Here is a 286,538-nt window from a genome sequence, read left to right on the forward strand (position 1 = left end):
CCAGTTGCCATTCCCTGGGAAGGGACACCTTTGCTACCCACTAGCAAGACAGCATTGTGGGTAGCTATCACCTGGAAACTTTCAATTAATCTAACCGTGTGTGCCAGCACCATCTATGAAGAATTACTAATAAGTAGTTGAATTTAGCCGTGTGTGCCTATAACCCCAATACACAGGAGGCAAAGGAAAAAAGATCTTAAATCTGAGGCATGCTGGGTTATGTAAGATTGTGTCTCAAAGCCACAAACAAAACACGACTGGTTGGTATGAAGCTTAGATCGGTTACAAATCTTGTAAAGTAAAAATAAAATATTTCTTTAAGCTACTAATGGAACTTCTACTTCCAAAAGCATTAGTCGGATCTTTATGTAAGACCCAGGACTGTGATCCATGTTAGTTACTTCCATTAAGAGTTTGGGGCTGGGGGGGTTGGGGATTTAGCTCAGTGGTAGAGCGCTTGCCTAGGAAGCGCAAGGCCCTGGGTTCGGTCCCCAGCTCCGAAAAAAAGAACAAAAAAAAAAAAAAAAAAAAAGAGTTTGGGGCTGGGGATTTAGCTCAGTGGTAGAGCGCTTACCTAGGAAGTGCAAGGCCCTGGGTTCGGTCCCCAGCTCTGAAAAAAAAAAAAAAGAACCCAAAAAAAAAAAAAAGTTTATTATCGGGCTGGGGATTTAGCTCAGTGGTAGAGCGCTTACCTAGGAAGTGCAAGGCCCTGGGTTCGGTCCCCAGCTCCGAAAAAAAGAACCAAAAAAAAAAAAAAAAAGAGTTTATTATCAGCCAAGTATGGTGGGGCAAATCTCCAGTTCTAGCAACAGAGAAGCTGAGGCAGAAGGACCACAAATTCAGACCATCTTGCATAACAAGATCCTGTCTTAAAGAAACAAGGCTCTGTGGGTAAAGCCACTTGCCACCAAGACTGACAACCTGAGTCCAATCCCCAGGACCTCGGTGCTGAACAGTTGTCCTCTGACCTCCACACTCATGCCATGGCATACTGTCTGCCCCTCTGCTACACACACCCAAAACAGTTGGAAAATAAAAACAAAACAAAACCCAAATAAACGAATGAGCACATTGCTTAGTGGAGCAAGATTAAACAGTAAGGATAAAAGAAGTCTGTAGTTACAGTCAAATCAGACACACATGTACCAAGTGTGGGGAGTGGGGGTCATTATGGGATAGGAAGCATGAGGCAAACTGACCAGCCTTGAACCCAGGTCCTCTGTAAACTACTCCAACTCTGGGAGAACTGTTTAGGACTTAGTGACAGACAGAAGAGGCAGCCACTGAGGGTCTGCGGTAGGAAAGGTTGAGAGGGCCAGGTTGCAAGGACTCTTGGTGAGTACAGCTTTCCATTCCTCTCTAACTGGACGCTCTAGAGGGGATGCTGTCTGGCGAACAGTTCTCAGTGTAGAGAGGCTGGCAGGACCCCAGGTCACTTGGGGATCTATCTGGGAGACAGTCACTCAGTGGCAAAGCCTCCCAAGCCATAAAGAGAAGCTCGATCTAGATTTTCACTAGACTTAATCTATCACTCTAGAATGGGCCAGGCTGATGCTTAGATGTGCACGGTACCTTTCTGAAAGAATACACTGGAAATTGTTGCCAGGGTGCTGCTTCCTAAAAGTAAGACTGAAGGGGCTGGAGAGGTGGCTCAGCAGTTGAGAGCACGCACTGTTCTTACAGAGTTCAGTTCCCAGCGCCCAAGTCAGGTGGCTCACAGGTGGCCTGTGACCTCAGCGCTCCAGGAACTCCAACGCTCTTCTGGCCTGCACAGGAACCTGGCACACACAGGCATATGCACACACACACACACACACACACACACACACACACACTCACACACACACACACACACGCGCACACACAGGCATATGCACACACACTCACACACACACTCACACACACACTCACACACACACATACTCACACACACACACTCACACTCACACAGACATGAATATAATCTTCTGAGCCAGGCACTAATAGCGAACACCTTTAATCCGAACACTCAGTCGGCAGAGAGAGGTAGGTGGATCTCTGAATTCGAGCTAGCCTGGTCTACAGGGCAAGTTCTAGGATAGGCAGGGCTACATAGAGAAACCCTGTCTGGAGAAATGAAACAAACAAACAAACAAATCTCTAAAAAGTAAAGACTGAACATAGCAAAGACTTTCATTTTTCATTGTAAAAACCTTGTATATTGTGGATATGCATTTTAAGTACATAAATGAATTCATTTTTTTAATAAATTTAAAAGGTCTTCTTTATGATAAAATAAACCCTGAAAACATCACGAAATGTTTGCACTTTAACCAGCAAATGAAAAATGTTCGTAATCAACAAATGAAATACTTTTCAATTTTGTCTCTACCCTGTTTCAAAGAGATGTGCCAATGATCTAAAAGAAACAGTAGCAGATTCACAGTCTCCCACCTCCACCACACCCGGCCTCCCAAGCCTTCACTTCAAAGCAAACAGATCATGAACCATATACAACAAAATGTCTCTCTTTTTTGGTATGTTTAAATGAAAAGTCTGCCTGACAGGATCCCAAATCCACTGCTCAGTGAAACAAGAAATTCAAAATAATAGACTAACTAGCATATTTGATAAAATGTGTCACCATCTCAATAAATGGTCTTTTATTTCGACCTTTGTTAGATCCCAAAACAATCACTCTACCCTTGACTCTTTCTTTCTCCTCTTACCCTTCCTATCCAAATCCCACCAATCCTACCTTCCAAATATACCCAGAATCCAACTGTATAGTACCACCTCCCTTACCCCTGTGCCTCGTCTGTCCCCCTGGACTGCAGTCATTTTCACCGAGACCCCTGCTTCTGGTTCTCCACAATCAATCCTCAGGACACTAGATAGATCCTCTTTAAAATCAAACCTGAACAGATCGTTTCTCTGTTCACGATGCCCAGTGACTTCCTATTGCGCTTGGACTAAAGCTCGAACCTGAATCTCCTGAGGACCCCATGGCCTCCTGTCTCCTTTTATTTGGATCTTTGCTAGGTCAAAACCTCCTCAGAGTTGGACCTTCTCGTGTTCCCTTCATGCTGCCCATTCTTTCTCTATAATACTTGATATTATGATCTACCCATTTGCTGCCTTTTGGTGCGATTTAATACTCATCTCTCCCAATGAAGATGTGTGCTCCATGATATCAGACTGTTTTTCTCCAGTGTTCCCTTACTGCACCCTATGAGCCTAGGGCAGTGGTTCGAAACCTGTGGGTCACGACCCTGTTGGAGGTCACATATCAGATATCCCGCATATCAGATGTTTACATTATTATTCATAACTGTAGCAAAATTACGCTTATGAAGTAGCAATGAAATAATTTTATGGTTGGGGGTCATTGTAACATGAGGAACTGTATTAAAAGGCCACAGCATTAGGAAGGTTGAGAACCACTGGCCTAGAATATGTTTGGTAAGTAAATGAGAACTCAATAAATATTTTTTGGAGATCGAGAGAGGTACAAGCCAAAAGCAGGTAGCATCACTGGGAAAAACAGAAAATGTTGAGGTCCCAAATGAGGCGGAAGCCTAATGACAGGACAAGGCATTGGAAAAGCCAAAACATCAATAGACAAACATAGAAACCCACCGCTTATCTACCTGTGGCATCTGCCAGTAATCCATTAAGTTGTACCTTGCCTGTTGTTATGGTATATTCTGTAGGGCCATTCTTGAGGATTTGTGGGCATGCTAGTGTGCAAATACTGCCACCAACGTCCCTGTGCCTCTCTCCAAAACCAATCAACTCAGATGGAAAGTTCTACTGAAGGATGAAAGCGATTTCTGTCTTGGCCAGCAAGTCCAGAATATTCATTCCTCCTACGGAGGAAACCTAGACAAAGTCTTCTGTGATGGAACTAGGCAACTGGGTGATGGACAGGTTCTGCTGGCTACCACTGCCTGGGGACAGTTCTAGTGCAGTCCTCCAATGCTAAAAGAAGGATAATGAGATATTCTTGAGTGCTCACTATAAAATAAAACGAAATTATACAAAGACCTCCTGAAAACTGAAGGGACTCAACATTGTCTGAGCGCTCACCCCCTTGACGTCGGACAAGCCTCTAATTCCCTTTCTCTTCTCACAGATGAGGAACTTTGTCGCATCAAGAACTTGATCCCTCCACACACATCTCCACTTGCTGGTTTCAACATGAACTTCTAACCGTCTTCAGTGTGTGGTTGCTCTCCAGCCACCTGGAACCCACTGACTCTGGAATGTGGTCAAGTTCTGCTGCCCATCTAGGTGGCACCACACCCTTCCCAGCCTCCCATCTAATAGCTCTTGACACTTTCTGAAGCCCCCCTGAACAGCCTGACCTTCATCAGACCTTCCTGCCTTGGCTGGAAGCACCATTTCCCCTCAAGCATTCTATCACGCCAGCGCTTGTTTGAGGGTCTGCCTCTTTTCTGTGTCCTGATCATACGCCAGTGTGAGCTACATAGTAGACGCCCTATGTTTGCTCTCTTTCACTACATCTCGATTGCTTTCTCAGGCCTTTTCAGTGGAGTGTTCATGACTTGTGCCTCAGAGCCAGGCTTTGGAAAGGCCTGGCCTTGTCTTCCTAAGGAAACATGCTGGACGGTGAAGTTGATTCTCCACTCAAGGATCTTCTGGAAAGAGTGAAGAGTTAAGCGTGAGGATGGGATGAGGTTTCAGATCTCTTTCCCATCCCTGTCACTTAAGACCGTAGATGCATTTCTTTTGTCTGAAACGCTATGAATCCTCACACGAGACACACCTGTACTCGTCTGGTACAAATAGAAAAGATTTTCAACTTACTCATTTGCAAAACCACCCAAGTTTCTGCTTCTTTCACAATAGTGGAAACTTCGGAATTGACTATAATTCAAAGCAATTATTGTTCTTTGACTGTCAAGGTGCCCTGTTCCTCTTTTCATAAATATCTTGCAGGATCCCAGCCCAGTTCAATACAAAGTCTCTTTTTTTTTTCTTACTCTAGCCCCATTCCTATTCGTTTGCTAAATTTACAGCATTCAAATGAAAGAAAGGAGACCTGCTTTTGCCCCCACTGTTAACATGATATATGTCTGAGTTTTAATTGCCCTTTAATTATACCCTCAGCCAGGTCTGCACAGATATAATAGAAATATAGCAAAGCTCCAGAGGGCCTTGCTGAGGTAGTAAGAAGACGGCTTTGTTATAGTTCCTGTAACCAGAAGGAAAGAACAAAATGAGAGGTGGTCTGGGGATGTCAGAAGCTGGCTAAACAATTACCAGGAAAGCACTCAGCCTTTAAACTCCGTGAGCTGCAAGGCTGGTGATCCCCTGGTGATTTGCTGCTCGGCTGAGGCTGGCTGAAAATGGAAGAACTCAGACTGCCTGGCTGTGAACTAAGACATAAGCAACAAAAGGAAACCATACTATGACATTTTCTAAATATTTACTACCAGGACTTGACTATTCAGTCAGAGGAGCCAGATCTGACAGTGAAGTTCCCTGACTATCTCCTATGCTCTCCTTTGATCTCTATCTCCACATTCCATGCCAAGAGACCTTTACCTCCCGGGGCTGTCAGAGGAGAGATGCTTGTCTGATAACCCCAGCAACTGCAGAGAGATGAGCTAATTCCCGTACAGACCAACACATGCACACTTCCTCCCAGACCCCATCCCTACAATACAGTAACCAAAAACATCTTCCCGGTAAAGACCAAATGAGTCAGTACAAACTACCCTATAGACAGAACACCCTTTCCCAAGTATCCTCTGCTCTGTATTTTTGTCTTAACCACATCTGTTAGGCTTCACAGTCCACTATCCATGGACTTCCCAGCCAAGCATCATTATAAAATCGAACTCCTCAGCAGCCTACACAGATCCGACTTTCATTCCTATGGTTGCCGATCAGTTGATAAGGTTAATCTGAAGGTCAGGGGTGGTGAAAACCATCATAGACAGTAAACAAATGCATTGATAGTACTTCAAACTTCCCACTGGTCATGTTTTCTGCCTTTTCATGTCTTGGGCAGAGTTTGACTTTGGACAGAGTGCTTGACTTTGAAACAATATTCTTCAAGAACAACTTAGTGACTAGGTTCAGATTAAAATAGGTATCTGGGGACTGGAGAGATGACCCAGCAATTAAGAATGTGTACTGTTTTTGCAAAGGACACAGGTTCTGTTCCCAGCACCCACAAAGAGGCTCAGAACCCTCTGTAACTTCAGCTTAAGGGCATCCAATGCTCTCCTCTGGCTCTCTACAGCACCAGGCACACATGTGGTACACATGCATACATATATTCAAGCTAAACATCCATTTACATAAAAAAATTTTTTACAAAAAAACAAACAAACAAACAAAAACCAGGTATCTGGCAACCCTATGTTTCTCTCTCATCTCCCAGAAATGCTACAGAAAAATAGTTGCCTTGAAATATATACTGCCTGTGGATAGCAAAGTACATACCTTTTTATGGGACAATGTATGCATATATAGTTAACAAGCAACAGGGGAATTACAGAACAGGTTAGCCTTTCATTATGGAAACCATATTCTCTCTCTCCTATCCCTGCACCTTTCCATTTCTGTTTCCTGGTTTTGAACTTCACTAAGCTGAAACTATCGGACATTAATGTTCTTGCCTCATCTCTCCCAAAGGAAAGGAAACCTGAGCTTTCTTGAATGGACGCACTACAGGAAACCAGCCTCACTGGCCATGGAAGAGAAAGAGATACAGAGAAGACATGGATTAGAATGACAGGAAGAAGGGAGCATTATAAATGACAGGTGAACTGCCACTAGGTCTCACCTTTAAGCAAGTGATCATATAAACAGAAGGCTAAAACCAGTGACCTCCAAGGTCCCTTCCAACTCCAATCCTACTTGCCTCATGAATTTTTTATAATCATCCTCTGTCCTATCACACGGTCCCTTTGCATCACCAAGCCCTTCTGGCCACTTCTAGGACTGAAAGGAAAATCTTTTTTTTTTTTTAAATCTTTGTTTGACTATTGCCAAAATTATAATTCTGTCCTTGAAACAATGACCTGAAAATAAGAGGCCGCCGAGCTAAAAAACTTTTGAGCAAATAAATGCTCGATGCTGCCTTGAGGTAATATATTTTTAAGCTTCTCTGATATAGGCAAAATTATGATCCGAGGTCCAAGGACTGAAGAGTGTGATAAGCCAATGCTGTAAGCAAACCTTCCCAACCTATTCTACAGCCCCTGCTGAGCCTCTAATCTTAAAAGGACAACAGAGCAAGGGATGGAGCTTGAATCCTGGCCTCATCTCTCATCAGCTGTGTGAGATGAACAAGTTATTTAATTCCCTGAACCGATTACCTCACTTAAAAAATGTATTATTATTATTATTATTATTATTATTATTATGTGTGTGTTGTGTGTCTGTGTGTGTACAGGACACTTGTGGAGGTCAAAACACAACTTTGTGGAGTCCATCACAAGGCTTGACCAGCAAGCGCCTTTACCCACTGAGCCATCTCACCAGCCATTTCTTTGCTTTTTAAAATGGGATAATATGCGTGACCTTGCAGAACTGACAGATACCCTATAAAGCAACCCTGATCATTCATTCTCTCATTCAGTCAACACTCACCAGCCAGCCACAAGTACATAAAAGACAGGGTAAATAGAAACTCTTGTTCTTTTTATTTATCAAAAACCTACTAGTTTTCCAAAATTGTGGCAGACTGACATTAATTCAAAGCTTTCGCTCGCACCTAGTTTGCCAAAAATAGCCATATTTATTTTGTCGAGCATGACTGCAGGCGGGAGTCAGCCCCCTGGGATGCCCTTATATTCTCTTTACCCCCAAGCAAACGATCCAACAGGTGTGTTGGTTCCACCGGACACCTTCAGAACACTTAAGACGAAGTAACAGCCAGAGCAAAAAAGTGGCATCCCAGCTCTCCACCGGGCAAGTCGCTGGGGAAAACTTGATATGCCTGTGCTGCAAGGCCCAGCCTGAATGCCTGGGAGTTTTTGGGTGCTTTCAATTCCTTAAGCGGACTCTATGTCTTCAGAGAACTCAAGATTAACAGGACTGGCTCATCCCCAGCCACTACCACGGGGCCACTGATAAAGGGAGGCACACTAGCGAAGGGTGCCTCTCCTTTCAACTGTGCTTTATTCAAGGCTAGAATTTGATAACACTTAGTATAAACGGCTGGTCTCATCTCAAGGTTGGTGGGCTCTTCTCTGTTCTAAGTTTACTGTTCCTTTTGTTAGCTAGTCCCCAAGCCTCGGGTGCTGGGCATTCAGTACACAGTTAACAAACAGTGTGCACTTGTAAGAGTTTCCCATAACATTCTGGGAAGCAGGCCTCATTGGAAAAGCATATGAAGTCCGATCCTGCAATAGGAGATGGCCACCCTGGGCCACAGTCATAGAGCAGTTAAAAAGGAAATTCTAGATTACAATTCTGAGTGACCTGTGAAGCTAGGGGTAGCCTAAGAGAACATCTTAAATGTGCCTCGGCTTTCTTTTCCCCTGAAGGCTCCTCTCATTCAGGAGCTATCTGAATCACCTCCCTTGGAAACTGAACTATATACATCCATTGCACAGGCAGGGGTTTTGCGTGGCTGCCTCATAGCATGGAGGTGACAGCCGGATCCTCTCTCCTCACTGAAGTTCTTAGTTAAAGAGACCATCGCTATATAATCCCATCCCACCCGGCCGGATGCATCTAAAACAATGGCTTCTTTCCATATCCCTTCAGTGAGTTAAGGGTGTTATTAACTCTAGCACCTCTAATTGCTCACTGAAAACAGTGGTTTGGATATTAATAGACTATAAATCAAGGCCCTACCTAAGGCTTGTTGTCACGGAAACTGTACTCAAGCCTCATAGCTATTTCCCCTTTGGGAAGTCTTAAGTTGGTGGGACTTGAGGATTGTGTTAGAGCTCTTGTTTCTTCCATTTTCTGCTATTTCTTTAGGTCCAAGTTGCTGGACCTGGCACGAAGGTAAGAGTAGAGTGGGCTTTGTAGAATAGGAACTCAAAGCGGGATGGGTGAGGGTCCTTGAAGAATAGTTCTGGGACACTTGATCTTTCCCTTCTCAGTCTACACTGGGCCACTCTGCACGTCCTGCCTGGCATCCTGAGGCCCGGCCCCCTCTGCTGCCCTGAACTGTCCTCCCAGCCTTGGCACTGGGCAGCCTGGAGCGCGCTAGCCAAGTTCCAGAAGAGGATCCGACACGCCCGGGGGGTTGAGAAGCCAGGCAGCAAGAGGTACAAGCAGACAGTCCTCAGACCGACCAAAAGCAGCCCCCCCCACACACACACACACGCGTTACTCCCAGGCGAGGGTCCAGGGGGAGGCGGCCAAGAACACACACACCCCAAACCCACTCCCCGTGCCCCAGGGCGACACTCTACTGGCTGGCTTCCCAAAGCTAGCACCCTGCTCACCCAGCGCCTGCGAAACCCACGCGGGTTCCCGCGTCCCGGGGTGACGACTGCCGCAGCCGCCAGGGCCTCCCGGGCTCCGCACCCCTTCTGCCCCATGCTAGGCACCCGGGGCCACCGGGCTGTCGCGTCACCCGCCCCCTGGGCCCCGCGCTCCCCAGCGCTCGCTCCCAGGCACCCAGCTCCCTCCCGCTGCGCGGCCCTCGGGGACTCACCTGCGCTGGGGCTGAAGCGGCGGCCACCCCGAGCCCGGGGGCGGCGGCGCAGGGGGAGGAGGGCAGCACGGGGCTCCTGGCACAGCGGCCGCCGGGCGCCTGGTGCTGCGGAGCCACGGACCCGCCCAGAGATATAAATAACATTATCTGAGGAGGGACATTCCTGCCGGGGGACATCGCTGCTGCCGGGACCAGATAGTCCCGCGGCGGGGGCGGGGAGGCGGGGCCGCAGCCTCCCGCAGCGCCAGGCCCGCCTTCCCCACCCACTCCTGCACCTGCCAATCAGACTGCGCGCCCGGGGGCACCTGCCTCGCCGCTAGCGCCGCCGCCGCCGGGACCTGGGGCGCCAGGGTCCTCTCTCACCTCCCCTGATCCCGCACACCCCGAGCCCCTTGCCTCGGGAAGAGGACTCGACTCTGCAGCTCCGGCCTAATTCGTGTGTCCGGAGCCGCAAGCCTGGCGGCGAAAAGGAGTCCTCCCAGCCTTTCCCGCCTTGCGTCCCCTCAGACTATGATCTCGTTTTGAAAATACATCTAAAGACCCGTTTAGGCCGTAGGGTGGTTGAGGAGGGCGCCCCGGCTGTTGCGCCCCTCCAGAGATAGGCTGGAAGGGACAGATTGTTCCCGCGGGCGGGTTACGTTAGAAAGCGTGCTCCCGGCCGGCTACAACCGGCTGGTAGTAGGAGCAGACGCTGGGAGCGCAGGGGGTGGGCACTGGGCCGAGGCCCCCGCCCCCAGCCTACGGGCTGGAGGCCGCGGCTCCAGCTTTCAAGCAGGGTACTGTCGGGGAGAACCCGGCTGTTCTGGTTGGTGGCGCGCAGCCTATAGTTGTAGGTTGCAGGGGCCATAATCAACAGGCAAGTGGGCCACCAGCCCACCTGCACCTTCTTGGGAGCCCGGCATTCTCACTGCAAGCTTTGGTGGAGTGGGGTGCAGCAGGCCAGAGTAGAAGCTAGAATCAAGGGTGTCTAGTAAGACATCTGCGACTAAGGAGGGTGACACCGATGAACATGGGCGGCTTGCAGGGAAGCCTATTTTCTTGACTTTTCAACGGTACAAGGTCATTGGTCAGTAAGGTTTGCTGCGTGCTCTTCCTCTTTTTATTTTTATTCGGGGTGGGGGGTCCTCCACACGCTGTGCCTGGGATGATCGCTCACAGACCATCAACCCCGGTAATCGCAGGTGTAATGGAGACAGCAGTGGATTAAAAAGAGCATAGATGCAGAAGGGAGTTTTAACTTTGATGCTCCCTGGAAGTCTTAACAGGAAACAGCCTTTCTCTTGAGTTTGCTTGAGTGTATAATTACGCTGTTTTCTAGGATTCAAGAGCAAAGGGTGTTCAATTGCCAGATGTTCAAACTTAGTCTGTGTATTAAAGGTACGCAAAAGATATTTCACTGCCTGCTGTCGTCGCACTTCTTTTGAGAGTAGGTATTTGAACAGTAAGAAATCTAATCGGGACAAAATCCACAGGTATTAAAAAGCCATAGAACTCTCCCCTCTCCTTTTGCCTGAGCTCTTTTTTTTTTCCTTTCCTTTTTTTTTTTTTTTTCTTCTTTTTTCTTTTTTTCCGGAGCTGGGGACCGAACCCAGGGCCTTGCGCTTGCTAGGCAAGCGTTCTACCACTGAGCTAAATCCCCAACCCCCCCACCCCCGCCTGAGCTCTTATTACATGCCAGTTTCCCAAATGCCACCAGTATTACAAGGAAGATGACCCACTGGCCCTGGGTATCCCAGAGGTTAGCAGCGATTCCCCTCTCCTCCCCAGACCATTGGATGGTATCTGGCAAATCTTTATAGGGAGCACTCCAAACGCTCTGAGGCTCCCCAACATCATCCACCCCCCCCCCCGCAAACCATTTGCTTTGCTTATTGTTGAGGTAAAAATTGTCTTTTTAAGAACCAATTCCTGCCCCCCCCCAAAAAAAAAAAAAACAGGCCAACTTCAAAAGCTCAGACTTACATATCACAAGTTGAAATGCTTGATCTATTTTTGAAAGAAAAGAGGGGTGTGTGGAATTATGTATTTATATTTTTTAAACAGTGTGTGAATAAACTTATTAAATAAATTCATGAACCCCAGAATTGCAGCTTTGCAGCTACATAATTATATATTACAGGAAACAGATAATTCTTAGCTATAGGCTTGTGGCTCTGAACTGAATGGTTGCACGGGTATTTTCCTTTGGAGCATTCTAATTTATAATTTTCCACCACAAGAAAAAAATTAATATGACAACGAGAGCTCCAAAGCGACAGACAGATTACCCCGAGATTTTACAAACCAGCCCTCATCTACAGTGGCTAGCTCCACTTTAGCTGAATGATAAATAATTCAATACAACCTCATTTGCTGCAGATCCTGTTATCCTGACAACATCCCCAAATGCTTCCCAGCTAATAGAGTTACAGTGAAATGATAAATCAGAGCCCAGTGAGAGAGGAAGTTTAGAAGTACACAGAGAAAGGGCATTGTACAACAAGCACAGGAATGAGAAATTGGGGACCATGTGCATGTGGGGGAGGGGGAACACTGATAGAAAGCTTCACTATCAAGGTCATTATTGAGAGGGAGAATCTTCAGGGACCTTCTTAGAAGATTACACAGTATCTTTGAGGGTTCCCTACAGGAGAGAAAGATGAACCTTTGCAGTTATAGTTATTGGTCGATGGACTGTTTGCCCATGTTGACACCTTGTACTTCCAAGCTTCCCTAGTTGATCTGCAGCTTTGGAAGAGTTCTGGGACCAGAAGGGAAAGCGTGCACTTAAGACTATAATAGATGCTGTGAGCCAAGGTATGGGAGGAAGCCTTCAGAGACTGAGTACCCAGCTCTAACTGAAATCAATAGGTGAGGCCAAGGGGCTGTAAGTAAGTAAGGACACTAGAGGTGACTAACTACAGGGGAATGTTTGCTTCTCTCTCTCTCTCTCTCTCTCTCTCTCTCTCTCTCTCTCACACACACACACACACACACACACACACACACACACACTCCCTTGGAAATCCCTTACATGTCTGGATCATGTTCAGCCCTCCTCAGCTCTTCTCAGATCTACCCCCTTTCCCTAAGCCCCCCAATTCTGTACCTTCCCCCAACTGTTTAAGGCTGATTTGTGCTGCCCAAATACACTATTTTTATTGACCCACAAAGCCAAAGTTATTTAAGTAAACCACTTTGAATTAAACATGAACATATGTATTAGAAAGATACTCAAAGCAAATGCAAAGCTAAACCTGACCAGTTCAAATCCTTGGACGTGATGATGAGAGAATCGAGGACTCACGATACTGACATGTACTACGCCCTGCAACTGGCTATATTTTAGGACACCAAGCTGAATTTTCCTCCCCATGTCTGGGATTACCTAAGGGTGCCACTTCCTTCTCAGCTTGCTAAGACAAGAAAGAAGCAATAAGGCTAATTCCTAGAGTACACCTTTGAGAATCAAGAAGTGCTGAGGACTGGGGATCAAGCCTTTGCCTTCAGATGCCTCGGACTCCAGGTTGCCTGTGGTCTTCCGTTTCCCCATTCTCCCATTTCCTTCTCCTTCAATTCTTTCTCCACGTAGCAGCCAAATTCTACTCTAAGAAGGAAATCTGATCATGCCACTCGGTTACATTAAATCACCCGTGGCTTCCCATTTCTCTCAGGATCCAGTGTTAAGCACTTAGCATGGTATTGGCACACGAGACAAGCTTAGTAACAGTATAATAGTGAATAAATGATCAAACCAGGAATTAAAAGAGGCTGCAATCTTGGAGACCAACCAGAGAGGTCCACCCACCCCCACCCCCGCTGGTTTATTACATTATATGTAATTTTTTACAGGAGGCTTACATTTTAAATATGTTCGAATAAGCTCGTCTGAATGTATTCAGAGTCTCTGAGATATAATTGACAATACTGCCGCTGAATTTTCCGGGTCCTGCACTACCGCCGCTGTGCGTCACACCTAACTTACTGTCTGTCGGGGAGAACAGGGCTAGTTAATTAAGGAGACCTCGTGCTCGGTGCTACCTCCCAGCTCACTCCTGGGTCTTTCCTCTTCCCATGTCTCGTGGATAACAAGGTAAAGCAAACACTCATGGTTCGGGTGGGTTTGACTCTTACTGCTCTGCTCTCTCAGTACCATCTTCAGTCAGGGTCCTCAGATAGAAACCCCACTCCAGTCCCTAAGCTTCAGTATGCCTAGGTCTTGAGCACACAAGATTAAGATCACAGGAAATGTAGACCAAATGCATTGTAAGGAATGAGTTAGTGCTTTGACAGCAACTCTGTTTCAAGTCTTCCAGAGAAGATATTCTATAGGATATTAGGAGTACCTGAGCCCAAAACTTATGTTCCCACCCTTTATTAATATTCATCACGCAAGGCCCTGGGTTCGGTCCCCAGCTCCGAAAAAAAGAACCAAAAAAAAAATATTCATCAGACAGGAACTCAGACCATGAGGAGAGTTTTGATTTACAAATTGACTTTGAGATGGCTAGAGAGATGGCTCAGTAGGTGAGAGGACCCAGGCCTGATTCCTTGTACCAGCATGGTGGTTCGCTTTCATTCTGAGGATGCAATGCCTTCTTATCTCTGAGAGCAGCAGGCATGCGTATGGTCATTCATAGAGGCAAAAGCACCTGTACGCATAAAATAAATAAATTTAAAGAAATCGCAACTGAGTTTATTATAAGGAATGACAAGCTACCATTTTAACAATTCAACTAATTAAACAATTTTCTGTGTATGTGATAATTGTTGCCAACTTAAATGGTCTTGTTAATTGTTTTGTTTGCAAGCAAGCAGTTACCAAAATCACAGTATTTCTTTTCATAATATTAACCAAGACCTTTGGGAAATTTTCAATAAAGTTTGGAAAGATTCGGCAATAAAAAGCCCCATTACCTCTGCAAATTAATTTCACTTCTATTCTGTGGGTTATTTCAACAGCTGCTCAGCTTGTTTGAATATCTCTTCAATGTTTTGAAGTCTACAAGAAACTATAATTCAGCTTAAACATGATGTGTTTTATAGAATACATACGGAATATAATTGGTGCTTGCTAGAACACCTAACTTCTTTCTTCATTTTCTTTGGCAAGTTCTATGTTTTAAAACATTATCATTTTCTTTCTGTCAAATGTTTTCGCTTTATTTCATGGAGAAAATTACTATGATTATCCTCACTGCTGGCTGGGTCAAGAATCTCAGAATTTAAGTAACTTCCCATAGACAGCACAAACTCCAAATCGCAAGCTTATTAGAGCCATTCCTTCAGGAAGTGGTAACACATTCTGGTTTTTTGTTTGTTTCTTTGGTTGGTTTGTTTCAGTTTGGTTTTTGAGACAGTGTCTCACTCTGTATTCCAAACTGCCAGACTGACCTGGAACTCACAGCAGTCCTCCTGCCTCGGCTCCCAATGTGCTAGAATTAGAGATGTTGAGTCACATGTGGCTTTGAGTCTTAAATTAACAGGCTTCTTATTATAGTCTCATACTTGAACTCATTCAGAAATTTATAGCTCTGGGGGCTGGAGAGATGACTCAGTGGTTAAGAGCACTGGTCTTCCAGAGGTCCTGAGTTCAATTCCCAGCAACCACGTGGTGGTTCACAACCATTTGAAATGGGATCCGATGATGCCCTCTTCTGCTGTGTCCAAAGACAGCAGCAATGTACATAAAATAAATAAATCTTTTTTAAAAAAAGAATTTAGTCGCAAATCATGCTAAGCACGTGCACAGTGACAATTCTGCTGCTTACCCTTTCCCCACCATCATGAGAATTCTCCAAATAGGCTTCATCCAGCATCCAGTGCTGTGCCTTGCAGACAAACCAACTGAAAGCTATAGACCCTTCTCTTGGAATGGGATTTCCAGCTGTAACTAAACATCTAACTGCCACCCCTAACCAGTCCCTGCCTATCTTCTTGACTGCGCTTCACCGGCACCAAGTGCTGCCAGAAGTAAGTCAATGTTTGCCTCTTAGGGCTTCAGGCACTTGATAGATCTCCTGCTAACATCCCAAAGACTATGATTCCTTATTCCGTAAATAAAAACAAACCTTCAGAGGCAAATGACCTTGGGCAGGAGTTAGCTTTTAAAATACAACATTTGGGTGTAGGAATAAGAAAGAAAAGTGCAGTGTAACTGATTTAATAGCATTTTATAGTCAGCGTCAGAGTAGGACGGAAAGATCCATAGATGGAGACTCAGAAGATTCTGCCTCCCCTTGACTCTCAATGCCTCAGTTTCTCAGGCACAAAATAATGACACTGAACTACCTAGACTTGGAAGAGTCTCCCAGCTTGATTGAGCTTTCAATATTTTACACATATGTTAAGGATTTATAAAACAAAGTGATGGTGGGTCACACCTTTAATCCCAGCATTCAGGAGGCAGAAGCAGGCAGATCTCCATGAATTCGAGGCCGACCTAGTGTACACAGTGAGTTCCAGGACAGCTAGGGCTGCACAGAGAAAGGTTGTCTCAAAAAAACAACAGATTTACGAAATGTTTACCATAAATTATTGATAATAGTGAAAAAGTATATGCGATGTCAATATTCTTCAAAAATAGAAGTTTTTTTTTAAATCGAGATTAAAATTTGTTAAAATGGGGGCTGGAGAGTTGGCTCAGCGGTTAAGAGCATTGGCTGTTCTTCCAGAGGTTCTGAGTTCAATTCCCAGTAACCACATGGCAGGTCACCACCGTCTGTAACTCCAGTGCCAGGAGTATCCTCACATAGACATATGTGTGGGCAAAATACCAATACACATGAAATAAGAAATACATTCTTTTTTAATTGGTTTAAATGATGTTAGACACAGTGTGTGGGAGCCTGTAATCTTGGAGTAGGTCATTCACTGGGTCCAACATTCTAACCAACAGAGTTGAACCACAGAACAGCTTTGGTTGGTTCCAGGAAGTCTTGAAAAATCAGTTAAACTAAGCAGGTGTCTGGCTGATGGACTTTCCTGTAGCCAGTTGTTTTCTGTGCCTTAGGTCCTTTTCTCTTTACCTACTGGCTAACAGCAGGAGCTGGGATTCTCAGACCCTTCTTTGGTCCTTACAGCTGCCTGATTTGTGGATCAATTTTGTTTTGTTTTGCAACGATGAACTCTACTAAATTTAATTGGTCCACAGAAGTTCCTTTTAAAACCAATTATGGTACATGTACACATGCAAAAAAAAATGTTCATTTAAGCAAGGGTATAGGTCTATAATTCCTAGAAAAGGGAAATGTCATGATATGTTATTAACTTTTTTTAAAAAGGGCTCCAAGTGGGAGCTGCGAGATGCCCTATTGGTAAAGAACGCTTGCTACTCAGTCATGAGGATCAGTGTTTGGATTCAGCACCCATGTGCCACAACTCACGTGCCTGTAACGCCAGCTCCAAAGGATTCAACACCCTCTGATCTGGCTTCCATGTACATGTGTGCATACACTTGTATACACACACACACACACACACACACAAGCACACACACACACATACAAGCACACACACACATACAAGCACACACACACGTACACACACACACACACACAAGCACATGTACATTAAATAGCATCTTTTTTTTTTTCAAGACCAGGCTGGCCTTGAACCCATAGAGATCTGCTTGCCTCTGTCTCCCAAATGTTAGAATTAAAGACATGAGCCACAACTCCCAGCTGTGTGTGTGTCTGTGTGTGTGTGTGTGTATGTGTGTGTGTGTGTGTGTGTGTGTGTGTGTGTGTGTGTGTGTGTGTGTGAATAACCTGGCAGTGGTGGTGTATGCTTTTAATCCAAGAACCCAGGTGTCAGAAGCAGAGGCAGGCAGATCTCTGTGAGTTTGAGGCCAGCCTGGTCTACAAAACGAGTTCTAGGAGAGCCAGGACTGTAGTCCTGTGTACAGAGAAACCTTGTCTTGAAAAAAATAAAATAAATAGAAATTTAAAACCAGAAATTAAATATTTTATATCAATAAGAACACTGCTAAAAATCAATTCATTTCTATATGACAGGTTTAGAGTAATTCTTATTTCCTTCTTTTTTTCCTATAGTGTTTATTGAATAAGCATAGACTATTTTGTAATAACCGACAGATATTTCCAATTTGGGAAGAATATAGTAAAAACTAAGCAAAGTATATTAGAAACTTCCTTGAAAACAAGTTTTTCTGGAAAGCTAGGCAAGAACAAAGTATTAGTGAGCTTGTAAAAGCAGTGTCCGAGCATTTTCTGCTATAACTCAGACAATAAGTACATGCTACAAAGGGGAAAAACTCTCTTCTGTTACACAAAGCTGCCCAGCCTACCTATTCTCCCAGCTGGGGATATCACCAACCAGGTGGGAAGTGGAGTGGCTTGACCCATGTCCATCCCTCACCAGTCTATCCCTTGCACTAAGAGCTGTCAAGCTATGACACTGGTCCTAAGAACCAGTCTGAGGCTACAGAAAGAACCAATCCTAACTATGTAAAGGCAGGACTGATCTTTAGAATCCTGTTTTCTTTACTACCAGGCTTTAATGTTTATGTTTCCTAAAGTTCCTCGCAAGTTTCCTTTGTTTTGTTTTCTGAGACACTCTTAAGTAGTCCAGGCTAGCCTCAAGCTCACTATGTAGTAAACTTTGACCTTGAATTCCTGTGCTGGCTAATTTTATGGCAACTTTACCCATCTAGAGTCACTGGAAAGGGGAGAACCTCAGCTGAGAAAATGCCTTCATAAGATCAGACTAGGGGTTGGGGATTTAGCTCAGTGGTAGAGCGCTTGCCTATGAAGCGCAAGGCCCTGGGTTCAGTCCCCAGCTCCGAAAAAAAGAAAAAAGAAAAAAGAAAAAAAAAAAGAAGAAAGAAAGAAAACAGGCTGAGCAAAGCACAGGGAGCAAGCCAGTAAGTATCACTGCCCTATAGCCTCTGTATCAGCGCCTGCCTCCAGGTTCCTGCCCTGCTTGAGTTCCTGTCCTGACTTCCTTTTGAAGATGAACTATGCTGTGGAAATGTAAGCCGAATAAATCCTTCCCTCCTTACATCCCTTTGGTGTTTACTTGAGCAATAGAAACCCTAACTAAGACAATTCCTAATCCTTCTGCCTCCAATTCCCAAGTGCTAGGACTATAGACATGTGTTCACCACCACTTCCTGCTCCGATCAATCTTGTTGATTACACTTGCCACTCAAATAAAAATGAGCAGGCAGGGGCTGGAGAGATGGCTCAGCGGTTAAGAGCACTGATTGCTCTTCCAGAGGTCCTGAGTTCAAATCCCAGCAACCACATGGTGGCTCACAACCATCTGTAATGGGATCCGATGCCCTCTTCTGGTGCGTCAGTATAAGTCAAAGACAGACAACTATGGTGTACTCATATACATTAAATAAATCTTTTTTTTTCTTTTTTCTTTTTTTTTCAGAGCTGGGGACCGAACCCAGGGCCTTGAGCTTGCTAGGCAAGCGCTCTACCACTGAGCTAATCCCCAACCCCTACATTAAATAAATCTTAAGAAAAAAAAAATGAACAGGCAGAACTAATTATTGGAGGCTAGGTAGATCAAGCCAATCTGAAATTCACACAGGAAAAGTCGACAAAGGAATATCAAGTTTTCTACATACAAAACAGTGAAAGAACCTTCCCCCCAAAATAAGATGAATTGGTGAAAAGCCACCCTACACAGGCACACACACAAATTCTGTCAGGGACTTAGTTAAATATAGCCCCTCCTGTAGCTGTCATTCAAAGAGTGGGACACCTGCTCGTAACGCCCTGTAGGAGACTCTCTGAGGGATGAAAGGTCTGTGGCTAAGCTGCTGATGGGCTATGAGGGATACTTTGTGGCTGACTTCAATTACTTGTTCTACAGTGTTTGCTGTTCACCAGTTGCACCATGCCTTCTGTATCTGAAAAAAATCACTTCATTCACCTGGGGGATCATCAGATACACAGAATAACTATGCCTCCAAGGAGAATTTCTAAGAGTCAGTCAGTCAGTCAGTCAGTCAGTCAGTCAGTCAGGAAATTAGCTGGCACTGTGTACTAAGTACTAATCACAGCAGGACAGAAAGAGTCAGTAAAGTCAAAGACAGCCAATATATTGGGGCGGTCCCTTTACTGATTTACTGTCTGTGTGCTTCATCCTGCTCTCTGAAAGGCCTTTAAGGACAACTCTTACCTTTTACTTACAAGTGAAATCCTGAACCAGCTTTCTCAGCTGGCTTGTGTCATGTCTAACACTTAAAAATCTCTTCTAATATGAGGCAGTGGTGGTACAGGACTTGAATCGCAGCACGTGGGAGGCAGAGACAGGCAGATCTCTGAGTTCCAGGTCAGCCTGATCTACAGAGTGAGTTTCAAGACAGTCAGGGCTACACAGAGAAACTTCGTCTCAAACAGACAACTGTCTTCAATGTCCTCTCTATGGTTCATAATGTATGCTGTGATGGTGAACAATGAAAAAATGGGGACACATAGAAATAATACTGGGGAGTTTAATTGTCAACACAACTATGTAGTCAGTTTCATTTATTCCAGTTTACTTAGCAAAGCCATATTACAGTAACCACAAGGTAATCATATGTCCCCTTGCCTAAGGTAATCCTGGTTTGCCCCTGTTGTTCTAGCATAATCATTAACTGTTGCCCTGCACTCTCAGAAGTTATACAATGTTTTATATATGTTATACAATATGTAACATACAATGAATGACCTTATGCACCAGCTGCCACCAAGAGGCCTCAGTAAATTTTTGTATATACAAAGTAACTTGGCTTTAGTCATGGAGGAAAGATTTGTGACAAAAAGACAACCACACAACACAATGTTACAATTACTTTATTATTAGTTGCTCTGTCCTATCAAGGACAATTTATCTCTACATAAATTTAAGTCAACTCTGCCCTCTACTGTCTCCTGACAGTATTATGATGCTGTTCACAGAGGCTGCCCATGTTTAGAGTGGTAATCCCTAACCTACTACAGTTATATTAGCTTTGTAAAGTCTCCCGCTGCCTGTGTTGAACCCCACACCAGTTACATTAGAATCTACGGTGCTAAGACACAAATATCAAGTGTTTGGAAGCCCTCTACCTGACTCCAATGTGCAGTCAAGGCTAAGAACCACTGCTTAAAAATGTCAGGTCAGGGCTGGAGAGATGGCTCAGTGGTTAAGAGCACTGACTGTTCTTCCTAAAAGTCCTGAGTTCAAATCCCAGCAACCATATGGTGGCTTACAACCATCCATAATGAGATCCAATGCCCTTTTCTGGTGTGTCTGAAGAGAGTGACAGTGTACTTATATATAATGAAGTAGTAAATTTTTAAAAAGTGTCAGGTGAGATGATGTCAGGCAGTGGGGGCACATGACTTTAGTCCCAGCACTTAGGATGCAGAGACAGGCAAATCTCTGAGTTTGAGTACAGTCTGGACTAGAGAGTGAGTTCCAGGACAGCCAGGGACACAAAGAATCCCTGCCTTGAAAAATCAAATAGTCAAGTCCAATAATCTGTGGTGGCTCACTTAGCTTTTCCATTCCATAGTCTAGATTATACTACACACCTAATTGTGTCTAGTTACATTTTGAAGATTTGAGTAAAAGATAAGAACATCAGGACAAATCAAATCACTACTGGCAAATTGGCATTACCTTTCCTCCTAAGGGATGATATTTTCCCTGGTATAAAAGTCTTTTTTTAAGGTACAGTGATGATATGTGGAACTTACTGGAAGATGAGTCTATCTAGGCATCAGCCTCGTGTCAGCACCCCAGTGCTTTGCTGATGAAATTACCTGCTGAGGAAGCTCCATGGTACCCAAGAAAGCTGAACAAAAAAGATGGGGCAAATGAGGTAGCGCCCATTGCATTAAATTACTGCTTCCTTTGTCTTGAACATTCAGAGTCTTGCTAATGGAGTTCATCATATGGAAAAAGCACTGATGTAAAAGCTCAGGAAATCTGCTGGAGTGGAATTTGCACTAATTAGAACATTAACTAAATTAAGGCACTAGGGAGGACTGAACTCCAAAGGGAAAAATGAGAGAAAAAGATATAGAAAAATCATTAATAATCATCAAGGGAGAGGAAGAGAGGAATACTGCAGAAGGCTAACCAAAAAAGGAGATTTCTGGCCAAAAAATTATTTCTAAGACATTCGCCTCTCACTCTCTTTTCCTAAAGTTTACTTCCAAAGCTGATGGATGGGTCCAGGGTCTGAGATTTGTCCCACCAGAAGCCATGTAATTCTTCCTAAGTTCACAGTGTGGGAACCACCAGATTCTTGGTGAGAGACAGAAAGGTTTGTTTGGACACTAAGTTCCCGGGTCGAAGCCTCCTGTGCAATCAGTAGAGGCTCTCAATGCTAAAGGGAAGAAGGTAGGAAGGGATGGAGGGGGGCAGAGGGTTAGGCCTTTATACAGCCCTGTCTGCAGTTACATGATGCCATTCTGTCCAGCGAACAAGACTTGACAGATATGAGTGGAACAGCTATAACGTCTTGGAAACAGCATCAGAAACTTGCTTGAAAGATTCCATCGGTGGCCGATCCTGTTGGGGAACAATTATTGAGGCTTTTATAGGTTCCTTTCCAAGTAGTCAGTAAGAACAGAGTGGAAACACCTCCATAGATGTCTTTATGGGCTCCACAAGAACTGCCAGGCCTGGTGGTTCACTCTGGAGTCACATGACTTGGGAAGAGTAGGGCTGAGTAGGGTTGCCATGAGATCAAGGCCAGTTTGGGCTATGAGACTCTGTCTTTTTTGTGTTGTTTTTTTTTTTAAGACACTGTCTTCAGACACACCAGAAGAGGGCATCAATTCCATTACAGATGGTTGTGAACCACCATGTGGCTCCTGGGAATCGAACTCAGGACCTCTGGAAAAGCAGTCAGTGCTCTTACCACTGAGCCATCTCTCTAGCCCGAGACCCTGTCTTTAAAAATGAAAAATGAATGATTTTATCTTCTGGGTGATGGCCACCATGAGCACCTGATGAAAGCTAGGAATGCTCTCTCTCCCTGGGGAAGGGAGGAATGGATATTTATGCTTAAATATATAGTCTTACATGTAGTTGTATAACCGTGTTTGCTACTCAAAAACACTTGACTGATAAAATAGCCCATCCTTGAACTTATTCACATTGCTGTAAACATATGCTAATATAACCATAAGTGTCCCCAAAATCTGTGAATAGAGCAGTCAATAAGCTAAGGTGAAATGGTAAAGAGAGTCTGCCCCATTGACACTTGGAGTGAGCACACTTTTCTGTTTGTTTGTTTGGTTGATTGATTGTTTGGTTGGTTGGTTTCGTCTTGCTATGTAGTCCAGGCTAGTTTCGAACTCAAAATCTCCCTCTGCTACTTGCCAGGTACTGGATTACAGCAACGTGCCACTGTGGTGGGCGTTAGCATATAACATTCTTGTAGCCTTAAAAAGGAAACTGATGCTAACATGAAAATAAAAGTGATCCTGGCATGGTGATACCTAACCTTTAATCTTAGCAAACAGGAAGGAGAGGCAGGTGGATTGCTCTGTGTTTGAGGTAGCCTGGTCTACATAATGAGTCCCAGGCCAGCCAGGGCTACAAAGTGAGACTGTGTCTCAAAACCAAACCAAACCAAACCAAATAAAGTAGAAAATAGAAATAAAATTATTTGGGGTAGAGAGGTGGATGCTCTTGCAGAGGACCCCTGTAGGTTTGGTTCTCAACACCCAGTTTTTTTTTTTAAGATTTATTTATTTATTTCGTATATGAGTACACTGTAGCTGTCTTCAGAAACACCAGAAGGGGACATCAGATCCTATTACAGATGGTTGTGAGCCACCATGTGGTTGCTGGGATTTGAACTCAGGACCTCTGGAAGAGCAGTCGGTGCTCTTAACCACTGAGCCATCTCTCCAGCCCAACACCCAGTTTTTGACTCACAGCTATCTACAGTTCCAGTTCCAGAGGATCTGATGTCTCCCTCGGGTACCACACCCATGAGGCACATTTACATGCACTGAAGGCAAAACACTCATACCTAAAATAAAGAATAAATCTTACATAATAAAAACATTTGGGGGTTGGGGATTTAGCTCAGTGATAGAGCGCTTGCCTACCAAGCGCAAGGCCCTGGGTTCGGTCCCCAGCTCCGAAAAATAGAAAAGAAAAAAAAAAAAAAAAAAAAAAAAACATTTGGTAGTTGAGTAGTTAAGTTGTTCAGCCCACCAGACCACTAGGGAGAGCTCTCTAGCACCATCCTGGTTAGCTCACTCGATGCAGCAGCCAATGAGGGGGCAGGGCCAGCTTTCCCACGATCATACCAGCTTACCCAATCACATGCCACCAGGGCCATTTCTACTGTGCTTCCCAGACAAGGTATAGGACCTGCTCTCCTGAGTGCTGCAGCCCATGAGGGGCAGGGTCAGCTCTCCCACTCATAACCCTTGGGGCCAGTTCCTGCTTATCAAAGGTGGGGAGGTAAGAGGGCATCTCTCCATCCACCACTCAACTGCTCTCCAGCACTAACACCCTCAGGGCCCCCTCATGTGTGCCCAGGCCATCAGGGTCAGCTTTACTGTGCTGCTCAAGTGAGGTATAAGGTCCACTCTCAAGAGTGCTATAGTTGGTGAGGGGCAGGGCCAGCTTTCCTGAGTGCTACAGCCAGTGAGGGGCAGGGCCAGCTCTACACAGCATTTGGACATCTACTTGGTCTCTGGCAGCAGCCCAGACTAAGGACATCTGCAGGGCCTTTGTGTAATAAGAGCCAGGGACATTGACATAGACTCCCGCTCCTACATGGCCACAGACCTAGACATAAGCCAGGACATCACCATGGCCTTGGGTTCAGGCAGTTACTTTCCACCCTGAGGCTCCCACTCTGCCTCTCTTCACAGTGCACAAACCATTCTCCTTCTTCTCTCCCACGTCTCCACCACATACTTGCACATCGTAGTGGCTCCCACGGCAAGTGGGCCATGAGGCAAGTGGGCTTCTGGGTATTTCTGCCATGTGGCATGACATGGGTGGGCCTCTGCAATTTTTTGTTTTTTTGAGACAGGGTTTCTCCATGTAGCCCTGGATATCCTGGAACTTATTCTGTAGATCTCTGAGTTGGCTGGCCTCCAACTCAGAGATCCGGCTGCCTCTGCCTCCTGAGTGCTGAGGTCAAAGGTGTGCACCACCACTGCCTGGCTAGTGATTTTCAACTGCTGGCCCAACAGATCATGTCCTTACAGTCCACAGTCATAGAATCCTAGAGTTACACTTGGGGAGAGCATAATGTAACCTATGCCTCCTCCTCCTCCTCCTCTTCTTCCTCTTCCTCTTCCTCCTGTTCCCCTTCCTCCTCCTCTTCAGTGTTCTTCCTTTTCTACCTTCTTTTTTCTCTCTAATACGTGCACAAGTATATGCAAAAGTTTGGAAGTCAGAGGGCAACTTCGGATGCTATGCTTCTCAGAAATGCCATCGACTTTCTTTAAGGAGGGGTTTCTCATGGATATGAGGTTCACTAATTAGATTAAACTGGCCGCCAGTGAGCCCCGAGGATCCTCCTGACCTTGCTTTTCCAGTGTTGGGATTACAAGCACGTGCCACAGCATCTGACGTTCTCATGGGGGTTCTGAGGGTCAAACTCAGACCCTCATTCTCACAAACAACCTCTTTACTGACTGAACCTTCCCCCTCAGCCCTTAACCATCTTCTAAATATCTCCTGGTAAGTTATATTTCTCTTCCTCATTTCTTCTTTCTTTCTTTTATTTTCTTTTTCTGTCTCTTTTCTAGCTTACGTCCTAAGTCTTTCTTTGGAACTTGACTCAAGTTCCACAAGCTTTGTAAGCCAGTACCCTCACCATGGAGAATTACTCTTACCCTCTAAATTTCTAAACGTAATATTATATATATGATAAGTATATGCTATGTCTCCTAGACCACCATATTTGAGTATTGAAGAGGACACAAGTCTATCAATCCAAACCCCACATCCACTTGGAGCATACAGGACCAACCAGGTTATATGATCACCCTGTCCATTTAGCATTCAGTTACCATTCAGAGTATGTTACCTGGCAGCTTTGGTTGGTTTGTTAAAAATACACATATGGGACTGGAGAGATGGCTCAGGGGTTAAGAGCACTGACTGCTCTTCCAGAGGTCCTGAGTTCAATCTCCAGGAACCACATGGTGGCTCACAACCATCTGTAATGGGATCTGATGCCCTCTTCTGGTGTGTCTAAAGACAGCTACAGTGTTCTCATATACATAAAATAAGTAAATAATTCTTTAAAAATTTAAAAATACACATATGTATTTTTAAAGTTATGTACTTCCTTTGCCTGGCCATTAGTCATCTGAATCTAACGCATGTATTCTTGGTTACCAAGTCCAGAGTCTTACACAGTACAGTGTCTTACACATGATACACTGGAAACTGTTCAGGTGACATCCTGACTCTATTATTTAGAAATGAAACATTTCAGAGTTAAGGATTTTCTCAAAAACAGTAAGTTCACCACCCATTGAACTCATGCTGATAGGAAATTCCTTGAAACACCAGCACAAAACATGTCTTCAGGGCTGGAGATATGGCTCAGCGATTAGGAACACTGACTGCTCTTCCAGAGGTCCTGAGTTCAATCCCCAGCAACCACATGGTGGCTCACAGCCATCTGGAATGGGATCTAGTGCCCTCTTCTTGTGTATCTGAAGACAGCGATGGTGTACTCATATACATAAAATAAAAAATCTTTTTTAAAAAATGTCTTCAGGATTTTGATGAAGATGGGGTAGTGGCTGCCAGCACATGGTGGTCCCTGCTACTTGGTAACTCAACAAAGTTTGCTCTCTCTCTCAACAGCACCCTCTTTCTGATGCTCTGTCTGCTACATTGAACACAGATGATGGCTCCAACCTGGAGACTCATTAAATCACATCAAAATAAAACCCATACCTGAGGAAATACTAGTGTGGCTAACAAACCCAAAACCAAACACTGGGACGTTGCGATTTGCTTGATTAGTTTTGCTTAATTAACACTGGACCTTGCCACTGAGATGCCCGATCACCAGTGCAAGTTGCTCAGGGAAGACAGAATGTAATCCGAGGATCTCTGGCTGGGCCGGAACGAAAGGTTCCTTGGAGCTTTGGCATGACCAGAATGGCCAAAGTGATTGTTACAGCTCTCTGAAGGGAAGCCAGTGCAGGGCCAATAGCCAAGGTGTCCCCCACTACTACTGCAGGATGTATGTTAGCAGTTGCTGCAGGTGGCCAAAAGCTGTGGTCATAGCCATTTCTAGTATCTGCAGGCAGGGAGCGCAGGTCCAGTCTGCTGGGCAGATGGGAGGTGCAGCGATGAATGCTTCCCCAGAGTGTTACAGCTCAATAAGACAGCCACTCTCAGATGATTCTTGGTGAAACAATTAGTGTGCTTTATTTCATGTGGACTTTATAAACATTTTGGGAGTATGGTGGGATCCAGGAATAAACACTTCCCATTGGCTCAGTCTGAGATACTGGGGATGCTCTATTTGCATGGGGAAGGACTTCAAGTGTTGTCCTGACATGACTGTCATGGCCCTCTCAGTGGGTTGTCGTGGTCACATGTTCTAGGACAGGTAATGCTTAGCAGGGAGCTGTTTCCATGCCTACTGTTCTCAATTCTGAGCTTCCCTGGGGTTTTGAAACTGCTTCAACTTTATTAGTTCTCCTATCTGGAGGCAAAATCCACTTGCCCTACACAGGGTCATTCCTGCTAAAATACCAGTGAGGAGAGGAGAAGGGAGATGGGAGAATGGGGGAAAAGACAGCAGGCAGAATAGCTCAGGCTCTGAAAATAAACTGAAACACAAGCCAGAAAATGGAAGAGCCACGGAGAGAGATAATTAGGACAGAATCATGTCTCAGGAGTAAATATTCAACGGGGTCGAAATCCGACAAGAGGTAAGCCAAGATTGAAACTTCTGGATGGAAAGTCATGAAGGAGAAAGAGGAAGAGGAGGAAGAGGAGGAGGAAGAAGAAATGAAGGAGAAGAAAAGAAGGAAAAGGAGGAGAAGGAGGAACAGGAGGAGGAGGAAAAGAAGAAGAAGAAGAAGAAGAAGAAGAAGAAGAAGAAGAGGAGGAGGAGGAGGAGGAGGAGGAGGAGGAGGAGGAGGAGGAGGAGGAGAAATAAGAAGAAGTAGAAAGAAGAAAAAGAAGAAGAAGTAGAAAGAAGAAAAAGAAGAAGGAGGAGGAGGAGGAGGAGGAGGAGGAGGAGGAGGAGGAGGAGGAGCTACCAAGGGCTTAGCTTCCTCAAATCCCTCTTCAGCGGACTACTAAGGAACACTGGCTGCATTCGTCTGCCTTTTCTATGACAGCATACGGATGTTTGCTTTCCACTACTCCAGACCAGTTCCCAGAGAGATTCCGTCTGTAAACATTTGGCCCAACATTTTTATGTCTGTGCACTAGAGCCTCACAACAACATCAGCAGTCTCATTAAACACATAGACCTAGTTAGAGATTCTGGTGCCAGCCTCTTAAACTGCGGGCTGTGGGCCCAAGGGAAGGAAGAGTCGCAAAAGATTTGGCGCCAGCAAAAGGTTTCTGAAGATGCAGTGACCAACTCTTGAATCAATTAAATGGGTCTGACATGTCTGTGGCTGTGCTTGGCCGTGTCCTGTCATGTGACTTCACTGCATTGCTGGTCCTCAGTATTCGGTTTGCAGACTCTGTACCCATGCGTCCTGAAACACAGTTGTATGTGACTGGCTGCAATATCTTCACTACACGTACAGTTTTCTGTCATTGAAACGTAAGAGCCTAATTACAGAAAAATAAGTTTTTAAATATTTTCTACTGTCATTTATCAGAAAGTTACTCAAATGCTGTCAATACTCAGGAGGTATTAAATTAATATTACTTTGAATTGTACTGTGACAAAACGTTTGATTTTTTTTTTTAAGTCGAGGGTTTGAGGATGTAGCTCAGTTGGTAGAGTGCAGTCGCTTAGCACGCAGAAAGCCCCAGATGCAATCGCCAACATTACATAAGTTGGCAGTGGTGGTCCATATTTGTAATTCCAGCATTCAGGCAGCGAAGGCAGGAATATTGGAAGATCAAGGTTGGGCTGGGGAGATGGCTCAGTGGTTAAGAGCACTGACTGCTCTTCCAGAGGACCCTGTTCCCAGCATTTACAAGGCAACCAACTGCGGGTATCAGTGCAGGGACTCCAATGCCCTTTTTTGGCCTCTGTGGATACTGCAGGAACACAATGCCCAGATTTACATGCAGAGAAAACACCAACATACATAAATTTAAAAATAAAGGGGAAAAAAGTTCAATGTCACCCTTAGCTTCATATGGAATTCAAAGCTAACCTAAAAACAAAAATGAAAATAATAAAAATGATTGTTTGTTAAATGAATTTTGACTTGGGAATTAGGACATAATTTCTAATGATTTCTGAAATGACCCTACACATACTTCTACCATTTTGTACTATGTATTTATATAAAGTGGTATTCTTGGCGCTGCTGATTATAAAATCAAAATATTGATCAACGTTGAAAACATCAGAGACACCTGCATCCTGTACTATCAAATGCTCAGCAAACGTTTAATGCTTTATATAAAACAAATGAACACATTCATCTCATTAGCATGCAAATTTGCTCCAGTCTTTAGTGAATGATCAAATATAGTATACTAAAGAGTTATTTTGAATTGATTTATGATTTACTATGAGTAAATAGTTGACTCGTATGCCTGTTGTATATGCCTGTATGCCTGTCGTATATGCCCGTATGCCTGTTGTTTATGCCCGTATGCCTGTTGTTTATGCCTGTATGCCTGTTGTTTATGCCTGTGTGCCTGTTGTATATGTCTGTATGCCTGTTGTTTATGCCTGTATGCCTGTTGTATATGTCTGTATGCCTGTTGTTTATGCCTGTATGCCTGTTGTATATGTCTGTATGCCTGTTGTTTATGCCTGTATACCTGGGATCATGTAAAACTTTAGGGGTGAAAAGAAGTCATAAACATAAAAAGCCTAAGAAATCCTGATAAGTAGACTTTTGGGGTTTGGTAAAGAACTCTCTAGAAACAATGGCCACTTAAGATACCACAGAGACTTTTTTCCTTTTAAGATCTTTCTATACCTGGACTTTCTGGGCTTGTTGAATGGACAACCCCTTGGGGTACTCAAGCCCTTTATTAGGTTATTTTTAGCACAAGAGAAACCATCCTTTGACTCAGAAAGCTGAACTCAGAGCTAGGCAACTTCAGCAGCTCGCGCTTAACCAAAAGACATTTTCTAAATCTTGTCCAATCTCCCTGCCTCTTTCTCCTTGGCCTTTATCTCTGCCCATGGTTTTGTTTCGTCCTTCCCTGCATGTATCTCCTGTCTTCCTCCCTTGGAGGCAGAGGGAAACTTAGACCTTTGGTGCAGGAGAGTATGGTACATAATGTCTAGATCTGTGGTTTCCGGGGGCTGTAGTTAGCCAGGGTCTCTCCATTAGCCTCCCACATACTCTAGTATGCTCTTTAGGTTCTCCAGACTCATCTAAACCATCAACCCACACTTACAGGTTACCTAACAGGAGATAGACTACCTCTCGTAATTCTCACAGCAGCTCGGGGAGCGTGGAATAGTTCCATTTTGCAAATGAGGAAAAGGACACAGGGAAGTTAATTAATTTGCCCAGCACACTGAAGAGCAGACACTACAAGATATTGTGATCTCTGGATTTTCTCCCCTTCCCTAGAATCTGAGTCTCTTGAAGACAGAATCCCAAAATAAAATTATATGAATTAAATCCCTGAGCTTTAATATTAATTTATTACTTCGTGTGTGTGTGTGTGTGTGTGTGTGTGTGCTTTTGTATACATTATGTATCGAATACCATTTTTTTCCATTGAAAGTCCCTCCATGTATGTATCTCAAGTATTAACTGATTGGTAAGAGAGAACTGAAAAGTCACACTGTCAGAAGAGTTGCCAAGGGCACTGACTGCTCTTCCAGAGGTCCTGAGTTCAAATCCCAGCAACCACATGGTGGCTTACAACCATCTGTAATGGGATCCAATGCCCTCTTCTGGTGTGTCTGAAGACAGCTACAGAGTACTCATATATAAAATAAATAAATAAATATTTAAAAAAAGAAGAGTTGCCAAGCCTCCTTCAGTTCATAGTAACAAATATTTTTTTTCCTAGTTTGTTTTCTGTTGCTATAACAAAATACCCAAAGTTGTATACTTTAAATGGAAGAGATGTGTCTTACAGTTTGAAGATCCACAAACAGATAGAGCTCTTGTTCCACTGTGGGCCTTTTGGGTACGAAACAAAAACAAAAAATAAAAAACCATGGCAGATGCTATCATTGTGGAAATGTGTCAGAGGGAGATATCATGATAACACAGGAAGCCAGAGATTCACAATCCAGGATCACTCTATTTGATAACCCCCTCCCAGCAGGGTCCCATAGCAATCACATCTTCCAAAGGTACTCCAGCTGGGCAGTGGTGGCACACACTAATCCCAGCACCCAGGAGGCAGAGGTAGGCAGATTCCTGAGTTTGAGGCCAGCCTGGTCTACAGAGTAAGTTCCAGGACAGCCAGGGCTACACAGAAAAACTGTCTCAAAAACAAACAAACAAACAAAACCTCTTAAAATTTAAGGAGCTGAAGACATATCTCGGTGGTTAAGAGCACTGGCTGATCTTCCAGAGGTTCTGAGTTCTATTCCCAGCAACTATATGTTGGCTCACAACCATCCGTAATGGAATGCTTTCCTTCTTCTGGCCTGCAGACAGAATACTCAGACATAACAAAAGGAACAAGGTGGTGCTCCAATGGCCTACCTCCTGCCTTTCTTCACTTCTTACAGATCCTGCCACCTTTTCAACCTCTCCACACTGGCACTAACTGACACCAGGAGGTGTTGCTGACCTTCTAGGAATGAGGCGCCAAGCTAGCCTTCAGGTTTATAGATCACTTCCTAGAGAGTGGTGAGGTGCTATATCCCATGACATCAGGCACACTGTTCCCCTTGCCTTGGGCAGAACCTTCCTTCCAGTGAGTACAGCATGAAGACATGGCAGCAATATATTGCGTGATTTATTGAAGTTTCTTTGGACTTTAACTCTTTTGTTGCTAGGCATTTTTAGAGATGGGGTTCTCATTAGATAGCCCAGGCTGGCTTAGAACGTCCTCTGTAACTTGGGCTAGCCATGCCTCAGTCCCTCCCCTCAAGTTCTGATATACATATAAACACCACCTTTGTTATCTTTGAGTGCTCTGTATGCCTGTATGCCTGTATGCCTATAGAGCATTACAGATGGCTGTGAGTCACCCTACGCTTACCAGGAATTGAACTCAGGACCTCTGGAAGAGCAGCCAGTGCTCTTTCACATACACATCTCATACAAACGTAAGCTACCATGCTTAGCTCCAACATTTTAACAAGTGTTGTATTTAATTTATAAAATTAGCTGGGGCTGGGGATTTAGCTCAGTGGTAGAGCGCTTGCCTAGGAAGCAAAAAAAAAAAAATTAGCTAACCATGCAGGGGTGGGTCTACATGGTGGGTAGCACATATGTAGAAGTCAGAGGAAAATTTTCAGAAGTTCTTTTTTTTTTTTTTTTTTGTTCTTTTTTTTTTTCGGAGCTGGGGACCGAACCCAGGGCCTTGCCCTTGCTAGGCAAGCGCTCTACCACTGAGCTAGATCCCCAACCCCCAGAAGTTCTTCCCTTCTACTTGAAGCAGTGTCTCTTGTTTCTGCTGTTGCTGTGTAGCCCAGGCTAGTCTCCAGCCAGTTCTCCAGTCTCTGCCTGCAGATCCTCCAGCACCATGTGTGCCTGCAGACCGCCATGCTTCCCACCATGCTGATCAGGGACTGAACTTCTGAAACTGTGAGCCAGCCCCCACGAAATGCTTCCCTTTTTAAGAGCTGCTGTGGTCGTGGTGTCTCTTCACAGCAATAGAACCCTGACTAAGACAATATGTAGAGACAAGAAAAAAACAGGAGGAAGAGAAATGAAGCAGCAACGCCCGGGGCTGCAGAAGTAGACTGGGCTTTGAACACATAGCAAGGAATCTGGTCTTTTTTCTGAGAGAATGGGGAATCATAGGGTTTTGAAGTGCTGGGACAATGAGATTTATAATTACTGTTACATCCTTGGCACTGTCTACCACAGTCACAGAACAATATACCTCAGCTCTTGCAAGCCTGGCTGTGAACTCCCTCCGGTTCACAAAGAGGGTTTTTTTTTTTTTTTTTTTTTTTTTTTTTGGTCAGGAGAAAGGGCCCTGAGGTAACTTTCCAAGGCTACATCCTGGAGGAAAATGGCCATATTCTCTCTCTTTCCAGGACACCCTCTGGCACCAGCCTCCTCTTAGCAGTCCCCCTCTCACAATGCCCCTGCACAGAATCATTCAGGTGCACATCTTTATCTTCCAGCTTGAAACATTACCAATTTCTTTTCCTGATTTACTAGCCTCCTGTTTTTATCTTTTCGAACTTAAAACTAAAGGTTTATTTTTAATTTTCTAATTTTCTTTTTGTTGTTGTTGTTGCTTTGGTTTAGTTTGGTTTGTTTGTTGTTGTTTGTTTTTTGTTTTTTTTTTTTCTTCTAAGACAGGGTTTCCCTGTGTAGCCCTGGCTGTCCTGGAATTGTCTTTGTAGACCAGACTGACTTCCTCTGCTTCCTGAGTGCTAGGATCAAAGTCGCACACCACCACCGCCCAGCATTTAAAGTTAGTTTTAACACACATGAATCACATGTAGATGTTCATATAGCTAAAACATTTGTGAATTCTTTTTATAAAATAACCTTGGGAGGAAGATCCATTTATAACTGGAGCTCAACCACTAAGCCAGAGTATAGCTCTTCTGTTTTTACAATCCACTGGGAGCTGGAGAAGTGGCTCATGGTTAAGAATTATCACGGCTCTCCCAGAGGACCCTAGGTTGGTCCCCAGCATACACATGGGGCAGCTGATAACTGCTTGTAACTCCACCTCCAAGATATCCAATACTCTGACTCTCTCTCTCTCTCTCTCTCTCTCTCTCTCTCTCTCTCTCTCTCTCTCTCTCTCGTCTCAGAACCAATCTTTTTTTGTTGTTGTTCTTTTTTTTTTTCGGAGCTGGGGACAGAACCCAGGGCCTTGCGCTTCCTAGGCAAGCGCTCTACCACTGAGCTAAATCCCCAACCCCTGAGCTAAATCCCCAACCCCTAGAACCAATCTTAAAAACAAACAACAACACTTAGACTTGCACCTTTCTCCAGTTGAAGTCTAAAACACTCTACTCCACCCTTATCTCTAGATTCCTTTGATTTTTGTGACTGAGTCACTTTGTGGGAATTTCTATAGAAAGAACAGGAGCCTCTTAGCTTCATTCTCCTTACACCCGCAAATTCTCTAACAACTCCAAATGCCTCCCTCAGAGTCAATACAGGACACAGAGATAGTACAGACAGGGTTAAAGTAAAACAAAAACTACCCCAAGCGCCCCCGTATCCTTGGGGTACACTTACCAGCAGGGCGAGGAGCCCACACAATAAAATCCCGTCTAAAACCCAGTTGTGTTTTGATGATTAAATCCACTAAAATTCATACACGATTTAGGAGACGTCTACATAGAAGTGATCACAGTGTTTGGAAAAGAAAGCAAAGAGAACCGAAGAAAATGTACTCAAAAGGAAATGGGGCAGAATCTCTTAAAAGTGTGTGTTTGATAGACTGTGCTCGACTGTACCTCGGAGCAGAGGAAGCAAGCAGCCCAAAGCCGCCTCCTGGAGGGAAGGAGAAGGTACCGCTCACTGCTCGGAAGGAAGCCAAACTGAACCAAATGGCTTTATCTGCTTGTCTAATCCTGCCTTTATATTTTTCAGCGCTAGAGATTAAACTCACACCAGGCAGCCTCCTCTACCACTGAGCTGCACCGCAGGCTGAGGCTGCCAACTTTGAGGAGCTTAGCTGTTCTTGCCCTCAGCCGGGTCCACCTGTGCTTACTGACTTCAGCTAGCATTGCGGCCATGTCATTCAGCATAGTAAGGTGATATCAGGTAAGGACAGCCACGGGCTCTCATTTCACTTTCATTTCCATTTCATTTCATTTCCATTTCACTGGAAAGTATGACATACTCCTTCCCTGAACAAGCAGTGAAATTGCAACAATGTTACCACAAAGCATTGGAGACATGTCTTTAACCCTTTAAAGGACAGAGAAGAGATGCTATTGGCACTGTGTGGTCCTTCAATCTCTTAGCTTTGGGCATCATCTTAGGAGAAAAAAAGGAGACTTGAGAGTTTAAAACTCCTATGCCTTAGGCATGTAATACGTTTTATATGTTTGTTTTCCTATTAAAAATTTTTAAAAAAATAGGTCGGATGTCAACGATGCACGCCTTTAATCCCAGCATTGGGAGGCAGAGGCAAGAGGATCTCTGTGAGTTCAAGGCCAGCCTAGTCTTCAGAGTGAGTGCCAGGACAGCTAGGGCTACACAGAGAAACCCTGCCTTGAAAAACCAGACCAAACACACAAATTAAAAAAAAAAAAATAGAGGGGTTGGGGATTTAGCTCAGTGGTAGAGCGCTTGCCTAGGAAGCGCAAGGTCCTGGGTTCAGTCCCCAGCTCAGAAAAAAAGAACCAAAAAAAAAAAAAAATAGATAAAGCCAGGTGTGCACATCTGTAATGCCAGCACTCATAAGGCTAAGGCAGGAGGATCACCATGAGTTTGAAGTCAGTTGAGTTATCGAGCTCCAGGCCTGTGTAGGTTAGAGTAGGACTCTGTCTCAACAAACCAAATGTAAGATAAAATGTAAAAGGAGTTTCAAACTATGCTCTTTAGGGAAAGCTTTACTCTTGCCTAACGGTGTACTTCGGCAACTGAACTGGGAAAGTTGACTATTTTAACATTTAGATTCACCTAAATCAATTCCATCTGTCAAGAGACAATCTCATATATTTGGCATACAACACTATGGTTACATTTTTAAAAGAGATTGCTATAGGTAGGGTGGTATCCAGGGTGGAGGGGAACATTATGAGATAGGAACAATGATTTCTGCAAACTTTTCTTTTTCTTTTTTTTTAAACTTTTCTTTTAAAATATCTATTTTTATTTTATATACATCGGTGTTTTGACTACATGTACGTCTATTTAAGGGTGTTGGATCCCCTGGAACAAGAGTTACAGACAACTGTGAGCTGCCATGTGGGTGCTGGGAATGGAACTTGGGTCCTCTGGAAGAACAGTCTGTGCTCTTAACCACTGAGCCATCTCTCCAGCCCGGCAAACTTTGTTATATATATATATATATATATATATATATATATATATATATATATATATATATATATATATATATATATATATATATATATATATATATATATATATATATATATTTGCGTGTGTGTGTGTGTGTATGGGAAAGAAAACAAAAGGTTTCTTTTCTCTTTAAAAAAAATTGTTTGCCCATTTTACACCACAATTGTTGATTGCTCTGGGTACAGCCCTCCTGTTTGTAGCCTCTCTTTCCGTTTCTTCCTCCTGTCACCTTCAGATCTATTTATTTATGTCCCTGTTACCAGGACACTTCACACTTGAATTTCTGTTTACCCACCCCACTCCCATTCTAGGCTTACCTGACATCTCCCTTCCTGAACATGACTGGATTTGAATGGAGGGCCTTGGCGGATAGCCCTTAGATCTTTACCCTCTCTATGACCATAGGCTGATGACCCTCCCCGTCCTGAATAATTTTGACTAGATATAATGGCATTCTGGGCTAGTAAAAAGACACCCGTAATTTTTTATTTTGTCTTTAATGCCCCTAAACACAAAACTACTTCGTGCCAAAGGATATGCTTTGTGATCGTCCCGTAAGTTTTTAAATATCTTTTGTTTTTCGGGGGAAGGGGATGTTGGGTGTTCCTTACTTCAGCTACTGATGTAGAGCCATTTATCTCCCCCTAGTGGTTTCTCTTGGTATCTGTCTGTCTTATTTCCTACTTCTCCCAGCTCCACTCTTACGAACAGCTGAGAAGTGATCCTCAAGCACAGGTCTGGTACCACTTTCTATTCACCTTTCAACGGCTCTTTACCACACAAGGAACAAAAGCATAACCCCCGCCCGCCCACCTACCTGCACTATCCGTCTGAATATCTATGTAATTTCTGTTGTTCTGTTTTGAGACAGGCTCTTAGGCAGCCAAGGTGGGCTTCAAGTTCTTGTGTAGCTGAGGATGACGTCGAACTTCAGATCCTTCTGAGTGCCCAGGATTACAGATGTGTGACACCACACCCAGTTTATGTGGTACTGAGGTCTGAACTGGAGCTTTCTGCATGCTAGGCAAGTGTTCTACCAAGTTGAGCTACACCTCCTGGCTCTATAATATCTGCTGCTTGAAATCCTGTACATTCTTCAGGGTGCAATTGTTTTTATGTGCACCCTGTGTGTGCACGGTGCCTGGAAAGATCAGAGCATCTTCAGGAACCAGAGTTAGGGATGCTTGTGAACCACCAGGTAGATGCTGGGAACTGAACCCAGGTCCTCTGCAAGAGCAGCAGGTGCTCTTGAACCTCTGAGCCAGCTGTCTGGTGCAGGTACAGACTATGTCCTGATCCTCTACCTTGGGATAGCATTTGTACTCCACATCACAGCCTGCCAGGACTCAGCAGTGGGTACTTGGGCTCATTTTATTTCTGACTGTTTTGTAAGGGTCTGGAAAGCAAGAAAGCAGTGTCTTTTTCATGTTCTGAATCACTCAGTTCCTCACACACATTACACGCATTCGATAAACATCTATAGAATTGAATAAGGCAGATAAAGCTGTCATTGGACTTTGAAAACAAACATTGAAGATGGGTTCAGAGAATTGTATTGATAAGCTTAGCTCAATTGGAACACAATGAGAGCTACATGTATTGTTATTATTATTTATTATTATCATGTTTTCTGAGACAGGGCTTCTCTGTGTAGCCCTGGTTGTCCTAGAAATTAGTCTGTAGACGAGGCTGGCCCTGAACTCTGAGATCCACCTGCCTTTGCCTCCCAAGCACTAGGATCAAACATGTGCACCACCAGTTTGCCAGTGTTATTCTACATCTTCTACTAGTTGCATTTTTATTTATTTATTTTATTTATTATATATGAGTACACTGTAGCTGTCTTCAGATACACCAGAAGAGGGCATCGGATCTCTTTACAGATGGTTGTGAGCCACCATGTGGTTGCTGGGAATTGAACTCATGACCTCTGGAAGAGCAGTCAGTGCTCTTAATCACTGAGCCATCTCTCTAGCCCCTACTAGTTGCATTTTAAAAGGTGAAATGAACTTTAATAAAAGAATAGTAGTCTTTCACCTGCTCAAAGTTGGAACAAAATTCATCCTTAACTGATCTGTGCACTTTGCACAATCCATACAAATACCTTAATAGCGCTAAAATTTTAGTTGCGAGACTCACATTACAGAATACACAGCTCTGACAAGATTCATCCTCGGGGAGGCTGAAGTGACCTGCTGTTCCAGCCCCTGCCTCCTAAAGCCATTTCCAGAGAATTGCTTCAGGAATAGCTGGTGATTCCATATGACCCACTTCATCCAGCCTTTCAGATGGATCCAATCAAAACTTCAGTCTAGCCCCAAGCCTTCTAGGTGTACAGGGACTGGATAACAAATGCTAAAGCTAGCTTCTCAAGTCTAACCAAATTTTCTAATTTTCCTACCCATTTCCACCCCTTTAAAGAATTTTTGTCACCCGTGTTCAGCAGGAAGAAGTTTAGGAGCGTTGTCAGCCCTAACCCTTGGGTCTGGGTGTCTGGTTATGGTTATTTTATAAATTATAGGTAGGTTATCATTTTAAAGGATAACTTGAAAATGGTTGTAATTTTGGACAGGAAGGACATAGATGGGAAGGATTACTAAATTTATTCTTAAGCAAAGCATTACATAGCCTCATCTTATATTGGTAGAAATCCTTGTAATTGATACAAATTGAAGTTATAATTTTACATTGGCACAGAATTTATAGATTAATGCAAATTTAAGGTTTTCACTGGTATCAATTTCTTATATTGATACAAAATTTGAAATTAATATGGTTACCCTTAGGCATCGTGCCTATGCAACTCATTTAAGAATACAAGGCTTGGAGTTGGGGATTTGGCTCAGTGGTAGAGCGCTTGCCTAACAGGGCCCTGGGTTCAGTCCCCAGCTCCGAAAAAAAGAAAAGAAAAGAAAAAAAAAAAAAGAATACAAGGCTTAGGGCTGGAGTGATGGCTCAGCGGTTAAGAGCACCCGACTGCTCTTCCAGAGGTCATGAGTCCAATTCCCAGCAACCACATGGTGGCCCACAACCATCTGTGAAGAGATCTGATTGGCCTGCCTCTGCCTCCTGAGTGTTGGGAGTAAAGTCATGTGCACCATTGCCCGGTTCATTTTTTTAAGATTTATTTATTTATTTATTTATTTATTTATTTATTTATTTATTTATTTATTTATTTATTTATTGTATGTGAGTACACTGTCACTGCCTTCAGACAGACCAGAAGAGGGCATCAGATCCCATAACAGATGGATGTGAGCCACCATGTGGTTGCTGGGAATTGAACTCAGGACCTCTGGAAGAGCAGTCAGTGCTCTTAACCTCTGAGCCATCTCCCCAGCCCCGGTTCATTTTTTATATGTAGAAATTTCTCATTTCCTTTCATCTGTTAATGAACAACTAGGTTGATCTTAATTCTTTGCTAGAGTGAATAAATCAGGAATAAACACAGGAGTGTAAATATCCCTATGTATTCTGAGTAAATGCTTAGGAGTGAAATAACAGGGTCGTATGGTAGTTCTGGTTTTAATTTTTTGAGAGATCTCTCAACTGACTTCCACAGTGGCCTTAATTTGCATTCCCATCAACAGTGATAGTTTCTTTTTCTCCACATCCTCTCCAGCATTTGTTGTCAGATTTATTGATAATGCCATTCCAACAAGGGTGAGATGGTATCTCAAAATAATTTTAATTTGCATTTCCCTGATGACTGAGGATACTGAACACATTTAAAAATGGTTATTAGCCTTGTGTGTTTCTTATTTTGAAAAGCATCTATTCAGTTCACTTGCCCATTTATTGACAGGCAGTTTTATTTCCTTGGTATTTAGTTTCTGCAATTCTTGAAAATTCTGAATTTTAGTCCCTTGTCTAAAATATGACTGGTAAAGATGTCTTCCCATTCTGTGAACTGTTTGCTCTGCTAATTGTGTCCTTTGCTAAATAGAAACTTTTTCATGAAGTCTAGTCTGTTGATTCTGAGGGTCCATTTCTGTTAGTATTAATTAGTGTACTATTCAAAAAGTTCTGTCCAACCCAATGTCTTTTTTTTTAAATTGCTTTTATTTTATTGGTGTTTTGCCTGCATGCATGTCTGTGTGAGGGTGTCAGATGTTACAGTTGTGAGCTGCCATGTGAGTTCTAGGGGGTGAAATTGGGTCCTCTGGAAGAGCATTCAGTGCTCCTAACGTCTGAACTATCTCTCCAGCATCCTCCAACCCAATGTCTTGACAACTATCCCCTAGGTTTCTTTCTGGAAGTTTCAGTGTTTCCTGTTTTAGATAAAAGGTTTTGATCTACTTTGAATTGATTTTTGTGCACAGAGAATGATAAGAATCTAATTTAAATGGTTTAGTAGATTCTCGACAGCACTTTAAGCTTCTCTTCCCAAACACCTGCTCACTCTTAAGTCTGATCTCTTCTCTGTTATTATAGCACAAAATGGTATTTAAACTATCATTCAGATTCTTTGAATCTGGAGTAAATGGAAGCAAGAAGGCGCCTACTAGAAGTTCACTCTGGCTCAAAGTCGCTTTTCGACACATCTTTGAGTCCTCAGATCCTTTCAATATCTAAACATTTTTGAGTCCAGTCTCTGGCGCACCCTCGTTGCCCGGAGACCGCGGTGCATCCCGCCTAACAACCGTTACTATGGGCGGAGACTGCTAGCCAACTAAGGAGTTCTTAGAACGCTTGCGGCAATCAAAATCCCAGTTCTCGCGAGGTTTCGTCTTCCGGGTGTCGCTGGGGACGTTCTCCATAAACTGCGTGACGATGTGTGGGGACTGTGTGGAGAAGAAGTACCCCAATCGGGTGAGCAAGTGGGCACGAAGAGCCTCCCGCAGGTTCGGTGTTCGACCGATATTCCTAGACCTGCCAGAGCCCACTCTGCAGTCCTGTCACCTCAGTGACCAAGCTCACGGGCCTCAGGTCCCCTCCTTGGTGACTGACGTCAGCGGCCCTTCCGGTTCTCTTGGGTTGCTGGGGACAACGGGGAACCCTCAAGACTACCTACCCACCCAAGTTGACAGCAGCTCCTTCTGGCCTTTCTGCAATCCCGGCTTCGTCCTCTAGCTCTCTTGATAAAATTCTTATACTTAATTCTGTCGCTGGATGAACGTCTGAGGTCATTTTAGAATTCTCTTTTTGGAGACAGGCCTTGTGTAGCCCAGGCTGGCTTCAAACTCACTATGTAGCTGAGGAGGATTTTCTTTGACTTATGATCCTCCTTCCGCATTATCTCTTGAACGCTGGCATCACACCCCCAGCCTCTTGTTCTAACCATATTTGAAGATGGTAGAACTGGTATGCAGAGAGGAACTATCGCTTGCCCAAGTATAAGAGCAAAGACTAGATTGTGATTCCCCTTTCCGTCTTGTCCAGTTCTTTTCCTTTCCCCTTCTCTTTGTCCTTCCCTTCTTGATATTGAGGATTGAACCCACGGTGTGTACCTGCCTGGCAAGCACTCTAACCAACGGAACTATACCCCCAGCCCTTATTTTAAGTCTTTGTTCCTCTCAAGCTTAGGAGGTTTTGAGGCTCGATTCTTACCGTTCTTTTGCATATTGATGTGTGTAGACAGATTGCTTTGCTAGTCTGTGCAGGAGTGACTACCAAGGCTCGGGGCTGCTTATGAACTTGCAGTTTGGGAAGTATGATTGACAGAGTGCTATTTAATCGATGTGAAAAGGAAGACTGATCAGGAATGGGGATGCAGTATTTTCCATCCAAATAAGGTATGTTTTGGATGATTTAGAGGGGGAAGAAAATGAAGGAAAATAGCAAGATGAAGGATCCTCGTGTTGGTTGGGAGGTAAAACATCTTCATAGTTCTTTTAATATTTCATGAGTGATAGGGTACAGAGGGTGCAGCATGCCTCTAATCCCAGGACTTGGGAGACAGAGGCAGGCAGATCTCCAAGTTCAATGCCAGCCTGGTCTATAGAGCTAGTTCGAGGACAGCCAGGGCTCGAACACACACACACACACACACACACACACACACACCACAAAAACAAAACTTCTCTTGTGAGTGATATGCAAGTCTTTTGAGATGGTTGTTACATGAATTTTCATTATAGTACAACCACTTTGATTTATAAAATGATTAGCATTCATTATCAAATTTAAATGGCCACTGGAATGGCACAGAAATGTTTATTCTAAAAGAATGCACGTGCACATCTCCTGGCAATGTGTATGAGAATGTTTGTAACATTATTTGCAGCTAGAGCAAAACTCGTATTCGTAGAAGGGAATATCGTAAGAGTAGGGCCATGAATGTGAATTAGCATAGAGCATCTCAAGGGGAAGTGGTTTTGCCTCCCAGGGGATTTGGCAGTATCCAAAGACACTTGATTGTCACAATGAAAGAGCTACTTTACATCTGATGGGGAGAGACGAGGTTTTTATGCTATAATAAACAGGACAACCATCAAAACGAAGGGCTCTGTATCCCAGTGTCAGTAGTGCAGAGGTAAGGAACCCAGAGTTAGAGCAATGCAAGCACTAGAATCAGATACAGCCATTTGACTTTAGTCTGACAGTATTGGTGAAAGAGCACATGAGGTGCAACTTTAAATCAAGCAAACTAAATACAGTAAGACTTTTGCAGTTGGTAAAACCAGGCTGGGAAGCAAGAAGTTACTCTAAAGTCATTGTATTGATGGTTGCTATACAGAGTGTGATCAAGGGTGGTCATATAAGGGGCCAGAGAGATTGCTCAGTGACTGGTGCTATTGCAAAGGACCTAGATTCAGTTCCCAGCCCCTACAGGGCAGCCAACAACTGTCTATAACTCCAGTTCCGGGGGATCCAACTCCTCTGGTCTCCATTAGTACCAGGCAGGCATTGATAAACATAAAATAACTATAATCTTTCAACAACAACAAGTGGGGGAGAAGCTTCTGGAATGTAAGAAGTGGGTGGTTTGTGTTTTACTTAACTGGTGGTTCTGTTTGCTTATAATTATTCTGTATGTCTCTGCTTTTATTATTTTTCTATATTGTGTTTTAGTTCATGCTTTTTTTTTTTAAACTAGAAAGGGGTTTTATGGGTCTTAATGATAACCATTTCACACGGGAAACCATGAGGAAAAGTTTGTGGTAAACAGAGTTGTTAGGGGCTAGAGAGATGGCTCAGGAGTCAAGAGCATTTAATGCTGCATCAGAGAACCAAATTCCATTCCCACCACTCACATCAGCTCACAGCAGCCTCAGCCCTGGCTCAGGAGATCCAGTCCTCTCCTCTGGCCTGGCCTACACAGGGACTGCACTCATTGCATAACAAGGACACAGACACTTTTTTTTTCACCTTTAAAAGAGAGAGCAGCCGGTTCATTCTTTCTCCTCCTGACCCCAGAAGTAGCAAGAGAACTTTATTTAGAGTACATGATAGTACAGAATAAAAGGGAAATGTGCAGGGCTGGCAAGATGGCCACACTCCATTTCTGTGGCACTGCCTATTGAACCCAGGGCTTCATGTAAATGCTCCCCAGTCAAGCTAAACCACTGGCCTCATCAGCCCTGTTTTTAATTGTAAACCTTCCCTGACAGAAAATACATAGTAGCATACATAAACCTTATAGCTACATTGACATGTATGATCAGAAATAATAATAATGTTTTATGTTGTATTCCCTGTAGTTTCAGGTTTTCTGAAACTTGTAAGTTTTTTGTTGATTTGTTTTGTTGGTTGGTTTTGGTTTTTGAAGACAGGGTTTCTCTGTGTAGTCATGACTGTCCTGTAATTCACTCTGTAGACCAGGCTGGCCTCAGACACAAAGATCTGCCTGTCTGCCTCTTGAGTGCTGGAATTAAAGGCGTGCATCACCATGCCTGGCCCTCAAATTTGTAAGATTTTATACTATACTATCAAACTAATAATCTTTACTGACTAATTTTCATGGTTTTTAGCCATTTCTTCTTTTATTTATCCCTTTACAAGTCTTTAGCTGAGTTTTCTGTAAATCACATTTTCTAAGTGTCCTTAACAGGCCATCCAGGGCTACACAGTGAGACCCTGTCGAAAACAAAGAGTAGGGCCAATAAACATATGTATAGACTCCAGGGAGACTACTAATCATTGGGAGAAGGCAAATTAAAACTTTGGTAAGATTTCCACTTATATCACTAGAAAAGTGAAAAAAATGTGTTCAATAACTGTGGTTGGGGACTCGCTTCAGCAGCACATGTACTAACATTAGAACGATAGAGAGGAGATTAACGTGGCCCCTGTGCAAGGATGACACACAAATCCGTGTGGCTTCCATATTTGTAAAAAATAGGGATGGGAAGATGTGGAGTGACTGGGGATAACATTGCTGACAGGAGTGTGAAAAGGAGAACCCCGGGTGTGTGCCTGGGGGAGGGGAGCTAGAGAGATTGCTCAGTGGAAAAGAGCATTTACTGCTTTTGCAGAGGGCCGGAGTTTAATTCCCAGCAGCCATATATCAGGCAGCTCATCGATACCTGTAATCCAACTCCAGGGGTATCCAAGATCTCTGGCCTCCCTGGGCACCTGCATCTACTTGTACAAACCCACAGACAGACCACGCATGTTCACATAAAAATAATGGAGAACTTAGAAGTATTTGGTTAACTTATTACAAAGTTCAATATACCACTTAAAAAACAGCCTATGTGACCCAGAAATTGGGTCCACACAAGACTTGTATATGAATCTTTTTTTTTTTTTTTTGGTTCTTTTTTTCGGAGCTGGGGACCGAACCCAGGGCCTTGCACTTCCTAGGTAAGTGCTCTACCACTGAGCTAAATCCCCAGCCCCAAAGATTTATTTTATTTATTCCATGTATGTAAGTACACTGTTGCTGTCTTCAGACACACCAGAAGAGGGCATCAGATCCCATTACAGATGGCGGTGAGCCACCTTGTGGTTGCTGGGAATTGAACTCAGGACCTCTGGAAGAGCAGTCGGTGCTCTTAACCGCTGAGCCATCTCTCCAGCCCAATGAATCTTTATAATTGCGTTATTCATTATAGCCCCAAACTGAAATCAAGTCAGTGCCACCAACAGCTAACTACACAGAACACTACTTGGCAATAGAAAGCAGTACTAACATAGACAGTGTGTTGAGAAAAAGAAGCCAGAAACAAAAGAATAGTCTAACCATTTGCATAAAATTCTGGAACATGGAAGATTAGAAAGAATAAAATCGGGCTGGAGAGATGGCTCTATATAGTCATGTCTTAGTTCCTGCTCTAGAACTATTCTCTTCTTTAACACACAGTGGTAAGACACCCTCAGAACGGAGAGATTATGGTGCCCGAACTAGGAGGATTTCACTATGGTGTTTAAGGTGGCTCTTCCTGAACTATGTGTATAAAAACCACATTTGGCTCACCATCCCTGTAGTATGGATGGCATCAGGTACATAGGCACTTTGGAGAAATGATTTTTATATCACATTAACTATTAAAATCTCTCAATTGGTCAGGAGAGATGGCTCAGTGGATGAAAGAGCTTGCAAGTCTGATGACCTGAGTTCAGTCCTCAGAACTAACATAAAGTGGGAGGACTCCACAGAATTGTCCTCTTATCTCTACACATGACCACTGGCACATGCGCACTGCCGCACTCCCATTTTATATATCTATAAATAAAAGTATTCAGTGTTGCTTGCAGTTGGATTGGACAATTTGTAAAATAGCTTTTATGTTAATAGAGTCTTTAGCCAGGAATCTGTTTAGTTTCTCCATGCCAAATAAAAAGCCTTGGTTCCTTGGCCACTTCTGTGTTAGTCTGGTCAGTCAAAGCCATTACCCGTCTCTGCCTCAGTCACACACACTCTTAAAGGCTGACGTTTATAGACAGATTTGCTGGTTTATTTTGTGGTATTAGCAAAGGCATGAGAAGTAGTCCTTTCAACAGTGTGTACACTTACTTTTAGTTGTGACTCATTTGTTTCTATTTTGATTGATTTAATTCTAGGTTTTTGGCCTATATTTAAAAATACTTTTAAAATTTTCTGATTTACTTTTTGTATTGAATGTTGTTTTGTTGTTTCTAAGTATTTGGACTTAGTTCTCTTACATTTGTTTGCTGTGATACAGGGATTGCAGCTAAGGCCTCATGGATGCTGAGCAAATGCTTTACCACTGAGCCACATCTCCAGCCCTACTCTTCTTTGCCAAACACACTTGTAGTCCTTAGAAATTCATGGACTTAACATGTTCATCAAGTATCCTTATAAGTATTAATACTGTAGGAAAGCTAGCTACTTAAAAAAGTACTGTGAGCTTTGAGGAGGCTGGAGAGATGGTTCAGTGATTAAGTATACTGGCCGCTCTTCCAGAAGTCCTGAGTTCAATTCCCTGCAACCACATGGTAGCTCATGACCATCTGAATGGATCCGAAGCCCTCTTCTGGTTTGTCTGAAGACAGCTACAGTGCACTCAGATAATTCTTTTTTTTAAAAAAAAAAAAAGTACTTTGAGCAGGTGTGTTCTGGCTGTGTCTTTGGCCTATAGAGACTTTGAGTCGTTTGGTCAGTTTCACCGAAGGTTTCTTTTTTTTTTTTTTTTTTTTAATTTTTTTAAGATTTATTTATTTATTATATATAAGTACACTGTAGCTGTCCTCAGATACACCAGAAGAGGGCATCAGATTTCCTTACAGATGGTTGTGAGCCACCATGTGGTTGCTGGGAATTGAACTCATGACCTCTGGAAGAGCAGTCGGGTGCTCTTAACCGCTGAGCCATCTCTCCAGCCCTCACTGAAGGTTTCTAAGTATAAGAGGATCCCTGTTCTCATGCTCTAGGGGAACACCTGTCTGGAGAATGGCTCGTTCTTACTGAACTTTGCAGGCTGCGCCGTGTGCAGTAAGCGGGACTTTATGCTGATCACAAACAGATCCCTGAAAGAGGAAGATGGAGAAGAAATAGTTACCTATGACCGTAAGTAGAGTTCGTCTTGAAATGCAGATCTGTTTGCAGACATCAGCTTTCAGAAGTGGTCGTGTTGTACGGGTGTTCTGAGAGCACGCTCAGTGTTGGGTGTAAGTTACTGAGAGGAAGATAGGATAGGACCTCCCGCTGTGAATAACAACCTGTAGGTGTGATGATCTTCCTGCTTCTGCCTCTTCAGCGCTGAGATTATGCATGTGTGCCACCATGCCCAGCTAGTTGTACAGACTTTATATCACTGTAAATGAGATGACTTCTTGGTTTATTTGTTGTTGTAGTTGTTGTTGTTGTTGTTGTTGTTGTTGTTGTTGTTGTTTTTTGAGGTAAGATCTCATTTTGTAGATCAGGCTAGTCCAGAACTCATGCTATAGCCCAAGCTTCCTAGAACTCATGACTGTCCTGCCTTAGCTTCCCAAGTGCTAGAATTAAAGGCCTACCCACTACTCCTAGCCAGGGATTTTTTTTAAACTTGGATCCATGGGTTTTTAATGGAAGGGGTCCTTCAGTAGATGTAAAGGTCGGGACCAGCCTGGTGAGGTATTTCACCCCTGCTGTGCCAGCACTCAGGTGGCAGAAGGAGGAGGATCAGAGGTCCAAAGGCAAGTGGGGCTGAAGAGTTAGGGGAAAGTTAGAAGAGCGGGGAAGAGTGTCACAGTATAGCACCATTTTCCCTGGTACCAATGACCCTGGTGTGCTTTGGTATTTCCCGCTTTGTTTCTGTTTTTTACCTGCTTTGGCCTCTTGTCCCACTGTCCATCTGATGCTTCCTTCTCTTGCTTTTATTACTGGACCTTCCTATCCTCAACCCTAGCAAAACACACGCAGAGAAAGTTCTTCATGTGAAGGAAGTGTATGTGCATGTTACGTGTGCATGTCATATGTGCATGTTATATGTACTAACGTGTACATGTCATATGTACATTTTAAAATTTTTATTATTTATTTTAAGTATATGAGTACATTGTAGCTGTCTTCAGACACACCAGAAGACAGCATCAGATCTCATTACAGATGGTTGTGAGCCACCATGTGGTTGTTGGGAATTGAACTCAGGACCTTTAGAAGAGCAGCCAGTCCTCTTAACCACCGTGCCTTCTCTCCAGCCCCAAATGTACATGTTAGCACACAGACATTGTGACAAATATTTAAACTGCTCACATCTCCTCTTTGGTTTTCTTCTGGTTCTTGGTATGTTCTGAATATGAATAAGGAACAAGGATGCTGATAATATTTTTAAGGACAAGTCTGAAAAACATCAAGCTCTTAGAATAGGCTCAGACAGTTAAAAATACTCCAGAAGGTGTCTCTGTCTCCCTTTTTAAGCCTGTGTCCTCTGTAAGATTTTTTTTTTTTTTTTTTTTGAGCTAGCAGGGAATAGTGAATAAGAGTCACATTCTTGGGTTAAAAATTCTGGCTCCAAACCTCCTATCTCTGTAGTCATCTGCTTACTTAACCATAGTGTGCCTTTTTTCCTGATAAAGAGGTAATAATGTTATGTCTCATTGAATTTGAGGTTGCAAGAATAGCTCTAAACATATCTAAAGAGTATCTGGCACAGTTTATTAATTATTGTTACATTGTTTTTATTTTTAGTAGATATTTTGTTACCTCATATTCACTTTGTGCCCACAGTTGGTTTTCTTTATCCCTGGTTATAACTGCAGATTTACTGTCATTCCTGAGAATAACAGCTTCTGCATAGCTAGATGGGCCCACACTTCTAAAAACACACAGTACTGGACTTGGTGGCACAGACCTTTTATCCTAGCAACTTGGTGACAAGCACCTTTACTCAATCGTGCCAGCTTGATAGCAGCTACTCAGGAGACTGAAAGGTCAAGGCCTGCTTGGGCTGCAGAGTGAGTTCAAAGCCAACCTGGACAACTTAGTGAGACCTTGACTTAGAAATGACAAGAGGGTTGGGCATGTAGGTCAGTGGTAGAGTGCCTGCTCTAGGATTGGTCCTTAGTACTGCAAAAGTAAAGAAGTAAACAGCACCTAAGTATCTGCTTGCTACTTTCTGTAGGGAGCTTTCGATAGGAATTAACAAGTGCACAGTGAGCACTTTAGTTCAGATCCTAATTATGTAAAGTTTGATAGAATCTGGATTTCTTGAGGTCAGTATTTTAATGAGTTTCCTGCTCTGTTAAATGTGACAGAGTTAAAATTTCTTTTAAGTACTATGTGCTGAAAATAGAAATTTCATTGTTTTAATAAACTTTTCTAGACTTCATTATGTGTCTTTGTCTTGGCAGATTTGTGTAAGAATTGTCATCATGTCATAGCCAGACATGAGTATACATTCAGCATCATGGATGAATTTCAGGTAAATGTGTATATGGGTATTGTTAAAGAGGGACAAAGACTAAAAGTATTCTGAGCATCTACATATAATTTTTGTAGTGAAGTGCTAACAGTTATTACTTCAGCCCACCCTGTCTTTACCCATGCATGCTGGGAAGCTTTAAAGGTGGGTGGATCTGTGCTTCGTCACAGGAGTCACAAATCAAAATGACATTCCAGCCCTGTTGTTTTATTTAATAACCCAGTATTGGGTTCCCAAAGGAAAAGGATTTGTGTGTGTGTGTGTGTGTGTGTGTGTGTGTGTGAGAGAGAGAGAGAGAGAGGTGCCCCCAGAAAACAGAAGAAGGACCTAGATCCTAGATGGCTGTGAGTCACCTTGTGGGTGGTAGGAACTGAACCTGGGTCTTTTGCAAAAGCAGCAAATGTTCTTCACTGCTGAGCCATCTCTCTAGTCTGCCATTTCAGGTTTTTATGGGATTACTACTGAGGTACCTTTTCTGCAGTGGCTTACTTCAAGCGTTGGCTGCTGGGTGGTAAGAGCAGTAGCAGCACACACCTTTAATCCCAGCGCTGGGGAGCCAGAGGCAGGCCCGTAGTGAATTCCATGTGTTGTCCAATCCTCTTGGTGGGTATGAGTCTGACAAGGAGGCTGTCTTTGTTTGCTCCTGTTGGTGTGCTGATTTGAGCAACTCTTTGGTTTTAAGTATAATAAGTTTTGGGTTTTTCTTTTTTCTAATTTGTTAAGCTAAATTTCCTTTTTAAAATATTTTTTAAAATTTTATTTATTCTTTTATGTTATGAGTACACTGTAGCTGTCTTCAGACACACCAGAAGAGGGCATCAGATCCCATTACAGATGGTTGTGAGCCACCATGTGGTTGCTGGGAATTGGACCCAGGACCTCTGGAAGAACAGCCAGTGCTCTTAACCACTGAGCCATCTCTCCAGCCCCTAAGTTTTACTTATTTTATTATATGTATGACTATTTTGCCTGCATGTATATTATCTACCACATTTGTGTCCAGTACCCATGAAGGCCAGAAAAGGACATTAGAACCCCTGGATCTACAGGAGATTTGGAGCCACATGTGTCATGAGCTGGCTGGCCTATGGGTGCTGGATACTGAACCTAGGTCTCCTACAAGAGTAGTAGGGAAGCAAGTGCCCATAACTGCTGAGCCAGCTCTAGTCCCTCACTCATAGCTTCAGTGGATAAAAAGGAACATAGTCAGTGTCAAATGTTTTAGTCAATCTATACATCTTGACCATAACTCTTTAATGTCTAGATTTTATGCCTTAAAATATTTATGCACTATGTGTACCTTAAAGCAAAACCATGGTTCAGGGAATAGAGGCAGCCAAAGAAGAATGACCATTTCATGGCTTAATTCCCCCACCCCCCAGCTGTCTTTATGAGAGGAAATGAGCGCCTGCAGCTCTCTTCCATGAGAGCACATGAGAACCCCTGAATGGATATTGAGATTGCCTGTTTATGTCCTGAGAGAGCTGTTGTAAAGCTTTTCCATGAGACCAAAGTCTGTCATTGTCCTTGACTGAGTGCAGCCACCTTCCAACAGCCCCCAAAATTACTCTGTGTAGACACAAGGAAAGGAAAAAGGAAGATGCTGTAGTCATGGTGTCTAGGCAATCACCACTCCTCCTGAAGACAGACGCTCTTAGGCTGCACTCTGCCTGCAGTCTTATTTCCAACACCTGCCGCTGCTCAACCCACATCCTGTACTCGGCCAGTAGATGGTTTTTGAAAGTATTCTTTTCTACTTCCTTGTTGGCCTTTGATGCCATCCTTGCTACAGATCCTTGCTAATGATCCTTAGCCCATGGCTGTAGCTGGCCCAGCTTCTCTCTCCCTTGCCTCAGCTCTTCCAGACACACCCACATGAGAAGTGTTTCAACAGCAGCCTCTGCCCTCCTTCCCTCCACAGGACGGTTATAGTTCCTCTTCGAAAGCTGCTTGACCTCATTTCCTGCATGATTACATAGTACTGTCTCCAGCATCTTTTCCAGATTGAAATTTTATATTAAATTTATGTTTATATTTTATATTATCCAGTGCCCTCTTTTGGCCTTTCTACAGGCACTGCCCTTACATACTCCCATCCATAGCACACACACAAAATACGTTATTTTTTAAAAATGTTTTAAAATTATATTAAATATACTTAGTTCTTATTTTGTTAAAAAATAATTTAAACTTACATTACTCAGCTACTTCTGTGACCCATTCTGAAAGCAACTTTTTGTCTTTTTCTTTTCTTTTTTTTTTTTTTTTTTAGATTTATTTATTTATTTTGTATATGAGTACACTGTAGCTGTCTTTAGACACACCAGAAGAGGGCGTCGGATCCCATTACAGATGGTTGTGAGCCACCATGTGGTTGCTGGGATTTGAACTCAGGACCTCTGGAAAAGCAGTTGGTGCTCTTAACCGCTGAGCCATCTCTCCAGCCCTGTCTTTTTCTTTTCTACCTGAATATTTTTGTTTTTCCTATTTTGAGAGTGACTCATTGCGCAGCACTGGGAATCCTCCTGCCTCATCCCCAAGTGCTGAGAGCGTGGGCTTGCACCACAAGGCTTGGTTTTGAAAATTTCCTTAGCCAACTTTTCTTATTTCCCTGTTTCTCTGAACTCCGTCATTTTCCTTTGAGTAAATCTACCCTCTCATAGGCTTTCTGTGGTCTGTCTGAATCCTGGGCTTTTGCCCTCCTAACTGGCTCAGTATCTTTCCAGATCTGGGTTTAACCAGATCTTAAGCATTTCTACTCTTGAAGTCCATCCTGCTTGACTGTTTTTCCCCTGTCTTTTAAAATAATTTCTAACTGCTTCTTTGCTTTTTTTCTTTTCTGTTTTAATGACAAGAACACAGGGGGGAGGCATGATAGAGAGAGAAGTACAGAGTACAACAAAAATATATCCCCCATGACTGTGATCTTTGAACTCTTCCACAGAAGCCTTTCAGTGGACGGTGTGTGGCCTCAGGGTGTTGGGATGGGAGATTGTCTTCTGTTCCTCACAGGCCAGGAAAGAGGACGGGATCGAGAGAAGTAGGGTAAAGAGCAAGGGCCTCTGAGTAAGCAGAAGATCTGACCCCACAGTGGGCAGATTCTGCCGATCCACCCTTCCTCCAGATCTCTAACCCTTAGTACTTTGAGTCTCCTATGAATGCCTGGGGCCCGTGACTCTCCCCACTTGGACAGCTTGGTAAGAGGTCCTGATCTCACCACAGCCCTGACAGCACAGGGAGCCAAGTCCCTGGCATCTCAGCTGAGAATCTAGGCATACTTTCCTATGGAAACACTGTAATATGTAGTTAGAGTCCACAGCTTTTGTACAGTGCAAATGTAAAAGACTTGGGCATTTTCCTGGGAATTTGACTGCCACATATATAACATTACTCCCGTGGGAAACTGCTTTTGAATTCCAAATCATTGACTTACAATGAAATTTGCATTTGAGGCTCCCTATAAATCAAAGGGTACGAGTATAACCAGTCTCTAATTTAATAATCTTACCAGGTTATATCATACATTATATCAGTTTTTTTCCACATGTGATGTGTGTCAGTTTGGTAAAGATCATGGTGCATTTTTTCCTTTGTTCATGATTAACCACTGTGCATAACATCGCAAAGCTTGGAAGCATTGACTAGAAACTTGAGAGAGGTTAGGTTAGTTGAAAGTTCAGTTCCCTCTTTTTTAATTGCACAAACGTTTTTATTTAGTTGCTGTTTAAATTTTGTTTTGTTTTGAGCCACAGTGGGAATTAAACCCTAGTCTTCATGCTTGCAAGGCAAGCACACTACCAGCTGAGCTGTATCCTCACTGAGAACTCAACCACGTGTGTAGCTTCCATACAGTCGTCCCCCTCCCTCCCTTCCTCTCTCTGTGTGTGTGTGTGTGTTTTCCTGTTGACACAGGGTCTTGCTGTGTAGCCCAGGCTGACCCTCAGCCTTATGATCCTCCTGCCTCAACCTAGTGTGTGATTGGAAATGTTCTCCATCACACTTGGTTACTTTGATCTTTGTTTCCAATAAGAGATTGCCTTCCCAATAGTGATGTCTAGTGGGTTCAAGCAGTAGAAGTATTTGACAATGGTAAACCCTTGTAGAGGAAGATTAGTGTTGTATTTTATGCTCATGTGTGGTATTTATCCTGTAATCTTTAGCCTGTATGTATTTCTACTAGGCGTACAGAGGAGACTTTAAATAATGAGTGCAGGGGGTAGCTCCGTGGAAGACTGCCTGCCTAGTGTGCATAAAGTTTAGAATTTAACCTCTAGCACTGAAAAATCAATCAGCTGGCCGATTGATTAATTCAAGAACAGTCTTTAAGAAGCAGGCTGGCTGCTGGCTGCTGCCTGTCTGGATTGGACTTGCCAGCTGAAATAGAAAGGAACTTCCGTTCTTGAGAGTCTTTATGCCCTTGTCTCTGTTGAGATCAGCATCCTCCTCTAGTGACTGTCCAGACCCAAGAAACTAATTGACTTGATCCATTTCCAGGCAGCTAGCAATAGCAACATCGTGTGGAGACACTAGAAGAATTGACGGAGATGCTTGTTTTTGTAAACAAAATAAAAATGTTTAAAGGGAATACGTCTATGACAACTGTCAGAACAGGACTTTGCCCTAAGGAATTGTGCTTAAAATAAATCCCCTTCTGTCAGCAGTCTAGATACTTGTTACATACCAGATCTATGAAACTTTGTAGGTACTTAAATAGATGAAGTCTTAGGCAATTAACTGTTTTAAGTATGAGGTACGCATGCTAGTTAATTTAATGCACTTTTTTTTTTATTTCCTAGAGCTGATAAAAATAGCTTTTCGGTTTGAGAATTCTGTTTCTTTTTTCCCCTCCTGTTGCATAAATATCCTGAAAGGAAAGGTTCTAAGAACAAGAATTTGTCCTTAGAAATACCCATCCAAACTGCTCTGTTATTTATCTTAGTGTGTGTGTGTGTGTGTGTGTGTGTGTGTGTGTGTGTGTGTGTGTAACAGAGAGAGAGAGAGAGAGAGACAGAGAGAGAGAGAGAGAGAGAGAGAGAGACAGATAGAGAGAGGGGGAGAGAGAGAGAGAGAGAGAGAGAGAGAGAGAGAGAGAGAGAAAATACAATGCACATGTTCGGAAGTAGATTCTCCCACTATGTAGGTTCCTAGGATCAAGCTCAGGTTACCAAGCTTGCTTTACTCAATGAGCCATCTCACTGGCCTCCTGGTCTGTTTTGTTTTGTTCTGTTTGTTTGTTTGTTTGTTTGTTTGTTTGTTTTGTTAGTGGTGGTGCTGTGGTTTTTGTTTATTGTGTTTTGTTTTATTTGTATTTATTTATTCACTTATTTATTTTTTGATACAAGATCTCCTGGAGTCCAGGGCAGTTTTGAACTCCTGATCCTCCTCCTGAGTGCTGGGATGTAGTTGTGTACCATCATGCCCAGCTGTACCCTGCTGAAGATTGATATCAGGTTTTGTGCATGCTAGGCAGGTACTTTACCAATTGAGCTACATGCCAGCCCAGATATCTTCATTAGTTTTAAAAAAGCACTAAGCTAAATGTGTATGCTTTCTTAAGCCAAGAAATAGCCATATACTTCAGTATACTTAAGCCATTCTTACATACGTGATGAGAGTTTACATAATCAGAAGGCTCCAGGAATATACAGAATACACCTAAAGCATTACTAATAGGTTTTGAAGAGTTAATCTAATATGCGAGAAGATTATCAGTGATAATTCTAGAGAAGCTTTATGGAGCAGTGGTTTATAAAGCGTCTTTCTCTCTGTCCCTTGAGGTAATTTTGCACTTTGTCTTGTTCTAGGAATATACCATGCTGTGTCTGTTGTGTGGCAAAGCCGAAGATACTATCAGTATTCTCCCTGATGACCCCCGACAAATGGCTCTGTTATTCTAAGCCTCCTGCAATTCTGTTGTAACTATGTTGGGTTGCTTTAAAATATAGCAGGCCTAAAGGTTTGGCTAATAATGAAAGTTGTTTGTATGTTTTCTTTTCTATTTAACTTTCCTATTTGGATGAAAATGTAATTTGGGTACTGTTGTTTACTAGAGTTGAGTTGCTCTGCTAAAGTCCCCTGTACACATCAGTGCAGCTAGAGTGAGACGCCTTTGCCAGTGGTTATTTGGCTAGAACACAACTAGAACCAAAGCACTTCTGCACTCAGATCAAGGTTTCCTGACAAAGGAACCCAGGACTCCTTGCAAAAGTAAATGATGGAATGGGGCAGAAATTCTGCATTGTGAACTTAGAGCATTTTGTGCCACCAAAAAAAAAAGGGGGGGGGAGGGGGGAATATATGAACAAAAACCACAGTGATTAAGGCAGTGGTTCTCAACCTTCCTAATGCTGTGACCCTTTAATACAGTTCCTCCAACTGTATAGTTGGGTGGCCCCCAACTATAAAAATATTTTCATTGCTACTTCTAGCTGTAATTTTGCTAGTTATGAATTATAAATATCTGATATGTAGGAGATCTGATATGTGACCCCTGTGAAAGGGCTGTTCAGTCCCAAAGGGATCGCAACCCATGGGTTGAGAGCCACTGGATTAAGGGATGGTCAGACAGGAGCTCCCAGTGAACATAGCTTTAATAATTTGAAAATGAGCAAGTTGCTGCTACAGCCCAGAGTGTGCACTGAATTTCCATAGGTCCATGCTGATAGCAGTGATTGGGTGGGTGGATAAATAAGGAAGAGAAAAAAGCAGGAGCAGGGGTAGGAAGGGATTTCTGATGGTCCTACTTTGTCAGTGTGGGCTGTGTACCAAGTGACTTCCTTCCAAAGAGTAGCAAGGAAAGAGGGGGTGAGGGTGACTTCAGGGAAGAGAAGCCTAACAGGCACTGACTCCATCAGGTGACGTCAGGCATCCTTGATATGATGCAGTGGGAAGGTCTTCCCAGTGAGCCATAATCTGTGTAATCATAAGACCAGCATGATAGTTCAGTTCAACAGACTACCAGGGTCTTCCAAAACAAGGGAAATCTGAGAAACTGTTAGGAGGCGGAGGAGGGAGGCGTGGTGACTGACAGTACATGGAAGCCTAGCCCAGAAGAGCACATGGTAGAGAGCAGAAATCCGAGTAAAGGGTGTGATATGAGTGAGTAGAACTGTTCCATTTACTCCACAGGGATCTTAGAATGTGCTGTGTGCATAACTGAGAGCACTGGCTTGGTAGCCATAGCACTGGCATTTAGGTTGCACTGTCCTTGACAATCAGATAGCCACTAAACAGAGCAGTACTCTGGACTTCGGTATCTGGTTTCTGTAAAACCAGGCTAACAGAATGTGATATTGTACTCCTTTTGCAGTTCTGTTAGGAGACCCAAATGAATTAATGACTGTAAAATACTTTGGAAAGCCTGTAAAGTTCTAGATACAATGATGCCCCTTCAGTTCTTAGTCTAACACCCAAGTTTAAAGGGAGCAGGTATTAGAAATAAAGCTATTTCTTACATTGTATCTAAGAGTTCCCTACATGCAAAAGGTGAGCCACTGTGCAGTGTGGGTGCCAGGGAACCCTTTATGTATTGTAGCAGTTTGAGTGCTGCCCTGCACAATAGCCATTGAAAGCTCACACTTACCCTGCCATGGAAGTGGTAATTCCACCTTTGAGGCAGGAAGAACCTACTTAGTGTGAGCAGCTCAGAGTCTCTCAGCTACCCAGCGACCCCTCCCCACAGTGGTGCTGGCTGATGGTGAGTTATAGAGCTCAGGAAGAGGTTGGTTCAGGGTGCGATGATGACGCTCCACAAAGCCCAGGCATGTCAGGCGAAGACTTATTATTCAGGCTAAGTCAGGTGGTTTATTCCTGGACAATGCTCTCCGTTTTGCTATAAATGTATATCTGATCTGTTGAGGAAACCATTTGGTAAAATGAGTCCAAAAGACCGGGAACTGCTTCATTTCTGCAGATAGCAGCAGTGAGTGATTACGGCCGCTGAGAGATCCCTTTTACAGTCTGCTGATGGCCCTGGCCTAGTCATCTGAAGCTGAAAGTGCGATTCTGTGCCCCACTGACACCTCAGCTGTCACAGAGTATTACAAAAGTATCCATCTATCTTGGATATAGATTACAACGTTTCAAAACACAATATCCTTTCTATTTCACTATTATTCAGCCCACCTAGAGCTGTACTTTGTAATAATGCTGTTGTGTTAGGGAATTCTTCTGGGACTCTAATGGAATTAAGATGTCTTTTTCCCCCCTTTTTTTATTAATTATTTCCATTTGTTTATATCTCAAATGATATCCCACTTCCCTGTTACCCCCTCCACCAGGCCACCCCCCATCCGGGAAAAAGATGTCTTAACTCCAGTTCTGCTGATTTCTCCTTTTTCTGTTCAAATGAAGGAAATCCAGACAAACTCATTAGTCTTTACTAATGAAAGGAAGTCACTGTGAGTATTCGAGTGTCCTCTGTTCTGACATTTCTCTTTACTCAGCTATGATGACCGATCGAGAGTCTGCCTGACTGTCTTTTATTTCTACATGTGTTTTGTTGTTAGTTGTATTATTTTTCATGTTTTATTTCCTTTTTGAAAGTTTCATATACTTTACTGACACACGCTTTCCCTCCCCAACTCCTCCCAGATCCACTTCCACCTCCTTATCCTCCCAACTTTATGTTCTCTCTCCTCTCAAACAAACAAGCAAATTCGAAAACCCAAGCCCAAACCAGCAACAACTACAACAACGGTGGAGTCTGACTGATCAGCTACGGGGTGTGCGGCCCACCCTGGCGTGTGGTTACTGTCCCCAGTATCACTCCACTGAGGACAAGTGGTTTTCCTTCTCCCAGCAGCTATCAATTGAAATAGCCTCTTAGCTAGGGATGGGACCTTGTGCCAACCTCCTCTTCTCTGGGATGGAATTTGTCTGACTTGAGCTGCGTGGTTTTCATTTGTGTGTGCGTGAGCGTGTGTTCTGAGACAGGATCTCCTTATGTAGCCCTGGCTGGTATAGAATTTACTAGATAAACCAGGCTTCATCCACAGTCACAGATACCCTCCAACCTATGCCTCCTTCCTAGTGCTATTAAAGGTGTGTACCACCATGTCTGGAAACTTTATTTACTTTTGGTTTTTTAGGACAGGGTTTCTCTGTATAGCCTTGACCATCCTGGAACTGGCTCTGTAGTCCAGGCTGGCCTCAAACTCAGATATCTGTCTGCCTCTGCCTCCCAAGTGCTGGGATTAAAGGTATGTGCCACCATATCCAACCTTAAATACTTGTTTTTATGTTTATATTTGTGTGTGTATGTTTGTGTGTGTGTGTGTGTGTGTGTGTGTGTGTGTGTATGTGTGTTTGCCTCATGTGTGTGGGTACCCGAGGACATCAGAAGAGCATGGCAGATCCCATGGAGCTAGAGTTACAGCCTTTGTGACCTACCTGCCCAGTGTGGGTACTGGGAACCAAACTTGAGTTCTCTGGAAGAGCAACAAATGCTTTTGGGCAGTCTCCCAGCCTCCATAATTGGCAATATATACATACATACACACATACCTACATAAATACATACATACATACATAAAATCATATACTTAAAGTTTGTAATTAAAATACAATTACATCATTTTCCCTCTTTGATCTCTTGTATTTGCCCCTCCACTTGCTTCCAAATTCATGTTGCTTTCCCCGTGTGTGTGTGTGTGTGTGTGTGTGTGTGTGTGTGTGTGTGTGTGTGTGTGCGCTATTCCTAAATACAGAAATACAGCTTGCTCAGTGTGTATAGTGTTCCTTGTGTGTATACGATTTCAGGGCTGACAACTTGGCACTGGATAACCAACTTGGGCTTTCTTCTGTAGCTAGGGAAGACGATTTCTCCCTTGTTGCCTGGAGCTCTCTGCCTGTGGTTGAGGCCTCTCCTCCTTCCGTGTTAGCATGTCTACTGGTAGTGTCCTGGTTCTGGTCTTGTTTAGACAGCCATGTTGATGCCAGTTCATGGTGTTTCTTCATTGATATTTCTAGGACACATAATCTAAGCAAACTTCCTGTTCCTCTGGCTTTTACAATTTTTTTTAAGGTTTACTGATCTTTATATATGTGAGTACACTGTAGCTGTCTTCAGAGGGCATCGGATCCCATTACAGATGGTTGTGAGCCACCATGTTGTAACTTGGAATTGAACTCAGAATGTCTGGAAGAACAGCCAGTGCTCTTAACCATCTCTCCTGCCTCATAATTTTTTTTTTTTTTAAGAATTTCACCCTGGAGGTTGGAGAGATGACTCAGAGGTTAAGAGCACTGTCTACTACTCCACAAGTCCTGAGTTCAATTCCCAGCAATCACATGGTGGCTTATAACCATCTAAAATGAGATCTGGTGCCCTTTTCTGGCCAGTAGGCATACGTACAATCAGAACACTGTATACATAATAAATAAATAAATCTCTAAAAAAGAAAAAGAATCTTACCTGCTTTGGTCAGGAACTCAGTATGTCGAAACTTTCAACTTTCAATTCTGCTATTTACTAGTTCTTTATCCTTGGTAAGATGTCTTACCCAGGGTTCTCTAGAGGAACAGAACTTCAAGAGTCATCTGTCTATCTATCTAGAGAGAGAGTAAGAAAGACAGAGAAAGCTTTATTGAGTGACTTATAGGCTGTGGTCTAGCTGACTCTCTACCAATGGAAGGTCTAAAATTCTAGTAACTGTTCACCACAAGGCTGGATGTCTCAGCTGGTCGTCAGTATGTGCCACAATCCCCAAGAAGTAGGCTCTAATGCCAGTGAAGAAATGGACTTGCTAGGGAGAGCAAACAGACAAAGAAAAGCATCCTTCTTCCATGTCCTTTATATAGGCTGCCAGCAGAAGATGTAGCCCAGATTTAATATATATCTTCTTGTTTCAGAGATCTGGGATAGAAGTGGGTCTTCCTACTTCAAATGGTTTAGTTAAGAAAAAAAAAATCCCTCACAGGTGTGCCCAGCCATTCTAGATGTAGTCAAGTTGATGACTAAGAATAGCCATCAAGTCCACCCTTGCCAATTTGCCAATCATACCTCCTCATGCTTAATAACCCAATGAAAACAGTAGCCAGGTCATAATGCCTAAACATGATGGAACTGTCCCAAATACAATTGCAAACACACTACATATTTAACCACATTATAACTATACCTAACATGATATAGCTATTCCCCAGAAGGCTGAAAATTGTGAATTTAGAGTAGGGGGCAATGTCCCTCTAAGGACATTATTTTAGTATCTCAAATATAGCCACTGATATTTTCTTAACCGTTACATCAGATGATAAATTGAGTAAAGAAAACACAAGTATTTGTATAAAGGAATACTTAGCAAAATATGGCAGAAGCATTCGTGTCAATTATAATCCTCATTTCTACAAATGGCCAAGTAACCTTGGCTGACTTTTATAACTACCTTTCTCTGCTACCCACTCTGTAGTTCCTGCAACCTTAGAAGGTCTTGGTTTCCCGGAGGACTGATCCATACCTTCATTCCTAAAGGGTGTGTGCCCTTAGTCATCCGGTCTGGATTAGGTTTTTATGTTTTCCTAGTGACTCTAATCACAGCACATGGTAGCACTAGTAGATGCCCTAAAGCGGTGGTTCCCAAACTTTCTAATGCTGTGACTCTTTCACACAGCTCCTCATAAAATTATTTCATTGCTTCCTTATAACTGTAAGTTTGCTACTGTTATGAATTGTAATGTAATTTTTTTTTTGGTTCTTTTTTTCGGAGCTGGGGATCGAACCCAGGGCCTTGCGCTTCCTAGGCAAGCGCTCTACCACTGAGCTAAATCCCCAACCCCTGTAATGTAAATTTTTAAGAAATACTGAGCCAAACTCTAGAACTTTCCTATAAACACCATTTACCACTATAATTGAAAATGCCAGTTACTTAAATAGACTATATTTACACTCTGCATTGAGTAATTTATGCGTTATTTACATGGACTCCATGAGAAATTCCCTCTCTAAAGAGAGGGTAGCTGGACCAGTCTGTAAGCCATTCTAATAAATCCCACCTCCATGCCCCTATGGATCCATTCTATAAGTTCTGTTTATCTAGAGAACCCAAAGAAAGGCCTTTTGAAGACACCGTTAGAGTGCCAGTTACACTGCAGCAGCCTGGAGGGCTGGGCCAGGGATTGCGGGAAGGCAGAATATGCTTTGGATCGGTGTTCAATATATGGTCCCATAAGCAGAATCCACAGGTCCAGGAGTCAAGGGGTGGGAATGAGAAGAGCTCCACTCACTGTCTCCCCTAGTGACCCAGTACCTAGTGACCCAGTAGAAACGTTTTTGCTTCCTGTTCCTGTGACCTCAAGTTCTACTTGAATAGAAGTTTTGTTTCTAGAGGTGGGAAAGCTCCTGATAGAAGTCACAACAAACATTCCATTGAACTGGAAGCCCACCCCCCACTCTCCACTACCCCCTACCCACACACCCCCACCCCGCCACTTGGGGCTTCTGATGCCCTTAAGCCAACAGGCTAAGACAGGAATAACATCGTTAGGAGGAGTGATTGATCCAGATTACCGAGAGGGAAACTGATTGCTTCTCCACAATGGAGTACGATTATGTCAGGAGTATAGGAGAGCCTTTAGGGCAATTTTCTCAACCTGTGGGTGGAACCTCTTTGAAGGACATTGACCAACACTCCCACATGGGAAAATCCAACACACTGCACTGGCACATCACACCCTAAAGTCGCCAGTGGCATAATGCCAACATCTAGGCTCGCCAGACATCCAAGATAACCGTCTCTGTTATCAGATACAGTGACAGGCACCAAGATGATAGAAAACAAGACAAAGCAAAACATAGCCCCTGGTACAAATCCCCGACCCCATTTTATCAGAGTCTCTCTCTATCATTACTACTGTAAAATTAGTGCATGGTCCCCCTGCAAAAGAATTTATACACCAGCTGCTGGCTTTGAGATAAGCCATCCAATAGGGCTGAATTTTCAGAGTCAAGCTGAGGGCAGCCTTAATGGAAGGTGCCTCAGAAGGACACCTGGGCTCCCCACTGTAACACTCAGGTTACCCCTTTGAAATGAAGCACCACCTGTGACAGCTGGAGCTGAAGGTCAGACAATGGGCATCATTAACCTCAGTCTCACACTCTTGCTTCTCAAATGATACACATGCTTGGAAACAGAGTATGAGGAACAGATTAAAGGGAAAACACCGTCAGTATTGCCATTCTTTAGCAGGGTCTCTTGCTTGGAGAACCAATCCTTGAGGGCTTCAAGACAGAGATGATCGTCTATTGCCCAAAGGGAAAAATGTTAACAGGAAGGAATCCTCCAGAACATGACAGCCCCTGGTTTTGGTGTTATTGGTACTTTTCAATGTGCTGGATGAGGAATTGGGGGCATCCTGACAAAGCCATTTGTCACCCCTGTTCTCACAGTGAGTACCAATTGTGGGAAGATTATAAACTCATTCTCTAAAGGGTCTCTCTGACCCCTCACTCATGGAGGAAGTAAATGCAATCATGCCTCTGTCCTCTTCTGTCCCTACCTTCATAGAAGACACGAACTCAGTCATTCATTCATGCCTCTGCTTGCCCTGTGCCTGAATTTGTGAGTGTGTGAACTTGAAATGAACAAAGGTAGAACATGAGTGTCCATTTATAAGTTCTGATGACCTGATTTCAGTCCCTGCCATTCCCATGGCAGAGGGAGGCTTTGCAAGTTACTCTCTGACCTCCACATGCCACAGTAAATGCCCATACACAGACATGTATATGAACATGCATGTGTGTGCACACACTATAATTTAAGAAATTTTAAGTAATCAAGAAAAGGATAAAGTGCTTTCGTGTTCCTGGTAACTGTGCACTTTACACCCTTGCTGTCGGTAAAAGTCAGTTAATGTTTAATTAGTCCAGGACCCACAACGATGTGATGTCATGACTGTAGCTGTAGTCTAACAGCCTCCTAATACACTCAGCCAAAGGGCCCTGCTGTCTTTTACTTCTCTTTGTTTCACTCTGTCACTGCCTCTCTTTGCTTGGTTCTAAAAGAGCCATGAAACAATTCAGTTACTACAACTCCAACTGTCACAGCAGACCTTGACCACACCCTAATCCATACAGTATGGAGTATCCCCTTGACCAGAGGGAGCCACACCCTCCCAAACCTTAGTGTGTTTCCAGCATCCCACCACAGTTCTGACTGCCCCTCTACTTCTGTCCTGAAAGAACAGGACAGAACAGGATGGCTCAGTGAGGCAATCCCAGGGACCCAAGTTCCAACCCTGGAGCCAAGGTAGAAGGAGGGAATAACTCCCCAAAGTTGTCCTCTGACCTCCACCCATGTGCTCACTCATACACAGAATGAAATACTGGAGGATTTTAGAAAGGAAGACACAAAGACCCAGGTCATTCCTACCCTTTATTGGACTCTAAACCGAGCTGGCTCTGGGCCCTTCACAACGTCTCAGACATCCCCCAGAAGGGTTTAGGAAGATGCCATCATTCTGTGAAGAAGGCCTAGCACCTACCCCAGACTTAGAGCCCCCAGTGGACTCCCTAAGAGCCTTTAGGGAGCTAAAGGAAATGGGTGGCAGGAAGGCAAGGGGACAATATTGAGGAAATGCTTCGGTTTCCCAGTGTCTCCTGAGGGTACACTGAGCTCTGAAGAGGACTACTTGGAGAAACAGTCGGAGATTCCTAGGCTGAGCAGCCCTCATTTAGATGGCAACTTTGAGGAGACGTTTGATGTCAGGCTCGATGTTGATGGTCTGGAAGGTGCGGCTGTAGCGACGGAAAGGCTCCCCTTCTGGCCCTATGAGGAACTTCTCAAAGTTCCAGGACACATCTGAGCGGCGCACCGGACTCCATATGATGAGCTTGGGATCGGTCATGAGGGAGAATGGGTCGTCATAAGGGTAGGGCAGCTTGTCTTTCAGGTAGGCAAAGACAGGATGCTGATTCTGCCCATTGACATCACACTTTTGGGTAAGACTGAAGGTGGGCTGGAACCCACCCCCAGGGCGGACATACTTGAGGCTGTTCAGGATCTCCTCATTCTGACAGTTCTCCTGGATGAGAAGACAAAGAGCATGGAGAAAGGAAGAGGAAACCAAGGATGCACCAGTGCAAACCATTCCTTCTCCAACACTCTCTCCCACGATCACGCTTTCCTTTGTGTGTGTATGAGTGTGTTGCTCATGTGTGTCTCTTCTCCATTTACTCTGCCCTCCCCTGCCATTGTGTTGTTGTTGTTTTCTTATTTTTACATTTATTTTATACTGAGTGTCACCATTGTACATGTAGAAGTCAGAGAACAACCTGTGGAAATCACTTCTTTCCTTCCATCACATGGGTTCTGAGGACTGAATTCAGGTCATCGGGGTTGAGTGGCCTTTGGTGGCGGCATGATAGGCTACATCCAAAACTCTGGAGGCCAGGGAGTACCATATGATTTAAAAGAGTCTACTCTCATAAATTGTCCTCGAATCTCTACCTGTGCACTGTGGCAGGTGCACAGCCTCACGCACATTAAAATAAATTAATACACATAATTAAAGATTCAGCAGTTTTTAACACTTGCTTCAGACCCTAATCTGGTGTTTGGTGCTTTAAGGAACCTTGAGGCCAGGGAAGAGAGGGAAAGGAGGTGCTTCTACATCTATGTACTCTATGTACACACCGCACACACACACACACACACACACACACACACTCTCTCTCTCTCTCTCTCCCTCCCTCCCTCCCTCCCTCCCTCCCTCCCTCCCTCCCTCCCTCCCTCCCATTTTTCCTTTCCTCTGCTCTGACTGTGCTCCTTTCTGGCTCTGTGGATACTGAGTTTTGACGTCTTCCAGCAGTTAGCCAGCCGCAAGTGAGGTGTAAGGCCAGAGGTGCCTCCTGGGTTGAGAAACGGCTGCAATGAGGTTTAGGCTTTCCTATCTCTCCCTGGAAAAGTCTAAAATGAGGCTTGAGGGGAAGGGATCTGTGAGCACAGTGATGGCTGGATCTCTGGTTTATCACAGCCACCCTTCCTGTGTATGCCACAGTCACCCTTCCTGTGTATATCACAGCCATCTTTCCTGTGTATATCTCAGCCATCCTTCCTGCCACTGTGATTTGAACTGTGGGGACTCTAATTAGAGAGTCCACTTAGGGACACCTGGCTTGCTTGTGCAGTTAAAGCCTAAGTAGAACCAGAATCCCTAAAAGATAGCTGGAGGCGTACACGCTGAAGCTCTGTAATAATGTGACCCGTTCTTCAGAGACTGAGGAGCATGTGATGTCCAGAGGAGGTGTGCACGCTGCTGACCTTTCCCTTCTCTCATGTTCCCTTTCCAACTTGCCGATTAGAAACAAGTCTTTAAATAATAAAACTGTTTATATTCGCACACTATTTCCACATCTTTCTCCTTCTTTTTCTTTTTTCTTTTTTTTTTTTTCGGAGCTGAGGACTGAACCCAGGGCCTTGCGCTTCCTAGGCAAGCGCTCTACCACTGAGCTAAATCCCCAACCCCTCCTTATTTTTCATATGTCTTATTCCATAAGCCTCACAATAAACTTATGAGCTAAGTCAACTTCTATTAAATCAACACACGGGGAAATTCAAACAGAAAACAATGGTCTCAGAGCCATCAAAGCATAGAACCAAGGCAACAGGGACTAAGGACGCCCAAGGAACCGGTCAGCTTAATTCCAATTGTTTGTTTTTCTGAGACAAATTGCTCAGGCCAGGCTGGCTTCAAACTTGCTGTAGTCAAGGGATCGCCTTGAATTTCTGATCTTTCTGTCTCCATCTCCCAAATGCTGGGATTACAGGCTAGCGATCAGCGCTGCCTTCTGCAGTGCTTGGGATCAAACCCACGTTTTGTGTAGGCTAGGCAAGGAATCTAGCAACTGAGCTATATTCACGGGCTGATGTTTGAGATCTTGCTGATAAGCCCAGGTTCGCTGTCAGTCAAACTCACATCAATCCCCAGCCTCCACCTCACACGTCTTCCTAGGATTGCAAGGACACTCAACCATGCCAATTTAGTGATTCTTAACCTTCTATTGTCTCCACTCATTCATTCAACAAATAATGAAGTACTCCAAGACACAATGGAGAGACCTGGTAGCAACCCTCATGAACTGTTCTGGAAAGACAGTAATAAAAGTCACACCCTTGATATTTAATCTCAGACCATCTCTACTTCCCTGTGCTGTTTTACGTTCACCTAGACCTAGATTGATGAAGCGTGCCCTTCAAGTCCAGATACTCCAAGACACACTCAATCCTTTCTTTATCCCACTCAGGCTCCGCCAATCGGCTCCTTGGGTAGGACCCAAGGGACGCCTCACCTGATGTCCGAACTGGTTGCAAGGGAAGCCGAGAACCACTAGGCGCCTGGGAAAGCGGCACTGCAACTCATTGAGCTGGGTGTAGTCCCGGGTAGTTGTTCCTCAGAGCGAGGCCACATTCTCAATCAGCACGGCCCTGCCTCGGAACGTGTTGAAGTCTATCTTCTCCCCATCCAGGCCGATGGCACTGAGATCGTAAAAAGACTTGGCGATGTAAGCCATGCTGGAGTGCTGTGAGTCCTGCCCGGCTGTGGGAGCCTCCTTAAGTTCCTTGACTGGGTGGGGAGGAAGGAGGAGCCAGGAAGGACAGAAAGAATTTCACAAAGGGCCTTTGAGCATTCCCAGAATGACTTAGCGAAACCAGGTACCCACCTGCGGAACTGTTTGAACAAGGTTGTAGCTCCTCCTATTTACAGCCACTGAACAAAGCCGCCTCTGCCCCACCCCGCTGGCAGCCTGGAAAGGGCCAATTTGATATCTACGAGAAGATGTGAATAATTCACTCCTTGCTGGAAACCAGAACCGTAAAGGTCAAGTGGGGAGGAAAAGAAGGGAGGGAGCATGCAAGATTGACTTCTGTTTGCCCCAGCAAGTTGTTTTTACCCGGCACAGACATGTTTTAACGCATTTAATGAGCATCCGTCTCTGAGTTGTGGGAGGTCAGATGTGCTTGGGTCTGAACTGAGTCAGGTGGATTCTCGAGCAGAATCAAAGGGACCCTTAGAAGGAGAGTGCGTCGTTTTCTAGAAGCAATCGATTTCCAGTGCCTCAGTTTGCACCAGGCAGAGGGACAGAGTTGTGTTTGTCTTAGACAGCCTTTTGGTGAGTGATGTTCCTTGTCCTGGAGAAGAGTGAGGTCTTTGTCCCTGTACTGTCGCATGTCCTACATTAGAGCCTCCACCTCTGTTCCACATTCCCAAACCAGTCATGAGGATGGAGTCCTTGCTGACTTAGTGATCAGGAGTCTCAGAATGGATGGTAAATTCTGGGTAGACAACTGTACCTATCTCCCTTTCAGACAAAGTCTCTGAGACTTTCTGTGTCAATGTGTGACCATCTCCTCACAGGAGGGAATATACAGGAAGGCAAAGCAGCTGTGGTTTGCCAACTAGGCCACTAAGATGTCTTTGGAGCCGGCCAGGTATGATGGGATATCTTCGGCCTGCTGAGGGCTGTCACTGGGGTCCACTCTTGGAAGACCAGCAGCTGAAAAGACCATAGTGCCACTCCATTATCCAAGCACTAGCTAACTGAATAAGAAACTTTTCAGAAACACCATTAGGCTTATCCTGACTGTTCTAATGAGGCAGGTGTTTCCCAGAGAGCATTTTCACAGGTTCGTATCCAGTGGGAGCTTCTCCTAGAACAGAGTCAGCAAGTGTGGCAACTAGTCTTCGAAATTTGATTTGTTGGGAGACAAAAAACTGCTTGCTAGGGAGTGTTCGTCAATTCTGCCGAATAGCTTGTTTTAAAGGGTGTGGGGCTCATTGTCTCGGCTGACAGCTCCCTAAAAACAAGTTTCCATTATCCAAGTGGGAATGGAATCTTTTGATGCCATAAATGGTGGTAAGAAGGTAAGTCTCCTGGGGCAGGATCAAGTCCTTGGACACAGTCAATGAATATTTCTACCAAGCTACAGAGCCAGAGGGACTTGGCAGTGATGTAAATAAGAACTTGATACTAGGGCTGGAGAGATGGCTCAGCGGTTAAGAGCACTGACTGCTCTTCCAGAAGTCCTCAGCTCAAATCCCAGCAACCACATGATGGCTCACAACCATCTGTGATGGGATCCGATGCCCTCTTCTGGTGTGTCTGAAGACAGCGACAGTGTACGCATATAAGTAAAAAAAAAAATCTTAAAAAAACAAACCTTGATATTAATTTACCAGGTTTCTCTGCCCTCTAGAGCTTTCTCCAGCATCGGGGGCTTCCAAAGAGAAGCTCTCATCAGGCAAACCATGAGTCTTGAGTGAGGAATGGCTTCGTACTTCTCCAAGAAAACCTAGAGCCCTCATAGGTCTCCTGGAGACTCACTTCTCACCACTGAGTAAAACTGTTAAGGTATTCCTAAAATATCTGTCTCCAGGTGTATACACTGCCTCCCCTTCCAGAAGCTTATAACTTTGTGTATGCACCGACACAGCGTGTTCCCTGTGGTGTTCTGCAATAGAGTGATTGTCCTTATTCTTAGTAGGTAGAAAAACCTAGGTGGGTGGTTCTTGGTTCTGACTGTAAAAGAGAATTGCTTATGGAGACTTTTCTTTTTAGATAGATATTCCAAAGCGTTATCACATACACTCTAAATTCTAGGAAGTCCAAGGCACTGATTTCAGTTATTACTCTGCTATTTCCTTGGAACCCTTGGTGAAGTCTTTAGAGCTCTCTGAGTATCTGTTTCCTTATCTGTTGGACTCATAAAGATAAGCACTCCCTCCCACATGTGTTCAGAGTCCGGAAGTGCTCTCTAAAGTGCAATGGAGGTTTAAGACTGCCACTGTCCTGCTGTTTCACTCCTTCCCTCCTCCTCCTACCCACCTCGTCTGTCTCCAGTATCCATACTGCCAACACCTTACCTTCCAAGGTTCCAATCCAACCTAGGTCCTCATGGGGTCTCTTATGGGATGGGATATCTGGGCTCCCATGGGTTATCTTATGGCATGGGGTACCTGGAATCTGGAGAACACCTATGCTTGCTCTATTCTAGCAGATCTGAAACATTACCCAATCCTTCCTAATGCCCCCCAGGAAGGACTTTCCTGATCTAGCTTCATCAGATGGTCACCAATTTGGCTTTAAAGATCCCCATGATGTTCAGCCTCCTCCTAGTCCTACCCCTGCTCCTGTGAGTTCACACTCGTGCAGTGGGTAGGTGGGGGCGTTGCTCTGGGCTCTTCTGCAGATGTTACTAGGGAAGACAGATGAAGCTCACCAGGTCCACTGCCATTCTGCTGTGGCTTTAGAATTCTGGGGCTCTTCTACCGTTTCACTCTGTCTCCCATGTCCGATAACACCTTCTCCCTCACAGAGATTCAAACAGGCCCGCACACCTATGGTTTGAAAGATTCTTTATTTTGTAAACATTTGTGTTTAAAATAGATGAACCCTGCTCACAATTCATATAATGAACTCAAGACACGGTACACAAAGTTCACCCATCACGGGGAGATTGTGGGACTCGGGTGATGTACCAGGGGGAGCTGATCTCGGGTGACAGGCAGACAGGCGGGAAAGCCTGCTGAACAGTCAAGGCCAGTGACACAGCCCACGCCACTTCCCAGACTGGCAGTTAGGGTGAGGCGAGCTCCAGAAGAGAGAGAGCACAGATATTCTTCATATCCCAGTCCCCTGTCGCTGTACCTCAGAGCCGTGACCATGGTACAGAGTCCCTCCCAGAATCCCCAGGGTAGTAAAAATCAAGTCCCTGCTTGAGGGGCTGGGACAAGAAGAGAGTGACACTTGCCACAGGTTAGGGCCAGTGCCCTGTAGAAGCTCTCCTCGGGTCCCTGGCTGAAGGCAGCTCTGCTCACTGTTGTGTGAGTCTACCTAGGACCTGCTACTACCTAAGAGTCAGTCCCCAGGGAAGCCACCTCAGCCAGTCATGGTCCAGGCTTCCAGCCAACACCCTGTCTCTCTTTAGTGAACAATGGCCTACTATTCCCGGTCTCCTTTTCCCTCCACCAGACATCCTGAGCTGTTCTCTCCCGCTGAATGCTTCCTGGCTTGCTAAGTCAGGAAGGAATTCCCATTGCTTTCATCCCCATCTCCTTTTTAGAGGACTAAAAAGGTGTGAGGCTCTCTGTCATCACCGCTGTGCCCTGGATTTGAAAAAATCCCTGGTCAGTCAGTGAATGCTCATCAGAGCCCAGCTCCTCCTTTGGTTTGGCTCCAGACCCAGCCTTGAAGTGCATCTTGGGACTATTCTCTTACCTGAGCTCCTCCCACCTTGGGAATGTAAGGACAAACCCTACCAGGGTTGGTTTTTTGCTTTCGTTTTCTTTTTCTTTTTCTGAGGGGCCTCCTTCAAGCTACTCTTGGGCCACAGGGTTAAAGAAACTTCCTGAGCATAGAACTCTGGAGGAGGTGTCCTTCCCTCCCTGAGTAGCCACTCAGCAGTTGGCAAAGCTTCAGCCTTAGACTTAGAAATAAGGGAACAAGGGGGAGGGAGTCCTGGAAGGCAGAACAGCACCAAGTATTCTACCCATACCCGCCCTTCTCTTGCCATGTTTAAGGCCTGTTGTCCACGGACTCTGGGGGAAAACCTTAACTTCCGAAGGCTGGGTTCAGTGAACGAGGAGTGATTGACTATATCACTTGTGACCTCTGCCAGGGAGTCTGGGTAAATGTCCTCACAGGGGACCGCCCTGCTGTCACCACAGCACTCACTGTTCTGTGAAGCCCCCTCTACTCTTGTCCTAACCCTGCCATCTAGGAGCCAGCTCTTCGCATCCGCTCTGGCCTCTAACTCAAGCTCACAGCTGACTACACAGTGTCTGACCCTGGGGATCCCCTTGCCCTCTGGCGTCCTCAGGCCTTGATCCCATCTTTAAATCCACGAACCCGGGTGAAAAGGCTGTGCACTCGCTGCATGGGAGGTAGAGAACAGAGTGACTTAATCCCCGCCACCCCATCTTGTCATCTTCTTCTCTGCTGTGCCTGCCTCTGGACTCAGGTCCTCACAGAGGCACGTAGGCAGCCAGGCAAGGCCAAAACTCCAGCAGAAGGCAAAGGCAGAAGAGGCCAGTCCAGGCTTGAGGACCACCTCGTAGTGTTTCCTTCCTACCTCAATGTTCTACCTCCCAGGCCATTGGGGAGGCAGCCCATGGCACAAAAAGGGGCAGCAGGGAGGGGAGGAGGAAGAAGCACCCTTAGCCTTCAGCCCAGCCCAGAGCAGGGTGAGCCATCCTCCCTGGGGCAGAGCCTGGGTCCATTCCCTTAGGCAGAATCAGGAAGGAAAGAAGAAAGGAACTGCATTAGCAGGACACACAGGCTAGGGAGGAGAGACGTGGATGACGTGGACGCAAAATACATGGGAAGGAAGGGACTGGAGAAAGAGAAGAAAGAAGAGAAAAAGCAGAGAGCCCACGAGATGCACTAAAGGAGTCTTTAAGTGGCTTTGACTCCAGCCTTGACCGTTGTCCCAGGAGCCTGGGGTGGTGAGATGGTCGAAGCACATTCTGGGGTCACAGCAGGCCTGCGGCTGGGAAACAGGTTGAAAGGTTACCACTCCAGGATAGCAGGGCTGGGGACAGAGGTTGCTCGGAGACCACAGCAAAGCTGCTCACAGGGCCAGGCAGGGGAGTAGCAGCTACTGGTTTTCAACAGGATCTTCAAATGAAAGGACAGTGATGGACAAAGCCCAGACTCCCTGCCTCCACGGGCCTCCTGAGGGAAGGGGACTGGGGGAGGGAGGATTCCACACAGGACCCTCAGCACCAGCAGGTCTTTGAAGAGTTTGCTGGGCCTTCAGTTTTGCCTTCGTCTTCCTCCAGCTCGGCCAGTGCGAGCTCATTGCTGGCACATGTTCGGAGACCATCCAGCTCTTTCCTGTGAGCCTGCAGCACCAGCTCGGTCAGACGAGTGAAGGACTGGGAAGGCAAGGAACACAAGTTAGGCCAGCGTATCCATCTCTGCTTATCCTTCTACTGCCAACATGGAGGCATTTCCCACCTTATCTTGGCTCCTGTCTGCTGCTGCTTCTCACCATCCCACCAGAGACAGAGAAGTCCCCACTGTTCTCACCTCTTTAATGTTAAGGTTGGTGCAGGCACTTGTTTCGTAGAAGTCCATGCCATACTCCTTAGCCAGCTGCAAGACAAGGGCATTTCTGAAAGAGAGTCAGTGAGGGAGGGGAGGCCCATGCCACCTGGTGTGTGCCTCTGCCATTGCACGGCCCGGCCAGGGTGCATTGAGAAAACGACCGAATGTCTTACTTCTTAGAAACTGTGGGCTTTTTAGGACATAGGCTGGCAGAGAATGGGACAAGATATCCCACCAATACATCCATTTCATCCAAATCTACACACACACACACACACACACACACACACACACACACACACACCACTATATCAGGTCACAAAGACAACATGAGGAGTATAAATGAGAAAAATGGGCTTTGAGTGTAACAGACCCAGTCTAGGTGCCATGCTGTCACTCAAGAGCTGTAAAAGCTGGAACAAGTTACTGTGAATTCTCTCCAAGGCCCAGCATCACCCTCTGTTAAAGGAGAGTGGCGGTGTCTACATCAGGGTTGTAGAATGATCCCATTGGGTCACACGACTAAGAACACTTACCGCAGTGCCACGAGTATAGCGCTCAATAAGAACTGTTACTCTCATAGGACATGTCTCTATTTTTCACATGTTAATGACATTGTGTTATTTTTTATGCCCCCCCAAATCAATTTTATTTTAAGGACTAATGGAATGCTATTGACTGCAGAGGAAGAGGAAAACTCCTGAGGTGCTCAGGGTTGAGAGGATGACTCTTGTCTCAGAATAGTAACCTTTCTGTTGTGTGGGAGTATGGTCTCCCGGTGTGTGTGTGTGTGTGTGTGTGTGTGTGTGTGTGTGTGTGTGTGTGTGTGTGTGCTTGGACCCTCTCTGCCCCTTGGCTTGGCTACCTGGGGACCCTTCATTCCCACACTTTCCAGGCATGTGGAGTCAGGGTGTGGGAGGGATGCAGTGGGAGGTGGTTCCCTGACTGCAAAAGGTCAGTTGTACACAGATGCTGTTAAAAATGCCAGCAACTCCTTCCTCATTGCCGTCACAGAGGGGGTCTTCGGAGCACCGTGCCATCCTGTTTAGGGGGTCTGGGACCTTGCCTAAGAGGTCTTATTTGTCCCCTATGTGGATCCCTGAGGGTCAGAAAGCAAGCTCTCTCTCAAGAATGTAGACTCCCCAGTGTTAAGGTCCCTGCTCTCTGGACAGGTCCTGCAAGAAGCCCTGAAGGGTGGGACTTCACCTACCTGCTGCCCTTGCTCTCTCCCCACCTGCCGTTTCTGTTCTTCGTCAGCCTTATTCCCGATGAGGATCTTCTGGACGCCTTCTGGGGCGTACTAGGGGCAAACAGAGGTGAGCCTAAGCGAGTGTGCTTCTTCATTTCCAGATCCCTATGCCATCTCCACCGGCCTCCAAACCACCACGTCCAAGAACCCTAGAGGCAGAATAGGCTCCCAGAGTACTGGAGCCCTCTCCTTTATCTGCAGTTTGGTTTCCCACAATTTCAATTACCACCAGCCTTGATCTAAAAATATTAAATGCAAAATTCCAGAAATAAACAATTCATAAGTAACTTTTATTATAGCACATTGCAATCTTGCTGCTGTTGTTGTTGCTTTAAAAGAAAAACCAAACCTGTGTCTAATTTATATATTTTTGTCACAGGTATTCAAGACTAAGGAAAACCAGCATATAAAGGGGTCGGTACCAGCTGAGTGCTCAGCTTCCATTGTGAGCCCAGGATTGGAGTGTCATGGGGACTACAATGCCATGGCTGACGCCCGAAGAGTGTCTCAGGGACATCTTAGGGTAGAAGACACCACAACAGATGTCTCTTTGGGCTGAAAAAATGGTGTCTGAACTACATTGGGTTTCATTTAGCCTTTACTTGACAGATGAGAGACCGGGGACCCAAGGAGTTGATATGCCTTTGCCAAGGCTCCACCATGTTCAGCAGGTCTAGAAGCCCAGTCTGCCCCTGAGGTTTTAGGAAGGAAGCTGCCCATGAGGCAGTCCTGGGACTAATGCATCTCCAGGAAAGACATTGCTATAGAAGCCTTGTAGGGTATAACACATAAGGGTATGGAAGTGTTGGCTTTTTCTGCCCAACTTACCCAAAGGTCTCTATGTCAGGTTGGAAAACACAAGATTGTTTGACCGACACTTAGAGCTTGTTTTTGTCCCATGGCCCTTGTTTTGCTTTTCCCTAAGCACCCCTCCCCCATCCCATCAGTGAGGCGGTATCTCCTACCTCATCCACGTCACTGACCCACTTCATGATGTGCTGATAAGAGCGCTCGCTGCTAATGTCGTAGACTAAAAATATTCCCTGAGAAAGAGAGGGAAAAAAAGAGAGACGGAGATGGGAGACACACACAGAAGATGTGCAGTCATGTACAGGCTGGTGGTCCTTGTATGTCCAGCCCACTTTCCCCTTCCCCCTGCCTACAGTGAGGAGGCCTCAGCATCTAGACATGCTTGCTTTTCCCTCAGATAGGAAGGCCCTGCACGGTTTGACCAGGCTCTCTGGCATGAGGTAGAGGTAGTGGGGCAGAAGTTGTGTGTGTGAATGACGAAGGTACAATAAGTGCTCTGTGAATAGCTAAAGGACAAATGACAAGTGAGAGAGTCGGGTCCCCTAGCAGGCAATCCGAGGACACCACATCAGGGTTCAGTAACACAGGTATCTCGAACACTCAGTGCTGGAAGTGTGAGTGGCAGTCTCCCAGGTCTAACCCTGAAATGGTGGCTCACCTGGGCTCGCCGGTAGTACTGTTTTGTGATAGTCTGGTACCTCTCCTGCCCTGCTGTGTCCCTGCAAGAAAAAGCCAGTCCCTCAGATAAGAGGCCATGGGGATAGAAGATGAGTCCCTGTACCCTAGGAGGAAATGTGTGGAATTTCAGGGTGAAAACTTAGTAATGCTCTAATCCCCAAGAGTATCCAAACACACCCTAGTCTGCAGTGAGAGGCCTGGTCCTTGGCATCAGCATGAGCAAGGCCCGTGTTGGTCATGATTGAGCAGAAGGAAGGATCTGTCACACACCCAGTGCCCAGGATATCTCTGAAGGCAGTTTCCCATGGCATTCTAGAATTGGGAGGTAGAGCCATACTGTAGTAAGGGCTTCCAAGACCTTTAGGCCAGAGACACACAGCAGCCCCTGGTGGTCAACAGTGGAAACTGCACCATGTAGTTAGTACAGAGGCAATCTGAAAAAACAGTCCCAAGCTGAACCAGAGAGTGCTGCTTTCAGCCTTCCTGTCTTACTGCAGTAGTACAGCTCCAGAGTAAAGCCTAATTCTGAGATAACCCCGCACTATTTACCAACTCCCCGATTTCCTTCCCTTTAGTGAGCTCTCATCACTCCAGTGGTTTGTTGGAGTTAAGGTTCACTGAACAGGGGTGGGGGTTTCTGACCTCACTCTTCCTACATGTATCCAGTTATCTCAGATGAAGCTCAGAGATTTTACAAATGGTAGGGGTACTCAGAGACAGCTCAGAGCCCTCCCTCCTTTACCTGTCTCCTCCTACAGCTCAACTCACCAAATCTGTATCCTCACTTTGATGCCGTCTACTTCGATGGTTTTCATCTTAAAGTCAACACCTGGAGAAAGCAAGCAAGTCAGGAAGAAGGGCTCCTTCAAAGAAGGCTGCGACACTCAACACGCGTGGGAGGGATTTCGCTTTGGTCTAACATGACAAAGAGGTGGCTGGAAGCAAGTGCCTTCACTAACATTTTACCTCTAAACTCATCCTAGGGAGTCATTTGGAGCTTTGGATGGGTGTCCATTTAACCAAGCTGCCATTTCCTTGGCAATAAAAAGTGGGAACAGCCAGGTGGTGGTGGCACATGCTTTTAATCCCAGCACTGGGGAGGCAGAGGCAGGCAGATTTTTGAATTCGTGGCCGGCCTGATCTACAGAGTGAGCTCCAGGACAGCCAGAGCTACCCAGAAAAGAAGAAAAAGTGGGAACATTACAAATTATGTTTAGGTTGCTAAGAGGACCCTGAGAGACACAGCGCTGGCCTGCGCACTCCGCTGTAGCTGTCGCTGACCTAGTGCAGTGCCTGACACGCAGCAGGTGCTCAAAGACCATTAACTGATGGGAAAAACAGGAAGAAACAGGAAACCCAGAGTTCTCTGGTTCCTCAGTCCCGGGCCTTGAAGAGCTAAACTGCCAGTCCCACCTGATCAGAGGACCCAGAGCAGAAACATTTGAGGAAATCTACAAGGTTCCAAGGAGGCTAGCATTCCCAACCCCACCACCATTCTCCCTCCACATCTGGGCTTTGCTAAACAGGAAAGCACGTTCTCTTATCTCTCCTGTCCCAGGTTTCCACCAATATAGACATTAAAGTCAGCCCCTTCCCTCCCACCACCAAGAGCAATCATCGTTTAATTAGAAGGGAGAAGCTTCAGAATGGAAGGCCCAAACTAAATCAAGCCGGTCAGGCATGAATCACTTGCTGCCCGCCCGAGCTGATTCATATCTATCCGGCTGTACTTTTCCAAATGGCATTCTTCCCTGTGTAAAGAGAAAGGATGATGAAGAGGAAGAGGATGAAAGGAGAGGGGCACCTGGCCCTGGTGGGAGGCTGCAGCCTACTTCCTCCCTCCCTCCTTGGACAAATAGTTACAAAGAATTGCCTTCTCCTCAGAACCTGACACAGGAGGTAATCCAGAATCAGGAAGTTCTTGCTTCAAAGAATGGTACCTTCGTCCAGGAAGGAGCAAGGGATTTCCCATATAATAAACCTAGCTCATGCTCACTGGTCAGGAGCATTTCTTGCTCAAAGTACTCACAGGAGAGACGGAATAGACACTTTTATTGCCTCTACTGAACATCTGTGAGATTTTCCATTGTACCCTGCACAGGTCTCAGTCTCAAGGGGGACAGGGCAGCAGAGACACACGGTCCCTTCCCTTACAGGGGAGAGTAGGAAGGAGGCAAAGGCCCAGATGCAAATAGCCTGCCTGAGGTTGGCACAGTGTGGATTAGAGTTTCAAACACAGGCTTGCTTGACACTGGAGTGCACGCTCCCCCTGTACTGCTTCTTGGGTTGGAGGACGTGTGAGGGGAGAGTCAAGGGTTAGCATGTTGACTCCACACGGAAGTGGTTAATATCACCGACTCATCAGGAATCTAGAGTCACAAGCCTTCTGGACCATCTGAGAGGGAGTCTCCAGATTGTAGCAACTAAGGTGGGAAGAGTCAACCTAAATGTGGGTGATGCCATTTCAAGATCTGGGGGTCCTAAGCTGAATAAAAGTGGGAAGGCAAGCAGGGCAGGAACATTGAGTCCCTCCTGCTTCCTGACTGCAGATGCAACGCAACAGCTCCCCCAAGCATCTGCCATGACCCTCGAACTGTGGGCCAAGGTAAACTCCACCTTCCTTACATCACTTTTGTCTGGCATTTTGTCACAGGGACAAAAATCCGTAAGCCAAAAGAGAAGTCGACACTGTTCCCTTTCCTGGTTCCCTGCATGTCCTTGAGAAGGAAGGGCTGTGCTGAGAGGGGGAGCTGCCAATCCAAGGAGACCTTCCTTGTGAGAGGAGGAGGGAGAGAAGATGCTGTTAGAGGGGCAGAAGGGATAAGCAGAGCTGGAGCCTGATCCATCCTCCCTCACTTTTTTTTTTTTTTAAGATTTATTTTATTTTATGTATGTGAGTACACTATCGCTGTCTTCAGACACACCAGAAGAGGGCATCAGATCCCATTACAGGCGGTTGCTGGGAATTGAACTCAGGACCTCGGGAAGAACAGTCAGTGCTCCTAACCACTGAGCCATCTCTCCAGCCCTCTCCCTTACTTTGGACCTGCATGGATGGGAGTCAAGACTGGGCAATTTGGGGATCTCAGAACCTCCACTCTTACAGGCTGTACTGCAACCTCACCACTCCAAGTTTGTTTAACATGTCTGAGAAATAAAGGCCTTCCTCTTGGCTTCCGATATATTAATGTATGAAGGAAGGAATGGTCTGTACTTCTGAAGGATTTCCCCCACTTTTTTCTCTAAATGTAGAAGATGTGCTAGCCCAAGGGTCTCCATGTTCTCCTATTCTGTGTCCACCCCCTCCCCTGACTTTCCGTTCTATCCATGCAGTACCACGTGCTGACCCGGGACCTTGCTCTACCCTGCGTGGCTGTTGGGTTTTTGTTTGTTTGTTTGTTTTTTGTTTTCTATTGCAAGATAGAATCAAACACTAGCCTGACAGAGTCCTCTGTAGACTCAGACTTCCCACTTCAGACGGTTGGCTGCTCAGCAAGCTAATTCTTCAAATGTGTTGACCTGTCACATCTTCATGCAACCGTTCTTCAGCCCCTGTGCGCCCTCTCCTCAGGTCAACCATCAACAGAGTGACTTTCCACAGCACCTCCTCCGGGGCCCACCACCTCTCTCCCTTCTTCACAGAAAAGTCCTCTCTCCTCCTGGAATCTGTCTATCAGCAGTCCTCCCTGCTGCTTGTCCTAACACAGAGCTCCTCCTCCTTGCTGCTTTTGTCTCTCCTAGGAAAGAGAGAAATCCTCTCTCTACCTCCACCCCAGGGTTTGTTCACGCCTTGCCTCTCTAAGGCAGAATTAAGATGCATACAGATTTGGACTCAGGAGGTGTGAGCTGAAGCCGGAGGAGTTATATCTCGCTTCCAGGTCCGAGGATTGTTCCTCAGTGAGCTCTCGGGACTATAGTTTTCAAAGTGTATTCCCAGACTCACAGCCTTATAGCATCATCTTGGACTTAGAAAGGCATGTGTCTGGATCCTACTTCAGCCTTGGAGACTCGGAACCCCAGAGATGTGAGGCCAGCAGTCTGTTTCAAGAAGCTCCCAGGGAGAGTCCCACACATCTTAAGTTTGCCAGCCACGTGGTTCAAAGCTTTGCACCTGAACTGTCAAGGCAGGCAGCGTGGGTAGTCTCTTTCAGAGTGTGCTTTGCAAAACCTTGGCTAAATTTAGAATTACCCAGGAGATCTTTTTTCTTTTTCTTTTTTTAAATTTAATGCAGCTACCTTAAAACATAAATAATAAAAATTAAAGAAAAGAGAGAAAAAGAAATATAGCTACCTTAATTTGTCTAAATCCACTAAGTCATAATTTGAGTAAGGTGCAGAAACTATATTTTAACAGACTGTGTAGAGCAGGGGTTCTAAACCTTCCTAATGCTACGACCCTATAATATAGTTCCTCATGTTGTGGTGACCTTCAACCATAAAATTGTTTTTGTTGCTACTTCATAATTGTAATTCTGCTGTTATGAATTATAATGTAAATGTCTGTGTCTTCTGGTGACCCCTTTGAAAGGGTCATTTGACCCCCAAAAGGGTCAAGGTCCACAGGTTGAGAACCACTGGTGCAGCCTATGGCAGGAAGTTAGTTAGAGGAAGTCTGAGAATATAATGTAGGGTAATGTAGGTTAGCCCTGGGATCAGAAAGACCTGGGTTTGAGTTGGGTACTTAATACATGACTACAGGCAAATCATAATTTCTTCCAGCTTCCATTTTCTAGCCTGTAGAATAGAGTACCACTCGCCTCCTAAGGGTTGTTGTGTATAATTACAACATCGAACTCCCTGCAGTTTCTATTGTGGTTTAAATGAGAATGTTCCTCAGAGGCTCAGATGTCAGCTGAAGGCTTGCTTCCTAGTGGGTGGCGCTGTTTGGGTAGCCTTAGGAAGTGTGGCCTTGTTGAGGAAACACATCGTTAGGTGTAGGCTTTGAGGTTGTAAGGCCTGGTACTAAAACCAATGTTTCAATGATTCATATTCATATTCATATTCTCTCTCTCTCTCTCTCTCTCTCTCTCTCTCTCTCTCTCTCTCTCTCTCTCTCTCTCCTTCCTGCTTGGAGTTCAAGATGTGAGAGCCCTTAGCTTCTGCTCCAGCCACTGTTTGCCTGCTTCTTACCATGATGGACTCTTAGATCTCTGGAAACAAAAGCTAAATAAACCCTTGCTTCTCTAAGTTGCATTGGTCATGGGTTCTATCGCAGCAATGCAAAAGTTACCGATGCGTCCACCTTTGTCTACTGACTAGGGCTCCTGAAAACGCTGGGACTGTAAAACCGGAGGACCTAATACAAAACGGATTTCACCATCAAGATCCTTGCAACCCTGCTATTCTTGGTAGGTTAGGAACAGCCCGAGGGAGCTTTGCGATGCCAATTCTCAGGTCCAGACCCATCAAAGCTGATGCTGAGCCTCCGGCCAATCACCAGGCAGAACCACACCCAAGGCTCATAATGATACTCATCTTTATTTAAAAAAAAAAAAAGATGCCTCTTAGCTACAGAATCCCAGTGAATCTCAAAGGTGTGGGTATTGCTATTATGAGGCATGTAGAAACCGATTTATGCCCATACCCTATAGCTGAGTCAGAACTGGAGAAACCGGTCTCTTAAAATCTACAGGGATGCTCTTCACTCAGACAGTGACTTCCAACCCTTTAAGGCTGAGGAATCCTCAGGGCTCTTCCAACCCAGTGCTCAAAGCCCAGCAAGCTGCTGTATCCAGCATGGTGCCTGCCACAACCAGTCCCCTTTCTGGCTAAAACTGCAGAGTCAAACCCTCTGCTCAAGGAATTAGGTTTGGGCGCAGTGTGCTCTTTGTGGATAGGTAACTCCTGACTGAACCATTGGTGGGCGCAGTGGTGATTCCCAAGGTGGCCTAGCCAACATGGGCAAGGAGGGTTAGCCAACTTCAGACGGACCCTCGCCAAACCATCATAGTGGCACACGTGTAGTCCCAGCTACTCATGAAGCTGAGGCAAGAAACTTGCTTGAGCCCAGGAGATCAAGGACAGTGTAGACAACACAACTCTTGAGAAATCTCTTTGAGAAAAAGAAGAAGACGAAGAAGAAGAAGAAGAACAAGAAGAACAAGAACAAGAAGAACAAGAACAAGAACAAGAACAACAAGAAGAACAAGAACAAGAACAACAAGAAGAACAAGAAGAAGAACAAGAAGAAGAACAACAACAACAAGAAGAAGAACAACAAGAAGAAGAACAACAACAAGAAGAAGAACAAGAAGAAGAAGAAGAACAACAAGAAGAGGAAGAAGAAGAAGATGAAGAAGAAGAAGAAGAAGGAGAAGAAGAAGAAGGAGGAGGAGGAGGAGAAGAACAAGAAGAAGAAGAAGAAGAAGAAGAAGAAGAAGAAGAAGAAGAAGAAGAAGAAGAAGAAGAAGAAAAAGAAGAAAAAGAAGTCAGCTAGCCTCCTCCGGATGAAGCAGAAAGCATATCCAGGTCCTATCCGGAGGGACACCAACAAAAGGATGCTCGAGAGGAGAACAGCTAATGCCAGAAGCGTGCATGAAGAAAATGCCGGCTGAAGCTGGGGCTGTGGTGCTATACCATGGCACTGGAGTCAGTTTAGACCAGGCTCCAAGTTCAGTGTCTGAGTATCTGCATAGTCACAACGCTTGGCTTAGTGATACCCGAAAGTGTCTTAGGACTTCCAAAGGAGTCTCAGCCTGTGACTGTCCACTGCTGCCTGATGGCTTCCGCGTTGATGGGCAGTACTTCAACCATGGGTTTGGAAGAAGGGTTGAAAACAATGTTCCCTCTCTTTACTGCCTCTTACTCTTGGCTTCAAGCCCTATCTAGAAATAAAGCTCCTAAGGGCCAGAGAACATATTTTGGTTTTTTTTTTAAAGTCTTGCCGCTATGTAAGCACAGTACTAGGAATAAAGCTCTTGTCCCAGAGAGCATAACAAAGGACAGGCATGCGTCTGTGACTTAAGAAGAGGCATGTTCTCTGCCACCTAACCCCTCACAGACACTGACACCTTAGGCACTGGGTGTCTGTGAACGGTGCAGCCCTCTCCATGTAACTGTGGGCTAGGGAACCTCAGGCCTCTTCTCTTCCTGCTGGGTTCTGGCTATGAGGCCTCTACCCTTGGAGCACCAGTCTCTCACAGCACCAGCCAGAGACTGCCAGGACTGAGTGCAGTTCTAGTACCAGCCTCAGTTACTGGAGAGATGGTCAAGGCTCTTCTCTGGGCATTGACATCTGAGGTGACATAAGGACAGGGCCAGAGATGAGACCTGGTGCTTACTTGGTTCCAAAAATATCCTAAAGTCTTGCCAGCTCTCCTGTTTAGCAGTGAAGGTGAAGGCTATGGAAAGAAGCAACAGGACTTGTCTGGGACTCTTCCTGCCCACTGCTGAAGGTGACAAGGGCAGAGCTCAGAAATGCACACATAGGCTATATTAAGAACACTGTGAAAGCCCACTGGTGATGGCACAGGCCTTTAATCCCAGGGAGGCAGAAATGGGTGGATCTCTGTGATTTCGAGGCCAGCCTGGTCTACAGAGTGAGTTACAGGACAGTCAGGGGTACACAAAAAAAACTCTGTCTCAACAAAACAAAACAAAACCAACAAAAACAAACAAAAAAATCCTAAAACAAAAATAATACAACAGAAAGAACACAATGGGTGGTCAGAATTCACTTTCCAATTCTGCCTTTACCACTAGTTGCCTGTTTGGTCATGGGTGTGCTGGTTGATCTCTTTAGACCTCCAATTCCCCACCTGTTCAATGGAGAAGGGCAATCCCAATGTCAGAAGATTCTTGTGAAGAGCATGAGAAAGCGTATAAAACCCCTAACAAGATCTGGCACAGGGCTTTATGAAATGCTAGCTGAAGACCTCATCAATCTCCCGTAGAGAAGGAGAATGGACACTTGTCCTGGTTGGTCGGTTTCGTTTGTTTGTATTTAGTTAGACACAACCAAGAACCACCTGGGCAGAGGGAACCTCAATTGAAGATTTACCTTGTTTATAGACATGTCTGTGACCAGGTCTAGAAAAGACTGTCTTGATGGGTGATAGATATATCACCAATATACAGGAGGGCCCCAGCCCACTGTGGGCAACACCATCCCTAGGCAAGTGACGCTAGACTGTATAAGAAGTTAACTGGGCATGAGTCAGTGAGCCAGCCAGTAAGCAACATTCTCCAATGATTTTTGTTTCAGTTCATGCTTGAGTTCTTGCCCTGAATTCCCTCAGTGATCGGTTGTGATCAGGAAGTGTAAGCCAAGCAAACCCTTTCCTCCCCCAAATTGCTTTTGGTTAGAGTGTTTTATCACAGCAATAGAAGGCAAACCAGAATGGAAACCAAGCATCACAGCCCAGGCAATGGAAAGAACATAGGAGGTAGAGAGTGCTTCCTGCTGGGCAGGAGAGCACAGCTCTAAGCAAAGCAAAAAGCAAAGTCTACCAAGTGTGGAACCCAGAGGGCTTCTGGAGTAGACAAACCTAAGCTGTCCCTATGGGTGTCAGCTGCTGTCTCCCTCCAGCCAGCACCTCATGGGTTAAGACCCGGTGCCAGCCTGCCGGTCGGCCAACTTGAGTGCCACATGCTTGAGTGGAAACAGGGCGGTCTCTGGATGCCAAATGCTATCACCATGATCAACCATAGCCCAAAAGACCAGCATCGTGACCTGAGCCTTTTCATTAGCAATGAGACGCCACGTAAGGAACAATTTAATACAGTTGAAACCCAAGGCAGACACCCAATCTCTGGGGCCATGCTGGCTCCAGTTACCCAGCATCAGTCCCATGAATGCTCTCATTCTCCACCCTGGCACATACTGGGCATGTGCAGTTCCTATGGGTTATGGCTGGAGGGCACTTCTAAACAGGTCACCCTTATTGACACTGAAACAGGCTTTAGGTAGAGACTCTGTGAAGAGGGGGCTGGCTAACTCTAAACCTTCTTCCCAAATGGGCAGTGGTGGTGCACACCTTTAATCCCAGCACTTAGGAGGCAGAGGTAAGCGGCTCTCTGAATTCGAGGCCAGCCTTGTCTATAGGATGAGTCCCAGGAGAGCCAGGGCTACACAGAGAAACCCTGTCTCAAGAAATAACAAAACAAAACAAAACTCTCAAGCCTCCCACTCAGCAAATATCTCCTCAGGAGACTAACAGTGCCACCCCCATAACTGAGGGGCATGTGACAGCAAGAGAGGACTCAAGACAAAGGCACACAGTCCTTCCAGGAAAAGGAAGAGAACCTTGTGTCCCGCCTGTCACTTGCATCCTTCCGTTTTCTGTCTGGTGACTCTTACCTCACTCTTCCCTGGACCACATGCTGACTGACTTTCTCCTCTGTAGAATGGCAGACCGTCCCTCATTCTGTCTTTGTTCTGAGGAAAAGGTACACACAGACCTCAAGGCAAACACATTAGTCACCATCACACTGTCTTGCTCTGGAAGTCTCAGGAAGCAGAGACATAAGAAGGTACCCTGGTCTAGACAGAATCCTGATCCTCTAACTTACTCCAGGGTGTGTTCTAACCTCCAGGATACTGGGACAAAGGCTCTGATTCCCATGTCTACCCACTGGAAGGTCTAGAAATCTCAGCACTGATACTCTAGCTGTTCTTCTTTGAAGCTCAAACACATGCACGCACTGTGTGTCCTCAAGCACCCAATCATAATTACTTAATTTTTATATTCATTTTGTGTATCTGTGTATGTATGCACGCACACCTGTTTGTCATGGCGCACATACATGAGTGTGTGTGTGCATGTGAGTGTGCGTATGCGTACGTTTTGGAGGGCACCTCAAAGAAGTCATCTCTTGGGCTGGAGAGAGATGGTTCAGTGGTTAAGAGCTCTTCCAGAGTTCTGAGTTCAAATCTCAACAACCACATGGTGGCTCACAACCATCTGTAATGAGATCTGAAGCCCTCTTTTGGTGTGTCTGAAGACAGCTACAGCGTACTTATATATAATAAAAAAAAAATCTTTAAAAGAAGGAAGTCATTTCTCTCCATCTATAATGTGTCCCAGGGACTGAACTCAGGCTAGCAGGCTTGGCAGCAGGGACCCTTATCCACTGAGCTGTCTCACCTGCCATTTTTTAAAAAATGTTTTTAAAGTAAAAAATTAGCAATAGGTGGGAGACCATCAAAGTAATTAGAGGCTTTTCCTTTTTTAAAGATTCAGCCTTTGGGATGCTAGGAGTTTAAGAGCTATTATCAGATGATAGAGGGGGTCTCGCTGTCCAACACTGACGCTCTTGAGACTATAAGGAATATGTGGTCCCAAGGCTTGCATCCAAGAAGCGTCTTACTCTATGGCTCCCTGGCTGCTGACATGGTCTAGGAAGGTCACTCCGGCAGCCTGGCTAAGCTGATGAGTAAGCACCATGTCACCCCTGGAACACTGGCTAAGAAGCAACGTTTACGTTTACTCTAAAACACCAATCTATCATCCTTGTATGTCCCGGAGAACTCCACTCACGTGCCCATCACAGGAGTCACTGCCTCCTTCCCTGCTATGTCTGATTTCTTCTACGAAATGCAAAAGAGTTAGACGCTCTTGCAAACAGTTCCCCCCTTGTTCTTCCTCCCCGCCTCTCACAGCCCTATGTGTGTGTGCCTGATATACTGACTCATTGTCTTAAGAGTCCCCAAAACCCAATACAGCCCTTTGCCTGTCCTAGGGAAGGGTGGAAGGCCTCTAAGGAAGAGCACACATTCCTTTGTTCAAATACACCGCTCGCTCATAAACGCTTAATGTGTGTCAGGGACTAAGCGAGGCACTCTGAAACAAGCTGCGTGCATAGACTGTGCTCTGGGAGCACTCATTTTAGCAGAGAGGACAGACTGAGGAAAGGAACCAACGCACCATTTTGAGAAGGTCAGGAAGCCAGAGCAGGATAGAGGGAGAAGATGCTAAAAGTAGGATGTTCAGAGAAGGTCTTTCTCTCTCTCTCTTTCTTTCTTCCTTTCTTTCTTTCTTTCTTTCTTTCTTTCTTTCTTTCTTTCTTTGTATAGGATAGAGTTTATTCAGGGCATGTGGAGGGGAGTTAAGAGGGTAGTAGGGGCAGAGATAAGCAGAGAGAGTAGAGGAGTGGAAAAGTAGAGGAGTAGAGAAGAGGAGTAGAGGCTGGTCATGAGTACATGTGGGGGGGGAGGGAATGGGGAGAGAAGGGACAAAGGGGGAAGAGGGTAAGAGAGAACAAGAGAGCAACAAGGTAGGTGGTCTCTAAGTTGAGGTCCCAGTGTCAAGGGCATGCAACAGAGAGCACTGAAGGCTCAGGGCTCCAAGCAGAGGAAGCAACAAGCATCTGTCAACAAGCATCTAGCTAGTAGAGACTAGCATTATTTTGCATGTTGTATATTTCTTATAAAGTGAGAAAATATGCAAGACCCTTGCATCTTGTTGAGATCCTCACACATGCAGGCAAGCACATGTACACACACACATACACACGTACACACAAAAGAAGAGTGACTATCTTAGGCTCTGACCCTAACAAATCCAGCTGTAATGGAAAGGGTAGGGCTTCCACATACAGCCAGGAAGGGCTTTGGTGTGTCCAAGCTGAGAAATGGCCTCCACATGCTTTCTCTCCAGCACCTTCCCTTGACCCCTGGAAACCTTCCCAGTCCCATGAGGAACTGACTTAGCTCTCAAGATCCTACTCAAATGTCACTTCTGTGATCAACCTGCCCAGGAGGGATTCCTAACTCTGTAAGTTCAAAGCCTTAGAGTGTGCCACCCGCCCCCTTACATGGTAATGCCCTGTTTGTTCGGAAGCCTATTGCCCAATGACTCTTTGAGCCCATGGACGGCAAAGCAGCATCTTATTCATTTCATCTTCCCTTTGTCTGGAAGAAGGGCAGATCACTAAATAATATCCAATGAAATTGAATACATGCAAGGACAAAATGAATGAGAAAGTGAGTGGAAGGAGATGGATGGGCGGATGGACAGACGGACGAATGGATGAAGTATAAGCCAGGAGAAAAGAGCAGTGAAGAGACAATTTTAATCAAGGGAGAGCAGTCAGGGATCAGTCCACATTTCAACTGCTGGCCTTCTCCCTAGATCATGGTGCCCCATCCCAGAGTTCTCAGTAAATCGACATCAAACCAGTAATAAAAGAGCAGCATTCAGACCGAGGTACTGGTCCTCATCAGGCATCCCCAGTCCTCCCTCCCAGGCTCCCCTCGGCGGATGTGCAGAGGAAGCAGAACCCTCTGCCATGCAGGGAAGATGTGCATCCTCTGTTCTGTGGCTTGCAGGATAGCGGTTCCTTTTGGCAGCTTCTGAAGGGATTGCTGGGATGAAGAGCCTGCCCAAAGCCAGTTTGGAAGAAGTGAAAGGGAATAGTTCAAGTATGGGTCGCCCGCGCGCGGGAGGATGGCAGTCACTGAGTTATCCTGAATATTTTTTGAAATTAGGGTGGATAATTAGCTCTTTCCTCCCCAGCAGAAAGAATTAAATATGGAAAAAGCCCTGGACCCTCTTTGACTGAGTGCACCAACTAAACAGAGGAGCCAAGAAGAAGCCGGATGCCTGTTAAGGCACACAGCAGTTTTACAAAGGAAAAGGCCGCAGTATTAGATTTCAAAAGTAGCCGCTCTGAGAAAAGCTGGAGATCAGGACAGAAGGGTAATGGCCAAATATTGACTTTCTCATTATAAACCACCTTTCCAATTTCAGTGCAGGGAGAGGAGGAAGAAGAAGAGGAAAGACCATCGAGTGCAGGAAGGCAGGAGAGAAACAGGGTCTAAAAGCCAGCAGGTCTGCGTGGTGCAGACGTGCAGATCAGCAAGACCTGCAAGTTTCAGCTGTTCTCTTCCAGGGATGGCGTCCTTGGGGAAGGGGTGGGAGGCTGTCTGTGCCTGTGTCAAAGGAGGAAGGAACAAGATGGAGAAATAGATGGCTGAGAGACAGTGACACTTGGTAGGAGCCCCAGCCCAAGGTGGAGTCACCTTCACCCTCCTGGGCTACCCAACTCTGTTGTACATCCTTGCTAACACTCTTCCTTCAAAGACACTGCCAGCACCAAAGATGAGAGACGTGGAACAGAGATTAAAACAAACAAACAAAAAAAAAACCCAAAAAACAAAAAACAAACCACAAACAAACTGGTCCCACACCCATGGCACATCTGACAGCTTCCTGATTTCTCCCCATTCATTTAGCACTGGATTCCCCAACCCTAGCTTAATGCCTGACACATACCAGCCTCATGCTCAATAAACAGTGCCCAGATGGGGCCAGGGTGAGGTAGCTCATTTGGTAAAGCACATGACACACAAGCATGTGGAATCTCCATCGTCCAGGCAAAAGGCCAGGTGAGGCAGTGCGAGCCTGTAATCCCAGTGCTGACAGGGCAGAGCCAGACAGCTCCCTGGCTAACAAGCCTAGCAGAATCAGTGAGCCCCGGACCCAGGTGAGAGAGTGTTGTCTCAAAGACCAAGGTGGGCAGCTCTGAGGAATGACATCCAAGGTTGACCTTTGGCCTGCATGGGTACCAGTACGTACATCCCACACACAAAACAGCATCCAAATGATGAGTCTTCAAGTGATGGGCAGGATGACATCATAGCACATTACTGACCATTTACTCATCTCCGTAACATTCTTAGGAGCTAAGAATAATAACTGACAGCAGCTACAGTTTTATGGCGGACTCTCCCAAGTGTGTTGGATCTATTAACCTCTATAATCTTCCTAGCAACCATTAAGAAGGGCTCTGTCGCTGTCTTTTATTTGGAACTGGAGAACTAAGCACAGAGATCAAGTGGGTGTTTGAAGGATTCAGGGCTGAAATGTGCGGGTCACTGGCTGGGCTCTTCCCATTCTACCCAGGGCCTTTTATCTTCCTTTCCTTTCTATGAAGCCTGGAGGAACAGAGTAGGGGGAGATGGGTGGGTCTCATGCTGCCCTAGATCCGCTAAAATCTGACAAAGCCATGAAGCATAGAAAGCGACTGAGCCCTAAGTCTTACTGTGTGTCTCCTACTGTAATTGTATCCAGATCCCCGCTTGGTCTAGAAACCTTCAGAACCTGGGGTCATGGACCCTGGGGTCACAGTACCCAAACACTGGGTCTCTTAGGTCCAGGCTCAGATTGAGTTCTCCTGGTTCTCCCTCCCCTCTGACACCTCCCCCGCAAACCCCCAAGTCAACACAAACGCCTGCTTTAGGCAGTCAGATCCAGTTCCAGTTGAACTTCTTAAGGCAGGTGGCTGCAAGCGGCAAGAGAAAACAACCACGGCTTAAGCTGCAGCAGCCAGACCAGTCCAACCAGAAAGAGGCCACAGCCCTCCTCACTCTGAAGGGGAGCAGCCTGAGGGAGGAGGCTTTTCAAACAAAAGGCCCAGAGAACTAGGTGAGCCTACTTAGGGAGGACCAAGGATGGGCAGGCAGAAACCAACCCCCAGGAAACCCCCTCAGGCTGGCATTATACCCCTGTCTGGCCACCACAAAGGTGCCTGGTCACAAGTATCCACAGAGGAAGTCTCCTGTCTGCCTGACCAGATAGCACTGGTCACATGATACTCTTTATTTTTTTTCAGAAGTGCCAGCCTGGTGGTTTGAGTCACTTCCCATGTCAAGAGCTGAAACCAAATCACGAAGGTGACAGCTCGGGCAGCTGCTTGTTCCCAGAGGAGTGGAAAGGAGCTGAGTGGGGTTCCTCCTAACACGGAGAGCAGCACACCCTGGATCAGCCCTCAAAGTCTTCACCTCCTTCTCTGGCTAACATCTTCTGTACCTCACTAAAAAAAAAATCCTATTGCTAGGCTCAAGCCATAACCAGCGCCATCATGGCCTCTGCTGATTGGGCCTTATGTATACTATATCATATGATTATAATATTATGATACTATATCACAGATGGTGAGATGGTGCCTGGCCTTGCACTCTACCCATAGAACTAAGAGGCATATGACTGGGCCTGCCTCACCCTCAAATTACTTATAGTTTAGGAGACAGTGCCAAACAGAGGAATGCTCTCTGTCCTAAAAACTTCCTTCGGTTGCAACCAGACTGCCCGGAGTCCCGTTGACTCCCACTCACTTCTCACCTCTGTTATCTATGGTCTCCCAGCTCCTTCTGCTCCCTTCCACTGCGGGAACCCACCCACAGGCAACCCACACGGCAGCAGCACTTCCCCGCCTGCTGCTGGATTCCACAGGGACGGCTCTCCCTTTCCAACACCACCCTCCCCCTTTCCCTGTCAGCATCATCACCTCTCACTGGCTGCCTCAGGCACACAGGAGACCATTAAGACCTTTACTGGGAGCCGTGGGGCAGCTGTAGTCAGTCCCTTCTATCTGAAGAGTGCTTTAAGGAGCACTTGCAGATATGTTATCTCGTTTTTGGCAATAACTCTTTATTGCCTGTGTCTTACTAGATGAGAGACTTCTCTGGGCAGGAAAGGGTGCGTTTAATGTCACTAGGATGCCTGGTATGACCCTTCCTGGGAATACTCCATTACATTAACAGATAAGATAGTCTTATCAGGAAACTGCAGGAGCACTAAGGTTCTCCGCTCCCCACCAGCCCTCGCCTGGCAGCTCAGTTGCATGGAGTGCATGGAGAGGGAGTACCTGTGGTACTAGCTTCAGGGTTGACGGACGGATGGTGAGGATATGAGTGCCTCGGTCTCCCTGGCTGGCTCTTTCATGGAATGCTTGGGCTCTTGCGTAGAATATACTGTAAATTCTAAAAGAAGCAGCCAAAGGTGACATCAGGATGAGCCAAGAATGTGAACTCTCGCCTTGGCAGGAATTAGCGAATGGCCTCATTTTCTCCAATCACAAGTGAAACAAAACAAATGAGGGAAGATGTCTAGATCCATGTCTGACATGGACTTTCCCACGCACGCACACTTTCCTTAATGGAGAAATTATGAATCGGACCTGGCAGTCTCATTTCCCTGGCTTTTTGGTTCGTCTCCTGGCTGCCCCTTCCTTGGGAAACTTTCCAAATCACAGAACGAGAAAGCCTCTCTGGACCATCCAACTCTTCCCCTTCAATTGTAGTTAATGCTGGAAACATGGCCAAGATGAGGAGGACCTCAGGGCCTCTGTAAGCTTTAAATAAGAAAGCACTTGAGAACCACAGAGGGGCAGGTTTGAAGGGCTGGAGTGAAGAATGACATGTTTGTCTTCCGTGGACTTTGGAATCCTAAGGACTCAGTGCACCATGTGGAGAGCGGAACCTGGCCACCCACCTGACAGCAGAGAGCAAACTTCCGGAGTAGGTTTTAGGCTGACATACTTAAGCTTCGAAGTGGGTATATAGAAGCGGACCACGCAATTCTTCCCCACTGCCTGACACAGCGAGCTCCAGAGAGTTTTCAGAGAAGCCCCTGCACTCTATCCAGAAAGACAAGGAGGGTCAGTGGTTGGAGGTGTGGGGTGAGGGATGGCTCTCTTTCAGGGAAAGTACAGCCTCTCCAGGGTCATCTGGTATTTCAGAAACAGATACTCCTTCCCTCATTCCTTCTACTGAAGAGGGGGACGGCATATGTCTGTCTCCTGGGGGATGCTGACTCCTCACACAGTAATCAGGAGACCTGAGGTCTTCCGAAGGGATGGGAACCAGTAAAACCCTCAAAGGGAGAAGTCCAGGTTACTCCTAGGACTTGTACCATGACTCCAAGGTGCAAACTAATGTTCTTCAGGCAAAATCCAGGCAGATACCACCACCCCTCTCCTCCATACCCCTTGACTCATTGCAGATAGCTCAACAGCTCTTGGCCTCAGACCCTCGTCAAGGATAATCAGGATACGCTTGCATAGTAGCAGCCTGTTGCCCTTTGTCCCCAAGCCTGAACCTCTCTCATATCCCATATGGCTTCTCAGCCCCTCCCTGCTCACTCCCATGACTTTCCCCAACACCTGTCTCATCTCCAAGGGCTCTAGAGAGGCAGGAAGCCCTCTCTCAGGCAAGGCTCAGTATCTGTGCCCTTCTATTCTCTCCACAATGGTTCTGACTCAAACAGTGACCCAATCCTAGCTCCTGGATCTTTTAGGAGATGACCTTAGCGTTTCAGAGAAATATGGACAAGTTTTGTTCTCTGGTTCTACGTGATACAAGGAGAGGGATGCACAAAAGGAGACTATACGAACTCAATGAGAGGGACCACCAGCCCTCATACATGCCACTGTCACATACATGCCACCATCATATATGTGCCAAATACTTTACAAACATTTGTTCATTTAATTTGATCCTCAGGAAGGTCTCACTATTAGACCCATTCAACAGCTCAGAAGTTTAAGTCATAGTCAAGGCCATGTTCCAAAGCAGGTCTCCAGGTTTACCTGACATTGCCTGCCCCAACTACAAGGCTCTGCTTCTTCAGACTGCAACTACCCTCACCGCCTTCTCTCTTGGCAACGAGTGTGTGTTGGCGGAGGAGTGTGAAGGGGGGAGAAGAACGCCTTAAGAGGAAGCTCTCAAGGAGGGCTGGAGCCCTCCATGAAGGCAGCAGGGCCTTCTAGGAGAGGATTCCTACTGGATGACCAGGCAACCAGCAGGTTTTTTCTGTCAGGAGCAGTGAGAAGGCTATTCCAGAGTTGACCAAGTCTGGTACCCTGGAGTTAGATATGGGTGGAATCCCCTCAAGTCAGACTTCCTGGAAGAGAGGACTTTCCCTTGCCCCTGAAGCAGGCACCATTGAGTCACTCTCAAAGTGACCCTCACTGGCCTTGCCAGGGTACCACCAGGCCTTTGTCCCAGTCTAACATAGGTCCTGCCTACTTGATGGCCCCCTGTTCTGCATGAACATTTCCAATCTTCCCAACCCTCCTTCATACTGTCGCTGCCCACCCCATCCCCCTTCCTGCACTGAGGTTTCCCAGTCCTCCTCCAGGTATACCACCTTGTGGCTTTACCATCGCTATTGCCCTGGAAACTGTTTCTTTGACTAGTGTCTGACTCTGTCCACTCCTCTCCTGGCTCCATATCAACTCACCCTAAAACTAAGGTTACCTCAGTGATTGGTCCTCACTTCGATCTCATTCTCCTCCCTTCATCTGGAACTGTGGGTCTATCACTTCGCTGGCTGTGAATCTCGCTGCCCCGGCTCAGGGCATTCTGGCCTACACCCGCCTGTTTTCTCATCTTGGATCAGAAGGCTCCCCTGCCAGAAGGCAGAACTCCCACCTCTAGACCATGACTGTAGGCAACACATAACCCTCACCTGTGGGAACCCAGGCTCAGGGCCCCAGTCGGGGGACCTCTCACCCCTAGGTGCATGTACTCCCTGTCTCTGCCTCCCGCGCCACTGCCTCTACCTTGAGGGGCGCACCATCCCTTCCGGGCTGGGGATGAATTAGCAGCCACCGGGAGGGGAGAATAGGGCGCCCCCGGGCCACCGCCCCTTACCGATGGTGGAGATATGCGAGGAGTGGAACTCGTTGTCGGTGAAGCGGCATAGCAGGCAGGTCTTGCCCACCCCGGAGTCCCCGATCAGCAGTAGCCGAAATAGCACATCGTACTGTTTCGCCATGGCAGGGACTCAAGGGGGCCCGAAGGCTGCAGGCGGCTGCGGGCTCAGCCCCGCTCAGCCTCTGCCATCGCGGCCGGAGCCCGCCCCAGGACGCCGCGGTGGCGAGAAGGAAGCGGCCCGGCCCCCGCGCTGGCCTCGCCCGCTCGCTCGCTGGCTCGCTGGCGCGGGGAAGCGCGGCTGCGGCGGGAGCGCGGCGCGGGGAAGCTCGCGCTGGCGGGGAGGTGGGAGGGGACAGCTGCGGCTGCCGCCCCTGGCCGGCCCTCCCCTCGTCCCCTGCGCCGCCGCTGCAGCGGGAGCGGGGGAGGGGAGCGGCGGGGACCCTGTGGCTGTCCGGGGCGGTGTCCCAGCTCTGCTTTCAAGCCCTGGGGTGTCCCGACCCGGGCAGAGTTGCGAAGGGATACATCTGCATCTTTCCGCCGAGGATCTGAGAGGCGGAGTTGGAATGAGCGCCCATCCAGCCCACATCCCCAACCTTGACTTCCCGGTCCCATCGCTTCTCCTCGAATCCCATCCTGAGCTTAATTTTAATCACTCCGCCCTACCTAGGTTGCCCCTACAGAAGCCTGGCCCAGCTTATGAGTGGCAGGTCCTCACCTGGGCTCACCCCTAGTTGGAAGGCCTTCATCAGGGTCTGGATTAGAACGCCCTTCCCTTCACCAACACTCTGGGGTTTTGCCCGAATTAACTGTCATTGCCATTTGGCCTCCCCACAACAGTGACTTATGTCACGCCCTCCCACCTCTTAAACCCGGAAAACACCCGCTGACCCATTCATTGTTCAGTTCATCAGAGTAGACAGATAAATTATCATTAAAAAAAGAAACCCAAGTGCAAAATTACTTGGAGGAGGTTCCTGTAAAGTTTTCTTTAGGTCTAAATTGCTAGGGTGGGTTCTCGGATTACGAAATATTTCTGTACACAAATGGTACCCAAGAATGAATCGTTCTCTCTAGAGACCCAGTTTACTACTGCCAAATGTGTTAGCACCAGAGAGAAAAATCAATCCTCTCTGGGGTTCAGAAAATTGCCTGCTCTTAAGAACTGGTATTAGGGGAGAAGTCTAGCCTATGGGGTCTTTAAAAGCAACGAGTGTGTGTGTGTGTGTGTGTGTGTGTGTGTGTGTGTGTGTGTTCAGGCATGAATTTGTCAGTAGGAGAAATGGATCAAGGAAAATGGTAAGCCTACTGTCTTGAACTATATTTCAAGCAACGTGTCTAAATGTATATTAAAGAGGGGAAAACACAAAACATGATCACTACTTTGATTTAAGGAACAGATCCTAGTCTGGCCATTAAGATTCATAGGTGTGGGACTGGAGCGCCGCCGGCTCAGAGGTTGGGAAAAAGAGCTGCTCTTCCAGAGGTTCAGTTCTCAGTATAGCACACACACAGCGGCCTAACTCGAGTTCTAGAGGTTCCGACACCCACTTCTAGTCTCTGCAGGCGCCAGTTATGCGTGTGATGCACAGATAGGCATGTATAAATGCGATAATTTAAAAAATTCACATGTGCGTTTCTCTGCATTTGGTTTTTGCTGGGCTTCAAAGGCAAGCTGGGGGCTCTTGGGTGAGATACATGAAATCTTGCCTCTCACTTTCCTCATCAAAATAAGGGTATTTAGGGTAACAATCTTCTTATAGGATTGTAAAAATAAGGTGGTGCATAGAAAGGACTTTGTTGAACGTGGTAGTTGACTTAGTAAATCCTGAATTATAGAACACGTCATTGATGGTTTCTGCTTCCCTGGGCTATAAAAATAGCCCTCAGAAGATGGCTAGGGATGGTTTTGCTGAACTGAGGCCTAATTTCTGTGATCCCCACCCCAGCCCCATCATCAATGCAAAGAGCAGAAAGCTTGTGTTGCAGGCAGTGCAGATGTTAGGGCCTGTAGCTGCTCTCCCATTGGGCCACTGCAGCTGCTCTCCCATTGGGCCACTGTAGCTGCTCTCCCATTGGGCCACTGCAGCTGCTCTTCCATTGGGCCACTGCAGCTGCTCTCCCATTGGGCCACTGCAGCTGCTCTCCCATTGGGCCACTGTAGCTGCTCTCCCACTGTAAATACTCTGGTCTTTCTTTTGGGGATGATACTGCGGCTCTGTCAGAGAAAGCAGGGGAGACATGCAAGATGAGGCAGATCTCTCAACCCAAAGGGGAGCTTTACTTTTAAAGAAATTGCTTTTTCTAGGTAAGACAGGAAAGAAGTTTTGTTTTTTTTTTTTAAGGGGGGGGGTAAACTAAAAATTAAGCCTATTTCATCACTCAGAGCTGATTTCAAATTCAGTAGTTTCCACTGTTTGTTTGTTTGAATGCATCTGGGTAGTGCTGAAGAGACTTGACTCAGTGATTAAGAGGACTTGGGTTGGGGATTTAGCTCAGTGGTAGAGCGCTTGCCTAGCAAGCGCAAGGTCCTGGGTTCAGTCCTCAGCTCCAACAAAAAAAAAAAAAAAAAAAAAAAAAAAGAGGACTTGGTGTCTGCTCTGGCAGAGGCCTGGGATTAGGTTCTCAGGATCCACACTGGATGGCTCACAACTGCCAATAGCTTCAGTTCCAGAGGATCTGAAGTTCTTTTCTGTGCTCCACAGGCACGCGAGCGCGCGCGCGCGCGCGCACACACACACACACACACACACACACACACACACACACAGGAGGAGGAGGAGGGAGAAGGCAGAAGAAGAGGAAGAGGAGAGAGTGCTCTTGGGCATGGTGGTATAACCCTAGCTACTGGAGAGGATGAGGAAGAAATAATTCAAGTTCAAGATCAGCTTGGGATGTACTGTGAGACTCTTTCTTGAAAAAGACAAAACTAGAGGGCAGGAGAGCTGGCCTTGACCAGCCATAGATAGGTGTGCAGAGGGTCCCACAGGTGTGAGTTTGTGTGGGGATGACAAGGTAAAAGTATGATCCCTCAGGGTCCCAGAGCAGTCCTGACAGCTTGAGGTTTTCACCTCTGGACCAGAACTGTGACTATTGTGGGATGGAGGTGCTGAGATGTTGAGACAATGTTAGGGGGGAAAAATCACATAGATCAGTGGAGGCAACAAAGTTGACTTCAATCATCCTGTGACCCAGTCACAGAGTGGAGCGCTTTGACATCTTCTCTGGTTGTATTCAGCTTGGACTGAGGAAGTTTCAGCATAGCTGGGAGACATCGGAAGAGAGACAGCTGAATGTGTCTCCCACAAGCCTTCTAGAATCTGTCACTCAATGATACATGTCCTTTACCAGGAAGACAGGTCTCTCCACTCACCCTCACCCCACACCAGCCACACTGGGCATGCTCCCAAGGGCACCACTGTGGGTTCTGCCATAGCAACAGCAGAATAGCTGCAGAGATGCTCGGTAGGCAGCTCACCCACCACTGAGACAGCACAGCTGGTCCACAGGCTTTTCATTAGCTCCATTCTCCTTCACTCTCAATGTCTCTCTCATATTCATCCTTACACGTCCAACCCCGTGTGACAGTGAGTGATGTGTACGCCTTGTAGAAAGGTCCCCACCTAGCTCAGAATTAGAAGAAATATGATAGACACTCCACCCCCACCATTGTGTCAGTACCACCCTCCCACTTCTGTTTCCTTTTTTCCAGGTGGGAAGAAGAAAAGAGGGGAGGGCAGGGTGTCATATTGTAGCTCAGGCTAGACCAGAACTTATAATGTAGTAGCCTAGGCTGACCCATAGCAATCTTCCTGCCGCAGTCTCCCTACGTTGGAATTAACAGGTCTGATTCTGTAGTGGGAAAACATGACTCTGAGATGGCAGAAGACAAATTCTTAGAAATGTGGGCATCCTAGGGTTGGTAAGCAAAGGAAACCATTGTGGCCATGATTTGTGTTAATATGAAGTGATGTTTCTGGGAGGCAGAGGCAGGCAGATCTCTGTGACTTCAAGGCCAGCCTGGTCTACAAAGTGAGTTTAAGGACAGCCAGGGCTACACGGAGAAATCCTGTCTTGGAAAAAAAGAAAATTCCTGTAGGGCTACTGTAACAAAGTGCCACAGACCTAGACTTAAAGAATAGACGTTTATTTCCCCACAATTCTGGAGGCAAGGCGTGGGAACAGGACCCAGGATGCGTGGATGTGAAGATGCAGGGTGTGAGGCGATAGAGTCATGTGCTGTGCTGGGAAATCTGACTCTGGAGACAAGCACCAGGGTGCAGATTTCAGTTTATTGCCCAGCCCATAAGCTTACTTATATACAGAGTCTGAGCCAATCCCAGGGCCCTAAGTCCTCGGCCAATGGCATCTCACCACACTGTTATCCTGCTCCAATGAAAGCCCTGCCTGAGGAAGTCACTCAGAAGGAATGTGTGTGTGTGTGTGTGTGGGCGGGGGTGTGCGGGGGGAGAGTACTTTCACCTGTGAGGACTTTTCTTAAGATAGGGGGTAGGGGCTGGAGTGGGGTGGGGGGAGGGGTGCTGCCCTGGCCTTGGTTCCTTTTGCTGCCTCATGAGCGTGCCGGGAGCCATCTTAGATTTGACGCCAGGTCAGGATTCTTGAAGGAGTCGCAGGAGCCTGTGGCACCTTGTTCTCCACCCCACTTCTTCCTTGACAAGGTTGATTTCCTCATCCCTCACGATGAGAAGTTAGATTGAGACATCTTCAAGGTTGGTTTCCTGAGGCCTCTGTCTTTGCCTTGTAGCCGGGATCTCTCTGTGCAGATCGTCCTTCTTCTGTATGTGTCTAAATCCTAATCTCTTTTTCATATAAAGACATGAGCCAGGGGGCTGGCAAGATGGCTTAGTGGGTAAAGACATTGGCCATTCAAGCCTGATAACCTGAGTTCTAGCCCTTCTATTCACATAAAGGAGGCTAGAACAAATCAGCTCCAATAGTTTTCCTCTGATGGACACACACACACACACACAGAGGATTTAAAATATATTACTGGAAATCTACCAGCCATATTAGTATATACTAAGAAAGATGATTACCCTAAATAATTATCTTTTTCCTCCTTCTGAGATGGAGTTTGTGTAACCTTGGCTGACCTGGAGCTCTCTATGTTGACCAGGCTGGCCTCCAACTCACACAGGTGTCCCTCTGCCTCTGAGTCCTGAGATTAAAGATGTGTCCCGCCATGCACAGCCTTGGTTGCTCTTTTTAAAAACCTTATCTCCAGAAACCAGAAACGAAGAAGCCCTAGACAAGCTGAAGACAAAGCACTGACAGTGGTTCTTCATCTCGTTTTGCAGCATTGGCCATCAGAGCCAATTAGTAGCCAGCCGCGGAGTTAAACCCAAGCCCTGAGGGCTTTATTTAGGTGCAGATTATATCTGCAAGTCTGGAAACACAGGCTTAGCTAGGCAGGACCAGTGCCTCCCAGAGGGAAGGTAAACCTTGGCTCTTCCTTATCAGGCTCAACATTCGGACGCCAAGATAAACTAGAGAGGGCATAAAACGCGTATGTGCACACATCGAATGTCCTCGTCAAAACTGGTCATACTGCTGTTCTCAAACATTTCAAGGTATTATTAGGTTCCAGAAAATCATTCCTTCTAGAAGATTCGATTCCTCACATGATACCGCTCCTCTTGTATGAACTCTTCCTCTTGTAAGGAAAGCTCTAAAGGCGTCTGATATTTCTTGTTGCTGTGCCATCCTGTAGTCATTTTTACTTCCGTTTCTGTTGAGGAAGCCTTCTTTAAAAAAAAAAAAAAAGATGATTTATTTATTATATATAAGTCCACGGTAGCTGTCTTCAGACCCACCAGAAGAGGGCATTAGATCCCATTACAGATGGTTGTGAGCCACCATGTGATGGCTGGGAATTGAACTCAGGACCTCTGGAAGAGCAGTCAGTGCTCTTAACCGCTGAGCGGTCTCTCCAGCCCTGAAGAAGGCTTCTTTGTTAGTTGAAATTGGGTTTAGGACTTTGAGCCCTAAGTTAAGATGGCCACACCGGCTGGCTGGGATCTACCTACCATTCAGCCCATAACAAGTAGCAAAGCAGGAGGAGCCTCGTTGCACATAATTTCCTGTGCAGCCAGAGCTTTAGGAATCTTTTCATTCTCTCACAGCAGGAAATGAGAGACCCATGCTTCTCACAGCTTCCCATCCAGTAGCCTGCATGTGAAGGATTTTGAAATGTCTCAGAAATGAGATCTCTCCCTTTATGAGACATGACTTACAACCAGCAACCATGAGATACATGTCATCTTAAATATTTACTGTCAAAATTCAGTTCCAGAGTGCATTTTCCCTTCTGAGAATCCCTCTCCTTGGTGCAGTCCCTGTGAGCCAAGCAGCCAGGAGGCTGAGCGGCACCTAGCACTTTCTGAGTCAGGAAGGTGCAACTTTTCCCTTGTTGGTTTTTTCTGCTTCTTTCTTTTGCATGCTGGCCAGAAGCCGAGTGTGCTTTTTCCGGTGCTTTGAGCTTCCTTGCTCTTTTTCTAGTGCATCCCCCCTGGATCATGTGAAGTGTGCTGGCTGGACTCACCTGGTACGGCCTTTTTCCTTTTCTTATCCATTGTCCTCTACTGGGAAGTTATTGAAATTTACAGCTCACCTGCCCTGTTTTTTTTTTTAACTTTAATAAAATTATTCTTGAGCTTAAAAAACTAATAATAGTAACATGGGCCTGAGGCAGGTGTAGTAGCACACACCCTTAATCCCAGCTCTCTGGAGGCAGAGGCAGGTGGATCTCTTAGTTTCCAAATCAGCCTAGTCTACAGCCTGAGTTCCTGGCCTGCTAGGGCTACATTGTGAACCTGTCTGAAAAAGAATTTAGGTTTGAGGAGGACAAGACACAATTTGCAGCTAAGTGTCTTTGTTAGGGAGTCAGGCAGAGTGGTGACATTCCTGAGAGAGGGGCTGAGACAGGAGGCTTTCGAGTTCAAGGCCTCCTGGTCTCCAAAACTGTATAAATCTGAGGTGTTCATACTTCAAAGGCCCATTGCCTTCTCTAGAAAAGTCCAGTGGGCAGGAAGATGGGGAAGGGCTCTGCCCCACAAGATCATTTAAGGCCTTCGGGGTGGCAATAATTCTGTTACCTTAGACAAAGGACTGCCAGCCGGGACTCCATTTAAAAACAAGACAATTCTGTATTAAAACCCCATGCTGCTGCAGAAATCAAGGAGAGACATCCCCTACATATCCAGAGGGCAGACTGTGTTTTTCACTGGTGTATTTGTATATCCATAGTAAGATTATTAGGGAGGAAGGGCTCTGTTAATAGAAGAGGGGAGAGAGGTACCACTGTGGTCTGTACACTCCAGAGAGACTTCAGGAAGGACCTGGAGGTAAGATACTCAAAATCAAAAACCAACCAACCGACCAACCAACCACCAACCGACCAACCACCAACCGACCAACAAAAACCCACAAGTCATAGACGAGGGAGAAGATGGAGAAGAGGCCCAGGCACTGAATTCTGGGATACCTTGAAATCAGGGCATCAGAGGAAACCTCGTATTAGATTCTACAAAGCAAGCTTTGGGGCCAGCAAGATGGCTCCACAGGTTAGAGGTGCCTGCCACCAAGCTTGACAACCTGCGTTCAGTGCCCAGGGTCTCACATGGCGGGAGGAAAGACAAGGTATCCTACAAGTTTTCCTCCGACCTACACACTGGCTGTGGCATGGTGCACCTACATCCACTAGAGAGCACTGAGTAAGTCACACACACACACACACACACACACACACAGTTTACTAACTGTGGGAAGAGATAGCCTTGGGCCAGTTAGCTGACTCAGCAGATACAGGCACTTGCAGTACAAACCTGAGGACTCAAGTTTGATCCCTGGAGCTGTGCAAAGGTAGAAGGAGAGAGCTGACACCCCCAACCCCCAACACACACACGAGGGCACATATGACCCCTCTCATAATACATAGCATTGTATGTCCCATATCATCATCACCACCACCATCATCACCATCATCACCATCACCACCATCATCATCACCACCACCATCATCACCACCACCATCATCATCATCACCACCACCATCATCACCATCATCACCATCACCATCATCATCATCACCACCACCATCATCACCATCATCACCATCATCATCACCACCACCACCACCATCATCACCACCATCATCATTATCATCAAACAAAGATTTTTTTAAACAAGAAAGTGGTTCACTGAGGTAAATGTATAAATGCTGCCAGAACATCAAACAGGAAGACTTGAGACTTGCCCTTGGATCCAGCCACATGGAGTTTAAGGAAGGCTTCCACTCTCTAAGGATGTTGGCTCACTTGATTCAGAAAAAAAAAAAAAAAGTCAGTATCAGGCATTTGAATAAAAACTCAAACTGAAGCCCAAGCAAATAAGCAACAAAATGAACAGGGAGGAGAGTTCGAAGTGAGCCCCCAAATATGTTTGTCAGCTCTGTTTGTTTGTGTGTGTGCAGGGAGTGGGAGGATGGCACAGGCGACCTCTAGTGGTTCATTTAGATCATTAACTTTTTCTTTGTTTCCTTACTTTTCCAAATGCAAATTAGCACTGTCAACATTGTAACATCTTTGAAGAAGCATGATTCAGCACTCAATATAGGAAAGAAAAAGAAACACACAAATAGTAGGAATTTCGGTGAACCAACCCACATCATCTAGGGTCCAAGTGGGAATTGCTGGAGTTGCCATGGGTTATCACTGTGAAGATGGTCTCTTCCAGTCGATCTCTGCAGGGATGCATGGACTGACTGGCATTCTGCCTTGGGGACCAGCAGTTGTATTAAACCCACAAGGACAACTGGAAGGCTTGGCTGATCCAGGGCTGGCTGATCTTGTTGCTCATACACAACACCCAGCAATTCAAGGCTCTCAGCGCTTCTTCTGACTTTTGGATATCATTGGGTTCTCTACCTGACCAACACCCTAGTTTAGCCAGCTCATTTCCTCTTGGGAGTCTCCAGGTCAGACTGCCTCAGGTGTGACCTGTTACACAATCTTGTAACATTCAGTGCTTCTTTCTGCCATACTTGTCGTCGTCGTCATCGTCTTCTTCTTCTTCTTCTTCTTCTTCTTCTTCTTCTTCTTCTTCTTCTTCTTCTTCTTCTTCTTCTTCTTCTTCCTCCTCCTCCCCCTCCTCTTCTTCCTCCTCCCCCTCCTCCTCCTCCTCCCCCTCCTCTTCTTCCTCCTCCCCCTCCTCTTCCTCTTCCCCCTCCTCTTCCCCCTCCTCTTCTTCCTTTTTTTAAAAAAAAGATTTATTTATTTATTATATGTGAGTACACTGTCACTGTCACCTGATCCCCATTACAGATGGTTGTGAGTCACCGTGTGGTTGCTGGGAATCGTACTCAGGACCTTTTAGAAGAGCAGTCAGTGCTCTTAACTGCTGAGCCATCTCTCCAGGCCACATAGTCATTTTCCTGAACTGTAATGAAACAGTTTTACATTACCACTTAGTGTCTGTTTCTTCTGATAAGTCATGAGACCCATAGGGCAGAGACCAACCGGCTGGTTCAGCACTGTCTCCTAAGCACTTAGCCCAGTGCCTACCACATAACGGATACTCAATAAATGTTTGGTGAGTGAACTAACACTCTTCTGCAGGAGACTTTCTGCCAGGATCCTATTAAAATCTTTTGGATCTCACTGCACAGGAGACTGGGTTTTAGAATGGATTTCAAGAATTTCTGTGCCTGGGATATAGCTCAATGGTAGAGTACTTAATATGTGTGTGGCCCTGGTTTAGCCCCCAGCACCACACACACACACACACACACACACACACACGCACGCACGCTAGCACACACATACATATACACACATATACACAGACACACACAGACACACAGACACACACACACACACTTCTATTTCTAGAATAAAATTTACAGCTGTTCTATGTGTCCTGTGACAGATTCAACACTCTGTTGCAAATCCCTTTCACCTATTCCTTCAACGACCCTACTTTTAAGATTGAAAAAAGTTGGGTTGGGGATTTAGCTCAGCGGTAGAGCGCTTGCCTAGCGAGCACAAGGCCCTGGGTTCGCTCCCCAGCTCCAAAAAAAAAAAAGAAAAAAGAAAAAAAGAAAAAAGAAAAAAAAAAGATTGAAAAAAGTTGGGGTTGGGGATTTAGCTCAGTGGTAGAGCGCTTGCCTAGCAAGTGCAAGGCCCTGGGTTTGGTCCCCAGCTCCGAAAAGAAAAAAAAAAAAGAAAAAAAAAAAAGACTGAAAAAAGTTTCTACCTATTTAGCGAAGAAGCTTTTTACATAAAAAGCTGAATCCGTAGATCCGAGCCAGACCTTATCAGATACCTGCAGAGCTAAGGGAAAGAAAAAATGTGACTATAGCAGGAAGTTCCTTAAGACTTTTTATACCTGGTATCCATGGTCGTAATCACCGTCCCACATGTTCCCAGATTTGGTAATCTTCTGGTCTTCTGATACTACAGATTTTCCCCTCACACCAAGATGGGCAAGTGAAAACCGGGTAGTGATGGGGCACGCCTTTAATTCCAGCACTCTGGAGGAAGAGGCAGGCAGATCTCTAAGTTCAAAGCCAGCCTAGTCTACAGAGTGACTTCCAGGACTACCAGGGCTACATAGAGAAACGCTGTTTCAGAAAACAAACAAATGAAAAAGATGGGCACGTGACCGTGTATACCACAGGAAGCCTCCAGCACCAAGCCTCCACCTCACACTTGGGATCTGAGTACCTGTTTGCCTGAGAACGGAGAGATGGTCAATTGTGTAATACTATATAGGCCCTGGATCTTAGACATGTGGCTTGGGGTTGAGTAGGAGCGTATTAGAATGCTCTGAGCAGGGAGTAGAGTGCGTGTTCTATGCATGTGTTGCTACAGATCAAGCTTAACCTTGCACACACTAGGCACTTCCACTGAGCTATACTACCAGCCTCGGGACATCCATCATCTTTTCCCACAACTTCTCATCTTAAATAATTTAACCTCTTACTCTGATGTAGTTTTTTTTTCCTTTCTCATGTGTGCATAAGTATGCATGGCTTTGCATGTTTGTGGGCACATGTTTGTATGTGCATGTGAGGGTCTGAGGTTAATGTTGGGAATCAATCTTATTCTCTCTTTAACCTTAAACCCAGAGCTCACTCACACAGCTGGTCAGCTTGTTCTGGGTACTCACCACCTTGGCCTTCTGAGGCTGGACTGACAGCCCACATACTCACCACTTATGTGGCTACTGTGGCTCTGAACTCTGCTCCTCATGTTGTTCAATAAATTGTATTAAGCCACCCGCCTGCTTCTGATTTAGGTTTTTTGATGTAGGTCCTGGAAAAGATCCTCGTTTATTGCTGTACGAACGTGGTAGGGTTTTCCTAAAGATTAAAACATATATATTTTTAATGTATATTCGTGTGCATATGTACCTCATGGGTGTGAAAGTCTGCAGAGACCAGGAGAGGGTGTTTAAATGCCTGGAACTGGAGTTAAAGAAGTTACCACATGGGTGCTGGGGACCCAACCCAGGTCCTTTGCAAGAGCATCAAATACTCTTTACCAAAGAGCCATCTCTCCAGCCCCATAAATAAAAAGGTCCTCTGTAAGAGCAACAAGTGCTCTTTACCACTGTCTTTCTAGCCCCACAGGGCTTTCCTAAAATCACTTTAACATTGTATTTGTGAGGGATACCCAAGCGTGCACGAGTAAATTTCTGGTATGTTCCTTCAAATCCTGTCTGTCTTCTTATGTCCATGATTGTTTTGTTATAGACGGCTGCTCCTTTAGGTCTCAGCCACCAAATCTAATTAGAATCCAATTTATTCCGTCAGTCTCAGATACTTTTATTTCCTTTCCTTTCTAATTTCCAAAAATTTAATTTTGTATGCAAACCTGTATTTATTGCACTTTCTCTATTTTTAAGTTCTGGTTTGTCGTAACCCCCCTTTTTTTGGTTTGACTGTTTTCTAAAGAGAGAGAGAAAAGAAGGAAGGTGTGGAGTTGGGTGGACAGGGAGATGGGGAAGCTTTGGGTGAGGGGAAACTGTGATCTGAATATATTGCTGGAATATATATATATATATATATATATATATATATATATAAAGTAACACTAAAAATAAGGCATATGGGTATTTTGCCTGCGTGTACACATGTGCATTACTTGTGTGTATGTTGTCCATGGAGGCCAGAAAAGGGCGTCGGATCCTCTAGAACTGGAATTACAGGTGACTGGAAGTCTCCAGGTGGGGGCTTGGAATCCTCTGGAACTGCAGCCACTGCTGAGCCACCCCTCCAGGCCTGACTCTATTATTTTCTGTCATACCATAATTGGAAGTCATCAAATATTTATGTTCATTTATTTAATTCTGTCTATTCCTCTAAAATGAAATTCAGATGTATTCCAAGGGAAAGGACTTTGTAATTTGGTTCACTTTTGCATTCCTGGACTCTGGCACAGAACAAGTAGCAGGTGCTTCATGAATATTTGTTGACATTTCTTTGGATGGTGCATTTACACTCATTTCTTCTATGGTATTTTAGTTTCTGCCATTGCACTGTAACCTCCAAGGGAGAAAATTACAGTACTCCACTCCTCTATCTCTGAGTACTGAGACCTGCAATTTTGCTAATTTACAGACAAGCTCAGGCTTCTCCTAAGAGGCTGTCAAGGACCCAAAGGTGCGTGGTAATTCTATTAGTTAATAGCGTGACTGAGGCAATAAAGACAGATGTCAGAAATGCTTTTTAAGTTACATTCTTTGGGTTCTTGAACAGCTGAAATCGCAAACTACTGCATTACAATTGGGCAAGAGCGAAACGTTGACTTTTTTTATTATTATTTGCATAATAGATATCCTAGATATCCTTTCTCGCGCTCCAGGAAACTGAGCTCCTGCAGCAGCTCATCTGCCCGACGGGGGGCGGCAGTATCCCAGTAACTCACTTCTTGAAGATGTGTAGGTGGGAGGAGAGATTCGCGTTCATAATCTTTTTGACTCTACCCACTTTCCGTAGCGCCTTAGCCCGCTCGAGTTTCAATGCGCGTTGTTGCTGGACGAAGCTGAGTCCTATACAGCGCTCGCAGCTCTCCCGATCATGGCTTCTTCGAGTTCCTTCACCTATTATTGTCCTCCATCTTCTTCCCCTGTTTGGTCAGAACCGCTGTATAGTCTGAGACCTGAGCACGCGCGGGAGCGGTTGCAAGACGACTCAGTGGAAACAGTCACGTCCATAGAACAGGTGAGGTGGCAGGACTGGGCGAGGCGCCCGCGCGGGGCCTTCTGGGAGTAGGAGTCCCATATGTAGGCCTGTGTGGGTGCAAAACTCTCCATGGAACTACAACTCCCGTAGTGCACTGCGCCCCCGCCCCCGAGCTCTAGGCTCCCAGATTGGGGCTTCTGAGTGGAGCGTTTGCGGGGCTTGCTTGGGTAGGAAAGGGTTGTTGTCAGGGTTGGATTTGGAGAACAGGACAGTACCCCTGTCCTCTCTGCTTCGGAAGTTGTAAAGAATCGTGTTCTGTGTCTGGAGTCTACAGCAGCCTGGGCAGACCAGGTAGCCCGCTCCGTTCTGTCTAGATGTCTTGAGGTTCTAGGACCGACCGCTCACTTTTCCTTCATATGCTCGCAGTTTCTGGACATTTAGGGGACCGAACGGCCGGACTGTGGTCAGGCCATCCCAAAATCGATTTAATTTCTGATCTGCCAGGTCAGATTGAGGCCTACCCCCGTGGTGGGTAACCGTTTGAGCACCTGCTGTTGAACGCTGGGAAAACAGTAAAAGATAAACAGCCCCTAGGCAAGAGCCTGGTTGGGGAAGACAGACTGGAAAACTGTATAGTTCAGAAAGAACAAAAAAGTATGGGGTTTGAGCTGCTTGTGAGTCACTAAGGCCTAGGGTATACCAGACATGCCATTTTGAAAAGTGTTTAAGGTGTGAGTAGTGAATTTCATTTTTCTCCCTCTCCATTTGGAATTGTTCCCAAATTGGCGGTTGTAGAGCTGTTTACCCATCTGTTACTAGAAGTGGTCAGGATGAGTCTTGTCACTAAGAATGGGCATGCAGCCACTTACTAAGATCTTACTAAGCTTAGTACCCAGGCTTAACTGTGGAGGGACCCGCTTCATCCTTCCTGCCTTAAGGTGGGAGCCTCTATTTAGGGAAAACCAACAGCAAATAATGATTATATAGATTTGTAATTTTCATGTGTGTGACTGTGTATTTTTTGTTTGTGGGAGTTGATGCCAGGGCGCACCATGTGGGTTCGGAAGATCCAGCTGAAGTTGGCAGGCTTGCATAGCAAGCATCTCTACCTTCTGAGCCACCTTGCTTGCCCTAAAGAAAATTCATAACAAAACAAGGGATTGGACACATGGTTATTCACGTAGTCGCAGAGGCCTTGTGGGCTTTAGGGGTAATAAAGGAAACTTACTTTTTGACTTCAGCTCTCTGACTTAGTTAACTGTCCCCCACAGAAGTCTTTTACAAAACATTGCAAAGAAATCTTTCATCAGTAACAAAAACCTGAAGGCCCTGAATTCAGTCCCCAGCTCTGAAAAAAAGAACCAAAAAAAAAAAAAAAAAAAAAAAAAAAAAGAGTTGCAGTTAGTAGGAAGGTGGACTGGCTGGTTTGTGTGTCAACTTGACACAAGCTGAAGTCATCAGAGAGGAAGGAGCTTCAGTTGTGGAAACGCCTCATGAGATCCAGCTGTGGGGCATTTTCTCAATTGGTGATCAGTGGGGGAGAGCCCCGCCCATGGGGGGTGGTACCATCTCCAGGCTGATGGTTCTGGGATCTATAGAAAATCGTACTGAGCAAGTCAGGGAAGCAAGCCAGTAAGAAGCACCCTCCAGTGACCTCTGTATCGGCTCCTGCCTCCACGTTCCAGCCCTGGCCTTCTCCAATGATGAACTGTGATCTGGAAGTATAAGCCGCCAAATCAACCCTTCCTCTCCTATTTGCTCTTTGGTCATGGTGTTTCGTCGCAGCAACAGAGACCCTGACTAAGAAGATAATGTGATATTTCATTTTTTTTAAATCCTTACTTATTTTTTCATATGAGTACACTGCAGTTGTCTTCAGACACACATTAGAAGAGGGCATCAGATCCCATTACAGATGGTTGTGAGCCACCATGTGGTTACTGGGAATTGGACCCAGGACCTCTGGAAGAGCAGCCAGTGCTCTTAACCACTGAGCCATCTCTCCAGCCGGTGATACTTCATTTTTATGGCTTCCTCTGCATTTTAATAATCAGCACACTGACCGTTCATTTGGTTCCAGCGGAGTGCTCAGTGCTCTCCGAAGGTGTCACTCAGTCCTTAACACATTCTGACAGAGAAGGCAGAGGCTCAGAGAACTGTCTGGTTGGTGGCTAACATAGTGCAGCCATAAGAAATAACATTGCTGGGAGGAATTGTCCAAGAGCGTACTGTGTGAATTTTTTGGATTTGACCAAAGCTTCCTCAAAGATTTGCTGACAGCTCAGTTTTATGTCACGACAATAAGGATTAATGCTTGCTATCTCATTACTTGGAAACCTTCATTTATTAAACAGTAATGTAAGAATTTAATAACAGGAGTAAAACTTGTAAGGAGTGCAAAGAGCTCTTTCTCATGAGGCCTTCTATTCTGTTCATTTACTTTGAGGAAATTCTTGAGGGCACGAGTGATGGCTCAGTGGTTAAGAGCATTGGCTGCTCTTCCAGAGGACCTGGGTTCAATCCCTAGGACCCTACAAGGTGGCTCACGGCTGTCTGTAACTCCAGTCTCAGGGCGTCTGATGTCCTATTCTAGCTTCTGGGGCTTCTTCCTGTATGTGGTGCACAGACATAGCACTCATACACACAAAAGAATAAAATGAAAATTTTTAAAGAAATCTCTTAGGTGCTAGACACCGCTCAGACACTTGGCATGAGTCAGTGAACAAAGGACATGGGTTTGATGTTTTTAAGGAATTTTAAGAGAATTGTTCCAGGCCAGGGAGTCAGCCAATTAAGGAAAGAAAAGCATGAGGAATGGGGGTGTTACTTTGGTAGAGCATGTGCTTAAACATGTGCAAGGCCGGATCTACAACCAGTTCCACAGAGAAGGGAGGATAAAAAGGAGTTTTCTAGAAACTTAAAACACAGTGAGCAGAGGGTTGCCAAGGATATCATGCTTGATCTGATCGTGTTTGAAGTATCCGAGGGGACCAAATGGATGAGCGTTCTGGGCTGGGAAAGCGTATGCAAAAACCTGAGGTGGGAGTGTGCCAGGTGAGGACAGGCCAGGAGACAGGAGATGAAATGGAATCATGTGTGGCTGATGGCTGCTGAGTTTGAAAGGGCCAATTGAGTTGAGAAGCCACTGGCTGGAAAGCTTGCATTTACCAAGCATACTCACCGTAGATCTTTAGATTTGCCTCAGGAAGTAGATCTGTATTAACAGTCTCCCTTGTCTCTTGTGCTGGGATTGAGCCATGAAATATTGCTAGAAGTCAAAAGAGTGAAGGATGAAATCAGAGCATGTCCTCACTCCTGCAGTGCTGTGACCTGAAGTCTTCCCAGTCTTAAATTCAGATCTCCAGTACCTTCTCCAGAGACCCTTACTCTCTCTCAACACCCCTTCCCTTCCCACTTTCAGACCTTTGAGCTGCCAGGACTCAGCAGCTCTGAATCGTAACTTAATAGAGTGCTCAGGTTACTGTCAAGAATCGCATTTGTGTGTGGGGAGGAGGGGTTGGGCTGGAGAAATGGCTCAGCTGTTGAGAGCGTGTGCTGCCTTTCCAGAGGACCTGACTTTGGTTCTTGGCACACACAGGGTGGTTATAACCTGGAACTCCCACTCCAGGGGTATCTGAGGCCTCTGCTCTCCAAGGGCACCCACACTCAGGGGCGAATAACACACACACACACACACACACACACACACACACACACACACACGGAGATTAGGGTGGAGATAAGAGGCAGGGCTTGGGAGGCTATTGCACTGCTCTTGGTGAGAGGTGACAGAGTGTAGTCAGTTTCTTGACAGTTGTGAAGGTCTATCCCTTGATAAGGATTTTGCCAGTGGATGTGATGCGCAAGGGCCTTTTCTGAGTAGATAGCAAGGTGAGGTTGTGCTATTAACGTCCACCCTCATCATTATCCTGCCATTGGAATCACCTTATTGCAAACTTCAAATTACTATGGATAGTCTCAGTCTCAGTGGTGGCCTTGCTAACATTTGTTTCTAACTGCTGTTTGTTTTCAGTTTACCCTTGAACAGAGAAACAGAGAACAAAAACATCTTCCACTTTCCACAGGGTCTCTCAGTCCTGGAACTCACCCTGTCCATTAGGGTGGCCTTGAACTCAGAGATCCACCTGCCTCTGCCTCCTAAGTGTTGAGATTAAAGGTGTGTGCCACTGTCACAGACTGAATCTTCCACTGGAAATGGAAGGGTTGTTTCTGTCAGACAACTCTAAGGGGAATGTGAGATGGTATTATTTAAATGTCAAATCTAGGTAAATCCGAAAGGGAGGGTGAAGTTGGCTATGGTGGTGCATACTCCATAATCCCAGCATTTGGAGGATGAGTCAAGGAAACCATAGTTCAAGGCCAGTTTATGCTACGTTGCAAGACCCTGTTTATAAACAAACAAATAGGGCTGGAGAGATGGCTCAGTGGTTAAGAGCACTGACTGCTCTTCTAGAGGTCCTGAGTTCAATTCCCATCAACCACATGGTGGCTCACAACCATCCGTAATGGGATCTGATGTCCTCTTCTGGTGTGTCTGAAGACAGCTACTGTGTGTGTGTGTGTGTGTGTGTGTGTGTGTGTGTGTGTGTGTGTATTTTTAAAATGTTGTATGTACTTTAATATTAAAAAAAAACATAAATAAGCAAAAAGAAAACTGGGCTGGAAATGTAAGGCTCCTAGGTCTACCAAACAAAAAGAAGTCTACATATTTTTCTGGTTAGGATGAAATACAAGCACTTTTAGACCTTCAGGTGTGTAGCAAAGGATTCAAGTGCCTGTTGAGAAAAATTGCATTTAAATTTAGGTAACCGTGGGCCTTGGGATATAGCTTGGTGGTAGAGCTATATGAGAGGCTGGAAGTTCAACCCCTAGTACTGCGCACGCGTGCGCACGCGCGCACACACACACACACACACACACACACACACACACTCACTGATAACATGAATATTTAAAAAGGAAAGTTTCTCCTCTTTCTGAGTTTTTACCTTGAACTGTCTGAGTCAGAAGAGATTAGCAAGAGAAGCCACACAGAAGGTCATTAACATGCATGCATCTCATGCTGATACCCAGAGAAGTTAGTGACTCTCTAAGAGGTGACTTAGTTCTGATTTGCGCAAGGTCTTTAACTGCAGTGTTGGGAAGCCTGTGACAGGAAGGTGACCTGGAAGAGGGCAGAAATCAGTAGTAAGGTTTGTTGTGCGGATTCACACTGTGCTTTGAGGAAAGGAATCTGGAGTTATCTTTCATGTTGGGAGGAGGGTGGTAGTGGAGGGGAGAGGAGGATTGCCAGAGGAGGTGGAGAAAGATGGAGATGTTCTTTAGAGATGGAAACTTCCTCTTACAAAGGAGCAGCTTCGGCTCTGTTTGCAAAGCTGTGTCTGCTGCTGCTCAAAATAATCAGCTCAAAATAATCCTCACGCCAAAGAGGCTTATGGCCTGCGCTGTGCTTTGTCGCATGGGTTCTGGTCTCCCACAGTCTTCTTTTGGGGTGACATACTCTACTTGCCTATATTCCTCAAATATTAAGTTATTTGTCCAGGAAAATGTTTTGCTTCTTGAACATTAGAGAATTTTTTTGTTATCCTTTCAGTTGAGAAGAGGAATAGTATGGTTGGTGTTTTTAAAAAGTAACATTTATGAATGAAGAAAGTACTTTATCACTTATAAAAGCCTTTTATGGCTTTGGAGATGGTCACACAAGCATAAGGACCTAGGATCAGGTGCCCAACACCCAGGTAAAAGCCCCTACACTGGTGGTACTGAGGCAGGAGGATCCCTGGAGCTCACTGGCCGGCTGTATAACTTCAGGTTGGTGAGCTTCAGGTTCAGTGAGAGACCGTGTCTCAAAAGTAATGTGGAGAGTGGCTGAGGAAGGCACCCAGCACTAACCTCTGACCTCCAAAGGGCTCACAAGAACACACAGGCACACCTTTTGATCTAACAAACATGAGCATGCATCAGAGTCCCTAACGGTTTGTTAAAAACTGGCGGATGGACTCCATCCTCCTAGGCTGAGTATGTAGGTCTGTATTGAGACTACAGAGCTTCCGGTTCTCACTAACTTATCCTGGTTCCCAGCTTCTGGGATTTTAGTTTTCTAGCACAGTTCACATGGGGAGGCCTCTTTCTGGTTTCCCTTTTCATGCTCATGTTTAAAGAGTGTGGGTGAGCCAAAGGCAGGCTCTGGGGTGGAAAGTCTCTTTTGTTCAGCAATATATTCTAGACACCTACAACATAGAGGGAGGATGACAGTATTATTGAAAAAATATTTCTTCTTTTCTTTTCATATGTGCGTAGGTACACATGTGGAGGTCAGAGGTTGGCCACATGCCTTCTTTCTCTGTCATCTTCCACCTCGTTTTAGTCACTGTTCTATGGTTGTGAAGAGACACCATGACCACACAACTCTTATGAAGAAAGCATTTAATTGGGAGCTGGCTCACAGTTTTAGAGGTTTAGTTCATTATCTTCAGTAGAGGGAGCATGGCAGCATGCAGGCAGACACTGGAATAGGGGCTATGAGCTACATCCTGATCCAGAGAGACAGAGAGACAGAGACAGAGAAACAGATAGACTTTGGGCTTGCATTGGCTTTTGAAACCTCAAAGCCCAATTCCAGTAATGCACTTCCTCCAACAAGGCCGCATCTCTTAATCCTTCTAATCTGTTCAAATAGTGCCACTCCCTAAGCATTCAGGTATATGAGCCTTTCTTTTTTAGGACTATTCTTTTTCTTTCTTAAGATTTATTTAGTTTTTGTGAGTACACCATTGCTGTCCTCAGACACTCCAGAAGGCATTGGATCTCATTACAGATGGTTGTGAGCCACCATGTGGTCGCTGGGAATGAACTCAGGACCTCTGGAAGAGCAGTCAGTGTTTTTAACTGCTGAGCCATCTCTCCAGCCCCTTGGGTACCATTCTTCAAACCACCACATGCTATATTTTTTTGCCACTTTGGCTACAGTGGCTGGCTATGTGCTTTTTATCCAGTTCCATAGAGCAGGAGCAATAGATGTACTATGCCTGGCTTTAATGTTGTTGTTGTGGTCACAGACTCAAGTTCTTATGCTTCTGTGGCATAGTCTTTAGGCCATCTCCCCGGCTCCCCAGCCTAAGAAAATATTTTACTGTTTTTTGAGACATGATCTCACAATGTAACCCTGGCTATCCTGGAAGTCACTATGTAGATGAGGTTGGTCTCAAAACCCACAGAGATCCACCTGCCTCTCTCTCCTGAGTGGAATTAAAGGCATGTACCACCACACTACACACTTGGTGAGAATATTTCTTCATAATAAAATATAGGAATAATAATTATTGTTTTCTCATAGTTTATTATAGAATTTTGAGCAAGGTTAAAGAATTTCATGGTGAAAAGCGTATGCTCACCATCTAGATTCTTTTTTTTTAAAATATTTATTTATTTAATGTGTGGGTGAGCACACTGTCACTGTCCTCAGATCTCATTACAGATGGTTGTGAGCCACCATGTGGTTGCTGGGAATTGAACTTGGTACCTCAGGAAGAGCAGTCAGTGCTCTTAACCACTGAGCCATCTCTCCAGCCCCCATCTGGATTCTTATGTTAACATTTAGTTTTACTTTTTTAGGGGGCAGACTGTGGTGAGAGAGTTGAGGGAGGGTCTTGTAGCTTAGGCTGGCCGTAAATTCCTAGGTCTCTGTGTCTGATTCCTGTGTGCCAGAATAACCCTGCTGCTTCTGGGGTCTTTCCCCTTTCCCTTCCCTCTTGTGGCATTGGGGCTGAACTCAAGGCCTACACTCAACACTGACCCAAACTCCCGCTTACCTGTCTTTTATTTTCCATTTGTTTGCCTCACTGGGTATCTCCCACTGCCTGGAACTGGTGATCCTCCCTCCAAGCTTTCCAAGTGCTAGGTTATAGGCACACACCACCATCTCTCTTTAGTGGATTTCAAAGTAAGTAGCAGATGTCAAGACAATTGTTAAACACTCATTAACTGGAGTTTAATATTAACATATAGTTCATGCAAGATGTAATTTATACAGAATGAAATCTGCATACAATCAGAGTAACATTTAAACGTGCACTTAGTTTGGCAGGCGCTCATTCCTTTGTACACAAACCTATGTCAAACCAAAGCATCCCATAATGCTTCTTCCTAGTGACTACTCCCGACCCCAACCCCAAAGGTAACGGATGTCTGGTTTAAAAGAAAAAAAAATTAGCCTTTTCTAGAATTTTATCTTTTCCTAGACATGGTTTCAATGTGTAGTCCTAGATCGCCTAGATAGAACTCACTATGTAGACCAGGTTGGCCTGGAACTCAGAGATCCATCTGTCTCTGTCTCTTGAGAGCTGGTATTTAAGGTGTTTGACGTGCATGTGAGTGTGCGTGCGTGTGTGTGTGTGTGTGTGTGTGTGTGTGGTGTGAGTGTGATATGTGTGTGTGTGTGGTGTGAGTGTGATATGTGTGTGAGTGTGATGTGTATGTTGAGTGTGTGATGTGTGTGTGAGAGTGTGAGTGTGGTGTGCATATGAGTGTGAGAGCTTGTGTGTGACCTGTACTCCTGTGGAGCTCAGAGGATAACTTGTTGGAGTAGGATTTCTCTTTCTGGCTGTTGAGGCAGGATCTCACAGGCTGTGGTTTCTTGCTGCACTGAATTCTCCAGGCTCGTAGGCCAGTGAGCATCCAGGCAATCCCCCTGCCTGCCTCTCTTCTCAAGTACAGATCCATGCCACTGCACCCAGGTTTTTTATGTGAGTTCTGAGAATTGAATTCAGGTTGTCAGGCTTCCGTGGCAAGCACTTTTACCCACTGAAAGACCCTTGCTTGTATGTAGCCAGAATGGCCTTGATTTCATGAGTCTCTTTCCTCACCCTCCCAAATGTGAGTCAAAAGTGCATTTTTGTTGTTTTTCGAGACAGGGTCTCATTATGTAGCCCTGGCTGTCTTGGAACTCACTATGTTGACCAGTCTAGCCCGTAACTCACAGAGATCTGCCTGCTTTTGCCTCCCATGTGCTGGGGTTAAAGCTGTGCGGCACTGTGCCTGGCTAAGGATACATTTTTAAAAGATTCTAAATGATGACTTATGGAGGCAGAACAGGAACTACGTCGAAGATTTTCTTTTAATTATTAGTTAAAGAAAACTGTTAATGTGTTCATTTGGAGAACTGAGAATCTCACCCACTTAGAGTCAGGGAAGGCATGTGATGAATTTATGAATTAATGAAAAGTGTTAGCCAGGTGTGGGGGACTGGAGTCCGTGGGAAGGGATCAGGTTTATTCACAGGCCAGCATCTTCAGAATATGGAGGGGTTATGGACCTCAAAGCTCCATCTCAGGTAATTCAGGGGCACGGAGGGCTAAAGGGAGGAAAAGGCTATGTAGGGGACAGTACTCAGGAAGGCCATGTCCAGTATGGAGCCTTCATCATCCTGGCTCCCTTTCCCTCAGAGGGGACACCTCAGTAGACTGCAGCCTCCTCAGGCGAGTTCCTGTGTTTTCTGAAGTTAAACGTCAGCGTAATGTATATGCTTTTTGTTACTCGGTACACAGGACTAAGGACCAAGGAGAGGCATTGCCTGCTTGGATGGTGTTGGAAGGTCTCAAGGTGTTCTGGGTTCTTAAATCTGGAGTTTTTTTTTTTTTTTTTTTAAATATCTTAGTCATTTAGGTGTGCCTTCTATCCCTCTAATACTGAGTAATACTGAGGAGTCCAGGTGAAAGGGAGGGGCTATCATCCTGGCCAGAGCCACTGGGGAGAAGGTAGCCTTTCTTCCCAAAGGAGAAGGGGGTGCTGCGGAACCCATCTCACCCCCAGGATAGTGATGGCTGTGGATGGGACTGTTTATAGCCCTGTTGGTTTGCTTCTTAAGGTCTTTCACTGTCTTCAGAGTTGTGAAATAGCTGAGGTGTCGAAGACATGGGTGTTTTCTTTTTTTAATATGTGGGCTTACATGTCTATCCATATACGTACATTTTATATACTTAAAACTGTATCTATGTATGATTTTTGTCCTAAAAATTTGCAGGGGTGGGGAGCATTTTGATTCAAGACAAGGTTTCTCTGTGTAGTCTTGGCTGTCCTGGAACTCATTCTGTGGACCAGGTTGGCCTCAAATTCACAGAGATTACCTGCCTCTGCCTCCCAAATGCTGGGATTAATGGTGTGCTACCACCACCCAGCTTTGTCCTGAAGTTTTTAAAGCAATGTGAAGATATTGTCACCTAAGAATGACTTTCTTCTATATAAAGGCAACAACATCATGGCTAAGAAGAAAATAACCTAATTCAGTAGTGCCATCTAATATCCAGTTCATGTTTAATTTCCCCTTTTGTCCAAAGATTTAATAGAAAAATGAAGTATATGCACTTATTTGTATGTACATGGGAGCAAGAACTTGTGCACATGAATCACAGTGTGTTTGTGGAGGTCAGAGGCCAACTTGCAGGGGTCAGTTCCTGCAGTCACGTGGGTCTCAGGGATTGAGCTCAGGTGGTCAGGCTTGGTGGCCTTTACCCAGTGAACCATCTTGCTAGCCTCTGCTTTTCTGTTTTTGTTTTTAATAGCCTTTGGGTATATATTTAAATTGGATCCAATAAAGGCTCACTTATTTGGGGCCATTTTTAAACAGTAAAGAGCCGGGCTCTAGGGAATTAATCTTCTGTGCTGATCCTGGCCTTTCTTGTAATCTTGTCATGTAGCTGTGTTTCTGAAGTAGGTCAAAGACTCTGAGCTCCATCCTTTTCCTGAGAGAAGCCGCTCCTGTTCATTTACATGGCTATGAACGGTGTGCGGTGCTCGGTGCTCTGGGGACACAGCCTCTGGGCCCTTGGTTGTTTAGTCAAAGAAAAGGATCTGTTGCTGTCGGGCTTGAACAGCCTTTCTGTCCTATAGTCTGGTACCTGCCTGTGGGGACTTATGTAGAAAGGAGAGATTAAACAGAACAGTGGGATTAAAAGGAAGCAGGGAAATTAAAGCAAAGGTGAGAGGTCACAGGAGGTACGTGTTTTGGCATCCCTAGGCTCTCTTCTTTCACTGTGTGGAAATCCGTGTATTGAAAGGTTTTGTTGTTGTCGTTTTCTCGATTGTAGACAATGAAACAGTAACAGCAACAACAGCCGATCACATTCAGACCCTCAATATTTCTTTCTTTTTATTTATTTTTGTGAAGTTCTGGGTAATTGAGCCCAAAGCCTCATGTCATGCGTACTAGACAACACCTTTACCATCCAAGCCTAGTTCACCTATGTTTAAGGTGTGTGTGTGGGGGGGGTTGTGTCTTTATGTTGTGTATATGTGCATTTGTGTGTGCGGGTGCCTGTGGGTGAGAGCACCTGTGCGCACTGGGGTGGAGACCCAGTGTCCCATCACTCTCTGCCTTATTTTGAAAATGCTCCATGAACTAGGCAGCCGGCAAGCCATAGTAATGTTCTTGTCACCATCCCATAGCCCTGGGGTGTGTGGGGGATCATGTCCAGCTTGATATGTAGGTGTTGGGATCTGAACTCTGGTCTTCAGGGTTGCACAGCAAGTGATTTTACCCACTGACTCATCTTTCCAAATTGATGATGAAGAAGAAGAAGAAGATGATGATGGTGGTGGTGATGATGATCATTGGCTTTTCAGTTTAACTCTATGTAGTTCTGGCTGTCCTGGAACCTGTTCTGTAGATCAGGCTGGCTTTGAACTTACAGAGAGACCCACCTGCCTCTGCCTCCTGAGTGCTGGGATTAAAGTCATGTATCACCACTGCCTGGCAAATTAAATTATTATTATTATTTTTTTTTTTTTTGGTTCTTTTTTTCGGAGCTGGGGACCGAACCCAGGGCCTTGTGCTTCCTAGGTAAGCGCTCTACCACTGAGCTAAATCCCCAGCCCAAATTAAATTATTTTTAAAACTTTAGATTTACTTTATTTTTCTGTGTATGAGTGTTTTGTTCACATGTATGTCTGTCACCTCATGCCTGCCTGGCTCCTTCTGAAGGTTTCAAAGGGCCTTGGATTCTCTGGAACTGTAGTTGTGGACAGTTGTGAGCCACCATGTAGGTGCCGAGACTCAAACCTGGGACGTCTACAAGGACAAGTGCTCTTAACCACTGAACATCTCTCCAGCCCTGAAACTGAAGACTGTAATGATTTGGTTTTGTTGTTGTTTTTATGTTTTTGAGACAGGGTTTTACCATGTAGCCCCCGCTTTGTGTGAAGCTTCCTATGTAGACCATGCTAGCATTGAACTTGCATCGATCCCTGCCCGGCTTCTTGAGCATTAGAATTACTGGTAGTGACACCATGCATCTTAATAAAGATCTAAAAGGACTTCGTTATGTCTTCTTTCTAATCCTGTCCCACAAAGCACGTTTCTCGTTGCACTGGGGGTTGGAGGTCCCTAAGGCCATGCTTAAGTTTGGGGATTCAGTTTCGGGGATTCGAGGACTCAGCGTATATGTACTCACAGTTAAGTTTACTGAAACAGCGACTCAAGGCAACATCCCAGAATGAAGCTCTGGGGCAAAATCTGGAGGAAAATGGACACTAAGGACACAGCTTCACAGTGTCCTTCCTCACTGGAGTGAAAGAAGAGAACAGTTGTTTTTTTCTTATTTGCATCTCTCTAACTAGGACCCAGTAGACGACCAGGTGACAGAGTGACAGGAGAAAACTAGAAGCTTATTTATTTGATTTTGTTGATGTTGTTTTAATAATTTATTTAATTTTATTTTATGTGCACTGGTGTGAGGGCGTCAGACTCCCTTGAACTAGAGTTACAGACAGTTGTGAATTTGTGGATGCTGGGAATTTACCCTGTGTCCTCTTAACCACCGAGGCACCTCTCCTGCCCCATTTTGTTGTCTTTAAATAGGGCCTTAGTATGTCGCCAAGGCTGGCCTTGCACTTGTGTAGCTGAAGCTGGGTTCAAATGCCCAGCCTCCCTAGTGCCAGCATTCCCAGTCACAAATGGAGCTTTATAAACGTCTGAGCATGCAGGAGTGGCCCAGTGGGGTGGTGAGAACCTGAGGTAAACAAAGGAGTTTACCTGAGCAGTTTGGGCAGGCAGGAGGCCAGGTGTGGGGGGATAGGACTGTGGCACATAGGTCTATCAATGTGTTGCCTCTGTTTCCCTGTGTTGCAGAAACAAATGAGTGAAGGAAAATGGATCTATTTAGTTTGGCCAGAGCTGGGGAGAGAAAGTTCTTTAGATCCTGTCTGCCTTTGATGCAGCAGTGTTAGAGCTTTGTAGAAAAGATGAAAGGACACTTGTGGTGGCTTAACTGTGAGGTGAGGTGGCAGAACCAACGTCTCCCTCCTCGGGCAGGGCCTCCTCCTCCTCCCACCCCAGGCTTCAGCCTGTCCTCTCCCAGCAGAAACGAATGCATTCGTTCATTCCGTTGTCTCAGAGCCCCTGTTTCAGTGCAGTCCCCTCTGTTCCTTGCTCATTCTTCAATCTTGAGGATTTGGGATGCTCTGTTATCTGTTGGAGGCTCGGTGTGAAACATTCTTGAAATTTGACTTGCAGGTGCCTGAAAGAAAGGTCTGCAGCGGAATGCGGCAGCCCCAGTTAGAAGACCCTCACCCTTAGGTCACCTTCATAAGAACCCCTTCTCTGTAACCTCTGGCCTTGTGACTGTCTAATGGGCTGGCACTGGGGACTCCATTTTGACTGACAGTATGCCCCTTGCCTTGGAACAGTTTTTCTCTGAAGACATAGATGCCAAAGCCTTGTGCTTTGCTTTTAATTCTTCCTCCTTGCTGTGATGAGGCTTTGCCCTTTGATCTATGCTGGAGGTTGGGGGTGGGGAGAAGTATGGCAGGCAGGCAAGCAGTGTCAAAGGCCTCATTTTTTGGGTCAAGCATAAGCAATTGTTTAGAAGGGTCTTAGTTTTCCTGGAGTCTCCTGAACTTTTGTGAATGCCGAGTCTCTCTTCAATCAGGATCAATTGATTTATTATAATTGGGGGTAGATAAGACAGATCTCACTAGCCCTGGCTGTCCTGGAACTTACTCTGTAGACCAGGCTATGCTAGAACTCATAGAGCTCTGCCTTCCTCTACCTCCCAGCTCTTGGTATTAAAGGATGTGCCACCAGACTCAGCTAAAGATTTACTGTAGTGCACGCATGCGTGCATGCGTGTGCGTGCATGTGTGTGTGTGTGTGTGTGTGTGTGTGTGTGTGTGTGTATGAGTGTTTGCACACATGCATGCAGGGACCCGAAAAGGACATGGAATATCCAGGGCTAGAGTTATAGGCAGTCATGAGCCACCAAATGTGGTTGCCAGGAAACCCACTTGGGTCCTCTAGAGGAGCAGCAAATGCTATTAACTGCAGAGCTGTCTCTCCAGCCCCTTATCTCTATTTGAAGGCTCAGCTGTAACTATGGCCTCCTGGTGCCTATTAAATACACTGATTCCTAATAGAAAAAGATTTCTTACCTTTTTGTAGCAGAGTATCAACAGACAACAACTAAAAATATCACAAAGACTTCAGAGAACAAAATCAAAGAAAATGTAGCAATTTACAAAAGAATCTAGTTATTTTCACTTAAATAATTGATCAGGACTTATATGGTCAATGTTAATCCTTTTAGCTATTAGAACTAGGAATGCAGAGTGCTTGGCCTTAGCCTATTGTCTGTACTAAAAAAAAATGGTGATTATAATTAAAAACATACACATGCTGTGTACAGTTGCATCTGAAAAGCCATGAAATATAACCAAACTTTAATGATAATTTCATGTTGCATCTGTCATATATAAATATATATGTAAATAGTGAAATACGTATTACAGATGGATATGTTATATTACATTTCATATATCATAACATTTTTTAAAAGAATTATTTATTTTATGTATGTGAGTATACTGTAGCCCTCTTCAGAAGAAGGCTTTGAACTCCATTACAGATGGTTGTGAGCCACCATGTGGTTGCTGGGAATTGAGCTCAGGACCTCTGGAAGAGCAGTCAGTGCTCTTAACTGCAGAGCCATCTCCCCAGTCCCCATAAGAACATTTTCTGCTACATACATATTATAAATATATAATCGAGGGGACTAGAGGGGGAGTTCAGTGGTTAGGAGCATTGGCTGCTCTTCCAGAGAACCTAGGTTTTTAGAACCCACGTGGAAGGTCACAACTGTCTGTGACTATAGTTCTAGGGACCCAACATCTTCTGGCCTTCAAGGGCACTTCATGGAAGTGACATACATGTTGGCAACCCCCCATGCTCCCTACATATTTATACATTTATATATATATGTGTGTGTGTAAAATACATGTGTTTATATGTGAGTCTAAAGAGTATAGAGACTTTAAATCTAATATTGCCTTTTAGTAATTTTTATTACTTATATATTAAATTAGGTATTAAAATAATTAAGCTCTTAATATTGTTGATAAAATATATATTATCTATTAGTAGTGAATGAGTGTTGAGTAGCAATTTTACCATCTCAATAGCTAGAATAGCTTATCTTAGCATGATAAAGTTTACATAGATTTCAAATGGAGCAACACCGAGAAACCATGTAAAATATCTATCCATATAGAGCAGTGGTTCTCAACATTTCTAAGGCTGTGACCCTTTAATACATTTCCCTGTGTTGTATGACCCCACCCATAAATTATCTCACTGCCATTTCATAACCAATTTTGTTACTGTTATGAATTGTAAAATCTGATATGCAGGATATCTGATATGTGACCCCAGTTTTATAGAGAGCTGGCCCGTGACAGGTATCCATTAGAACTTCTAACTTGAACGGTCGGCATCAGTCCACTGCAGACAGCATTGAGTGGAAGGTGCGATTAGGATCCAGAGGTAACTGCAGAGTGTTGGGAATGTTTCTGTTACCTTACCCCGAGCACTATGGCATTTCCCTGTGTTTCCATCAAGGTATTTTAGTGTAGAAGTAAACCTCCATTCTCTTGCTTGGTGTTTGATGTCCATGTGCCCAAGTGGGAGTAGGATGTCTAAGTGGCAGAATTCTAGGGAGACTGTGGATGCCTCTGGTGGCATCTGAAGGTTACATGGATTGGAACTGGCTTGTGCTTGCTAGTGGGTTTGTTTCATTGAGGATTTGTCATCTCAGGTATACAACAGTATGCTACAGGCAGATCTTGATTTTCTGTTCTTGCTGACATGCTGCATGGATATTTCCCCAGATCATTTATGTGCAGCACAGCAGGAACACTGTCTATGTTCCGTTTGTCTGCTGCTTTGCATTAGTCCAAGGGGAGTATTTGGAATGGAGAAAGAACTGTAAGGAATCTAGGACAATGTTCTGCTTTTTTCTAAGTCATATTTGATGTTCACTTTGATCTTTTACTTACAGTATTAAAAATTCTTAACCACATCATCCCTCAAACTAACGTCCAAATAGAGATACCAAAACATATCCTAAAACGAAATATAAATATATTTTAGGGGGCTGCCATTGTAGATGGTTAACATCACTGCTCTCCTCAGTAATGCAAGGAAGCTCTGCACATTTCTCACACTTTAAAACAAAATCTAAATCATAAAACACAATAAATGAGTGACAAAGAGAAAGGAAGGCAGAAAGAGAGGCCGGTGGCTTCTTTGGTGACTTGATTTTCTGAGTGGCTTCATTTTGTGACACTGTGGAGATGTGTGTCTGACAGAGAACCAGATTTTCTAATTCCTTGGCACCTTAGAAGTTATGTCCTTATACATTTCTTAGATGATTTTTATAGTTTTATTTAAACTTCAACTTGACAGTAACATGCAGTCTTTCATAGGAACTGATCGTATTTGGTTGGCAGTTTTGTAGAACAGAGAGAATAAATCTTTCAGGGAGTATAGCTAGGTGGTGAGTGCTGCCTGCCCTGTGCCAGACTCTGGGTTTGATTCCCTGCACAGAAATAAGAGAAAGCATGTATCTCGAGTAGGGGAGGAAAACAAAGCAAAATGCCATCTTGGAAGTTCACCATCTTTATTACCTAGTCATGGACTCTCTCCCTTTCTGCCTGACTACTAGGGAGTCTGTCCACCTCCTAGTCCCTCAGTATCTACCTTCCCTTGTCCCTCTGAGTGACTGGTACTGGGGAGATAAACACCCAAACTGCCTCTCACCACTCAAAAGCCAATGTTTAGTTAAGAGTTGACAGGAAGGAATTAAAGCACCCTGAGAAGGTGAGGAGGAACATTTGTCCCTTAAAAAAGGCCATCTCAGAGAACCTAGGACTGCAGGTGGTCTCTCAGAGGGAAATAAAAGGTACAGGGGGCAGTGAGCAAGAAGGCCAAGGGCTGGGTGTGGCCTTCTTCCTCTTCATCACCACAGCATGACTGTTCTTTTTTCTTAGTCAGTACATTACAATCCCCCTCAATCTCCTAAAACTAGTTCCTGTAATTCTTTAGATGAATTTACTACCTTCTGCAGCTTAAACTTCATAGCAGTGTGCATGCTTACACAGACTTAACACATCAGGAGGGGCAGGACACGTTTGCAGCTACCTGAAGGTCTCCAATCGCTCTGTTCTGTAAATCACAAGAAATATTAGCTGTTCAGAACTCCATCATTTGGGTGTGGCTTCTCTCGAACTTAGGGAGGGAACTCAGGACTCTGTGGAAAGGGGCAGCTATTGTTACCTTTTGGAGAGCATGGATGAAGTTGCTGGAGAAACTTATGTGACACCAGCATGTTTTTATAAACAGGGCAGTCTCTCCTCATCTTTCTCCCTCTCTTCTCGTCTTAATTTTACTAGAATTTTTGGGGTGCGTCATTCAGGGTGTGACCTGCTACTAGAAATCAAAATGCCTTTTTAGAGTTCTTGGTCTTATTAATAAAAGAATTGAGGAATGGCTTCAGGGGAAAAAAGACCCAGGACATCTTTATTAGAGTTTCAAAGAAATGGTCCAGGGCAGACAAAGCTGTAAATCTTAGCAGCTGTCCAGGGGAGGAAAATGGGGGTGGGTTGGGAAGAAAGAGAAAGCCATGCTTTTTAAGCTAGGTTTTTACAAGCAGCCTCATGGTGGAAGGCAGGGGGCTTCAGCAGAAAAATGTGAAAGCCCAGGTTTTGGTGAGTATCCAAAAGAAAGAAAAAGCTTTAAAAAAAAAAAAGTGCTTTTTGGAATAATTTGGAAAAACAGAAGACTTAGCAGAGCCCATGGCATAGTTCCATAAGAAACTATACTGAGAGTTGGGATTCTGGGAAGGGAATCCTTAAATTATTTTTAAAGGGATAACTGTTCCTCCCGTATTTTTAGCATGGCTGAAGATGAATTGGCCTGGTTGAGGGGGGAATGGTCTCCACCAAGTGACTGACAGGCCCACCTGGGTTAAGTCTTACACTTTGGGTAATGCGTATGCGACTTGCGTTCTACTTAACCCAGGCCTCCACAAGGAGGAAGCAGCTTTCCTTTCATGGGCCTCCGCAAGAGCTCCACAGAGCCATGAGCAAGGCTATCGTGACATTCCCATCCCTGAAGAGGTGACCAAATGGGCTGAAACTGGGGAGTAAGTAGTCCCATTTCCACCAGCAAAGACTAGAGAGTCGGTTATGTTTATCAGAAAGGATTAGCGCCTGGACTGGGGTTCTATATCTGTCTGTGTTGGCTAGTTGTTTTTATTAAGCCGTGACTCTGAATGTCTGTGCAGCACAGAGCTGTGCTGAAAACCTTCGGCACTGGACAGAGGTCGAGGTAGAAGAAAGTGGATAGCCTCTCATCTTTATGTTTTCTCTCTTCCATGTCCTGCCACCTCTCAGGCCAAAGTAGAAGAAAAGATCCAGGAGGTCTTCAGTTCTTACAAGTTTAACCACCTCGTACCAAGGTAAGCTGTTCGTTGGAGCTTGGGGGCCTGAGCTTGGGGCCTTGTCATCTGTCCTCGCCTCTACTTAAACATCCTCAACCAGCTGGACTAAACCTCTACGTCCCTGGAATCGGAGATCAGGTGATTGTGAGCCACCTGACGGGGTGCTGGAAGCCAAGCTCATGTCCTGTGGAAGAACAGCAAGTGCTCTTAACTGCAGAGCCATCTCCGGGGCCCCTAGGATAGTTATTTCTGACACTATCCAAATTAAACGCAGGAGACACCAGCTGAACCAATCTGGTTAAGATACTGTATGGTCTGAAGTACCCCCCTGCTTAGCATGTCTACCATCCTTCTCCTCCTCCTTCTCTTCATCCTCCCCCTCACCCTTGCTTTAAGACAGGGTTTCCCTGTGTAGCTCTGGCTGTCCTGGAACTCACTATGTAGACCAGGCTGGCCTTGAACTCTGCCTCCCCGGTGCTGGGATCAAAGGCATGTACCACTTCGCCTGGCTGTCTGCTGACTTCTTAAGAAAGTTTTTAATTTAAGGGGACTTTTTCTTTTTAGACACCTGGTCAGAGTTTATTCCTACAGATGAGGAGGCCGGAGAGGTAGAAATTCATTCTCTTTTCTGCCTTGCAGTGCTGGGGTTTGAACTTGGGGCCTCACATGCACATCACACATCTCCAGCCTAGAAATAACCCTTCTGTGCTTAGTGTTCTGCAACAGTCCTCGGGCCAAGTACATAAAAGTCTGTGACTGGTTCATCAGACAACAGGGCTGACCGCTTTGCATGCCTGCCTGGACTCTCAGGGTGACCCAGGACACTGACCCAAGACAGAGGTCTCCCGGTACTTCTTACTGAAAATCTACATATGCTTCTGCCCTTGTTACCTTTGAGCCTCTGTTCCCTCCCTAATTAGCCAGTGCAAAAAAAAAAAAAAAAAAAAAAAAAAAAAGCAGCTGGAAAAGGACTAGGGAGAAGGTGGAGGCCCTCATCCTTCCCTGGAAAGGCAAGGGGCCTTCCTCTAGCTGCCAGGCTTTGTCTCTGCATTACCCAGAACAGTCCTCAGTCCAAGGAACTTTTCCTTTTGCCTCAAGCCGCAGCTGGAGCTTAGCAAATGACATTATGTCAGCAGCTCGGGAACAGACAGTAAGAGAACCTATGCCACTCTTGCCTCCTCCACACAGACCTGCTCCAGCTTTGCTTCCCAGAGGTAACGGTTGGACTGAAGGGTGTGCCAGCGGGGAAGAGGGCTTTGCTGTTAGCCATTGTGTCTGCAGATGACTCACCTGAGTGGGCTCTGAGTCACTGCTCCTGCCTAGGGCTCTGTGTTCCCACTCGAGGGACATCTGACATTCTCTTCTCATTGCCCATCCTTTGGACTCTGTGCTTCTTAACGAGAGGTGAGGACGGCTGAGAGGCTGCAGTCTGGAAGGGTTTTGGAGAGCGGTGGCAGACTCCACCCCGAATTCATAGATCTTAGGTGTGGGTGGAAAGCAAGTGTTCTTGGGCTTGGAACTTTCTAGAAGCAGAATAGATCAGCTTTCCGGGTTTGTCTCAGGAATCATAGCTTCCCGTTTTTATTTTTCTCTTTTCTTCTTCTCTCCTTTTTTTTTTCTGTTTTCTTTTAAATGTTTTTCTCTTGTATTTCTTTTTTGTTTGTTTTTTCAAGACAGGATTTCTCTGTGTAGCCCTGGGTTTCCTGTTTGTAGACCAGGCTGGCCTCAAATTCACAGAGGTCTGCCTGCCTCTGCCTCCTGAGTGCTGGGGTTAAAGGCGTGTGCCACCGTCACCCAGCACTTTTGTATTTCTTGTTTTAAATTTTGTCATTTTTTGCCTATGAAAATGACTATCTAAAAAAGGGTTTTACAAACTGGAAGTGTATGTATCATGTATATGTCTGGTGCCTGCAGAGGCCGGAAGAAGGTTTTCAGATCTCCTGGCACTGGAATTAGGATGGATGTAAGCCACCATATAGGTGCTAGAAACATGACCTAGGTCCTGTGCAAGAGCAGCCAGTGCTTTCACTGCCGAGCCTTCTCTCTAGCCCAGAACATGAGTGGCTTACAGGATGATTAGCATGTGAATTGATAATAGAAATATTACACAGTTTGGCTGAATAGCTGAGTGTAAAACTCAGGCTATCAGTGTAAAGCCAGAGCTAACTACCACAGAATGAGCTGGGGTCTAAGGATCAGTCTGGGGTATGGTTCATCATGGTAAAGTACTTGCCAGAATGCACCAGGCACTGGCTTCCACACCCAGGACAATCCCTACCCCCAACCACCACCAAGGAAAAAAATCTGAAAATGTATCAAAATTTTAAATTATCATTATAATCTTAACCTTTTGTTAATCAAAATTTAAGTCTTGGCTAGGAGGAACAGTGAAATGTAGAGTATTTGTGTAGAGATATGAGGCCTAGTGTTACACCACAAAACAAAATATAACAACCCCCAAATAACAACAGACCAAAGAAACAAAATCACATCTGAGAGTGTTGACAGCTTGATTCAGGAACGGACTTTCGTGACTCACCGCACGCGTTCCCAGATGTTGGCAGTACACCAACAAGCTGGTGACAGCTTGATTGTATTCCTGAGGTCACTGTGCTATGCTCATCAGCTGTGACACCCTGTCAGGACGGCTGGCTGTGTGCAGGTCCAGGAATGCCCACAGTGGTGCTGAGGCTGGCATTCACTATGCAGCCTGACCCTGAGCTCCGTCTTGCTCTCTCCACCTCTCAGATGCTGTGATCTCAGATGCCACACTGCATCCTGGTTTCTTACAAAAGTCAGTATTTTCTGTTAGGTCTCAAAGAAACCAGGGATCCATGGATGAGGTGCCTGTTAGCATATCAAAGCAGACTCTGGCCACCAGTCTCTCAGTGGCTCCAAGTGCTTTTGACAGAGACCTGGCTTCTCTCAGTATTTCTGACCCCTGACCCCCTAAACCTCTCCAGGCCCTCAGCTGAGTTGAGCTTCCCTTCCGCCAGCCTCTCTTTCCTGTCTATATAACTCAGCCACTTTGGCGACATGCTGTCTTGGTTCTTCTCTTGGTTCTCTCTGCCCTCTTGGTCTTCTTTTGTCTCTCTTCTTCCTTTCTCCCTTTCCCTGTCGCCCTTTCCTCTCATGCCCAGTCTGTTCTGCTGGCCATGTTCAGTCTGACTCTTCCAGATGCTCGTGGCTGTGCTTTCTTCTGTCTACAGTAACCCTCCCCAGCTGCACCTAGGGGAGCGAGGCCATGCCCTCATTGTCCTCTTCACTTTTGTTCTGGCCATGCAGTAGTCCTTCTAATAAAACCTCATTCCAGGCCTCTCCAAAGCCCTCTTGTTCTGCCCCTTAGGAATGTATACCTTTCTAGTCCAGAACCATGCGTGATTAACCACTTGGCCAGCACAGTCCTTAATGTATACTTTTCTAGTTCATTTGCCTTAATGTGAAACCTAAAATGTATAAACTGTGCAGAATAGACACAGACAGACAGACAGACAGACAGACAGACAGACAGACACACACACACACACACACACACACACACACACACACACACACAGAGTTTAAAATTTTCTCTAGGGCAGAAGTGACCCATGTGCTCCTTAGTGCAGTAAGCTGTGCTAGCAGCTGTGGGTGGTTCTGAAGCCAGCACTGGAGTCCTAGAAACTTGACCTGTGTCTTCTGCGATTCCTGTAGAGAAATCTGAGACTCTGGGAGACATACTTCTTCTTAGTGCTGCGTTTTCTATGCTCAGTGTCTTCTGTGTCACAGTCCACCACAGGACACTCGGGGGAGGTCCAGGTTTGGAGAAGTGTGCTTGATTTCACTCTGTCTTGTCATGAAGCCCTTCAGGGTTTGTCCCCTCATTCAGCACCTGTGTTTAAAGAGTCTCCAAAGAGTCAACCATGTATTCTCTTAGGACCCACAGGATGAGTTGGCTAACTTAGAAGTGTCTAGAATGTTACAGACAGAGGGGACAACACGTGCAAAGTCCTGAGGCCACAAAAAGCAGAACTCAGTGAGGTCATGGGGCGACGTTGGAAGGAGAGGAAGGTACTTGGGGAAGGTCTGGAAGCTGAGTGGGCCTACCTCAGAATATAAGCTGTGTCACTCCGTGGTACACACTTTAAATCCCTTCCAATTCCAGTCCCTAGACACATGAACATGCACACCCGGTGTCCCTCTGTTTGTCACCTGAGTGCCCTTGCCCATTGGTGTTCTGAGTTCTTGCGTCATCCCAACCTCTGCTTTCTTTTCCCCATTCTTGGCTTTGAGGCTGAGCTCTTGGGGGTGGGAGGAGCTTTGGCTTTTAACTTCCTACACACAGAATGAAAGGAGAATGTAGGGGTGTGAGTCAGCTTGGTAACCAAGTTCACCCTGGGTGCTCTGAAACCCAGGGGCGGAATAGGGTCAAGAGGTTGGAAACCCAGGATCAAGATGCCAGCAGGCCTGGTTTCTCCTGAGGCGGGTCTTAGGATTTGCGGTTGGCTGTCTGTCTGTCTGTCTGTGTCCCCACGTAGCCTTTGTTTGTGCTCAGACTCCCTGGAGTCTCCTCTCCTCCCTTGGCTTCTTAGGGCCTTTGTGCATCCTGGGCAAGCGCTGCACGCCGAGCTCCACCCTTGGCATTCGTCCTCTTACTAAAGCACCTGTGTTATTGGGTAGGGCTCCACACCCTTGGGCTCTCATTTGCCCTTAAATTCTTGCTTAAAGGTCTGATTTCTAAACACAGTCACACCGTGGGTTAAGATTTCAGCATTGGCTGTGAAGGGTGGGGGCACAATTTAGCTCATAGTAGCAATTTTTTTTTGGTACAACTTAGTGCAATTTCTGGTTGGCCAAAACAAAACAAAACAATAAAACTGAACAGTTCAACTTAACAATACCTTTATATGCTTATAATTAATGGATAAGAGTGGAAGAAGTAAGACGTTGGTCTGGGGAAATGTCATTGGAAATAATCTCTCTCCACATTCCCTAAGCCTCCTTTTCCTCCAGCATATGAAGCTGAAGTTTCTCTTCAGACAGACTCAGCTAGAAAACAGTCCCCCTCTTTCCAGGGCTCTTGGGCCTGCCCTGCTGTCTGTGGGTGAGGCTCAAGGTTGGAGGGAAGCTCCTCAGGAGGGGGCTCACCTGGGGCTGGCTCTGGTTCTAAGGAGCAGCCTGAGGTAGATGAGAAGGTAATTCCTGGCACTTAGGGTCCAGGCAGTTCTTTCACTTAAGCAAGCCCATTTGTTGCCTTTGGAGGCCAAAAGCTCCGGCCTTGGCGCTCATTGACTTCTTAGTGACTGTTCAGTGCTTGAGAGCATTTCCTTTTGCATTATTTGTGTTGTGTATGTGCATAGGGTGGGTGCTTGGAGGTCGGAAGACAGTTTGAAGGACTCAGTTGTGTCCTTGAACCATGTGGGCTCCAGGGATTGAACTCAGGGCGTCAGGCCAAAGTGCTCTTATGCTGAGCTGTCTCTCTGGGCTGCATTTCTGTACTTTTGAAGGGTTTGTTTAGTTGTTTAACTGAGCTTGGTAAAAATGTCATTCGTGGTGGCACATGTTGATAATCTCAGCAGAGTCAGAGGAAGGATCTCCAAGTTACAGGCCAGTCTGTTCTACAAAACGAATTCCAGGGCTCCATGGAGAATCCCTATCTCAGAAAAACAAAACCAACCAAGCAAACAAACAAAAAACCCAGCCAAAGCCTGGCTTGTGGTACGTGTATGTAACCCCCAGAGCTTGGGGATCTTGGCAAGAAGATCTTAGTTCAGAACCAGCCTGGACTACTTAGGTAAGATCAGTGTAGAGTCCGGATACTGGTAGTGTTTGATTTCACCTGGCCTGGGCGTCTGCCTTCATTAATGGTCTTGCTCATTCTTGTCATAGGCTTGTGCTAGCCTGTGGCTCCATCCTGCTCGGGCTGAGCCAGGACACATGAGCTATTTCAGAAATGTGCTTACCATTTCCCTCCCTCCCTGCTTAGTCTGCTCTGCCCACTGCTGTTTCCCAAACAGTCCCAGCAAGGAAGCCAGGCAAGGTAGCACACACGCATAACAAAAGCCTCCGCTAAGGCAGAGAATTTTGAGTTTGAGGCTAACCTGGGCTAGTGAGACTCCATTTTTATAAAAAAGATCATCAAGAAACACCTAGAAATGTCTGCTAACTGGCTTCACTAAAAATGTTAATACTCCTTGGTCCCAGTCCCTTTATTCATCTCATGAGTTCCCCCAACACCATCACCACAGCAGCCAGGCTGTAGCTCCTGTGCACCGGGCTCCTCATTCCTGGAAAGTCACAGGCTGTCATCCACATGGCTTCCTTGTCTCCTCTTCCCCACTTCAAACTCCAAGATTTGTCTGGATTCACACACCTGCACATCACAACATCTCTGTCTCTGAGGATGTGGAGCCCCCTTTAAAATCCCTTTTACTTGCTTGCTATGGTGTATACGTGCGTACGACACATGGGCAGCACATATCTAGGTAGAGGATGGATGGATCTCGGGTCCTTAGTCTTGGGCTTTAACAGCCCGGGAAGTGGAGACTTTGTGGCCTTGGACATGCAGCCTCCTGCTCCAGCCCCCTGCCCCAGCCTCCTGCCCCAGCCCCCTGCCCCAGCCTCCTGCTCCAGCCCCCTGCCCCAGCCTCCTGCCCCAGCCCCCTGCACCAACCTCCTGCCCTTGTCTCCTGCACCAACCTCCTGCCCCAGCCTCCTGCCCCAGCCCCCTGCCCCAGCCTCCTGCTCCAGCCCCCTGCCCCAGCCTCCTGTACCAACCTCCTGCCCCAGCCTCCTGCCCCAGCCCCCTGTCCCAGCCCCCTGCCCCAGCCTCCTGCCCCAGCCCCCTGCCCCAGCCCCCTGCCCTAGCCCCCTGCCCCAGCCTCCTGTACCAACCTCCTGCCCCAGCCCCCTGCCCCAGCCTCCTGCCCCAGCCCCCTGTCCCAGCCCCCTGCCCCAGCCTCCTGCCCCAGCCCCCTGCCCCAGCCTCCTGCCCCAGCCTCCTGCCCCAGCCCCAGCCCCAGCCTCCTGCCCCAGTGTCATGCATGCTGGCCTCCTGTGCAGGCACACACCATGTTCAGCTTTGTCCCTGTTTAGGAAAGAATAACATTTAATGAAATATAACTCTTACATAATTCATTGAGTTCAAGTGTGGAACTCGTTGGTTTTCGCATATTCACTGAGCAGTATAGCTTATCAAGGTTAATTTTTGAGCATTTCATCACCCCTTAGAAGAACACCCTTACCCACCACCCTCAGCGCCTTCATCCTCCTGAACTCTAGGCAACTAATTAATCTACTTTCTGTCTCTAAGGGTTTTTCCTTTGTGGATATTTCATATAAATGGATCATATAACATGTGGAAATTTGTAAGTGGCTAAGCAGAGCATGTTTTCAGGGTCATCCTTATTGTACTTCAGGCTCCCGTTTGCCCCTTAGGTTTTATTTGTTTTGTTTTAGAAACAAACTCTCAGGATAGGCTGACACTCACTATGAAGTCTGGGCCAGCCTTGGCTTTCTGAGTCCTGGGTTTAGGGCATGGGCTCCAGTGCCCAGCTTTGCTTCAGGGTATTTCTGTTCTCTTTTGTTTTGAGATAGGGCCACACTGTGTAGCCCTGGGTGGCCTGGAACTTGCTATGTAGACCAGGCTAGTCTGGAACTCACAGAGATGTGCCTGCTTCTGCCTCCCAAGTGCTGGGATCAAAGGTGTGCACCACCATACGCAGCCTTCTTTCAGGCTTTAAACAACTCCTTTAATGGACTTCCAGGTTCTGCCCCTCTCCAGTCTGACTTCTCTCTGCCTACTTCTCCCATGTGCTTTGGCTCCAACATCTTAACTAAGTTAAGTTCGGTTTTTGCCTGGCCGTTTCATCTTCTGCTTTTGTCTCAGTACTGTTCTCTGAGCGAGGATATTTCTGACTTCCCCTGCCTTCCTGTGAGCTCAGAGCACTTACCAGGTCAGAGCATCAAGTGGACAGGGCTCTAACTTGCCTTTGCTCGTCTAGGTCCACGAGTGGATCGTAGTTGTGGGGAACAGTCATCCTCCGTGCAAGATGCTCCCTACACAGGAGTCCTGACCATTAGACCCTCTGAAAGAGAAACGAAGTCTGGTCAGTTCCCCTTTCTTCTGGTTTTTGAGACTGAGTCCTATGTAGCTCTGGATGGCCTTGAGCTTGTTATATTGAAGAGGATGGCCTTGAACTCCTGATCATGCTGCCTCCAGCGCTAAGCTTATAGTCCTGTGACTCCCTACCTAGCAACCATTTTCTATGTAGTTTGCTCTGAGCTCTGCCCTGAGCGTTTACAAAGGCCATTGGCCTCTCTGTTGTTGGTCATCTTTTTCTTCAGTCTTCCTGCATCATCTGCTCCTGCTAAATACTTCTTTGTGATTATTCTCTCCTTCCTCATTGCCTGTGGTGTGGCATGACTTGCCCTTGTTCCTGCTTGCTCCTGTCTCCCTTTAAGGATGGTTCTTGCTGTGGTTCTGACCTCCTGCCTTCTTCCGTTTCACCTGTCACCTTGTATAGTAGATAAATATTCCCCTCTCTATGCGTGATCTGGGTTCCTGTCTGTGTCTCACGGCGTCTAAGACCATTTCTGTTGCCTGAACTAGGGGATTTTATTATATGTATCTGTTTAAAGCGTATTTTGGTTAAAGACTCTGGAGACTGGGAAGCTTCCTGCGAGGACCTTTGCCGTTTCAGCGCGGGGCAGAAGGCCAGTGGGTGCCTGGGGAAGAGGCAGAGGGAGGAATTCCCTCGCTTTGTAACATGGGATTCGTGAAAACCCACTTGAGGAAGGCATTACAACCCCTCAATGACTCAATGGACAGTCCTTCATGCTCAGAGACCCCACTGTCTCTAACAGCTTGTGATTTCTTTTTTTCCTGAGGAGGCACTCATTTCATTATGTAGGCTGCCCTTGAGCTTGTGGTCCTCCTGCCTTCTGAGTGCTAGGACTACAACAGGTGGGTACCACCACCATTGCTTTCCTTTTGAGACAGCATTTCTATTCCTGCCTTGGAAGGTTCTTCTGAGATAGAGACCACATTAGTGACCGTGTTCTGAGCACAGAGCAGTGTGCTCTGGAAACCATTGTTTATTGACTCCCTAGAAGAGAGTGCTTCTCCTCCCCGTTTTCCCTGTAGTCAGCAGGCTCAGTGAACGTCTTGACATTCTTTCTGCTTTTCCTTCTCCCATAACCACACAGGCCATCTTTCAACACTAAGCAGGAAGCCCCGCCTCTCTTCGCCCTTGCAGGTGGCTATGGGCCGCATTCCATCTCAAAGCCGGTATTGCTGACCCCAGTGCCACGGGTGTGCCTAGCCCGTGGAATACAAAAAGCATCTTCTGGCCAGCGGGTGGGAGGTGGAATTTTGGGGCCAGAGTAACAGATGCACAGCTAAGGGGTGGGCAGGGGACAAAGTACAGATGTCAGACAAGTGTCTGAGAAGAAATGACTGAAGCCGGGGAGGCGGAAGCAGCAAGGTTCTGAGCGAGGATGTTCACAGCTTGGCCGGTCCTGGATCTGGGTAGACTGTCAGTACCAAGCATCTTGTGCCCAGTGCAGAGCAGACACCTCCATCACAAGGTGTTTCCTCTCAGAACATTTGCCAGAACGGTGTGCAGGCAGCCAGAGAACTCAGCTTGAGCCTCTTTTCCCTGGTGTAGTTGCTTTTTGTACATACTGAAGTTACCAGGTATCCACTTAGCGACTGTGCACAGTGTGCTAACAGGTGTGTGTAAGAATGTGCATGTGCGTGTGTGAGCTTTTAGAAGGGCTTACAGGCTCTTTGTCTTTCCAGGCTCGTTCTGCAGAGGGAGAAGCACTTCCATTATCTGAAAAGAGGCCTTCGACAACTGACAGATGCCTATGAGGTAACCGTTACCTGGGAACTTCCTGTCAAGCACTGGGTGACGTTCCTGTCTGAACACAAAGGCTGCTTGTTTCACCTGTTGCAGATGTGTGCACTGTGCCCGTGGCTCTGGCAGGAACCAGGCTGCTGGTTCAGAAATGACACTACTTACAAAAGGGGCCAAATGAAGTCTTCTCCAGCTAACAGGCAGTGGCACACACCTTTAGTCCCAGCCCTCAGCAGGAGAGAGGAGGGCGAATCTCTGTGAGGTTGAGGCCAGCCTGGTCTACAGAGCAAGTTCCAGGACAGCTAGGGCTACACAAAGAAACAGTCTCAAAAAAACAAAACAAAACAAAACAAAACAAAACAAAACAAAATCTCTTCCAGCTTTGTCAGCCCCTAGATCACTAGAACTATTGGAACATTCTAGATGGGCTAGGGCTTTCCTTCATCATATGATCACAACAGCTTTCTCCAGACTCCCTTTACATATAGATAAAAGTCAGTTACCTTGTCCCCACACCTCGACCCTATAAGCTGATCCAGTCTTGGCCAGAAGACCAGGACTTGAATCCCAGAGGGCACTAAACACAGAGTGAATCTTAAAGCATGATTCTAAGAGCCATGAGATTCATGGAAGAACCTAAGAGCCTTGGTGCAGGTAGAAAAGGCTGTGACCTGCAGAGCTCCCATCCCCCTGCCTCCCTTTACAAAGGATACCTCTGCCTTTAGTTGACTTTTATTTCAGAGTTCTAGATTTGGGGTGTGTGTGTGTGTGTGTGTGTGTGTGTGTGTGTGTGTGTGTAGTGGTTTTCCAAATTTATCATAGGTAATCTGAGTAACACAGCCCACACCCCAAGTCTGGCATTTACTTCTTTTATAACCCAGAGAAAGTCAGTCTCCCTAGACGTTGTTTAGATACGTTAAATGTATAGACCTGTGACTGGCACCACCTGCCCTCCCTGTGGAGCTCGGGATGCTCAGCAGCCATGTTTGACTTGAATTAGGATCAAGGTCTGTGCACAGGTCACCTTCAGAAGCCTTTGCCCAGTCTCCAGACACACTCTTCCTCCTCCAGGTCCTCAACGCCTAACACCTAACAGGCATTATGTCCACATTACCTTGTTCCAGAAAGACAATGGGTAACTTATATGTCTACTTCCTCTTTCTTTAAGATAGTCACGCCAGTCAGTATTCTACATGCCCAGCTCCCCAAGACTCAGAATCACCCCCCGCCCCGACATGCCCCCGTGTATAATGTTTGGGACAAGTAGATACCAAACACTTGCTAAGTCTGTAAATGAGAGTGAATTCAGGAAATGACCTAGAGAGGGGCTGTGTTTCCTTGTCTGCACAGGGAAACCAGCAGCAGTTAATGTCCCTGTGTGTAAGTTTTCTGCAGAAGGGACTTTAGAGTCTTAAGAAGGGTTCCCTTCTGTTCCCTGCTGTCCCTTTGTCACAGATGAAAGCACCCTTCATTGCTGAGTGTTGTCCAAAGCTAGGGAGCCTCCTCCTCCCCTCACTAGGCTTCAGGAACTAAGACAGATGTAGCCTTGTCACAGGATCTTGGGCCGATTGAATAAAGGGTGTGTTTTCTCTTGGTCCCTCTCAGTGTCTGGATGCCAGCCGCCCCTGGCTCTGCTACTGGATCCTGCACAGCTTGGAGCTCCTCGACGAACCCATCCCCCAAATAGTGGCTACAGAGTGAGTTCTGGCTTTGGGGAACCTGGGGTGTCCTCTGGAATCACATCCTGGATTTGAAATTTTTTTTATTTGTTTTATTTGATGTAAATGGGGACGGAAAGGAGTTATAAAGAAACCCTTGCCCTTCCCCTGACCTCTAGCAACTTCCGGAAACGCCTCCACTCAGAAACCCTGCTGTAAGCTGGTGGGTAGAACAACTCTTTGAACTTCTAGAGGAGGTCTATGCTTGCTCAAGTGCTCTCCCTCTCCCTCTCCCTCTCCCTCTCTCTCTCTCTCTCTCTCTCTCTCTCTCTCTCTCTCCCCCCCCCCTCCCCCCCACCATAGTTTTAAGACAAGGTCTCTACAGATGGTGGTGGTACAGGCCTTTTAATCCCAGCTCTTGGAGGTAGATTTTTTGTGAGCTCAAGGCCAGCCTGAGCCCCTCCAGGGCTACATGGAGAAACCTTGTCTTAACAAAACAGAACAAAACCAACCAAACAACCAAACAACCAACCAACCAAACAAACAAATAAACAAAAAACCCAAAACCAACCAACCAAAAACCCAGTTTACTCACACAAGGTCTCTGTGTAGCCCTAGCTGCTTTGAACTCACTCTATAAATCAAGCTGACCTCAAACTCACAGTGACCAACCTGCCTCCCATGTGCTCTGGCTTTGATCTTTGAGAACAAGTCCTCACCATCACTTGTGATGAAACACCATGGAAAGCATATACCACTCTGAATCAAAACACTCTTACCTCCCTTAAATACCGCTGTGGAGGTGTAAGGGCGGGCGACAGGCCAGCTCTCCACAGGACTAGATGGGTAACTGCCTTGGGTACCAGGGCCATGTGAGATCACAGTCTCACTGACCTCGGACTGATGACAAGACACGTAAGCAGCTTAGGTATCCCACACTGCTGGTGTAGGTAGCACTGATAATCGTGCTCATCACTGGTTGTATCTTAAGAAAAACGAACACCAAAACCGACCATGCTGCCAACCTTGGAAATACCAGCGATAGGAAAGGACGCCAGGAATTGAACCTAAGGGGTTTATGGAGAGCATATCTTCTTGTCTGTGTGCCTTCACTCCCTCATACCCCGGGGGGGTGGGGTGGGAGGTGAGGGAGTGGGGGTGTGTGGGGGGTGGAGGGTGGGATGCAAGCACCCTGAACCAGGTTTGTTTTTCCACACCAGAAGGCAGCAGCTATGCCAAGACTCGGGAAGGCTCGCTGTAGACCCCTTCCAGTCCCAGAGTCCCTGCCTTGGTCACATTGTCAGGTCAAAAGAACAGAACTTACATTGTCTCATTCATTCTCTCTTAACAATAACCTCTCATTCTTGCCTTCCTGGGAAGGGTGTCTTGTGATGAATGTGGATGGAGAAGATAATAAAGAATTAAGTTGTTAACCCTTAGAATTCATATTTCTGTGGCAGAGGGAAATATGCATTGTTTTTATAAATAATCCAGACATTGCAACAAGCCTGCTTGCTTCCAGCTCTGGAAGTAGAGCTGGACACAGTTTCTGCAGTGACAGGAATTCAATTGTCAAAATAAAGGGCCGGGTGTTTTTGAAATACCAGTTGGGGGCTGAGGGTTGTTGGGGAAGCCCCCCACCAATGCCTACACTGTCAGGATGTATGCTATGAGAGAAGGGGGTGGGAAGGAGGAGTTTGTGAAAGACCCATGGAGGCCTGAGAGGGGACACAGAACATGTGGGGTGCAGAAAGGATGGGGGCTCCTCAGCGGGAGCTCATCAGCAGTTTCTTCTATTTTCCTAGGTTGCACAGAAGGTTCTTTTCCAGGGCCACTGATCTGAGGAAGTCAGTGTCAGTCGATTTTGTGGCGGTGTCAGATGGGAAGAGGGGCCGTGAGATGGCTCCTCAGGCATCTGCCCTGAAGTCCAACGGCCTGAGTCTGACCCTGGGCACACATGGTAGAGGAGAGTTCTAGATGGGAGGAGAGGCCTCTTCAAAGGGCTTGCCACAGTGAACAGCGTCAGTACAAAGGGATGCTTTAAATTTTACTTAAAGTAGCTGGGCATGGTGGTAAACACCTTTAATCAGCTAGGTGGATCTCAAAGTTCGAGGCTAGCCTGGTCTACATAGGAAGTTCAGGCTAACCAAAGCTATATAGTTGGCCCTTATTTTCCTTTCCACCCTAAAAGTGGGTATTTTGAAAATAGTCAAATTGTCTCAATTTCAAGAACCATTTTAATAATCAATGGCCAAGAAGATATTTAATTCATAGTTCTTCTGAGCATTGATTTGATAAACCTGGTCTTTATTTTTTAATTTATCATCAGTTTTGGAGACAGATCTTACTTTGTAGACAGAAACTCACTATGTAGCCCAGGCTGGCCTCAAACTCATGGTGTCCTGCTTCACTTCTCAGTGCTGGGATTTTAGGCCTAAGCTACCATACCTGAGTTGCGTTAATGAACTTTAAAGTCCGGCTTCTGCTTCTCAATATGAGAATGAGTCTAGGGCCTTATGCATGCTGGGTAAGTGTCCTACCATTAGGTTGTAGCCCATGGCTTGATTTAATGAAGGAGAGAGAGAGAGAATATGTGTGTGTGTGTGTGTGTGTGTGTGTGTGTGTGTGTGTGTGTGTGTGTGTGTGTGTGTGTGAGAGAGAGAGAGAGAGAGAGAGAGAGAGATATGCAGGCAGGCAGACAGACAGACATGTGTTCCCACACCCAGGTCTCACACAGCAAGTGCTCTTACCACCCCTCAGACATCTTAACGTATGTATTTTTTTTATCTTGTTACTTTTGTTGTATGTGTGTTGTACGATGTACACATCACTGGTGTGGGCATGCGTGTACCACGGTGTACATGCGGAAGCCAGAAGACAGCTTTCAGTAGGTGTTCAGACAGCTTCTGAGGCTCAGCGTACTCCAGGCTGGTTGGCTCAGGAGCTCCCAGTGACCCTGCGCCCACCTCCCAGCTCCATGTAGGAGTGCTGGGATGGTGGGTTTGAATCCTTATATCCAGCTTTTCACTGTCAGTCTGTGTGCCAAGTGCTTTTACACCCTGAACTTTCTTGGTGGCCTCAATTTAATGAACTTTTAAGTGCCTTAGGCTTCCCTGCACTGTGCTCCCTTTGGTTTTGTCCTAAGTAGCAGTTAATTGACAGTCCAGATAGTGCTGTGGTCAGGACCTGGGAGTGCTGACTGGAAAGAGATAACGATTTTTGTTAGCTCCGGAGACATCGTACTGGTTTTTATAAAAACGTAAGGATTGCTTTTCAGACTGCCTGGACTAGGATGATGTCTCCATTTATCTGTTTTATTTTTAGGTTTATCCTTTTGTTCACTGTTGTGCTCAATATCAATTCCCTATATCTCAAAAGACATCATTTATTTGTTTGTTTGTTTGTTTGTTTGTAGACAGGGTCTCTATGTTGTACTGGCTGTCCTAGAGCTCATTCAATAGAGCAAGCTGGCTGTGAACTCATAGAGATAGATAGGCCCACCTTCTCTGCCCCCCCCCAAGAGCTGAGATCAAGGACATGTGCTTGAAATATGCATTTTAAAAATTATTTTTAGGAAAATAAAAATCAGGGCCAGAGAGATAACTTAGCCATTAAAGGCCAAGGGTCATAACCAGAACCTCAAGAGAAATGACAGTCACAGTCCATATGCTATCAGGACTTGCAGTTGAAGATGTAGAGCCTTGTGGGGTTTTTTAGTATAAATTTTTTATTTTTTGAAATAATTCTTAAGTTTTTAAAATTAAAATGTAATTACACCATTTACCCTTCCCTTTCCTCACCCCTCTGTGTCTCTCCCCTCACCTCCCCGTGGTGTCTCTCCCCTCTCAGATTTGCAGCCCCCTTTCATTTATCTTATACAAGGAAAGGGACCACTTTGAAATGTGGTCTGTTTCCCCAGGTGACCTTGCAGGTGGGGCTCCAGCTCTGGGGTTTGGGCTTTTCCCCGCCCACATCCTGGTGTCACACACAGCCTACACTGCACATGGGTTTGTCTCCTTTTCCTATTAGGTTCTCTCTCCAGCTTATTTGTTTAGGAAATAACATGTATCGGGTTCCCTCTAGTGGACAGAATCACTTTTGTTAACTTTCTGCCAGCAAGGTCACAAGCCTTTATTATTGCAGGTGCCTCAAGGAAAATAAAGTCAGAGGTGGGAATCTCCTAAGAGATTACACATAAAATTATATGTGTGCTTACGTAAAACGAATGAATGAGTATGTGTTTTGGAGCAGACACTTGCTTGGCTTGGCATTGAAGGAACTACATTAATGTGATTCCCATGCTCAGCTACTAACACCTACTTTAATGAACCACACAGAGCAAAGTGAGAACCACAGGGACCCTGTTGCACTGTTAAACTGAGGCTTTTAAGTCCAGGATGTAGTTCTATGATAGAGTACTTGCCTAGCATGCAGAAAGCCCTGGTTCAATCCAGTGTTGCATAAACTGGATGTGGTGGTGCATATCTGTAATCGTAGTCCTGAGGAGATGTGTGCAGAAGGATCAGAAATTTAATGTTATCCTTGGCTACGTAAGTCTGAGGCCAACCTGGGCTACAAGAGACACTATTCTGCAAGAATGACCTGAACTTCTGATCTATCTCCCTTTACCTTTGAAATGTGAGGATTACAGGCATGGCCACCACGTCATTTTTATATGCTGCTAGAGAGCTTTATCTGCTAAGCAAGCTCTCTACCAAGTGAGCTGCAACCCCAACCCCATCCTTTCAGTGATAACATCATATCCGATAGTCTGGGAACTTTTCTGGGCCAGGTTCTATTGGCATCTAATGGGCACAGACCAAGGAAGCTAATTAACTTTGTAAGTCTCAAAACAAAACTGACTGTGACAGTTGTGCCAATGTGGAGAACCCCTGTTCTACATAGCCCACTCTAAAACTTCACCGTGCTTTCCAAACAGCTGCTGTCTGGATGTGCTTAGCAAAGACTGTGGGTAGCTCTGGCCTCTGTTCATGACTGGGCTCCACCTAACTGAGGCTGTGCCCCCGAGTTACCGTGAGATACAGCTGTTTTGTAGAATAAGCTCTGAGGAATCATTACTGGGAGAAGCCAGCTATCCACCCAGAAGCTCCTCCTCCTAAGCCATTCTGTTCACAGGTGACTGTATTACCTTCCAAACTGCAGTCTTCCTTGAAACTCGTTCTAGGCCTGAAGTCTCTGTGGTAACCTGTTCTGGTGCTGAAGTTTTGTTTTGCTTTATTGTTTGTTGTTGTTGTTGTTACTGTGCTGGAAATTGTACCCTGGCCTTTGTGCTTGCTACCACCACACCACACATCACAAGAGCAGACTTTTTTTTTCTTAAGGTTTATTTATTTTTATGTGTGTTGGTATTCTGTTTGCAATCCTGTGAGAGTATCAGGTCCTCTGGAACCAGTTACAGATAGTTGTGAGCTGCCATGTGGGTGTGGGAATTGAACCAGGGTCCTCTAGAAGAACAGTCAGCGCTCGTAACTGCTCAGCCATCTCTCCAGCCCCAGAAATGTTTTTAAAATCCAATCTAAGCTGTTCTTACTACAGACAAGCCCTGCTTTTTGTTATTTACTAGAGTTTGAACTAAGAAGAGAGTAGCAGGGCATCCTCTTCACTGTGTCTGTCCATAATTTTATCCTTTTAATAGTTTGTTCCCTTTCCAGCTTTAGTATTTGGTTTTTAAAATGTTAGCTATTTTTATCAGTATAATCTGAACTTTCTCTTGGTTGGAAAAATGAGGGTAGGGCCAGGTGCAGTTCTTAGGGGTGCTGTGCTGACATCTTTAACAGGAGCACTTGATGATTATCCTAGTCACCAGTGCCCCCCTGCTGGGCAGTCCTGTCTGCCCTCTGAGCTTGTATTTACATGGTTCCCCTCCCCCAGCACTGACCCCCAGTGTACTGTTTGCTAGTTGTGCCTACTTCGTTTGTTTTATTCTTACTGGGTTCTGATTTCTTTTCCTGCTTGGCTCACATTATTTACATATTTTTTAATCCTTCGTTGTTCCCATTGGCGACACCTTTGTTCTGAGTTTAGATTAGTCAAACCGTTACAGGAAGTCCAGGGAGACCAATTTGAGACCAATAGGGTCAGTGCGGTAGCTCAGTGACTAAAGGCATTTAGCACAGAAGCCTGATGACCTGAGTCTGACCCCCTGGACCCCTGTGAAGTTGGGAGAACCAAGTGCACAGAGATGTCCTCTGCCTTCCACACGTCTGGTGGACATCACACACACACACACATACCACTTCAACTGTAACAAGTGTTAAGTTGTTAAACTCTGATAAATGTCTGATGGACACCATATACTCACTTACTTAAACTTAAATGAAATTGAATTTAAAAACTAAGGCCAAAATGCTCTTCCCTTGAACTTGATTCTCTTAGAAGTTTTACATTCTCTGTAGTGGTTGAATGGCAGAGAAGCATTATTCAATAGAATGTCCCACAGTGATGGAGAGATTCTGTGGCTTATGTGTGACCCAGTATCATCACCACTAGCTAAACATAGTCACTGAGCACTGGGAAGGTGGCTTGTTAGACTGAGGAACTAAATTTTCTATTTTAATTAGTTTGAGTTAAGATTTAAGTTGCCCCCTGGTGATTAAGGTAGCCTGTTGGACAGGACAGGTATTTTTCATTGATCTTCACAAGGTGCTTCTCAGGTCAGCAGTATCGTTGTTACCCCAGGACCTGTCAGAAGAACAGTCAGCGGAATGTGGGGGCTCATGGTAATTTCAGTACTTAGGAGTCTGAAGCAGGAGGATTGCTTCAAGCTCAAGGCTAATTTGGCCCATGTAGTGAGTTGCAGGCCAGCCTGGGGTATACACCCTTTAAACAAAACTAAAGTGGACATGGTAGTGCACACCATTAATCCCGGCACCCAGAGGGCAGAGGCAGGCTGATCTCTGTGAGTTCAAAGCTAGCCTGGACTATATAGTGAACAGAGGCCATCTGGAGTTACATGGTAAGACCTGTTTTAAAACAAAACGAAACAAAACACAAAACCAACACATAGACCAAACAAGACGAAACCAAAGATCCACAGGTAACCGTACACATTTAAGCATAAGAAAGAATGGGATTTGGGTGAGCATTGGAGTCATGTGGAGAATTAAAAAACCTGCCACCTGCCTCTGCCCTCCACGACTCACATTTAAGTGGTACTAGACATGTGTTAGTTGTTGGGTTTTTGGTTCTTTTTTGTAAATATTCTCTGAAGTAATTTTAATGGTGCAGCAAAGATGGTTGGTGTGCAGCATTGTGCGAGCCATCTGAGCCACTGGTAACGGTGGACTCTTCAGCCTCAGGAAGCCCAGGTCTTTGTTCCTCCACTGATTCCAGTCCATGCGGTTTGGGTTTGAAAATCCTTCATCTACGAGAGGGTTTTCCACTGTTCTGGTCATTGATATGTGTAGAAAATATTCCTGGAACTTCTACCCCACCTTTGACCATTCAGTTCCTGGAATAAAGAAAGACCTTTATAGCACTAAAGCTGGGCAGATATCTGTCCTTTATGTTATTAAAATCTATTTCCTATCCATAAGCCTGAGTTATGTTTCATCTGGGCAGCTCTTAACTCCCAACTGGCAGCCCTCATGGCTGTGCTTCCTTGACTCCTAACCCATGGTGTCTTCCTCCTCTCTCCACCTTCTCTCTCTTTGACCTAGGCAAGCCCAGGGACACCAAGCCCCGCCCACCTCAATTCTGCCCAGCTATAGGCTGTAGGCATCTTTATTCACCAATCAGAAATAACTTGAGGGGAAGGTCATATAGCATCACTTGGGTCTCTGTGCAGATGCTCTGTCTTGGGGGCAACCATGTTTTGGGGGCCGCACTTGGCATTACATACAATACGTAGCAACAGACCAAACCGATGTGTATGCTGGGATGCAAAGCTCTCTGCTACCCCATGTAACCTTGATCTGCATCTGTGTCTGACCCCCTTGTGCCTGTGGCATATCAGAACGAATGCTTTTGTGAAAACTTTCTTTTCATAAAGGGTCAGTTTTGGTGTTTACTCAAAGCTTTCTGGTTGCTATTTTTTATTATTGATGAATTTTTGGTCTTTAAGTGTCTCTCCCCTTTCTGATAGGTCAGAGTATGTTAATATTTTGGTTTTTCAAAGTTGCTAAGAAATCTGCTAATGACAGCTTGTCACTCGAGTTTGTTGTGTGTTCCTTGAGTTGCAAGTTGAATAGCCTGAGGATCAGAATGTTCTGTGGTGTGGAGGGGTGAGGCACAAGGGAAGCCCCACCTCCAGTTTCCTCATTCAACCTCACAGCAGTGAGCTGAGGAATGTTGGCACTGAGCCAGGACAGCAAGGCGTCTGGAACATTCAGGTCCCCACTCCTTCCAGACTTCGGGCGACTGGGTCAGGGGTGTTACCTTTCATTGCAGTACTCTACCTAAGAGCTGGGGAAGGAACAGATACTAGGCGACTGTTTTTGGTTTCTGAACTTCCTACATAGTTCAGGCTAGCCTCAAATTTGCAGCGGCTAGGTACAGTGGAGCACGTGAGTACTTGGAGCACTTGGAGAAGTGAGGCTTCTAAGATGGAGGCTAGACCGGGCTGCATATGGTCCTCTCTCTCAAAAGACCGAACGAAGAAGCGCTTCGTGATGTTGAGCTTAGATTTGTTTTTATGTCTCTTGTATGTTTGTGCAGTACATATATTTTAAGTGTATGAGTTTCTTGTATGTCTTACATGTCTACACCCTGTGTCTGAAGCCAGAAGAGGGCATCGGATCCCCTGGAACTGGGGTGACAGATGGTTGTAAGCAGCAGTGTGGGCGCTGGGGATTGAACCCGGGTCCTCTGCAGGAGCAGCACATGCCTTGCCTAAAGTACTGTGCCACCTCCCTCTGATGAGCTTTATTTCAGTTAAAACCCTTCATTCTTACGTATAGGAAGGTTCTGGATATTCTGTAAGAATTGGCCACGGCTTGGATATAAAAGGAGCAAATTCCACTCATAAAAATTTTTCTCAAAAATATACTCTAGAATTGTTTACTTTTCTGACTATAAACTCTAGTTTCAATCCTTGTGTTACCTACAACAAGATTTTAGTTATAAGGAGAAGCAAAAAGAATTGTCTTATCCTCTGAAGACTGAAACAACCAGTCTGTTGCTGTACCTGTCTACATAACGGAATCTGAACTCAAAAGTAACAGTGTGACGATCACGCCAGTAATCATGGCTCATGGGAGACTGCAGCCAACTGACTGCTGAGGGCATGGCCACAGTGAACTGTAGAGAGAGACCCTGTCTCAAAAAACAAACAAAGCAGACCACAAAACAGAGGCCTGGTGATGAATCTTAGTGGTTAGAGCACCTCATAAACCACATCTGTCATCTGAGTACTTCAGGGGTGAAGGTGGACAGGCGGGGGGGGGGGCAGAGTGTGAGGGGAGAGAGGTGTCAGAACTTCAAGGTCAGTCTCAGCTCCATAGCAAGCTGGAGGTAGCCTGGGACACATGAGAACTTGTCTCCAGAGGATGTGTGCTGTGGGGAAGGAGAAATGAACATATGCCTCTGTGGGAATCAGCCTTATGTCTCGGGAAGCACTAACGGGTTAAAATAGACATAATGCCTATATTTATGTACGTGTGTAAGTCATAAAACCGGAAAGGTCATACAAAGGAAGGAAGATCGTGAAAGAGAAAGGGAAAGTTAATAATGGAGCACATGACTAAAACAGAAGGGGTGCTGTCTGGGTGAAGGGAGGAACGCAGGCAGACGGGAGGGAGGGTAGCGGGAAAGGATGGATTGGAACAGTCTCAGATGCATAAGCTCAGATGCCATGACCAAACCCAGCACGCTGTGTGCTAACTTCCAAAAATTAATTGACAAGCAGACTGTAAAGTTTTTATGTAACTACTTCTGTGTTGGAACATATCCTTTAGGACAACTGAAGCCATGCTTCTCGTCATTCATATTTGGCTCACAATAAACTGTTTCTCATTTTAAAAAAAGGAAAGAAAGGAAGAAAAGAAAACAAATAATAAATGAGATAAAACAGCCCAGAAAGAAGGCCTTGACCACTAGAAGGACAGAGACTTGCCAGGAGGTCTCCTGGGTAGAGACTCTCCCTGAGGAGAAGGTTGTGACGAAGGAGAGATGCTATACTTGGCCTTCCTAACTCGGTCCGTCCTGGAACGGTCTTTCCTGAAAGCTGTGCAAAGCCCTGTGAGTGAAGGCTCCTAATTTCACCTGATGCCATGCCCAGCAGCAGACCCTCAGGAACAGGTTCTCTCTGTGAGGGAACTGGAGCGTCTGTAGGTTAGCTGGAAAGATTCAGGGGTGGTGAAGGCAGTGAGTCAGCCTTAGTTACCTTTTTGTCACAGTGATAAAATGCCCCGGCAAAGCTCTTTCAGCCGCTGCCTTTCCTCCAGTGCTGTAATGGTGCTCATGTATGTCCTGCTGATGCTCTCAAAACATCAACAGTGCTGAAGAGACAAACCCTGGGCCCTTATCAGGCCGTGCTCCATAGCTGTTGTCAGAACTGGGAAATCATTGTAACCTCACAACCAGGTTCAACAAGTGTGGGGCAACCAGCCCAGGTTTGATGTGCGATTCAAAGATTCAAAGACCTAGAAAATCGGCCAGACAATCCTGTCAATTCAGTTCCATTGTATTCGTCACCTCAGATGGCATCATGGGCCACAAAGAAGCAAGACAAAAGCACACAAGACGGGAAAACCCTGTGGTCCTTTTCCTAGGGTTGTTATAGATATAAACAAGATGCCCGAGTGGCAAACATAAAATGAAAGAAGAGGAGAAAAATCAGTTTACAGGTGAAAGTGAAAGTGGGTTGTTTACAGCCACAGGGGTACGGAGTTCACCATGGCAGGGAACATACAGTGCAGGGGCAGGAAGCTGGCTTTGCGTGTACGCTCAGAAGAGAGTGCGCAGGAAGTAGGCCTTGTTCTAGATCTACCCGAGTCCTAGCTTCCTGTGAGGGTCTGCCTCCTCCACAAGCAACACCAGCAGCTGGGGGACCAAATCTCAACTGAGCGATCCTACGATCCTACGATCCTACAGGTGTTAGCGTTTCACACCAGACCCCCAGCAGTGCTGTCTTGAGCTTCTGCTCTCCCATCCTCCCAACAGTGGAGCGGGCTGCACTGAAAACTCGCCCCTTGCTGGTGGTGGGAACAGAAGGATGTTGTCTGAGAGGGCTCAGGTGAGAAAGTGTGCTTGTGGGCTGAGGTCTAGTAATGCATCTAGAGCTGTGACTAGCATGGTGAGCAGCAGTTACGCCCTGAGCTAGGGGCAGAATCCAAGGGCCCTTGGAGGAGACTACTGCTCCAGACCCAGGTGACAGGTTACTGAAACATAGGAGAAAGGTTTGGTCAGGAAGCATGAAACTCAGCACCAGGCTGCCAAAGATGTCCCCCCAGCCTCGAGGTGTTTGCTCTATGGCAAGTCAGATGCTTAAACAGAAGATTCAGGAGTGTGCACAAAACGGACGGTAGCCAGGTGGAGAGTTAAGTCTTTTGGGGGATTGTAATCAAGTGGCAAGGGGGGATGTTCACCCCTTTAAAGGTAGGAGAATGCATAAGGAAAGGTTGGAATCTGAAAGGGATTTAGTGTTGGGAAATTAATGCTGTCTAACTTTGTTTCCCCCTTGGTCATGCATCTAGTGTGTGTCAGTTCTTGGAGCTGTGTCAGAGTCCAGACGGTGGCTTTGGAGGGGGCCCTGGTCAGTACCCACACCTCGCTCCCACGTATGCAGCTGTCAACGCGCTATGCATCATTGGCACGGAGGAAGCCTACAACGTCATTAACAGGTGATGCTGCGGGCCGCAGTGGGGAGGCTCCAGGAGGGTCCACTGCTGTTTGGCACTGACCATTGCCCTTTCTGCCCTCTCCCTGCTCTCAGAGAGAAGCTCCTTCAGTACTTGTACTCCCTAAAGCAACCGGATGGCTCTTTTCTCATGCACGTCGGAGGAGAGGTGGATGTAAGGTGAGTGGGACGGTTGCATCCATGGCTTCTAAAACGTACCTATTCTTAGAGCTGCTAAGCCTCAGAAACATGGCAAAGTGCTGCTTCATCCCATATGCCGATGTGCAAATGTTGTGTCCCTGGCACAGTGTCACGGTCATTGCTAATAGGACACTAATGTCCTAGGGTGTCACTGTCTCTCGGCTTCTTTCATGAAATGTCAGAATATGAGTTGGATAAAAATAAAATGCTTTTGATTTAGAAATACGAGATACATTTGTTTGGTGTAAAATAGTTTACTGTAAGTAATTCCATAGTGTAACATAAGCTTTCACCTCTCTTGGCGAAACAAGTGTACAGTACCTCTGTAAATCCTGTCTGGCTACATTTGGTGAAACCCCGAGGGTGCTGAACACCCAAGGCCCATGAGGGTTCCTCGTGGGGTGCAGAGGTCCTTGTGGGCCAGTACACTGAAGAACTGCAGCGGGCTTGAACCAACTGATGGGCACCGTCGGTGTCTGCTGGCTCGATCCTCGGATCTTACTCTAGAAGTATATCTGGCTAGGTATGGTGGTGTGTGATCTCGGCCCTTGGGAAGTGGAGGCAGGGGGATCAAGAGGTCACTGTCATTCTTGGCTATATAATGATTTCAAGGCTAACCTGGGCTACATGACCCTGTGGATTAAAAAGAAGAAAAGGGAAAATAGATATACAGATATACTAGTTACCCCAGCTAGTAGATTCCTGACCTGTGGGCAGCCCATCAAAGGAGTTTACTAAATAAGTAATTTCTTAAATGCAGTGGATCACTGAGATTGTATATTATTTAGTCTAGGAAAAATACATTTTGGGGAGGAGGTGAAATTTTTATGTCAAAATGATAGCGCTATTGTGTGTGTGTGTGTGTGTGTGTGTGTGTGTGTGTGTGTGTGTGTGTTGTTTTGTGACAGGGTCTCACTGTGTAGCCCTGGATGGCTTGGAACTCATTGTGTAGACCAGGCTAGTCTTGAACTCATTCAGAGATCCTCCTGTCTCCCCCAAGTGTCTGGCCTCACCGCGGGTTCTTGAGCACGTTCTTCACAGTGGCGTGCTAGCTGTGTAGCTTTTGGGTTAAGTGTTTTGGCATGGCTAGCATGGTATCTGGCTCACAGGTAAAGGCATTCACAGCACAGGCTTGACAATCTAAGTTTGGTCCTGGTAGAAGGAGAGAGCAGAGAACACAGAATTGCCCTCTGACCGCCACACGTGTGCTGTAGTAGGTGTACCCCCACCTGCCATCCTAGACGCATGATGATGATGGTGGTGGTGATGATGGTGATGGTGATTTTTAAACAGTCTTAAAGAAAACAGACCAACCAGATAGGCCTTGTTTGCCTCCTAGGAAGCAGTAGTGGCTGAGGTCTGGAAATGGAGGTCTGTGTTGAAGTCCTGAGCAGTTTCTACACCAGGAGCTGATAGGAGACTGAGAACAAGCTCAGTGGATTTCTGCTAGCATCTAATTCACCAAGCGACACAGTACCAGGCTATAACGATGCAGCTTCAGTGCCCTACAGGAGAGGGCGCACTCTTGGGTGACTTACGTTGTCGCTTGCTTCCTGGGTCCTTCTGCTCTGGCTGAACCAGGTACAGAGACTCCCTCACCTGCTGTCTTAGTTAAGGTCTGCTGGTGTGCAGGGACACCATGACCACGGCAGTTCTTAGAGGAAACCATTAAACTGGGGCTGGCTGACAGTTCAGTGGTTTAGTCCATTATCATCATGGCGGGAAGCACGGTGGTGTGCAGGAAGGTATGGTGCAGGAGAGTCACTGGGAGAGTCACTACATCCAGATCAGCATGTGCCCAGAAGAGAGAGTGAGCGACTAGGCTCGGTTTAAGCTTCTGAGACCCTGAAGCCCCTAGTGTTGTACTTCCTCCGGCAAAACCACACCTGCTCCAACAAGGCCACACCTGTTAACGGTGCTGCGCACTGTAGGCCCGCAATGGCCATTTTTATTCAACCTACCACACCTGCTTTGACTTTAGGCCAGAGCTTGGAGGCTGCACTGTCCTTAGAGAATCATGGCAGCTTGCAAGACAGTTTAGTTTTTATTGATTAATTGAAGCTGGGCGCGGTGGCGCACTGACCGTCAGCATTTAAGAGGCTGAGGCAGGAGGAGAGTGAATTCAAGGTCTGCATACAAGGCCTCCATAGAGAAACCCTATGTCAAAACAACTGGATGTGGTGGCTCATGCCTTTAATTCCAACACTTCAGAGGCAGAGGCAGGCAGGTCCTTATGAGTTCCAGGTCAGCCAAGATACACAGAGACCTCACTTCACAAGACCAAATGACGTCGACAACAACAAAAATAAAAAGAAGCTGAATGAGATGAGGCACAAGCAAGCAAATCATGGTGTCTCCATGGTGTTTCCTTAACAGACTAGTTTTAGATATCATTCTCTGAGTTTCCAAAATGCAGTCTTTTTCTGTGTCTGTGTTCATATATGCTAGACAAATGCAGGGAAACTTCTCTAGTCAATTCTGTGTGTTCCATTAAGGAGCAGCAGGCCATCATCCTCGCCACATTTCTTTGGTTTTCCTTTGCCTAGAAGCACCAGCCAGTGCTCAGTAGAGAAAGTCAAAACCAGAGACAATTTATCACTTAGAGAGCAGCTTATTCCAGTGCCTGATTAGACAGAGATGGTCTCCTGACCCCAGAGTCTAGAACAATTCCTGGTAGTTCCTAAGAATGCCTTACTCAGGTGTCCATAGCTTCGGGGTCCCTGCAATGAACAGCTAAGTAAGGAGTTACTGTTAGCCGGGCCTGGCCCATGACCTCAGACTCCTACTCAGAAGACTCAGCAGAGTTATAAAGTAAAGGCTAGCCTGGTAACTCTGAGATCCTGTCTCAAAGTAAAAAGCAAAATGGAAGTTTGACGTGCAGCTCTCATTTAGAGCATTTGCTTACTATATATGAGACACCGGATTCAATCCTGAGCACTGGGAAAACAAACAAATAAACAATAAATAGGGGGCCTATTTATTCATTTTTGTCTGTTCATCTATTCATGAATTAACTGTAGGATTTGTAGTGTTCTCTGGGGAGAGGAGAGACAAGTGACAGAGCAGGATGTATTCAAGGGATGAGCAGTTAGCTGAAAGCTACTGAGGTGTAGGAGGCCTGCAGGCCTCTGGGAACAATGACCTGTGGCAGGCTGGGGACAGATGGAGGAGACCCTGAACTCTCATTACAGAGGCTGACAAATAAATTCTTACAGGTTTTAAGTAGGCAGTGAAATGAGCTGACTTGAACTCTCTGAGTTCTCTGGTAGCAGTGAATGAATTAGAGTGCTCCAGTGACGTCCTCTGGTTTCTGGACTGGAAGGAGGGAGACAAACAGAAGGTTGATCCAGGCGGATGATAAAGACTTGGGTCTGGAGGACAGTGCTGAAGAGAAGACAAAAGCAGACGAGCCTGAGAGCCATGGTGCTGGACACAGGAACAGGAAGAAGCTACATGGAAAGTTGTGTCTGTTCCCTCCCCAGCTCTGTGTGTGATCTAGGATTTGTGGTTAGTTACTGTTGTGTGACTTTTCTTGGGAGTCTTATTTCTGTCCATCTCAAATACAGAGGGCAACCAGAGGTCAAGGAAAATTTCATCCAGGCCCTGCTTGGTGAACCATTGAGTGCACTGGAGTTGTTTATAGAACATGGGTGATGTGGGCAGCTGCACCACCAAAACCCACGGGTGACAGTCACAAAAGCTGCATCATTGGAGTTCCCGTCCCCAGTCAGTCTTGTACATCCTATGTTCTCTGAAGCCACACTTTGTGGAGTCAGGATTACATGCATCGGGTGGAGGTCAGGAAGGAGCAAGAGGCTGGAGTCTCAGCTGAGTATCTAAACATCTCCCCTCCCCTTCTCTAACAAGGAAATGTTAATAGGCTTAGTCTCTTGAGTGTCACATGGGTAATCACAAATGCTCTGATTTCCAGAGGACAGCAGTTATTCATGCCTAGGAATTCCACAACACTCCGCCCCTTCTCCTGGGCTTTGTATTCTTATATTCTCTTCTGCAGCAATCCCTGGACCTTGGAATTATGTAGATGTATGATGACTTGCTGAGCGCACCAGGACATTTTCAACAATTTGACCGATTCTAAGTCTCTCTAGAAACTGTTTAGACAAATGTGCAGAAGGTAAACTGCTAAAAGGTAAAGATAAACTATTTGACAACAGCAGTAGCCTTCCTGCCCGCATAGGGTTTTGCTGTTTTACAATACCAAACATAGTTTCCCTCCATTGAAAAAGTAGTTGTTTGTACCATTGCTTCACTAGCAGATGGATTTTACCTGCTATGTTGATGACATTAACACACAGCCAAGCAGGCCTGTTGGCGACCGTTTCTCCCAGCAGCCAGCCTAGTGTCCTGTGGCACTACGAAAAGCAACCAGTGAGCTTCTAGCTCAGTCCAGCTTGATTCCTTCATATTCTGCAACCAGAACATACAGTAGTTTCTTGCAATAGGATCTTACCATCTAGTTACATACCATTCATATGTGGCCAATAGTAATATAGCCTGAATAGTGGGACTTTAGGGGTCTCCCTTGCCAATACCATAGGGAGATATCCCCACACCCAGGAAACAATTGAACCCTTTATCTTCTGTTTTTCTGTTCTTCTAGGTGCTTTTCCAAATCTGTGGAGAGCCTACAGCTTAATATTATATCACGTGCAAAAGGAACTCTTTCACAAAGTGGGGGTAGGCTCTCAATGCACACACACCACAGGCAGCTATTCCAAGCAATGAGAATAGGTCTTAGGAGTTGATGGCTGGGAGAATATTCTTTAAAACTGTTAGTGAGAGTCAAAAGATCCCATTGCTTTGTTTGTTTGCTTGAGACGAGGTTTCCCTGTGTAGCCGTGGCTGTCCTGGAGCTCACTCTGTAGACCAGACTGACCACAAGCCTGCCTCTGCCTCCTGAATGCTGGGATTAAAGGTGTGCCTGACTTTGATCCCATTGCTCTTAAAAGTAGTTTCTTCCAAAGAGCAATGTTAGGTGCAGCAGTGCATGTGGGGTGGAGGGGGGGTGACCTTATTTAGCTCAGGTATCCACAGTCATTGTTCATGAACCAACACCTCCTCATCTTGGGGTACTGCCATAGGCCACGCGCATGCCTACCCATGTCTGGTGGGCTTAATAGAACCATCTTGTGCTGTACTGCCCAGCCTAGGGCCAAGAGGTAGCAGTACTGCACTCTCGCTTACCACAGCTGTTGCCTGACTGGACTTCCTGGGTTTGGCAAGCTCCAGGCCAGCGCTGATCCTACTGCCTTGCCGTCAGCACAGCCGGCTGTCCCAAGTGTCCTGGGTTGGGTAGAGAATCTCTACTCCCAGTGTGTTTTCAAGGGAGATATATACAGAGCATGGGGGGCAATAATTGCCCACCCCAGCAAGATTTTTACTTACATCACTTTATCTTTATATCAGTCCACTGATGTTTACTGGGGACTGCCAGGAACTAAGGCAGCTCATGGCTCTAGCCTCTTTGCACATTAGAAGAGGGCCAGTAAATCCTCAGTTCAACATGTGGCACTTAGTTGCCCTGCCAGGCCCTTCTGTATGAACAGCGTTGGCCACCATGTTGGGGAAGTGGCTGTGTCAGTTCTCACCCTCAGGACTCCTTCCTCCATAGCAGTGGGCACACTGGGCTCACCTGTCCCTCTCCCACCTCTTTGGGAAACTGTTGTTCAAGCTTCTAGACCAATGCCCTTTCAACCTTCCTAATACTGCGACCCTTAATACAGTTCCTCATGTTGTGGTGACCCCCACCCCAACCTTAACATTATTCTCGTTGCTATTGCACAGCTGTGATTTCGCTACTGTTATGAATTGTAATATAAATGTCTGTGTTTTCTGATGGTCTTAGGTGAGCTCTGTGAAGGGGTTAGGTTAAGAAACACTAGAAGCTCACAACACATTTGGTTTCTGTCAGCTTTTCTTGTGAACGCCACACGAGCACAGATTTTGCCTCATTTGTTTTCAAGTGACCTGGACGCAAACAGGCCATTTTATTTGGTTTTTCTTTTTCGAATCCTTTTTGATGGTTTAGCCCTTTACAAACTGGTTGGCCATGCCAATCTAAATTACTCAGGCCCACCAGCACCTCTCCTACCTCACAAAGAGGCAAACCTCAAAAGCCCCATGACCCCATGCCAGTCCCTAGCCTGCTTTAAAGTCCTTCTTAGCTCCCTGCTGAACACAGAGAACGCTTACACCTCCTCTCCCGTGCCTCGTTCCCTCCATATCATTTCTACCTCATTTCCCAGTTTGACTCTTCCCATGTGTTCTGGATTCTTGAATTACAGAGGGTTTTTGTACAGATCCAGGTTACACTTTCCTATTGTTTGCCCCAGCTGTCAGCAGTGGCAAGCCAGCACCTCTGTCTCCTCTCTTTATCCAGGTTAGGGCATCCTGATGAAGGCTGACATGGAGTACAGTGCCCACATGCCGGCTTCCCACTCATGAGCAAGTTCTGCCCTCGGGCAGACAGCTCGGTTTCAGCTGCGTGTCTTGTTGACTATAGCCTCGGTGTTCCTGGCAGTCTTATTCCATTGTACATGAAGTTGTCAGGGATTGTAATAGATTCTCAAGTCCATCAACCATCTGAGGGTGTCTCCAATACAGACATCAAGGAGCCTGCCGCCCTCTGTCACATGCAGGAGTGCAGAGGAGGACAGTTCCTCTGGGATCTCCCCTGCAGACTTTGGGTACTAAAGTTCCCTCTGGGTTAGACGGCCCAGCGTCTGTCTCATGTCTTACATCAGCATGGGGGAACCGAGTTGCCATTCCAGCAGGGAGACCTGCTTATCCATACCACTTGGGCAAAGATGGCCGCACCGGAACTGCCCCCATGGATGCTGTACCCTCAGACAGCTCAGCCTCAGTTGTTAGCCCATCCCCCTTAGCAGAGGCCGTGTAACTGTGCTCCCCCAACTCATCTCTGGCTCTGTTCATCCCCCGTCCAGCCACTAGTTGTTGATGGCCTCATCCTGGGAGGTGAATTTCTGTTCATCCTCACTAGAGCGGGCAATAACAGACCCAAGAGACAATTTAGTCATGATAGCTGCCTCATGTGAGTCCTCCCTCAGTCTTCTACCTCCTGCATACTCTCAAGCACCTGAGACCACGTGCAGCAGCTCCTCAGGATTGCATACAGCTAGTGGGGGAGCGGGTTTCAGAAAAGGAGTGGCCGGAGTCTCCGTAAGGGCCTGATGCCCCTCCCCCACTCTCCTTCTGCACAGGAATAGATAGACACTATCTTGTGAGGATCTATTGAAGTCATCACAACTGCTTTCATTTCAAGACTGTAGCAGCCGTATCACACCGGGAGGACAGCATTCCACAACTGCCTCCCCTGTCTGTTCTTCCAAGATGAAAGGCAGACTGCATTTCAGGCCCCTCCCTGCCTCGTTAGGATTCTGAGAACTCTGCAGAGCCTTTGTGATGGCTCAAGCCCTGCAGGAAATTAGATCATACCTTCAGAGTTAGCATATGGTAAATGGCAACATTTGGCCCTCGCACGCTTGACTCTTGTGTACTCTGCTGGCGCATCTTGTGTACTGCGTGTATCCATCCGCCTGCCGGCGAGACTCAGCCTCGGCTGTGCCTTCGGCCAGTGGGAGCCTGGCTGGCCATAATGCCGATAGGACAGCCAAGCCTGTGGTTTCTGCAGAGATTTCCGTAGAGCGCCTCAGCAAGTCTGCCTCACGTTAGTCTGCACGCAGAGTAAGATGGAAGCCAGGCTTCCCTTCCCTTCCCTTTCAGGTTCCTTCTGAGCCCTTAGGGAAGGGTTTGTGAGTAGAATTCAAGCATATAACTCCTGTCTTTCCATGGCGGGTATTGGAGAAGACTATGGGTTGTTCCAGGACAGGCGGAGGAGATGAAAGAGCGTCTGGAGTCATGACTGAAAGGATAGAACGACACGATTAACTCAAATCAAATGGATAGATTTTATTTTATTTGCTCATTTTTCAGATAGGAGCTAGGAATGTAGCTTATGAAAAGAAAATTATACGAATTCTAGGTTTAAAAATATAAAAATTAAAAAAATAAACCCCAAAAGGCCACAGACCCAGGGCTAAGCCCTGCAGCCAAGACTAGCAGGCCATAAAGATAAAGGAACACAGGAAACACTGTTCAGGCAGGACTGACAAGCCATAAAAAAAGGAATGCAGGAACCAGCCTGAGTTAATGAGACTGATTCATGGGACGTCTGGCAGGAAGACATCTCCCCCCAGCTCACTCAGGGCCATATTTCAACTAGGTGTCCTCCGGCCCCTGATAAGCCCCTGACTTCTAGCACGTACTCTTTCTGCTTTGTTCTCACTGCTATGTTTGAATGAGCCAATTGTATGTAACCACGCCAAAACCCCCTAGCCTTCTCTATATAACCCTCTGACTTTTGAGTTTCGGGGCCGACACCTCTGTCTCCTGCGCGGGATATGTGTCGGCCCGGAGATCTCTGTAATAGGTCTCCGTAATAAACCTCGCCTTTGCTTATTACATCCAAAATGGTCTCTCTGTGTCTGGGGTCCGCGATTTCCCAAGACTTGAGTAAGGGTCTCTCTGCGTGGGATCTTTCATATTTATGGGGGCTCGTCCGGGATCTGCGCGACTACCCCAGACTCCGAAGACCCCTTGGAGGTGAGTTGGATGTTTGTCTGAGTGTTTCTGTGTGAGCGGCGCCGCATTCGTCAGTCTGTGTCTGTCTCTGTTTTGGTTCCACCGTGTGTGTATATATGTGTGTCTTAGTACTGGTCAGTGTTAAGAGGGCAGATGGGTATTCCTGCCCTGTGGTAAGAGGGCAGATGGGTATTCCTGCCCTGTGGTAAGAGGGCAGATGGGTATTCCTGCCTTGTGCTGAGAGGGTGGATGTGTATTCCTGCCCTGTGGTAAGAGGGTGGATGTGTATTCCTGCCCTGTAGGAGAGTGGATGTGTATCCCCACTCAGTGCAGCTGCCTTTGTGGTCCGTGAGGACCCCCTGGCTGCGGAAGGGGGGACGCCCCGGGCCCGCAAGGCTGCAGCCCCTGGAAGACGTTCCACGGGCGGAGAACAGTCGGGAGAGCCCGGCTATGGACAGTCAGGAGGACCTGACTCTGGTTTTCTGGAACAAAGGAGATGGAATGCTCCTTTTACCTAGGCGGGAGTGGACGAGGAATCCCACTCCGTCAGAGGTCGAGTTCGGCTGCCTATTTAAATATAGGCACGGACAAGTGTGCTTAGTCGTTAGGACAAGAGGACACTCTGGAATCCTGTTGGGAGGTGGAATCAGACGGTCCATCTCATCCCAAAAGCAGCTAAGGTTAAGCTGCAGTTTGGGCCACGTACTGAAGGTACCAGACATCTGTGAAAGTTGGTTATAAGATGCTTTGTCTTGGTCTTGTTTGTCTGGCTTGTTTTCTGTGGTATTGTCGAGTGTCTTTTTGGCTTTTGTTTCGTTTTTGAATTTTGGACTGACGACTGTGTTTGAATTTGGACTGACGACTGTGTTTAAAATCTTGGACTGATGACTGTGTTTGAAATCATGAAACTGTTTGCTTTGTTCGTCAAAGAGTTTTACTTGGTCCTCTTGGTGCTTAAGTTAAGAGTTAAAAATAATTTGCTTGAGAGAAATTGTTTTCTGCCAGGGAGTTTTGTCTTTCTCTCCTGAGCCTCCTCCCCAAGGAGAGAGGCCCCTCCCTTTACTCCCCTTGATCAGCCTAGCTGCTGTTAACAGTTGTGTAAACAGACATTAACAAAAGCCTTGAGGAAGAAACCGCTCATAAATAAAAAAGTTCCCCAGATTAGGCCTCCGGTATGAAACAAGTATAGTGAGTAAGAAACTTAATTTTATAGACCACGCTCTAGTGGCGGTGTGTTGGTTGATAGCCAATGTTAAGTTTTTAAAACATAGTGTTTTATCTGTGCTTGTGCTTGAAACACACAGTAGGGGGGAGCGAAATTAGCTGCGGAGCTGCTGCAGCGAGCATGGGGACTTCTCAAGTCTCTCCCAATTTTTCTGGCTCTTCAGGAGCTGTTTAAAAGAAAAAGGCTTAAGGTAAAAAGAAACACTATAAAAAGATTTCTTAGTGAATTACTACACCTTGGTTTGCGATCTCTGGGAATCTCATGGTGGACAGCTGAGATAAGCTGGAAAAGGATTTAAATTTTGCTTAGAAACAAAGAATCTTAAAGGTGGAGTTTCAGCCGGTATGACACTTAGTGCATAGCTGCCTAAAAGATCAGAAATGCTGTCAACAGGCTATAAAAAAGGGACAGGCTGTGTTAAAAATGCTACATAAAGAATAATCTAAAAAGGCTGAGAGTGAGGTGGGGGAGGACTCTAAGGAAAACAAGAACAAAAAAGGAATTTCTGCTTTTAGTGACCAGACCTTCAACTCTTTTGCTCACAGAAAGAGGGTGCTCATTAAGAGAAGTTCTTTAAGGAGCCTGCCTTATCTGCTGGCCCTATTCCAAGAGAGTAGCCAGTCTCCAGCATTAAATTACTTTTCTCACTGGTCATCATTAGCATGGAGAATGCCTTTGATCCTATCCCCACAGCAGCCAGTTCCTGCCCCTGTGGTCGAAATGTCCCAGGTTGGGGGACAGAGAAGCCCCTAAAATAGTTTCAAAGAATCTGCAACAAACTGTAAAGAACTTTGTTTTGTTTTGCCAGTTTAAATTTAGAATTCAGGCTTTGGCTGTGGCCGAGGTCAGGATTAATGTTTTCGTTTCCATGGGCCCTTAGCCCACTGAGACAGTTTGGTAAAGGACTACTACTACAGTCCTGATATTCAGAGACATGGAGAGAGCTATAGTTTTTTTTTATTAAAGGTTGGTACTATAGTATTAACAATCTCTTTATTAGATATAAGAGACAAGAAGCCCCAGGTGAACTGGTTACAATTCTTTTGTCAGCTGCTTAGTATCTAACACTCAGGTTCTATCGTCTCTCCATCCTTTTATTATTAGTTGTTACTGAAAGCCTAGTGCCATTTAGAGGATGGGTCTCTTGAGTGATAAAGCCACTGAGCTGGCACTAAAGGAAGGTACTCCTTAAGGGAAAATCTAAGTCCAGAGAGACAGCCGGTAACAGATAGGCTGCCCCTCTGCTCACTTTTCTGTTTCACAGACACAAGGTCTTTTTGTCCCAAGAAAGCCTCTTGGCTTAGCTGTGTGACTAAATGCTATTTGCCCTCTTCAGTGGACCTCTATTCTCAAGATTCTCTTGTTTTCTCACCATCCCATTTGAGATGCTTGTTAGTAACTGTTACAGGTCTTCTTTACCACCGAGGAAAGACGGAATCCTACTAGAGGCCAGAAAAAGTGTTCCAGAGATGGATAGAAGGCCCTCACTTCTGCCTGCTCTCTTCAGACGCCTAAAGGTAGGGAGTGCCAGGTCTGCCGCCAGGCTCCAAGGGTGGGTCTCTGAGGGGCTAGAAAATGCCCCACCAATCTGGCTAAGATAAAAAAAGGATATGAAGAAAAAGTTACAAAAATTTAAAGGGTTAAGTTAAGTTGCTGAGAGTTAGTACAAGTTACAGAGAAAGAGGTAAAAAGAACAGAAAGCTAAAAAAAAAAAAGAGACAAAAAGAAGAGGAAGTTAGAGAGATAAAGAGAGATAAAAGACGAGAGAGGAACATATACTGGCCACAGTAGTTAGGGAACCTAGGAAGATAGTACCTGGCAACAGAAGAGAATTCCTGACTAAAGATCAGTGTGCCTAATACAAAGAAAAAGGATATTGGGTCAGGGACTGCCCCAGAAAGAACAAGAGGGGACACTGGAGAGCCTCTTGGTGCTGGCTATACACAGAGATAGAAGGGAAGCCCGCCCAGTTGTTTTGTGGATACAGGGACCCAATGCTCTGTGCTCCTATGCCCCCCTGTGGGCCAATATCCAAAGACCTTGAGTGCAAGGAGCTACTAACAACGAACAATACTTATGGACTGCCCGAAGAACAGTGGACCTTGGCGTGGGCCGGGTAACCCACTAGTTCATAGTCATCCCTGACTGCCCCCATCCCTTGCTCATGAGAAAATTGCTCTCCAAATTGGCTTGCGTGGGCTGAAATGGCTGGATGAGGCCATGTGTATACATATCTATAGACTGTGTATGTGGAGCTTAAGACCTGTCTCAGTACACCAGTAACTGATGCTGGGAGTTGAATGGCTTAGTGCTTTTCTGCCTGAAACACACCGTTCCTGCCAGCCGGGCACTAACAATTATCACCCAATCCAGGACTTAAACTGTGATAGAGTGGCTGATAGAGTGTCCAAAGATGGGACCACTGGTCAGCTGCCATGGACTAGATTCTCCACCGGTTGGGGACAATCTGGTCACCTTGCTGCCCAATCCGGACCTGGAGCCACCACAGCACGAGTGTCAAACACTGACAGAAGCACATGGGTGGAGGAAAGACCTCTGCGACTGGCTGATTGACCCCTGCTGAAAGCCGAGGACCTTGTCCACAGACGGGAACAGTTCTCTTCATGAATAAAGGTCAGAGACAAGTGGGTGCTGCCATGGTGGACAACACAATGTCATCTAGAATGGCTGAACCTCTACCCCCCCCAGCACATCAGCGCCACAGATGCCTTTGACATCTCTTGGATGCCCGGATGAAGCCAACAACTGTGAGTACTATTCATTGCCCAGGAATACAGGAGGGAAGAGATTCAGTGACATGGGGCAGTGACAAAACAGATAAAGTGGCTCGGGAAATGGCTATACAGGAGCCTATCCTGGTTACAGGCCTGCAAGAGACAGCCACTGAGAACTAGGATTAGACTAAGGGATGGCCTCACTTAGAAAAGGCCCAAATTGCTTAAAAGATAAAGGACAATGGCACACTTGAGGGGAAGCTATACTCCCCAAAGAACAAACAAAAGACTCACTTTGCCAAATTAAGAAATGGACTCATTTAAGAGATAAGAAGTTTGTCCAAATAGTTAAAATATATATAATAGACTTTAAGATTTTAGCCAAGAGAGACAGTAAAAAGTATAAGATATGTCAATAAATAAATGCTTAACAAACAAACAGGGCAAAGAGACCTAGAGAGTTTAGTGAAAAGTCGAAGTGAACTTCACTGAGATAAAACCAAAAAAATATAATCACAAGTATCTCCTAGTGCTTGTAGATACTTTTTCAAGAATAGATAGAAGCTTTCCTCACCAAACGAGAGACGGCCTCTACAATCATCAAGAAGATACTGAAAGAAATCTTCCCCAGGTCTGGAATGCCCAAGGTAATCTGGTCAGACAACGGTCCTACTTTCGTTGCCAAGGTAAGCCAGGGTGTGGCCAGATATTTAGAGGTCGATTGGAAATTACATTATATTTACAGACCTCAAAGTTCAAGACAGGTAGAGTAAATAAACAGAACTCTAAAAGAGACCCTAAACAAATTGACCATGGAGACTGGCACAGACTGGGTGACACTCCTTCCCTCTTGCTCTCTTCAGAGCAAGAAATACCCCTTCCAGATTCAGCCTTACCCCCTTTGAGATCTTATATGGGGCCTCAGCTCCCCTGACTGTATTAGATGATGTTACTGAACCAACATGTCATAGTAATAATGATTTGTGTGCCAGGCTAAAAGACCTACAGGTGATACAGAAAGAAATCTGCTCACAGCTGACAGCAGCCTATGCCCCGGAGACCCCTGAGACATCCCATCAGTTCCAGGTCGGAAGCAGCTACACTGAGCCCAGACACTCGATCCTCGCTGGAAAGGACCATACCTGGTGCTGCTGACCACCCTGACAGCCGTCAATTCTCAGCCCTCACCAGTCGTGTACTTACTAGCTGTTAGGGCTGAGAGCTGGGACCTAGAGGGAAATTCAGTCATGTTTGTCCTGGGTTCCATCGAGATAGGTGTGGGGATAGGCTTGATTTCTATTACAAATGATGTAACATTACATATGTTAGTACTCCTAACACTTCTTGGGATTGTGCCTCAGGGATCACAACCTATATAAGTTTAGAAGTTCTGAAAGACAGTCATGACCTTGATGTATAGGTTCAGATAGTGTCCAGATAGAATCCTGATGCTAAAAACTTAATAAAAAAAGAGTTAAAAATTACTTAGGGCTAGGGCTATCTAGGTGCTGCAAGAGCAGCACAAGGACATCTGCTGTTGCCCTACAATACAAAGCTTATAGAGAATTCAGAACTGCCATTGACTCAGATATAAAAAAAATAAAAGACTTTTTAGCTGACCTCCAAGAATACCTAACCTCCCTCTCAGAGGTAGTCCTTCAAAATAAAAAAAAAGATTAGACCTGATATTCCTTAAAAAAGGAGTCTGTGTGCTATACTGAAAAAAAAATGTTGCTTCTATACAGACCATTCAAGAATAATTAAAGACTCCATAAATAAACTTAAAAAAAGGTTAGACAAAAGACAGACAGAAAAACACATCAGAGATGGTTCGAGAGCTAGTTTAGTAGATCTCCCTGGATGACTACCCTACACTCTGCTACAGCTGGGCCATTATTAATAATTTTCTTGGTTTTAGTTTTTGGCTCCTGCGTGACAAACAGGTTAATTGCTTTTGTTAAAAATTGAGTGGGTGCTGTGCGGTTGATGGTTGTGAGACAACAGTACCAGTCAGTTAGGACAACTGGTGAGACCAAATACGAGACTTGATATCAAAATTCTAAGATTAGAATTATTTAGTAGGAGAAGACGGGAATGAAAAGAAAATTATACGAATTCTAGGTTTAAAAATATAAAAATTAAAAAAATAAACCCCAAAAGGCCACAGACCCAGGGCTAAGCCCTGCAGCCAAGACTAGCAGGCCATAAAGATAAAGGAACACAGGAAACACTGTTCAGGCAGGACTGACAAGCCATAAAAAAAGGAATGCAGGAACCAGCCTGAGTTAATGAGACTGATTCATGGGACGTCTGGCAGGAAGACATCTCCCCCCAGCTCACTCAGGGCCATATTTCAACTAGGTGTCCTCCGGCCCCTGATAAGCCCCTGACTTCTAGCACGTACTCTTTCTGCTTTGTTCTCACTGCTATGTTTGAATGAGCCAATTGTATGTAACCACGCCAAAACCCCCTAGCCTTCTCTATATAACCCTCTGACTTTTGAGTTTCGGGGCCGACACCTCTGTCTCCTGCGCGGGATATGTGTCGGCCCGGAGATCTCTGTAATAGGTCTCCGTAATAAACCTCGCCTTTGCTTATTACATCCAAAATGGTCTCTCTGTGTCTGGGGTCCGCGATTTCCCAAGACTTGAGTAAGGGTCTCTCTGCGTGGGATCTTTCACTTAGAGGAAGTGAACGTTCATGGTATATACAAACCCCTGAGTTAGATCCCCGGAATTACCCTGCCGGAAAGACAGGTTTCTACCTTTTTTTTTTTTCTATTGAAACAGTATCTCATGTATCTCAAACTGGCCTCAAACTTGTTCTGTAGCCAAGGATAGCCTTGAACTCGTGATCCTCCTGCCTTTGCCTCTTGAGTGTTGAGATTAGGGCATGCGTTACCATGACCGGTTTGGGGGATCAAGCCTAGGGCTTTGTGCATGCTTGGTAAGCACTTTACCAACTGAGCCACATCCTAACGCTGTTCCTACTTTTGTTGGAAGGTGTGCTTCTGTGTGTCTGATGACGGCACTTGAAATCCGAGCTCTTTTCTCTAGAGGCTTGGGGACATACCCCTTCCTCTTCCCTTAGTGTGCTCAAGCAGCTATTAGGGTTTGGTGACCTGCTTTGGAGTGTGGCTGTCGGAAGAAGTGAGAGCTCACCTTTCGCACATGTCCCTAACCCAGACAGAAGTCCCGAGCCTGCAGCAGTGAGACATCTGGACAAACCTCAGCAGCACCAGACGAGACGGTGGGAACCGTCGTGGCTCTCTGGGGAAAGGGCTCAATCTGTTGTTGAGGTGAACTGAGAGGGCCATTAATTCTGAGGGTGCAGGCCCGCCTGTGCGGAGGCAGAGAGATCAGAATGTCATGTTCCTTCACTGAAGCCATGCTGTGAGCAACTCTATCCAGGCAGAATGTCACACCTCTCGGAGACCCAGGAAGAACAGCTGTGTGCCAGGAGCACGATGTGACTGCAGTAATCAACCCAGGCAATTTTCTGAGCCTCGTTTTGGCTTTGCCCTGGAGCCTGATGTGTTTCCCTCCGTTTCTGTCTTTGCAGAAGTGCGTACTGTGCTGCCTCAGTAGCCTCTCTCACCAACATCATCACTCCTGACCTCTTCGAAGGCACTGCTGAATGGATAGCAAGGTGGGAAAAGTCACGTGGTCCCCAGTCCTTAGAGAGCAAGCAGTCAAGGAACATAGAAACTTAGAAGGATTCTTAGGGGTGACTTGCTATGCCCAAGTACATGAGATTACCTTTAGACTTCCATTAATGTTATATTATAGTTTATATTGGCACAGATCTAAACCTTTGGTGAGTAGCATTGGTTAGAGTCTAAATTGATTAAAGCAGTTTGGCAATATCTCAAAACACTCTTGCTTATGAAACCTAGGAACCTCACTTCTACAGAAACCCACCCACGTGCATTAAAGAGACAAAGACTTGTTTATAAGAACAAAACACTGGAAACAGGACTGGGTGTGGTGGCCCTCAGTACCCACACTGTAATCACAGCATTCAGGAGACTGGGGAAACAAAAGGCACATCTGTATGCATCTGTGTGTACAATCTGTTTTTATTGAAATAGTACTTTACCACCATGTAATAAAATATAGTACAATGACATTACATATGTACAGATGATATGCTGTAGTCATATTTTTTGTATAACTTTCATTTTCCTGGAATTAATGTATTTATCAGGAATTCTCCAGATTCTCTGCCAGTACTACAAAGTTTTTCTTCATACAGTCAGATATTTCAAATAATATTTTCTTTTGTGTATTTGCACATATGCATGCGTGTTTATTTGTGACTGTGTATGCATGTGTGTCTCTGCGTGTGAGTGTGTGTGTGTTTGAGTGTGAGTGTTTGACTGTGTGTACGTGTGTGCACGAGTGAGTGTGTATGAGTGAGTGTGTGTCTGTGCGTGTGAGTGTGTGTGAGTGTGTATTCTGGGTACTTCCCCCCCTCCCTCAGCCTTCACCCTCTGCTTTAGATGTAGACAGATTGCTCTCAGCTTGGTGTACAGCAGGCATCTAGAAGCTTCCTTCCAGCATGAAATTTACTTCATTTTTCTGCTTTGTTGGAACCCTGTTTTATTATTATTATTCATTTTAACAAAGCATAATATTCCCGAAGTTCTCAGAAAAGGACCCCTAGGAAATGCACTTTTAAGATCCCGCACATACCTGTATTTGCCAGCCTGCTTGGTGGGCTGTGTGGTTGGAGAGTAATAAGTTGGCAGTGGTGTAGACCGTATTTGTCTGAATTCTATAAGCGTGGCTTCACTGCCTTCCGACTTTCCATGTCATCGTCAGTGAATCTTTGAGGATTGTGAGAAAGACAGTGGTGCTTTGAGACTGAAACTGGGCATTCCCTGGATTTGGTTCTTTTTAGTGCTCTGTTCCTCAGTTGAGATGTCCCATCTTTTTTTTTTTGTTTTGTTTTTAAAGATTTATTTATTATATGTAAGTACACTGTAGCTGTCTTCAGACACACCAGAAGAGGGCATCTGATCTCATTACAGATGGTTGTGAGCCACCATGTGGTCGCTGGGAATTGAACTCAGGACCTCTGGAAGAGCAGTCGGCGCTCTTAACCACTGAGCTATCTCTCCAGCCCCTGAGATGTCCCATCTTTTTATGCCTTCTCAGTATGCTTTTTATCACTTCCTGTGGCAAATGGGTATTATGTTTGCTTAGAAACCCTTGGGTGATCCGGGTGCAGTAGCATGTGCTGGTCCCTACTGCCAGTCTGGGCAACAAAGTCTTAAATGGGTGGTATATTTATGGGGGTGGGGGTGTGGGTGTGGGGGTTCAGTAATTAAGAACCCTGCTCTTCTAGAGGTCCTGGATACTGTTCCTAGCAACCCCATAGCAGCTCACAGCTGTCTGTAACTTGATTTCTGGGGGATTCAATGTCCTCTAATGGCCTGCATGGGCATGTGGTATGCATGTGGTGTGCAGGCATGCATGTTAGGCAAACACCCATACATGTAGAATAAAATAATCATAAAAATTAAAAACCATGTGTAGGCCTTTTCAGCATGTGAGTATCTTGAAATGGACCTGTCTCATTTCTTGGATGTTCTTGTATTGGACAGCTTTAGATGGCGGTTGGTGTGTTGTAGAGAATGGATTCTGTTAGATTGCCTCAAAGGATGTTTTTGTTTTTAAGCAGACCAGCCACTTAGTCAGACTCACACTGTAAACTTCAAACAGTGCTCTGCCCTGCCGTGGGTGGCGGGTGGCTCAGATCTCAGATCAGTTTTGATTCCAGGCTGCTTGGTCTGCCCAGCGTATGTGCTTTCAGCGTAGAAACTTGAGCTGAATTTGGGTTTTTCCATCTCTGACTCTCCTGGCTTGTCCTCACTTTCTAGTAGCCTGTTTCTTCCTGCTAAAGATGGAGGTTTTCTATTAGATTTAGCTGCCCTGCCTTGCCCTAAGACCCAGGCTGCCACTGCCACCACTAGGGTACTATGGCCGTCCCCTGGGCAAACCAAAAGGAAAAAAGAAAAGACAGATAGGGGGACCAGCGTTCTGCAGTTGTACAATGGCTGTAGTTTTAATGCCACATTGAACTCCCTGTGCCTTTTCTTGGTTGGCCAAGCCTAGGAGGTGTTCTGAACCAAGTAAGAGTGTCCAGCCCAGTCTTCAAGAGGACTCACTAGCAGGACCCTCACCAAACATGGGGATCTGACGGAGCCAGTCTATTTACAACTAGCTTTGTGCCTTGGACACATTATTTCATTTCTTTGTGTCGAATGATGGGATGCTAAATTGTATACACATGTGGAACAGACCAGATTCAAGTGCGTTAACCTCCTGTGGTGGTAACCATAGTGCCTGCTACCATGCCAGGCCATCCAGACGCCCAGTCCCCTGGGCAGTTTGTTTTGTTTACTCTTTATCTGTCATCGCCTGACCTCCTTTGCTGGTGCTGTTTGGAGACTTCCTGATGATGAGTCTTGGTGTGGATCAGTTTCCCCTGTACTAGGCACTCAGCAGGACCAAGAAATCACATTGCAGAATTTCTTTGGCAACTTCTTCTTTATTTTCATTTTTGAAACAAGGTCTCAGTGTGAACCCAAGGCTGACTGGTACTACTGGCCAGCCACATCTTGCCTTGGTTTCCTGAGTGCTAGCATTATAGGCATGTGCCAGCATAACTCCGCATGCTTCTTTTACAGTAGCCTTTATAGGAGTATTAACCTCATTTTAAAAGACTCCTATCAAATTTGTTTTTGGGGGGCTGGAGAGATGGCTCAGTGGTTAAGAGCACTGACTGCTCTCCCAGAGGTCCTGAGTTCAAATCCCAGCAACCACATGGTGGCTCACAATCTTCTGGAATTCCAGTTCCAGGGGACCTGACTCCCTTTTCTGTCCTCCATGTGGGCTGCACATAGTATTCAAACATACATGCAGGCAAAACACACACACACACACACACACACACACACACACACACACACACACAAATAAAACTTTAAAGCATAAAAATACAACTTTCAGCAGTTTTCTTCCGTTCCCAGCATGTCTCCTCCACCTTGCCTGTGAGGCCGGGTCTCTCTTCCATATGGAGATGAGCTCACATATCTGGTGCCTAACAACTCTGCTCATGCTGTAGCGGATATGGAAGCTGACGGGAGCCTGCAAACTGTGCTGTGCTGTTTTTCAGGGAATTCACACATGTCAGTATCTGAAGGGCTTTGTTCTTGAGCTTTCAAATTCCTGCCTTGGATGTGAAGCTTGAAGGGAAAAGGTGAGGTGTTTGTGCTGGCCTCCCGTGGATCCCGCCTGCTGTCTGCTGTGGAGGCGGGGATTCAGCACCCCCTCCTTTCTTGGTAGAAGTGTAGATTTTAGAGATAGATAGATAGATAGATAGATAGATAGATAGATAGATAGATATACAGACAGCTAGACAGACAGCAAGACAGACAGACAGGGAGAGAGACGGGGAGAGAGATGGGGAGAGAGACAGAGGGAGACATAGAGGAAGTAGGAGGGAAAGGAGAGGAGAGGAGAAAGTAGAGAAACAGGAAGTAAGAGGGAGAGAGGGTGGAGAGTAGGCCTGGCGAGGGATTTTGAAACCTCAAAGCCTACCCCCTGTGACACACTTACTCAAGAAGGCCACACCTCCTAATCCTTCTCAAATAGTGCCACGCCCTGGTGACTAAACATTCATATTTGAGCCTAAGGCGGCCATTCTTATTCAAACCACCATAATTTTCAAGCCTGGTCTTGCTCTTGGCTGCTGCTGCTTCTGTCCCACTGTCCCAGAACTGAGGAAGGTTTCTCTAACTACCCCTTTAGGTGGTCTTAGCCTCTGTGCTGGTCATCAGCTTTTAGGATTTTGTTGTTGCTAACCTGTGTTCCTGCTGTCTCCTGCTGTCTTTACCCTGGCTATTTATGCCATTTAAACCCTCTTCCTTCTTTTTATTGGGCTCTAGCATTCTGTCCTTTGTGTTGTCATTATGTGTGTTTGTGGCTGTAGCTGTGTTGAAGACGGGGTCATAGGCAGCCCAAGCTGGATTTGAACTTGCTTTTTAGTTGAGGCTGTCGTGAACTTTGATTTTTTTTTTCCATCTATCGGTGCTGGGATTGTAGGCATGTGCTATCATGGTCATTTTCTAAGAGTTTTAGTACCTGAAAACAAGGTCAGAGAGGGTGTACATGTGTTCCTGTTTGTATAAAACCAGAACACAGTCTGTAGTATATGTGTGTGCCTTAGTGTGTGTGTGTACAGTGTGTATGTGTGTGTATGTGCATGTGTGTGGAGTATATGGGTGGGGTGGGGTGTGTGTGCATGTAGTGTATGTGTGTACTGTGTGTGTGCATTGGTGTATATAGTATATGTGTATGTGTGTAATATGTGGAGTGTATGTGTATGTGTGTGTATGTGTAGTATGTGTGACATGTGCTAAAGAGACACAGACAGACTGAGGCACAGAGACTGATAGGCCACTGCTGGTAATGGGAACTGGGGTGGAGAGTGGGCAGGAAGCTGCTTTTCAGTGTTTATTCTTTCATGCTCTTGGAAGTAGAAACTTTCACTATTGCCTTTTTAACTGAAGCAAAGATTAGTTTAACAAAGAAAGGAACTCGATCTCCCTTGCAGACTCTTCACTCATCTTACTTTTCAAACATGAATGCTTTCTCTAGTCCAAGCAGCCTGGTGCACTGGCAATCTAAAATGAGGCTGTGTTTGGGTGGTGATGGAGGAAGAAGGACAGACAGACAAGAGCAGTCTGCTCCAAGCATGCAGCTGATTCAGACTCTGCACACTCAGGTTTCCCTAAGCCTGAGTTTCTCAGAAGAAAGCTGGTGAGCTCTCCAGGCTCCAGGCCTCTATGAGGAGGGACTTGGAGGTCCTGTCAGCTCCTGGATGAGGGCCTGCCTGTTCACCTGTGCTGTTCCACTGCAACAAAGAAGAGTGACATTAGGAAATGCACCATGGCAGTGTCACTTAAAAATGCATTTAAAATTCAGGGCCAGGGCCAGACTCAATGGTAGAATACCTGCCTTGGGTGAATCCTCACTGGATTCAACCCCCAGCACACATCCAGGTGTGCACAAGCACACACACAGACCTTAAAATTATTTCATAGATAAAACATGTTTGTTATAGGTAGGCAAAGAAGAAAATCTAACTTGTAATCTACCACCATGATGTAACCACTTCTCCTAGTTTCATTTCCTAGAGTTGTGATAAAGTATCCTTAAAGAAATCAGTTCATGGGGGGTTGTTTTACTTTGAGAGTCTAGGACACATCATGGAGCAGACGTAAGCAGAGGGAATAGGAACTCGCTATGCAGGACAGAGAGAGATGAGTGCATGTGTGCTCACGAGTGCCCAGCCCACTTGCCATCCTTACACAGTTCATGACTTAAACCCAGGACATGGTGCTGCCCTCAGTGGGCTGAGTATTCCCACATCAGTTAACACAATCAAGACAGTCGCCCATAGACATATCCCCCCCATAGGCCAGCCTCATCTAGACAGTCCTTCATTGACACTGTCTTTCCCAGTGATGCTACATTGTGTCCAGTTGACAACTGAGAGTAACCATTATACATTTTTGGTTGTTACTTTTGTCTCTTGAGACAGGGCCTCACTATGTAATCCAGACTGACCTGAAACTCACAAAGATCCACTTGCCTCTGCCTCCCAAGTGCTGGGACCTACAGCATGTGCCACCATGCCCAGCCTCACACTAATTTTTATTATATTCTTCCAAAATTCTGGAGATTAAGTCACACAGCACACTGTTGTTTTCCAGCATCCATGTAATAAGGGAAGCATTTTCATAACTGTAGCGCTCCTTCGAGAGCAGTGAAGACTGCGGTAAGATGCACTGTGCTGTATGGATCAGTCTCCCTCACACATCTGCACTTCTGAGTTGGTCTGACACTCTGCTCTCCAATATGGGGTTATAGCAAACATGCTTACCGTGTGCCCCTTGGACACTAATAGCTACTTTGTAAGGTCAGTTCCTAGGAGTGGCCCTGTCCTGCTGACCCACAGATTATTTGTGGGATGGGGAGGTGGCAGTAGATACAGCACTTGCTGTGCAGGCAAGAAGACCAGAGTTCATCCCCTCTGAGCTATGTAAACTCTGGGCGGTCATGGTGGCTGCCTGGAATCCCAGCACTTGGGTCACAGAAACGGGGCATTTCCTGGGCAAGCCTGCTAGCGTGACTAGCCATAATCAGTGAGCTGCAAGTTCAACAAGAAACTACCTCTGACTGGGTGATAGTGGCCTACTCTTTTAATCCCAGCACTCAGCAGGGGGATCTCAGTGAGTTTGAGGCCAGCCTCATCTCCAGATTGAATTTTTGGACAGCCAGGGCTACACAGAAAAATTCTGTCTTGAATATGGCCCCTCGCTCCGCCCCCCTGCTCCCTCCTCCCCCCCTGCAAAAAAGAGATTACTTTAATAAATAAATAGAGTCTCATATGTAGCTCTTGATGGACTTAAACTTGCTGTGTAGACCAGGCTGGCCGGTGGCTCAAAGATTAGTCCTGGGTGCTAGGACTAAAGGTGTGTGCTGCTACACCCACCTCAGATATTTTAAGTATATAGAAAATTCTAAGATTTAAAAACAAAGCTTATTTTTGAGCAGTTAAAAGCTGGACACAGCCTTACACTTAGTGGGTTTATTGTTGTTGGTGGTGTTTATTTACTTATTTGTTTGAGAGAGGATCTTACTCTGTAGTCTAGGTAATCCTCCTGCCTCAGTCTTACAAGTTCTGAAATTACAGCCCTGAGCCATCACACCCAAGTAGTTCTAGTCACTTGTAAAGCTGAGATAGGAGGGTCACTTGAGCATGCCTGGGCAACATAGTTGCCAACAACATAGCTGAAAAACTGTGTGTGAATGTGTGAATATGCGTGTGTGTGTGTGTGTGTGTGTGTGTGTGTGTGTGTGTGTGTGTGTTCATTATAGAAACTTTGAGCCATGCAGAGCCTGGTAGTGTGAACCAGCTACTCCAGAGGCTAAAACAGGAGAATCCCAAATCTAGGTCTTGCCTGGGCTACAGTAATGCAAGTAATGCAAAGCCAGCCTGGGCAGTTTAGGGAGACCTAGTTTGAAAAGCAAAAAGCAGGCTGAGGGGTATAGCGCAGTGGTAGAATACTTGCCTAGCATGTAGAGCGCCCTGGTCTAATCTCCAGTACTACCAAAACAAATCAAGACAAACCAAACTGGGCTGGAGAGATGGCTCAGTGGTTAAGAGCACTGACTGCTCTTCCAGAGGTCCTGAGTTCAATTCCCAGCAACCACATGGTGCCTCACAACCCTCTGTAATGGGATCCGATGCCCTCTTCTGGTGTGTCTGAAGACAGCTACAGTATACTTATATATAATAAATGAATAAATCTTTTTTAAAAACAAAACAAAACAAAACATAAAACACCAGAGAACCCAAAAGCTGCAGCACACATCTGTATCCTAGCACTTGAGTGACATAGAGGTCAGGCAAGACAGGGGGCTCAGGAAGTTCATGGATAGCCTGGCTCCATGGAATCTGGTCTCCAACAGAAATGGGAAATAAGAGGGGTGGGTTACCTCAGTGGTAGAGCGCCTGCCTAGTGTGTGTGTAGTCCTGGGTTTGAGCTCCAGAGCTAGAGTTAAAAAGAGGAGACTAGACAAAAATAAAAAGGCATCCACCAATAAACTTTGTACTGGAAGATCGCCAGGAGTAGCAGTGATTCTTCTATTTTATTTTAACTTGACGAGTCTGCTACATATAGTACTTTGCAACTTTTCCACTATGAGCATTAACCAGTGCTACTATGTTTCTTATGTAAGTGGACAGTTTCTAAATTTCCAGGTCCTACTAGTTTTGTTTTCTAGGAAAAGGAATCTGCCAACTTTAATGGGTAAGGGGCCAGGGAGATAGTTCAGCCCATAAAGTGCTCTGTACAAGCAAGAGGGCCTGAACTGTACCCATGGGAAAAGCCAGACATACTCGTAATCCCAGCACTGGGGAGATGTTTTGGGGATCCCTAAGACTCATTGGCAAAGACATCCTAGCCAAAAGTATGATTCCTCAGGTTTCAATGAGAGACTGTCTCAAAAAACAAAGCGGATGACCCTCCTGAGAAACAAACACACACACACACACACACACACACACACACACACACACACACACCAGCACACACCAGCACACACACCAGCACACAACACACACACACACCCCAGCATACATACACACACACACCAGCACACACACACACACACCAGCACACACCAGCACACACACCAGCACACAACACACACACACACACCCCAGCACACATACACACACACACCAGCACACACACACACTCACACACACACACACACACACACACACACACACACACACACATACACACGCCAAGGTAATAAATCAATCATCAGCACATTTCTACCCATGGTGCTGCCATCCCATGCTGTAATCAGAGCTGACTTATTCTCTGTCACCAGAACATGGACAGGGCGCTTGTTCTCATCCCTGCACTCTCCCTGGTCGGCTTCTTTCATTCTCTTAGGTGCCAGAACTGGGAAGGCGGCATTGGCGGGGTGCCAGGGATGGAAGCCCACGGTGGCTACACCTTCTGTGGCTTGGCTGCGCTGGTGATCCTCAAGAAGGAACGTTCTTTGAACCTGAAGAGCTTGCTAGTGAGTCGCTGTTGCACCATCTTCTCCCTGAGCCCAGGTTTGGTGATGTGACTCGATCTGGGACCACGGGGACGTCTGGTGACGGGCTGGGCTGGCTGAGCACTGATGAAGCTTCAGGTGTGGTTGCTGGTGTCAGCACAGCTGCCCTCGGTCTCAGCTCCCTTCTCTTACCTCTCCTCCTGCCTGCTTTGAAGGTTCTGAACAGACCCAGAGTGGACTTGAGTCCTCCACCGTCTGGAATGAGCCAGAGTACCTTGCCCCTGTGCTCCCAAGAGGAATAGCAATGGACCCTTAGGATTCACTGTTACCGTGTGTTTTAGAATCTCCTAAGAAAAGAAGCTCTGAGAAGAGCTGTGAAGCGTGTGAAGGCCAAGGATTTATTACCTGTGAAAATTCTATATCTGCATTCCAGCGAGGACCCCAGGCAGACCATCTCTCCTAGACCTCCAAGCTCTTGGCCAGTGTTCAAAAGGCGGTCAGGTTAAGGGAAACCTAGGACATACAGAGAGAATATATTCCCCTTGTCTTTAGGGGGGTATTGCTCCCCTGGCTGTCATGAAAGCAAACCAGCGACAATAGACCTTCAGCTCTCTGAGAGCAGCTGCCAGGCCCTCATTGTTGAGCCAGTATGAGCCCTCTAGAGCATTGCTTTTATATTTTGTGGTGTAACAAGCAGCGCTTTGCCCTCATTGTGAGAGAAAGCCTCTCACACAGCATGCGCTGTGAAGGTTCTGGATAGTTGACATGGAATGACCAGCTTTGTGGATACATTTTACAACGAGATCATCCGTAAGAGATGAAGTGTAAAGTCCCATGTTGTCTTAGTCAGGGTTTCTACTGCTACAGTGAAACACCATGACCAAGAAGGGAGCTGGGGAAGAAAGGGTTGATTCAGTTTACACTTCCACATTGCTGTTCATCACCAAAGAAGTCAGGACTGGAACTCATGCAGGGCAGGAACCTGGAGGCAGGAGATGATGCAGAGGCCATGGAGGGAGGGATGCTGCTTACTGGATTGGTTCCCCTGGCTTGCTCAGCATGCCTTCTTACAGAACCCAAGACCACCAGCCCAGGGATAGCACCATTCACAGTGGGCTGGGTCCTCCCCCCTTGATCACTAGTTGAGGAAATGCCTTACAGGTGGGTCTCGTGGAGGCATTTCCTCGAGGGAAGTTCCAACTTGTGTCTAGTTGACACACAAAGCCAGCTAGTACACACGTTGTAGACAAACATGAGAAATATACTAGTGCATGCATAAGTTAAAATGTCAGTACTGTAGGCTTGAGCCTGCCTCTGCCTCTTAGCCAAAAATCCCTGGGAAGATGTTCTGATTGGTTTTAGCTGCACTGCCTCTTTTCCCTCTGGGAAGTAGGATGGTAATCCTTTCCTTAGGGTGAAAGAGGAAGACACATAAAAGGCCTGGTAGACAGAAGGTGCTCCATAAATGTCAGCCCTCCCTGGTAGACAGAAGGTGCTCCATAAATGCTAGCGCCCCCCCCCCCCTTCCCCAGTGACTCCCTTTCCTTCCTTTGCTATAAACAACCAACATCTGAGCCGGGCAGTGGTGCACACACCTTTACTCCTAGCACAGGAGGCAGAGACAGGCAGATCTCTTAAGTTTAAGGTTAGCCTGGTCTACAGAGAGAGTTCCAGAGGACCCAGGGTTACACAGAGAAACTGTATCTCGAAAAACAAGAGAGAAGTGGGAGAGGAGGTGGCTTTGATTTCTTATATCCCAGGAAGTGGAGCCAACCCCTGGCTCTAGGCGCTGGAACAAATGCATGGCTTGAACCTACTCTCGTTTTGGGGTGAGCCAAAGCTCGGAGTGACTGTCCCCACCCCTACCCTTGAGTGTTTAGCTCCGTCGTTAAATAGCAGTTCCTGAAGGATCATCCAAGACAGACTAGAGAGGTGTTACCACCTAAACCCACAGGTTTTTGTGTTTTAAGCATCTGAGACTGACTTTTGTGCTGCTGTGACCAGGGACATATTCTAACTGCATTATATATGGGGGAAGTCCAGGCTTCCCTCTGAAGAGTCCCTTGTGTCTGCATTCAGGAATTCAGGCTAGGAGGGCTCCAGATTCTGGGCATAGGCCACTCGTTCCCTTTCAGTCCAGTGGTGCAGCTCTGTGGCCTCAGGCTGAGCAGGAAGAGAGCATTATATCTGCTCAGCCAGTTGGTTCTGCTCGTCCCTCCAAGGCTATCCTGATGGAGCATGTTTAGAAAATGCAGAGATAAGCCAGGAGCCGTGGCATCAGGTGTGCCCAGTGCATGACAAGTGCCAGTTTATTGCTTCAGCCCCAGTTTATTGTATCCCCCCAAGAATACTGGAGGCTAGGCCAGGAAGTATCATTTGGTAGTGAGGCTCAATGGCTCAACCTTCAGTCCTGGTAGGGGCTTGCAGCTGTCGAGTGAATGTCCTCAGGTACCAGGTAAAGGCTGGACTAGCTTGATGTCATCTGATGAGATTAGCCCAACACTTCCCTCCTCTGCTTTGAACAAACTCCCCTGAGAAGTGATGAGAAGAGACAAGTGGTCTTGCCTGAGTTTTCTGACTCAAGCTGTGTTTAAAAGACCTTTGCAGACCTCCCACACCAGCGTGGCCTCTGTACTCAACACCTGCTTCCGTTTGGGCCTAAGCAGAGGTAGTTGTCAGGGTAGTGGGGACAGGAGAGGGCAATGGGATATATGTAACATGACACTAAAGGGTGACTATTTGAGGAGAGGAAGAAAACAAGCCTGGGATGACAGGAAATAGCAATAAAGGAGACTAAAAAGATATATGTGTATGTATATGTGTATATATATATATATATTACATATATAATACATATATAATGTGTGTGCATATATAATGTATATGTATATATCACACATACACAAATCTAACAATGAAAAAACCTTTTACTTTTTATGCTAAGTGAAAAGTGGGGAAGGGGAGGAGAGGAAGGGAAGCTGGAACCCCAGATATTGTCGCACCGAGTGAGTGGCCCTTGGATCTGTACACCTTCGGCTCACACCGCCTCTCCTGTGGTCTTTCTCAGCAATGGGTGACAAGCCGGCAGATGCGGTTCGAAGGAGGATTTCAGGGCCGCTGCAACAAGCTGGTGGACGGCTGCTACTCCTTCTGGCAGGCAGGACTTCTGCCCCTGTTGCACCGGGCACTCCACGCTCAAGGTGAGTCCACACTGCTGCTGGGGCCAGAAGAGGAGCCCCGGGTCTGTTACTACCCAGTGCTGCTGAGCGGAGTTTGAAAGAAAACCCGGCTGCCTGGGGTTTTGAGAGCTGATATGGAGCCTCCCACCTTGGGGCTGTCTGAGCAGAATTCTGTTCAGTTCCCATGGTTTCAGATCACTCACTGCTGCCTCAGCCTTCTGGGGCAGGATGACCTTCCCCTGAGCCACTCCCTGTTATCTGAGGGGAGCATCCCCACCCTGCCCTGGGCCCCACAGTGACTGGAGCTGCCATCCCAGTTGGCATGATGCCTCAGCCTCCATTGCAGAGCCATTGGTCATGTCAGAATGGTGACAGGACAGGCAGGTATGAAAAGGGGCAGAGAGCCTGAGCTTATGAGAAAAGACTCACCCACTCTGACTGAGCACTTGTCACCATCAGAAATGTGCTCATTTGGGGTCAGTAAGATGGCCCAGTGGGTAAAGGCTTCTGCTGGCAAGTCTGATGACCTGGGTTCAATCCCAGGGACTCACAGAGTGGAAACAGAGAACTGACTCCCATGAGTTGTCCCTCCTCCACATGTGATCCCCTCCCACGCAAAATAAATAAACAAATAGAATGTTGGTTTTTTAAGAAATGTTTTGACTGCCACTGCTTGCGTCAGTGGTTTTGTTTCGTTTGGCAGAACAGGGAGTTGAAACCAAGGACCTCATGTATGCAAGACAAGTGTCCTGCCACTGAGCTGCAACCCACCCCTAGAAATGTTTCATTTTAAAGTCAGTGAGTTGACCTATGACTGCGCTTCCTTGAGCAGCTAGTTCCTTCTGAGGAGACTCCACAAAGCATGCAAAACAGCGAGCAAAGACTCCATCGGCCCTGTTTCTCAGTACTGTCTGATCCTGTGCTCATGCTTGCCTGTGAGCACGGGGTTCGGGTGGGAGGGGAGGCACGGCCACCCCGCTGGCTTCCAATCTGTTCCTGCAGGGAGATCCCTTGGCTCAGGGGGAGACTTTTCCTGTGGTCTCAGCTGGGTGGCTAATTGCTCAGATGTAAAAGATGAGATTCTTTCCTGCCACGCCCACACCTAAGCTTCTTTGCCCATCTCTCTGAACCCTAAGCTTTAATTCCTTAATCTCTCTGAAGTTGTCTAGTTGTAGATGCTTTTGATACTGATTAAAAGCTCACAGAGGCCCTGTCCTCCCTTCCCAGCCTGGGGCCATAGGGTTTAGACCTCAGAATACTGAGGGACAGAAAAGCCAGGCTCCCTGACTTGATCCTAAGTTGGACTGTCAGAAAGTCCCCAGAGCAGCAGTTCTCAACCTGTGGGTCGAGACCCCTTTGGGGTTGAATGACCCCATCACAGAGGTATATCAGATACCCTGCATATCAGATCATGATTCATAACAGTAGCTAAATTACAGTTCTGAAGTAGCAACAAGATAACTGTATGGTTGGGGGGGGGGTCCTTGCGCCACGAGGAACTGTGTTAAAGGTCGCAGTGTGTGAAAGGTTGAGGGCCGCTGGCCCAAAGGCTGTTTTTTCTGAAGAAATGAGTTGAGGTTTGGTGAGCTGACTTGTAGAAGAAGCCACAGATGTTGCTTTTTTCCAGAATGGTGGCTCCATTAGCAGCAGCAGAGATTTCCCAAGCATTCACTATGACACAGTGTCTCACTTACGCTTTCTCACCTGGTTCCCAAATAGCCCCATGACATCAAGACTTTTGGTATTTCCATTTTCAGAGGAGACAAAGTAAACTCAGTTGAGACTTGCTTTGTAAACTGACTGTAACAGTGCGGTTGGCAGGCGAATGCAGCCCTGCCTGCATTACAGCAGATGAACACCAATCCCATCCTCGCATATACCCACACAGCTTGCTTCTAGCTAACAGAGTGTTAGATGGGAGTGGTGGGTTACACCTCTAATCCCAGCACTTAGAGGCAAGAGCACTCTGAGTTCGAGGCCAGTCTGGGCTACTTAGTGAATTCCAGGGCAGTCAGGGCTACAACAGAGAACTCTATTTCAAGAAACAAAATTGAAACAAAGTAATGCAGGGGCGGGAGAGATGGCTCACTGGTTAAGAGCATGTGAAGCTCTGACAGAAGACCTGAGTTCAGATCCCAGACCCACACTGGTTAGCTTAAACTACTTAAACTCCAGCTCCAGGGGACTGGACTCCTGTAGATTCTGAGTTGGAGGCCACTCCTAGGAACTGACCTTACAAAGTAGCTATTAGTGTCCAAGGGGCACACGGTAAGCATGTTTGCTACAACCCCATATTGGAGAGCAGAGTGTCAGACCAACTCAGAAGTGCAGATGTGTGAGGGAGACTGATCCATACAGCATGGTGCATCTTACCGCAGTCTTCACTGCTCACGAAGGAGCGCTACAGTTATGAAAATGCTTCCCTTATTACATGGATGCTGGAAAACAACAGTGTGCTGTATGACTGAATCTCCAGGACTCTGGAAGAATATAATAAAAATTAGTGTGAGGCTGGGCATGGTGGCACATGCTGTAGGTCTCAGCACTTGGGAGGCAGAAGACACGGGCAGTTTATCCTGCTAGTGGACTGCATGTAGGCATTTGGTTTTGTAGGGTAGTGTGCAAATGTCTGTTTACCTCATGAACACAGTTAAAGCTTTAACCTGGCAGCTGCACTGTCAGGAGTTCACACGCAGAGATGTTAACTGAGGATGTGTAGGCTCTCGGTGGCAAACAGAGTATCCACGGAAAGGTGAAGAGTTGCCCGGCCTGGTAACATGCACTCAGGAGGCAGAAGCAGAGTCAGGGAGAGCCAGATCTACACAGCAAGTTCCAGGTCAGCCAGGACTGCACTGTGAAGCCCTCTCCCAACAAACAAACATGCGTGGGTGAACAGACGACTAGCTCTCTGAGCGGTAGTTCTATGCAATGGCTCTGTACAGAGAGCTCCCTGGGATACAACATGAAGTACATAAGGCCACACCCAGGGTAGTCACGTGCATACCAGCTGGTGTCCAGTGGCTTTTCCTGGCAGCATTTCAAAACCTTCAACGATGGGTATTATTAAGAGAAGCAAACTACATCTTCTACTGTGCCCTTTAATTTTCTTTTAAAAAATTATATATACTGTTACTTATATTTTAATTTTTTTTAAAGATTTATTTTTATCTATATGAGTACCCTTCAGCTGTCTTCAGACACACCAAAAGAGGGCATCGGATCCCATTACAGATGGTTGTGAGCCACCATGTGGTTGCTGGGAATTGAACTCAGGACTTCTGGGAGAGCAGTCAGTGCTCTTAACCGCTGAGCCATCTCTCCAGCCCCCATATTTTAATTTTTAAAAATTATCTGTGAGTGTGCATGTGTGCTTGCGTGTGGTATGTGCATGAATGTGGGGGTCCGAGGGGTCAGGTTCCCTGGAGCTAGAGTTACAGATGACTTTCAGTCACCTGGCAGCGAGCGCTGCAACCAAACTCATTTCTCCTGCAAGGGCAGTACTTCCTCTCAGCCCCTGAGCCATCTCTCCTTTAAAGTAAATGTGTTTAAAATTTTTTTTTATGTTTAGATGTTGGATATTGAGCCCAAGTCCTGCTACGCATTTACTACCACTGAGTTATATCCATAAACTTAAAATAAATGTTTATGCATTCTTTGTTTGCAGTACTGAGGGTAGAACCCAGGGCCTCATCCATAGTAGTGTAGACTCTACCACTCTATCATTACTTTTAAAACTGCATTTGTCGGGCTGGAGAGGCAGCTCAGTGGTTAAGGCCTGGCTGCTCTTCCAGAGGACCCAGACTCATTTGGTTCCCAGCAGCCACATGGTGGCTCACAGTCATCTATAACTCCAGTTCCAGGTGGTCTGATTCCTTCTCTACCTCTGAGGACACCAGGCACCGGGTATGCTCATGGTAAGCATACATATATGTAGGCAAAACACTCAAACACATGAAATAAAAATAAATCGAATACATACATTTGCGGCTGAGAGGAGAGCTCAGTGGTAGAGGGGTTTCCTAGTGTGAGCCCTGAGTTTGCGGCCCAGCACTGGTGTGGTGGAGGAGGCAGTGATCTTATTCCTGATTGAAAAAGGAAAGGCTCAGCACAGTGAAGCATGGGTTCAAGCTGTCACCTGACTCAGCTGGTGACTATGGTAGCTCCTGCCAACGATGGCCTGCCGTGTGCTGAAGGGAGAGTCTGAGAATGAGTTATTAGTAGTAGACAGCGTATCCAATGGTAGCAGCTGGAGAGACGCTCAACAATTGGGAGCAGTAACAATTGTTACTGCTGCTCTTTCAGGGGACCTGAGCACCCAGGCTAGGTGGCTCAAAACCATCTAAAACTCCCACTCTGGGGGGATTGGATGCCTCAGGCCTTTGAAGGCCCGTGCACTGACATCCACATTGCCACCCAGACACACACACACACACACACACACACACACACACACACACACACACACACACACAGTAATTTTAAATAATAAATAAGGGCTGAAGAGTTGGCTCTGCAGTTTAAAACACTGGTTGCTTTTTCAGAGGACCCAGGTTCAATTCCCAGCACCCTATGTGGCTCAGCACTGTCTGTAACTCCAGTTCCAGGGAATCCAGTACCCTCACACACATACACTCAGGCAAAACCATCAATGAAACAAGGAAGCAGCCTGAGCCGGGCGGTGAGGACAGAGACAGGCAGATCTCTGAGTTTGAGGCCAGCCTCTTTCCAAGCCTTGTCTCAAAAAACCAACCAAAACAAACAAACAAACAAACAAACAAACAAACAAAAAGCAAGCAGCCTGTGAGCTTCGATGGCCTACAGGGCAAGCATTGCTATCAATGTGGTCCAGCACGAAATCCTAAACTCTGTTAAGCTATTAATAATTTTTAAAAGTTTTGGTGATGTTTCTTTTCTTGGAACTCAATTTTGCAGTTCTGGAGTGCAAACTTGTAGATGACAGCGTAATGTCACCGTATCAAAAGGTTGGGAACAGCTAATGGTAGATGTGTTTCTTGATGTGTTCTTTGGGACATACCCTAGGCCTTGTCTACCTGTTGGATTGAGCGCCATCCAGCTGCAGGTCTCAGCTGTAATGTGGAAAGACTCTTGATTTTGTAGCTAAAGGAACCTTTGAAATCCAAAATGACATTATGACAGGGATCTCCAAAAGGGACATTGTAATGGGAGTCTATAACTGCTGGACACCTCTGACCTCCATGTTGCTACTGTCCAGTAACCACCTTGTCCTTCATCTTGCCATGATCCATGTGTGCTGGCATTTAAGGTCCCTAAGGAGTTCTTGGGAGGATTCATGAACTATGAGCTTTTGGACTTCGGTGAAACATTGTGATTTTAGCTTAGGCTATCATCTGCCCCAGGATGACAGTCTCCATTGTTATGGGACATGACATGAGGGCACACTATGTACAGCTCTACTGCACTTATCCTAAAGTTTAATAAAAACTCTTGTAAACACAATAGCTTTGCAGAGATAAGCTTCACACGCTCTACACTTGAGCCATTTTTTAAAGTCTACAATTCAGTGTTTTCATAATTAGACTACCTGTATCTCAATCAATTTAGAACATTTTCTATACTTTCTGCCCTAAACAAATAAGATTGTTGGAGCAAAGAGAATAACAAAGAAAATAACAATAGTATGATTATAACTGGAGTATCAACTTTATTTTCAACTCTTACAACAAATGGGCAAAAAGGAGGCAGGAGGTTCAGCTGTGGTAAAAGGTGAATATAGTTTAATGAGAAGGTCAGAATGAATGGGTTTTAGAGAACAGAGGGTAGACTGGTAGTCAGTGTTACAGAAGGCTCTTACCCTGATTACTAACGCAGGCTGTAACAGAATAAACGAGCAGATGCTTCCCCTTTCACCCTTTGTAGTTGTTTTAGACAAGGTAGCCCAGGCTGACCTAGAACTTATGAAAGTCCCCCTGCATCAACCTCCCAAGTGCTGGATTACAAGCGTGTGCCATAAACTTGGGCTGCTTCTTTACCTTTAGAACATTGTTTTTATTTATGTTGGGGATCAAATCCTGGACCTCACACACAATGAAGCCTAATTGTTTTTTATTGTCTTGTTGTTTATGGTATTGGTGTCATGTAGGAGTCCATTGCTAACTCCAACACTGTCTTAGTTAGGGTTCCCATAGCTGTGAAGAGACACCGTGACCACAGCAACTCTAATAAAAGACAACATAGAATTGGGCCGACTCAGTTTCAGGGGTTTAGTCCATCATGGTGGCAGAAGTATGGCAGTGTACAACCAGACATGCTGATGGAGAAGGAGATGAGAGTTCTACATCTTGACCTAAAGGCATCAGGAGACTGTCTGCTGCACTGGATGTAGTTTGAACATATAAGACAGCTAGAGGGACATACTCCCTTATCAGCCACATCTCCTAATAGTTCCATTCCCTATAGGTACCCTATGCATTCAAACACATAAAATCCATAGAGGCCATTCCTATTCAAACCACCACATGTCATTCCCTGGCCCCCATAGGCTTATAGCTATCACACAATGCAAAAAAAAAATGCATTCAGTCCAACTTCAAAAGTTCCCATAGTCTATAATGGTCACAGCTTGTTTAAAAGCCAAAAGTTGAATGTCTCTTCTGAGAGTCATACAATCTCTTAACTGTAATCCTCTCTCAAATCAAAATAAAAATGCAGATCACACATTTCCAACATACAGTGGCACAGGAGAAACATTACCAATCCAAAAGGGAGGGAGGGGAGCATGGTGAGAAAATACTAGACCAAAGCAAGACCAAAAACAATCTGGGCAAACTCCCAACTCTGCATCTCTCTGTATGATGTCAAAATGTTCTTCAGATCTCCTTTCAGCTTCGTTGATGGCAACACACTTCCCTCTCCTGGTTCCAGTCTTTGTTAGCAGCTCTCCTTGGCAGGTACCTCACAGTTCTGACATCTCCAACATCTTGGGGGCTCCAAGGCAATCTAGGCTTCACCGTCACAGCTTCATACAATGGCTTCTCTAGGCCTCCATGCAGAGACACCCCTGCCACACCACCTGGCCTCAGTGGCTATTCTTAGTCATGGAGGGAGATCCCATAACCCCTTTCTTCTATCCTTGTCTCTAAAGACAGAATCACGTGGTGGGAGCTGTCAGGTCCTGCCACTTGCTGGGGCTGGAACATGCCCCCTTGTTTAGTTACATCTTAGACCAGGTTGGCCTTATTTATACTCAGCGATGTCCGCCTCTGCCTTCTGAGTGCTGGGATTGGAAGCGTATGCCAACACACCTGGCTCTAAGCTTTTCCCAGATTGGCAGCTTTGCTGGGTGGGGTCTTGCCCTGCCTGAGGTCACCACTCCCTTTATAGTATCAGGGTTTCGTTGTTTTTTTTTTTAATCTCCTTGAACACAAGATTTAGTTCTGTTCCACTTCCTGGTGTTCCTTTTCTCCTCAAATTGTATATTTTCTATTCCCCTTGCTCAGCTTGCTCCTTTTTATTGTAGATCTTCGTAAGAGTGAACACTAATAACCACACAACAGAGTCAATTCTAGGCTCTTTTGGGATTTCCTCTGCCAAACTCTTTAATTTAGCCTCAGGCAGACTCTTTGGATGAGGTCAAAAGCCACATTCTTTGCCAGAATATCCTAGGATCAGTATCTAGGCCACATATTAACATTCTTCTCCTCTGAAATCTCTCGAGCCGAGCCTCCACAGTTAAAACATTGAATTTGGGCTGGCATGTAGTTTTAGAGGCCCAGTATCATCTTAGCAAGAAGCATAGCAGCACACAGGCAGACATGGTGCTGGATAAGGAGCCAAGAGTTCTACATCTTAGTCCAAAGGCAGCAGAAGACTGTCTGCCACACTAGGCATAGCTTGGGCATAGAAGACCTCAAAGCCCACCTCCACAGTGACACTTCCTCCAGCAAGGCCACGCCTCCTAATAATGCCCCTCCCTGTAACATGAATCTATGGAGGTCATTTCTATACAAACTACCACAAACATCATGGGAATATATCTTTATTTTCTTCCTAGACTTGGTATTTAGCTCTTATATTTTGGCTCGTGATGTATTTTTAAGGGTTTGTTTTGTTTTATTTCGTGAGACAGGGTCTTTCTGTGTGGCACAGGCTCCAGCTTCCAAGTGTAGGGATTATGGGCATGAACCATCACACAACAGCAAAGGCTGTTTGGTTTTGGTCCTGGGGTTGAATGAGGCTCTCATGTGTAGCTTATACGCTAGACACACATTCTACCTCCAAGCTTCATCATTGGCATGCTGAAGTCCAGTTGTCCCCGGATCAACTGTTCTTTCCTTCACAGAATGGATATCACACCTCGTGGGTGACCAGTTGGCCATTGGTGTGTGGGCTTATCTCCTGATTCTCATTTCTCCTGCATTGTGCCATGTGTCATGATTGTCTCAGCTCTGATGTAGGTTTTGAAATAAGGAAATATAGGCTTCCAAGCTTTCTTCTCTTTCAAGATTACTTTGGCTGTTTTGGGTCTTTCTCAATTCAGTTTGAATTCTTAAAAAAAATTACAGAAAATGTGGTTGGTTTTTTTTTTTTTTTTTTAGTTCTTTTTTTCGGAGCTGGGGACCGAACCCAGGGCCTTGCGCTTCATAGGCAAGTGCTCTACCACTGAGCTAAATCCCCAACTCCTGTTTTTTCTTTTTAAAGACAGTCTCATGTGTCTGAAACTAGCCTAGAATTTACTGTACTGCCTAGGGTGGCCTTGAACTCCTACTCTTCCTACCTGTCTTCTAAGTGCTGAAATTACAGGTATGTGCCACTATACCCAGCAGCACTGACGTGTTAACAGTCTTCCTTTATGTGTTGTTTCTGTCTCTGTGTGGGTGATGCGTGTGTCCTTGTATGTCCTGGTGTACACACACATCTAGATGGCCTAGGAAGGCCTGAAGTCAACAACCAAGTATCTTCCTAAGTCACTGTCACCAGTTTCACTAGACTGGCAGGCCAACAAGCCTCAGGATCCCCCTGCTTCCGCCTCTCAGCTCTGGTTCTGGTGCCCAGATTTTTAACCCAGGTGCTGGGGATGGAATTCTGGTCCTAATGCTTGTGTAGCAAGCCCTTCATTGACTGCTCTATCCTCCCAGCTCTGGGTAATTAAAAACAATTATTGCATTTACTTAGACCTGTTTGTATTCCTTGGAGGGGGGACATGTGTGCAGAGCAGACCTGGTTCTGTCAGGCTGAGTAGTGAGAGTCCTTACCTGCTGAGCCATTTTGCTGGCTCTGTTATTATCTTCAACCTCTTTATGAAGCTGAGGACGGCCTTGAACCGCTCCGATCCTTCTAAGTGCTGGGGTTACATGTGTGTTACCATACCCATCTTACACAGCGCTACGATTAAAGGCATGCGCCGCCGTGCCTAGCCTGATTTTCTTAATGTTGACTTACTCTGCATTCCCAGGATCTCACTTCCTCTCTAATATGTCAGATTGTTGGTATTTTACAATTTTTGTACCTTTACTTATAAGTATCTAGTTTGATCTTTGTAATAATTCTTAAGAATTAGGGTATATGGCCTGTAATAACTCAGTGGGTATAGATGCCTGCCCCCGAGGCTGGCGATCTGATTAGTGGTAATTTCTTGCCTAGCATTCACAAGCACACATACATATATGTACACGCATGCACAGGTACCTCTGCACACTTGTGTATGAATAGCATAAGTACACATGCTCACATTATCTGCCTCGTTTGGGCTCCTTTTCCTTGCTCCTGTACGTCTGTCAGTGGAGATTAGCATGGTGGGGAGTTTCAGATAAGCAGTGTGTGTGTGGTCTGGAGTGTGATCCCCGGCAGGATCTGCAGGCTGGGATGGCCAAGGTTAGGCACCAACATGCCCTACTGTCTGGTAGGGTTGCTCTTCGATTTTACGGAAGGTCCTGTCACTGACTCCTCCAGAGAGGAGGAAAGCTGTACCCTAGTGCTGACAGGTACAAGGCATCTCCTTTATCTCTTTTCACCCTTTTAGTTACTGGGGACATTTTAAAAATTACATTGTGTGTGTGTGTGTGTGTGTGTTCATTCTTCATCTTTTTTCTTGATTCAACCTCCCAAATAGCTAAGACAACAAGTATGTATCTCTTTTTAAGGAAAAAAATGGGGGTAGAGCTGGAGAGATGGCTCGGTGGTTAGGAACACTGACTGCTCTCAGAGGACTCAAGTTTGGTTCTCAGCACCAACATGACACTTTACAGCTGTCTGTAACCCTAGTTCTATATCCTGTGCCATCTTCTGGTCTCCGTAAATCTTAGGCATGTGCTACATTGAAGAACACACGCACACGCACACGCACACGCGTGCATGCTTGTGTGTGTAAAATAAAAATAAATTAAAATAAAATAATTACAAAATCATTGCCAGATGCTCACCTGTAGCTCCAGGAGGTGGAGGCAGGGGGATCAAGAGTTCAGGGTTATCATTAGCTACATAGTGAGTTCAGAGCCAGCCTTGGGCTGAGACCATGTCTCAAAAACGGAAAGAAAGGGGTTGGGGATTTAGCTCAGTGGTAGAGCTCCGAAAAAAGAACCAAAAAAAAAGAAAAAAAAAGAAAAAGAAAAAGAAAAGAAAAGAAAATACTTTCTCTCTGAATATTCTGTAACTAAATGTGGGATTTTCTTTTGCCATGTGCGTTATGTGCATGCACACGTTTGTGTGTGTACATGTACATGTAGGTACAGATAGAGGCCAGAGGCTGACGTCTGCTGTCTTTCTCATTGAGTCTCTACCATAGTTTTGTGTGACAGAGTCTCTCACTGTACAGTTCAGCTAGGCCGGCTGAATTGTGAGCTACACGTACCCTCCCATCCCTTCCTCCCCGGCACTGGAGTTGCAGGCGTGCACTGCTGTACCGTCCTTTACCCAGGTGCTAGCATCTAGACTTGGGTCCCCATGCTTGCACCGGAGGCACCGTGCCTGTGCCAGGCAAGCCGTTTCCCTCCTGCTTGTTTGCTTAGATTCTCACCACTCTGTTCGAGTTAGCCTTTTCTAAGGTCTACCTAGCAGCTTTACCCACCCAGACATTTATACATTCGTATCCACGAGATTGTTGGCCCATCTTCCTTTCTCAGTTACCTTGTACCTCTCCCTAAATGTGATGCTTCACTGCTGTTCAGAATGATGGTTAGGAAGATGATGTAGCAGAACAGACATTTGTATGCGTTACATGGGAAGCATGCAGTTACAAAATTACAATCATCGTAACTATATAGAGAAATGCATAAAGCAGAGGTGGTGAGCTCTCTCTCCTTCAGGTAATTGCGACCTGAGAATTCTCTCGCTGTATTGGCTGAACTTGAGAATGAAGGAGCCAGGGCCTCGGGATGTAGCTCAGGGTGGGGTGCATGCCCACCATGCTCCCCGGCATCGACGGAAATGAAAAGGAACACAAAACCTTGGACTTAACTTTCTGGAGGCTCCCAGCATAGCTGGTTTTTGCTTGTGCCATCTGTGGCACAGAACAGTCAGCAGTGATGGCTTCTGGGACAAATGTTTGGGTCTTTTGGATGTGGGTTTAGTTCAGGGTTAGGGAAGTCAGAATAAGCTGCTTGATACTAGCCCCGGTAAGCAGTGTGACTTCACAAGTTGTAGAGAGGAGCTAAAGGAAGTGCCCTCAGGACACTGAGGCAGTCCTGGAGCTATGCTGAGCAGCCACTGCTGCAGGTTGATTTCCGACTGTCATCCGTGAGACTGCCACCCAACCTGCTCTTTGACAACACAGCCACCATGTTCAGGAGAGGGCACGAGTGCTGAAGTCAGCAAGTGTGCTAAGCATGACTGGAACAAGTCAATGACCACTGATGCCAGCCCCGCCCTCTGACCCTCTGTTCCTCACCAGGTGACCCTGCCCTCAGCATGAGCCACTGGATGTTCCATCAGCAGGCGCTGCAGGAGTACATCCTCATGTGCTGCCAGTGTCCGGCTGGGGGTCTCCTGGACAAACCTGGCAAGTAAGTGTCCTCTTGGGGAGGAGGAAGATGCCACTGGGCTCACTGAGAGCCAGGCCCATCCACCTGGGCATCCCTGTCCCTCGTCTGCTTAGCATTAATATTGTGAGGGGAAAGTGCTGTGGTTGGGGTAGCCTCCTTTCAGTGCCCATGAGCGGTCGGTCACTTCTGGCTACTCATCCTGAGTCACTCATCAGAGCCCCCAGCTCCTGTGCACCCAGGGAGGTGAAGGGATGGCCGGCTCGGTAGCTTTGCTTTACTGTTTTTGTTCCCTGAGATAGAATTTCTCTGTGTAGCCCAGGCTATACCAGAACTAGCTCTATAGACCAGAGACCAGTTCAGGCTGGCCTTGAACTCAGAGATCCACCTGCCTCTGCCTCTTGAGTGGAAGGCATGTGCCACCATGCCTGGCTTCCTTTACTTTTTTGTCTGTGTTTACCTTGTTAAGCCCATTTAACAAGAGTGGGATGTGGATAGAGGTATGGATCTGTGGAAAGTGGAGCATTTGCATAGCACATATGATGTTCTGGGGTTGATCCTGAGCATTGCGAAACAGTGAAAAAGAATAGGCTATCAGGGCTGGGGAGCCCTGGGGTGCAGTGTGTGGTACTGTAAATGAGAAAGGTAAATAAAACAGGAGATGTTCTGTTGCACTAACTCCTGGCACAGCAATCTATCAAGAGGAGTGTGATTGACTTCTAGAACTTTTTCTAGAGAACTGCATTAATTTAGTACCGCCACTCTCAGAGAGAGAGCCCTTTCCAGAACAGTTGGAAACAGTTCCTATGGCTGAGGGTATGACTCTGCAATGACTGGGCTAGCCTAGCAAGTGGGAAGCCCTGAGGTCCATCCTCTTCACTGCAACAAAACAAAACCAAACAAAACAAACAAGGCCACTGCTGGGCGCAGCCATGCTTCCTCTGAGCCTGTGTAGAGAAGGGTCCCCTGTATCACAGTCCTCTGGATTCATGTGGGTTCATACTTGGGGGCGTTGGTAGGGAGGGGTGGGGTCATCTCAGAGCTATCTATCTGTTCTCGTAGGTCACGTGACTTCTACCATACTTGCTACTGCCTGAGCGGCCTGTCCATTGCCCAGCATTTTGGAAGTGGAGCCATGCTGCACGATGTGGTCATGGGTGTGCCTGAAAATGTTCTGGTAAGGCAGGTGGAGTTGCAACATCCCTTTTCTACAAGGTCGCCAAGGTCAGGGGACCTAATTTCAGAGTGGCCACTTGCATCCTGCAGAGCTGGCTCTGTTCCCTGCGTGGCAAATTGGGAAAGTCTCAGGCCTCACCCTCCTGGCATTCTGCAGCCTATGAGTGAGAGTGTGAGTGGAGGAAATGCAGGGCCAGGCAGAGGCCGGACTTCAGTGACTGCACTGGGGGGCAGAGGTGCTGTGACCTTATTCCAGCCCATTGCTGACCACAGCTCCCTGTCCAAGGCAAGCGCAGTTGTTCCTCAGAGCCTGGGAACCTCTAGCATGGGCCGGGTGCACCACTCACTGTATTACGGCTTCTTCACTCTCCTTAGATGCTGTCAGAGAATAGGCTGTCCGCATTGCTGTGTGGCAGTAGCACACGCCAGTTTGCCATGTATTTGTTTCATGTGGGTGTGCCTCCCCCATAAGGTGGCAGCCCTAGGCTAGGGATGTAGCTCAGGGGTAGGGTCTATGACTAGCTGTGTCAGCAGAGACCTGAGCTCAGTCCCAGCACAAGAGAGGAGCAAGATGTCGCCCACCATGGCCTGTGCTACAACAGCTTGTCAGAAGGGGATACACTGTGCATCTAGACATGAGCCCAAGAAACAAATGCAGCTGAGACTGCCCACAGTCCTCAACAGATATCAGTACTGAGCCATTTCTTTTCATCTCTCTTTTATGTCTTGCCTTGTGTTGGGAAATATTTCAAGCAGAACGGCAAACAGATGAAAAATCTTTTTTTTTTTCTTTTTTTGGTCAGGATCCCATTATGTCACTTTGTAGCTCTGACTGACCTGGAATTCACATTGTAGACCAGGCTATCCTTGAACTGTGTCAGCCTGCCTGCCCCTGCCTCCTGGGGAGGTTGTGATTATAGGCTGTAGCCACTGTACTTGGTTCAGCCTTTGGTGGGGTATGTGTGTGGGTGCACATGGGGAGCAGTGGGCAAGCTTGGGTGTTTGAGCATCTCACTGGGCCCAGGTCTCGCCTGTTGCTGGCTGACTAGCCAATAAGACCCCGGAATCTTCCTGTCTCTGCCTCCCTCCCTGTTGCTGGGATTACAAGTGCCCCAACCACACCTGGCATTTTACATGGTGACTGGGGACCAAACTCAGGCTCTTATGGCTTCTAGCAAACATTTTACCGGCTGAGCCACCTCCTAGTCCCTCAGTGAAGATCAGGTCCACTCTTTCTTAGACTTATGTGAGGGCTAATGGGATGGATCAGTGGGTTGCCACACAAGACCCTGAGTTCAATTCAATTGTGGAAAGGGAGACGTGACTTCTGTAACTTGTCCTCTGACCTCCACCTGAATACTGTGGCATGGGTGGACCTGTACCCATGAAAAAATAGAAAAATATTTTTAAGATTTGATATACATATTTTATTATAATGTATTTTTCAGTTTGTGTTTTAAAATACACTGGTTTCATGAAATTCAGTGGGTAGCTTACTAGCCCCTCCCCCATTTTAGACAAAGGTCTTACTCTGCAGTCCTGGCTGGCCTAGAATCCTCTGTGTAGACCAGGCTGCTCTTGAACTCACAGAGCTCTGCTTGCTTTACCTCCTGAGTATAGGGCGTTAAAGGTGTGTACCACCATGTCCAGCTTCCCTCTCCTTGTTTGTCTCTCGGGAACATCACGGAGCTGAGGCTGGGCAGCTCGTTCAGCTGGTACCGTGCTTATCTAGCGTGCATAGCCTCTGTCCGTCCTCAGCACCATGTAAAGCAAGCACCATGGTGTAATCCCAGCCCTTGGGAGGTGGAGGCGGAGGTCAGAAGTTCTTGTTGCGCTCCTCTGAGATGGAGGCCAGCCTAGGCTACATGAGACCTTGTCTAAATAAATGAATAAATGGGGGGCTGACAAGATGACTCGGCAGGTAAGGTGTTTGTTGACAGGCCTCAGAACCTGAGACCACTCTGGAACTGACACTAAGAGAAAGCCAATCCTACTAACTGGGCACGAGCGCGCATGCACACACTTGCGATGGGGGACGTAAAGAAAGTTTAAACTCTGTCTTCTCTTCCCCCTCACTCGCCCAGAGCGAGGGCCTGAATACTGGTCTAAAATCCTGCCCTGTCTCAGATCTTAAATTTCTTTCAGATTTCTGCCATGTAGGGAAATAATGTAAAAGAACCAAATTGTGATCCGACCCTGTACCCTCACAAGAGTCGTGGTCCTTTTCCTTAGTTACACATGCAGATACACTGTACTGTTTGATAACTGAAACCCACATAGAGGAGTAGGAAGATTGCGAGCCAATCCCGAGGCTTGCTGTCGCTGTCTGGCCGGATGCTGGTGGTCTGCCAGCCCCAGCCTCTCCATCACAGCCCTGAGCAAGTTGTGAGATTTGAGATGCTTTTGTGCACAATGCTTTTTGCTCATGTGTTATAGGTTAAACTTCCCTGGTATGAATATTTAAAATCCAAAGTGCTTTAAAAGCTAACTTTTTTAAGATCATACTAGCACTCAAAAAGTTTTGGAGCCAAGAGTGGTTGTGTACATCTGTAATTGCAGAAGAGGAGGGATACATCCTGCCCCTCCCCAAAAGGACTTTATTCCAGAAAGAATCCAGTCATGTCATTTGCAGGAGAACGGAGCGGTCTCAGGAGGACATGTTTTCTCTCATCTGTGGGTCAAGTTATACACAGACACATAAAACACGCCATGTATCTATGACATGAACCAGAAGTCAAACTGTCTGTGGAGACAAAGGGAATTAACGGGAAGGGGAGGGTTTGAAAAGGGAGGAAGGATGAGTGCGTGTATAGACAAGCTTTAATTTTTAAAACGCTGCGGTGTGACTCCTCCCCTCTCATGTCTCTTTTCTCTTTTGTTTTTGTTTTTGATAGAGTTTCTATCTATCTTCAAAGCTAGCTGTCTGTCTATCCATCCATCCATCCATCCATCCATCCATCCATCCATCCATCCATCCATCCATCCATCTATCTATCTATCTATCTATCTATCTATCTATCTATCTATCTATCTATCTATCTATCTATCTATCTATCTATCTATCTATCCATCTATCTATCTATCTGTATGGCTGTCCCGGAACTCTTTCTGTAGACCAGATTGGCCTTGAACTGACAGACCTGCTGGGATTAAAGGTGTGCACCCCCACCGCCCGGCCTGATTTTCTTTCTTACTTTTTATCTTCACTCCATATGAGAGAAAATGTGATCTTTCTGTGTCAGAGGTCCCAGGAAGGGAAACGGAAGGACAATGGAATGTACTGCCAAGGGAGAGGTGGGGGACAGCAGAAGTGGGGGCTGGGGGCAAATAAGAACAAAGCATACTGACTGCACACAAGAGAATGTCACAGCAAAAGGCAGACACGCACTCCTGTAATCCCAGCGTGTGGGAGACGCAGGAAGGTCAGGAGTTCAAGGCTAGCTTACATAGTAAGTCTGAGGCCATCCTGGACTAGATGAGACTTAAAAACAGAATGGAAGGAAAAAAATGCTGGAACAAGCTGTACTTTGTTAATTAAAACATATTTAGTGATAAGAAAGTTACAGTGCTTAAGAAAAAAGATTTTGGAGCAAGGAGCTAGCTTAGTGGTGGAGCACATGTCTAACATGTTAGGGTACTAGGTCTGCCACACAGTTTCTGATTTCAGTTTTACATAAGATGACTAACTGGTAAAGTCTGGGTGAATATTCTAAAAACAACAAACTCCAAAATGGCATTTCCTCACGTCATTAAAATATTTGAAAGCACATATTAGAGCTCTCTCTAAAAGATTTATCATGTAAGTCGGTGTTTTGTCTGCCTGTCTGTCTGTATGAGGGAAGTGAACCCAGGTCCTCTGACAGAGCAGTCAGTGCTCTTCAGTGCCGAGTGTCTCCAGCCCTGGAAAGCACACATCTGGGTGGCTGAGTAGTGGTCCCCTGTAATTGTATACTGAGATGTTGACTGTTTTGTCGCACATTTGGGCCTGGAATAACCCTGTGTGTGTATCACTCACGCTCCTTAGCCGAAGCTCTGCTGGTGCCTGTCCGCAGCCACAGAGCCACTGGTGACGGACGGCTTTGCCTCTGTTCTCGTTACAGCAGCCCACTCACCCTGTGTACAACATCGGACCTGATAAGGTGATCCAGGCCACCACACACTTTCTGCAGAAGCCGGTCCCAGGCTTTGAGGAATGCGAAGATGCGGTGACCTCAGATCCTGCCACTGACTAGAGGACCCCATGGCTCCCCCAAATCCCCCGTCAGACAAGGTTTCTCCGTTTGGGTACATAGCACAGTCCGTGCTACTTGAGCCTTGGCCACTGTGGAGTTGTGGTTTCTTTGTCCTTTCCTGTCAAACAAAACAAAGCCATCAGCTCTGGGTTGGAATACACAATGGTGTGATTTTTAAAATTATTTTCATACCTGTCAAACCAAAACTCTGGGAGCCGATGTAGTAAGCAGGGTTGGAGAGCAATGCATGCTGGGAAGCAGCAGCCTCCTCCAGCAGCCAGGCCCACAATGCTGAAATGGAAGGTGTCTGTGAGTATCTCCACATCACAGCCACTGCTGTGCCTCCCACCTACACACCATTCAGTCAGCAGATGGGCTCCTCTCTGGTATAAATGTCAGCTCTGTGCAAGGGCGGGGCTGTGGGTCCAGCCAATATACGCTCTCTGGAAAACAGCACTGGGCTCCAGTGGGCATATTCATACTTGTCTCTTTTACCCCAGTCATTTGCGAAGGACAGGGGCCAGGAATGAAGAAGGGTCTTAGATTGAGCCCTCCCCACAACCTGAGGAGAACTGATCTCATATTTCTCCAAGGCCATGTTTGTATGAGCAAGACTTGTTTTGCCCTAAGTATGACGACTAGACCCAGGTAATCAATTATGAGTGGAAAATCAACCTCTAGGTGAACTCTGTGCCAGAGGAAGCAGCCTCCCCAGTGCCCAGCCCCCGCCTCTCCCCATCATGTACCAGGAGAGGCCCTCCTCACGGCAGTGCTGCAGCCCAGGCTCCTTCTAGTCCTTTCTCCCCACCCACCCTCCAAGACAGTGCTCTTTTCTCATCCAGGGTGTTAACACTACTAAGGCTTCACCGTAATCGATCACTCAGGATTTACTCCTGCCCTGCCCACTCCAGGCTCTCTGAAACACAGTCAAGTGCTAGGCAAGCTAGCTGCTGCTGCTGGGACAGTGACCAGCAGGAAGGCAAGTGCTGTCCGTGTGCTGAATTCTGGAACTGCCTCTGCACCGGCTGAGTTTGCTCACCTATCCACTGCTACAGTCATAGCAAGCTCATGCCGCTGTCCCAGCCTGTGCGAGCAGGCAGCCTGTGCGAGCAGGCAGACGGGAGCTTGGAGATGCAGCATGAGGTTCTTCCCCAAACCACTGGCCATTTGCTGCCTCTGATTCCCCATTGCTTTGGTGTACTGGGCTATGTATTACCTCCTTGAAATAATAAAAGAGTAACATTTTCTATGCTGTCTTTTTTTTTTTTTTCAGAGAAAATTTAAGTGTGTGTGTGTTTGTGTAGGTGTCTGTGGAGACCAGAAAAGGGCATCAAATCCCCTGATCTTAGTATAGGTGTTGTTACTTAGTTCAGCATGGGTGCTGGGAACCAAATTCGTATCTTTTCTAAGAATGCCAAGTGCTCTAGCCATTGAGCCTTCTTTCCAGCCCACCATGCTATCTCCTGTCTATACCAAGAAAATTCCTTCAGGATGCCCTTTTGCTGTGGGCATTTCCTCTCTCCTGCATGTGAATGAAGGGAGTTGAAATTCATTCCTCCTTGTGTATCTCCTTCCCACACTGAAGTCTGATATTTGTGAGTCCCCAGCCCACCGGGGAGGGGACCATGACTACCATCACACAGGGCTGTGTGGGTGGACATCCTGGCCATGGGGAGGGGCTCATATGGGGGTAGCCGGAATTCTGTGGTTGCTGTAAGTGACTCTCTGACAAGGCCAAGAAGGCAGCATTCTGAGCTTGCTTCTTGAAAGAAGGATACCTCACGGGGAAACTCCATCCATGCAAATAACCCAGCTACATTCTGAATGCAACTCTCATCCCTGGGCAATGTTTATTTTGCTAATAAAGGTTTGGGTTGCAGTCCAATATCCCAAGTTTACCTGGCCACCACGGACAGGAGAAGGCTCAGCACCAGAAGCCTAAGGCAATGAAGATGATAATCGGGGTCAAGAAACCACCTCAGGGGCTGGAGAGATGGCTCAGCAGTTAAGAGCACTGACTGCTCTTCCAGAGGTTCTGAGTTCACTTCCCAGCAACCACATGGTGGCTCACAACCATCTGTAATGAGATCCGATGCCCTCTTCTGGTGTGTCTGAAGATAGCTGCAGTGTACTTATATGAATAGAATAAATCTTTTTTTTTTTTTAAAGAAAGAAACCACTTCAGTCTGTGGAGTCTTTATGCCCTGGGGCAGGGCCTGGAAGGACAGGTGGAGTAGAGCTCAGGAGAGGCAAGGGCACTGGCACTGTTGTCTCCAGGTTTGTTTGTGTTCACTTTCCTCTATAATTCCTTTTCTGGAGAACTTTCCAACCGAGCCTCCAGGTGGGCCTGAAGAGAAATCTCAGATTTTATCTGGTCCCTATTTTATCATGTAGATCCTCAGTAAACGACACTGCTAGCATAGCGTTTGGCTCCAGGAACTATGTCCCTTTACATAAATGTCAAACTAAACAGCCCTGTATCCACCTGAGTCCCACCCACCCACCTGGGGGATCAGCCAGGGGAAATGCCCCTCGGTTGGCGTTCGTAAACTGTCCTTTCATCGTAGCCTTGTCTCTGGGTCGCTAACATCAGGTGAGAGTCTAGCCATAGCTCTTTGGACATTGCCAAGATCACAGTGAGAGGAGCTGCCAACAGGAGCTGTTTGCTATTGTTCTGTGCTTCACCGCTGCTCTGTTGTGAGACTCCTCCCGACAGACCTCCATCCAGAGCCTCCCCATCACCATGCTGTCTTCCCTGCTGAGGATGAAGGTTTAACCCCATGACTGAGTTTGCTCATCCCAGATTCCCAAGAATCCTCGGAAGACAATGATTCAGGCCCACTTCTGTAGTCTCTGGTCAGTGCTGAGACACCTCCTCAGCACCTTAGCTGCCATCAGCCCCAGCACCCACTTGGCGGCAGAGCTCCCACGGCTGCCTTCAGCAGGAGTGCAGATGCCAGAGCCAGAGAACCAGTCTGCGCCACGGAACTCGCGGAGGCGTCTTCAGCTGCTCTCTCTTGGCCGGTAGCCCCATGTGTTTTCTGGGTCTGTGACTAGGACCACAGAGCCTATTCTTGTGGGTTCCTTTGAAGCACAACACTGTAGTGTATCTTCCTGTGTCAGTACTATAACAGCACAAAGCCTGCTCAACCTCCATGCCATGGGGGTCTAGAAAAGGGCCACACAGGCCCAGAAGTCTGGAGGAGGAAGGAAGATATGGTGCCTCTCAGAACTGAGTTTACTTAAATAGAGCTTCCTGGGGTCAATAGAACAAAAGGCTAATGACAGTTACTATACAGTTCTAGCAGATGAAGGCAACATGCCAGTTCCCAAGAGCCTCTTCCTGGTGATAAATTCCATAACAGATGTATCATGTAGGCCTTAGGGACACTGAGAACAGAGCATCCTCCTCGCCTAAGCTGTCCTGCAGACTTTGTAGCAGGACTCTATAGGAAGCCACTTAAAACCATACAAAAGCAGAGGTTGTAACGATGCTTAAACACCAGTGCCATGGAAGATCCTTTGCCAAGGGCTAGCCTCATTCTGACCTGGCTGTGTTGCTTCCTGGTGTTTTAACCCATCAGATAAAATTTAAACAACGTTAAGAGGGAGGCTGCGTGATGGTTCCTGAGGTAAAGCATGCCACCAAGCCTGATTGATCCTTGGTAGAACTGACTCCCTTAAGCTGCCCTTTGACATCAACATGTATACTGTGACATTCATGGACCTGTGCGTATGTATGTATGTATATATGTATGCATGCATGCATATCTACATGCACACTTGTTAATTTTATTATTTTAACATATAATTTAATATTTTAATATGTAATCAGTTTCTGAAATTGTATTAGTAATTTGACTGCTAATAATAGTGTTAATGATTTAATTTTCAATAAATTAATAATAAAGAAAGCTTTGGGGCTGCTGCAATGGCTCAGTGGTTAAGAAGGTTGTTGATGTTCTAGAGGACCTGGTTTCAGTTCCCAGAATCATATGGTGGCTCACAATTGCATGTTAACTCCAGTTCCGGGGGACCCAACACTCTCTTCTGCTTTCCTTACACACTAGGCGTACATGTGATGCACGCGTACTTGAAAGGAAACATGCATATATAAAAGTCCATCTTTTAAAAATGAAACCATAAATGAAGCCTGCGCCTTACCCTTTCACCAATACTAACTCTGTATACTGTACTTCAGGTAGGAGCTTAATAGTCAGGGATTGGAGATCGATCCGCCTGGGACCAGAAATAACAGCTTCATAGTAAAATACTTGCCTAGCATGCTCAAAGCCTAGGGTTCTGTGCCCACCATCACAAACTAAAAAGAAAAGGCCACAGCTGCAGCCGCTGCAGTGTGTGGTGGTCCTGGGTGCAGTGCAGTTGTGGCTGGCGGTAGGATGCATTGGCTTGAGGTATTGGGTGTCTGGCCAACAATGCAGACATTCCATCTCGCAGATCAAAGCTTGTCTCAGGTTCCCTCGAACCACCTCTTGGAGAAGTGTGTTCTGGGAAACGGCAGGAGCTTTCAGCTTCCGAGTCCAGAAGACTGGATCAAAGCCCCGGGTGGGAAGTGGATGTGTTTAGACCTACATGCAGTCTAGAATCTCACTGTGGCCTAAAAAGATGTGCGTATCCGGCAGGCGCAGGGTGAGCTGGACTCAGGAATGCCTGCCCTGAAGCTGATTTGAGAGCTACGGCTGCTCCCATCTGGGGAAAGAGGGATGCTTCAGGGGAAACTGCTGTCCCGTGTGCTGCTTTATCAACTATAACATCAGCATGCACACTGTTTGTAAATAAAACATACTTTTAGGTTTTGTGGATAACACATTCTCTTGCAACTGCTCACTTCTCCTCCACCTCAGGAGTGTGGCTGTGTCCCAAGCCAAGCTGTGCTTATGAAGACAGGTGGTGACCCAGATTTGGCCCATCGGCTGCAGTTTGCCCTGTATTCATTCAGTGCTCTTCATGGCTGGGGCGCTTACTGTGTTGAGAGTCACATACATAGATGCATTTGGTCAGTAAAACTCGTAACATTACTCACACACACTGCTCAATGGCGTTCACTGCCTTGGACAAGGATGGGGACACATAATTAAAGATAACAGTGAAGCTGACGGCTGCGTGTGGTGATGCACACCTGTAATTGCAGGATTCAGGAGCAGAGGAGGAAGAAGCCCAAGGTCAAGACTAGATTGGGCTACGTAGGGACCCGACCACCTGAGTTCAGTTCCTGGATCCCACACCACAAAAGGAGAGAACTGACTCCTCCACACTGTCCTTTGATCTTACCATGTGCACTGTGGCAAGCATGTGCACATAGCTGTGCACACATATAAACAAATTAACAACCTAAAAAATGCTGGGGCTGAAGAGAAGGCCCACTCAGAGAGAGAGAGAGAGAGAGAGAGAGAGAGAGAGAGAGAGAGAGAGGAAGGAGGAGGAGGAGGAAGAAGAAGGAAGGAAGGGAGGAAGGAAGGAAGGAAGGAAGGGAGGAAGGAAGGAAGGGAGGAAGGGAGGAAGGAAGGGAGGAAGGAAAAAAATTCATGGTCATCCTTGGTTACACAGTGAGTTAAAGTTAGAGATCACTCTGGGTTACCTGAGACCTGTTTCAACAACATCAACAACAACCCTCAAAAAACCATTGGAAGCTCTGTCTTCTCTAAAAGAAAACAAAAACCGGGTTTGGGGACTGGGGTCTGCCTACCACAATGAGGTGCGGATGGGCAAGTGTCATTACCATGAGCAAGTACGTGGTAGAGAGATGGGAGAGAAAGAGAAACAAAATGGTTTGTGTGCTACGAGGATGTGAAGAGAGGCAGAACTGGAGATATAGCTTCTGAGGTGAGAATCAGACTGATGTGAGTGGCCAGCGTGGCCACCTGAGGGCCATGTCTGGGTCCATGGCCATGCAGCAGCAGGAGTCTGAGTTGATGGCCTATCTTACCACCAAAGGCCAATCGGACATCCCAGGTCCATCCCAGGTTGGGGCTGCTGCCTTGGGCTATGCTGATTTCCGGGGCTGGGCTGGGTTGAGCTGGGCTGGCCCTGACCACCCCTCTGCAGCTGTGGCTCTCAGGAGGGCTGGCCCCGCCCCTCACACCTGGGCAGCATGGGGGATCTGGCATTGGTGGCACAGGCAGGAGAGCTAGCCCTGCTTCTTGCCACTGGCTGTGTAGTGTTGTGGGCACAGGAGAGACAGCACTGATAGTGTAGTAGAAACCAATTTCAGTGTACAGTGACAAGAAAAGCTGTCTGGGCAAAAGGGTATTACACTGTGTGACACATGAAAGCTTCCACGGCAAGACGTTTTGTTTTGGAGGGGAGGTTATATGGGTGGAGGGCAGATATGGAGGGACTGGCAGAGTGGGATTGGGGTGCATGATGAGAAATTCACAAAGAATCAATAAATGTTTTTAAAAAATGTTCCAGGCTATCCCAAGCTATATAGTCTCATATGAGACTTGGGAAGGTGGCCAAGAGCAAGGACAGACAAAATAGGCCAAACTGATTTAACAAAAAGGAATATACATTCCTAGTTTTCCTACACCACCTCTGAAAATTCTAGGACTACAGCAGGTCTGAGGGACCTGGTGCTGCCCCCTTCTGTGGTGCCTGCATCAGTCTCAGCCTGCACATTTCCACACAGCAGTCGTGGCTACAGGCCTTACACCCTCTTGGTGTCATGGTCAGCAGATGCTGTGCAATGCTGCTGTGCCAGTCTTTCTTCCCACTGGGGACACTGTGTTTTACGAGGTTTGGGCCTATATCACGGTCACACGATTCTCTCTCCATCAGAAGCACACAATCTTAAGAATGGCAATTAAAATCCAGACGTCGTGGTGCAAGCCTGGAATCCCAGCACTGGAGAGGGAGAGGTAGGAGACCAGAGATCCAGAGCCTGCTGGGTAGTGGCGCATGTCTTTAACCCTAGCACCTGGGATGCAGAGGCAGGCAGAGCTCTGTGAATTCAAGATCAGCCTGATCTATGCGTGAGTTCCAGGCCAGCCAGAGACACATGAATACATAGTGAGACTCCATCTCAAAATAACAACGACAAAAGGAAGGAAAGAAAAGAAGAATCTATTGATCAGTGATCATCTTGAGCAACACTGGGTTAGAGGTCACCCTGGGCTATCTGAAACCTGTCTCAAAAACAAAACAAAACTAAAACTTAAAAGATTTTTAAAAAAATTTGGAAGACCCCCCCATTCTCCCCAAAACTATTGGGGGAAGGAATGAAGCTCAGATTGAGTAACTGTCCTGTTGCAGTGATTAACATAACAGAAGGTAACTTATAGAGGATGAACTCTCAAAACTGCCCCACTGACTTACTTCCTCCAGCAAGGCCACAGTTCCTAAGCCTCCTGAGGCAGCACAAAACAGGACCAAAAGTTCAAATACCTGAGCCTACAGCTGGGAGTGCTGGTGCACACCTTGATTCCCAGCACTCAGGAGAGAGACAGGCAGATCTGAGTTTGAGAGCAGCCTGATCTATAGAGAGCAGCCAGGGCTACACAGAGAAACCCAGTCTCAAAACAAACAAGGAAAACAAGCAGAAACCAATACCCAAGCCTGTGAGGGACATTCTTATTCAAATACCACAAACGCCAAATAAAAATTGGAGTGTAGTCAACAGGGGAAACTGCTGACTTAGGAGATCAGTTACCACTGCTAGCCACCGCCATGGACTAGGTGTAACAGAAACCTGGAGTTGACAGTTGTTATTCATTCCACCCCAAACCAGTCACCCTGACCTGTCTTTGCTTCAACTACTTACTCAGGGTCGACAGTAACCAGGGATAAGTCAGGCAGCCTGTTTTGGCCTTGGTATTGATCTAGAGCCAAGAATATGACCTGAAACAGCCCAAAGAAGTCCTGGACACTTGATTAGAAAAAGCAATCGGTCTCTCCTAATGGGACAGTGTCATGTGTGGTCACTTTTCTACCTAGAAGGCAGGCAGGCAGGCAGAGGAATGAGCACATGCAGCCTCCTGGGAGATTAGGAACATGACTGAGCACTGATTCGGAGGCCCTGTCTGGTTTTGAGTTGATTGAGCTGATCTGAGCAGCATTTGCCCTTACAGACAGTCTTCAACTACCGTGTTGTGACCTCATGGCATTACGAAAGCAGTGCTGAACGGTTCCACACCACGCTTGGCAGGTTAGGCAGGTGCTGTGTTTGTTTTGTTTTGAGTCTCACTATATAGCCCAGGCTGGCTTGGCAGGTTAGGCAGGCAGTGTTTTGGTTTTTTGTTTGTTTGGTTGGTTGGTTTGGTTTGCTTTGGTCACTCTCACTATATAACCCAGGCTGGCCTAGAACTCGGAATCCTTCTTCATTCAGCAGTCTAAGGAATGACAGGTGTGTACCACCACACCCACCTCATTAGTACAGTCTCGACTTTATATTTTCAACTAAAATGAGCTTATCATACAAAAACTGAGGACTATCTGTACAGCTGGGAGCACCCTGGTAGATCACTCCTGAGGCCACAGAGGTTCCCAGTTGCTGCTCTGACCAGCTCAGCACCCTGACCTGCTCTCCCAGCAGTAACCCGTGACCATCTGCATGATGTCCTTCCTCCCTTATTGGATCCCTGGCTCAGTCTCGCCTAGTGGGTGAGGCAGGTAGATGACCTGTGTTTCATAACTGGAGAAACAGGCCAGAGAGCTGGGTGACTCACTGAGGTTTCTGCTGTTGGGTGGTGAAGTCCACCTGAGCCTAGATCATGCTGCCTAAAGCCCATGTTCTTGCCACCTTAGGTCTCTAGATCGACAGTTCAAGGGTAACCTAAAGGTAGAGGTAAACACTGGTTTCTTCCAGAGCAGGATGACTGAGGCCTTGAATTCCTGGTCCCATCTTTCAGCAGGACGAGATGATGGCAGCAAAGGGGGAGACAGGCCTACCCAATCCTTTGGAGACAGTCTCATGTAGCCCTGAGTCACTCTGGCCTTGAGTCACTCTGTAGCAGAGGATGTCCTTGAACTGATCCTCCTGCTACTATCTCCCAAATTCAGGGCTTAGAGGTGGGCACCACCGCATCTGATTTATGTAGTGTTGGGGATTGAACCCAAGGCTTTGTGAATGCCAGGCAAACATACAATTGAGCTGTGCCCCTAGTGGGTCCTCGTGCTGTGTATAGTCTATGGAAGAGTAGCATTCTTCAAATAAGTATGTGCCACCCTGCTGTGACACTGTCCTCATATGACGCACGGGTGTGATGTAAGTCTCCTGGAGCTAACCGCAGCCCTGGTGGCAGCCAGCCGTCTACAACCTGCCCCAGCATGTGTAACCGGTTCCTGGATGTCTTCCTCATTTCCCACAAGGACAGCTCTGCGTGACTCTTCACCAACTGGTATAGGAGCTGGGGCCAGGCAGCTGTGATTCTTTCCTCCTGCCACTCTGGCAGATCCAAGAACAAGATCAGACAGGAACAGAGCCTAGTTTAATGGGAGCTTTTCACTGCCCTCAGCTCCCCCTAAAGAAACCCAGCTTTTAAGAATCAACCACTAAAACAATGGATGTTGAGCCAGCACTCAGGAGGCAGAGGTAGAAGGATAAGAAGCTCAAAGCTGGGGCTACATAGTGAGGTCCAGGCTAGCCTGGTCTAGGCAATATAGCAAGACCCAGCCTCCAAAAAGAAAACAGAAAGATAAAGGGGCTGGGGGCAGAGGAGGAAGAGGAGAAAGAGGAGGAGGAGGAACATCAGGAGGAGAAGCAGCAGCACATTTTAAAAGAAAGCTTTGACTGGGAGAAGAGACTGGGAGAAGTATGGGGAGGGGCAAGGGAGGGGGAGGGAGAGGAGGAGAGGGGGAGGGATACACAGACCAGCTGGGTATGATGGGCAAGCCTGTTGAGGCAGGATTAGGAATTTTAGGCCAGCGTCAGCCACATAACTAGCTTGACACTGCTACATGAGACTGTGTCTCAGGAAGAAGAAAAATAGGGGCTGGAGGGCTGGCTCAGTGGTTAAGAGAACTAGCTGCTCTTCAGAGGACCCAGTTTGATTCCCAGCACCCATATGGCTGCTCACAACCATCTCTGACTCCAGTTCCAAGGGGTCTGATGCCTCTTCTGACCTCCTCAGGTTCCTGCATACACTCAGGTGAACACACACATACATAAAATTAGATATATGTATATGGTATATGTGTGTGTTTAAAGTAAATCCGAAAATGTTTGTTTAGTTTTAGAGTGTCAGAAAAATCACAAAGCACAAAGTTCCTATATATGCACCTGCCTGTTTACCCCAGTTGTTATGAGGGAGGTTTACATTAAGGACCCAGAGACGTGGCTCAGTGGAGAGCACTGGCTGCTGCTTCTCCAGAGGTCCAGGGTTCAGTTCCCAGCACCCACATGGTGCCATGGTCTGTAACTCCAGTTTCAGAGGACCTGATGGCCTCTTCTGCCTCCACAGGACTGCATACATATGGTGGGGTATGTAATAGGGCTGTAATAGCTAAAGGCCCCATTTCATTCAAATGCCTATAGTTTTTGTCTAATGCCATTTGTAAATTACACTCATCGTGTGTGTGGTGTGTGTGGGTGTATATGACACCTCACTAGTCTGAAAATCAAAGGCAGTGTGGAAGTTCCCTCCTTCCACCATGTGGCTTCTGGGGGTGGAACTCAGGTCATCAGAGTTGTCTGCCTGCTGAGCCAGCTCGCTGGCCACTTTAATACCGTTTTCTGGTGCTAAGATACTATGTAGAATACACTGGCTGTACTCTGCAGTTAGATCTCTTGGCTCCTCCTGGCTACACAGCTTCTCTGACTTCCTTGTCTATGATGATCTTGGTTGTTTTAGAGGTTCAGGTCAGGTTATTTGTGAGACTGTCCTCAAGTGAGATTGGTGTGACACTCCTCAGGGGTTATACTTTAGGGGAAGAAACCACAGAGGTTAAGTCACAACAATGTTGACCCTGGTCTCTAGCCAAGCTAGTGTGGTCAGATGTCTCTAAAGCTCTTCCTTCTTCCCTCCTTCCTTCCCTCTCCTTCCTTCCTTCTTCCTTCCTTCTCTCCTTCCTTCCTTCTTCCTACCTTCTCTCCTTCCTCCCTTCCCTCCCTCCTTCCTTCTTCCTTCCCTCTCTCCCCTCTCCTTCCTTCCTTCTTTCCTTCCTCCCTTCCCTCTCCTTCCTTCCTTCTTCCTTCCTTCTCTCCTTCCTCCCTTCCCTCTCTCCTTCCTTCCTTCTTCCTTCCTTTTCTCCTTCCTCCTTCCCTCTCTCCTCCTTCCCTTCCCTCTCTCCCTCCTTCCTTCCCTCTCTCCCTCCTTCCTTCCCTCTCTCCCTCCTTCCTTCCTTCTCTCCTTCCTCCCTTCCCTCTCTCCTTCCTCCCTTCCCTCTCTCCTTCCTCCCTTCCTTCTCTCCTTCCTCCCTTCCTTCTCTCCTTCCTCCCTTCCTTCTCTCCTTCCTCCCTTCCTTCTCTCCTTCCTCCCTTCCCTCTCTCCTTCCTCCCTTCCCTCTCTCCTTCCTTCCTTCTTCCTTCCTTCTCTCCCTCCTTCCTTCTTTCTTCCTTCCCTCCTTTCCCACGAGCTCTAGAAAGGAGGCACTAAGGTTAGCCCACATTCTGACGTGTAATGAATGAACTGCTCCTGGAGATTTGCTTACCACTCTCCATTCTTTATTCAGTACTTTGTGTCAGCAGCTACGGATTCAGCCAAGTGAGAGTCAGAAACACTGGAAAAACTCATGTCCACACCTTCCCCTTTACCACTTACTCCTGAGACAGGATAGCTTAGCAGTTATCTGCACAGCATTACTTTGTGTCACATATCTTAAATAATCTAGAGCTTTGGGAAGGAGGGCGGTGCTGGAGAGCAAACTGGGGGCCTTACATGCTCGCTAGGCAAGCACTTTCTGACCAAGCTTTATCCCCAGCCTCAAGAGATTACTTAAAGTACCTGGGAGGGCTTATGGGTTATGTGTAAACACTGACTAAGAGATTGGAGCACTTGTAGCTTTGGGTACCTATGAGGGCTTCAGAGCTGATCTCCAGTCCTGAGGGATGACTGTTTCTATCAGCACAGACTCCAGAATACTCAGTTATGTTTTAATACTGTAGCTTGTTTTGCTGATCAAATTGTCTTTACTTTGGCTACTGGAATTCTTTAATGGCTGTTTCTTTTACATATCAATACTTTTTTTTTTTTGCATTCAATAGCAACATTCTATCATCTTTTTCTTTCAAAATACATTGCCTGTCAGGAAGAGCTGACAGTAGGTTCTGCATGTTTGGGTTCAGTAGACCACTCTCCTGACCTTTGCTCACATTAACTTCCTTCCATAATAGGAACTCTGAATTGTTATCTTGGGTGTGATCCTTCCTTGCTACCTCTGTACCTAGGATAGCCTAGTCTGGTGGGACAAAGGGTGTGCTGGAGCCTGAAGCTATCAGTCAGCGCAGGGCTGGCCTGCCAGGCATGCTCCTAGAGCATGATGACCAGCACCCATCATGCACTACGGGCGAGGGCCCAGCAAGTCACATCCTCATCAGAGATGCTGACGGTATGTACGCTCTTCCTTGGGCAACACCTCTGAAGTCCTTTATCCAAATCAATACCAGCCATGTGCCTGGATCCCGTCAGTGTGGGAATGGCAATCCAACCTATACAGGGCTATGGGTTCACCTCTTCCCACTGCAGTCAGTCAGTCCTTAAGACCTATGGCCCATATGGCCTGACACTGGATTTTCAAGGGAGGAAGGAAAGTAAGAGTGTGAGAAGGGCTGAGGGGGTCCTTCCCTGACCCCTGACATCCCTCCCATCCCCCGTCTCCCTCAGGGCTCCACTTCGACTTCCCTGGCATTTAGAAACTGGGCGTCACACTTATGGCTCATATGTGAATCTTATCTCACCCACATAAGCTTCTCCACTGTAGGGTCAGGCTTTAGAACCCGCCTAAATCACCAGTGGGTGGTACAGGACGCCCCAATACTACACGCTGCTCAAACACCTGTGAGCCAGTCACATGGGAGTAATCCATTAAAAGTGAGAGACTGTTGCACATCCAGGCGTGTCCCCCTGTGCACTCTCAATGACTTTGTAGAGGACCACGACAGACCAGGTACTTGGCTAAGGTAAAGCAGGAAGAACTGAGCAGCCTGAGACTTCAGGCCTCCCCACATCACATCTGCTCTTTGTATACAGGGAGGGAGTGGCCTGGGTTCATTTCCTGGACAGGAAATGTGGTCGAGTTGTTAGATCCAGAGTCCTTCCCTGGTCTCTCAGAGGTGTTTACTATGGACGTGACAGTCCTTTCTTAGCTGGCTAGCCCTGTTATAGCCTCTGCCTTAGATCTGTTCCTACCATCTTGGAACTAAAAGGACACTAGGAGACAGGGAAACAATGACTGGACTCCCAGGCTGGGATGAGTGACCAGATGGCGGGTGGCAACCTGGGGGCATTTGGTTCCCTCTTGAACCATACTCTGCAAGGCTGGTTTCCTGCCCTTGGGTCCCTTGCAGGAGCGAGCATATGGGGAGAAGTGCACCTCTCCCCATAGGCCAGTGCCGTCAGGTTCCTTTTCTTTAGCAGAAAGCCTAATCCTTGGCCACTTTCGGCACTGGAATGGAAAATTCTGGTACAGCTTTCTTAATATTGGGCCCTTGATTCCTTGTTTGTTTTCCTCCAGTCTTTAGTTTGCTGGAAACAAACTAATAATGGAGACTGTTGGGTAGTCCAGCCCAGAGGCTGTGGGCATACAGGGCTCCACCCTGCAGTGGACATCAGAGGTAAACAGCCTTGACTGGGGCTGGCACTCACAGCAAGCCTGCTGGACAGCTGGCAGCATGGGCTCCGTGGAGGGACCTGATCAGCCGCTCTGAATGCAGGACTACCTGTTCTGTACCCCTTTAAGCCACCCATCATATTGAGTATCTGCAGCAGTGTCTATCCTTGGGTCCAGCCAAAAGGTTTGTAAGCCTTACCTCTCGCCCCACCATGAGGAATCCCCTAATGAAATCAACATTTTCTTCCTGTAAGAGGCATGAGCCATTCCCCCTAGTTAAAACTTAAAGATCAAAGAGTGCGTTTTCTCCTTTGAAGCTCACTTAGAAGAAGTCTGAACCCCTGTGGGTGTGTTACTGCTGAGCGCCCATCTAATGCACCAGGGGGTTACCATGGCTGTTTAAAGTTGCTTTTTAGAAGTTTGGAGGAAGCACTGCCTGGCTCATACTGGCTGAAATCAACAAATCCACCTACGCTGAAAAAGTGTGAACAGGCAGTCAGGGGCCCACAGGTCATCCCAGGTTATACTAAGACAGCCATGGGAAAGTGTGAACAGGCAGTCAGGGAGCCCACAAGTCACCCCAGGTTATACTAAGACAGCCATTTTTTCCCATGTCTTAGGAAGTGGCAAGAAGTTTGCACACGCACAAACCACTGATAACTTGATCTTTCTTCACCTCAATCACCCTTCCCTACACCTCAGACCAGTTTTCTCATCCCCAAAGGACTTCTAAACTCTACGTTGGGGAAGGCAAACAGAAATCCAGGGCTCCTCATTGCGCTGGGGCCTAGTGGGTTAACCTCCTTGGCTTCTGTAAAACTCACTGCCTCAAGAATTAGCATCCTGGGTGGCAAGTAAAGCCAGTGTGTTTCAGCACCCTCCTAAAACAGGGCTCATGGGAGAAGGTTGAAAACCATGCCTCGTCCACACCTCGACAAGCCCCATGTGGAAGAAGTACCGGGCTGGCATGCAAGGTTCTCTCAAGAAACACAAGTCACAGACAGAGGGAGGGATGGGTAAGGCACCAAGAGGCATACACTATCCCTTAAGGCTGCTCAAAGGTCTTCCTCCTCAGAAAGCAAGGAAAGCACCTGTGCCCTTCGGCCTTCACCGTATCTCAGCGTCCCTTCTTGAGGTATCTGCATACACTGAATGCTCACGGCATCTGTACAGGATGTAATCACTCACTCCTCCTCTCAGCAACTCCCAGGCAGGAGCAGCTCAGAGCCGTGTTACACTGAGTGTCTAAGTGCTGGTACACTCCAAGGACATCGTACATGTATGTCCACCTCCAGTCTCACAACGGTATTGGCTATTGTCCTTTGGAAAGCAGGGCAGCACCTAGAGGTAAAGACTGCAGCAAGTGAGAGAATTTGGACATGCAGGCTCAAGCCTCTGGCCTGCGGATGAGAATTCCTGCAAAGAAGCTGTTTGCAAAGTCATTTACTGACTAGAACTTGGGTGGTGTGGAGAGGTCGGAATGGTTCAGGTCCAGAGCCTGATTACAATTTATCTTTCTGTTTTGGATGTAACACCCAATGACAAACAGGTAAAATTCCCTTGGAAGTTGGACTCCAGTTCCCACCAATCTGATAGTATCCAAGGTCTCCTATAGAGTTCTCCTCTTTCTGCTTGAACCTGCTTACCTGGTTTCCCCACCAATATATTTTCAGGTGCCATAATTTATGCCGTTCTGTTCTGTTCCTACAAAAGAAGCTCATGAACATGGAATTTGGGATGGCCTAAATCACTGTTCCTAGCCCACCACAATTTGTATTTTGCTCCAGAATAAACTCTATCCTCTTTGAGATGGGAGTTGTTTTTGCAGCAACAGATTTCAGCTATACCAGCACTGGTTCTGCAGCTCTTCAGGTCAGTCCCAGTGAAGCACCAGCAGCCATGACACTTAGCCACAAGGTGACTGTGGAGGAAGAATCAATCACTCTAGTGCACTGCAGTCAAACCAGAACATGGTGCTTAAAATCCACGATGTTTTCTTCAGACAGGACCTTGCCACGCAACAGAGGTTGGCCTTGGGCTTATAGTACAGGCCTGCACTACCATGCCCGGGAGCCTGCTGTCCATCCTGAGGTACTAACCAGTAAGGTAACACTGCCTAGGGAGAGTTACCACCTTTTAGCATAGAGGCTGGCAAATCTCGATCTTACCTGGGTCTGCTCTTAGCCTAGAAAAACTGTTAACAAAGAGTCTTAAGCTTTGTGTCCCTGGGGCTGAGAACAGGCTCAAAAAGGCCTGTGAAAGACCTGCTCGACAGGATCACATGGGAGCCCAACCAACGTGTCACGAGAGCAGATTATCTGCAAGGGACATCTGAAAGAGGTAATGGGGTAGTCTCAGAGTCTTGGAGCCCCACTGGAGCAGGTGCAATGGCAGGGCAGCCACTTAGATTTTCCAAGACCTCAGATGCATATTAGCAGATCAACCCAGCTACACTGTGTCTTGAAGGCCAAACCTCGGTGGCCCAAGGACCACCTGAGAAACTAACTCCAGCTGCTGAGTCAGAGATGCTATAGGTTAGAGACGTGGAGTCCCTTGCACAAGCACTTGGGATCAGCCTGACCTACTGGGGCTTCTGTGCAATCTCCCTGGGTCTCCAATGGTGTCCGGTTTGCAGAGAAAGTCTGACTAATGCCTCTGTGGGAACCTCTTCAGTATTGAAGAGCCTGCTAGTCTGGACCTGTGGACCCCCTGCTCTTTGGTCACTGAGACCTGTTAGGGTAGAGCAGGTGTTGAGAGGTATTTGGGAGACACAGAAGGCAACCCTCACTCTGGGCACTTGCACTGGATGTCCTAGCATTTCCCATCTTGCACCTGTTACTGGTCACATTAACTCATATAGTACACACAGCCACCTTACATAGCTACGGTCATTATGAACCTCATTCTAGAGATAAGGATGCTGAAGCTAAGAGAAACTAAACTACTTCATGGAAGATAAACTATTAAATCCAGGCAGTTTGACTCCAGAGCCTAGGCATTAAAAATCCTGTCACTTTTGCATACAGAATTCTGCTTGAGTCCTAGTTCACATTTCTATCTCTTGCCACCCACTTGGTTTTGTTTCTTTAACCTGTCCCAGCTGACAGCTATTGGCACACATAAAAATCCCAGCAAGAGGGAGACTGAGGCAGGAGAATCTCAAATTCAATCTGGACTACCCAGTAAGTTCCAGGCTAGCCTGGCCTACATAAGAAAGAGCATGCACCAAGAAAACCAAGCAGCAATCTGACCGCTGTGTGAGCCTAGCAGACGGTTTACACTCTGCAGGGGCCTGGCATGTCAAGAAAGCATGCATCTGAGGAGTCAGGCCATTTTTAAACACCCTGTGCTTGGGGTGATTGCAAAAGGAAGCTGTGAGTTTCACCAGGTCCATCCCTAAGGGAAGTTACCTGCTGCTGTGACCAAGCAGACAGAAAGTCAACAGGGGACCCACCGTGACGACAGGCAGAGGCAAGATCGGCATCACCGAGTAAGCCACGTGGCTGTGGAACACACGGTTCCTAGATACACGTGCCCAAGGAGACTGGGATGTGACTTTTGTTTCCTTTGCTTGGTGTTTTCAGTCCCAGGTCTCTCACCTTGTTTCTCACCAATGGCACCATTGGTCCTCCACCACGTCATACCAGGTAGTATACATTTCCCCAGAGAGCCCAGCTAGACATTGCACCCCTTTACAGCCAACCGGCACATGAATTCCTGAGAAACCTAAACTTAACCCTTGTCCCATACCCATCTTTGAGCAAGGGCCTTGTACCCAAGATATCCTACCAGCCAACCATCTGGGCTCCTTTTCTTGTCTGCTCCCAGCCTGCTGGGAGCCTAACTTTCTGCACTTGCCAGCTCACCAGCTGGCTTCACTGGCAGACTGTCCCTGTCGTCTATTCTGATCAAACCGCATGCAGTGCCCTAATAGTGCTAACTGAGGTAACATGCTGACCCGCAAGCACTCGTGAAACCACCAGGCTGCGTATGCCTACGCCTTGTTTCAACTCTCCCTCCGCAAGGAGAGCCTTCAGAGACTGTTTTATTTTCCTTTGTATACCACAGCTCGTGAAGTCGAGGATCTGCTCCAGGTACAGACATGACCCACCTACGAATTTCCATTAAGTAGACACTAGAGATGGACATCAAGGGACGAAACCCCAGCACTCTTTGCCATATAAAGCAAAGAACTTACCTGCCTTGACTTCTTCCCTTGGTCTACGAAAGCAGACGGGAGTCTTCCAGCACACTGGAAAACCAATGGAGGCGCTTTCTGGCCGGAGATCCTCTCCTCAATGGTCAAAGCTTCAGGATGGAGTTGGGTCCACAGTAGTTAACTTGATGTTTTTATGGACCTTTTGACTTCCAGTTTTTTGTCAGCTCTGTGGTTTTCTCTTTATAACTAGAATGCTCTAGAAACTGAAAAACCCTGGCCAATACTACTAGCCAGCCACCTTTTACACCAGACAACACTCATTACCGGGAGAATGAGTGTCTCAGTTCGGAGCCATCGATTCCTCCAGAGAGCACCTGTTTAGCAGGAACTGCTGTCACAGATCTCCCTCTGCAAGCCTCAAAGGCGCTTTCTGTCACTCACTTAACCACTCTTTCAGGCAGAGAGGCATGGGAGAAACAGGTCCACCCGCAGCTGCTGCTTTTCTGGCTCTGTAGGTTCCAGTAAGAAATCTCTGCTTCTCTTTCAAGTTTCCACAGAGGCCCAGTAGCCTCCCGAAAGGATCTTCCCTCAACTGTCTTGTCCACTGCAGGGGTAAGAAGACACCACTACCAACAAGGATAAAATAAGTCTTTATTTATATTCTTATAGTAAAGGGGGAGCCTTAACTTGCAGGGAGATTCTTGGGCAGTATGTACAACATACTTTTATTTCCACGGAATGGAATCAACACCGACTGAGACTACAAAGTATACACTAGAAATCAGCAAATGCTGGCAACAGAGTAGGAAAAAGACAAAGAAATGAAGCCTAAAGACGAGAAACCCTTCACTGGGATCTGCTGACCACAGTCAGAGCCAGGGCCGGATCACACAGTGGCGACAATTCCAGGACAGGAGGAAGGAAGGAGGGCTGGGCTGTGGGTTTAGTACCAGGTAAGTCGCTCTTGGTGTTTACATATAAAAGAGTTGGCTCTGTTTCTTAGAAATACACACAGAAGTGAAGATTTGATCATTACTTTATGAATCTGTCGCTTTACAATATCGACATCATCAGAAATAGGGGCATTTCATTCAGATTCAAATTTCAGTAGCAGGAAATAAATATCAAAACATCATCACTGGCCCTTAATACAAAACCTCTACCCCACCTACAACTCCCTCCCAGCCCACCCACAGTAGCCACCCCACTCCTGGGAGCCGTTTCACTGCTGCTGTCTCCTATACATACCAGCGTCGCGTGGCCTTCTGGAAGGCTGGCTGGGCAGGCTTAAACAGCTGAAGAGTGACTGTGCCAAGGTGCTGCAAAGCTGTCGCCGCTTTCCTTCTCTACCACACAAACTTCTTCAAGAATCTGGTCTTTCAACAGGAGAGACCGCTTTTCCAAAAATAATCCTTACAAAGGAGAGGGGGTTCATTCTGATTACTCCAATCTGGTCATCTTGTCAAAGTAGAGCAGTTCAGAGATTCACAAAGTCCACCAAACAGAGGTGAGGGGGCTGGGAGGAGAGCCTAGCAGAGCAGGCGTCCTCCAGGCACATGCTCTGAGGGCTGGAGGAGCTGGTAGGGTGGGCAGGACACCATGTACTCAGAGGTCTGGCCGGCCGTCTGTCCTCCACAGAAAGAGCTGCCAAGTTAGGGTGTTTTGGTTTAAAATTTCTGGTGGGGACAGGAACCCCTGAAGGGCATACGTTTAAAAATAGTGGACACAGGGCAGGGGGTGAGAGCTGTTGTCCAAGAGCTTCTATGCAAAATAACAATTAATAGAGAGAAAAGGAAAAGAGTCTTCTCAATGGTTCTGAGGGTTCTAGTGATGAACTGAAGGAGGCTGCAACGGGTGAGCAGACAGTTTCTCGCTGGCCTGCCCCGCATGGCTTAGCTGGCCTCCATCCGAAGTTTCTTCCTGTTCTGGGGCTCCTCAGGCTCGGACTCTGAGCTGGAGTCTGAACCCCCATCGAAGGCAGAGATGGTGCCGCCCTTGGCGTTGGTGTAGAGGCTGTTGTCTGAGGAGGGGTAGTTGGTCTGCAGTTGGGCACTTGATCTTGCCTTCTCCAGTGCACGGACTAAAAGGCAACCAAGGGAGCATGTTACCCTTCTGGAGATCCGGAGCAACCAAGTCTCAGACTCAGGGTCCAGCCTGTTCTTCCTAAGGGTTTGCTTGCTGGCCCCCAAGGCACAGGGTGGCTCAGAAGTCACTCCCTTCTGGTGGCTGTTCCACCTGCACACTTCCGTTTCCCCTTTTCCTTTCCCAGATGGGCTTGGGGGCCCAGCAGACATGGCCAGCCTCAGCCATACCACCCTGAAGAGAAGGCTTGTGATGAGACACCGTCCTGCCATGGACCCAGCATAGAGACCAGAGCAAGAGTTCCCTGTTGGACTGAGCAATGCAATGACAGAGAAGAAGCTAGCCCAGCAATGCTAGGCTCTGTGAAGGTGAAGGCCCAATGATAGCAGGAGAGGATGACACAACAGATTGGGTCAAAGAAAACTTTTGGCTTGGCTCTCATGAACAAAATCCACTTGGAATGACAAGCTGGACACTTGGAAGCAAGTCACCAATACACACAAAATACCTGGGCCTTCCAACAGACACCCCTACATGCAGGCTGCTTGGCCCATCATCCAACCCGCTGCCGCCGCCCACTGCCCATCCCTTGGTTCAGCTCAGCTTGAGCCTGGAGGATTAACCCTTCATGTTATTTTATGTGAGATGTTCTAACCCAGGTGGTTACTTGCATTTCCTTTTACTTGCATCTTCCATGAGGGAGGAAGAGAAGTGAATTCCCCAGGAACAAAGAACTTGATCAGCTCTCGCTTTCCCCTGTGGTTGTAGGAAAAGGCGGGTGTGAGCATTGGAGAACAGCAGGGGCCTGGCCCATAGGCTGCCCTGATTGGACTACTATTGACAAGGGGGAGGGCTCACTGTCCCTGAACTCCTGGAGACTCTGGTACTTACATGGCACATTCTACTGCAAGGACCTCAAAGTTCTGTTCAGATACCTGACACCAGGTGTGACCCTTACTGTAGGCAAAGAACCTGAGCCCCAAGAAAGGGAGAGATCAGGCCAGAAAAGATACAAGCCTTTGGATGTTCAATCCCCTAGCTCCTCCATCTCCTCACTGGAGGGTCTGGTCCTTCCTCAGGATGGCTCTAACACTCAGGGCTGAGGATGCTTCTGAGGCATGGTCCTCTAGCTCTGACGGAAGGCTCAGGTTTTGTGAAAGCCCCAGCCTGGCCGGGGCACAGCAGGGCCAGCTGCCCCACGAGCTTGCCTGCTCACCTTGTTGCTCCAGAAGAGCATTCTGCCGCTTGAGGTCATCAATGTCTTGCTGGTGCGTATGGTTTTTCCTTCGCATATACTGGATATACTCTGTTGCTTTGTCTAGGATTTGGGCCCGGGATGCCTGTTGCAATATGAGAAAGATTTTTAAAAAAAGAACAAAATAAAGACTAAGTTTACATAGCAAGAGAACCATGCCCTTCTCTGGCAACAGCATGAGGGAAAGAAAGGCTGGAAACAGGATGGTGGCCATGATGGAAAAGGCTGAGGAAAGAGTAGAGGTTAACTGTGGTCTTTATCCAAAGTGTCAAGCAACTCACAGAACTTACCTACACGGAGACTCAGGAGCTCTACCAGGAACCCAGGGCTCAAGAGAGCCACACTGGCTTATTTAAAACCACCAGCTGGTCTGGGAAGGCCTGGGCTTAGAGTCTATCCAACTATTGAACTTCTCTCATCCCCTCTGGATCTTTTTCTTATAGTTTTTATTTGTTTGAAACAGGGCTTTAAGGCGAGGCAGAGGCTGGAGAGATGGCTCAGTGGTTAAGAGCACTGTCTGCTCTTCCAAAGGCCCTGAATTCAAACCCCAGTAACCACATGGTGGCTCACAACCATCTGTAATGAGATTTGATGCCCTCTTCTGGTGTGTCTGAAGATAGCTACAGTGTACTTATATAACTATAATACTAAATAAATCTTTCAAAAAAAAAAAAAAAAAAAAAAAAAAAGGCCAGGTAGGCCGCAGGACCCCCAAGTACTGGGATCGCAGCCATGAGCTACACTCTCAACCCTCTGGCTCTTTAGTTTGCTTTAAAGTCTTCAGCTTGTCCATGCCCGAGACAGGCTGGTCTTGAACTCACTACGTACTGTACTAAGTATACCACTCCAGCTTCCAAGTGCTGGGATAACTACTCCCAGCTGTATATGGTGATCTGGATGAAACCCAGGGATTTCTGTATACTGGATGCAGCTCAACTGCATCTGAAATAACGGGAAAAAAAAAAAAAAAAAAAAAAAAAAAAAGCTCAGGCCACACTGACTTTGCTCGGGCCTGGCCATAGCATGACAAGATCAAGGGCTGGCATAGCATTGGCTTGGAATGAAAGTGGGCACACTTTTCATTACAGTCTTAGACTTCACCAAACCTTCAGACTATCAATCGGTCAGTAGCTCAACTGAACAATGTTCCTGTTGTTTCACCATTTTTACCTCCTGTCTAAAGAGAAAGCTGTAAGCCCTTGATGTCAACACAGGAAGGACATGTAATTGAGACATCCCAGGAAACAGCCACACCTGTACAATTAGAGCAGGTGGTGTGGTGTGGGCCTGGCTCATCAGGGAACCAGGTTAATAAATAGGCCAAAAAGTGGGCAGCAGGTTACTCTGCATGCACTGTGCCCTGTGCCCCCAGAATCGCACTTGTTGGAAGGAAGGTTCCTACTAGGTTACACATATGGGCAGGGTTAGAGCAAGGGTACCAGCTCAACACAACTGCTATGCATATAAGCCCAAAACAGGGCAGTGGAGTAGCCCTCAAGTCTAGTGTCCCTTCCAGAGGCCAAGCATTCAAAAGCTTTGCCCTCAAAAGGGTCATTCTTGACAATTCTGCTTTCCAGTCCAGTGCTCAGAAACAACCAGAATCAGCGAGGGGAAGGCAAAGAACATACCAGTATTCAAACTAGCAAACCTCAATTTCCTCACATTAAAACATTTCTAATGATCAACTTACAGACCTTAGGGCAGACGAGGTGAGGTGTACAAGGCCTAAATTTTTACCAGCCATTTACAATTCCCAGGTTTTCCTCTTATAGTACCCTCAAGGTGATGTGCTCAAGGGGAAATCATTCACATTCATTCATTCATTCATTTTATCTGTAAGAGTTATGTGCAAGGCATACACTGTGGAGAAACAAAACGTATAGTCCCAGTTTCTTTGCCCATAGGCTTACTGTCTAGTGAGAAGATAAGTATTATCTATATGCAGACAAGCCACAGGCAGTGCTGACAAGTGTGCTGACAGATTATAAGTGTCACCGAAGAGGCAGTTCCTGGGAGTGACAACCCACCATGTGGTAGACGCCGGCCTCAGTGTTGCACACTGCTCATGCTCCAGATGAAGCAGTGAACTAACTGTGTTAGACCAAGGGCAGAGCAGCACAGGGTATGAGGTGGGGAAGCTCAATGTGTTTCTTCAGCTGAGTGGCCAGCCTGTGTAAATGTAATGAGGAGACCCAGCAATGGACACCTCAATGGTTTCCATCTCTTCAAAGACCCTTCTGAGGGCAGAGATGGCAAAATGGGGAGGGTGCACTTAATTAGTAGGGACTAATAAAAATAAATGTCTTGCCACTTTGATAGACTGTCACTGAAGCTGCTTTGCGGAGAATGGTGCTGGCAGGAGGGGGTTCAGCAGACGGAGTTGTATTCCCTATTTGTACTGTAGACATGCATGTCCGCAGCTGCCCTTACTGCCCACAAGTCCTCCACCCTCTCCATCCCTGACAAAGCCCTGTGCACACCTCTGTCTCACTCACTGAGTCCAGATGTAATTGGAAACTCTCATTTTCCTGATTCAGTCCAAGTGCTGGGATTACAAATAAGTGTGTACCACCTCTTTTTAAATTTACCTGTTCAAAGGTATTTTCCTAACAGTTCCCAAAAAGGCCCTTAGTTCTGAACAGAGCACATGCATCTGGGATGAGGGGAGGCTTGCAGACGTCTGGTGCTGAGCAGCCTGTGCCTTCCCAGCCTCTCTTTCAGGTACTTACAATGGAAACCTCGAAATCAGCACCTAGAGGTGAAGTGAGAGGCGGGCACAGCAAGCCAGAGGGGCCTCTAGGTGATGGTGGTTTCACTCACAGGAGTTTTCAGTGAAGATGGATTATAAAGGCTCAGAACAGTGCTTTGGGAATGAGGTCCTCAAAGAACACTGGTCTGTTTTTGTTTTTAATTAAAAAAAATTTTGAGATAGGGTCTTACTACTGTGTAGCCGTGGCTGTCCTGGAACTCATTCTGTAGACCAGGCTGGCCTCAAACTTCTCTACCTCCTGAGTGCTGGGATCAAATGTGTGCACTACTGCAGCCAGCTGACTTTTAAATCCAGTGTTCAAGGCCTCCCCAAGGCTAAACACAAGACAGCCCTCCTTCTAGCCACTGCTAAAGTAGAAGTGCCTTCGTCACATGAACAGGCTGCCCCTGGCCAATAAACAGTCTCAGAAAATGGTCAGGTTTACTTTATTTTGTCCTTTTTAATATACTCAAGAAGTCTAGGGGGCTGGAGAGATGGCCTAGTGGTTAAGAGCACTGATTGCTCTTTCAAAGGTCCTGAGTTCAGATCCTAGCAACCACATGGTGGCTCACAACCATTTGTAATGGGATCTGATGCTGTTTTCTGGTGTGTCTGAAAATAGCAACAATGAGCTTCATATATATAGAATAATTTTTAAATTTTTTTTATTTATTCATTTATTATATATAAGTACACTGTAGCTGTCTTCAGACACACCAGAAGAGGGCATCAGATCTCTTTACAGATGGTTGTGAGCCACCATGTGGTTGCTGGGAATTGAACTCATGACCTCTGGAAGAGCAGTCGGGTGCTCTTAACCGCTGAGCCATCTCTCCAGCCCATAGAATAATTTTTAAAAGGCTGAAAAGTTAAAACACACACACACGAAACAAAATGCCACAGAATATGACATTTCCACCCACCCCAGGGAAGAGAAACAAAAGGTTAAAGTCAGAAAATGCCAGATTCCTCTGCAATCAATGTCTCTCACCTCTTCAAACCACAAGACTACATACGCAGCCACAACTGTATGGTGTGTAGAGGGCCCTTCCCGGCCTTTATGAGTTCATAGTACTCGTACAATAAACATAAAGGTCCTGGGATTTATGGCATGGACTATGGAATGGCCCTGGGTTTTCAGTTTCTGCTTTCTGAAAAGGCTCTCAGTCAGCTGAGTCAACTGACTGTTCACGTGAGTCCTGTGACCACGCGGTGCCTGGTAAGTCAATGTGCCCACAGATCAACCACTGCCTTAGTAAGCACCTGGGTGAGTTTTTAATGTTTAGAAAGCACCAATTCTACCTCTCTGAGTAGACATGCCTCTTCTGACCAGGTTGGACAGAGCTGTGGGACAGGACAGATTGTGACTACAGGGACCAAAACGGTTAGCTGTGATATACATACACAGCAGCATGAAGAGCCACAGCGAGATGGTGAGCAGCCTTACCAGTTCTTCTTGCAAACCCATGTTTAAACACAGGAGTAAGAATAGCCAGTGACGGGCTGGAGAGATGGCTCAGCGGTTAAGAGCACTGTCTGCTCTTCCAGAGGTCCTGAGTTCAATTCCCAGCAACCACATGGTGGCTCACAACCATCTGTGATGGGATCTGATGCCCACTTCTGATGTGTCTGAAGATAGCAACAGTGTATTCACGTATCTAAAACTAAATAAATCTTAAAAAAAAAAAAAAAAAAAAAAAAGAATAGCCAGTGAACAGAAACAGCAGCAGCTCACACAGAGAGTACTGGGTGCCAGGCACTCCACAGAACCTTTGTGTGGAGAAACTGATGTGCAAAGCTCTGTCTTATTGGATATTAGTTAACTCGTTGGCAACAGTCAGAATTTGCCACGTCTCAGATATACTCATATTTTAGGAACAGAGGCAGTTGTAGCACTAATTTTAAAAGGTCAAGAGAACTGCAGACAGAGTTACCATGGAGAGAAAAAAACAAAGATGAGGACAGGACTTGGGGAGAACCATTGATCTGCCTTCAAGGACAACCCCGGTGAAGGTGGTTTCCTCAAAGTAGAGTCAAGCTGTATACAGGCACAGGCCTGGGCCGAAAAACAATGGCTGAAGACTAGTCTTTTTGGTTAAAAAGTGAGACATAAAATCAATCAATCAAACAAACAAACAGTAACAACCACCAGCTTGTAATAGTAATAACATCAAGGAACATAGTTTTCCACAGGTGAGACCTAAACAGGCTCCTAGCAGAGAAGAAATGCCGGGTGAGGAAGAGCCTGAAGAGTTATCTATCTCCCATAGTGCTGTTGGCTTCCCTGCCGCTTAGAGACCGAAAGGGGGAAAACCACAAGATACAAAGGAGAAGACTCCAGGTTTGACAGCAGGTGGCCTGAAGGGGTCAATCATTTCTAGAGGTACACGCCTTTCTCCAAAAACAGCAACCTATCCATGTGCCTTGGCAAAAATTTCACAAAAGGCCTCAAAGGCCTCAAAAGAAGCTGATGCTAACTAGAATCTTAAGACTCACAAGATTCCTGAGCTTCATCAACAGCCAGGCCAAGGCTAGTAAGTCATGAGACAGTGGTTCTCCAGTCTTCAGACAGGGCCGGGGAGATGGCAGTGACTGGAGCTCAGTAAAGAGAACCAACTCCCAAACACTGTCTCTCCTGGCCACCACCTGCTGCCCGCACAATGTTTAACAAAAGTCCCACAGCTCCACCTTCCTATCTCACCACACATTTTTGTATAAAATGCCAAATTGGTTTAGACAATAGGGGCAAGAGGCAAGGTAGAGAGAGCATAATAGGTCCAGATTAACATCGTTAGCAACATTGGGAACACCTCTGCCCTTCCCGGAGAGCCTAAAGCCCAGCAGCTACACTCATCCCTAGCCCCAGCCAGATGCTCGCTGTGCATGCATGGTGGGCCACTGTACTTGCTATAATGCCAACATTTGGGAGGCTGAGGAAGAACAAATGTGAGCTCAAGGCCAGGCTGGTCTTCAAAGTAAGACCCTGTCTTGAAGAGCCTTAGGTGGGGGAAGAGGCAGGCAAATCTGGTATACATTTCTGTTGAGTAAGCCACTTTTTGGAAATGAAAATTTGCAAACGTGCACAACAAATGTGGGTGTCTTTTAAAGTAGTTTACACTAAAACAGAGGCCAGCAAGGGAGGTCAGCCTGTGCCATTCCTTCTAGGCTTAATGCTTCCAGGCTCTTGGCAGACTTGGCTAACTGAGGCAGGGCAGAGACGACAGACCCTGCAAGGCTTTGGATTAAGGGTCAAAGGTCATTTTCAAACCTTACAGGTCGTAGGGACCCTTAGAGAAGGCACGGTACTCTCCATCAAACTGTTCATGAAGAACTAGTACAGCATATAGTTCCCTCAAGAAGAAACAGATCTACTGAGTAACAACATGTGCAAATGCATTTGTCTTCAAAGGTAATAAACAAAATTTTAAAGTAATTACTAGTTTCTTTCTTTTTTTTTTTTTTTAAAGATTTTATTTATTTTATATATGTAAGTACATTGTCACTATCTTCAGACACACCAGAAAAGGGCATTGGATCCCATTACAGATGGTTGTGAGCCACCATGTGGTTGCTGGGAATTGAACTCAGGACCTCTGGAAGAGCAGTAAGAGCTCTTCACCACTGAGCCATCTCTCCAGCCCCAATTACTAGTTTCTCGCCTACTAAGTTAATCTTCCTCTAAGGTCCAGTGATGTTGAAACAGAGACAGACAAACTAGAGAAAGACTCCAGAAAGCACAGAGAGAATGAGCCTAAAACCCTCCCCCCAGATCTTTGCAGCGCAGAGCACAGTCAGTGGCTAGTACCCTTCATTAGCTCCTGAGGTACTCACAGTTAGACCAGAACAAAGCAACAGGATGCCCTTGCTTCTTTCTTAGACTTTATCAACTCTATATGCATTAGGAGTGGGGATTCTCATGTAGCCCAGGAGAGCCTCAAACACATTAAATTGAGGCTGACCCCAAGTGCTAGGTTACAGGTAAGTACAATGGTTATACAGTGCTGGGGATGAATCCAGAATGTCAGGTGTGTTAGGCAAGCTCTCCTATCGAGCCACATCTACAGCCTCTGGGTTGAAAATTAAAATAATAGTTTATAGAGGAGAAAAATGAGACAAGTCTGACATTAACTTTAAGGTGGCTCCACTTCAATCACATTAAATTGAAGGGCAACACAGGGAGTAAAGTTTACTTCATTATTCAGTGTGATCCCATATTAGCCACACAGCTCACTAACGATCTGTTTGAACTGCAGTGACATATGTGTGTGTGTGTGTGTGTGTGTGTGTAATATTTTTAATACTTAGTAAAATAAATAAATAGGGACTGGGCATGGTGGGACACACCTGTAATCCCAGAATTCTGGAAGTTGAAGGCAGGAAGATCAGGAGTTTAAGTCTAATCTCAGCACAGTTTGAGGACGGCTTGACTGAGACCCTGTCTCAAAACCAAACCAAAACAAAATAATCCCCCCTCCTCCCGAAACCTCTCACTTTAAAAGAGAAAAAGGACAGTGCAAACAAAAAAATAGTATTAAATAATTTTGAATGCAGAAATTGTATATTTTAGTCCATTGCTTTACATTTTTAAATTTTATTTTTAACAGTTAAAGTATAATGACATTATACTGTTTTCGCCTCTCATCTCACAGACGGAGGGCAAGGATTACAAGGAGTTACTGCTTATACTTGGACGTGGCTCCTGGGGTCCAGCTCAGCACCTCAAGCTCACACTGCTGCTCTGGCCGCTGGGCATTAGTTAGTTTTTAGTAGAATCTTCTAATAAAGACAAACTGTATTTACATTAAACTCTACTTAGATATGTTTGTGGCTCACATTAATGTTTACCAGACAGTGACTATCCAAGAATCTCAGGAGAAAGGGAAGTTGTAGCTATGCTGGAGAAAGACAAAGACCTGTTCTGTTCTTCCCATTTTTAAAAAGTTTGTCCATAGACAAAAAAGAAAGAGTAATGATGTTAAAGGGAAGATCTAGACCAGCCTCTACCTCTCTCGATCTCAGGAAAGGAGAAAGGTGATAAGCCTCCTAGTTCTCCAAAGGAAAGCCCCACCCCTGGCTCGGTAAGGACTGGGGATGTTCCTCAAGAAGGATCACCTTTAGGCATAGAATTAAGTTCAGAAACAGAGATCCCAGCAGACTTTGAAAGCTAAGCAGGGCTGGGCCTGGTAACTACTAAAACAGAGGAGAGCCAATGGAGGCCCTGGAATTAAAGGAACAAGAGTGTTTTAAGGACAAGAGACACTGGAGGTGGAGGCTGGCTAGGGTAGAATGCAGGTAGGAGACAATGCTTTGACACAGCCCTAGACTCAGACATTATCTGGATCCTGAGGCTAGAGTGTGACCTCAAGGAGGACCTCCGAGAAGTTCACAGTGGCATTTCTGGAAAAAAGAGGAAGTGAATAAATATACTCTTCCATGACACAACGGTTATCAAGACGGGAAAAGCAGGCAAGCAATGCCGAGTCCCTACCAGACTGGTCCATGAGAAGACCTTGGGGAAGACACAGAAACTGTTTATAAGGAACTGACACATACTAAATTGGAGTTTGGCAAGTGAATGAGGTGAAATGGACAAGGATATGGCTTATACCATTTCAAAGGCAATCCGCCAACAGCAGAAGACGTATGAGGGAGCTAGGATGAGTTGCTTCCTTTCAGGGCATCTACAGGAAAGAGGCATCGCCTAGATACCATAACCACAGCAGACAGAGCTCTCCACTAGGCCTGAGAAACAGGTCCCTGACTTGGGGGGTCCCAATGACGGCACAGCACAGACATCAGTCTTCAGGCAAACATAAATATTGGTAAGATGGCACTGGGATTTGAATATTTGCCAAGAACAAAGCTATTTGTCTTAAAATACACCCTCAATTGAAAAACTACAAGAGAAAACCAAAAGCTACAAGAGAAACATAACACCTTAAGACAATAGAGCAGGAAGGTCCACTCTCCAACCCGGGGCTCATGACAAAGTTGAACGACCACTGACTGGAATGAGGCACTTTCTAAGGCTGAGTGGAGAGAGGTGGAGTCAGAAACAATCTATAGACTTGAAGTGACCCGACACTCTGCATTCTGATGTAACCTGAACAAACCACCTTAGACAAGTATTTCCATAGTAACTGCATACTGCTAAGATTAACCCAAGCTATCTCAAGAAAGCTCCCAGGAAATGACAAGATTTAAGTACTTAGGCTAGATTTTCCTTGTTGATGTAATTTCATACACACACACACACACACATACACACACACACACACACACACAATGAACTTTGAGCACATTTCCCCCATTAACCTCTCCACCCCTTCCACTGAACCCTTCTTCCCAGAATGTCCCCCTTTACTTTCACATGTTTTTATTTTTTTTCCTTTTTGTGAGCCCTACTGCATTTAAGTAAGGTTGCTAGCATGAGTGGAGAGAGACTTGGTTTCCCAGAGACAGGTCACTGCTAGCCTAGGCAGTTGTCAGACCTGTGGCAATCTGCCTGCCTCAGCTTTTGAGTGATGCATGCCTGTCCAACTATACAGGCTTCATTTCTTTAAGACACCCTCAGACTGCTTTCCTCCAGTACATGGAGGAAACGTGGAACTTAGCTGTCCCCGTCCTAAGTCCTGTTCTGCTACAGACTAGGTCATGACCTTGAGCAGGCCCCTCATTTCTGATAAGAGTAGGAACAACAACGTGATTGCCCAACAACAGTCAGCACCTCAAAAAAAAAAAAAAAAGGCTGCATCTGAGACAGGCTCTCACAGAGCACAGGCTGGCCTAACTGTCGCTGACAATGACTCTGAACTTGTAGTCCTCCTGCCTCTGTCTCCTAAGTACTGGGATTACAGGTGCTCAGTACCACTCCCAGATTCCAGATTATTGGCCCTTTCTATCTGTCTGTCTTTTTAAAGAAAGCTATTTATTTTCATGAGGGGTCAGTCTCTTGGAACTGAAGCTATAGGAGGTTGTAAATCACTGTGGAGAGGACAACTGAACCTGAGTTCCCGTAAGAAAGAGCAGCACCCTGAGTTTACAGTCATCCTCTTTCAAACTCCCAAGTGCTAGGAGTAAAGGAGTTAGGGAAGACAGGCATTCTTTGTGATGCATATTTTACCATATAAATACAAGAAACAAGACATAAATGGAGTTTTTCTTTCTTGCCAGACAAGGTGACACAGTCATGTCATTCCAATATTTAGGAGGCTGAGGCAGGAAGATCACTACAAATTCTAAGTCAACAAAGACTACCTAGGGGGTTGCAAGCCTCAGCTATGAGACCCTGTCAAATACATACATACATACATACATAAATTTATTTCTCCGTGTGAGACACAGTGGAACAGGATTGCAGTCTAAGCACTCAAGGCTTAAGCAGAATTATGAGTTCTAATCACACTATACAAAATCCCATACTAAATTAAAAAAAAAAATTCTCTTCCCAAGTATTTTGGTTAGGGTCCAATTCAATCAATATCGATTTTCTCTTATATAAAAGCAGGGACAGGGGGGTCTTAGTGATTTCAAGGCCAGCCTGGTTTTTACAGTGAGTTCCTGGACAGCCGCGGCTACATAGTGAGACCTGTCTCAAAAATAAATAAGAACAAAGTAAAATGAATGCTCATGATGAAACTCATTTCTTTGCATATGTAAACACACACACACACACACACACACACACACACACACGGCCAGGCTTATGGCATAGGCCTTTAGTCCCAGCACTTCAGAGGCAGAGGCAAGCAGATCTCTCTTGAATTTGAAGCCAGGCTGGTTTATATATTGAGTTTCATGATAGCCAGGACTACATAGTAAGACCCTGGATCAAAAGCCAGAAACCCCCACTCCAGAAGAACAAAACAAAAACAAAAAAACACATGCACACGCATGAAATAGAAACAACCAAAAAAAAAAGGCTTCACTTTTTCATGTGAATATCTGGAAGCCTAAAACAGAAAGATTACTGTGAATTCAAGCCAGTTTGAGAGCCACAGAATGAAACGTTATCTCAAGAAACCAAACCTAACAAATAAAATTTTTAAAAAGGCTTGGACACATATCACATAATGGCAATGTTAACTGTAGAGTCACCTGGGACATAAGGGTGCTGACATCAAAGGAGACTCAGATCAAAGGCTTTCTCAACAATCTGAGCTGAGCTCTCCAAAACTCACACGGAACATTCATTTCATGACCACTTACATGTCACAACCTTAACTACTGCAATTCAAATCAAGAATGAGTCAATTTCCTTTGGTTCCAATACCACATTTTAGAAGAAGATTGCGACATTTGGTGAGAAGTCAGTCTGAGAGACCGAAGGGTTCCGGAATTGAAGCCTCCCTGCACCTGGGACACTGTTGGCAGACGGAAGAATAATGAAAAGTCCTGTCCCTTACACGTGCAGAGGCTGGCTCAGCCAGTTAGGAGCAAACAGGACAGGGAGGTCTCTGAAGAATGTCATCTTGAAACTGGAAGGTTAGGGCTCTGATGAAAAGCTCATTAAATCTGGTTCTTTCCCAAATTAAAACAAAACAAAACAAAAAACTAAGCCAAATCCTAGAACTTAAGAAGTGGTGGCAGGGGCTGGAGAGATGGCTCAGAGGTTAAGAGCACTGACTGCTCTTCCCGAGGTCCTGAGTTCAAGTCCCAGCAACCACATGGTGGCTCACAACCATCTATAATAAGATCTGATGCCCTCTTCTGGTGTGTCTGAAGACAGTAACAGTGTACTCACATACATAAAAAGAAGTGGAGGCAGAAGATGAGGAATTCAAGGTCAACTTTAACTATGCAGTGGGTTCCAGGCCAGCCAGTGATCCAAGAGACCCATCTCAATAAACATGCAAACACAAGAAATTACAACACAGGGCCTGGTATCATCTCACCGACTCTGGCCTGGTCAAGACTCCTCACTGGCCTTCCTCCTGCCTCAAACGCCCAGCACCAGACAGACAGTTCTTTACTTCCAGGAATTCTGCCCAAAGGCCATCTTGTCAATGAGATCTGTCTGTTCTGATTAAAATTCCACCATTCCTTCCACCTTAATTTTCTCCATAGCATGTGTACACAGAGCCCTGGCTAGCCAGAAACTTAGTATGTGGTCCAGACTAGCCTCATTTAGTTTGAGATCCACCTGCCTCTGATCTTCCTATTGCTGTGATTAAAGGAGTTTGCTACCAACATGCCTACCTAATATTCATATTTTTAGTGATTTCTTAATTTCTATTATTTCCTTGCTAAAATAAAAGATCCATTTACTCTTGCTAAGAATAATGGCTGGTAAAAAACCAAAACAAAAAACAAACAAGAAAAAAAGAATAGTGGCTGGTATGTGTAGCCTCCACGAATGTTTGCTGGATAGAGAAAGTAAAAGGACCACAAAGGACAAACTATTCATCATTCATCCCATTTGTAAGCAACTAAAGTCAAACTTCAACTTCCTTAAAGAAAAGCAGCAGGAGGACTTATATAATAAAACTAAAAGGACTTAAGGAAGAATTAACAAGGTAAGACAGCCCAAGTAAGGAAGAGACGCAGCCGTGCCCGTGAGCTGTGCAGACTTCCTCAGAGGCACCTGGCTGACTGCTGCAGGTGCACACTCCAGGCACACGCCCAGTTCCTGTGGTACGGGATGTGGGCGGGCCGCTGCCCACTCTGAGAAGCACATCCTCAGCACGTCCCATTCATGTGAGGTGCAGGTGAAGGCCGCTCTAGCTCATGAGCTCACCAAGTGATGCTAACTCACACTGTGGCCTACGGAGGAATAAGCACCAGCCGTCAGACACGCATCGGAGATAAATCTTTTGCACAAAGGGTGCACCTCAGTCATAAAGATCCCCTGTGGTGCTCAGTGTTATACTCAGGAATGCTGTTATTCCGGTAAGTACCTTGGTTCAAGGCCATTAAATCAAGTATATACTAAGTGGGCTTAACCCACAGCAAATTCTGGTTTTGTAATTCTGCATTCACATGGCCTATTCGTGTTTTCCTGTAAGCTTAGACTTACTCCACACTCCAACTACACAGGAGGCCACATTAGAGACAAAATAGAAAGCATAGCTATTCAACTTCTTATAAACATGAAAACCTTAGTCTTGGATAACAAAGCAAATTCAGGACCCTTATCACAGGATCAAAGCAGTGAGGTCACCTGCAGTAAACACTGTTAAGCTAGGTGTTGTTGCACACACCTGTAATGCTAACAGGCGAGATGGGAGGAATCCCAAGTTCAGGCCAGTCTGACTTCACAGTGAGGCTCTTTCAAACAAACAAGCTGACCAAGGGGACTACAGAAAGCAGCTTGTTGCTACACTGTGCCAGGGCGGAACTAACTGCAAACCAATGTTCTTTTCTATATTCCAAGGAGTGACCCTAACCCATAAGTTTCTGCTCAAAGCTTTTGGTTTTTGAAGAGACAGACAAATAGCTGGTTCCTACCTCTCCAGGGAAAATACGAGGAAGGATGAGAATGATTGGTTTACTACTTTTCACACGAACATGTCTCAACTTTTTTGTTCCACAGCTTACAGTGCTCTTTACATATGCTGGGAAGAGAAGCTGTCAGAACTGGAAATCACTGGTGCCCAGGCAGGTTCACAGACCTGCTTGCAAGTGTTCATTTCCACTAAGTACTAATGTTGAACCGTACAAGAGAAATTCCCACAGACGTTTAGGGAGTTGCTGGCCTGGGGAATCTTTAGTGATCCCAAACTAATTATGGACTATGTTATATAGTACAGTATATAGTTATAATAATGTCATAAATGACTAATTTATTTGCCTAGCATGTACATGGCCCTGGGTTCAATCCCCAGCACTACCAAAGAAAAAGTAATAAATTACAGTATCTCCAATTTTGAAAGGGATTTCTTGAAAACAGCTGTTAGAACTGACATTATTTTTGCTAAAGATAATCAAGAACTATTGAGATGTGTAGGGATCTTCCAAAGAATCAAAATTTTAAGAAAAAGGAAAAAGAAAAAGAAAAGAGAGACCATGCCACCTGACTGTGTTTCTTTACAGAAGGGATGATGTCCCGATAAATTCCAATTGGCTTTGTCAATAAACTTACCTTCTCTCCTTGGAGTGATGGGACTGAGTCCCGCAAACTGTGAAAGCTGTCTTTGATGTGGTCCCTACGTTTTCGTTCCAGTGCATTATGGTGAGCCCGTTTGTCAGCCTAGGAGAATGAAGAAAAGCATGTTAGGAATGCCACCTCCTTTACAGGGACGTGTGGTAAAGCCTGGAAGTGTGTGCAGTCGGCGCTGTCCCTGGCAAGTGGACTGGGAAAGTTTATAGAGTGAGGTGGGCAGTTAGGAGTCTCCAGAATTAGGCTCTGTTAAAGGGGAGAAAGGGGTGAGCAAGGCTTGCAACAGGAACATCCAAAGTAGCTCGATGAATCCAGCTCATGCACAAGTAAAATCAAAGTTATTCAGGGGACAAAGTGTGACTCTCCTGTAAGCGTCCCCAACCTACATGATGGGGCAGTTGCCAATCCGTGGTTGGAACGTAACTAAGGAAAGCTCCAGTGAGTACTTCATAAGCTATGGCTACCTCTACCATGAAACATGGGGAACCCACCATCTTGAGGCTCTGCTCTGACACCCTCCTGTTAAAAGGTCACTAGCATATCCAATTATCAAGTCATACAAGAGAGCACCAAACTTCTAGAAAACACAGTTGCACCTGAGGTCATTATGACAGAGCTGACAGAAGTGCCAACTACATTTAGCCAGAAAGGCAGTTAGTTCTTGGGTAGCAGACCTTCTGACACCCACATGCTCTTGGTAAATTCCCTCAGGCAATTGCAGCAGGGCAGGCCCACTTGGCAGTTTTCTAAATACCCTAACCAGCCTTTAACCTTTCCCGTTTTCCCACTTGGAATTATAAATAGTCAGCTGTTAAGGGCCAGGACTGCCAACCAATTGGGAAGGGTAAGAGGGCAGGGCACTGTGCTAGGGAGCACTGTCAAGGAGCTTCCTCTCCCTCTACACAGAACTCAAGGACCTACTTCAGCAAGAACTTCACTACACCTATACTTCAGGCATTATAGACAAACTCTCTTGAGAATTTACCCTGACTAGAGCAGGCTGGGCTAAGCTAGCCTAAGAATCTATTGGCGAGTAAGCCCAGAGCGCCAGGAATTTTGAAAATGTGGCAACAAGCGCAAACTTGGTTTAACGCTGCTTCCAAAGAATCCTTGTTCTAGAAAAGATGGTCAGACAGAAATAAGACAAGAGCCACGAGAAGAAAAGGATGTAAAACTCTTCTACTATCAAATTCTAAAGCCTGTAACTCACTCGGGTCTACATTTTCCTCCTGATCACTCAGTGGCCTCACCTACAGTTAGTTCTGCTAATCAGATACAAATCCCCATCACAGCCACTGTCCTAAGGACTTGTAAAGTTAACCCTTCTTAACGTCAGTTCACTGTTAAGCAAATCTCAATTAGTTATACAGAAAATAGAATGAGGAATCTGAAAGGACAATTAAAAAGCTGGGTCCCTTGAGTTTCGAGGATACTACACAACACTGGGGACAATAACTACAGTCACCCTCCAACGGCAGTGTGAGACAGCTTGAGGAAACTAAAACATCAAGACCCAAGTAAACTGGCTGGTCACAATCCATACCTAAGGAGTGCCAGAGACCCAAGACCACCATTTGACAGGGTCTACCTAACCCTCTGGTGTTTACTCTAACTTCCAAGATGGTCTATTTACATGCAAATCAATTGATCTTCAGCAGCAGCCCAAGATACTCCTGTTTACTAAATCACCCTGACTCCTGGCCCTCCTCCCAGTTTATGAGCTGTGCACGGAAGCAGTGACCCCAGTTACCCATAATCCCTCCTGTTAATACAAATAAAATCCTAATTGTCTGTTTTCTTTCTGGGAGAACCTGAAAATCCCAAGCAGTCAGAACTAAGTTGGACTCGATTCCCTGTGGGCCTGTGCTGCAAGAAAGAGCCCAGTTTAACCGAACAACAAAATCATTCCCACAGGCGTGCCACCCCTCCTGTTTGCTGAGCACCGAGAGGACTCAAATGGACAAGTCATTTGGTTGGAAGACTGTCGTGAACTTGGCTGCAGACCACGAGCAGCAATCTCGGCTTCTCATCTGGGGAGCCAGCCAAGTTCGAAGTTGGCTGGGCTAGGAAAGGCAGCAGGCCACTGCTGGGTAGGAAGCCCGGGCTGGGGACTGTTGTTCTCCAAGCAGTGGATGGAATTTCTGTGGTGGTTCCAGACCCAATTTAACTAGCAGAACAGGGCAATCTTAGACCAAGCCCTCCTGCCATGTCTACCCCTCAGCTGTTATGCCTAAACAAAGAACCGCAGGATGTATTTGTTTTCCCCTTCCCCAAGCCTCATTTGCAAGCACACATGAAAAACATGCCGAACTCACATGCCTAATTCCTGACAACTCTGAATTAAGTGACATTTCTAGGGCTTACAGAGCATAGGAAAACCTGACACACCTTCACCCAAGGCTGAGAGTTCTCTCTGGAAAATATTTCTAAGCTGCAGATGAGGCTGATACCCCCTAGCTTTGTATGATGGGTCAGTGGGGAAAGCTATTACACTGCCTAGTTAGCCATCTTCTCTTGCTTTCAGAAGTGAGGGAAGAAAAACCAGGTGAGATGCTCAGCACGAGGTGCTGGAGATCCCCACATGAGCTGTCTTTTTAAAGCAGCACAGCAGTCAACAGCAGCAGAACAAAGCAACTCAGGCGAGTGCACGCTCCCTTGTCTGGCCCTGGAAGTGTCTGGTCATGCACAAACACTGGGACTGGTGTACCCGTGGAATGGATCACAGAGGTCTTCTTGGCTCTGTCACAGGTTCCCAAATGATTCCCTATGCATCGCCAGGTGCAGACACTGTACACTGCTTGCTCTTTGACACAAGAATTGCAGTTTCTGTCAGAAAGCCCTTCTTCACCAGCATGTCCCAGAGTAAGAGACCAGAGTGGACTGCAGCTGCTCACCAGGAACTACTGCACCAAATGGCTTCCAGCTTTGATGTGTAGGCCAAGGCTTTCACTCAGTCTCAGTTCCACCAAACTTCTCCATGCTGGCAGACAGAAGCTAACGCTTCACCTATAATTTGTCCACCTCTCACACTAACAAGCATGTGTAGCTTAGTGCAGTTCAATGTTGAAAGTAAGCTAAACTGACAGGACATAGAAGCTAAGGAGACCCACTCAGAATTGAGGAACTCTCTCGAGTATTTCCTTTCAGCTTATTGCACAGAAAATGCATCTTCATTCATGCATCCCACCAATCAGCAACCCAACTTCCTGTAAGGCAGGAAAGAAAGAAACAGTATGGAGAAAGAAGCTCCTTACTGTTAAAGATACACAGGCTTTCCGGAATGCTATTTCTTGCAAGCTGCCTGGCACCTAACTGCTCCACCACACAACGGGGAATCTTCTCAGTGCCAACGTGGAGGGAGTGTGTCCTCTTCAGCAGCTACTTAGTACATTAAGCTTCAGGAGTTTAAAGGTGTCACTTTAGAAGACAGAGTCCCAGGATGCTCCAACCAGTCCCACTGATACACTAAGAATGTCGAATACGAACGTTCCAAATTCTCGTGCGGTAAACTTACTACTTCTGTTTGATGAATTAGAAAAAACAACTCAACTCAAAAGAACTCATTTTAATAAACACAAAAATTGGACCAGGAAACAGGCCCCTGAGATGAGATACACTCACTGGCGTCTTTAGCAGGCAGATACTAGCTCCAGTTTCCCAGCGCTTCTGTTCGAAGTTGATACGCATTTCTGTGAATCTATTTGCTTCTGAGGTTTCTACCATCTTTTGGTGCCAAAAGAACCCACACACGCCACGACACTAGCTGTTTAAGAGGAAGGACTTCTTGGTTAGGACACTGAAGTCAGGCCTGATAACATAAACCTGTAACATATACAGATAACATGCACTCGAGAGGCTGAGGCAGGAGAATCCCTGCAGTGGGAGGCCAGGCTTCATAGCAAAGCCCTGTTATAACCTACCCTTGTCCCCAGGAAAGGTCAGGGTCCCTGATCAATTCTTTTATCCTACCGGTCTTCTGACAAAGCAACAACTCTTAAAAACTTAATATCGTCTCTTCTCCTCACAGGCACATGCAAGGGAAGAAGCTGCTGCTGATGTCATCAAAGCCAACGATGAGCAGAAACAAAGACCATATACCTTGGTCCCAGAAGACCCACAAGTTCCCTGAACTTGAACCTCCAAAATGGTCAAACTCCCTTCCTCCCAAATACACTTCAATCTCAAAGAAGGAAAAAGCTGAGGAGTCAAAAATACTTTAAATCAGAAAGGACTAGAAGTGGAATAGCACAAACCTGTCTTAAACCTCAGTCAGTATAGTAACTGCAACATGTTGAATTCACAGATGCAGCGAAGGACAGTATATGGAGAAAGGCCTCAGGTTCCTTGACCAACTCAGGAATCCTACGCTGCACATAAACTTTCACTCTTTTCCAGAGAAATTATCCAAACAGAAGTAAAGCAAAAGAAACCTCTTGCATAAAGTAAGTGCCTCACAAACTTATCTTTAAAATACAACCTATGCCCCCTGTCCCACAAAAAAGTACTGGTGAGATTCTGCAATTATCAAGTTTAGCAACTAGTGTTCAGGGTGACTTCCTCTAATGTCTGCTGCTCACTGGAGAGTGCTGTTCCCCTTCCGTGGGCAGCACTCTCCACATCAGTTTCACTTTCGTTAGCCTCCCTCCATACTGATCTGAAGGGCCTGCACTCTTCATGAGGAAGACTCTGTACTGACTGCAGAAACTATGATCATCTTTTCATGTTAGGACCCACAAAACATGTCCCAAATAACTTGGTGTGTGTGTGTGTGTGTGTGTGTGTGTGTGTGTGTGTGTGTGTGTGTGCTCGCGCTTCTATAGATCAGGTGGAACTCATGGTAATCCTCCTGTCTCAATTATCCTGAGTGCTAGGATTACAAGTGTGAGCTACCACACTTAGTTCCAAATAACTTTTTAAAAGTTTTTCTATAATCTTAAACATCTAGTTGTCCAGAGTCCATTTTTTAAAATGGTTTTCCAAAGATAAAACCTAATAGCTTTCCACATTTTAGAAAAAAAATGTATTATTTATACTAAATTTCAACAAGCAAATGGATATTCACAGGGATAAAGGAAGGAATACGGTTCCCAGACCATTTGTGACAGTTGTACAATGCACTCTGTCTATAATATATACCTGTTTTTTGTCTATGCTATGATAAACTTTACCAGAAAAATCTCAGTAAGTAAGCATACTGAATTAAAACAAAGGGTCTCAAAGGTTCAACCTTCAGCAACAACAAAAATTTCATTGTCCATGTCCCAAAGTGAAAGGAAAAATTCCTAAGCACCTTAACAAAAAAAAAAAAAAAAAAGTTAAAACACGTAGACAAAGTTAAGATCAGCCTTGTAGAAGTAGATTAATTAAACACCCAGAGGGATGTTTTAAAAGGCAGAAAGCCTACAATAACTGCTTATCATAAAGTAAGAAAACATCTCTCACTGAAAGGCAAACCTAATTCCAGTTCAAGAGGAGTCTTGCCCTCTAACCCTGATCAAGCCCTGCGCAGATCTCATAATCAGAGACTCAGAGGGAGGAAGAGTTGGCTTTTGTTGTTGTTTTGGTAGAACAGGCTCAAAGGATAGAACAGGCTCAAAGGAAAACAACCAGGTCCATAGTATTAGACGAATAGTACCCAGGCAGGGTGGTGCACACATTTAATCCCAGCTGATTAAATCCCATTTAATCCGGGAACCTGAGGCTGATGGATCTCTGTGAGTTCCAGGACAAAGCTTAGACTCCTCCCTCTCCCAAAAGAAAAAAAAGGATAACAGCTGAAAAACAAGACACAAAAGGGATTTGACGTTCTATTGACAACTGTGTAAAGCTTCATTAAGAAAACATCTTCAGTGAGAATCTCAGAACAATCCTTAAGACCTCTGAGATAACTGCACTCAGAATCAATCAGTTCCCAACAAATGATGTTTCGGGGGTCTGCACAATCTGATGCCCTAATGAAGAGCAGAAACACTGAGGAGCTGGGTCCTACACTCGAGCTGTCACATCTGCTCCCCAGAAAAAGAGACAGAAGCAGAGAATTCTTGTGCAGAATCTCATGCTGTAGTCCAGGCTGGGACTCACTCTATATCCCAGGTGGGCTTAAAATTCAGGGCAACCCTTCTGCCAAAGCCTCAGAAGCCCTGGGCTTACACACTGGGTCACAACCCAGGACTCTGTGCTGTGTTGGTTTTTGTATTAAGGAATTGCAGAGGCAGGCTCGGATGTTTGATCTTCCTACCTCAACCTTCTGAGTAACTGGGTTTACAGGCCTGAATAATCAAGCCTAGTTACATCCTGCAAACTCTTTACAAGTCCTAAGCAGCTGTTCCACGTATCATTTTAAAGATCAGATAACTGAAGCTAAAGAGACAGCTCAGCGGGTAAAGGCTTTGTAGTCAAACCTGATGACCCTAAATTCAATCCCCAGACCCACGTGCTGAAAAGAGAACTGACTCCCCCAAGTTGTTCTATGATCTTCACATGAGAGCCATGACATATGCATGACCACACACCCACACGCCCACCCACCCACACACACACACACACGTTAAATAAATAAATGTAATTAAAAAGAAAAATCAAGTAGGTTGAGGCTGTAGCTCCATGGCAGAGGGGTTGCAAGGCATCCTTAGGCCCTGGGTTCAATTCCCAGCACAGTCAAAAATTAAATGCATATAAACACACCAGAAAAAGTAATAATCTGTGTTTCTAGCATATTAACATTTCTCATAAAGTTAGAAGTTCCAGGGATATGGCTCAGCCCTGAAGGTAAAAAAAAAGATCTGGCAGCCTGAGCTCACTCTCGGGGAGCAAGCAGCAGAGTTAGGTGGCTACTTCAGAAGGGGTGTGCATCCTTCAGTGCATACACCAGTCCTCACCTTTCCCTCTATCCTTCACGAGCTCATTACCTGGCCCTCACAGGAAAATGCACTCTACACCCCTTTCTTACCACTTCCAATCATCAAATATTACATTTGTTTCTCTTCTCTGATTGGATTTATTCTGAGTCTATTCCTTTTCTCTCTCCCTAATCTATACCCATTTACTCCTAAGCCTCAGACTCCAAACACAAGGGAGCATAGGGTCAACTCAAAGCCAGAAACACCCATAAAAACCATTACTATCACAATCCTAAGAAGTCCCATCCATCACCTTCCAGCGAAGCTATCTCTTACAGTGCCGCTTAGCAATAATTTTTTTTTTCTTCTCAAACGGAAAGTCAGACCACAAAAAGCGGTGACACTCTCAGTATTTAACTTCTGGTGCCTCTCTTTCCCATTGTTGTTGTTGCGAATAAAGCGTTTTTCTATATTCTAGGGGCTGTAGCAGTCTTTGTAGCAGACTTTGGCTAAAGACATTGATCTTTATGCGTGCCTGCGACTTCACACAACTATGGAGACACTGCTTAAAGTTTACCTCCTAAATAAACCTGACCAGTCTGCTCTGAAATAACACTACCATTCACTTCGGAATGCTCTTTCGTTTCTCACACGCCTCGGCTGCATCCTTCACTGAACACTACAGAACTCAGTTCGAAGCACAGGCCTCCTCTCACTCACCTAGCTACCTACCTACTCACTAGAATCTACCACCTGAGAATCCAGAATCATGAGGATTTGCAACGCCCCCCTCCTCCAACCCCAAGTGACTCCACCTCACCTTAGCGGTTAAGAGGAGTTTACAAGACTATTAAAAGTAATAGAACGATCTCTTTTTCTCTCTGACTCCAAAAAGAACGAAAACTGAACGGAAATGAAAATGAAATGGAGAGTAGGAGACGTACCGCAGATTGAAACCTCGGTTGCTCTTCCTGGAATAAGAGAGAAAAAAAAATAGAAAATATAGAAGTTATTTTCGCACTTCGAATTCAATAATAAGAAAGAAAATGCCGGCGGCGGAGGAAGCAGCGGGTGGGTAGTCAGCCTGACACCCCTCCCTCCCTCTTTTCCCTTCCACTCTCTCCAGCGAGAACCCGTAGCCTAGTGGGGGTCCCAGGCGCTGCCCCTCCTTCTGGGATCCGAACCGGACAAGAGGGATCCGGAGCACTGTCTGCTCTTTCCCGATCCCTCTCGGGCGTCAGAGCACTCCCAGCCCCTTCACCCCCAGGATCAACCGGTCACCGGAGGAGGGAGATCATGGACCCAATGAGCAAGAACTGAGCGCTGGTCTCCTTGCCCAGGATCCGGACGGATAATGGGATCTCCAGCCCGGCAGAGTGGAGAGGGAGGCCTCGACACCCTCCTCCACGGGAGAATGTGTGGGTCCCGGAGGCCGCGTGTCTGCTCCCACCTTCAGTCCCAGGAGGCCTCTCCGGACAGGACTGGAGGGGAGCGAGCCTGGAGCGCGACGCAGGCGGTCCCGGCCCCGGGGGAAGAGGACGGAGGCGGCGGCGACCCGGCCCCCCTCCCGCCGTCGCCTGGCTGAGAGCCCTGGCCGCTGTCCCCGCCTGACAACCCGAACGGAAAGGAAGAAGCCCCGGGACTCACGTCGCTCTCCACCTCGATGTCATCGTTATCGCTCATTTCCTACGGCCCAGGGAGCGGCCACTGCAGCGGCGGCCGGGGAGGGGAGGGGTGGAGGGAAGGGGGAAGTCACCGACAACAACAAGCCGAGTGCCCCCACGCACACACTCACTCACTCACTCGCTCACTCACTCACACACTCACACACACACAACACGGGCGACAACCACCTCACTGTAGCACCGGATCAACGGCGGCACGCACGCCCGATCGGCCCCCTAACACGTGACCGGGCTCACCGCGCCGGGGTAGCTGAGACTTGTAGTCCTCGAGCGTCTGATGGGCGAGTGGGAGAGAGCCAGAGAAACTACAAATCCCATCAGGAACCGCACACAGTCTTCGTCAGACCCGCTTGTTGACAGAGCGCAGAGCGCCTGCGCCCCGGGTGTTGGCTGCGAGAAGTGGCGCGGTGCTTCCCGGGAGATGTAGTCCATAGACCGCGAGTTGTCAGGAGATTTTCCTCCCCAGGCGGCGGAGAGGCTGCTGGGAAGACAGGACACGTGGAGGGAGCTGGGCTCCTGGAGCCGGCCACAATTCTGAGCTCTGGGCGCCCGGCCCAAGGGATTGGGTGGAGGCTCTGGGGGAGAAACTGGCTGCCAAAATAACACTGTCTCTTCTTGGCTAGACTGCTTTTACATTGTCTTGTTTAATGCTTGAGTCGCTCCACTTGCGCCCTGGGGCGTAACCTACGGGGCAGGAATCACGCTGCGGCTGACCAGGGGGCGCGGTCCAGACGCCCACGCGGACCCTCTGAATCTGATTTTAAAGTATTAAGAGGCATTACGAGACAAGCTAAAGGACCGACTTCACAGGGGTATCCTTGTCTCAAGAGTCTTGCTTTCATTTGTCGTAGAGAACTGTCCTTACTGGGCTTGAATGTTTACAAAACCTCTCGAAGGTGCAAGTAAAACCTACCTTATGTTTGTCGTAGCCAGAGCAGATTAGGGAGTGCCCCCGTTTAGAGAACTCTAATTAACTGCAAACAGAATCAAAACGGGAAAGTTGTGCAGCTTCCTGTCCAGTTAAGGTGATACTCACACAACTAGGTATGAAGTTTAACTACATTCATCCCGCCAATATTTAACTATCTAATAATGTGGCAGGCCAGGAATGGCATGTGTCCCCTCAAAGACTTCACAGCTGTGGAAGCAGAAAACCGGACGACGCTGTCACCTTTTTTAGTGTGAGCCAGGTCCTCGATGAAACAACAAACAAACAACCCAGTAATAATACACTTTCGTCTTCTGAGAAATTTTATAACTGATCTTCAAAGTGAGTGGTCTTGAGTTTGATCCATGAGTTACTGGTTGGTTTGTTGTTGTTGTTTTTGAGTAAAAAAAATCATTAAGTTCCTGACTGTTGAGTACAGAAACTTGGTGGTGTATACAATCTTTGTGACTCCTAGCCCAGGCTGGCCTTAAAATGGGTGTGTGGCCAAGCCTAGTGTTGAGAACACAGTCATAAGCAGACACTGACCCGTAATAGAAGTCAAGGTCTGTAAGGGAGACAAAGACAGTAAGAGTTAACTGGATACCAGAAGTAGAGACAATGGGTGATCACAGCAAACCATCCTTGTATACCTCCCTGCAGTGTGCAGAGTATTACCAGACATCTTTAGCTGCAAGTTAGTTTATTCAGAGACTTTAAAAAAATATCCTAGCAACCACAAGGCCCTGGGTTCGGTCCCCAGCTCCGAAAAAAAAAAAAAAAAAAGAAAGAAAAACCCTCATGCCTGCTCCATGCCCCTGCTCAGTTAAGGCAAAACCTTTGGGAGGGAGTAGGACCAATGAAAGACAGTTCTTCATGGTCTTCAGGTGATTCGTATGTGAAACCTGGAAGATGCCAAGGCAAAGACGAGCTTTCACTGAATTATATTCTTTCAAGGAGTGGGCTTTATGATATATTAATAATTATATGTCAACAAATCTGTTATAAAGATAATCTTTGCTCACATGGCTACAATCTAACGAGGGAGTAAATTCTAAAATCACTGTAGGGAAGGTAGACACGTCAAGCAGACTGTATGACAGCAAGCAATATGAATTTAGAGGAGAGTGCCAGATTTCGGGGAGGGCGGGAAGTAAGGGCCAGGTGTCCCCTAGACTTCCAGGACAAGGGCTAGGCCTATGAAGAGCCAACCAAATTCAGCTCACCATGCATCTCCACGTGTTGGAAGGACATCTGGACAAATGGAGAAAAGGCTTTCCAGGAGGAGAGACCACGGTTGCTAACACATCTCTTCCTGATAATATTTTTCTTGAGGGGGAGGGGCAGTAAACGCTGGGTCTCAGCGCCTAGAACTCACTTTAAACCCTCCAACTCTCAATAATTTTCCTGCCTCAGGTAAGGCCTGGAATTACTGGCGTGTGCTACCCAAGTTCAGCTTTCTTAGAGTAATTGACGAGACTATTCAAATCTGTCAGTCTGGCCAGTACCTCTGATCTAATAGACAAAAAAAGAAAAAAGAAAAGAAATAAATGAGAAAAAAACCAAAAACTACCCAGAAATTGAATATTATTTTGAAGGACTCATGGGACATTTGCAAGAACTGATGGAGTTCTGAGCCATGAAATACATCTCGGTAAGTTTTGACTGACGGATGTGATGTCAGAGAACACATTCTTAGATCTAATGTAGTTAAAATGGAAATAATAATACCAGGGTGGGCATAAACTTGGCTTATATGCACAAGGACTTAGGTTTGACCTCTGGCACTACATAATAGTAATAATAATATAAATTAAAAATAAAAAGCTAGACGTGGTAGCGTGCCTGTAATCTTAGCCTGTGACGGTGGAGACAGATTGATAAAAAAATGTATGGTCCTCTTCTGTCCTGTGAGAAAATGGAGTTGAGTGGCCTGTCATTTTCATGAACAAGACGTGTGCTTAGGGAAGAACTGTGCACAAGGGCCAGCATTGTCCGTTTTAGTCTCTTCGATATGGCAATCTAACTTATTTCCACAGGTGAGTCTTCGGTAAAGCCGTAAAAATGTTTCAAGCCCTCGAGCCTTTCAAGATTGAATTTGTCAGTCTTGGGCACTTCGTGCTGGTCCAAGTAGGCACACCGCTAGGAGCTTCATAGAAATGCAAAGCTGCAGCCCCCGCCGGACCCAGGCAATCACATCTGCGTTAGAATTGATAAGAAACTCTGCCTGGGGCGGGTGGGATCCGTCAGTGCGGTGTGCGGTGCGCGGTGCGCCGTGCGCGGTGTGCGTGCTGACTGCCTCCGTTTCTGATTCCTCCAGAGGTCAGTTCCGCCTTTCCACTCAACTAAAATCACTCTCCTCTAGCTCCTGCAAAACCCAAATCTTTATCTTAGCTGTTTGACCTTCTGATTCTTGTGTTTGTCTGTGGAGCTGGGAGTCCAGCGTAGGCCTTCACTTACGCTGTGCAAGGGTCTCAGGGTGTGGACCAGGCTGTCTCTGACTTTGTAGTCGTCCTGCGTCTGCCTCCCAAATGCTGGGAATGCAGGAGTGAGCCATTGTACCCCACTGAGTTCCCCTTTTATTGAGGAATTCCTGTTTTTTTCTCCTACTTTGTCTCTGGTTCTCCCTGCCTAGGCCCTGTGTAACTTTTGTGACCACTGACCCTTGAGTCTTCTTTTTAACAAAATCTCTTCTTTATGTGTTGTGTGTGTGTGTGCGCGCGCGCGCGCACCCCCCACCCCCACACCCCTTGAGATTGACTTTAGATCAGGCTTAGCAGTAGGAGCCTTTACTCACTGAGATAGCCCTCTGGCCAGACCCTTACATTTTTTTTCATCTTCCGTCTGGTGGGATCCCCAGCCTCGTGAAGCTTTGCAGACTAGTTCTCCAATGGGGTCCCAGGTGTTAGCATTTTGTCTAGGCTCCGCCTTACAGTTACCAGGCAAAAGCCAGGTGTCCCCTTGCTCAGGTTTCCCCTTCCCCTCATTCCCCTCCCCCCTCTCTCCCCGAGCTTAAGGCCAGCTTGCTCTCTCTCTCTCTCTCTCTCTCTCTCTCTCTCTCTCTCTCTCTCTCTCTCTCTCTCTCTCTTCCTTTCTCTGTCTCTACTCCCTCAACTCCCCTCCCCATGCTCTGAATAACTCTATTTTATACTATACCATCACGGGGAAGGGATGCCTGGGCCCGTGGAGGCCCCCATTCCCCCACACCTGACTGCATACCCACCAAACATATTCCCTTTCTCCTTTTTATTTTTATAAAACAACACCAGGACTGTATCTCAGCAAGGTAGAGTGCAACATTCCTATGACCCAGCAATTAGGAAGCTGAGGCAGGAAGAGGGAAAAGGAGTTGAAGGCCATGAGATGCGGGGTGGTTCAGTGGGTAAAGTACTCCCCTCACAAGCATGAGGACCTTAGTTCTGTTCCCCAGGACCCTTGTAAAAGCTGGATATACATCCCCAGCAATGGGGGTGGGACAGATCTCAGGGACTCACTGGCCAGCCAGTGTAGCCCAAAATGAGAGACCCTGTCTCAAGAAGAAGGAGAGAGGAGAAGATGACAATGATAAGGATGAGGAAACGGGCTGCTCAATGTCAGTTTCTGTTCTTTACATGTGCACACATGCACATATGTGCCAGTGCATACACATAAATAAATACACTGTAAATAAATAGATAAATAAATAAATAATAAGAGTCCAAGGCTAACCTGGGTTATAACAGTAGGCTTGAGAGCCTGAACTACATGAGGTCCCATCTCTAAAGTAAATTAACAATAGCAACATTGAGTGTATCTATATGAATATAGATATATAGAGAAGTATATATCATTTTAACCAAAAACATATGTCCTTGAAAAGTGGAAAGTTCCAATGATTTTTTCATCTTTTTTTAAAGCGTGCAGCATCATTCTTGCCAAAACAGTAGAGCTATTAAAAGACAGCCCCTAGGGGTTGGGGATTTAGCTCAGTGGTAGAGCGCTTGCCTAGGAAGTGCAAGGCCCTAGGTTCAGTCCCCAGCTCCGAAAAAAAGAACAAAAATAAATAAATAAATAAATAAATAAATAAATAAATAAATAAAGGCATGAACCACTATCAAAAAAAAAAAAAAAAAAGGACAGCCCCTATCTCCACAAGTCAGCACTCCTTCTTCAGCAGCCAGTGTTTCAAGTCACAGTCCTAAAAAGACAGGCCCGCCCTTCCCCTGAGTCAGCTGTGCTTGCTTTCTCTTTATTTGAGGGAGGAAATGCAACCACCAGGGTCTCTACAGCAACCTGCTGGCTCACTCAAATAAAGACCATTAAAGTCTCTCATGAAGGAGTGGGGCTTGGGTTGTGCCTGGTAAACATGAAGCCCAAGTTCAGTCCTCAGTGCAGTAAAAAAAAATGAACAATAGTTTGTAAAGCACTAACAGCAAATCCTGGTGAGGATGTGGAGAGAGAAGAACCCTTTGTTGGTGACAGTGTCAACTAGTACAGCCACTATGGAAATCAATAAGGAAGTTTCTCAGAGAGTTAGAAATAGAACCTCCATGAGACACGGTCAAAGGACTTTGCATCCTACCTCTGTGCTAGGGTGTTTATAGCTGCACTATTCACAATAGCAAGGAAATGAAGCGGCCTAGATGTCCAATGAATGAAAAATGAAAATGTGCTATGCAGATACAAAGGAATTGTATTCAACCATAAAGGAAAAAAACAGAGAAATTTGCAGGGACGTAGATGAATGTGTGATTTTCACATTCAGTACAGGCCGTGGGGATGAATTCTAACAGACACTCTGTAGCACATCAGTCATGAAGCCTGTTGGGAGGTGGGCCCGAGAAGAAGAGTTTTTCTACTTCAACAACTAGGGATGATGGAAGATAAAGAAGTATTTGCTTAGGTCCCACTCACAGTGTGCTTGGCTCTGAGATATTTATTGTTAAATGTGTTTCAACAATCCTGACAACTCAGAGGTCATGGCAAAAAGGTTGTTAATGTCAAGGACCCATCTGTGTTTAGCATACATCTTACTTGAAGTCCTTTATTTAATTGGACTCCTTCCTCTGAAACCCAAAGTCCAAAATGAACTGAAGAGGTTTTGACCGTTAGCACCAGGATGAGTTTCTTAACTTAATACAAGCTGGAAGTTTGTGGATAGAAGTTGTTCCAACAATCATTCTGGGAACTGCTAGTAATAGACAAGATTTTTATGAAATGAAAATGCATGCATGTAACATTTTAACATAATAGAACAACAGGACACCTATCAATGTATCCCATCATGGTCAAATATTCAAACACATGGTCAAACCAGAATTTAAAAAAAAAAATATTACAAATCCTTGATGGATACACTTGAAGTTGAATGAACTGTCAGCTTTTTAAAAACAAAACATAACAAAACAAAAAAACCCACAGAATTTCACTTTGTAGTCCAGGCTGACCTCGAACTTGTGGCAATTCTGCTTCAGCCAAGCACTGGAATTATAGGTGTGAGCCACCATGGCTACCCAGGTGTAAGCCACCATGGCTACCCGACAGCTTTTACTTAGTTTTAACAATGACTTTAGGTATGAGTGTGTGTGTGTGTGTGTGTGTGTGTGTGTGTGTGTGTGTGTGTGTGTGTGTGATGGGCACTGTGTGAGATAGGTACATGTATGTGAATATGGGCACACACACCCCACGGAGTGCAGGTCAGAGGACAACACTTGGGAATAGTCTCTCCCTCCAGCATGGATTCAGGGACACAATTCAACAATTTAAGTCATCAGGTTTCTGTAACAGGCACTTTGTTTGACCTTGAGCTATCATTGACTTGACAGCTTTTATTTAAAAGAAAAGAAAAAAAAGTACAGCTCAATCACAGAGTGCTTACCTAACCTGTGTGAGACCCTACGTTCAATTTCCATCACTGGAGAAGAAACAATCAGGGTTTCCATTCTGATGGTCCCCAAAAGACTGCTGAGAGCTGTGATAAGGCCCAGCACCTTGCTTGCTGCAGACAGCAAGGACATTTGTACCTGCAAATCACAAGTGCTTGTCTGTTTGTGTTTCAGGCAGCGTCTTGTGTAGCCTGCGCCTGCCTCAAACTCACCATATAGCCCAGGCTAACCTGGAATTCCTGGGCCTCTTGTTTGCCCCTCCCAAGCTCCGAGATTATAGACATAAACCACAACTCCAGCCTTTCCTTGTTTGTTTGCTTGTTTCCTGGTGCTGTGGTTGAACCCAGGGCACTGGGCACCGCACCCTTACCCTCCCAAGGTGTTCTCATTTCCAGAGGAACATGCCCTGTGGTACTTGGGTTTCCTCAGGAATTGGGAAGGAAGGTGGCTCTCAGAGGCCTTCTGCAATCCACACTCTCACTAAACCTCTCATTAACAAACTAATTTATCAATCTTCCTTTCTCCCTCCACTCCCTTTGCAGCACAAGAGCCTGAACCCAGGGCCTCTACAATACTAGGCAAATGTTGTGCTGTAGAGCTGTTCCTCAGCCTTTTCTTAGTTTTGCATTTTGAGACAAGATCCCATTAAATTGCCCAGGCTCACCTTGAACTCTGAACTCTGTAGTTCAGGCAGGCCTTGAAGCCCTGAGCCCCCTGCCTGAGTCTCCCAAGTAGCAGAGTTTACAGGACTACAGTATCGTGACTACTTTTCTTTCTTTCTTTCTTTCTTTCTTTCTTTCTTTCTTTCTTTCTTTCTTTCTTTCTTTCTTCCTTCCTTCCTTCCTTCCTTCCTTCCTTCCTTCCTTTTTTTTTTTTTTCTTTTTTTCAGAGCTGGGGACCGAACCCAGGGCCCTAGGCAAGTGCTCTACCGCTGAGGTAAATCCCCAACCCCTCCTTTCTTTCTTTCAAGATTTACTTATTTATTTCATGTATGTGAGTATACAGTCACTGTCTTTAGACACACCAGAAGAGGGCATCAGATCCCATTACAGATGGTCGTGAGCCACCATGTGGTTGCTGGGAATTGAACTCAGGACCTCTGGAAGAGCAGTCAGTGCTCTTAACCTCTGAGCCATCTCTCCAGCTCCCAGTAGGAGCTCTTAATGGCTGGGTCATCTCTTCAACCTCAATACGTTGCTTAATAGCAATGCCTGAAATCCCAGAAGTCAAGAGGTGGGGGCAAAAGAATCAAAAGTTCAGGGTCATACTGAGCTACACTGAGTTTGAAAGCACCCTGAGCTATATCAGTGGCTGAAATGAACAAATACTGATAAGGCCAGGTGTGGCAGTGCCTGCCTCTGATCTCAACATTTAGGAGGTGGAGGCCGCGGGATCAGCTAGGAGTACATGGAGAGTTTAAGATTAGTCTGGGCTATGTGAGATCATGTCATAAACAACAAAAAAAGAACAGCAAAGCCCACAAGATAAAATAAACGAAAGTCCCCTGTTATCACTTAGTAGGTGCAGAAGCAGTCTGAGCGCCCAAGTTTCTCCGATGTCGGAAGTGCATGCTTCTCACTACAGCTCTGCTTTGGCTCAGGAATCTAGTAGGGCTTCATAATGTGAAGGAGTCTTGGAAATGACCCACTCACAAGAGCTGCCCGTACTGCTTCTGATCAGACTCAGTACACAGGGTCCCAACAACGTGCATAACTTCCTTGCCAATGTCAGTCTGTATGATGGAGTGAGTGGGAGGCCCCACTTTCTGAATTCCTTCAGTGGATCAAGGCCCCCCATGTAATCAGCCCCATTCTGAAGTCACCATGCACGTGACCGAGTTGGGAATTCAAGGGGCATTGGTGACACGCAGGGTGGAATCTTTGAAGTAGACACTTTGGGGTGCTTGGCGCACTCAGGTGTTCTTTCAAGGGGTGAGCTGTGAAAAAGCCATGAGAGCTGTCATGGAACTTTCCAGAATTCAGCCGTCACTTCTAACTGCTAACGTTAACCACGTGCTCTAGTATGCCAGCCTGGGCTTGGTAGAGACGGCAGTGCCTGGCACAGCTCTTCTGCTCCCTGGAGACAGCATAATCATCTCCATTGCTGCTAGAGGCTTAGGCGACCTTGGCTTCATGAGGACCCTTTAAACTTCAAGCACTTGCTTAAAATAGATAAACAGGAAAATAAGGCAGAAGCGATAACGATGTATAAGCAGAAGCGATGTGTGTTTAGAAATATTTTCTTCACTGCTACAACTTTCTCCCATAATCCCTACCTCCTTTGGTAAAATTAGAGTTCAAATTCTGCAGCAATTCAACAAAACCGGAGGAAATTTGAAATAGGAGGAGGAACTGACCTGGATGGTTTGGTAACAGGCTCAAAGAACACGGTGTTCTTTGGGCAAACATAGCTGCTCGAATATCTGTTCCCGTAGTTCAGACTGACCCTCGGGCCACTTAACTCGTGGCAAGTGGAGACAGTCAGAATATTTATAGAAAGTCCACTGCATCCTTGACAGTTACTAATAAAAGGAGAGATGATGCTCATGAGAAAAGGTGATTCGAAATGTTGATACAAGCTCCGAGCACACAAGAAGATGAGACGGGAGGATCCTGGAGTTCCACAGCAGCCCGAGATCCAAAGGGAGGCTATAGGTCCATTTCCCCCTTCTCGCTTCCGGGCATCCAGGTACTGCTGTATCAGGCAGAGAAGGATAAAGCAGAAGTCCAGACAGGTCAGCAGGATCTGGATTCGACAGTGAATGCGGAGGGGTGGGGATTTGAGGTGGGTAGGGGAGTTGGGGTGGGAAGATGGAGTTGGGGGAGTTGGGGGTGGTGGGAGTGGGGTGAGGTGGGGTGGGGTAGTGGTAGGTGGATGGGGATTCTCTGAGGATTTTATTGTTACAGCTCTCTTAGACAAGGTTCAATGAAACTGCTCTCTTGGATGAGTTCCTGTGCATACACTTTATTTGGGGTGAACCAAGGGTTAAATATAATCTGTGAAGTTTCATTGGTTGAGGCTTAAGTTCTGGGGGGTTTGTCATTTGCATGGAGAGGCATTCCAGGAAGTTGAACCTGTGATTTTGTCAAGGATTACGTGACATTCCTCAGGTTGAAGATTGGGGGTCGGATTCCCCAGATCAGGTGGAGAAGAGGGAGCCGTGCTAGGAAAAGAGAGCCCCTCATTTTGCGCCAAGCTCAGGAAAGCGGTCCAACCGTGGGAGACTACAACCTTAATTGTGAGGCATAACGGGAGACTATGTCTCAAAACAAGCCAAAGAATATTTACCAACCCTCTTGTTTGTTAGTTGGTTGGTTTTGAAACAGCATCACATCAAAGCCCATGTTGGCCTTAAGCTTCCTTAAGTAGCTGAGGGTGGCCTCGAACTCCTGATCCTCCTGCCAGGCTTGGTGGTATACATCTCTGTGCTAGTGCTCTAGGATCTAGGCAGGAAGAACATGGGTACAAATGTCAGTCTGACTACATTGGTGAGATTCTGTTGCAAGCAAGCAAGCAAGCAAGCAGAACTAAAGTTCTTTGCCTAATCCAATGGTCCTCAACCTTCCTAATGCCGCAACCCTTAAACGGCTCCTCATGCTGTGGTGACCCCCAACCATGAAATCATTTTGGTGCTAATTCATAAATGTGATTTTGCTGCAGTTATGAATTGTAATGTAAATATCATGTGACCCCTCTATGGCAAGGTGAGAACCATTGTGTCATAATCCAAGATATCGAAGACTTTCCCCTCCTTCCTCTCTTTTAGTTCTTCCTCCAACAGGGCAATGCTATGTGGCCCTCACTGGCCTGGGCCCTTCCAGGTATCCTAAGATATCCTTCATCTTTCCTCCCTGGTGCTGGGGTTACAGATGTCTCCACCAACATGTGATCCTTGGTATCTCTCCTTTAGGATGTTACAGTCTCTGTGCTAGATCCTAGGTCTGTGTTTCAGTCTGAGTTCATTTCTTTTTTACAGCTTTGTCCATATATTATTCCTAGCCCACAAACCAGACCCATTTAATGTATATAACTCAGTCGATGGTTTTCATCATCTCTGAAAGAAACCCCAGGCTCACTAGAAGCGGCTTACATTTCTCCTCGCCTCGGCTCTAAGTCGTCACCTTCCTGCCTACCTTCCATCACGAGAGATCTGCCTATCAGATGAATTTATATGTAGGGTACAAAAACAATGATCAAGGGACATTTTTGAAAACATGTACGTCCAACGGTTCCAGAGCTACTGTTTGTCAAAGGGACCCTATTATTTTCCAGGTGTGGCAGTACATGCCTATAACTCCAGTACTCCAGAGGCAGAGGCAGAGGCAGGAGGATCGCCACAAGTTCTAGTCCACCACGGTCTACAGACTGAGTTCCAAGTAAGCCAGGGTTACAGGGCAAGAATCTGTCAGAGCAAAGCCAAATAAAAGCAGGAAAGGAGGCTTCTGAAGAGGTCGCTCAGCTGGTAGAGCGCCTGCCTAGGGAGCCCTGGGTTTAGTTTGTTCGTTCGTTCGTTTGTTTGTTTGTTTGTTTGTTTGTTTGAGGCAGAGTTTCTCTGTGTAGCCCTGTCTGTCCTGGAGCTTACTCTGATAGAGCAGGCTGGCCTCAGACTTAGAGATCCACCTGCCTCTGCCTCTAAACTAATGGGATTAAAGGTGTGTGCCACCATTTCCAGCCTCCACCAATCTTCCTACCTTTACATCAAAGTCACCTCGTCTTGATCTTGCTTACAAGCACACATAGATTGACAGTGTAGCGAGTCCCTCTAATTTCGTTGTTTTTCAAATAGCTGTGACTCTCCCAGGTCCTGTGTATTTCCATTTAAACTGTAAAATTGGTTGATGTGGTAGTTCGGACTTGTAATCCCAGCATTTATAAGGCAGAGGCCAGAGGCAGAGGCAGAGGCAGAGGCAGGGGCAGGGGCCAGGGGCAGGGGCAGGGGCAGGGGCAGGGGCAGGAGAATTGCCACAAGCATAAACCAGCCTAGTCTACACAGTGAGTTTTAGGGCACCTGGTCTTAAACAGTAAGTTCTAGGCCAGCAAGGGCTTCCTACCGAAAAAGGAGTATACTGAGATGTTTGTTTTCTTTGTGTTTATTTTTTAAGATTTAATACATCAAGTGATTTATTCTTACTATTAAAGCTACATCCTTACCCCTGTCTGCTGGAATTTTGATTAGGACTGCTTGGGATTTTTAGGCTAACTCAGGGAGAGATGCCATTTTAACAATGAACATGTATTCTGATTCATGGACACAGTATACATCTCCATTTATTTAGGTGTTAGTTGATTCTCAGTAATACTTTGTAGCTTTCAGTGTAAAATATCGCATGTATCTTATTAGTTCTGGCTCCAAGAATTTAATCTTTTGATGCTAAGCAAAATATTGTTTGTAAATGTATTTAAATTTCTTTATGGTATGTGTGTGTGTGTGTGTGTGTGTGTGTGTGTGTGTGTATACAGATGCACATGTGGAGGTCAGAAGACAGCTTGCATGTTTCTCTTCTCATGGGTTTTAGGGCTCAAACCCATCAGGCATAATGGAAGTCATTTCACCTGCTGTACCACCCCACTGGCCTCCTACATACTTTTTAATTTTTCAGTTTTCAATTGTGTGCTGTTAATAGCTAGAAATGCCTTATGTTCATTGATTTTATAGTCTATGTTTTTATTAAACCCATTATTAGTTCAACTTATGGATTTGTATATTATTAGGGTTATTTTTCTTGTGTTTTGTTTTTTAGCTAGATTCTTGTTCTGAAGTCCATCCTGGCCTCTGCCTCCTGAATTCTGGGACGGCAGGCAGGCATCCATCCAACACTATGTCTGGCTGGTAATTTTCTACACATGTGAAAACATTTTTCTCTCTCCTTTTCCAAATTGTATGCTCTCTCTCTTTTGTGCACGCTTTTGCTCTCTCTCCCTCCCTCCCTCCCTTCCTCCCTTCTTCCCTCCCTCTCTCCCTTCTTTCTTCTCTCTCTTTCTCTCCAAGTTGTCTTTTGAAATTAAAATATAATTATATAATTTCCCCCTTTCCTTTCCTCCTTCTGACCTCTCCCATGTCTTATTACTCCTGTGTTCCCTCTCAAATTCATGGTCTATTTTTTTCTAATTGTTTTACCCACATACGTGCATAAGTATATAAATACAACCTACTCATTCTGTTCTCTTAGGAATTCCATTTCTCTCACGCCCTGAATTTTTTAGTTGCTCATCCTTCTTTGTCTAGGGGTGAAGACCTGTGAAATTTCCCTTTCCACATCAGTATGCCTATGCACTTGTTCAGGTCGTGCTGAGGCAGTCATATTGTTGAAGTCTCATGGGCGATGCTTCCCTCTCATTTCTAGAGGACACAACCTCACAAAAGGTTTCTTAGTCCCCTGGCTCCTACAGTGTCTCTATCTCCTCTTCTCTGGATGCCCCTGAACTTTTGGTGCAGGGGTTATGTTGTACCTGTATCTGTTGGGGCTGGGCACCACATGATCTGTTTTGATCATTTGGTGCAGGGTTCTGAATTGGTCTCCATCTCTTTTAAAGAGATGAGGAGAAATACACTTCTCTGTGGGCATAAGTATTAGAATGTACTTGGCAATTATGCTGATTTAGTCAAATAGTGGTATAAGCTTTTGCTCTAAGACCAATGACCTCACTAAGCCCTGAGGAGCTGGGTAGGTTTCCAGGATCAGGCACGATTTCCCCCTTGTTCTGCGGGCCTTAAGTTGAATTAGACAGCTGTTGGTTACCACCAAGACGTGCACGCTGCTACTGCACTCCTAAGGATGTCTTGCCAAGTTGGTCATTGTTGTGGATCATAGGCGTCATAGCTGGGAAGTGGTTGCTCACCTCTCTTGGAAGCTTGCATATTACCAGAAGGTACTGTGACAGCTAGTCCTTAGGGAGGAGACTTTCAAGCCAGATCTAGTTTCAATCCTCTGAGTTCAGTGTCCAAAGAGCACGATATCTTCAGCAATATGGACTAACCTTTAACCTCTGGAACGAGACCAAGCATAATGGCCACAGCCTATATTGTTTTGTGAGTCTGCTGGAACCCTGACCAACACCTTAAAAGGTAGGTTCTCACTCCTGAGACTGGAGTTTTCTTAGTTTTTGGCTCTTGTTGCTTTGAGGGGCAGCATTGCCAGCACATCTGGTGAAATTTCATTTAAACTATATACTTATGCACACACAATTCTATGTTTTATATGTAATTTTTAGGGAAATAAAAAATATGATTTCTCCTGCATTTTCAAACGCACTTAGTCTGTCTTTCTTTGTGGCATTGGGAACAAAGCCCAGGTAAGTGTTCTGCGTTCACACTCACCAAGGATCTCTGCCTTTCCTTTTGTGTTAGTACTGGAGATTAAAGCCATGCTCTCAGGCAAGTGGTGGTTTTTAATTGCAGCCTTTGGGAAGCAGAGGCAGGCAGATATCTGAGTTCAAGGCCAGCCTGGTCTACATAGGGAGTTCCAGGACAGCCAAGGCTACACAAAGAAACCCTGCCTTCAAACAAACAAACAAACAAACAAACAATTCGAAACCCACCATGCGCTCATACATGCTATGCACACACTCTGTCACTGGGCTGTGTCACCAGCCTAACTTCTCAATTAAAAACATTTTTATGCATGTATATATATTTAACATATGTTTGTGTTTATGTGTGTGCCATGCAGGTACACTGCACACGTATATATACACGTGTAGACCAGAGGTTGATGTTGCAGGCTTTCTATTGGTCTTCATCTTCTTTTTGGAGACAGGATCTTTGAATGAAGGGCTCACTAATAGACTATACTGGCTGAACTGGACTGAACTATGCAGATTACAGGTGTGCACTGCCATACTGGGCTTTAATATGGGTACGAGGACTTGAACTCAGGACCTCCTGCTTATGACAGGCCCCCATCTACTGAGCCATCTCCCCAGCTGTAGTGCCACTGTCTAGTTCCTCTTGTTTTGCTTTTCAGGCTCTTGTGGGTGAAACGTACTCCTTAGTTTCTTCAAGGATACCATGGGCGAATCCCCTTAACAGAACTTGTTTACAGGAAGAAAAATATATGTAAAAGAATAATGACTATGTAAAGAAAGTCATGCTTTATAATATAAACATTCTTAAGCTACTCTTGAGCTTTTTCTCTATTATTTTTTTTTTTTTGGTTCTTTTTTTCGGAGCTGGGGACCGAACCCAGGGCCTTGTGCTTCCTAGGTAAGCGCTCTACCACTGAGCTAAATCCCCAGCCCTTTTCTCTATTATTATTGTGCAAGCACGTGTGTGCGCAAGTGTGTGTTTGTATGTGTGTGTGTGTGTGTGTGTGTGTGTGTGTGTGTGTGTGTATGTCATAGAGTGTCTGTGGAAACCAGAGGACAACTTTTGGGAGTCAGTTCTCTTCTTCCACCATTCCGGGGAGGGAACTCAAGTTGTCAGGCTTGCACGGCAAGTACCTTAACCCTTAGGCTATCTCACTGGTGCTTCAGTTTCTTGCTTTGTAAGATTCTGTGTCGGGCAGGATGGCTCACAGCTGTAGTCCCAGAACTCAGGATTGGCAAACCTGGTCGATAATTCATAATGAGTTCAGGCTAGTTAGGACGTTTCAGCAGGACCTTGTGAACACACGAACACACATGATAGGGAGAGGGGAGGACACTCAGTTGGTAGAGTACTTGCTTTGGATGAATGAAGCTTGGACTTTGATCCCCAATACCTCACAAAACTAGACATGACGATGCATGCTTGTAATCCCAATATTTGAGAGCTTGGGCTACCGAGACTCTGTCCCGAAAGTAAAAATAATTAATTAATTCTGTGTTCTGTATAAAGAGCTGAGCTCTGTGTGCAGCCTTATAGGACAGCGCTCAGCTGCTCTGCCCTTGATCTAGCTTATTGTCCTCCAGTTCACATGCCTGCATCAATCAGTTCACATGCCTGTGTCAGTTCATCACATGCCTGTGTCAGTTCACATGCCTGCATCAGTTCATCACATGCCTGCATCAATCAGTTCACATGCCTGTATCAGTTCACATGCCTGTACCACTTCACATGCCTGTACCACTTCACATGCCTGTGTCAGTTCACATGCCTGTGTCAGTTCACATGCCTGTACCACTTCACATGCCTGTACCACTTCACATGCCTGTGTCAGTTCACATGCCTGCGTCAGTTCACATGCCTGCATCAGTTCATCACATGCCTGCATCAATCAGTTCACATGCCTGTGTCAGTTCACATGCCTGTACCACTTCACATGCCTGTACCACTTCACATGCCTGTACCACTTCACATGCCTATGTCAGTTCACATGCCTGTGTCAGTTCACATGCCTGCATCAGTTCACATGCCTGCATCAGTTCACATGCCTGCATCAGTTCATCACATGCCTGCATCAGTTCACATGCCTGCATCAGTTCATCACATGCCTGCATCAATCAGTTCACATGCCTGTACCACTTCACATGCCTGTACCACTTCTCATGCCTGTATCAGTTCACATGCCTGTGTCAGTTCACATGCCTGTGTCAGTTCACATGCCTGCATCAGTTCATCACATGCCTGCATCAGTTCATACGCCTTTATTTTCAGCCATGGGATTTATGATCCTGAGAAGCTAAAAGGAAATCTCCAGCTCCATTGAACACAGCCTCGGAACCTCTAGGAAGTTTTCATTCTCTCCTAGTGCAGTTAATATAAAGGGAACACCTAGTCCACAGCTGAGCTGTTGACCAACACAGAGGGTGGACCAGACATTTCTGATCCCTTCCCATGCAGGGCTTTTGTTCCACCCAATTTGGAAACATTCTGTGATGATTCACTCATATGAGAACCTTACACCCAAGGGGCTTGTAAAAATCTGCCTGGATTGCCCTTTCAAAGTATAATAACCACGTAACAAGCACACCAATCATGCACAGTATGACTTGCTACCGTTGCAGTACTGGGAAGGTCATATTCATTTGCCCAGCACAGTGGTAAAATTTGTCTAGAGGGCATGTTGGGGAGATTCCAGTCTAAGTAAAGATTTTTTTTTTCCAGATCTAGGTTGAGGTAATACTTTTTTTTTCTCTTCTTACTTCTTATAGGGTCTCACTCTAGCTCAGACTTGAGACTTAACACCGTAGCCCAGACTGGCTTCCAACTCTCATCTGCCCTCCAGCCTCCCTCGTGCTGGGATTGCAGGTGTGGTCTGGTGGACCTGGCTAGTGTTATTATCAAAACATAATGGCTTAAAGACTTAACGAAAACTATGCAGTGTTCAGTCAAATATTTTTTTATTAAAATTCATTTAGTCTATTACTAATATTTATTTATTTTGTGTTTTGAGACAGGGTCCTCAAATCGATGTATAAGCCTCACTTGGAATTGCTGGGATTACAAGAGCATGCAGCCACACCCAGCTATCCTTAAATTTTTATGTACTGAATCTGCTCTGTCTCCAAGGCTGATCTTGAACTTCTGGTAATCCTCCTGCCTCAACTCCCCAAGTGCTGAGATTACAAGTGTACACTACCATGTCCAGTTTAATGAATTAAAAAAAAAAAGTATCGGGGCTGGGGATTTAGCTCAGTGGTAGAGCGCTTACCTAGGAAGCGCAAGGCCCTGGGTTCGGTCCCCAGCTCCGAAAAAAAGAACCAAAAAAAAAAAAAAAAAGTATCCAATTCCAACTCGATTTAGTGATATATGTAAAACCCATGTCACTCAAAGTATAAGTCACATAAACATCTTTGGTTAAGATAATTACTGTTTGTAACAGTTCCAAAGAGTAATTCAAGTTGGGACTGGGTTTATTGAAGAGTGATTTTATTTTATTTATGTGTATGCATGTGTGAATGTATGCTGCATGAGTACAGGTACCCACGGAGCCCAGAAGAGGGCATCAGATTCCCTGCAGGTTGAGTTTACAGGAAACTGTAGGTTGCCCATTGTGGGTGCTGAGAACCGATCTGGGTTCTCTGGCAGAAGGAACAGTCAGTTCTCTTAATCATCGAGCCATTTGTCTAGCCCCATGAAGATAATGTTTGCATCAACTTTTTTACAGTAAGAGCCTAGATTGAGTATGGTTTCTGTTCCATGTTCTTAAAAGTTGACACTATGCATTTTTCTTTATTCATGAGAAATCCTTGGAAAACCCTGTCTGGGGCTCAATGCATTCTAACACTACCAAGTAATGAATGTCTTTTCCCTTCTTGTGGAAGGATAGAAAATGAGTAGACTTTTTTTTCCCTGATGCAGGAGCTTGAGTTCAGGACCCTGTGTATGCTAAGCACACATCCGACCACTAGCTATATTCCAGCCTACACGTGTAATCATGGGTTTATTTCGCAGTCTTTTATTGTACTTATTGTGTGTCTGGCACCGTATAGGTAGTAACTTACCTTTTTTTGGTGACAGCCTTCTGATACCTGTCTCATGTAGTCTGGCACGGAAGTCTCACAACTGACTCCGGATTTGAACCTAGACAGTCAGACTTCGATCCGCCGTCTCTGTCAGGTTATAGTGCACATCCGTTGTAATAAAGCAAGGATGTCCAGGACCCAAATGCCACTGCCAGAAGACAGGGTGACTGGGCAGTAAATGAAAGAGCAGTGTTCCACACATATCACCATGCTTAACTCCTTCTCTCGAGCTCTGTCTGCTCAGTAGTCATATCTGACTATTCCTCAGCCCTGGGGTGGGAGTGGTCAGGAGCTAGCCTCCTGCAACCTTCGGGTTTCTTAGAGCTGAGTCACAGGCTAACCTGGCCTGACCACTCAGCCTGACTCACCAGCTCTTCCCTCCTTCCTCCTCACTGTAAGTGTCAACAACCCGACTTAGGGCCTTTCCTTACATAGTACGAGAGTCATCAAAACCAAGAAGGAGGTCTGCCTGGTGCCCACCCTGTACATTCAGACGACAGACAGCTCTCAAGCCTGTCTCCACTCCAGGTTTCATTTTCCCTTTGGCCCTTCCACAAGTAACACGGGCTGGGCCCACTTAGTCTCACCAGGCTTGGTATTCTGAGCAGCTTGCCTCTGTTTCCTCCTGGGCAGCAAACAGGTACCTCTGGGAGAGGACAGGGAAAGCTTTGAGCTGCCAGCCAACCGGTGCTCAGCACATGCTTCCTGACTGCTGAGCACAGAAGCCAGCCCAGCTTCCCAGCATCCTGCCCCGTGCGTAGATCCACGATGACCACCCCAAGGGGAATCTGGGACTTCTATTACCCATGAATTCCTGTGGACTGTATCCCATGGACTGTATTCTCTGCCGGTAGGTGTTGAACTTGCTCAGTTTGGTTAAGACCGGGACAAAGATGGAAGACAAGTGGGCTTATTTAGTAGAGCGCTGGAGAGTGACTCACAACCTAAGTCCTCTACTGGGCTACATCTCTGGGCTTTGTGTCTGCCTCTCTCATTTACAAGGGAGGGGCACACTGAACACTCGACTCTCTTGGAGCGTCATCTGGAAGAAGAGGACACAACTTAGAAACAAGCCTACCCACCCCCATGCTGCACCTCCTTCCCTGCAGTCACCCCCACAGTCACCCCCACAGTCACCCCCACAGTCACCCCCACAGTCACCCCCACAGTCACCCCCACAGTCACCCCCACAGTCATCCCCACAGTCATCCCCACAGTCACCCCCACAGTCACCCCCACAGTCATCCCCACAGTCATCCCCACAGTCATCCCCACAGTCACCCCCAGGCCCCCTGTTGGGTTTGGGGAGCTTGCACTTGTACAGAGTTTGGTCCTTAGGAGGAGAGGGTACAGCATAGGGATGCCCTTTGGCCCCAAGAGAGGGTGGCTGCCAGTGACAAGCTAGGGAGGAGACTTTATTTGATTTTATTTTTTATTTTAATTACATGAGGTCTCACTTTGTATTCCTGTCCCATCTGGGATTGGCCACGCAGACCAGGCTGGCTTCAAACTGGCAACAATTCTCCTGCCTCTGACTCTTGAGGACTTGGACCACAAGTGTCAGAGAGGAGAATGAGCCTAGGGCCAGGGCACCTCTTGACTGGCTCCGAGGCCAGCACTGGAATGAGCAATTCTTCTTCTGCCTTCCTTTGTAGAGACTGCCTTCTCTAAGTCTCCCTCACAGGGGTTGTTCCTATGGAGACAGGGAGGAGGCCTGTCAGGAGGCTGTGGGCCAGAGGTCAGTGCCACATGGACATGTTTACAAGAAATTCAGTAAACAATGCTCCTATGAGCTGGTCAGACTTCTTATCATCTCCCAGGCTTCCAGCAACGCCTAGTGACCAATGCTTTGGACAGGTACACTACCCCACCCCAGTGGAAAGTGGACTTTCCCAGCCCCTTTATGATCCAGCCAAAGTCCATGTATTGAACAGAGACAGGGAAGGCACTGGCTTTGTCAGGACCTGCCAGGCTGGTCAGCCACCTTCGGATGATTTTTCTCTCTGCAAAACCTAACACTCGACAGGGCATCCTGGGCTACTCTTGCTATCCCTGTCTTCCAATCCTCTCGCCCAGCTGTTTAGAGAACTGCTGGTATCTGACAAGGAACGCAAGAGGCCCCTGCACACCGCATGAGAGGTGCTGGCTGTCCTAGATATTCCAAAGCTTCCTCAACAGAACAGACCAGCATTCATCCCGTGCCTTTGTTTTATAGACTGTTTTATGACTAGAAATAACCCGCTTACCGTAAATCTCTCTTGGGGGATTTACAGAGGTGGCGCCTGTTCTATTTGCCTGACAATTTTCACACATTTGTCTAACTTCACCCATTATTCGGGGAGAACATTTCGTATTTTGAGTCTTAATTACACAAGAGAGAAATATTGCCCAACAACCACAGCCCTTACTGTATTAAGATTCTCTTAATTTAGAAGGTAGGCTCCCCCTTGGTGGTTCTCCCGCCTTTTAAGCACTTTCTCTATGACACTGTGGGGTGAGATTGCCAGGCGCCAGCTCATGGACAGTAAGGTGTTTGGTGCTTTCTTTAAAGGACAAACATTTGTATTACTGCTCTGAGGGAGGGACAAGGGTAAATGCTTACTGTTTGTTTGGTTTTTGGGTTTTGAGTCAGGGTTTCTCTGTGTAACCCTGGCTGCCCTGAACTCACTCTGTAGAGCGGGCTGGCCTCAAACTCACTGCTTCTGCCTCTGCTGGGGTCAAGGTGTGTGCCCCCACCCCCACCCCTGCCCTTGCTCCCAGCAGTGTCCCCCCACCCCTTACCTAGTTCGTTCCTTTATTGCCTTGTCTGCCTTTGACCTCATGGAGTTGAGGGGACCCATCAACCTCCTCTGGGTGTATGTCTGGAATGTAAGTACCATGTAAATCGATGTTTTTAGCCATTTAAGGAATGTGAGTCAGTGTCATTAATTACTTCCACAATGCCGTGTAATAATCACGATTATTTCAAGATGCTTTTTAAAAATCATCCTAAACAGAACTCCAGGGTCCATTAACAGCCAGTAGTTACTAACCATCTTCTGGCATTTGGCTCTTTAGTTTATGTGCACGTGTGTGTGTGTGTGTGTGTGTGTGTGTGTGTGTCTGTTTGTGTGTGTGTCTGTGACAAGGTCCCATGTGTCTCAGGCTGACCCTGTACTCTCCGTGTAGCCAAGGATGAATATGACTTTGTGACCCTTCCGTCTCTACCTCATGAATGTTGGGATCATACGTACACCACGGTGCCTGCTGTGCTGGGATTGAACCCAGGCTTCTGTGAGTGTTAAGCAAGCTCCCTACTAATGGGCATAGCCACAGCCCTGTACTGTGTGTCCTCATCCACAATGTAGGACCTGAGCTGGACTGCTGCCTCTGTTCCTCACCAGCTCTGGGGCCTTGAAAAATGTACCTGCTGTCTTTCATGTCTTAATTTAATAGTCTGCAGAACAGAGCCAAAAGGAGAAAGCCCTCACAAGGCTGTGCTGTGTTCATAACACATATGCACAGGATGGTGTCTGGGGCACCATCAGCTTCCAATAAAAGTTACAGTCCCCCGAATTACAACTTCATTCCTGCTTGGGCCCAGCTTCCTAGCTCTTTTCACACACACACACACACACACACACACACACACACACACACACACACACTGTGTGTATATGCGTGCCTGCATGCATATGTGTGTGGTGTGTTTTTGTATGTTTGTGTACATGTATGTGTAGCCTAGTGGTTGGTGTTGGTTGTCAGTTGCTCTCCACTTTACAGAGTGAGGTAAGGCTTCTCTCTTGAACCCAGAACTTAATGGCTTGGCTAGTCCAGCTAGCCAGCTTGCTTAAGGATCCCTTGTCTTCAGCTCCTGGGTACTTAGATCATAGGTAGCCATTATGCCTGTCTGGCACTTATGAGACTTCTGGAATTTGAACTCTGGCCCTCACTGTTAGAATTGTTTTACTCACTGGGCCATCTCCCCACTACTTCCCTTCCCATCCTTTTACATAGAGCTAGGAGAGGGGGTGAGCTTTCATCCCCCCATCTCCTCCAAGATGGAGGTCTTGTTATGTACCCCAGACTAGCCTCTAAGTCATGATCCTTCTGCCTCAGCTTCTCAAGTGCTGAGATGATAGGAATGTACCATGTGCAGCTTGGGCATTTCTTCTCTTCTTCCTTCCTTCCTTCCTTTTGTCCTTCCTTCCTTTTGTCCTTCCTTCCTTCCTCCTCCCCTCCCTCCCTCTTCCTCCTCCTCATTTTTTTCCAAGACAGGGAAAAAGAAAATAGAACATATATGTATGCATGTGTGTGTGTATGTATTGTATGTATGTATGTATGTATGTATGTATGTATGTATGTGTGTGTACTGTGTGTATGTCTGTATGCATGTGTGTATGCATGTGTGTATGTATGTATGTACGTATGTGTATGGAGTGTCAATCAGTCATAAAGAAGAAAATTATGTCATTGGCATGAAAATTGGCATGGAAAAATGGAAGACAGGGTTTCTCTGTGTATCCCTGACTGTTCTGGAACTTTCTCTGTAGAGCAAACTGGCCTGGAACTCAGAGATCCACCTGCATCTGCCTCCCAAATACTGGGATTAAAGGAGTGTGCCACATGGCACTTGGTCATTGCTTATTCCCTCCCTCCCCACTTGCCTCCTTTCCTCCCCCCTTCCTCCTTCCCTCCCTCCCTCCTTTCTTCCTTCTTCTGTCCTCCCCTCCTTTCTTACATCTTTTCTTTTCTCCTTTCCTTTCCCTCCCTCCTTCCCTCCCTCCTTTTCTTCCTTCCTCCCCTTCTCTCTTTCCTTTTCTTTTCTCCCTTATCCTTCCTTCTCTCTCCTTCTTCCTCCTCCTTCTCTATCTTCCTTCTCTTCCTCCTCTTCGTTTTTGTCAGTGTCTCACATAGTCCAGGCTAGCTTCAAGCTTGGTATATAACCAAACATGGCCTTAAACTTCTGATTCTCCTGCCTCTCTGTACCTTCTAAGCACTGGGAAGCACCACGGTCCCCAGTATGCTATCTCTTCATAGATTGCGTGTGATGGGTGCCATTATGGCATTTTATGTGCATGTGTGTAAATGTGTGTGGTTGTGTGAGGTGTTGGTGTGTGAGAGAATATGGTGTATATATGGGCAGGCATGGGTACCACGTGAAGGCCCAAGGAGGATGTTGGGAGTCCTTCTGTATCACTTTGCACCCTATACCCTTGGGAATAGAGTCGATCGCTGAGCATGGAGGGCCACTGATCAAGAGGCTCTGGCAATCCTGTGTCTGCCCCCACAGTTCTGGGGTTATAGGAACATGTGTGGCCATGCCCAGACTCAGGGTCTTAGGCTTATGCTGCTCTTACCTGCTCATCCATCTCCCCAGCCTCCATGACATTTCATACATGTATGTAGTACACATCACTAATTTTACCCCCTTTACCCTCTCCCGACCACTTTCCACCCAGCCTCTTCCCCTTCCCACCTGCTCGCTCGTTCTTCCTTCCTTCCTTCCTTCCTTCCTCCCTTCCTTCCTTCCTTCCTTCCTTCCTTCCTTCCTTTCTTTCTTCCTTCCTTTCTTTCTTTCTTTTTTGAGACAGGGTCAAACATAGTTTAAGCTGGCTATAAGCTTTCAATCCATTCTCTGTCCTCTACCTCTGAACCCCTCAACAACAACAACAACAACAACAACAACAACAACAACCTAGATTGTAAATATGAGGCAAATAATTGTCTGTGCTAGTTTGGTTTATTAACACGATGATCTCCAGTTCCATCCATTTTCATGCTGATGGCATAATTTTCTTCTTTATGACTGACTGTTACTCCATATACATACACACACATACATATATACATACACACATGCATACATATATGTTCTATTTTCTTTTTTCTTTTTCTTTTTTTTTGGTTCTTTTTTTCGGAGCTGGGGACCGAACCCAGGGCCTTGCGCTTCCTAGGCAAGCAGGGCCTTGCGCTTCCTAGGCAAGCGCTCTGCCACTGAGCTAAATCCCCAACCCCATGTTCTATTTTCTTTATCCATTCTCTGTCAATGGACACCTTGGCTGAGTCTTTACCTTGGCCTTTGCGAACAGTGAAGAAATTAGCAGGTATGCAGGTACCTATTTAGTACATTGGCTTTCTGGCTCCTGCCTAAGAGTGGTATAGCAAGATCACGTGGTAGTTTTTAGTTTTTGTTTTTGAGGACGCGCCCCCCATACTTATTTCCACCACTTGAGTATGTAAGAACTCAATCAAGTCTTCTCCAGTGAGCTTCCTCCTCTGTCTCAGCTTGATTTTCCCATATCCTGTAGCCCAAGAGTTCAGTGTTCTCAGCAAGAAGGTCTTACCATATAGTTTTCATGGGTATCTAACAACAGTGGTAATAGTGTGTGTTATCTGGGTGATCTTCAGGCCCTCTCTGGCTAACAATTCTTAGTGGGACACTTCTATGTTCAAATGTGGGCTACATAGTAATAAGACCTTGTTTGAAGAAGAGGAAGGAGGAGGAGGAGGAAGAGGAAGAGGAGGGTTGAGAGGAGGAGGAAGAGGAGGAAAAGGAGAAGGAAGAAGAGGAGGAGGAGGAAGAGGAGGAAGAGGAGGAGGAAGAGGAGGAGGAAGAGGAGGAGGAGGAGGAAGAGGAGGAGGAAGAGGAGGAGGAGGAGGAAGAAGAGGAGGAGGAGGAAGAGGAGGAAGAGGAGGAGGAAGAGGAGGGGGGAGGAGGAGGAGGAAGAAGAGGAGGAAGAGGAGGGAGAGGAAGAAGAAGAGGAGGGGGGAGGAGGAGGAGAACAACTTTAAAAAGGCCTGAAGGAAACAGGCACATGACTGCTTTAGTGTACATGTATAGCGATCTATGGGGAAGAGGACAGAAGTTGTTGGATGTGTAATTCCAGAACTTGGGAGGCGGTACCAGGAGGCTCACTAGCTACAAGGCGAGGACCTCACCAGCATTTGCTATTGTCTGCTTCCTTGTACTACCACTCTGATGGAATGGAGTTCCTCCAACATGGGGCTTGGTCTTCACTTCCCTGTGGGTGCTGCTCAGTGTTCAGGACTATTCATGTATCTCTTCTTTTGAGAACTTGCCTGTTTGTCTGACCACGTCCTGATCGGTTTATTTCTCCTTTTGGAGTTTAACTTTTAAGGTCTTCACATATTCTGGATTGGTTCCTGTCAGAGGAAGAGCTGGCAATGGTTTTTCTCCTATTCTGTAGGCTGAGGCCGATTTCTTCAATAAGCTAAAGTAACATGTAATCTACAGAAAGAGAGGAAGAGGGAGGCAGAGTCATGTTCCTCAAAACACTGTGGGATATTTCTCTTTTTTAAGGGAATCTTTGTGGAACTAGTTTTCCAAACAGATTAACTTAATGGTTAATGTGCTGAAACCGACTTGTGATTTTTATACATACACAGTGGAAAGAGAAAACTCCCTTTCTTGATAAACAAAAACAAAGAAAACCCTTGACAGTGGGCTTCTTTTCAGGGCATCTTGAAGATGGGAGAGAGAAGTTCAGTAAGCTTAGAAATTCTCAACAATATTGTGTGGGAATATGGGATTCAAGTCTAGGAAGGGTTGAGGCACACAGGCCAGGAAAAGAGGGAGATGGTAAGGCTATGTGGGAGTTAAAGAAGAATCAGATACCCAGTGCTGGGGCAGTTGGTCAGAGGAAACTCCCCACTGCAGAGAGGACTACAGAACCAAACAATGAACGTGATCAGGGTGTACCGATGGAGCCCAGAGTGGCTGGAAAGGAAAATATTCCAAGTCCAGTGGAAATGTTACAGATGTAGCCTTTCTCTGTACTTTTCTCTTTTGCCCAGCCATACTGTTTATAATTTACTATTTAATGTCATGTTCCTTGAACGTAGGGAGATCCCCAAATGCAGATTTTCACAGGCAGGGTGAGGAATGTAGTGGGGAAGGGGATGCTCTGGGCCTTGGAGGTACATGTGGATAATGTTCACTGGCTAAGTGTTCCCTCTTACCAGCCACCCATTCTACACCTTGCCCAAGCCAGGGTTGGAGAACCCTGACCAGATAGACATATTCTCTTTCTTGCGTACTGCTATCCCAACACATTATGGACCAGGAAGAGTCAGGGCGGGAGGACAGTAGGCAGAAGCGGGTGGCAAGTGGGAACATTTGAGAACATAGCTCAGGATAGCCAAGAGTTGGCAGTGGAGAGGCAGAGTCTAGACTCTGATGTGTGCCTCATTGCCCAATCAAAGTTCACCCACGAAAACAAATTTCAAAGAGAAAAGACTTCCAAGACAACTGGGCTCATGACTCAGCAGGTTGAGAAAGGAGTGCAGTAAATGCAAGGCTAGCCTGGGCTACAGAGTAAGGACTACTTCAATGACACTCCTTCACCAAAGAAAGGTTTCAAGGAAGTGAGCACAGGATATAAAAGCTTGAGTATCAGGCCCTCTGAGGACTCCGATGTTGAATTCAGTACCCATAGAGAGGTATTGAGAGAGCAGAACTTACAGACAGCAACTAGGAGTAAAGTATTTGGTGAAATCATCATGTCTGAATTGTGGAGCCTTTCTAAGAGACCCCACCCCCTACACACTGTGCTCTCTCTCTCTCTCTCTCTCTCTCTCTCTCTCTCTCTCTCTCTCTCTCTCCTTGACATAAATAAGAGTCATCTGAAAAGACAGAGCTGCAGTTGAGAAAAACTCCCCATCTGATTGGCTGGTAGACAGGCCCGTGGGGTAGTTTCTTGACTGGTAATTGATAGGGAAAGGAAAAGGGCCCCACCCCCCATTGGAGACGCCATCCCTGGAGAGTAAGCAGTGTTCTGCCATGACCTCTGCTTCAGTTCCTGCCTTCAGTTTCTGCCTTGGCTTTCCTCGATGGACTGTGACCCAGGATATGTAAACCAAATAAACCCTCTCATTCCCAAGTTGCTTAGAACCAACTCGGACTCTATTGTATAGAAATAGAAGCCACACTAGAACCCACTTCTGTATCTACTGCCACTTCATGCCCTGTGTCCCCTCAGGACTCTGTCAGCATATTGTGTGCAGGGCCCTTAACCTTCAGACTGTGAACTAAATAAGCCTCTTAGTGAAGTGAGCCTGCGGCTTGACTCTGCGATGTTCCCTGAAGGCTCAGCTTTGAGCACCCGTTCTTTGGCACGGTTTCCGGGTTAGGGGAAGGCTGTGGAACCTTTAGGAGGCAGAGCCCAGCAGTCAGGCGTGGGTCACTGAAGCCAAACCTCTGAACTTGGCCTTGATTCTAGCTGTTCTCTGCCCCAGTTCTGCCGCAACGTGAACGGCTGCTACCACATGCCTCACGGCTGCCATGAACCCAGTTATGACTTCCATGATCAACTGATGCTCTTCGGAACCGTGAGCCAAAGCAAGCCTTTCATCCTTTCTGGATATTTTAGTCACAGTAAAGCAAAAATAACTTATATGGAAAACCAATACCAGGGGCTGGAGAGATGGCTCAGCAGTTAAAGAGTACTGGCTGCTCTTCCGGAGGATCTGCGTTCGATTCCCAGCACCCACATAATGGCTCACAACCATCTATAATTCCAGTTCTTGGGGGGGGGGGTCTGATGCCTTCTTGTCTTTGTGGGTAACAGGTGTATACTGGGAGGGGTGAGCTTTTGAGAGTTTACAGCCCCCCTCCACTTCCTGTTTACGTTCTCTGTTTCCTGTGTGTGGATAAAAGATGTCATTAGTCAGCTTCTTGCGTCACCCATTTGCTGCTATGTCTCACTACCATGATGGACTCTCATAGTTCTCAACCTGTGGGTCGGGACCCCTTTGGGGATTGAACAACTCTTTTTCACAGGGGTCAGCTAGGACCATCTTCATATTTACATTATAATTCATAACAGTAGCAAAATTACAGTTATAAAGTAGCAATGGAAATAATTTCATGGTGGGGGATCACCACAACATGAGGATCCATATTGTACATTAGGAAGCTTAAGAACCACTACACTAGACTCGTAAGCCAAAATAATTTTTCATCTATAAATTTGTTTCGGTCATGGTATTTTATCACAATGAAAGAGTAACACAAACATCTTTTAAAAGACCTTTCTTTGGAAAGCCAGTGTTGAAAGAGTGTTGCTGGAGTGCCCTACTGAGAATGGCTGCCCCAGGGACATGTTTTCTCGGGTCTTTCTATAGTACTCGGAATCGTTGCATCCAGGGATGCAGGTTCTAAGGGATCCAGATTCCTCTCAAGCCAGCGGTGCACACCTTGGCATCATCTTCTTGGCGCTGCTTTTGCAGGCATTCAAAATGAACTCAAGAGTGAAAAGTGAACGGGAGAAGCTAGAGTTGCAGTGAGGATCTCAGGAGGCTGTCGACATCAGGGAGGCGGGATGTCTGCTGAGGAAAGCTGCAGGTGACAAGTGGGGCTGGCTCACTGGGAGGCCATGTGTGTTGTAGGCTGCTGGAGCAGGCCGACCAAATGTCAGCTGTGGAGCTGTAGGAGTGGATGTGAGTTCTGCCATGTTTTCTCTTGTTTTGGTCCAGTAGCTGCTTGTGATCCTCCTGTTTCTTGCATTTAGAGCAGAAGGGTTTAATCTAGTGCCATTGTATATTGGAAGTATAACTTTCTTTCTTTTCTTTTTTGAGATGGGGTTTCTCTGTGTAGCCTTGGCTGTCCTGGAACTTATCCAGGCTGGCCTTGAACTCACAGAGATTTCTGTCTACCTCTGCCTCTGCCTCTGCCTCTGCCTCTGCCTCTGCCTCTGCCTCTGCCTCTGCCTCTGCCTCTGCCTCTGCCTCTGCCTCTGCCTCCCAAGTGTTGGGATTAAAGGTGAGCAACACTACCATTCAGCTTCTGTTTGGTTTTACAGGGATTCCCAACTAAGAGATTTCCTTGAGACACAGGAAACTTTGGCCTTTTGAACAGTATAGGAACCTTAAGACAATCAGGACTTCTGAGACTGGACTCCGTGTATTTTGCGAAAAGAGATGACCACAGGCCTTTGTGGGCTGGGATAGGACATTGTGATTGACAACCGAAATGCTCCTTTCTAGGCTCATGTTTGACTATGTCTTCCCAGGCTGACAGCACTGTGCTAGTGTGTGTGTGTGTCTGTGTGTGTGTGTGTGTGTGTGTAACCCCAGGAAGCTGAGGCCTAAGAGGTAGACATGGACCACTGGGGGCTAGGCCTCTGGCCTTTATATATGCACCCAGTTCCAGCTGTTCTGTTTCTCGATCCGTCACAATATGAGCAGCCATTGCCACACACTCCTGCTGCTGTCACAGACTCTGTGATGCCTCCTGAACACGATCAGCTGAGTCCCTCTGGAACCACCAGCCAAAGTGAATCTTTCTTCTCTTAAGTCATTTCTATCAGACATTTGGTCACAACGGTGTGTTAGCAAGCATAGCTTATCTTGTTACATTGAAAGAAAATTGAGTAATTTGGAGCCCTGTGTATTACATTGGATCCTTGAATCCAACCTCGCCGATGTCTCACATCTATCTATCTATCTATCTATCTATCTATCTATCTATCTATCTATCTATCTATCTGTCATTTATTAATTTTGGGAACAGAGTCTCACTCTGCAGCCCTGGCTAGCCTGGAACTTGCTATGTAGACCAGGTTACCTTTCAACCCACAGAGATTTGAGTGTCGAGATTAAAGGCATGCGGCAACACACCTGGATGCTTCTCTTCACTTTTCTTTTCTTTTTTTTTTTTTTTCCGGAGCTGGGGATCGAACCCAGGGCCTTGCGCCTGCTAGGCAAGTGCTCTACCGCTGAGCTAAATCCCCAACCCCTCTTCACTTTTCAAAAGCTATCCCCATACCTTTATTTCTATGCCTGGCCAAAAGCTGGTACTTGAATTGGCTTGCATGGAGCCAGGTCTCAGTGGCAAATTCCAAACACAATGGACAGATATCTTTGCCCAGCTGAAGGAACAAAGCAATTATTATGAAACAAGCCTAGAAGTTTCATCATAAGCTAGAAACTGGATGAGAGCTAGCCAAGGAAACGTGCAGACATCTTGGGTTTTCAACAGTGCCTGCCGGAGGACTTGGAGACAGCCAGATGGCCAACACTTGGGTTTCCCACAACATGATTTTTAGCTATGTGAGGGATACATAAAAATATGTAAAAATAATCTGAGGCTAGTTAGTCATCTATTTTTACTCTGCACATTTCTCTTTGCTACAAGTCAGTCAGACTGTGGTCTGGTGTCCCTTTAGCCTGTTACTTTTAGCCACGGTGGCAGGCATCAGCAGACAGGGGTGATGATGGGCATTCCCAGCTACTGCAGGACGGGTGGAGAAACGGGCCGTATGCACACAGCACAGCTTCTATAGGAAAAACAAAAATCCAAGGCTGAGGTGTGTCCAACATGGATGTTGGGAATGGAACTCTGGTCCTCGGTCAGAGCACTAGGTAGTTTTTTTTTTTTTTTTTTTTTTTTTTTTTTGTTTTGTTTTGTTTTGTTTTGGAGCTGGGGACCGAACCCAGGGCCTTGCGCTCTACCAGTGAGCCAAATCCCCAACCCCACTAGGTAGTTTTAACCTGAGCCTAGGCTCCAGCCCCTGTGTCCTGCCGTCTGCTGTGTTTCTCTTGCATTGTTAACCTTATTTAACTTTCATACTGCTCCTACAAGGCGACCTATTGCCTATCTTATGGAGAGGTGGTGCTTGCATGGAGTTATGGTGCTGTAAATGGCCAAGGCAGGCTTCACACCCAGCTTCATCGGACTGTAAACCTCTTCAGTCACATCCAGCTCGTGCAGGATCTTTCCAAGGGATGAAAGTCTTGCTACCCTCGAATGGACGAATTCAGAACTTTCTGAGGCCACTTAGCAGTTTTGTTACTATTTAGTATAAATCAAGAGGACAGAAAATGTAGTCAAGAGTGTGCTGTGGGGGTGCTATGCACTTCTTTGACTTGAGGTGTTTTCCATTCAAAGACTGAGATTATTTTCCTTGCCTCATTGTTGTTATTGTCGTTGTTTTAGATTTATTTTTTTTATGTGCATGAGCGTTTACCTTGCATGTATATCTGTGTAACCCATGCAGTCTGGTGATCGAGAAGTTCAGGAGTCAGATCCCCTAGAATTGGAGTTACAGACAGTTGTGAGCCACTGTGTGGGTTCTGGGAAAAGCACTTGGGTCCTCTGGAAGAGCCACCAGTGCTCTTAATCACTGAGCTATCCTTCCAGCCCCGCTCGTTCGAATCACCAGTCTTACAAATAACAGTCACCTTATCAATAAATGCTGATACTTAGGGAGAAGCTTCAGAGTATTTATCGTTCTTCTTGAATATTGATTGCTAACATGATAAAGAGCTATCCTAGGACTCTTAGAGATGTTAACTTATAGGAGCAATTTGCTTACACTTTGTTATTAAAGTTGACGTGTGGTTTAAAATAAAGAGGTACTTTGAGAAAGGTGATTTGAAGTAAAAGACTAAACATTTCAACCGTTGGGGGAGGGGCAGAACACTTGCCTAGCACGTGCCAGGCCCTGGTTTTAATCCTTAGCACAGGAAAAGGAATAAAAGTAAACATTTTAGAAAGCGTCATCAGGAAGGTAACAGCTCTGGAGGCTGGGGCTGCGCTTAGTGGTAAAAGGCACAGGTAAGGTCAGGGTTCGATTCCCGGTGCCACGTGCTCACCAATGTAGCCCCGCCCCTCAGAAAGAAAAAGGGCAACGACTGTATAGAGGACAAATAATCTGTTCAAGTCATCCATTCAGGTCTCAGCCGCTGACCTTGCCTTGTCCTTCACAGAAATGCAGACTCAGACTTGTCTTCAAGCTTGGCACGCACCACCAAGGTCTACTATCATCTAAGTGTCCTTACACCTGCCCCTTTCTGCCCAGCCTACTGTCATGTCTGTGTTAGGACGATCACATTTCCCATTGGGACAGTTGGCAGGAGTCTGCTATGTCCAGACACACCCACTGCACTTGGGTGTGGTATTTCTAAAATAGATATGTGGTCCCGTCTTTCTGCTAAAAAATCCCTCCGAAGACTCCTGGGCGTCAAGAACAGCAAGACCAACAGTTTCCTTGACAACAGAAATGCCTAAAACGTGGCAGCCCTTGGCTGTGAGGCTATTGGGCATTTGTGATGTGGTGGTGTAAATGTGATTGTGGAAGTGAGTTTTAATTTCTCTTCATTTTAATTAACTTAAAGGCTAACCTGTGGCTAGTCAATACTGCTGTGGACCTTCTGGGTCTGGACTAACATGCAAATCACTCAACAAAGCCCACTTGGTCTCTGGTATCCTTTCCCCTCCTCATTTTCTTTCTTTGCTTCTCTTACTCCTCCCTTCTCCCCCTTCTCCGTCCTCCTCCCCCATTCCCCTTGCTCCTAATCTAACCTGGGTGCTAAATATCCAGCTTGCACACCAAACTCCTTACTGACTAACCATCTTTCTAGCCCCGACTCCAATTTCTTTTTTTTCTTTTTTAAAAAAAGTTATTTATTTATTATATATAAGTACACTGTAGCTGTCTTCAGACACACCAGAAGAGGGCATCAGATCTCATTACAGATGGTTGTGAGCCACCATGTGGTTGCTGGGATTTGAACTCAGGACCTCTGGAAGAGCAGTCAGTGCTGTTCGCCACTGAACCATCTCTATAGCTGCCCCCCCATGCCCTACCTTCCACTCCAATTTCTTGTTACGGCACATTACACTCCAGAAATATTCGATGGCTTCCAGTCCCCGCCAATGGATAATCCTAATGCACAAGATTCTTTCTCCCTCAAAGTTTCTACTCCCTATCCCACTATCCCGGCTAACCTGCCCACCTATCAAACAAGAGGCTGAAGCTTGGAGTTCTAGCATGACTCACTCCAAGTCATAAATCTCAGCTGTGAATAATGGCAGAATTCAATTCAATTTAGACGATTGAATTTCGTCAAATGACTTCAGCCCTGATTGTCTTGTGGTTACCCAGTACATCTTATTTTTCAATAAATAGTCTCACCCCTCGTCAGCAAGTGCCTGTCTGAGAACCGTGTATACGTATTTTAATAATTCACTCACCCGAATTTAATATCGATGAATTAGGCGTGTTGAATCATGGGAGGTAGACCAAAGTCCAGGGACATTCAAGGGATTTGTTGAGTTCTTATGGATTTCTGGAGGCTACCTCAACCTCATTATCTCCTTATTTTAATATGGGATATACTTTTAAAATGTCACTGGAGAGAGGACAAAATGTCCTTCTTGTGTTTCAGCCCTCACATGGTGGGGGTGAGCTCAGGGAGGTATCACGGAATTTGACCAGAGCCAGGTGGAATCAGACTAGTCAGCGTGCACACTGAGACATGACTGGATCTATCCAAACACACGAGGTTGGAGGCAACGTCAGGTGAGAGTCCTTGAGGTCCCAGGACAGAAAGAACTTTTATTTTCACCTCACTTTAGCCTGCTTACCTGTGCCTATAATGTGCAGGGTGGTGGCGAGCTGGGGCCTGGGAGGGAATCCTGGCTCCTCTACCTTCCACAGGGAGTGACTTGAGCTGGTTCCTCAGGCAGTGGGTTTCATGTTCTCCAGTGTCCAGGGGACCTGTGCCAAGAGTCTCTTGAATGGAAAGCCAGATTTTTTTTTTTTTTTTTTTTTTTTTTTATTGATCCCAGATGACTTCCCACACCCAGAGAAGGCCTGAAGGAGCCCGGCAGGACCTGTCCTGTGGGTGGTGCTGAGCCATTCTCTTTGAAAGTGGAAGCCATTGAGCTTTCTTCAGCAGGACTAAGGGTGTGAGCGTGCTTTGCTCCTTGACCCTTGCAAACGTCTGGAGAAGCAGGGCTAAGCAGCGGTGCATGAGGCTGCACGTCCGTCCTCCGCAGGCATTTGAAAAGGAGCACTGGTTAGTGACACTGTCATCTGGTCTGGCAAGATTCAGCCACAAGAATTTTAGTGCATGTAACCGATCAAGGGGATTCACTGTTAGAATGTGTTCTCCCAACAGTACATTTAAAGCGGTGTGAGTGTGTGCTATCCTTCCCAAGGTTGAGCCCTGGAATTTTACCCCTGTCTATGGTCGAATTGGGATATTGGAGAGGTAAAGGCTGAGGTCAGGTGTGTGTGTGTGTGTGTGTGTGTGTGTGTGTGCGCGCGCACACACACACACACACACCCACTGTTATTACAATGAAGAAGAGGCTCAGGCATAGCATTCGTTCTTGTGAGTGCTCTCTCTCTCTCTCTCTCTCTCTCTCTCTCTCTCTCTTCCTTTCTTCCTTCCTTTCTTTCTTCCTTTTTTATTTCTTTCATGAGACAGAGGCCTTAATCTGTGGCCAGGCTAGGCTACCCCAGAACTTGCTATGGAATTTATGCTGGCCTTGAACTTGGAATGGTGTCTCTCTCTCCACCTCCTGGTCTGGGGTTACAGCTATGTACCATCATGCCTGGTCTCTCTTATTTTTATAGATATATTATTTATGTTCATATAAGGAAAAAAAGTTCCTGTCAGGTTTCAGTGGCGCACTCCGTACCTGTGGCCACACAGATGGACGCAGTTAAAAGTCAATAGACAACAAAGCCAAACCAAAAGGCATGTGGGGGAGGGGAGGAGGGGAGGAGGGGGAGGGAAGGACAAAGGAGGGCATGTGGGGGAGGGGGAGGGGAGAGGGGATGGGAGGGAAGGATAAGGGAGGGCATGGAATAGGAGAGGGTGGGTGAGGAATAAGAGGAAATAAAGTATACTGCATACAGGTATGAAGTTGTCAAAGAACAGATTTAATCAATTAAACCTATCCCAGGAAAAAAATCCCAATGGGGATTAACTGTGGGCAATTTAATTTTTCATATACTCAAGTGCATTTTTTAAAGTTTACACAATGATTATAAGGAGAGGTAGGAAGGAATAAAGATAAGGAGGTGGGGAGGGGGAGGGGGAGGGGGAGGGGCAGGTGGAAGGAGAGGGGGGAGGGGGAGGGGAGGGGGAGGGGCAGGTGGAAGGAGAGGGGGAGGGGCAGGTGGAAGGAGAGGGGGGCAGGTGAAGGAGAGGGGGAGAGGGAGGGGGAAGGAGAGAGGGAGGGGGAGGGAGATGGAGAGGGGGAGGGGCAGGTGGAAGGAGAGGGGGAGGGGCAGGTGGAAGGAGAGGGGGAGAGGGAGGGGGAAGGAGAGAGGGAGGGGGAGGGAGATGGAGAGGGGGAGGGGCAGGTGGAAGGAGAGGGGGAGGGGGAGGGAGATGGAGAGGGGGAGGGGCAGGTGGAAGGAGAGGGGGAGGGGGAGGGGGAGGGGGAGGGGCAGGTGGAAGGAGAGGGGGAGGGGGAGGGGGAGGGGGAGGGGGAGGGGGAGGGAGAGGCTGCCTAAGGCCTCTCTCAGGTAGAAACATAACATGTATTCACTCTGATTCTGAATTTCTGTGTTCACTTTAGCAGAGTTCTTCCAACAGTGTGTTCTGATATGCATTTCCATCCAGCCTTCAGAAGACAGCTTGAGGGTCAGGGGGTTGGGTGGGGGGAGCTCTGGCTTGTCTCAGATTGTCCTAAGCTTGGTGGCATTGTGGCTGGGAGGCCACATGGGCCTTCTCCAGGAGATTTAGTTGCGGCTCTGTAGGCTAAGACCCTTTCTACACTCTCCATGGCGGATCTTGATGAAAGAGACTAATTGTTGATGAAGGTTCTAAACTGTTAATGACTATTCATGGTGGAAAATGGATGCATACCGTACCTCTCTGGGTAGACCTGAGATTAAATATCTCTCGGAGTAGACCTGAGCAGGGAGGAATGTCTGGGAAAGGAGGCTTATTGGCTAACCCTCAGGGCTTCTAGCTACCTCATTACCCTGGAGAACTCTGTTCTGGGCTTATGGGATCACAGGTCAAGTTTCCTTATGTGGGGAGGTGGCATATGTTCCAGGCCAGAATCTGACAGGGAGTGGGAAGTCACCTAAGTCTCTGGGTCTCAATCTGCTCTATCCACCGAGCTTCCTGGCATTGTTTTATTGTCCTACAGATTCCATATTTATCTGGGGTCAGTGGTAGATTGGGATGGGTGAATAGCATCTTTAGATGGAAATCTGAGGAGATGCCAACCCCGGGGTGGGCTGCTGATCAAGGGATCATGGGATACTTTGACTTTGTGGTTTGCACCCCCCAATCCCAGCTCTGGAATGATTTGATAGATGAATAGAAAGCACATGATCAGTAGATCGGGTCTCTTAGGCTCTGGGAGCTGGATTTTGCTTAGCTGACTTGTTTCTGTAGTTGGAAACTGTTCCCCGAGGCTGTGATTGGATGTCACACATTCCTTACTTTCGGGCCAAGGCAGGATTCTCATCCACTGGAGCTGGATAAAGTAAGAAGGGTATGGGTCAAGGCCGGTCACATCTCTCACATCAGGAAGTCTCCTACAGAGGCTCCCGGGCTGGGAAAGGGCTTTCGCACTGAGGCAGGTTTGTGAACCAAAGGAGAACAGGGAATTGGGCACTGAGGCAAGGAGGCAGAGGGCAGGAGGAGGCTTGCTTTCAGAGATGTCTCAGTGTTCCCAACTCTCTGTTCAGCTGGTTAGACAAGAAAAAGGGAAGAAGGAGTAACAGGAAGAAAGGAAGAGATATGGGGAGGAAGAAGGGATAGGAAGGAAGAAGCGATGGGGAAGAAGGAGGAGTTATGGGGAGGAAGGAGGAGTGATGGGGAAGGAGGAGTGATGGGGAAGAAGGAGTGATGGGGAAGGAGGAGTGATGGGGAGGAAGGAGTGATGGGGAGGAAGGAGTGATGGGGAGGAAGGAGGAGTGATGGGGAAGAAGGAGTGATGGGGAGGAAGGAGTGATGGGGAAGGGGGAGTGATGGGGAAGGAGGAGTGATGGGGAAGGAGGAGTGATGGGGAAGGAGGAGTGATGGGGAAGGAGGAGTGATGGGAGGAAGGAGGAGTGATGGGTAAGGAGGAGTGATGGGGAAGGAGGAGTGATGGGGAAGGAGGAGTGATGGGGAGGAAGGAGTGATGGGGAAGGAGGAGTGATGGGGAAGGAGGAGTGATGGGGAAGGAGGAGTGATGGGGAGGAAGGAGTGATGGGGAAGGAGGAGTGATGGGGAGGAAGGAGTGATGGGGAAGGAGGAGTGATGGGGAGGAGGAGTGATGGGGAAGGAGGAGTGATGGGGAGGAAGGAGTGATGGGGAAGGAGGAGTGATGGGGAGGAAGGAGTGATGGGGAAGGAGGAGTGATGGGGAGGAAGGAGTGATGGGGAAGGAGGAGTGATGGGGAAGGAGGAGTGATGGGGAAGAAGGAGGAGTGATGGGAGGAAGGAGGAGTGATGGGTAAGGAGGAGTGATGGGGAAGAAGGAGGAGTGATGGGGAAGGAGGAGTGATGGGGAAGGAGGAGTGATGGGGAAGGAGGAGTGATGGGAGGAAGGAGGAGGGATAGGACAGTGAAGAAGATATTTGGGTGGGACGGAGCCTCCCCAGATAGTATAGATTATATACCATAAGGGATGTTTCAGCTGACATACCTCATTTTCCATTTGGGGTCGACTTTGCTGGAGTGAGACTCACCTGTGTCTGCTCAGGAAGGTGCCCCAGCTGTAAACATTCTGGAATCCAGTTGATTGAAAAATCTCATTTCTTCTAGGGTTGAACAATAGTTGGGGCTGGAACGATTGTTTGGAGCTTGCCACATCTACTGCTCATGTAGAGGAACTGAGGTCAGTTCCTAGCATTCTGGACAGCTACAACTGCCTGTGTCTCCATCCATAGAGAGATCTGGTACATCTAGGCTCCAAAAATAGCTACACTCATATGCACACCCCCCACCCTCCCACACACATACACAATTTTTTTTTAAAGAAACCATGTTAGAGTTAGCTTCTGCAGCTTGCAAGAGGTCACCTGCGAAATCTTCAAAAAGCCTTGTTTGTAGTTGGTAATTGGCCATGACGAGAGTATTTACACCACAGACATCGGCAAACAGTACAAATTAGGGCTTAGCCTGTTGGAGCCACGGTTAATAAGCATTTACCAGAATGTTCTGTGTCACGAAATACCATTGGCCTGGTGCTTTGGGGTTCACTGTGGCCTTCTGAGAAGAATGATGGCGACAGTGTTCATTTTGAGCCTCATCTCTGTGAGATTACAAGGGAAATCGCCTATCAAGTGCTGAGTACAAGATTTTGGTCTACACTGTCTTAAATGAAATCTAGGTCACCTTACCTTCAGTCCTCTCCACTTTCCTCATACCTAAACTAGAGAGGGCAAGGCTGATGAGGACGGAATCCCCTGCATCTGGTGCCCCTAGTACCCTGTAGCAGCTGCTGTAAAGCCAAGCACTGATGGGTCTCCAACCGGTCTGAGTCAGCAGTATCTCCTATGAAGATTGCTGAGTTCTCCTAGGTGCCAGCAGAGGGCACTATAGGACCAAGAATGAGCCAGTTCCGGCTCCGGGTTGTACACTCTGGAAAAGAAAGCCAACCAACCAAAAACCTAATTTGAAAGAATTAGGAAGAGGCCGAACTGAACTGGTAACTTTTAGGCATCAATTAAGAAAAACTGCAGCATTTGTGACCATAGTAAACATCCATAGGGCTTGACAGCTTACAAACGCTTATGCCCATGTCTTTTAATCCTGACAAGCCCCTGCATGGATGTAAGTGCCATTGGGCAGCAGGGATAGTGTGTGTGTGTGTGTGTGTGTGTGTGTGTGTGTGTGTGTGTGTGTGTGTGTGTGCGCGCTCGATCAGGAGGGAGAGGTCTGTGGATCAATCCTGGTCCTGCCACTGGTTTTGGATAGGACACAAAAGATTCATATTGGGGTTGGGGATTTAGCTCAGAGGTAGAGCGCTTGCCTAGCAAGCTCAAGACCCTGGGTTCGGTCCTCAGCTCTGGAAAAAAAAGAAAAAAAAGATTCAAATTGCTTTTGGGAAACTATTAGGGTGTTACGGGATGACACGCAGCACACACAACACACACACATACCACATATACACTCACAGCACATACAACACTCGGCTCTGCGTGTACCAAGCACTCAGTAGACATTAGCAGTTGCTTATTACCGCTCCCGCATCAGGCACCTGTGAGGAGAAAGCCAGGACTGAAGTCCTGCCTCTTCTAACTGAGGGTCCTTGCCTCTGGCCACCAGCTGTCTCCCAGCTGTCACCGTCAGAGCTTCCAGATGTGCTGACAATTCTGTGTCCCAAGCCGGAGCGCTTGAAGACTCCTTTATCTACTACCCCGTGTCATTAATTTGCTTAGTAACTTAATTTTCTGAGAGCCCTCACAGTTAATGTCAGTCAGGGGCTAACCGCGCCTCATGATCAAAGTCAGGATGCTCAAAATGAGCTCCATTTACTGCTCAGGACAGTGTAAGCTTGGTTACACAAATTCAAATGACCTTAGGGCCAGCGAGTGGTGGTGTTTAGGGTAGTGGGAATTCTGGGCCTTCTGGTAAGTAGTCAGTACACAAACCTAGCCTTGTTAGCTGTTCTCTCTCTCTCTCTCTTACTTTTTTGAGTGCTCATGTTCATATAGGACCTGTGTATGTGTAGCTGAGGATCATACCATATGTGTGCATGTGTGTCAAGGTTAGAGGTCAACTTTGCAGGTTGGGCCTCAGAATCTCTTCACTTTGCTATTTGAGGTAAGGGCTTTAAAAGCTGCTCTGGGGCTTGCAGATTCAACTAGGTTGGCTGGCTAGTAGGTCCCAGAAATCCTCCTGCCTCCACATTCCCAGCTCTGGAATTATTGGTGCCTGTCACCACACACCTGACCCCCCCTCCCCATGGAATCTGGGAATTGAACTTAAGTCCTTTGCTTCTGTAGCAAGCACCTTGATGAGCCATCCCCCACCCCTGCTGTCACAATTTTTTTTTAAGAACAGGAATTCCATATTTTTATCTGAAATATCTAAACTGATAACCCCCTTTTTAAGCTTTATGAAAAAGACATATGGTGCTTAAAAATGAAGGACAGATTGTGTATGTGTGTAGTGTGTATGTCGGGGGTGAGGAATGTGGGTTGGGATTGTCTGAAGTTTGCCTCAGGTCGAAGTCACTCCAAATAAAGTATATTAGGGCATATTCATAATGGGACTACAGGTTAGCAATCACTGTACAAGGCTTGGGGAGGGGAAGGAGGGAGATTTCCTGGCTACCATCACCATTCCTAAGGACAATAAAAGTATTCTACTTCAGCTTGGAGACCCTTTAAAAAAAAGATTTATTTACCATATATAAGTACATTGTAGCTGTCTTCAGACACACCAGAAGGAGGCATCAGATCCCATTATAGGTGGTTGTGAGCCACCGTGTGGTTGCTGGGGTTTGAACTCAGGACCTCTGGAAGAGCAGTCAGTGCTCTTAACCACTGAGCCATCTCTCCAGCCCCAGTTTGGAGATCTTTATCAAAGCCAGTGAATTTTGTCCAATTGACCACTTTCTCCTTTTAGCTGAGTTAAGGTGCTTTGTGCATTAGGTTGTTTAGAAGCTGTTGCAGCCTGTAGAGTGACTTCAACCTGGGGCAAACTTCAGACAATCCCAATACACATCCCTCACCCCCAACATACACACTACACACATACGCTCTGCGCCCCTCACCCCCGACATACAGTACACACATACACAATCTGTCCATTTTTTTTTTGTTGTTCTTTTTTTCGGAGCTGGGGACCGAACCCAGGGCCTTGCGCTTCCTAGGCAAGCGCTCTACCACTGAGCTAAATCCCCCAACCCCTGTCCTTCATTTTTAAGCACCATAATGTTCTCCCCTCTACAGAAACCTGCTTGAAGGAGTGATCTCCCCTCTGAGTACTGAGCCTCCTCGTTGCTGTGTAGTAGTTTTCCTCTCAACTGCAATTTCAGTTAGGATCTCATTTTTGCTTTCTCTTTAATACTTCAGACACACAGAGCTGGTGCTGTAGTCCCCAGAGTGAGTTAAAGCTCCTGTCCAAGGTGTGCCTTTTGGGTTAAGACACAAATACCAAGATGGGGTCAGTGTAAGGAAGAACCGTGGAGCGTGTCTGAGAGAGATAAAGACGCAGGCTGGGGTGGGCAGCAAACAGTGCGGGCCTGACACTTACCACATGGAGAAGAAGGAAAGAAGTCAGAGTTGGAAGAGCATTAGACTATCTCAAGGCTCTAGAATGTGCTGGTCTCTGGTACCCGAGGCTTGCTGTGGGTGCCTGGCTGTGCCCACAGAGAGACAGTTTTAGTGAAATAACTGCCGGGTGCCATAGGTGTCTCAGCCCAGGCTTCTGCCTGCTTCTTTTCTGTTTGCAGAGGACTCGAGTTCAGTTCCCAACAAGAGATGAATATAAATATTTGGGACTGGCGAAATGGCTTAACAGATAAAGGCAGTTTCTTTATCCTAGGTGAGCTGAGTTACACCCCTGCGACCCACTTAGCGGAGAGTTACGTGACTCTCACAAGTTATCCCCTGACTTCCAGAGGCACGCTGTGGCATACTGGTACCCACATCCACACACGACTGAATGTGATAAAATTTTAAAGGCTACATTCACAGAAAGGGCCAGAAAAGCCTACAGGCCTTCGTCAGTTGCTAGGGTGGCTATATGGCCTTCTTGCAGCCTATCAACTGGAAACAGAAGTTAGATGAGGGCTTCGAGGAAGGGTTTGGTTTTGGTGGTAAGAGAGTCAGAGGCCGACAGCCTCCTTTTCCTGCTTTGAATAGCTGTGGTCCGGTAAGTCCTCCTGTGACCCTGAAGACAGTGGGTTCTTGACAACACTCTGGGAGTGGTGTCTATGCTCATTCTAGGTTAGTCGTTGTATGGGTGGAAATAAAGCTGTCTCTGTATTCTCTGTGTGAGAGAAACAAACTACCTTGGTGAAGCCTCTATTAGCTGCTCTAGCCTTAAAGTCAAAACATCAGTGGAACTTAGTTGTGTGACAGAAAGCCCAGATGTCACTGATGTCAGCAGGATCCTGTCTGGAGCTGTGTCTGAGACTGGCCCACAGCCGCCTTTTCCCTTAGTGCCTATGGAATTTTCATTCTGCTCAGGTGGCCTACGTTGGGTTTTCTGTTGCCTGAAATGGAAAGGCTCAAGGTACCCCTGATACTCTCTTCATGTGCTGTATAATTGTGGTCAATGATAAACACATTAACAATAATGCTCTTTGCTGGCTAGCTTTATGTCAACTTGACACAAGCTAGAGTCATCAGAAAGGATGGGGCTGTAATCGAGGAAATGCTTCCATAAGACAGGGCTGTAGGGCATTTTCTTAATCAGTGACTGGTGGGGGAGGGCCGCCATTGTGATTGGTACCACCCTGATCCGGAGGTCTTGGGTTCTAGAAGAAAGCAGGCTGAGCAAGCTAGTAAGCAGCACCCCTCCAAGGCCTCTGGATCCACTCCTGTCTCCCGGTTCCTGCCCCTGCATTTCTGTCCTGACTTCCATTGATGATGAGCTACAATGTGGAAAAGCCACATTAACCTTTTCCTCCCTAGGTTGGTCAACACTGTATCACAGTAACTGAAAGCAAACTAGGATTCCGGGTTTTCCATCCTTTACACTTAGGTGTGCAGTCGCTACTGTGTTACACTTGCTTAGTCTTTGTTGCAGTAACATATTGTGTAAGTTTGCAACCTAGGACTCTCCTGTAGAGCCTGGGCATGTAGTCAACATCTAGGTTTGTGTGACTGTGCCCTGTGACCCTTGCACACGGATGAAGACACCTCGTGCCACCTTTTTCAGGATGCATCCCTACCATCAAACGATTCAACACATGGTCGTATTAACAAGTGGCCAAGTGCCTCGTTTAATTTTTATTGTCCACAAAAATATGTAAAATTATGGTTTGGGATGGTGCTTGGTGATTAAATTCCCCAGCGCCACAAAACAAGTAATTAAAAAGTAATAAATAGCTGGGGATTTAGCTCAGTGGTAGAGCGCTTACCTAGGAAGCGCAAGGCCCTGGGTTCGGTCCCCAGCTCCAAAAAAAAAAAAAAAAAAAAGTAATAAATAAATCAAAGCAAAGAAGAAGAGAAAAATGAAAAGAATGATGAGGCTGGATCTGGATCGTCATAGAAGCTAGCGTGCTTCTGTGGCTTCCTCGCTCAGAAACCAGGTGTTTGATAGCCTTCCCAGGATGCTGTTCGGATTTGTATGGCCCTCCCCCACTGGAGTATACCAATTGCAACGAGCAGCACGACTCAGTTTCCCCTTCCGAGCAATCCAGTGCCGCATTCTGGAACTTTTCATTCTCTAGTCATTCTGTTCTTGGAAGCTGCATGGCCCAGGCTAATTAATCCACGTCTGGAACCAATCTGGTTGTTCTACCAGCTTACCCTTAGGTCCACAGGCCATAACCCTCTTGTACTTACTGATCTCCTGGGTTTGCACGAAACACTTTGGAGAATGGTCCATTTAGTCCAATCACGGTGCAGAACAGCATTAATAGGCAATTGCCACAGGGAGATAATACAGGAAGAAAAATGGCTAAAAATATACAGTGAATCACAGAAAATTACATCTCTTAAAACCTACAGTGTATTCCTATTGCCATAGCAACCTCTGGCTAGTAAAGACAGAACTGGTTTATCACGGGCTTTCCCTAGCCCTTCATTCTGCCGGAAGCTCTTCCAGCCTGGGTGTGAGTCCCCATGAAGGTGATTGGACCGGTCTTTGTGACTTTTAGTGACATTTCTGTGGCAGGAAACAGTGGTTCTGCACAGCCAGGCCATTTCCCAGACCCCTTCCTGAGATGATGTTGACCATTGCTAACCTCTGACAGAGTATTTGTGTTCTCATGGATTTCTGGAGCAGAGTGGGGATGCGAGGAGCTGTACATGACAGGCCAGCATGCAAACATGAAGGTGGAGCCTTCCGTCTTTCCCTTCAGTCTCCTCCTGTGAGATGGGCTGGAAAGGGTGATGTATTTTAGCATTGGTGAGACTGTTTGGGAAGATTTTTTTAAAAATATTTAACTACATTGTAGCTATCTTCTGACACACCAGAAGAGGGCATCAGTTCCCATTACAGATGGTTGTGAGCCATCATGTAGTTGCTGGGTTTGAACTCAGGACCTCTGGAAGAGCAGTCAGTGCTCTTAACCACTGAGCCATCTCTCCAGTCTAGTCTGGGAAGATGTTAAGGACATAGTCAAGCATTCTGTTCTTTCACTGTAGTGCTAAATTTCACTGGCGAAGTTCCCTTTCTTTTGTTTTGTTTTTGTTTTTGTTTTTCATGAGACAGGACCTTTCTATGCAATTCAGGCTGGAATTGAATCTATGAATGGTCTTCCTGCCTCTGCATCCAAAATGTTGGGATTACAGGCCCATGACACAAATGAGATTCTTGAATATCAATACACTTTTATAATTGGAATATATTCTGGATATCCTGGTCCGGAGTTCTGGAGTATCCTCCTTCCAAAGAACCCTGCCTGGATGTGTCCAGAGGATAAGGAGACAGCTCCAAAGAACTCCCACTGTCATATCTGGGACAATATATGTATTGTCATTGTATATGTGCACACACAAAGATAAATAAAAATACAATCTTAAAGAATTGGCAAGGCACTGTGGCCCATGCCTTTAATCCTAGCGCTCAGGAGGCAGAGGTAGGCAGATAGATTTCTGAGTTCAAAGCCAGCCTGGTCCACAGAACAAATTCTAGGACGGTCAGGGCTACATATAAAAACCCTGTCTCAAAAAATAAAAATTCCAATGGATGTTAAAAGTGAATTAAAGTTTGATGGAAAGGGCAGAATCACACAATCTCAAAGGATCTCCTCACAAAATATTTACCGATTTTAGAGAAAAAAATAGTACAGTTGAGAGGTTTTTCAGACACTATTTGAGTCAAATGATCAAACACATCTTAAGGGATAAATGGGTCACATTGACGTGTGTGCACTAGAGACATAATGCCACACTTCTAGGCCATTTCTGCCACAAGTGAATAACCTGGATCTCATTGTGAGGGAACAACAGACAAGTTCTGAATAAGGGCGGTCTGTATATAATTCCCTTTTATCCTTCAAAGATGCCAGCGAGATGAGAGGCGCAGCCGAATGCTCTATTCGATCTGAAGAGACCCAGCGGCCATAGCAATGTGTTATATGAGATTGATTCTGGATCAATTTCCCCCCTCCTCTTTGTCTGTAAAGAACGTTATTAGGAAAAATTGGTGAAATTTAAAAAAAGCTATGTAGCTCACACAACACTATTAGGTCAATATTAATTTCATGATTTAGAGACTCTTTGGGGTGGTGGGAAAGAATGGTCCTGATTTGAGGAAATATACACTCAAGTGCTTAGGGATAGCGAATCATCCTGTCTGCATCTCCCTTAAAAGTGGCTCAGGAGAGAAAAGGGAACCAGGGAGGGAAAATGATAAGCAAATGGGACCATGAATATTCAGGAATTCTTTGTACTTTTTGCATTTTTCTGTGAGAAACACTTTGTGATTTTTCTCAAGTCTGAAATTATTTCAAAGTAAGAAGTTCCCATCTGCAGACTCAAGTTCTGTGGAATGAATGTTCTTCCTACTCTTTCTGTCCGTCATTCTGAGGCTATAATCAGTCACACAGAGCTTCCTTTACAAAGCAAGACCTGTACAAGGGAGTGTGAGGGCTGTGAGTGTGTGCATGAGTGTGCCTGTGACTGCATGACTGCATGCATGCATGTGTGTCTGTGTGTGTGCATGTGTGTATGTGCATGTTTGTGTATGTGTATGTATGTATGTATGTATGTATGTGTGTGTATGTATGTGTGTGTATGTATGTGTGTATGTATGTGTATGTATGTGTGTATGTATGTATGTGTATGTGTGTGTGTGTGTGTATGCGTGCAACTGAGTCAGTGTCACAAAAGGCTAACTAATTATCAAGCTGCGATAAAGACAGTTGTTGCAAAGCCAAATCAGAATGGGAAATGAAATCAAATGACCTGCTATGAGTCCTTTCTGGTTTCTCAGGTAAGAGAGGGTACAAATGACTTCAGTGGGATATATGTCCCTCAGATCCAGGAGACAAAGTATAAGAAGAGGAATGAATTTATCTCTCCTCTCCTCTCCCCTCTTCTTCCCTCCCCTCCCTTCCCTTCTCTTCTCTTCCCATTCCCCTTCCCTCCCCTCCCTTCTCCTCCTCTTTCCTTCCTTTCCTCTCCCCCCTTTCCGTTCTCTCCCTTCCCCACTTCTGCTGCCAGGATTCTTCTCAGTCTGGTACCTCACAGAGGGGCCACTTGTATCAGGGATGGCTCTTTCTCCACAGCCTCTCCTGAGGCCCTAGAGTGAAACTATTGTGTAGGACCTGCTAACACTAGGCTCTGAAGGTGTCAAGGTCGGGCAGGGGCAGGGGCAGAGTCAGGGGGAGATGATATGGGTGCTCCCTCCAAATGCCCCAGCTGGTCCAGCTCTTTGTACAACCTGGAAGACACGCTCCAAAAACATCAATGCCTCACAAAGGTCATGATGTAAAAAGGTTCCAGAGAACGGTTTGCCATGTGACACTGACTTGCACAGCCCCCTTCGCTCTGCTAGCTGGTGGCTGTAATTCCCAGTGTTGTGAACCTGCAGTGAAGCAGAGAGAGGTTCGGCTGTTTATAAACGATCCTGATCGAATGAAACACATCTTGATTCCTTCCCAAGGGTCCAGGAACAATACCAAGAAAAGATTTAGGGATGGCCAAGGCAGAGTCCTCCTCTGGAAGCGAGCCTCTACTCAACACCAGGTTTTAGAATGCTGGCTTGTGCTTGCAGCAAGGACTTAGGAAGGAAAAAAAAATGGAGTCATTTTCGGTACCGAAAAGATATTTGTCTCAATCCACCAACACCAGCAAGATATGAATCGTATAAATCAAGTAGGCATGGGGCTTCAGGCTAGGCCATGAAAACATTTACGCATTTAAGAGCTGGTCTGCCCCAAACTGATCCAATTAGAGTGAAAATAAAGATACAGAATTCGAGTCCTTTTAAAAGAGGCCACAGCCTATCTAGCCCTGTAGGAAAAAGTGGACCCACGGCTGGGTCCAAAGTTGTATATGGACTGTGGAGAATCTGACTCGTTGCCCATCGTGTTACCTATTTGATCACATACCTCAACAAAACAAAACAAAACCCCCTCAACTTTGCTTCAGAGATACTGTGTAAAATAGTATCTTTTATGAATCAAGGGAGATGCAGGCCCTAGTTGACTGGTTATTAAATTCAGGCTTTACTCAGTTCCTGCATGACCTGATTAGCTGTCAGACAAGAGTAGGGACCAGCAAGAAACTCTGTGCGTTCCTACCAAGGATGGGGATGCCAACGTTCCTCCATCTGGGCGCATGCACTCAGACCCTAGTAGTGTGAGCCCACCCCGGGCTCCCTCACGGAAACATATTACTGCTCTTACATGGGAAATGAACCCATTTTCATGGGCTTGCTTTCATTATTTTTTCTCCCCCTGCCAGTCTGAGGAAGCGGGCACATCAGCTCTTTCAGAGCCAATGTTTGTAATTTTTAGCAGAAATCTCATTAAGATCTCAAAACTCGCATCACAAGGGCTCTGGAGAGAGTTACTTCTTAGGAGCGGAAGCCAGCGCAGGGAGAAGCAGGTGCCTGCAGGAGGCCAGCGCAGAGGAAGCTCTGTGGGGGGTGGATGTGTGGCTGCGGCCAGAGCTGTCTCCTCGTTGCAGTTGGTGGCTTGGATCACATGGTGTCGCTGTTGTGAGTGTCCTGCTTGAATCCTGGCAATTGTGAACCCATCAAAACCGGGACAAAATTGCTGGTTACACCCCGGTTTAAGCTTCTCTTTTGGATGGCCACACCCATACTCACAACTCGCTGTTCTGTGGCATCACGGTGCTCCGTGCGTCTTGATTACAGAGAAACCCTATAACCCGTCAGTTGTCATCAGTTTTACTGATAGTGGTTTAAAAAGTAGCTTTACTCTTTTTTTTTTGGTTCTTTTTTTTCGGAGCTGGGGACCGAACCCAGGGCCTTGCGCTTCCTAGGTAAGCGCTCTACCACTGAGCTAAATCCCCAGCCCCAAAAAGTAGCTTTAGGTTCCCGTTGCCTGTCCTCTCACAGCCAAGGGCTCTTTATCTGTCTTTGAATTCAGATAGACAGACCGGCTCTGACAAACGCGGTGTATTGGAAATAGCATTTCTAAAGTGGAGCTGTAAACCCCCACCAGTTTCTATTTCTGTCCTGCTTGGCGGCTGTTGCCACGTCTTAGAGTTCCCTATGGTGAGGAACGCCAGTCGAACCACAAGCAAGGAGAGAGGCCATGTACAGGAGAGCGCCGAAGTGAAATAGGAAGACCTTTCTATATAACCTCCAGATGAATGACCCTGAGCTGAGGTACGCGGAACAGAGAAGCCATCCAAGACAGTCCTGTTAAATTGCTGGTCTA

General features: G+C 46.1%; 6 protein-coding genes, 4 long non-coding RNA genes and 1 other non-coding gene across 42 annotated transcripts in view; 4 read left to right on the forward strand and 7 right to left on the reverse strand.

Annotated features, from left to right (window-relative positions):
- Sptb (spectrin, beta, erythrocytic) overlaps positions 1-9,800 on the reverse strand; it is a 127,195-nt gene extending 117,395 nt beyond the window's left edge. For 2 of the 4 annotated variants that reach the window (XM_087553266.1, XM_087553267.1), the window contains exon 1: positions 9,635-9,741. The gene's annotated coding sequence lies outside the window, so the exon portion shown is untranslated. 4 annotated transcript variants of the gene reach the window in all.
- Positions 9,801-31,351: 21,551 nt separating this feature from the next.
- LOC134479402 (uncharacterized) lies at positions 31,352-36,911 on the forward strand. 3 transcript variants are annotated; one of them, XR_015623137.1, is made up of 4 exons: positions 31,352-31,621; positions 34,175-34,358; positions 34,441-34,614; positions 36,755-36,911. It is a non-coding gene; the product is annotated as an uncharacterized LOC134479402 (long non-coding RNA). The 3 variants fall into 3 exon arrangements; XR_015623136.1 differs by having other exon boundaries at positions 31,353-31,976; XR_015623138.1 differs by having other exon boundaries at positions 31,363-31,621; positions 36,751-36,911.
- Positions 36,912-40,606: 3,695 nt separating this feature from the next.
- Churc1 (churchill domain containing 1) lies at positions 40,607-55,107 on the forward strand. 2 transcript variants are annotated; one of them, NM_001106741.2, is given in 4 exon segments: positions 40,607-40,695; positions 46,663-46,798; positions 49,063-49,133; positions 54,938-55,102. In NM_001106741.2, coding segments are annotated over 4 exon segments (339 nt in total). In that variant the 5' UTR covers positions 40,607-40,656; the 3' UTR covers positions 55,031-55,102.
- Positions 44,053-44,158, forward strand: LOC120093305 (U6 spliceosomal RNA). The gene has a single exon (XR_015623659.1). It is a non-coding gene; the product is annotated as a U6 spliceosomal RNA (small nuclear RNA).
- An 8,377-nt stretch (positions 55,108-63,484) lies between the features above and the next one.
- Gpx2 (glutathione peroxidase 2) lies at positions 63,485-66,760 on the reverse strand. The gene is given in 2 exon segments (NM_183403.2): positions 63,485-64,151; positions 66,418-66,760. Coding segments are annotated over 2 exon segments (573 nt in total). The 5' UTR covers positions 66,640-66,760; the 3' UTR covers positions 63,485-63,800.
- A 2,705-nt stretch (positions 66,761-69,465) lies between these two features.
- Rab15 (RAB15, member RAS oncogene family) lies at positions 69,466-94,138 on the reverse strand. 2 transcript variants are annotated; one of them, XM_087552774.1, is made up of 7 exons: positions 94,006-94,138; positions 75,680-75,740; positions 74,892-74,952; positions 74,389-74,466; positions 73,385-73,474; positions 72,157-72,222; positions 69,466-72,002 (listed from the first exon to the last, which is right to left on the reverse strand). In XM_087552774.1, exons 1-7 carry the CDS (start codon positions 94,034-94,036, stop codon positions 71,844-71,846), a joined length of 546 nt encoding a protein of 181 aa, XP_087408900.1. In that variant the 5' UTR covers positions 94,037-94,138; the 3' UTR covers positions 69,466-71,843.
- Positions 94,139-97,424: 3,286 nt separating this feature from the next.
- On the reverse strand, positions 97,425-106,550 carry LOC148005322 (uncharacterized). Of its 5 annotated transcripts, XR_015623141.1 has the most exons (7): positions 106,235-106,550; positions 104,518-104,667; positions 103,692-103,836; positions 101,563-101,622; positions 100,403-100,577; positions 99,335-99,476; positions 97,425-99,052 (listed from the first exon to the last, which is right to left on the reverse strand). It is a non-coding gene; the product is annotated as an uncharacterized LOC148005322 (long non-coding RNA). The 5 variants fall into 5 exon arrangements; XR_015623142.1 differs by lacking the exon at positions 103,692-103,836; XR_015623139.1 differs by lacking the exon at positions 103,692-103,836 and having other exon boundaries at positions 100,403-100,645.
- Fntb (farnesyltransferase, CAAX box, subunit beta) lies at positions 106,295-195,794 on the forward strand. 8 transcript variants are annotated; one of them, NM_172034.2, is given in 12 exon segments: positions 106,342-106,530; positions 125,230-125,294; positions 135,058-135,130; positions 136,721-136,812; positions 148,428-148,574; positions 148,667-148,750; positions 164,915-165,001; positions 173,898-174,027; positions 177,074-177,206; positions 189,052-189,163; positions 190,202-190,316; positions 194,416-195,794. In NM_172034.2, coding segments are annotated over 12 exon segments (1,314 nt in total). In that variant the 5' UTR covers positions 106,342-106,386; the 3' UTR covers positions 194,548-195,794.
- Positions 193,841-213,057, reverse strand: LOC148005323 (uncharacterized). The gene is made up of 2 exons (XR_015623144.1): positions 212,471-213,057; positions 193,841-194,665 (listed from the first exon to the last, which is right to left on the reverse strand). It is a non-coding gene; the product is annotated as an uncharacterized LOC148005323 (long non-coding RNA).
- Positions 213,058-213,065: 8 nt separating this feature from the next.
- Positions 213,066-238,335, reverse strand: Max (MYC associated transcriptional regulator X). Of its 10 annotated transcripts, none has more exons than XR_015622125.1 (6): positions 238,102-238,335; positions 237,399-237,425; positions 229,598-229,705; positions 215,730-215,853; positions 215,169-215,269; positions 213,066-214,511 (listed from the first exon to the last, which is right to left on the reverse strand). XR_015622125.1 is itself a non-coding variant. In XM_087554545.1 (6 exons), exons 4-6 carry the CDS (start codon positions 215,766-215,768, stop codon positions 214,324-214,326), a joined length of 312 nt encoding a protein of 103 aa, XP_087410671.1. In that variant the 5' UTR covers positions 215,769-215,853; positions 229,598-229,705; positions 237,399-237,425; positions 237,905-237,994; the 3' UTR covers positions 213,066-214,323.
- Positions 238,336-245,758: 7,423 nt separating this feature from the next.
- On the reverse strand, positions 245,759-257,355 carry LOC148005324 (uncharacterized). 5 transcript variants are annotated; one of them, XR_015623146.1, is made up of 6 exons: positions 257,118-257,355; positions 256,901-256,959; positions 256,293-256,480; positions 251,769-251,915; positions 248,221-248,371; positions 245,896-247,622 (listed from the first exon to the last, which is right to left on the reverse strand). It is a non-coding gene; the product is annotated as an uncharacterized LOC148005324 (long non-coding RNA). The 5 variants fall into 5 exon arrangements; XR_015623145.1 differs by having other exon boundaries at positions 256,293-256,400; positions 257,118-257,202; XR_015623148.1 differs by lacking the exon at positions 251,769-251,915 and having other exon boundaries at positions 245,759-247,619; positions 257,118-257,202.
- Positions 257,356-286,538: the final 29,183 nt, after the last annotated feature.

This window comes from Rattus norvegicus, chromosome 6, assembly GCF_021556685.1.
Source record: "Rattus norvegicus strain SHRSP/BbbUtx chromosome 6, alternate assembly SHRSP_T2T, whole genome shotgun sequence".
NCBI classification, from domain to species: domain Eukaryota; kingdom Metazoa; phylum Chordata; class Mammalia; order Rodentia; family Muridae; genus Rattus; species Rattus norvegicus.

Excerpts from the sequence above, each read along its gene's own strand:
- Max (XM_087554546.1), bottom strand. The coding sequence starts at position 215,768 with ATGACCTCAAGCGGCAGAATGCTCTTCTGGAGCAACAAG. Across the intron at positions 215,270-215,729 it reads TGCTCTTCTGGAGCAACAAG|GGGAAAGCGAGAGCTGATCA; the intron begins GTGAGCAGGCAA and ends CTACAACCACAG. Across the intron at positions 214,512-215,184 it reads AGATGCAAGTAAAAGGAAAT|TCCGTGCACTGGAGAAGGCA; the intron begins GCAAGTAACCAC and ends GTTGCCTTTTAG.
- Churc1 (XM_087552773.1), top strand. The coding sequence starts at position 40,657 with ATGTGTGGGGACTGTGTGGAGAAGAAGTACCCCAATCGG. Across the intron at positions 40,696-46,662 it reads AGAAGAAGTACCCCAATCGG|GGGAACACCTGTCTGGAGAA; the intron begins GTGAGCAAGTGG and ends CTCATGCTCTAG. Across the intron at positions 46,799-54,937 it reads AGAAATAGTTACCTATGACC|GAATATACCATGCTGTGTCT; the intron begins GTAAGTAGAGTT and ends GTCTTGTTCTAG.
- Fntb (XM_087554565.1), top strand. The coding sequence starts at position 106,387 with ATGGCTTCTTCGAGTTCCTTCACCTATTATTGTCCTCCATCTTCTTCC. Across the intron at positions 136,813-148,427 it reads CCCCAAATAGTGGCTACAGA|TGTGTGTCAGTTCTTGGAGC; the intron begins GTGAGTTCTGGC and ends TCATGCATCTAG. Across the intron at positions 148,751-160,014 it reads GGAGGAGAGGTGGATGTAAG|TAACTGTTACAGGTCTTCTT; the intron begins GTGAGTGGGACG and ends GATGCTTGTTAG.
- Rab15 (XM_087552774.1), bottom strand. The coding sequence starts at position 94,036 with ATGAAGGCCTTCCAACTAGGGGTGAGCCCAG. Across the intron at positions 75,741-94,005 it reads CCAACTAGGGGTGAGCCCAG|GTGTTGACTTTAAGATGAAA; the intron begins GTGAGGACCTGC and ends TGCTTTCTCCAG. Across the intron at positions 74,953-75,679 it reads AAAGTGAGGATACAGATTTG|GGACACAGCAGGGCAGGAGA; the intron begins GTGAGTTGAGCT and ends TTTTTCTTGCAG.